This window comes from Rousettus aegyptiacus, unplaced genomic scaffold (genome assembly GCF_014176215.1).
Source record: "Rousettus aegyptiacus isolate mRouAeg1 unplaced genomic scaffold, mRouAeg1.p scaffold_m13_p_16, whole genome shotgun sequence".
In the NCBI taxonomy this organism is placed as follows: Eukaryota; Metazoa; Chordata; class Mammalia; order Chiroptera; family Pteropodidae; genus Rousettus; species Rousettus aegyptiacus.
The window spans coordinates 37459875-37733432 of record NW_023416291.1 but is presented as its reverse complement, the minus strand read 5'-3'; the positions used below and the strand labels follow the sequence as shown (position 1 = coordinate 37733432).

The 273558-nt window shown below is 51.3% G+C and overlaps 18 protein-coding genes, 1 long non-coding RNA gene, 1 other non-coding gene and 4 pseudogenes across 48 annotated transcripts; 13 read left to right on the top strand and 11 right to left on the bottom strand.

Annotated features, from left to right (window-relative positions):
* Positions 1–30292: 30292 nt before the first annotated feature.
* Positions 30293–42494, top strand: CCDC130 (coiled-coil domain containing 130). Of its 2 annotated transcripts, none has more exons than XM_016162148.2 (10): positions 30293–30384; positions 32877–32921; positions 34188–34241; positions 35321–35403; positions 36772–36827; positions 38221–38281; positions 39116–39258; positions 39352–39524; positions 41521–41659; positions 41788–42494. In XM_016162148.2, the coding sequence occupies exons 2-10, from the start codon at positions 32919–32921 to the stop codon at positions 42276–42278; spliced, it is 1203 nt and encodes a 400-aa protein (XP_016017634.2). In that variant the 5' UTR covers positions 30293–30384; positions 32877–32918; the 3' UTR covers positions 42279–42494. The 2 variants fall into 2 exon arrangements, with proteins under 2 accessions (XP_016017634.2, XP_016017633.2); XM_016162147.2 differs by lacking the exon at positions 30293–30384 and adding an exon at positions 30446–30651 and having other exon boundaries at positions 41788–42278.
* Positions 42495–42620: 126 nt separating this feature from the next.
* Positions 42621–48398, top strand: MRI1 (methylthioribose-1-phosphate isomerase 1). 2 transcript variants are annotated; one of them, XM_016162146.2, is made up of 6 exons: positions 43379–43629; positions 43707–43945; positions 44770–44945; positions 45949–46125; positions 46204–46428; positions 48163–48398. In XM_016162146.2, the coding sequence occupies exons 1-6, from the start codon at positions 43495–43497 to the stop codon at positions 48294–48296; spliced, it is 1086 nt and encodes a 361-aa protein (XP_016017632.2). In that variant the 5' UTR covers positions 43379–43494; the 3' UTR covers positions 48297–48398. The 2 variants fall into 2 exon arrangements, with proteins under 2 accessions (XP_016017631.2, XP_016017632.2); XM_016162145.2 differs by having other exon boundaries at positions 42621–43945.
* An 835-nt stretch (positions 48399–49233) lies between these two features.
* Positions 49234–53509, top strand: CUNH19orf53 (chromosome unknown C19orf53 homolog). The gene is made up of 3 exons (XM_016162149.2): positions 49234–49478; positions 49556–49611; positions 51732–53509. The coding sequence occupies exons 1-3, from the start codon at positions 49361–49363 to the stop codon at positions 51885–51887; spliced, it is 330 nt and encodes a 109-aa protein (XP_016017635.1). The 5' UTR covers positions 49234–49360; the 3' UTR covers positions 51888–53509.
* A 2324-nt stretch (positions 53510–55833) lies between these two features.
* Positions 55834–57365, bottom strand: LOC107519387 (annotated as a pseudogene).
* A 34-nt stretch (positions 57366–57399) lies between these two features.
* ZSWIM4 (zinc finger SWIM-type containing 4) lies at positions 57400–75313 on the top strand. The gene is made up of 14 exons (XM_036233827.1): positions 57400–57552; positions 59526–59727; positions 61060–61416; positions 62799–62947; positions 63061–63211; positions 64088–64255; positions 64865–65212; positions 65913–66050; positions 66398–66652; positions 67252–67387; positions 68520–68674; positions 69963–70126; positions 71505–71586; positions 72051–75313. Exons 1-14 carry the CDS (start codon positions 57400–57402, stop codon positions 72908–72910), a joined length of 3318 nt encoding a protein of 1105 aa, XP_036089720.1. The 3' UTR covers positions 72911–75313.
* Positions 68214–68332, top strand: LOC118612602 (annotated as a pseudogene).
* A 16754-nt stretch (positions 75314–92067) lies between the features above and the next one.
* On the bottom strand, positions 92068–126438 carry BRME1 (break repair meiotic recombinase recruitment factor 1). 6 transcript variants are annotated; one of them, XR_004954940.1, is made up of 10 exons: positions 125846–126123; positions 125252–125303; positions 121780–121939; positions 119062–119143; positions 118723–118827; positions 113435–114661; positions 110261–110346; positions 108176–108268; positions 105143–107825; positions 92068–105049 (listed from the first exon to the last, which is right to left on the bottom strand). XR_004954940.1 is itself a non-coding variant. In XM_016162139.2 (10 exons), the coding sequence occupies exons 3-10, from the start codon at positions 125280–125282 to the stop codon at positions 107684–107686; spliced, it is 1926 nt and encodes a 641-aa protein (XP_016017625.1). In that variant the 5' UTR covers positions 125283–125303; positions 125846–125909; positions 126326–126438; the 3' UTR covers positions 92068–107683. The 6 variants fall into 6 exon arrangements, 4 of the variants coding, with proteins under 4 accessions (XP_016017625.1, XP_016017626.1, XP_016017627.2 ...); XM_016162139.2 differs by adding an exon at positions 126326–126438 and having other exon boundaries at positions 92068–107825; positions 125846–125909; XM_016162140.2 differs by having other exon boundaries at positions 92068–107825; positions 125846–125909; positions 126086–126134.
* NANOS3 (nanos C2HC-type zinc finger 3) lies at positions 94834–105533 on the top strand. Of its 2 annotated transcripts, none has more exons than XM_036233826.1 (2): positions 94834–95408; positions 105185–105533. In XM_036233826.1, exons 1-2 carry the CDS (start codon positions 94861–94863, stop codon positions 105306–105308), a joined length of 672 nt encoding a protein of 223 aa, XP_036089719.1. In that variant the 5' UTR covers positions 94834–94860; the 3' UTR covers positions 105309–105533. The 2 variants fall into 2 exon arrangements, with proteins under 2 accessions (XP_036089719.1, XP_016017516.2); XM_016162030.2 differs by lacking the exon at positions 94834–95408 and adding an exon at positions 102676–103301.
* LOC118612807 lies at positions 120122–120206 on the bottom strand (annotated as a pseudogene).
* A 77-nt stretch (positions 126439–126515) lies between the features above and the next one.
* On the top strand, positions 126516–140961 carry CC2D1A (coiled-coil and C2 domain containing 1A). 4 transcript variants are annotated; one of them, XM_016162124.2, is made up of 29 exons: positions 126516–126659; positions 128004–128139; positions 129134–129243; positions 129336–129401; positions 129676–129810; positions 129899–130133; positions 132888–133012; positions 133319–133391; positions 133560–133631; positions 133722–133852; positions 133932–134004; positions 134696–134829; positions 135162–135273; positions 135364–135536; positions 136283–136405; positions 136492–136550; positions 136638–136754; positions 137908–137981; positions 138055–138113; positions 138220–138271; positions 138354–138453; positions 138554–138644; positions 138934–139071; positions 139162–139226; positions 139797–139860; positions 139951–140077; positions 140151–140227; positions 140313–140360; positions 140440–140961. In XM_016162124.2, exons 1-29 carry the CDS (start codon positions 126600–126602, stop codon positions 140458–140460), a joined length of 2850 nt encoding a protein of 949 aa, XP_016017610.2. In that variant the 5' UTR covers positions 126516–126599; the 3' UTR covers positions 140461–140961. The 4 variants fall into 4 exon arrangements, with proteins under 4 accessions (XP_016017610.2, XP_036089714.1, XP_016017611.2 ...); XM_036233821.1 differs by having other exon boundaries at positions 135159–135273; positions 139165–139226; XM_016162125.2 differs by having other exon boundaries at positions 139165–139226; positions 140440–140460.
* Positions 140962–141408: 447 nt separating this feature from the next.
* Positions 141409–146527, bottom strand: PODNL1 (podocan like 1). Of its 4 annotated transcripts, XM_036233823.1 has the most exons (10): positions 146325–146527; positions 145971–146195; positions 145351–145444; positions 144987–145051; positions 144749–144858; positions 144339–144495; positions 143953–144068; positions 142820–143477; positions 141990–142138; positions 141409–141847 (listed from the first exon to the last, which is right to left on the bottom strand). In XM_036233823.1, exons 1-10 carry the CDS (start codon positions 146325–146327, stop codon positions 141697–141699), a joined length of 1728 nt encoding a protein of 575 aa, XP_036089716.1. In that variant the 5' UTR covers positions 146328–146527; the 3' UTR covers positions 141409–141696. The 4 variants fall into 4 exon arrangements, with proteins under 4 accessions (XP_036089716.1, XP_036089715.1, XP_036089717.1 ...); XM_036233822.1 differs by having other exon boundaries at positions 141409–142138; XM_036233824.1 differs by having other exon boundaries at positions 141409–142138; positions 143084–143477.
* A 6978-nt stretch (positions 146528–153505) lies between these two features.
* Positions 153506–161234, top strand: DCAF15 (DDB1 and CUL4 associated factor 15). Of its 2 annotated transcripts, XM_016162104.2 has the most exons (13): positions 153506–153670; positions 155381–155478; positions 155561–155696; positions 156363–156469; positions 156554–156693; positions 156780–156950; positions 158850–159287; positions 159394–159485; positions 159589–159717; positions 159807–159892; positions 160118–160222; positions 160313–160428; positions 160780–161234. In XM_016162104.2, exons 1-13 carry the CDS (start codon positions 153539–153541, stop codon positions 160833–160835), a joined length of 1806 nt encoding a protein of 601 aa, XP_016017590.2. In that variant the 5' UTR covers positions 153506–153538; the 3' UTR covers positions 160836–161234. The 2 variants fall into 2 exon arrangements, with proteins under 2 accessions (XP_016017590.2, XP_036089713.1); XM_036233820.1 differs by lacking the exons at positions 155381–155478; positions 155561–155696 and having other exon boundaries at positions 153534–153670.
* Positions 161235–161323: 89 nt separating this feature from the next.
* RFX1 (regulatory factor X1) lies at positions 161324–191850 on the bottom strand. 10 transcript variants are annotated; one of them, XM_036233816.1, is made up of 22 exons: positions 191651–191850; positions 184106–184484; positions 177385–177494; positions 177092–177175; positions 176332–176439; positions 175189–175305; positions 174046–174141; positions 173277–173660; positions 172426–172520; positions 169531–169897; positions 167402–167583; positions 166315–166434; positions 166106–166221; positions 165792–165910; positions 165599–165708; positions 165082–165233; positions 164899–164996; positions 163662–163811; positions 163362–163570; positions 162937–163090; positions 162812–162857; positions 161324–162679 (listed from the first exon to the last, which is right to left on the bottom strand). In XM_036233816.1, exons 2-22 carry the CDS (start codon positions 184425–184427, stop codon positions 162510–162512), a joined length of 3309 nt encoding a protein of 1102 aa, XP_036089709.1. In that variant the 5' UTR covers positions 184428–184484; positions 191651–191850; the 3' UTR covers positions 161324–162509. The 10 variants fall into 10 exon arrangements, with proteins under 10 accessions (XP_036089709.1, XP_036089710.1, XP_036089712.1 ...); XM_036233817.1 differs by having other exon boundaries at positions 184106–184480; XM_036233819.1 differs by lacking the exon at positions 184106–184484.
* A 9014-nt stretch (positions 191851–200864) lies between these two features.
* Positions 200865–203352, top strand: RLN3 (relaxin 3). The gene is made up of 2 exons (XM_036233810.1): positions 200865–201155; positions 202479–203352. The coding sequence occupies exons 1-2, from the start codon at positions 200966–200968 to the stop codon at positions 202706–202708; spliced, it is 420 nt and encodes a 139-aa protein (XP_036089703.1). The 5' UTR covers positions 200865–200965; the 3' UTR covers positions 202709–203352.
* A 100-nt stretch (positions 203353–203452) lies between these two features.
* IL27RA (interleukin 27 receptor subunit alpha) lies at positions 203453–220276 on the top strand. Of its 3 annotated transcripts, XM_016162158.2 has the most exons (14): positions 203458–203650; positions 204086–204203; positions 206723–206880; positions 206969–207126; positions 212365–212524; positions 212622–212695; positions 214713–214896; positions 214994–215182; positions 216499–216600; positions 216673–216831; positions 218581–218706; positions 219089–219182; positions 219353–219446; positions 219568–220276. In XM_016162158.2, exons 1-14 carry the CDS (start codon positions 203551–203553, stop codon positions 219769–219771), a joined length of 1920 nt encoding a protein of 639 aa, XP_016017644.2. In that variant the 5' UTR covers positions 203458–203550; the 3' UTR covers positions 219772–220276. The 3 variants fall into 3 exon arrangements, with proteins under 3 accessions (XP_016017645.2, XP_016017644.2, XP_016017646.2); XM_016162159.2 differs by lacking the exon at positions 218581–218706 and having other exon boundaries at positions 203453–203650; XM_016162160.2 differs by lacking the exons at positions 203458–203650; positions 206723–206880 and having other exon boundaries at positions 204095–204203.
* Positions 211315–211450, top strand: LOC118612515. The gene has a single exon (XR_004955045.1). It is a non-coding gene; the product is annotated as a small nucleolar RNA SNORA42/SNORA80 family (small nucleolar RNA).
* Positions 217546–217664, bottom strand: LOC118612645 (annotated as a pseudogene).
* A 130-nt stretch (positions 220277–220406) lies between the features above and the next one.
* Positions 220407–228617, bottom strand: PALM3 (paralemmin 3). 2 transcript variants are annotated; one of them, XM_036233809.1, is made up of 8 exons: positions 228459–228617; positions 226065–226113; positions 225063–225143; positions 224402–224544; positions 224172–224256; positions 222575–222620; positions 221132–222463; positions 220407–221101 (listed from the first exon to the last, which is right to left on the bottom strand). In XM_036233809.1, exons 1-8 carry the CDS (start codon positions 228497–228499, stop codon positions 220650–220652), a joined length of 2229 nt encoding a protein of 742 aa, XP_036089702.1. In that variant the 5' UTR covers positions 228500–228617; the 3' UTR covers positions 220407–220649. The 2 variants fall into 2 exon arrangements, with proteins under 2 accessions (XP_036089702.1, XP_016017642.2); XM_016162156.2 differs by having other exon boundaries at positions 220407–222463.
* A 5009-nt stretch (positions 228618–233626) lies between these two features.
* On the top strand, positions 233627–235918 carry MISP3 (MISP family member 3). The gene is made up of 3 exons (XM_016162178.2): positions 233627–234724; positions 235225–235298; positions 235556–235918. Exons 1-3 carry the CDS (start codon positions 234157–234159, stop codon positions 235568–235570), a joined length of 657 nt encoding a protein of 218 aa, XP_016017664.2. The 5' UTR covers positions 233627–234156; the 3' UTR covers positions 235571–235918.
* A 1521-nt stretch (positions 235919–237439) lies between these two features.
* Positions 237440–239750, top strand: LOC118612452. Its single transcript, XR_004954939.1, has 2 exons — positions 237440–238437; positions 238537–239750. It is a non-coding gene; the product is annotated as an uncharacterized LOC118612452 (long non-coding RNA).
* CUNH19orf67 (chromosome unknown C19orf67 homolog) lies at positions 238539–241326 on the bottom strand. Its single transcript, XM_016162179.2, has 6 exons — positions 240961–241326; positions 240139–240283; positions 239932–240032; positions 239649–239834; positions 239178–239312; positions 238539–238713 (listed from the first exon to the last, which is right to left on the bottom strand). Exons 1-6 carry the CDS (start codon positions 241287–241289, stop codon positions 238539–238541), a joined length of 1071 nt encoding a protein of 356 aa, XP_016017665.2. The 5' UTR covers positions 241290–241326.
* Positions 241327–242353: 1027 nt separating this feature from the next.
* SAMD1 (sterile alpha motif domain containing 1) lies at positions 242354–245552 on the bottom strand. Its single transcript, XM_016162180.2, has 5 exons — positions 244264–245552; positions 243556–243850; positions 243370–243466; positions 243162–243273; positions 242354–243080 (listed from the first exon to the last, which is right to left on the bottom strand). The coding sequence occupies exons 1-5, from the start codon at positions 245209–245211 to the stop codon at positions 242922–242924; spliced, it is 1611 nt and encodes a 536-aa protein (XP_016017666.2). The 5' UTR covers positions 245212–245552; the 3' UTR covers positions 242354–242921.
* Positions 245553–246502: 950 nt separating this feature from the next.
* PRKACA (protein kinase cAMP-activated catalytic subunit alpha) lies at positions 246503–262623 on the bottom strand. Its single transcript, XM_016162150.2, has 10 exons — positions 262383–262623; positions 254775–254836; positions 254208–254336; positions 252657–252755; positions 251618–251700; positions 250646–250772; positions 250460–250555; positions 250236–250358; positions 248415–248579; positions 246503–248001 (listed from the first exon to the last, which is right to left on the bottom strand). The coding sequence occupies exons 1-10, from the start codon at positions 262426–262428 to the stop codon at positions 247876–247878; spliced, it is 1056 nt and encodes a 351-aa protein (XP_016017636.1). The 5' UTR covers positions 262429–262623; the 3' UTR covers positions 246503–247875.
* Positions 262624–264454: 1831 nt separating this feature from the next.
* On the bottom strand, positions 264455–273150 carry ASF1B (anti-silencing function 1B histone chaperone). Of its 2 annotated transcripts, none has more exons than XM_016162151.2 (4): positions 272769–273150; positions 267919–268034; positions 266039–266215; positions 264455–265665 (listed from the first exon to the last, which is right to left on the bottom strand). In XM_016162151.2, exons 1-4 carry the CDS (start codon positions 272875–272877, stop codon positions 265459–265461), a joined length of 609 nt encoding a protein of 202 aa, XP_016017637.1. In that variant the 5' UTR covers positions 272878–273150; the 3' UTR covers positions 264455–265458. The 2 variants fall into 2 exon arrangements, with proteins under 2 accessions (XP_016017637.1, XP_016017638.1); XM_016162152.2 differs by having other exon boundaries at positions 266039–266128.
* Positions 273151–273558: the final 408 nt, after the last annotated feature.

Here is a 273558-nt window from a genome sequence, read left to right as displayed (position 1 = left end):
TGTTAGCACCAAGGTCTCCTTTTTTGCAGAGGAGGAGATGCCCCCTGAGAGCAATCTTAGCACAAGGGCTGTTCCAACACCAGCCTCCCCTCCTAAGGCAGGCACAGGTCTCACACTCACTGACCCTAGGCTCATCACTTTTGGCTCCTAGGTGAGTGGCCCAGAGTCATTTGGGAGTATCTGAAGGACAGTGGCAAGGGCAGCACCTGGCCAGAGCTGTGTGCCACGTGACTGGCTCTGAATCATCTTGCTGGCCTCCAAGGAGGAAGGACATCTAAGACAGACACACCAGAGATGAACTTCCTATAAACTTTTCTACCCAGCATGAAAGTGCACAGATGAACTGTGATAATACACGAGTGCCCAGAAGAAGGGATGTATTGAGCCCTGCCGAGAGCTACCCTCTTCCCCACAACATCAAGTATCAACTGTGTAGAAAGAAGGAGAACTCTAAGTAGAACTGGCTCCCAGCCCTGAAACCCACCATGCCTCGCTCCTGTCTTAGGGACTGCTGTCTGTCTCCAGGCAACCGGGAGATTTGATGGAAACCTCTAGATGCCAATGTTGACTTTCAGCACTTCATGCTCAATGTGAATTCTAAATTCCTGCCATGCAATGCAATTGTCTTCACTCCTGGCTCCTCCAGAAGTAGATGCTGACCCAAGGACTGTCTGGCAAGTGGTTTAATTGGGAGGTAACTCCAGGAGCCACCAGTAGGGAATTGAGGGTGTGAGACAGAAAAGGGAGAGCAGCCCATATAGGTACAGCCGTGAGCATGTTATTGGCACGGGCGATGGGCTGTGTCCCACTGGAGAAGAGTGGGGGCTGCATAGTACACACCCCTCAGAATTATTCCACCTGAAGGCAGAGGAAGGTAGGGTATTGACCTACCAGTTCCCATCAGTCTTTGATTGATGGCTGCTGATGACAGCAAGATTTGGGATGTAGCTTTGATTCCCAGGCACTTCCAGTCTGCTGTGTAGCCTTTGGCAACTTTAGGGAAGGCCCTGGGTAAGAAGATGCAGACACTGGCAGCTGGGAGCATGTTCCAATGATTATGACCGTGCACCATTTGCAAAAGCAAATCACAACCCACATGATGTTCACTGGACCCCAGGGCTCCCTCAGTTTCTCCCCTTTCTCCAAGCCTGCTCCTACAGCTTCTGGTTGATTCTGTGAACCTCTGATACTATGATCCATAAAACTCATCCCTTTCTGTTGCATGCAAACAAAAGCCCTGCCATCCTGCATTTAGAATGAAATAATCTGTAAATAACATAAGTGGGCATTTTAAAAACTTTTCTTCCCCAAAACAATTTTCAAAATAACAATGAAGAATTTAAAAAATACATATAGTGGTGCCCGGGTTTCAGAGACACCCCACATAGCCATGTTAAAAGTCCCTGTTTCACTGCTACCACCCTCGTCCAGCCCCCACCATCTCCTTGGGCCACTGTAGGCACCTCCCCTCTGGTCTCTGTGCTATCCTTTTCACTTCTCCCACCCCTGTCTATTCCCTCCACAGCCGCCAGTGGGTGCCTGTGACACTTAAGTCAGATCAGGACCCTCCTCTTCTCAGAACCCTCCCTGGCTTCCATCTCACTCAGAGCAAAAGCCAAAGTCCTCCCTACAGCCACATGGTCCAGCACACTCTGACTTGTCACCTCCCTGCCCTCGCCTCCTTCCCGGCTCCCCTGCTCCGGCTGCACTAGCCTCCTGGCTGTTCCACAAACATGCTGGGCCTGGTCCAGCCTGAGGGCCTTTGCACATCCTGGAATGCTCCTTCCCAGATATCCTCACTTCCTTCAATTCTGTTTGTTTCTTTGCTTGCTTACTTTCTCTTAGTATTTTTATTTAAATTTTTTTAAATTTATTTTTAATTATAGTTGACATACAATATTATGTTAGTGTCAGGTGTCCGACAGAGTGATTAAACATTTTAATATCTTACGAAGTGATCACGACAATACGTCCAGTAATATCTGTCGCCATATATAGTTATTATATTATTGACTCTGTTCTCTATGCTGTACATTAAATCTTCATGACTTATTTTATAACTGGACATTAATACTTCTTAATCCCTTTCCATTTTCCACTCAACCTCCCAACCCCTCACTCTCGGCAACCATCAGTTTGTCCTCTGTATCTCTGAGTTATTTCTGTTTCATTTTGTTTGTTCATTTGCTTTCTTTTTTTTTGATTCTACATATAAGTAAAATCATATGATATTTGTCTTTCTCTGTCTGGCTTATTTCACTTAGCGTAATACCCTCTAGGTCTATCCATGTCATTGCGAATGGCAAGATTTAATTATTTTTTTATGGCAGAGTAATATTCCATCGTACATATGTGCCACATTTTTATCCATTCATCTATCAGTGGATACTTAGGTTGCCTCCATATCTTGGTTATTGCAAACAATACTGCAGTGAACACAGGGGTCAATTCTTTATTCTAATGTCGGAGAGGCCATCCTATATCATCTGATCTAAAATTTTACACAACCTTGTTTTAAAATGGAGATTTTATTATTTTTCAGGTATAGTGAGGCCCAACAGACCATGAAACAGCTGCTATCGAAAAGAGAGTTTGTTACACACAGTTCCCAGCGAACGGAGCACACAATGCCAGGCAGCGCCACATGAGACAGCACCAGCGTCTGTCTGAAGGCAGAGAGAGAGCAAAGGGAAAACACGGGCAAAAGCCTTTATTGTGGTTTCTTCAGAAAGAAACAGGCAAGGCAAAGTGAACAGGCTTAAGACTGACTCACCTGAATAATTTCTGCAGCTTCTGGGGAATGGGGACAGTCCCTAGTTGTCTAGGACCTGGCCCTGAGGCGATTAAGACAGGTGGATTGTGGCCCAAAGTGTGAGAGCCCGATGAAAGAGGTGCGTGGAATCGGGATTGAAGTCCTTCACTAGCTCTAGAAATTGGCTAACCCTGGTAGGGGCAGGCTTTCCAAGCTCAGCCAAACTCCATATATCAAAGCATTAGAAACATGGTTAATACAAACTATCCCCCTTGACTGTATTATTTTTCTCCGTACCCAGCATACTGTATAGTTGACTTCTTTATTTTATTGTCTGACTCCCCTACCAGATGCCAGCCCCATGAAGGCAGGAGCATTAGCCTGTTTCAGTCCCGGCTGTAATGCCAGCATCTGGGACAGCACCTGCTATGATGAGTGAGTGCATGAACAGAATTGTAGGTTCCATGAGTTATCCCTTCAGCAGTTGGTATGAAAGTTTAATATCTACATAGAACCTTAATATCTTCTCTGATTTTCCCCTCAAGCATGGTGTTTCCTTGCACCCGTAGCAGAGCAGGACATCTGTTTGGTATTCACAATCTGGTATTGGGGAAAACCGTATTGTGTGACCACCTACTTCTCCAACTTGAACAATTCACAGGAGTGAGAATCTCTGGGGATGAAGCCCCTCATCCTGAGCCAGTGAAAGAAGATGCTTCTACCTGGAGGTGAATCTTGATCACATTTTTTCTTCACCCCCTCCTCTGTCCTAAAAATAGCCAGGATGCTGGGAGCTTGTGGAGGCTGTATTGAGCTATTTTTAATCTTGGGATCCTAGAGTTGTGACCAAGCTGAATTTAACTCCAGTGAAAGGATGTCGGTGGAGAGGTCCCAACTCAGAGAGTCTTTTGAGTATCCCTATAATATGGAAGTTCTGATTTTTGACTTCATAGATGGTATAAATCGAGTTACTGGGAGAGAAGCAGAGGATTGAGTGAAATGCAAGGATTAAGTCATTCATTTAGTGCCAGGTTCTGTTTTTGGCACAGGGGATACAGGAGGGAACAAAACTGACAAAAATCTGTCCCCTAGAAATGAACAAGAAGAGCTTAGAAAATCTACTTGTGTCAGAAAGCAAGGAAGGGGCTTTTAAAGATTAGAGGGTTTTATCAAAAAAACACATGAATTTGATCGAAAGGGTCAAAATTGGGTAACATTCTACTCTGTTAGTCAAAAGCCTTGTCATGAAAACCTTGCTTTCAGATGTGGAATGTAATATTTTAGATCTTCAATCAGGGCAATTAAATAAACACACTGTCTGGAGGTTTCACATAACAAAAATAAATAGCCAAGTGTTGAGGAATTTTTAAAAAGCAGTATTTTCCCTGGGTTGGTCATGATGAATCATTAATCAAAATACAGCACCCTAAAAAGTATTCTGTTACCAGCAAGTGTCATTTCTGAGCGACCTGTTCTACTTTGGAATAATAAGAGGTGCCAATTTCTGGGTCCTTTCTAGGTATCAATTACTCTTCTGTACATGGAAATATTTTTTTTCTAGCAAGAAATCCATGTGCTAGGAAATAAAACGCAGAGACATTGGCTAAGGGTATAGACCCTAGAGCCAAATTATCTAGGTTTGAATCTCAGCTACCCCACCTATTAGATGGTTGACCTTGGGCAAGCCACTGTGTCTCTCAGAGCCTCTGACCTCAGTCTACAAAATGGGCATAATAATCTTAGGATCTCCCTTCAAGGGTAGTTGTGAGAATTAAATTACCCGTTGGTTTATGGGTAAAATGCTTAGAATAGTGCCAGGAACACAGCAAGTGCTATATAACTAGCTATTAAAATTTTACATGAGAGCTCCTTTATTGAAAAGTGACAAAAACATGAAAATAAGACGTAGGAAACCTGCGTTCAGTTCTGACCCTACTAACATCCAGCCATGGGACGATTTTAGGATCTCCCAAATTAGTGACCACTCTACTGTCTGAACAAAGCCTTATGTTTTCACTGCTCATTACAATGTGGATATGATGGAAACTTTAAGATAATAAATGTTGGGGGCCAGGTCAAAACATTTTCCTGGTTTTGGACTCTCTATTAAAGACAGAACTGCATAATACTCAAATATTACCTGATGTGCAGCCATCATGGTTCACCTAATTTCCAGATACATGGAAGGACAGCTCTTCTAGATCCCTTTGGGATTGGTCAGGGCCATGTGACCTGTTCTGACCAATGAGATAGGAGAGGAAGTATCATGTGCCCCTTCCAAACAGAAGCATTTAAATGCCAGCATGAGGCCTCAGATTCTTCTTCCTGCCATGTTTATGTTACTTTTGAACTACAACAGCAGAAATGAGTTGTTGCCACAGATATGTATGACATGCATAGCCAAAAATATTTACTACTTGGCCCTTTACAGAAAACATTTGCTAATTCCCATTTAAACCACCAGGACTTGGGGGTCATTGCCACACCACGATGTAGAACATACTGATTGCTGAACTGGTCAAAGTCTGGTTCTCATCTTGGAAGTTTTGGGCATGGTGACCACAGTTTTCCTTCCCCTCTTCCTAACAAGAAGTGACCAACAGAAAGTGGCAGAAATGATGTCCTGGAACTCCAAAGCCCAGGTCTCAAGAGGGCTGACAACTCCTGTTTTCTCTCTCTCTCAGGAAGCTCAGGCTGTTGAGTGAGGAGAGGCTACTTGGAGAGAGGTGCTCTGGGGTATCCCATTTCACCCTCTGAATGCAGTCACATGAGGAACTTCAGCCTACACCACGTAGAGCAGAACTGACTGCCTGAGCCCAAACGACCACAGAATTATGAGAAATAATAACTATTATTGCTCGAAGCCACTAAGTTGGGGGATAATGTGTTACTCGGCAACAGATAACTAATAATTAAATCTTTATAGTTTTAAAGCCTCTAAAATTTAGCCTATCCTAACCAACCTGCTCTCACTGTCTTTACCTCTCCTCAAATCCAGAGGTTCAAACAGCTGAGCAGAACATCCCCTTTAAACAAATGTGGTTTGCTTGGTCTTGGGGGAGACTCTGGGTTCACCTCTATGTATCAAGAACAATGGCATATCTTGATGTCTATTTTTTGAAAGGTAATATTTTTAGCCTCGTAATATCAAAAAGCAATTGGCAAGTTTCTTTTTTCTAATAGAAAGAATAAACAGTGTTCGGTGCTCACCCACTCTTTCTTCATTTCCCAGACTTGTTTGTAATTGAGACAGACCCATGTAACTCATTCCAGCCAATAGATTATCACTACTGGGCGAAGCCAGTTAAGAGCTGGTGCACCCCCTCTGGCCTTCTCTGCCCCTCCCCAGGTGGTTTCAGAAACCATGTGAGTGATGGTGCTAGTGCAACAGAGAGGACGGCTGGATCCCTGAGTTACTGCCTGGAGTCAAGCCAAGAAAACCAGCTTTACAGGAAGGAGAAACAAACTTGTCCAGGTAAAGCCACTAAAGTTTCCAGTTTGTTTGTTATTGCCACTGAACACCGCCTCACACTGACTATGGATCCTAATTTCTGGACAAAGGAAGAATTCTCGGGGAAATTTTGCTGATATTACACGTCCTTTTTCCCCGGCATTAGTTTAAATAATTCATTTTCTGAGAGGAACTAAAAGAACTTAGTGAAGAACTGAAATCAATAGGCAGCAGTCTGCTGATCCTGTTTGTTTTCATGAGAGAAGGAAACCATTTCTTATACAGTAAATGTAAAGGGGATATAGCCCATTGCCTCTCCTGGGAGTGACGCATGTAAATCACATCGTCAATCTGAGCCACAGTTTCCCCACTTGGAAGACTGAATGGAAAGTTCTCTACAATCCACTCTCATAAAAATATATATATATTTGATTTTAATTCCAGTCTGGATAATTTGAGGAAGGAGAGCAGTAAGGAAATTTGCAAGTGAAATTCCCCTCCATGTAGCAACCCCCAAAGAACGCAAAAAGGTTATAGTGAGAATGGGAGCAAGGAATCTAAAACTTCTCCACTCCTGGGGTACTTGCTGTCCTAAATTTAAACTTGGCAGAGCTTTTGGCAACACCCTCATGTCTCTTTCTGCCAACAGACTCACTGAAATTAACAAATGGCCTGTTTGCTTATGTTTGGTCTGTCTTGAGTAGAGGAACAATTCTCCGGGCACATAGCTGATTATATCCAAATTTACTTCCAGTTTTTCCTCTCCTCTCTGTGTTGTGTTGTGTCCTCAGTTTGAAAGGTCACATTCATCAAATTAGAACATTTGAGGTTGGCAGGAAGACACTTCATGTAAATGCCTAAATGCCTGGGGCAGGATAAGGAGAAAAAAACTTTTGCAAGAGAAAATAATTATAATAACAGCTTGGGCACAGTCCTAGAGTTGGACGTATATTAAATTTAGCAATGTTGGGCTTTATTTTTTAACCACCTGATTTACTCTGCAGTACATGATTTCATTACCCAAACCATTCCAACAAATTTGCCATGCATAAAAATGCAACTATCGTACTAAAATGCAACTTGTGGAAAGTGGTGATCTAAAATCACGCAAATTGCTAACACTCTGGTTTAAGCCCCCATCATCTCTCACCTGGACTAGTGCATTGTTTCTGCCCAGGTTTCCTGGCTCCTACCCCTAACATTGCCCAACCCTTCCACCCTCCCACCACCCCCTACACACACACATACACACAGAAAGTAGTCTGTTCCCCCCATGGCAGCCAGAGAGCACCCATGGCCTCTTGAGTCGTCACAACCCTCCACTGCTCAGAACTTTCACAGCTAACATTGTCACTTGGACTAAAAAGCCCAAGTCCTTCCCATGGCCCACCAGGCCCTACACAGTCCACCCCCAGCACCTCCCCGCCCTTATCCTGGCTTAGTGTCTTTGCACTTCTGTTCTCACTGCCTGCAAAGCTCTTCCATCCAGCTGCCTCCTTCACCTACTTACATCCAGTTTGCTTAGTTCTCACATTCTCCATGAAGCCCACCCTTGACCATGCTATTTGAAACTGCAACCAACTCCCCAGCACTTCCAATCCCCTTACTCTGCTTTATATTCTTTTTTCCATAGCTCTTACCACCTTTTAACATATTTATATTTATTTATGTTTCGTGTTTACTCCCCATGTCCCCTCCTTCAAATCGAAGCCCCACAGAGTAGTAAGTTTGTTTATTCACTGGTGTATCTCAAGCATCGGTCCCATAATAGGTAATAAATATTAGTTGAAGGAATGAATGAATGAATGAGCAAATGAATAAAAGACTTGCTTTGAAAGATCTAACTTATGGAACTTTGGGAATGTCTAATTTTGGAATGTCTCAACATTGACTTTATTTTATAGGTTTTTATTTTCTTCTTCCTCCTTTCTGTTCAAGTTCAAATCTTATTCCTCCATCTGCTAAAATTCTCTCCACTGGCAGACTCTAAAGTGCCGGTGCCCCTGACCTTCCGTATTTTTGCTAAACCTGAATCTCATGGAACAGTACTAATACCTAGGCCTTTCTAGGTGTATGAAAGCTCTACAGGTGTCATCTGAGCAGAGATCGGGCTTTCTAAACCTCTGCACAGTTGGGTTCAGATCATTCTCTGCAGTGGGGGCCGTCCTATGCGTTATAGTATGTTCGTAGCGTCCCAGTCCTCCACTCACTAGATGGCAGTGTCACTGCCCTGCCCCAATTTACGACAATTAAAAATATCTCCAGACTTTGCCAACCGTCACCAGGGGAGAAGCCACCTCAGGATGAGAACTGCTGGGTTAAATGTTCTTCCAAGATTACCAACCCCACCCCAGCAAGGGCTCTTTAGGTTCATAGTTAAACTAGCGCCGCCTTCTTTTTTACCCATTTTAGACAAAATCCAAGTGCATACAATAGTCAAAAAGTCCCCTAGCCATGCCCAGAGGCAAGTACAGCACCACTCCCACAATATTCCCACCAAAAATTCATAGATAAGGAGGAAACATCAGACAAACCTACACTGAGGGGCGTTACACAAAATACAATCCAGACCAAAAGGGATTGAAGGAACACGATGACTAAATGCAACAGATGACTCTGACTGGACCCTTTGCCCTAAAGAACATCATTGGAGTCTTTGGTGAAATGTCAGCAAGATCTAGGCATTAAATGGTCATATTGGAGCAAACTTGCTCTCCCGATTTTAACAGTCATGCATTCATTTTGCAGGAGGGTCTTCCTGGGTTTAAGAGACACCCTCAGAAATGTTAAGGGCTAATAGGCACTGTGTCTGCAACAGACTCTCAAACAACCCATAAATGCTGACCATCAGAGAATGTACGTAAAAGAATTATACGCTCTGTGGACTAATTCTGCAATCTTTACATAAACTGAAAACTATACTAAAGTTTAAAAAAATTACCCAGTCACTCAGCAAAAGCTGAATATGGAATGAATATATATTAGATAATAGAATTATATCCATCTTCAATTTCTCAAGGTTGATAATTATATTGTAGTTATGCAAGAGAATGTCCTTCTTCTTAGGAGATGCGCAGTAAAGTAATATTTGGGAACAAAGGGTCAGAATGTCTGCAACTCGCTCTCAAAAGGTTCAGGGAAATAATAATAATAAAATATATGTGTATATGTATATACATATATCCATTTATGTATCTGGAAAAAGAGAGAAACAGAGACAGAGAGAGACAAAAATAGAAAAACAAAGAGAGAGACAGAGAGAGGTGAAACCAACACTGAAAACGCCAACAACTCAGAAAATTCAAGTGAAGGGTTTGGGAGCGTTCATTGTACTGTTCCTGTAATATTTCTGGAGATTCACACATTTTTGAAATAAAATGTTGGAAAAAGAAGTCACTCAGTCTATCATCCGCATTTTGATTACTTTGGGTATGATATCTGGGTATCAAAATGTGCTCGACTTAGAGCTTACTTAAGAAAACAAAGGAAGAATATTTGAGAGACTCAGAAAATGTGTGGTGACCAGTACACATTAGCCACAGTGCTCTACGTTTTGATCTTTACCCACAAGCATCTATTCAACAATATGGTGTGGTCCAGTTGAGAGAGCTGAGTTCCCAAAGGAAGAACTTCTTCGGGATTTGCATATATCCTTTTTGGAACCAGGGAACCTTGTGCTAGATGCAAATCTTAGAATATGGGTTGTTAAGACTATTTTGAAACTGGAGAGAAAACAAATTGAAGTAAAACAAGGCTGTCCACATGGAGGCATCTGCAAGACAAATTACGGGCCCCGGTCAACACCCAGGACAAGTAGAACCTTCTACGCCCTTCTGAGAACAGATTGAGTGGGGGGAATTGATGGGCGGAAAGGCAATATTGCCAAAATCCCAAAATAGAGCTGTTCCAAACGCCTTTTCACAGCACGTCAAACAAATGCAGAGTGAGGACCACGACATCCCAGAGTGATTGAATGTCAGGCAGAGACTTTGAGAAAATAAGAAAGAGAGCAGAAGCTATGCACAAAAAAACACCCTTTTCATCTCTTTCCAAATCTGGGTTAAAATGCTCAGCTGTGGAATCAGGATACTTTCTCAGCTGCCTGGAAAGCAACAGCGCCTTATCAGAGTCTATCAGGGTCCAAAATAGTAGGGCTTCCTATTAGTACTTGATTCGTTTGATAGACACTCATGGAGTGCATATGTCCCGGGTACTAGAAACTTTGGAAAACACAGTGGATTCTCCCAGGTCCTGCCCTTGGAGGCTTATAGTCCCATTAAGGAAGTATTGCTTATTGAATTATTGGTCCTACTGCTTCAGCCCTCGCCCAACCGACTTAGCCATGGGACTTTGCTATCACTCTCATTAGAGGTAGAGTCATCTCCCTTTGCATTTTCAAATATGCTGTATTAATAGACGTACAGTAAGGCCAACAAATCAGAGATGATTTCCTTTGAAAAGATGGTTTATTATTTAAAGCTCTCAAGAGGAAGGGACACACCCAGCCACACAGGGGCACACGGGGCAGCACCAGGGCCAGTGGGAAGCAGAAGGAGGGGGAGGTGTGGGCAGAAGACTTTACTGTGGTTTTCATGAGGAGGAAAGGGTGAGGCGGGTAAACAGGCTCAGGATTGGCTAGTTTGAATAATTTCGATGGGTTCTGGGATGTAGGGGCTGCCCCTAGTTGTTTGATACCTGGCTCTTGGGCAATTAGGGCAGGTCAATAAAAGAGGTTGTTAGAGTGTGAACTCTTGGTTGGTTGGATTGCATATGAAAGGTGGACTCAGTGGGCAAGTTGTTTTCTAACTCTAGGAACTGACTAACCCTGGGAGGGGCAGTCCCTCCAGAGTCAACAAAGCCCCAGATGTCAAAGCATCAAAATACAGAAAATAAAAGACATGGTTACTACACCTTGATATTGAGTCATCTGACCCGTTTTGGTCAATGGAATGTAATGGAAGAATCACTGACATTTACAATCCTAGACCTCAAGAGATCTCATATTTCCACTTGTCTTCTTGTCTCATCACCAGGAAGAAAGTTTCCCCTTGGAACAGCTACTCCTTTGGCCAAGGCCCCAGAAAACACAAGCAGTGTAGGCCTGATCCCAATCTACACTGAGAAATTCAAGCATGAACCAAAGCTGCCCAGCTGATCCCCACCTGTATCAGCCAAGTCCCAGCCAATCCTTGGACAAGTGAACGAGTGAGAATAAACTATCGTTACATTTGGAACATTCACCAAAATACTCCATACACTGTGCTCTAAAGCAAGTGTCAATAAATTTTGAAAGACTGAAATAATACAGAGTGTGACCACAATGGAATTAAATTAGAAATCAACAATAAAAAGATCATTATAAAATTCCCAGTTGTTTGGAAATTTAGCCACATATCTCTAAATAACCTACAGGTCAGAGAAAAAAATCACAGTGTGAATTAGAAAATATTTTTAACTGAATAATAAGGAAAATACAACATGTAAAAAGCTGTGGGATGCAGCTAAATTAGTGACTAGATAGAAATGCGTAGCTTTGAATGCCTATATTTAAAAAGAAAAAAGTTTAAAATGTTTCAAGATACTGTGTTTTGGGAGCTCTTTTTTTAAGCACAATAGCTGACTCCTGCAGTAACTAGCATTTACATTGTATTATTATATGTCATGCACAGTTTTACATATTTATAAATTCATTGAAACCTTATAAGGATGATAGAAAGAGATAGATACTATCATTTTTCCCTTTTTAAATCCACATCTAAACAGCCACAGAGGTTATGTGAATAGCTAATTAAGAGCAAAACCAGGATTTAAATTCAGGCTGACTAACTCCAGAGTCTAGGTTCTTGGCCACTGTACTATACTTCCCCTAGAGGAGCAAACTAATAATTACAACATTGCGGTAAATGCTGTTAGTTCAGAGGTGGGATTATCTAACTCAGAGAAAAAGAAAAAAACTCTGGAAAGAAGTGATGCTTGAGCTGAGTAGTGAGTACGAAAGAGATTATCTAGATGGTTAACAGAAAGTCAAGGCCGATGAAAAGGTTGTGCAGAAGGCTTCAGGCCTGAAAAACAGCAGAGTTCAGTGTGATTGGCCCACTGTCCATCCCCTCCACCCCCAACCCCTGGAAATCACTAATCCACTTTCAGTCTCCATGTATTTGCCTGTTCTGGACTTTTCATACAAGCGGAATCACACGCTCTGTCACCTTTCGTGTCTGACTTCTTTCACCGAATGTATGTTTTTGAGGTTCATCCTTGCCGTAGCTTCATTCCTCTTCATGGCGGACTAATATCCCACTGTGTCGGTAGGCCACATTTTGTTCATCTATTCACCCATCGATGACATTCGGGTCCTTTTCATCTTTTGGCGATTATGAATAATGCTATAAATATTTGTGTACAAGATTTTGTTTCCCAAATATCTGTTTCCAATTTTCTGGGGTATATACCTAAAAACGAATGCTTGTGCTATTTTTGCAAATTTTATGTAAACCTGAGCTTATTTCCAAGTGAAATGTGTTTAAAAATAAATTAAATAACCAAAATCCATGGAGCGAATTAGAAGGAAAAGGTAAGTAAAAGAACACTGGATACATTGACATGTCCTGTGCCCTCCTGTGGGCATCATGCACCAGAATCAGTAGTGCAGCTCCGATACCTCCAACTGTTGAGAATCTCAAGCAGTGGAGTCTTTCACATACACGCACGCACACGCATGCATGCACATCCACCAATGGAACTCCAGGCTGCAAGCTGGAGAGGACACAGCAGCATCACGCAGGTGAAAAGCTGCATGAAGCACACAATTTACAGCACAATGCCATGTACACAAATGGCATTGTGTAGAAGGCTGGAGATATCCAATGCAAAAATTCATTGAGCCAAATGCCTAAGATTTATGCACTTGTGGACCTAAGGTTTAGCACCAGAATTCTACCCCTGCAACATCCCTACGCCCAGTTGTTAGCTTCCCCTCCTCAGTCTCCAGGGCTCTCTATTGACACTTTAAATTTGCCATGATTATATATAAAAGGTTAGCAAACCTTTTCCCTTAAAGGTATCAGGTAGTCAATACTTTCAGCTTTTTGGGTCAGATGGTCTCTGCTGCAATGACCCAACTCTACCAACTGTAACATGAAATTAACCAGACAGTGCTAAGCAAATAGGCATGGCTGTGTTCCAATAAAACTTTACTTACAAACACAGGTGGGGGGCATAGTTTGCCGACCTCTAATATATATCTTGTTTTAACTACTTCTTCTATTACATCGATCAAGTGTAACTACCATGCAGACAAGGGCAAGTTTTTCCACGCCTGTGTATTCACCATCTGGTCCAATGCCTGACAAAATAAATGATCATCTATGAACAAATCAATGAGTGATTTATTATTTACTCAGCTCAAACATAAATGAGAACAGGGTGGTAATATAAGGTATGGCACCCCCACACCACACATAAAACACTTTCCAAGTAGTCCCCATACTCTGGGGGGTTCTGGCTATTGCATCCAACTCACATTGACTGAATACAGGGGTGTTTTTTTTTTGGAGGAGGTGATAACATTCTGGGACAAGGTAGAGGTAAGGGTTGCACAGCACTGTGAATGTACTAAATGGCACTAAATCATTTGTTTTTAAATGATTAATTCTATGTTTTGTGAACTTCGCTTTGTTTTTTAAAAGCAAAAAATGTCAAATACAAATTTGAAAACTTTGCTAAAAAGGAAAAACAAAGGCTCCCTCTGGCTGCTGTGTGGAGAATAGACTATCTATACTATGAGGCAGGAACAGAAGCTGGAGTTACCAAGTCCCTGAGCTTCAGTCATTTCACTTTTGTTAGTTCTATTATTTCTGAAATATCTCTTGAGGAGCACAAAATTTTGGGTCTCAGTGTGACTGGGACCACTTGGCTTCCTTTGTCTTAGGAAATGCCAAGAAATAAAGGTGCTGCCACTGGGCAAGCTTGTGGGGGACACAATTTGATAATCTCAATCCTATATGCCTCTATGTTGAACTCTTGTAGCAGTGGCTACACCCACAGAGTGCTTGCTGTGTACATTGAACTGCACTATCCTGACCATACCCCTGTGAGCTGATGGGCTGTTTTATCATCACCTCTGCAGCAGACCCTGTGTGCCCTCATCCCATCACCTCCACCCTGTCTGTTTTCAGCCTCAGATGACAATTCCTGCAAGCCCTCAGTTACCTCTTGTTGACAATGCCCAACTTCAAGCCTGCATCACACATCTTTCCACTTTCTCCAGCCTTCTCCAACTCCAAAGGTTGGAGAAAAGTATGAGGTTAAAACCCCAAGGGTATAATTGGTCACATTTAACACTGACATATCACATCATGTGGACCCTAATAGCATACACTCAAAAGGACTGCTATAGAATGAATGTTTGTGATTCCATCCAATATTTATATGTTGAAGCCTACCCCCCAATGTGATGGTATTTGGAACTGGGGTCTTTAAGAGGTGATTAGGTCATGAGGGTGGAGCCCTCATGAATGGAATTAGTGCCCCTATAAAAGGGACTCCACTGCCATGTTGAGGACACGGCAAGAAGACAGCATCTATTGTTTTTTAACTCAATACAAAGCTTACCTCCAAAATCCCCTTTTTGTTCTTCCTGGACCTGAGCATCCACCTCCTGCCCTTAACTGAACTGGGAGCCTCTGCCACCTGCTCTGTGTATCTTGGCCATATTGACATCCCTTTCTTCCTTTGCACACTCACTAGCAGCTGGTAAGATCTTCACATCCTGATTCCTCAGTTTTCTGCGTGGCGACACTAACATAAAGTAGTGGGAGGGACACTCCATGCCAGGACACCCTGAAATGGCCTTCTCCCTGGCCATGGGCAGGCCCTAATTCACTGTCGCTTTGAAGTTGTGTCTTCTTTCTCTCCTTCTCTTCCTTCCTTCCTTCTTTCCTTCGTTCCCTTGTTCCTTCCTTCCTTCCTTCCTTCCTTCCTTCCTTCCTTCCTTTCTTTCTTCTTTCCTTCCTTCTTTTCTTTCCTGTATTCTATTGGCATAAATAAACATTTTTACATAGAAAGAGAAAAAAGCAAAAAACCAGGAAGCAGTTCCTCACCAGATGGCAAATCTTCCCATGACTTGATCTTGGACTTCCAGCCTCCAGAACTATGAAAAAATATATGTTTGTTACTTAAGTCCCCCTGTCTGTGGTATATTTGTTATTGTAACCTAAACAAGGACACAATGTCACTTCTATGAATCCCTGCCAGAAATGCATAACCTCCTACTTAGAATAGTCAAATTACAGAGACCAAAAAAAAAAAAAAAATAGGTCACGGCTGTTAGTATTTAATGGGAATAGAATTTCCGTGGGAAAGATGAACAAGTTCTAGAGATGGATGGTGCTGATGGCTGCGCAACAATGTGAAAGTGCTTAATGCCACTGAACTGTCCACTTAAAAATGGTTCAGATGGTACTTTTTATGTTATGTCTATTTTACCACTGATTTTCCAGGTAGAGAATTATGGTTTTATCTCTACAAGCAGGTGTTTAAAAAAATTCGTAATCTCAATCTGATTATGAGAAAACATCAGGAGTGCTGTTCTACAGAATATCTGGTCAAAGCAGTTCAAAAATGCTAAGATCATGAAAGACAAGTTATAACTGAGGAATTGTCACAAACCGGAAGAGGTGAGGGAGGCACAACTCAGTGAAATGTGCTGTCCTGGATGAGTTCCTGCGCCAGACAAAGGACACTTGTGGAAAACCTGGTCAATTCTTAAGAAGGTGTGTAGTTGACTTAGTAATATTATACTAATGTGGATTTCTCAGTTTGGGTAAATCTTTGGTTGTGGAAAATTTGGAGAAGCAGGGTTAAGGGTATCCAAGAACTTGCAACTCTCCTGTAAGTCAAAAACTATTTCAAAATAAAAATTTTAAAAAGAAACATTCCAGGTTTCAACCCTCAACCAATGGAGAATGTGATTCAGTGACTAAATGTTTCTGCTTCCAACTTTCAAACAGACCTTCTCTTGGCTTTTCCTCCTTCTCAGTCACACTCTTCCAGCTCTCTCACTCGTGCTCCCTGAGGTCACCTGTGACCACAAACCGCCCCCACCCCAAACAAACTTTAGTTAGGCTTCCCTGAGCCCTCTTCCTGATTAGGCCTCGTCCTTGGCCTGCTGAACCCAGTTTAGCAAGAGTCCCCAATCCTTGACACTGAACCAAATTATTCATAGTAATTGTCTATCCACTGATTCCCCCACCCTGCCCACTGGCTATAATTCCCAGCTGTGCTTTCTATATTAGAAGTCAAGTCCAATCTCTCCCCTATTGCAATAGTCTTGAATAGAAGTCTTCCTTGGCTGTTTAACATTGCCTGGTTCAACTTTCCTTTGAAATCTCCCAAATAAATGACCTGAACCCAAGACCGTATCTCAAAGAATGCAAACTAAGACAATTCCCATTTAAGAGATGAGAAAAATGAGGTGCAGAGAAATTAAGTAGTTCTCCCAAGGTCACACAGCCAAGAAATGTTAGAGACAAGACTCTAACCAGACAGCCCAGTACCAGCGTCTGCCCTCTCAATGATTACACTATACCTCCTTTAAAAGTTAAAAGATTTTCCATTTTAAATTTCACTAATTCAGACACAGATTTATGTTCCCATAATCCCCTAATACAAACTCAAACAATAATCTTCTGCCAACTTATTTGAATAATGTGTGTAGGGTTGAGAGAAGTGACAGCTTGAAACTTCTCTAATTTTACTTACAAATAATGGAGGTTAATTCATGCTGTTTTCTCCAAAACCTTCCCCCAAAACTGGAAATCTGGTTGGTGTTACAGGATGCCAAATTTGTCACGTACATCTCTCATATCTTCTACAATTTTTCCTCACAAGCAAGAGTCAGAAGCAGCCAGTCACAAAGCTACAGCAGTAAACAAGGGACATTCCAAGACAGGAGAAAGTTATTATCCTTTTAACTGTGGAATGAACAAAATGGGAAGAAGAAGAAAAGTGAAAGAGCAGCTTCTGAGAGAGAGAAACTTCAATATATAAAATTCATTAACAGGGTAAGAAAAACGAAGTTGCTATAACAGACAACCCAAAATCTATTCAGTTCAAAATATGTAGAAATATGAACCTCTCTCGAGTAACTGTCCTCAGGTAAGTGGTCCAGGTGTGTGTGGCAGCTCCTTTTTGCTTGGTCACTTGAGAATCGAAAGAAAAATCAATTTTTTTTCTCTGCTATTGTATTCCTAGTACCACTGTAACAAAGTGCCACAAACTATATGGCTTAAAACATCAGGTATTTATTCGTTCACAGTTCTGGTGGCCAAGAGTCTTAAATCAAGATGTTGGCAGGGCCATGCTCCCGCTGAAGATTCTAAGAGAAGACTCTGCCTTGCCTGTGCCAACTTCTGGTGGCCCTAGGTGCTCCTTGGCTGTGACAGAATCACTTTCATCTCTATCTTCATCTTCACATGACTATGTTGCATCTGTCTCTTTCTGTAGTATCCTCTTTTTATAAAGTCACTTGTCATACTGGATTAGACCCCCCATTAATGATCTAATTTAACTTGATGATATCTGCAAAGGTCCTATTTCCAATTAAGGTCACTATTAAAATGTTTGTACTCACGACACTTTTGATACCAAATGTGTGTGTTTTCTTTTCACATCAGCGAATCAATATTTCAATTCGCCAGACACTAACTGGGTGGCTAACAATTCAATTCAATTCTGATGGTAACTAACCAGAGTTCAAGTCAGACCCCATGATTCCCCTCCTCAGGGTCAATCGTTTGCTAGATCGGCTCACATAACTAATGGGAGACGGTTTAGTTACTGTGACTGGTTCATTATAAAGGATATTATAAAGTATAGAAATGAACAGCAGATGAAAAGGTACATAAGGAAAAGTTTGAAAGGGTCCCTAGTGCAGGACCTTCCATCTCATGGAGTTGGGGAGCATCACCCTCCTGCACATTACCAGCATTTCAGGAGCTCTGTGCCAGGAACCAGGGACAAAAACCAAACATATATTTTTTATTATAGACTATCCCCAACTTATGATGGTCAATTTAGGATATTTTGATTTTATGCTGGTGCAAAAGCAATATACATAATAAATTACAGGAGATATTTAACACTTTAGTATGTTTGTACTCCCAAAATAGGCATTGTGTTAGATGATATTTCCCAATTGTAGGCTAATGTAAGTGATCTAAGCATGTTTAAGATAGGTGAGGCTAAGATATGACATTGTGTAGGTCAGGTGTATTAAATGCATTTTTGACTTATGATAGTTTCCACTTACGATGGGCTTATTGGACATAACCCTACTGTAAGTGAAGGAGCATCTGTATATCACACTACCACAGTCACATTCACAGCTACAGGGGTTAGGTCTTTAACAATCTTTTAGGATGGCACCATGCAACCCATAATAGCCATCCCCTAGGGCGTTGCCCTCCACAGCAGGGTTGGTGCTGGGTTGGAAGAATATCTACATTCCAGAACCAGAAAAGGGAAAAGAGCATAGAGGAGCATATGCTTGGAGTTTTGAGGTCCACGCCCAGAAATGCCACACCTCATCACTGCTTATTTTCCATTGGCAAGACAATGTCCCATGACTACCTACACCTGTGCAGTGGAGGCTGGTGAAGGTGGCCTCTAGTTGGGCCGCCAGGTAAGCAACAGCATTACTACTATGGGCACAAAAGGAAACAGATTTTGGAAGACAATTGCCATCTTTGCCATAAAAAAAAACCAATAATTGAATAAATCCATAATTGTGTATTATTTTTTTAAAAAAACTTTATTTCGATATAACTTTAGATTTTCAAGAGTCACAAAGACCATACCCAGAGCTCCATGTACCCTATACCCAGCTTCCCATATGCCAGCACCTTATTTAACCACGCCATGTCTGTCAAAACTAAAAAATTCACATTGGTACAATACTATTAACTAAACTATAGACTTGTAAAATTACCACCACTTTTTCCAGTATATCCTTTTTCAGGGAGTACTGGTCACATACTATGTAGATTGTCCCTCAAGTTGGTTTGTCTGATGTTTATATCACTTTTTGACAATAGACAGCATTTATATGTTATTTCCTTTCAAACTGACAGTCTCTTGCTCATAACAGTTCAATGATAGGTATGGCTTCCACATCATATTTTTCTAATAGCAATAACATATGACACACTAACATTTTGACACTCTTACCTCTTTTCCCTTTGGCTATACATTTTTTCTGCAGATTCCTGGAATTAAAAGCATATTGTAAAGTGAAAGGCAAGATATTTTTACTATAACTAAAGGTCAAGAGGGAACTCACAAGCTTTGAACACCGTGCTAAAATTTTCGCATATATTTTTCCCATTTACCCTCACCATGCCTTCTGAAAACTGGATATGTAAGCCATTTTCCAGGTCTGAAAAATAGGCTGGTGGTGATATAACTTGATTGAGGGCCTACGTCAGTAGCATCACAGGCAAGATTGGAATTCATCTTTCTTCACTACGCAATGCTGCTTATCAAATATAATAGGACATTTCTTCAACCGAAATCAAAACACTTTTGTGGACCCAGAGAAAAAATATATTTGCTAAAAAACTCCTCATGGTTAACTGGGCACAAATTCATAACCAGAGTCTAGCCGACATTGCTGACAGAGGCCTTTCACATACACTATATTTCAGGGGAAAAAAAAAAAAATAGATTGAACCTCCAAATTCCTGCACCTTCCTCCCGCCACCTGAGTCAACATTTATAAAGGAGTTCTTGGTAATGTATTTCCACCAATGGGCTGAGACCTGACCCATCCAAACTGTACAGCTTCGTCCTCATTTGCATCTTCACTGACCAATCAGAGCTGCTCTATAACGACCAATCAGAATGTACTAAGCCAACGGGGTGGGGTGGGGGGGAGTACAATGCCACTTGGACCAATCAGACTGTGCAAATTTGGATTCCTCATTTACATACAAATGGACCAATTAGGGACCAGGGCAGGGACCTTCTCTATAAAAGTGGCCTCCCAGTTGTTTCAGTGGCAATCACTTTCCGGTTCCGCTAAAGGTTGTGTTTCCTCCGTTTGCAAACTGTTTCTCTTAATGAAGTTTATCCTTTTACCACACCCCAATATAGGGACTCCTGTTGGTATTAGATTGGTAGCAATGACCATTTGTTTACACTGTATTTACTGCTTATTCAAAAAAATTAAATGACCCAGTCCTTACCTTCAAGGGGCTTACAACTTTTAATCATCCCTAGGATCCACTCTCCCTTTATTCCTTTTAGTAAAACAACTTTTGGATTGTATCTAGGCATATGGCACCCAGGAAACCCGGCAGCCCGGGGTAGCTGTGTGACTATGTTTGAGCCAATGAGATTCAAGCAAACATGAGGGCGGTTTGGGGGCCATGTCCTTAAACACAAACCTATTTGCCCTAGCTTTCCTCCTCTCACTTTCTGCTGGCTGGACTTGTATATGAAAGCAACCAAGCACCTAGCGTGTATTTGATGACAACCTATGGAGGAGCAACAAGATAGAATCTGAGTTCCTGGATGAGCTAATGAAAAACAGAGAACTGATATCCAACCCTGCATGACCTTCTTTGCACCATGTTTAATTTTAATTAAAGACTTGGATCCATCCAAGTCCTGTGACATAAATGAAACGGAATGCTACCCTATAAAAGCTTGTGAGCATTCCATAAGACCCAAAGCCAAGCACTCGTTTCTGTAAAACTATTATGTGCAGAAAGGTAGCTGGCACAAATGGAAACTTCATGCAAATGGAAAAAGGCACCCACTCTAGACAAGTCAGAAGTTGCACTGTGCTCCAGCTTGGGGAATACAGACTAGGCCGAATTTCTGCCCCATTCCCATGTCTCGGCCAGGCACAACCTGCATGGTCAGCCATACACAGTGGTTTATGATTAAAAGCAAAACAAAAAGTGGAGGGGAAAATCTTGTATCTAAATGAATTCTGTAGAAAGTGAATGGTTTTCAGTGCGCTGAGGGAGTTTTCTATTTAAAGAAATAATGCGGCGAACTCCTTCCTAGAGTGTAACTAGTCACTACTGAGTCATCTGTGCAGAACTCAGACTCATGATTTGGTCTAAAAACTCGGATAAATTATAGATCCTGTTAATATATTAGGATTCAAAAGCAAAAGAGGAAATAAAAAACAACCTGTGGATGTGAACCGATTGACACTGAGAAATCTTGAAAGCCTGCCCCTGGTTGTCATTTATTTAATATATGACTATGGGAATAAGAAGTCAGTTTCTGTTCAACTTTCTGTGCATTCTGTGAACGAACGCAAGGACTAAAAAGAACAACCTAGAGACGATTCCCAAAGTTAAGGTAAAAGGTTCTAAACCAATAAATGGTGTTCACGCAACCGTGTTCTCGCCCCGCCCCGGTTGCGCTGACAACCGCGCCAGCGTCAGGGCGGTGCTTCAGCCGCGTGACGTCACACTCTCATGCACGCCTCACGCATGCGCCGCGGGCCGACGCCGTAGAGCCGAATCGTGTACTGTCGTGGGCTAGGTAGCCGCTTGTTGGGCCGTTCGTGGTCGCCGATCCCTGAAGCGGGATTGGAGAGGCCCAGAAGGGATAAGAAGCTCATCTGGCCGCCCCCTTGGTCCTGAGCACCTTTTGAGGGGCTATGAAGAAGACATCCCCCCCCCCCGACTTCCAGCCCCTTCCTTCAAGTTGTGAGACTGTGGTCCAAGTTACGCTGCCTCCTATCCTCAGTTTCCCTGTTCGTAGAATAGGGGTTCAAAGCCTCTACTTCAGAGGCCGGAAATTTTTCAGGAAACTGGGAACAATGTGGACTCTGTGGTGAGCGTTCAGTAGTCCTTCGTTGTGAGAATGAAGGAGCCCCCTCAACAGGGAGGAGGTGTGTATTATTATCCTCTCCATTTTACAGGAAAGGAAACTGAGGCCCAGAAAAGTGAAGCGACCTACCTAAGGAGCTCAGCTAGTACCTGGCAGGAGGAGGGGAAGGTGCCCACCCTAGGGGTAAGCCCCACTGGAGAATCGGGATGGAGTAAACCTTTGTGCCTTGGCAGGAATGAGCGAGTTGCATTTAAATTTTGGGAGTGGGGGAAAAAAATGAATGAATAAATGCCGAGAGTGGAGAGAAGTGAGGGCAAGAAATAGCGACTCAGAATGCCCCAGCATCATCCTGACTGACCTAAGATATTGCAGGTTTCATTCAAGACTGTTGCAGTAAAGCAAATATCGTGGTAAAGAGAGTCACACGAACTTTTTGGTTTCCCAATGCATATCAAAGTTATGTTTACATTATACTGTGGCCTATTAAGTGTGTAATAGCATTATGTCTAAAAAATATGTATACCTTAGTTTAAAAATACCTTGCAACCAAAAAATGCTAACAATCATCCAAGCCTTCTATGAGTTGTAATCCTTTTGCTGGCAGAGAGGGTCTCATCTTGACATTGATGGCTGCTGACTGATCACAGATCACTATAGCAAGTATTATAATAATAATGAAAAAGTTTGAAATATTACAAGAATTACCAAAATGTGACAGACACTAAGTGAGCAAATGCTGTTGAAAAAAATTACACCAACAGACTGCCTCAATGCAAAGTGGCCACAAACCTTCAATTTGTAATAAACACAATATCTGCGAAAAATTATAAAGTGAAGCACAATCAAGCATATGCTTATATAAACAGGGTGGAAAAAAATGTTGGATTTAGAAGCCCCAAATATTTTGAATTCTTTTTTGAGACTACTCTTTCCTGGCAAATTCTTTACCCATGTGGCATTTCCCCCATAATCAAAGCAGCCCAATAGCGTCCAGCCTGAGCTCCCATTTTGGTTTCTGCCTCTAGCACTGAGTATCTTAAGCTCGGCACTACTGACATTGAGGGCCAGATTATTCTTTGTGGCGTGGGCCTGTCTTGTGCACTGTAAGATGTTTATATTTAGCAGCATTTCCAGCCTCTACTCACCAGATGCCAAGAACACCCCCACCCCCAAAATGGTCACCACCAAAAATATCTCCAGACATTGCCAAATATCCCCTAGGAGGCAAAATGGCTCCAGTGACCTAGAGCCAAAAAAATTAAAAAATAAATAAATGTTAGTTTTCCCTAAATAGGTTCTGAATTCTTTAATCATTGTCCTATGCCAGAAAGCATATACTATATTAATCCTCTCACTGGAGATTCTTAAAATAGGCAGATTTTCTGGAAACTGGTTGACCCAATTGGATTATCTGAAACACAATGGACAGTTGTAATAGGCAGTTCAACTGACTGAAATAAGCATTGGCTAAGTATCAGGAAATGTGGACTCTGTCCCCAGTTCTGCCATTACAAGCTCTATGGCCTTGTCACTTAATCTCTCTGGAATCATTTTCTCCTCTGTCAAATGAAGATACTGTGATTTCTAAGAACATAGAAATACTCAGTTTCTGAAAAGATCCCTCCAAACTCTTGCCTCCCACTTTGTTCCTTAAGCTGCCAAGCCTCCCTCCCAGTGCCCCCTTCACTTCACCTCCAAATGTCTTTTGTTATATTTTTCAGCCTCCCAGCCTGGTCCATCCCTTAAACACATCTTTCAGAGTCAGTTCTTCCAGGCTATTGTTACCATTCAGACAAACTCATCATTATTCCTGATTCCAACAAGTAAATTACGGTGGTGTTTAACACAGCTGTGGCAGGGGCCTGTTTGTGGAAATTATGGTGTTGAAGTACAAGACACTCTGATGTTTGAGGAAAAATAAAATAAAATTTTAAAGTCCTTTTAAAATGCTTTGAGATGTAATACTTAAATTATAGGAATGTCCTAAGCATCCACATAAATTATTCTGACCTGGCTAGCATTTGTACAAAGAAGAGCCATAGAGTATCCCTTTAATTAATTCTCTCTAGCACCCACCTGCCTTTGTATTCTGCAATTGTCAGATTGGAGTACTGAGTCAGAAGATTCTATGTCTTACCAGGGATTGGGATTCTGCTCATAGAGAATGGACTGCCCAGGATGATCCAACCTGAACCGACTAGAATGTAAGCTCAAGAGAACAAAGACCGTCTGTTTTGTTTATCACTGCATCCCCAGTGATTAGAACAATGCTGGACACCTTGTAGCACTCAATAAATAGGTATCAAAGGAATAAACTGGTGTATTTCGGTAACTAAAAAATAAAGTTGATCCAAATATTTTGCTTAAGTTTTAAGAGTATGTTTCAACATTCTGGAAACTCTTGATATACTAGACATTTTCCTTTCTTTTCCCCCTTTCCCCTCATTTTGCACCTTTTTCTGTCGGTACACCTCACCAGTTCTCTCATCTGACAAAGCATCTTCTCTCTTCTGGGTAGGCTTGGAGCAAGCAGCACCTTTCTTGAGGGTGTCCCTGGTGGCAGGAAAAGGAATTTATTGCATAGGGCCCATGTTGGGGGGTGGGGTGGGACAGTTCTGTGGTCCCTAAACCTGATTCCTGCGTGCCCTGTAGTTTGCTGTTTGGAAAATCACCTTAATGCAAGTGAGTCAGAACAGGGAACACAATGAAGAAATGTCATTTGGAATTGGAACTTCACAAGCGAACTTTGTGCTGAGGCTTTCTGCTCTGGGAGGGTCTGAGTTCTGTTTCTTAGCATCTCCACGTTTTTATTAGACTGCATCTCAAAAGCAACAAAAGGAGAGACTTCCTCTTTAAAATTGTCATTTCTTTTAGACAACACACTCCTTAAGAAGAACCATCTGTGGTAAAACTCAGTATTTTGTCCAGGAGGGTTCTGCTCTATCCTTTTCAGATTTCAATTATCTGTATAAAACCCAACTCCAAAACATTTTTTAAAAGATTTTTATTTGTCCCATTCATGATCTTAAGGGTGATATTCTGGGCACAATTTTTTTCTTTGGTGCCATTTCTCCTACAATGTCTACTATCATGCATTGATGTAATGATTCAAACTCGGTGTCATTTACACCGAAGGCCAAAAGTTAAAAGTACTGCTCTTCTCATTTTAATTCTGATAAACATCAATGAATTTATACAGAGGAAGGAAAAAGCCTATTTGCTATGCTAAAGACTTCTGATTCGCAGATTCTAAACTAAATACCAGTTATCATGCTAAATACCTTCCCAATGTGGAAACCTCCTCTGCCCCTCTGAATTTTAAGTGTCATTATCTCTGTTTTCCGGTGGTGAATTTGAGCAGTGCAGTAGTTAACAATTTGCCCCAGGTCACAAAACTAGGAAGTGATGGGGCCTGAATTCAAACCTCTGAATGTGAAGTTAAGAACTTGGAACAACCAGTGAATAGATAGATGGCCAAGCTTCAAACACAGGACCTCCCTGCAACCTGTCCATGGTGCCTTTGCAGCTGCTTTTATTGGAAGGAGTCAGACTTGTAGTTGCTCTAAGACAAAGATTTGATCTTTTTAGTCTCTTAGCCCAGTGCTCAGCAAACTGCCCAGCCCACTGCCTGATTTTACTGGAAATACAGTTTTATTTGCACACAGCTATGTCCTTTCATTTACATGATGTCTATGGCTGCCCTTATTCATTGTCAGAGCTAAGGAGTTACATAAAGCCATCTGGCCCACAGTGTAAAATATTTACTATCCGGCCCTTTACAGAAAGCTTGCCAACCCTCAGTTAGACTCTTAGGACTTCAAGCTAAGACAAAAGCATGTTGTAGCTCAAATTCTGGCCTACTGGCTTGTGACTAACTGCAGGACCTTACACTCATTCTTCTTTGTGTCCTTCCAATTCAGCTGTTAGAGGGACATCAGAAAGCCATGAAATAGACTCGTGCGTTTTGGACATTTAGTGGTAAATAAAGGATCACTGCAATAGAACCACCAAGAGAACAGGAAATGCCTTCCTCATGCAGTCTTTGTTGGCAGCATCACACATTCCTGGCCTTGTCTCCCTAGCCAGAAGCAAAAATGCTTTGAGTTATTATACTTCAATAGCTTTTAGAAAACCAGAAATGCCAGGGGTGTCTCTAAGTCTCTGTTTCCTTGCTTTCTTCCCAAACTTCAAAAACAGTAGGTTCCAAGAGATCATTAGACTCTTCCTATTGCACACCAGGTCAACTGGGATAGCAAACAGCAGAGCCAAGAATAGGAGTTGGCTCCCAGGAATCCAGCTTTCCTAAATGCGTAAGAGCACAGGCCCTCTTTTAAAAGTCCTTTGAACTTGGTACAATAAAAGTAGTGCCTGAGTTAAGTGTATTATTATTCCTGTTGTTTAAAGGTAATCCACAGATAGCATTAAGCTCTTCAAGGTAAAGACTTGTTCTCTTCCGTGTTCTCTTCCTGTTACAGAGCCACAAAGCACACTGGGGCCTCATGGCTTCAAGGTCCCCTTCCACGACTGAGTAGGGAGGCACCCTTTCTCCTTCAGTACAGCCCTATCTTCTTTCTCTTTAGAGTCATAGGCCAAATAAGTAGCTCTCATTCCCCTGAGTGGACTCAAAGCCCCTTAGCATAACCACTCTACTCTTTCCACACATGAAATGTATATTTCTAAACAGATGTTCCTTTTCAAGATTTTGTTTCCCCAAAAGACTAGCTGCAGAATAAACCAGGTGCAGCTGCTAAGGAGTGGAAATATGGCACTGAACTTGCTCGCTTTGCAGGTCCTCTCTCCTCCTTCCCCTGGAGTTACAGGGTCATGGCAAAGTCGCTAAGGCTCCCTGGGTCTGGGTGTGCAGTGTGCTCGGTGCCTGGCCACTAAAGGAGAGGCCTACGAAGGACCCAGAGAAGGACCCAGAGAATTGCCCTGGTGCCCTGGGCCTGTCCTCTCTGCCTTTGGGCTTTCACCAGGAAGAGAATTTTCTAGAATCCGTTGTATATCCAAGAAATTTGATCACATTGGGAATTCACAAAGGCAAAATAGGTCTGTAACTAAGTTTTCTGTTTTGCCTACATTTGATTTGAAAACATATCAAGCAGATTTTCATTATATGTTGATTTATAGCCTGAGAAAGAAGCCATATAAGTTATCTATTGCTGCATAACAAATTACAACAAACTTAGTGGCTTAAAACAACACGTTTATCTCACAGTTTCTGTAGATCAGGAGTCTGGGTACAGCTTTAGTGGGTCCTCTGCAGGGCTGTGATCAAGGTGTGGGTCAGGGATGTGTCTCACTTGAGGCATGACTGGGTAAGGGTATGCTTCCAAGTCTGTGTGATTATTAGCAGAAGTCCTCTTTATTGCGGGCTGTCAGATTGGCTCTTAGCTTGAGGCTGTCTTTATGGTTTTCTCCATAGGTCGGCTCACAACATGGCAACTGGCTTCATCAAAGCCAGCAAGGGAGAGAGTCCACTAGCAAGGTGGACACTACAGTTTTATATAATGTATTTATGTACATATAACTATGTATATCCATCCCATCACTTGACCATATTCTACTTGTGGAAACCAGGAGTCAGGGATCTGGGACATTATAGAATCTGTCTACTAAATAAACCCTCTTCTCTGGCAGGAAAAAGAAATTAGCAATTGGATTTCTTCTCTAACATCTCACTGTCCTTGTCCTTTGCTCTCTCAAAAGGATGAAGATGGGTTTGGTTTGCCTTGAAATTATCTTTTATCCAACACGACTGTTGACTTAATTAGTTTTTCATAGCCATACATAGTACCAATCACAGTCACGTTTCTTTTGGTTGCAAGAGAAACTTGTTCAGACTAACGTGGTGGAAGGAGGAGAGTTTATTATAGGAATGTCTCAAGGAACCTAACAATTGGAAGGCCTCCAGAGATAAAGACATGATTGCTTCTCTGATTTTCTCTGCACATGGCTAAAGATAGCTTTCTACTAAGTCTAAAGTTCCATGTTCTCAGGTCAGGCCACAGCAGATTCCCTTGTATGTTTGGATGCCAAGTCTAACTTCCCAGGAGCAAACCCAATTAGCCTAGCTTGGGTTAAATCTATCCAATGAGCTGTGGTGGAAGATGAGCTGGCTAAGTACAAATGCTGCAGCGCCCTCTCAGAGGTTGGATGTTCTCACACAAAGGGATGGGTAGGGGCTAGGCAGGTTCCCCAAACAGTTTTGACCACAGCCGCAGATCAAATGTAAAATGTCTAACCTGTTGGGCTTGCTTTCTGAGCTTTAGATGGTGATTGGAGGGATGAAGCCAGAGTTCAGCTTAAACTACAGGCTCTTAGAAGTGGGCGGGGAGCTGAAAAGCTGGCGTGTGGAAGAGTGGTCAGCCCTCTGTGGTCAGCCCTTTGTGGCCCTCAAAGGCAGCAATAGGGGCAGTGGGTGCCAGTATCAGGGAAGTGGGTTTCAGCTTTATGTAAAGAACTTCCTGATGCTTAAATCCTGTCTCCTGTTATTCTCTTGTCCCCAAAAGCCACACCATGATCCTGAAATGCCCTTCCCAGCCCACAGCTTTTATTCAAAATGTTTTACAAATACATTTGTAATCATTTATTGCATTCATTCCCATGGGCAGAGAGACAAGATATTCCCCTTTACAGATGAGCAAATAGAGGTGAGATAAGTTGGACAGGGTCCCCAGAGCTAGAATCTAGGTCCCTTCCGGCCACCCTACACAGTCCGACTAATTGCCCTCCTCTCCCTAAGTCAGTTCTCTGAGCCCCACAGAAACTGGCCTGCATTTGGCATCATCATAAAATGATCTCTTCATATCTCAGGCTGATGTTTTGATGCCATCATCTGCTCTGTATATGAGTAAGAAGAGTGAAGTTCTACACATCCCTTGAAAGCCAAGGCTTCTTACACACCCAAAATATTACTCACAGGTGGCATTTTTTTGCTTCTCAATCACTATTTGGGTGCAAGACAAGGACTTGAGCAAAATCCAGCTGTTGCAAGCAAGGTGACTGGGACTGAAAGCAGCTCCATCTCATTGCTCAGGATCCATGAGTGTGCCTCTGCCCTTTCCCCCTTCCTCTGCTTTGCTCCTCCTCATTCAGCTCAAGGATCGCCCCTCACAGGGATCTTACTGACCCTCACTCCTGCCTACTCACAAACACCTCACCCTCTATAAAGATTCCTCTGAGTTCCCATAGCCCTTATATTTAATGCAAAAACCCTACCAGTATAGCTCAGAGGTTAAGGCAACAGCTTTAGCATCAGCAGCTGGAGGTCAAATTCTCCACCTCTCACTAGCTGTGTGACCTTGAACCAGTTACTTAACTCCTCTGGGCTTGTTTCCTCATATACAAAATGGGAATGATAGCATATCCATCTTTTGGGAGCAGCATTCCCTGAGATAACGCATGTAAGTAATAAGCACTATGATCCTTGGCAAGTAATGAGCACTCAATATGCAACATCATAATTGCATGAGGTTGTCATCATTTCCCACACTGCCCTTGATAAGTTGCCACTTGATATGTCTGCCTCATCAATGAAAAAAGGGTATGTCCTTTACTCTGGAACCCCGGAGGCCTGGCATATAGCACCTAATAAACAGTTGTCGAATGAACAAATGAACATACAGATTCTGTTAAGCCATACAAGGCATAAAAGTAAATTCAAAAGCCACTTCTCTGAACAGAAAGCACAACGAGGTTGCTCTAAAGACTCAAAGCGGGGACTTGCCCACTTCTTCCATAAAAGGGACGGATAGAAAATATTTTAGGCTCTGTAGTCCATCCATTGCAACATACTGTTGCAACCATTAAATTCTGCTATTGCAGTGGGAAAGCGACCATAGATAATAAGTAAATAAATGGACTTAGTTCTATTACAATAAAATTTTATTTACGGGCACTAAAATTTGAACCGATTTTTATAAATCATAAAATGTTATTCTTTTTATTTTTTCTCCCAATCATTTACAAGTGGAAAAACAGTTTTAGCTCCTTAGCCGTTAAAAGCAGGGTGCTAGTTCGGTTTGGCCTGCACCGGCTGTACTGAGCTCCTGGGAGGGCGCTGTCAGGGATGCGGACCTCGGATTGGGTCAGGCAGAGTGGGCGGGGTAGGAGGTGGGGCATCGTGATGTTGTGATCTGTTGGGAGAAGCGGGCCTGGATTGGTTCACTCCGGCGCGTGACGTATTGGGAACTCAGCCTATCAGTATGGCGCTACCTCCTCGCCCCGCCTCACGCAGGCGTCCCCGTCACGCGGGGAGTGCGCCAGGCCCCCTTGCGTTCCCAGCACCACTTCCGGGCACAGGCGCTGCGTGACGTCAGGAGGAGGGCAGGTAAGTGGTGGCTGATAGAGGGGCGGGCAAACCGGGGAGGACCGGGGGTCAGGCCGCTCCTCTACCGGACCTCGGAGCCGCCAGATGGGGACTGCGTGCCGGGGGCTACGGGGTTCTGCAGTAGCAAGCCTGCTATCCAGAGCCAGCCCAGATCCCGTCACGACCGCCGAACGAAATCCCCGGCTCTGGTCGTGACCCCAGACTCAGCCCTGGCCCATATTATGCCTGAAGGGCCCCTCGATTTACTTCACCTGAAAAATTGGACCAGTAAGCTCCTACCTCTCAGGGCCGTGGTGAACATTTTTTTAAAAGACGCTAGTAAAACGGTGAACATGAGAAATAATCAAAACTACTTATGTTTAAATCGATATCAAGTGCTGTTCTGAGATCCTTATTTAATTACTGAGTCCCGATAGAAAAACTATCAGGTTGATAATTCTGTAAACCCCATTTTATAGAGGAGCAAACTGAGGCCCAGAGAGAGTAAGTACCTTGCCCACAAAGTCAAGCCACTACCAAGCAGTATGCCCTGCGCAAATGCAGTCTGTGATTACTCTTGACACCAAAGACAAGAGATGTGTATACATTCCCCCTAGAGCCTCAGCTATACCATTCACTGAGTGGTAAAACCATGTTAAGATCCCCCTGCACCTGTAAACGGGGTAGTTACTTGTGTGCAAGCAGTTCCCGGTGTTATTTTCATCCAAAGCAACCCCAGAAAGTCAGTCCTATTGCTCTCATCCATTCTTTACAGGTCAGGAAATATAAGTTCAGAGAAGCTCAGACACTGGCCAAGGTCAGCCAGTGAGTGAGAAGTAAAGCTGGGATTCAAGCTCAAGGGTCTGTGACCCCAAAGCCTGGGTGGATACTTAGCTATTTTGTTGGCAAAAGCATTTTTAGGTTGGAAGGGACTTTAGGAAAATCTAGTCCTGGGGCACACTTTACAGATGGAGGGCCCAAGATGGAAAGAGGTTCCATGGGCAATGATGAACAGTTTACATCTGGGGTTTTGCACCCCAGCTCTGCCTCCCCATCAGCTTCTTGGGCAAGTTACTTAAGCCCCCATGTCAGCTGGAGATCATAGTGCATAAAACAGAGTAAATGAGGCAATAATGTCAGACTCAGTGCAGTGTCTGCCACAGTAACTGAGCGCACAATGAAATTGTCAGAAACAATTCGATCAAGCTTCCTGATTTGCACAGGAAGCCAGCAGACTATACCCACAAGTCAAAACCAGTCTACCTCCTGATCTTTTACAGACCACCAGCTAAGAGTGGTATTAATGTCTTAAATGGAGGAAAATCAAAAGGAGAATACTGTTTTGTGACAGGTGACAATCATGTGGAATGCATATTTCAGTGTCTAAAGTTTTATTGGCGTACACCCACACCCATCATTTACATATTGTCTATAGCTGCCTTCTAGCTATGGTGGGCAGAGTTGAGCTGTTGGGTCAGAGGAAGGCTGGTCCACAAAGCCAGAATTATGTACTTTATGTCCCTTAACAGAAAATGTGCCAATCCCCATTCTAGAATACCTTTCAGTTACTCATAGTGTCTCTCTTTAAAGTAGAACTTCCTTTAATTTGACCTAAAAGTTCTCCAAACATGCAGGGGGCAGGGGCTGTTCCACCTCAATTTTAAGGAGCCCCTGCATTTGATACCTGTGTCACCTGCACTGATTCTTATAGAACCTCAATCAATCACCGGTGGTTCATCCCTCAACATTTATCACAGGCCAGGCACTGTCCTAGATGCAAGAGATACCGCATGGTGAGACTGAGCAGAGGAGACAGTGTACACTGACAAGTAAACAAGACACAAAGTGATGTGATAGGAACTCCAGGGGATAGTGACTTTAGATCAGGTGGTTGGACAAGGCCTCTGACAGAGGTGATCTTTGAGTTAAGACCTATGACAAAGAACAGACAGATGGTAGAGGAGCATTCAAGGCAATTGACCTGTACCTGCTAAGCCTCCAAAGGCATCCTAGAAGCCATTGTGACTGGAATAGAGTGAGCACAAGGGAGAGGGGTGAGAGCGAGACCGACCACGTGGAGGAGTTTGACATGATTTTCAAAGCAATGGAAATCACCGAGGGATTTAAGCAGGAGAGCAATGTTTCAGATTTGTTTGTTAAGAGATCCTCTGGCCCCTGTAGGAAGAACAGTAGGAGTCAAGGGCAGAGACCAGAGAGGGGTGACTGCTCTTGTCCAGGTGAGCTGTGGCGGAGGCTGCAGAGGGGAGAGAAGTGTCAACTATGAATATATATATTGGATGGAGAGTGGAAAGGACTGTCTCAGAACAGACAAATGCCACCCTTTGGATGCCTCCTCCACCCGGAATAAGGCTCTCTGAGTTGCCACCACCACAGCCAGCCCATGGCATCTTTGCAGGGAAGCTGAGGACCCTCTGCCAGGCTCCCCAGGAGGGTGGGATTGGGCAGTAGGTCAACACAGCACAGTCAGTGTCACTGTCTTGTCATCTTTTCAGATTGGCTGCATTGAGGGTGAGGACCAGTAGGCGGTTTCCAAGATGGTGAGTAGACTGGCTTGTGTTCCTTGGGGTTCTCTTCTGGTCTTCATCGACCCCTGCAGTAGCCCCTTCATCCCCTAAAGTCCTCTCCCAACCTCCGAGCTCTAAGATAGTATTTTCAAAGTCTGGATTTATGATCTTTTAATGCAGTGGTTCTCAAATTTAGCTGCACACTAAAATCACCCAGGAAGTGTTTTTCTTTTTTTGATTTTTTTTTAATGAGATGAAATTCACATAACAAAATTAACCACTTTAAAATGTATGATTCTGTAGCATCTGGCACATTCATAATGTTTTGCAACCATCACGTCTATCTAGTTCCAAAACATTTCTGTCACCCCAAAAGGAAACTGTCCACATTAGCACTCACTCCCCATCCCCCTGCTCCAGCCCCTGGCACTCACCAATATGCTTCCTGTCTTTGTATTTGCCTGTTTTGGACATTTCATATGCATGGACTCAAACACCATGTGGCCTTTTGTGACTTCTTTCACTTAACAATGTCTTTAAGGGTCATCCATGTGTTGGCGTGTGTCAGAGCTTCATTCCTTTTTATGGCAGAATAATATTCCATTGGATGGATGGACCACATTTTGTTTACCTATTTATCCGTTGATAGGCATTGCATTGTTTTCACCTTTTAGCTTTTGTGAATAATACTGCTGTGAACTAGTGTATACAAGAATTTGTTTAAACACATGTTTTCCAGGTTACTTTTTAAAAGCCCAGTGTCCGGGCACCACTCCCCAGAGCAGGTCCCCCGTCAGGAGTTTTCTGGGGGTGGATCTAGTTCTCTGTATTTTAGAAACTCCTCAGGTGGTTATAATGTGCAGCCCAGTTTGAGACCCACTGCTTTGGTAGGTCGTTCAATCAACTCAACAAGTGGCCACCAGCATTTAAAAAGAGACTCCCAGCTAGGGTAAGTGTTCATTCATGGAACCTATACCTTAATGTATTATGAGTATATTTGCACCATTTGCAATGTTAAATATGTCTTATTATACATATGGTCCAAAACAAAAACTGGAAAAAAAAAAAAAAAAACTGAAAGCCATTGCTCTAAGAGAGTCAAACCCTCGTGGAATTTTCCTCGACAATGACAGTGGGTTTTCTCCCAGGTCACCAGTTCCCAATTAAACAAGGAGCCCAGGGCCATCTTCTATGATGTCCTTCAGTCTCCCTCATCCAGGTCTCCCCCCTTGAGGTTGCACAACTAGGTTTCCTGTGGGGCCCTCTCTAAGTCACGTCTCTTTTCTGTCTGCTTTTCAGGGTGAAAGGAAAGGTGTAAACAAGTACTACCCTCCGGATTTCAACCCTGAAAAGGTAAGGGGTAGGCTCCCTTCTCCCTTCTTATGATGGCAAAGAGACCCCACAGGGCAGGGGCCATAGGCACATCATCCAGGTCGGAGCCACACTGCAGAAGCATGGGCGACCCTGAGGTCTCTCTGCCTGGCATTTGTCACACGAGTCTCAGGGCAGTCTTTATTCCCAGTGGTAACCATGGCTCTTGTTAGTGACCTTATACTCTGTGCCCAGCTTGATGTATTTCCAGCAGAGCTCAGGATGGGATCCAGCACTTGCTCCGGGTCAGATCCCCGTGCTCTGCTGGCTCCGGCTCGTCTGACCTCCTCGTACCCTCTGACGTTCCCTCTGCCTGGAACCTCATACTCTTTTTAACCACAAGGCTCCTTTCCTGCCTTTAGGTGTCTTCTCACAGAGGACCTCCCTGAATACTGTCTCGTTCTCTATCTCATCACCTAGTACTTTATTTCTCTTCATAGCCCTTGTAAGTCCCTGATGCATTGTCCATGTACTTAGGTATTGTCCATATCCCCCTATAGAACATTCAGTCCACTAGGACAGGGACAGTCATCTGTCTTGTTCACAGCTGTGTCACCACACTGTAGGCACTCAGTAAGGCCTGAATGAATCAGTGCATCCTGGCTTCATGGCCCCTGGCACATAGTTCGGCCTCTCTATGCCATAGTTTCCCCATACGTCAAAGGAAATAAAACAACCTGTCCTTACAGACTTGTTGGGGGAGTAAAAGGAGATGACATACATAAAATACTCAGTAAACATTGGTCAATATTGTCATCTCACCTAATTCTCCCCCACAGTACCTGGAGGTAATTACAATCTAGTTGACAGGGTAAACAGGCTCAGAAAGGCAAAAGGCAAGGTCACTACTCAGGGCCACGTGACTTTCAGTCCCTAAGTGGGAGAGGAAAGATTCGAACTTATGTATTCCTGTGTCCCACTGGCTTCACCAGGGCCTTTGTGCCTTCTATCTTGCTGTGAACACCCCTGGTAGATTCATAAGAAAGAGACCTCTCAACCCATGTGAGAGCACAAGCTTGCCCTGGCCAGGAGTGCTAACCTGGTCTCTCCTTTCTGCACAGCATGGCTCTCTCAACCGATACCACAAAAGCCACCCACTCCGGGAGCGGGCTCGGAAGCTGTCCCAGGGCATCCTCATCATCAGGTAAGGCCTAAGGATACCTGTCCCTTGTGTTACCTGGCTTCAATCTTGAGGAGAATTTAAGGCAATGATTTGCCCAGTGCTGTAGGGTCCTAACTTTATAAAGCAGAAAGTCACCGTATAAGTCAGCCATTGCCATGCAACAAAATGATAAGCATGTATTATTGCTTACAAGTCTGCTGGCTCAGGCCAGGCTTGGCTGACCTGGGCCAGGCTCTCTCATGTGTTTGGGAGTCTGCTGACTGGGGACTGGCTGGTCCAGCATGGCCTTGGCTGGCATGACTGGTCTCTGCACCATGAGTCTCATCCTCCAGCCGGCCAGCCTGGGCTTGTTCATATGACAGCATCAGGTTCCAAAAGAGAGCAGAGGTGCACAGGCCTCTCAAGGCCAAGACCTGGAACTGGCACACCACCACTCTGTCCCATTGATTTTTCAAAACGAGTTGTGCTGCAGGGCATTGGGCAGTATACTCTAGCTCCTGTCAGGAACTGCTGCAGAGTCTTACTGCGGAGACCACAGATATGGGGAGGATAGAGTCACAGCCATTACTGCAGTTGAGCCAGGATGATGGCCCCTCCCTCGGGGTTCTCTTGTTTCTTGCCAGTGCTCTGTGGCAGGAAGCAGAAGACATCTGTGTGTCCCCAGGAAGGGCAAACCGTTTACTCTTTCTTTCTCTGCCTCGTGAACTCATACTTCGGTCTCTAGTGTCCACCCAGGACCTGAGCAGAGGCTCCAGTGACATAATCATCAGAGGTGGGAGCTTCTATAGAAAGGGAGTCAAGAGCAAGTCCCAGCTGTGGCCTCGAGAGGCACGGGGCTGAAGGTCACCTCAGGACTCCCTCTGTGTGTCCGCACTCCAGAGCCGACCAAGCCTACCTATGTGCGCCACCTCGTCCACGCTGGTAGCCGAGCCCTCACCCCCTCTGTGCAGTGTCTTTAATTCACCTCATTATTTTTTACTTAAGGCTTTATGTTAAAAGAGAGGCTCTATCACTGCCATTCAAGGAAAACCAGAATCACATGTTGTGTATAGAACTGTGAAAAAAAATCCAGTGACGGTATATACAGCCTAACTCAAATAGATAGCAGTGCTCCCTACAGCCTGCTTCCTCCTCTGTTCCAGGCTGTTTAGCTGCTATGGTGAGGCATGGAAGACATGGCAGCGCCCATGGAGACTCCCCCAGGAATGGGTCAGCCAGCTGGAGAGCAGCAGGCTGGGACAGGGCTGGCCGTGGGAACAGTTCGCCCATGTTCTGTATCCTCCCTGTGTGTGCGCTCTTTGCAGTGCAGCTGTGGCTGCAGTTCAGGGTATGGAGACGGAGGAAGAGCCCAGTGGACAGGGGCAGATAAGCTGTTTTCTGTTTGTGTAGATTTGAGATGCCATATAACATCTGGTGTGATGGCTGCAAGAACCACATCGGCATGGGTAAGCGTCCACCCACCCCTGTTCCCACGCACCCACCATTCAGTCCTGCAGACACTGAAATCCTGTAACCGCCAGTGTTGTCTCCACCAGGGGCTGCTAATCAGGAGTCAGGGGAAGGGGAGATGGCACTCAAGTGACTGGTGGGCTGCAAATGCTTTCTTGCAGAGCAGTGAGGAGGCTGGGCTCTGGGTTTGCTTCCTAGCTGGGAGAGCCAGGGCAAGCAGCTGAGCCTCTGTGTGCCTCAGTTTACCCATCTAAAATTCAGATGATTTGAATATCCACTTGTGTGCCATACAAAGTGTTTAGCTTACAGTACATGGCATATAGGAGGGCTCAGTCTGCTGCTGTCACTGTCTTTATGCAATTACTGTCAGCATTCGGACCCCTGACTATGCCACAGGTGCACAGATAAACAGGCAGGTATGGGTGGGTCCAAGGCCATGCTCAGCAGTGGTGAGACCTCAGGTTGGTGACTCAACCGTCCCAACTTCATTTCTTCCTCTGGGGTCTTCACAGTGTCCCCCTCAGTTCCTCACACAGTGCTTGAGCCAGGATGGCAACACACTCTGTAACAGAAGCTGGTGCCTCAGCTGGAGGGTCCACTCCTTCTCATGGGGGCGGAGGAAATGCAAGAAGTGGAGGCCAGGCCATCGCACTGCTGAGGAGGACGAGTGAGCCCCCATCACGTCCTCCTGATCAAGCCCAGCCAGGGGCATCTGCCCCAAAGGCCACTAGGCACTCAGAGGACAAAAAGTGGGGCTTGGCCTGACATCACACGTTGGTCACCCTCAGGCCCATGAATGAAAGCAGCTACCCAGGGAAAGTAAACCTGAGCCAGGCCACACCACCTGTTGGCCCAAGCCGTTTTTCTAGTTTCATCTTTTTCCACTGATGAGCAACATCAGAGTCAAGAACATGTATCAACTGACCAGCAAAATAATTTTTTAAAAAACATATACATTATCTTAGAAAAATAACAAATGCAGCCCTTTTTGAGAGCTTGCTGAGCCAGGCCCTGTTCTAAGGGATCATGTGTATTTTTAACTTCTGTAGTTCTCACAGCAGCCCTGTGCGGTAGGTGTTATAATCATCCCTATTGCATAAATGGGAAAACCGGGGCCAGAGTGGTGAGGCTGCTGGCTGAGTGCTCACAGCTGGTTGTTGGTGGAGTCAGGATTTGAACCCAAGCCATCCAGCTTCTGCCCATCCTCTTCTGTGGCCAGAGCACATGTCACACAGCCTGAACATGGCTCTGCCCTCCCTTGAATTTCATTGCCCTCTTAAGGTGCCTCCCTTTCAGGGGAGCAGAATACCACCCTGTCTGCCTCCCATCCAGGGAAAAGACACTCGAGTGGCCTGAGCCCAAGCCTCCACTCTTTCCCTCTCCACCTAGGTGTTCGTTACAATGCAGAAAAGAAGAAGGTCGGCAATTACTACACGACCCCGATCTACAGGTAGAAGCAGCCTGGCAGGTGTCTCAGGGACATGGGTGGCCATAGGGCGAATGGGCTATAAAGGAATCTGAGTGGGAGCAGAGCTTATACCCTCTTCCTGATGGCTATTCCCTGTAGGATTATCCTGGAAACCGTCCTGGTCTGTCCATGAGGGCACATTCCTTTGCCTAGAATCCTCCATGGTTCCCACCTTCCTCAGAGGAAAAGCCTAAGTCCTCCCCATGGCCCACATGGCCCCACACACTCTGCTCTGCCCCCTGCCTGTCCTCACCTTCTCCCATTATTCCCCTCGCTCACTCTACGTGGCCACCTACTGTCCCTCACCCCACGGAGGCTCCCAATCTCTGTCCTCTGCCTATAACACTAGTCTTCCCCAGACATCTAAAAGGTTCCGTCCCTTACCTCAGATTTCTACTCCAGCACTGCCTCTCAGGCCTCTGCTAAAGTGGTGAGTGCCACCGGACACTGTGATTGCTTGTGCCTTTGCTGCCCACATGGCCCTGCTAAAATATTAGTTCTTCCAAGAGCAGGTTGGCTGGATTCACTGCTATATCCATGGCAGCTGGTGCCAAGCCTGCTACAGAGAAGCCTAGCTCAGGAGGGTTTGTTAGTGAGTGAATGAATGAATAAATGAATGAACAAGCAAACTCTAGGCAGAAGGTCGGTTCTGGGGTGACAGGATCACATCTGTCTTCCCCATGGCCATAACCCCAGATACAGTGCCTGACATGTAGTAGGTGCTCAGTGAACACTTGTTGAATGACACATAGTGGAAGGAAGTAGGCAGGGGTCACAAGGTAGCCTGGGGAAGTCTGATTTCTGCCCACCACCCAGGTTCCGGATGAAATGCCACCTCTGTGTCAACTACATCGAGATGCAGACAGACCCTGCCAACTGCGACTATGTGATCGTGAGTGGCGCCCAGCGCAAGGAGGAGCGCTGGGACATGGCAGACAATGAGCAGGTGCTGACAACAGGTGAGCGCTGCGGGCAGCCATGAAGCCATCCCTGACCCCACCCTGAGGCTGAACTAGGGCTTCGAAGGCCCAGCCACACTCTCATCCTTGTAGAGCATGAGAAGAAGCAGAAGCTGGAGACGGACGCCATGTTCCGCCTGGAGCACGGAGAGGCCGACCGGAGCACGCTCAAGAAGGCCCTTCCCACCCTGAGCCACATCCAGGAGGCCCAGAGCGCCTGGAAAGATGACTTCGCCCTCAATAGCATGCTACGGAAAAGGTTCCGGGTAAGTGGGCTACAGCCTAGGGTCAGGACCACAGGCGGTCAGGGGGCACCTGGTGTTGCCAATATTGGAGGGTCCAGCCCTCACCCCACCACATCCTAGCTGTAGGCATGTTATTTCACCCCCTGCACCTCTTTCTCCATCTGCATTGTGGGCATCTTACAGCGCCCATGGGAGGCACCTAGTCCAGCAGCTGTTACTAAGCACATAGCCCCTTCCTGTGGGGAACCTCAAGCTGGGGTACAATGAGGCCCGGTCCTGTTGTGGACCTTGAGTGGAGGCCTGCAGGACACTGACCTACTACTCAGCTCCAAACACATTTTATGGGCCCCCTCGGCCATCCCAAAATGAAATCCAGATATTATCCATCTGCCCCCAAATAATTTCCAAAATCATCCCTGCCATGCTCTGTGATAGAAAAAAAGGGAAAATCATTCATTTATAAAAAAATGTAATGGTACGTGTTTCGGTGTGTGCTTGCTTGTGCAAGGCGCCTGTGCCTGCATGGAGAGTCACTGAAGGCACAGGTGTAGATGCCAACTCACACCCTGTGTGGCTTGGTCCTGATTCAAGGACACCCCGGGGGTGTTACAGTCAGTGACTGCAATGGCTATTGAAGTTGTGCCAGAAATACTTGGTGAAGCTATGTCACAGGGAGTTGGAGTTCAAATGAGTGTAATATAGACAGGTTTTTCACCCTCGCAGACGTTTGGCAGGGCACTGTTAAGTCCTACGGGCCGTGAGTACCTTCTCCCTCTTTTCTTGCATTGTGGGGTGGCCTGTACCCCTGGACACTGCAAACAGCCCAGGCAGGAGCATCCTGGGCAACTCCACGGGCTACCCTGTAGTTCCCATCTCTTCCTGTCTCCTTTTCTGATCATTCCATGGTCATTATTATTAGCAGTAAAATTACTCATTTTCTTACTAATTATTTGTACTGAAAGTGTATTTCTTCAGCCAGGCCTGTGCCCTGAGCTATGTGTTCCCTGCCTTCTGGGTGTCTCCACATGGGAGGTCTAAGGACTCTCAAACATAACATCCCAAGGAACCCACATCAGTCCCTAACCTACCCTGCCCACATCCTCCCTTCCGGATAAAGAAAGCACCTGTCCTCCCAAAGCCTGAAATTTGCCCTGATTCCCCCTCTCCATCTCCTCTTAGTAATGCTTTCAGCCTCTATCCTTCAGATGATATCTGGTATCTGGCTATTTCCACTCCCCTCATCATCTCCTGCCTGGACCAGCACAGTCCCTCACCTGAGTCAGATCACCTTGACCCTCTGCTCAGAGCCCTCTGTGGCTCCCACTTACATGAAGTAGAAGCCATAGTCCTCTCTGTGGGCTTGAATGAACTCCCCTTTCCCCTCACTCACTCTGCTCTAGCCACACTGGCCTCACTGTCCCTCAGCCACTCCAGGCATGCTTCTGCCTCAGAGCTTTTGCACAGGCTATTTCCCCCACCTTAGAACAGTCTTCCACCAGATACCCACATGGCTCCCTCACTCGTGTCTTTTCTCAAACATGATCTTCTCAGAGAGACAGTCCCTGACCCTCCTCTCCATCCCAGGTCATATTTAACATTGAGCCCTACCCACGCCCTACCCCCTTCCCAGCATTCTTTTTCTCCTCTTCACTATTATCTTTCTCACCCACTAGAATGTCACGACCTCCATGAGGGAAAGGGTCTTTTGTCTGCTCTCTGCTGTGTTCTCAGTGTCTAGAACAAGGCATAGGACAAGATTGGCATTCTATAAATAATTGTGGAATGAATGAATGAAGAACTGAACAGTGGTGTTAATTATGATTAATGACATATTAATGACTATTGCTCCTCCTGTTCGTTAAGCATCTTCTGCACCCCAGCTATTATTTTAGACCCTTTCTCTCCCACAAGCTTAGAGAGGAGGAAACACAGACCTGGAGATCTGGAGCGATGGCCTCAGGGTCCGCAGGCATGGAGGAAGCAGAGTTTTGACACCCACCATCCCTTCCCTCAATAGGAAAAGAAAAAAGCCCTGCAGGAAGAGGAGGAGAGGGACCAGGCGCTGCAGGCTAAAGCAAGCTTGGCCATCCCACTGGTGCCGGAGACAGAGGACGACCGCAGACTGGCTGCCCTGCTCAAGTTCCACACCCTGGACTGTGCGTGGGGGTGGTGGGCATGGGCTTAGGGTAGGGGTAGTTGGGGGTCCCAGCTGTGAATGGGCCATGGCAGATCCAGGAAGGGGGTGGCTCTGGACCTCCATCCCCACTTCTCTGCCTCTCCCCAGCATACGAGGACAAGCAGAAACTCAAGCGGACAGAGATCATCAGCCGCTCCTGGTTCCCCTCAGCCTTGGGACCCAGTGCCAGCAACAGCGGCAGCAGCAAAGCCAGCAGCGTCCTGAAGAAGCTGGCCCAGAACCGCAGATCTGTGCCTGCCGGCTCCCCCATCACCGTGGGAAACCTGGGCATCGTGCGAAGGCTGTCCCGGGAGGTCTCAGAGAGCCCCCAGCACCTTGCTGAGACCCCCAAGTCTAAGGACCCACGAGTGTCAGAGGGCACCACCCAGGACAGGCCCACATCCCCTCTAGACTGCTCTCAGGACATAGCCAAGACCCCCAAGACCAGTGGACCTCAGGGACAGGATGGGAGCTCTCAGGACAAACCCCAGTCCCTTCCAGGCTCCTCTCAGGAGGCACCTGTCCCTCCAGACATGCCACAGTCCTGTACCCTCACATCCTCCCTCGTGGCCGACTACTCAGACTCAGAGAGTGAGTGAGTGAGCACGGTGACTGGACCCCCTCCAGAGGCCGAGGCACATGCAGGAGGCCCCTCACAGACTGTAACCTGACTTGCCCACCGGACCTTGGAAACCTCAGACGCCGCCCCCTCCCCAGACCTCACCTTTCCGCAGTGATAGAGTTGTTATTTATTGGGTCTTGGAGACAATGTGTGTGCCTTGTAGGACCCCCGAAATTAAAGCCCTGCTTCTTTGCCCCTGCCTCAGGTTACTAGATGGGCCCAGGGGCTGTCCCCCTCTCCCACCCCGCCATCCAACCAAGCTTGACAGGCCTCTAGCAAATGGTGATGCTGGGGCTACAACTATGACCGCAACCATGGCCCTTACCCAGTGTGGTTAGGGTTTTCATGGTAGTGCCTCGAGTTGGCCTGCAGTCAGGGCAGACTTCCCAGAGGAGGTGGCACAGACTGAGCATGAAGGGCAGCAGGAAGCATGCAGGGAGACAAGGACTGAGGGTCCTGTGGTGTGCCCATGCAGGTGTGAGCTGTTCATTGTCCCCTAAGAAAGATCACAAAAAAGGCCCTAGTGAGTTGCTTCTTTTGAAGGAAACTGATAAACATCAGAAAATGGCCCAAAACAGCTGCACTTGTACACCGGGAGACTCAGCCTGCTACTTCCCCCTAAACCTTGTAAAGGGAAGATCATTTGCACTTGCAGCACGCTATCCTAGCCACTGGAGGTACAGCTGTGGACAAAACAGACCCAACCTTCCTGGGGCTGAGGTTGTGGCTGAATAATAATCCGGATGTGGTGGCCACAGAGGCTGCCCCCAGCCCACCAGCCCTTGTTCCCTGCGCAGATGGGAAAGTCTCAAGGCAGGAGTTAAGAACCCGTTCGTTCTTGGAATCCCTAATTAGGATGGCCAGCAACTCGTTCTGGCTGGAGAATTCAGGCTAAAGGTGCCCACCTGGGATTTGGGGGTCATACTATGATCCCCCTAATTCTGGTCAGCCAGACGCTAAACACAGGGCCTGGCATCCTGAAGGTGCCCCGTTATTGATGCCACCTTTATGGTTCCGAGGAGGCGGCTAACTGGCCGAACTTGACGGGAGGATGGGGGTGGGATCGGCCACGTGGACAGCGGGAAACTGCCGGTTTGGTATGCGCACGCGCCTGCTTCCGGGGGAAGCCTGTCCTTGCTTTTCAGCCCAGCTTCACTTGCGCGCAAGAGCAGCAGGAGCCCGTTGGCTGTACTATGCCCCGGCTAGAGGCTATCCGCTACTCGCGGGGCTCGTTGCAGATCCTCGACCAGCTACTGCTACCCCAGCAGAGCCACTACGAAGGAGTGGGCTCTGTGCGCCAGGCCTGGGAGGCCATCCGCGCCATGAAGGTGGGGCGCAGCGGCGTGCCTGGGGATGTAGGGTGCCGGAGCTCGGCGCTCCTGACGCCGGGATCCCTCTCCTCCAGGTGCGCGGTGCCCCAGCCATCGCACTCGTGGGCTGCCTCAGCCTCGCCGTGGAGCTGCAGGCGGGCGCCGGGGGACCGGGACTCGCCGAACTTGTGGCCTTCGTGCGCGACGCACTGAGCTTCCTGGTCACCGCACGGCCCACCGCGGTCAATATGGCCCGCGCCGCCCGCGACCTAGCCGAAGCCGCAGCCCGGGAGGCCGAGCGGGAGGGCGCCACGGAGGAGACAGTCCGGGAGAGGTAGGGGGCCTTGTGCTAGGCACTGCTCTGAGCAGAAGCTGACTCATTTTTTGCGCACAGCTACCCGTTTTGCAGATGGAAAACAAGCATGGCACGCTTGGTACAAAATCACACAGCGGGGCTGAGAATCGACCCCAGGCAGCCCGGCCCCGAGGTCCTGGCACTCAATCCCTTGACGGCGCCTTCCCTGAACATTCCCAGCTCCCCCACCCGCCACTATTCCAGGTTCTTGGAGGTTCTCTTTAGTGCCAACTTGTTCCCCTGGTTTTTTCTTCTGAGGAATTTTGTTTCTTGGCCTGATCTGCTCACTGCCCTCTTCCTACTCCCCCTCTGCTCCAGCTACACCATTGCCCTCATATTCCTTGACGCCACTGGCCTCTCTCTTGCCTCAGGGCCTTTGCACTTGCCATTGTGCAGGCCAGATAGCCACAGAGCAGAAGCCCTATCCTTCAGGTTTCAGATTTCTGTCTTCCCAGCCCAACATGTTATAGCTTATCCCCACTCCTACCCACCCCGCCCATCCTTCTGACTCTGCTGCTTTTTCCTTCACTTTACTGTTTATCATCTGCTTCCCCCACTCCAGTATTGGCTCCATGGGGGCAGAGATTTTTGCTTTGTTCACTGCTGTGTACCCCCCAGCACTTTGCACTCAAGAGGTGCTCAGTTGTGTTGCATAAGCATATGGAGCGACAGGTGGCAATGACAGAAGGGTCCAGGCCTCACAGCTGTTAGAGGCTTTCAGCAAGAGAGTTGGGCAGGAAAGAGGAGCTAGCCCAAGCCCTGAGGCATGATGGTGGGTGCTAAGAGACCCTTGTCGGACCCAGAGTGATCTGCTACGCTGAGGACATGCTGGAGAAAGACCTCAGAGACAATCGGAGCATTGGGGACCTGGGAGCCCACCACCTCCTGGAACGGGCAGCCCCCGGGGGCGGCAAGGTGACGGTGCTGACCCACTGTAACACCGGTGCACTGGCCACTGCTGGCTACGGCACAGCCCTGGGTGAGTGGGCATCCATGGGAATGGGGGAGGGCCTCTTTTGGATGCAAGAAACCCAAACCACTCTTCCCACTCCCAAAAATGGGAATCGATTAATTCTGGTACAGAATGCTTAGGATGTTAGTTTCAGGTATGGCTGGATCCAGGGGTTCAAATAGTAGTGTCAGGACCCATCTCTTCATGCCCCTAAGCTCTGCCCTCCTGCCCACATTCCATGAGTCAGCAGATGGTCTGCCAATGTTCAGATCAGTAGGAAAATAGCCAAGGGTCTCTATGCCAACAGTGTCAGAAAAGTCTCTCTATCTCAGGGGCTTTGATGGGGTCATTGTCACATCCAAGATCAATGGGCCTGGCCTGAGGGGGCAGAATGTGCATTTGAAGAGTCCTGAGGGGCATGGACTCTTCCCCTTGGAGTGACCCCCAAGGAAAGGGTCTCAAGGCAGTAGATTCTACTTGACCCTAAATTCTCCAGATTTCCCTACCTGCCTGGGTCCCATTCTGGGGTCTGGAGACTGAATCCCTGATGGCAAGACATTCATTTACTCAACAGATATTTATTAGGCATCTACTGTGTGCCCTACCATTCATGCATACATGCACTTCTTTATTCATTCAACAATTATTAAACACTGCTGTGTGCCAGGGACAGTTCTAGGTGCTGGAAACCCAACAGTGAACAAAGTAAACAAAATTTCAGCCATTGGGACAGGAAAGTAGGAGGAATAGACAAAAGCAAGTCAATACGTATGACATATTTGAAGGTGATAAATGCTGAGGAGGAGGAAGAGCAGGGAAAGGTATGGGGGTTGCTGTGTGAGATGAAGGGGTCAGGGAAGGAATCACTGAGGTGTTCTCTAAGCACACATGTACCAGGCAGAGGGAACAGCCACAGCAAGGGACTGGAGGTGGTGAGCCTTTGGAGATCTCCCCTGACCAATGGGACACCCTGCCCATCTGTCCCTTTCTCTCTCATCCTGGCCTTCTCCTGGTGAGTTGGGCCCTGCAGGTGTGATTCGTTCACTGCACAACCTTGGCCGTCTGGAGCGTGCCTTCTGCACAGAGACCCGACCCTACAACCAGGGGGCCCGGCTGACAGCTTTCGAGCTGGTGTATGAGCAGATCCCTGCCACCCTCATCACTGACAGCATGGCAGCAGCCGCCATGGCCCACCAGGGCGTGTCAGGTCAGCAGACTGGGTGCTAGCAAGCAGGGCTCCAGGCATCCAGGGCCAGGTGGTGACCCCCGACATCTTGCTCCCTAGCTGTCATCGTGGGAGCTGACCGCGTGGTTGCCAACGGCGACACAGCCAACAAGGTGGGCACCTACCAGCTGGCCATCGCCGCCAAGCACCATGGCATCCCCTTCTATGTGGCCGCCCCCAGCTCCTCATGTGACCTCCTTCTGGAGACTGGTCAACAGATTGTCATCGAGGAGCGCCCTGGCCAAGAGCTGACCGATGTCAATGGGGTCAGGATTGCAGCACCTGGTACGCCATCACTCAGAGCAGGGGGATAAGGGGTTGGGTGAACCACAGCATCTTGGCACCTCCAGTTAGATATCCCAGCCCCTTCACAGGGCAGGTGACATTTGGGATATCATCAGTTTTCTGGGGTACAGGCAGCTTCAAACCAGTTTTTGGAATGGAAGCATATTGGAGGTCAAAATCAAGGTCAGAATGTCCAAACCATGAATTGAGAATCCTTGAGCAAATTCTCTTGCCATTCTCCACCTCTGTTTTCTCACCTGAAGAAGAAATAACACTGTTCAGCCAAGTGTCTATGAAGAGACAGATACTTCTCAGCTTCCACACACTTACTGGCTATGTAGCTGTAGGCAGGCTGCCTAGGTTCTCTCATCTCTTAAGAGTCCCAGTGTTCCTGTCTATAAGATGAGCTGTTATGATCTGCCTCATAAACCCCACGGCCTTCAGTGAACTAGCTCACGTGACATGGAGAACAGCCTGGTTCTTAGTACTCATTAACAAGTATGATTTAAAAACATAAAAAGGACCAGTTAAAACCCCTGGGCACTGAAAATACTATAGGGTCACCACCCCATAGTCCAAGTATGGAGTCAGGGGAAAAATAACACTGTACAACTAAATGGAGGGAAGTCCTAAAATTCTGTTATTTTCTGCTGTGATTCCTTACAGCTTTTGAAAAATGGATACATTAATTCTGAATTTTTTTTCTCATTTTTTTGGTGCTTCTGCTTTCCTAGAGGCATAAGTAGCATTGATCATAGTTCATAAGACTGCCAAAAGCAGAGTTGACAACACACACACACCCCAAAATAAAACTGGGGCAGCAAGACATGAGGGACACAGGCCACGTGCAGTCTGTAGGCCCTGACACTCTGCTCCTGCCAATGGTCACAGGAATGCAGTCCCCAAGAAAATGGTTCTTCTGATTTTTCCAAGAAAAGCCTTACATTATTTTACATATGAAATCTCCCACCTTTTCAAAGCTGACAGCTAAGTCAGTGGTCTTAAAAAACTGTGAGCCAGAGAAAATAGAGATATAGGCCATCAGTTTGCAGCCTCCTGTGTAAGAAGTTGTGATGTATACTCAGTAAATCATTCAGCAAATATTTTTGAGTTCCTGATGAATGCTAAGTTTTGTGGATACAGGAGTGAAAAAAGACAAAAGTCTCTGCCTTCACAGAACTGACAGTGTGGTCAGGGAAGACAGACAATGAGCAAGATAAATAACAATTATAGCATGAGGTATGGGCTGAGGATGGGCTGAGGAAAAATAAACGAGGCAAGAAAGTGTCTACAGGGGGGTTAAATAGGATGATCAAAGGAGTACTCACTGCGAAGGTGATGTTTGAACAAAGACCTAAAGGAAATGAAACATTGAATCATGTGCCATATGTGAGGCAGAGTGTCTAGGCAGAGGGCACACCCCATGCAAAGGCCCTGTGGTGGATTCTTGGAGCTTCAAGAGGTCTTTGGAGCAGGCAGAAGTGGGATGGATGAATATAAGACTTTGAAACCTTCTTGGACAGTGACAATCCGGGAATGACATGTGGGAAGGGGGTCTAAACTTGTTACTGGGTGCCAAAGCCCTTGCTTTTGTGCATTTTTGGGGTGAATATCCCCTTATTCTCAAGGATTTAGTAACTTGAAGAACCACCATAGCAGGGTGGACAGGTGACAACTTGAGAACTTTCACAGAGCCAAATACCTACCTTCTTGCCTCTCCTCTCTCCCCTGCAGGAATTGGAGTTTGGAATCCTGCCTTTGATGTCACCCCCCATGACCTCATCACTGGCGGGATCATCACAGAGCTGGGCGTGTTTGCTCCCAAAGAGCTCCAGGCAGCCCTAACCGCCACAGCCACTGTCTCCTGAGGGCAGAGACTTTAGATGGAGAAGTAACCAGCCTGGCTCTCCATACCCTACCTCCATCCACCTAGGTTTTATAATAAAACTTGTTGAATGGCCTGCCCCAAAGCTGACCTTCTTCTCCCAACCACACTTCTGCCTAGAGCAGGGAGAGCAGACAGGACCTTTGCATGGCTCTTAAGAGCCCAGCAGCTAGAGCTAGGCTGCCTGAGGTCACATTCCAGCTCTGCCACTTTTCCTGCTGTATGAGCTTGGCCAAGTCACTTCACCTCTCTATGCTTTGGTTTTTTCATAAAATGGGGACAGTACTAGTACCACCTCTTAGGTTGCTCAGGACTGGAACGAGAGGTGACACCTCAGGTGCAGATTTTTAAAGGGGACACCAAAAAACTCAGTAACCAAGATGAAGTTTCATGCAATATTTTTTTTTAATCAAAATGCAAAAAGTAATCCATAATGAACAAAATACTAAGATATTAAATAGAGAGAATAGAACCCTATATTTTCAAGCCTTGACCTTACCTCACCTGGGAGGTAAACCAGCCTTTGTTCCAGTAAAACTTTATTTACAACATCAGGCTGCCAGGCTGTAGTTTGATGATTTGGTTTTTTTAAATATTAAAACGTTACTTTTATTTTTTTTTTTAAAGTTTACTGGGGTAACATTGGTTAATGCAATTATATAATTTTCAGGTGTACATAATTTGACATCTATATATTCTATTGTGTGATTACCACCCAGAGTAAAACATTATTTTTAAGCGTTGAAAACTCCTAATTATGTAATTTTGGGCACCCTTAAATTTAGGACCAGTGCTTCGCTCATCTCACCCTTGTCCTAGACCGAATTTCATGTAATATACGTTTTACGAAACAAATGAGCTCCCAGTAAATGTTAGCTTGTGACCTTTCCTTCCAAATTTTTGCGAAATACGGCCCATGATCAACTACCGCTGTGGGTCGCTGTCATTTTAGCTATGCCACATTATTTCCCTTGAGTCCTTGCGCCTCCCGCCCCATTGTATCCCATTGTGCCCTTCGCTTTCCTGCTACAACTGCTCCCAGTCCGGATGTTCCGGTGCTCTAACATGGCGCAGGGGCAGCGAAAGTTCCAGGCACGGAAGCCGGCGAAAAGCAAGAAGGCTACGGTGGCGGCTTCGGAACGGAACCGGGGCCCACGGAAGGGGGGTGAGGAGTGATCGGAGTGCTGCGGGGTGAGGTGAGCCCGGGGCTGTCCGGCCTCACACGAGTGCGTCTCTCCCCAGGTCGTGTTATCGCTCCCAAGAAGGCGCACATTGTGCAGCAGCGAAAGCTCAAGAAGGTGAGTGGGGGCGTGCGAGGGCCGAGAGATTAAGCTTAGGGGCTGGCGCGGGGGACCAGAGATGGAATCTGGCGACAGAGGGGGACAGGGATGGATGCTGGAGAACGTCGCGGAGGATCGGGAATTGAGTCTGGAACCTGCGGACAGGCCGGGGATGGAGCCTGGAGGTCAGTGGGATGGCGTCTGACGCCGGAGAGGTGCTGAGGATGGAGAACTCGGCTCTCTGAGTCTCACTTTCCTCTCGCGTTCACCTATTCGAAGGGCCTCGCAGAAGCAGGACCTGGCGTGCAAAAAGTATTCAACACATGTTAGCTGCTGCCTTGGCGGTTATTGTCTTCTTTAATAGGACTCGGGAGGGGATGTGGCATGGGAAAGGAGTTGAAAATCCCAGCTTTCCAAAAAGGCAGTGCTGGGTGCAAATCGCAGCTCCATCGATGTCTAGTTATGTGTTCACCTGAGCTTCTACCTGTGAAATGCCACAGTGATAGCACCTTTCTCCTAGAGTTGAAAGGGTTCACTTCCAGAACAGGGCACAAATAAACATTAGCCGAGTTGGTTATTGTCCTTTTTGTGATTGTCTCTAATTGCAGCTTTTTTATATAAGTGGGTAGGAGATTGAGCTTGTGAAGACGTTACAGAGGATTAAAACTGGTTGTGGAGTCAGATCTGAATTCTAATTGTAATCCACACTAACTAGTGTGTAATCTTGAGCAAATTGTTTAGTTTCCATGGGGGCCTTGTGTTTTTCAGACCTTGCTACCCAGCTACCTGCTTATCTCCATCTGGCCTTGGCAAGGGGGGCTGTGTGAGGGGCAACTCAGACTCAGCATGTCCAAAACCAAGTTTAATTCTCTCCTCCCCCTTCCCAACATAATCCATTCAGGAAACTGTCCTTCCAAATTTCAAAATATTTGGGGTCATCCTTGATTCTCCCCTTTCTTTCACATGCAGGTAGAATCCCATCCTTTTTGCTGTTAGGATTAATATAGGATCTGCCCATTTACCACCTCCCTGACCTCCCTCCCCAATCCCACCCCATTATCTCCAACCTGCAGCCACATCCTCCCTGATCTGCCTTTCCCAGCCCCGCCTGTAGCAGCCAGAGACACCTGTGAGTGCTTAAAGTTAGATCTTGTCCCTTCTCTGCCCAGAATCCTCCATGGCTCCCACCTCACCCAGGAAAAACCCATGTCCTCCACAAGGCCCTGCACACTCTGCCCCTGTCACCTCCCTGCCCTCTTCACTCCCTACTCTCCCCCTTGTTCTCTCCATCCTCACCCCTTAACTGCTCCTTGTCCCACCTCAGAACATTCGCACTAGATATTTCCTGTGCTTAGATTCTTCTCCCAGAAATCCACATGACTCCCTTCCTCTGAGTCAAGTATGACTGCGAGTCTTGCTTCCGAGGGGTCATCCCCGATGGCAGCCCCACAGCCCCACCCCTCACTCCCTAGCCCTTGTTTTCTCCATAGCAGCACTTATCATTTATCATCATTTAACAGTTTGTCATAGTGTATCATTGGCACTTATATTGTCCCCACATATGCACTGAGTGTCAGCTCCATGAGGGCAGAGATTTTTGAGTCTTGTTTGCTATTGTGTCTTCTGCGCCCAGGCATATGGTGATGGTTATGGAGGTTGTAATCATTGGAATTCACATGGGCAGGGCAAGGATGTAGTTTGGGGAATATGATTAAACTACTAGTTTGAGACCCACTTGGCTTCCAATCCCTGTACCTTTACCTGTTCACATCCCTGTCTCTCAGAGCCCAAGTTCACCATGTGCAAAGCAGAGATGACATGAGACAGTACGACCTGGAGGCTGAGACCAGAGGCTCTGTGCACACCAGGTTCCAGTCTCCCCGCATGTGGTTTGGGAACCCTGGGCAAGTGCCTGCCTCCTCACTGCAGGAGCCTCAGTTTCCCCTATATGCAGAAGTTTAGAAGCTGAGGTCCAGAGATGAGCAGGGAGGCTTTTGTATGTGACACCCCAAAGAGTTCAGGACTTAAGCCCCAGCCACCAGACTGTCAGGTGCTGTTTCGGGGGGAGTTGTTGATCCAACCCCATCACTCTCTCCACCTCGGATCCCAGTCTGATGCCCCTGCGGTTGCCCCCTCAGGACCTGGAGGTTGGGATCCGGAAGAAGATTGAACATGATGTGGTAATGAAAGCCAGCGCCAGCCTGCCCAAGAAGCTGGCGCTGCTGAAGGGCCCCACCAAGAAGAGGGAAGCAGCCGCCGCCGCCGCCTCCTCCTCCACCAAGACACCTTCCTAAGGACTTGGCCCAGTGGAGGCCATCACCACAGCCCCTGCCTCCATGCTCAGACCTTTCTAGGTGACCCCGTGGGCAGCGTCGCAAACAGGAGAAAGCCCTGCTTCCCAGACCCTTGGGTTGAAGATCGAACTTCAGGGGATGGCGGCCTGGCCTGTGAGCAGGTGATCAGTACATCCATAGTGCGTGGTTCTGTTTTCCTGGGTTCCAAGAACTCAGCAATGGCCCAAAGGACATGTTCACCAATTTTCCATGGACCCCCTCCCCATCTCCCCAGTTCCTGTGTCCACCTGTTTAACCCAGAGCAATAAACCTGCTTTTGTCATTCTTCCTGCAGTCACATGCTCCCATGAGCAGGCCAGCGCTGAGGCCACAGGCCAGCGCTGAGGCCGCAGGCCAGGTGCTCTAACACAGTCAACCCCAGCAATTTCTACAGGAGACCGGCCACGTGCTCAGGGAAGGACAGCTAGGCTTCTGCACTCTGCACGTCCTGACTGGGAGCTGGTAGAGTGTCTTTACCTCCCTCCAACCCCAGGCGACTCACTAACCTGCATGCCTTCCCCCCACTCGCCCGCCAGGGGCAAGCCAGGCAACATCATTTTCCCATTCATAGGACAGGTGTTGACACCACTGGTAGGGTCACAGTGCTGATTAAACCAGAATGCACTTAGGAACTGCTCAGTGCCACCACAATCTATAAAAAAAATCGTAACATCTAGTATTTACCTAGCACCGCCTCTGGCCAGCCATTGTTTTAGTGCTTTCTGCCCATCACTTCATCCCAGGTTGGGTTAACACTGCAGAGCTGGGACTTGAACCCACCACTGGCTGAGTCTTACTGTGTGCTCAGCTGACCATCCCCTGCCTCTCTTCCTGCACCAAGATTCCTCTTCTGTCCTGGGCACACCCTCCCTGGAATTGTCCCTCCTGTGAGGGGCAGGTCACAGTTCAGGGACCAGGCTGGGCCCAGGGAAACCAAACTGGGATGTTTCTCCATCAAATTCGGGCTCTGCTGCCACAATTCCAGATTTTTCAAGATGTAGGATTTTTGTGTTTGTGGGGGGCGGGGGGCAGCTAAAACACATAAAATTGACATTTAAAAGCATACAATTCAGTGGCATTTAGTGCATTCACAATATTTTGTGACCATGACCTCTATCTAGCTCTAAAACTTGTATCACCTAAAAGATGACTATGTCCCCATTAGCTGTCACTCTCCATTCCCCCTCCCCCCATCCCTGGCAACCACTGATCTGCTTTCTCTCTCATTAGGTGTTTGTTGAATGAAGGAAGGAAGGAATTGTTTCTGCATGGAAAATTTTGTGTTTCAGTGATTTGGTTACCATTATTCAATGTATCATCTCTATATAACACACCTCAGGCTATCTGAATCATAGCGTTAGCATTTTCTTTGACCAATTTTACAGCTCTGTAAGTTGTAAATAGCTGATAGCAATACCAAACCACTCTTATCTGTAAACCAGCAAATTCTTGCTCTTCTAGCAGAGGATCCACTGATAACCCTCCCGCATGTTAAAACCAGTTTGCCTCCATATATGTAACATATAACATCTGCCTGGGTCCCACACATGTTCAATAAAACGTTTAACACCTGTTGATCTTTATATGTCTGTGAGAATAAATTTCACTCTCTTGAAAATTATCTATGAACCTTTCTGGAATCTTGGAAGGGCAGGTGAGGGCTGGGACAAGGTGAGCCCTCTGGCTCCTCCCTCAGCCACCAGGAGGTACTTCAAACTCTGGCACTCCATTGAACAAGAAGGGTTCCCGTAAACTACTGGTTCCTTTTTCCCTCTGACATCTGCCCCTTGGAGGAGGACCCAAGGGGCGAGGAAAGTCATTCAGGTGTGATAGGTATGGGGTCTGGAATGTCAACCCACTCCCCCATTACCCCACCCACTCATGCTCCCCAAACCCACATTTTTCCCTGCGGCCACTGCCTTGCATTCTCTTGATCCTTTCACCTGTCCACAAACTCCCATAAATGCTAGAGCCAAGAGCCCCAGACTGGAAAATCCTATACCAGTTTCTCTCATTTCCTATCCCTGTGATTGTCAGCAAGTCCATTCACCTCTCTGAGACTGTGTCCCCATCTGTTAAATGGGGGTCATAACACCCCTACCTCAGATTGGAGAATTTGGGAGCCTGAAGGCCAGGAGACTTGCAGGTGTGATTATGAGCTGCCCTTGTGTTCTGTGAGGCAGGAGGGAGCCCAAGTTCTATCTCTAGTCTTGTCCTCTCAGCCCATCCCCCTTGGGCCTCTCCCGCAAGGGCAGGGCAGTCAATAAATGTGGCTTTTCAGACACAATTATTCCTCCCCAAGTCTTTTTCTCTCCTCCCTTTACCTTCCCCCTCTGCCTGGAATGCCTTTTTTTTTTTTTTTTTTTTTTTTTTTTTTGTGGCAGGGCCCTGATGCTTTGCCCAGGAACTTGTGTTCTAAAAGGAAAGAAAAGAAATGTAAGAAGCAAATCTTGCCAGCTGGGCAGGCCAGAGGGGCTGCAGGGACCAGGAAGTGAAACTGCCCTGGCTAGTTTCCTGCCTGAGTCAACAGGGGCAAGAGGGTGCTTGCTGCAGGGGGGCGGCAGAGGGAGGGACCCTTGGAAAGTTAGAGTGGGGTGGCCACAGAGCTAGGGGACCATGTCCCCTTCATCTGAGCCTCTGGAGTTGCCCCATTTCCCGTGGGTCTCAAGTACACGTAGGTTTGGGGTCAGGAGCTGTGAATGCCTAGACAATGAGCTCATGGCGGGCTGGCGGGATAAATGTGGCTTCTATTTCCCTGAAGCCCTAGCTTGCTGGCTGCACTGGGAAAGGGGACCATGCAGGTAGCTGGAAACCCTTTCCCAACCTGCCTTTCCTAAAAGTGTTTCCAGAAAGAGAACAAGCTTGAAAAAGGCCTAGAGACTTCACCCTGAGGGCATATGCATCTTCCTGGGGCCTTTCTGACCTTGCATTGTCTCGGGATTGCTGTGTGACCTTGGGCAACTTTCTGAGCCTCTCTGGGCCTCATTCCCTTTACCTGCAAAACCAGGTTATCAGAGTAGAATCTTGGTGTATCCCAAAGTCAGCTTTTGATCCTCAGCCAATGCGACAGTACCAGCCCACCCACCCAGGCTTGAATGCTGGCCCTATCCTGTCCTGCTGTGGACATTTTAAGCAAGTCACCTGACCTTTCTGTGCCTCAGTTTTTCTCATTCGTCCACTGGCAGGGAATGACTTCTCTTAATCAGCATCTTAGGACTCCCACCTGACGCATCTTCAGGGACAGGGACCTGGGCGTAGCTGACACAGCACATACCACATGCTTTAGAGGGCCACTTGGGAGAACCGGACCCTGGGTCCTGTTTGCAAGGGGAGCACCTAAAACACATGATTCAAGAATATTCTCCCTGCCTCTGCCCAACCTCGGTTACTCCTTCCCCATGGGTCTTTTTCTCAAATCCTTTGCAAGAAAAGATTGTTCCAATAAATCTATGGCTTCCCGGCCTGGATGAGCTCAGGTGAGGACTCCACCTCTCCAAGCCTATTTCCCTGTCTGAGAAATGGAGATAACCATTCTCATTTTGCAGCTCTGTTGGAAACCTTAACTGTGATAATATATCTGAACAGCTAGAGCAGTCAGTCAGTACACTATTATTTTTGTTTCTATTGTCATTGTGGTAGGCTCTGGTTTTTCAAGACCACTGCTCTCTAATAGAAATTACAATGCAAGTCGCATACGTAGCTTTAAATATCCTGATACCACATAGAATGGAACAGAATAGCATAGCATAAATATAGATAGCATAGCATAGAATAAAATGAAATAGAATGGGACAATAAAATGGGTGGAATTAATTTTGTATTTTATTTAACCCATTTGTCTAAAATATTATTTCAACATCTAATCAATACAGAAAATTTTGAGAAATTTTACCTTTTTTTTTTTTTTTCCCCAACTAAGTCTCTGAAACACACACTGTGTTTTACATTTACAGCACAGACCAATTCAGGCCAGCCCCATTTCAAGGACAAGGCCATTTGTGGCCAGGGGTGACTGTACTGGACAGTGCAGGTTGGAGGGAGTTTACTGAATGGTGGGTTGGGGACTGGCCAGGAAGTGCAGCTGTGAAACTGGAAATTCCTGGAAGGAAAAAGCTAGTGTTTCCACAGGGGAAGGGGCAGCAATGAGGCCACTTAGGGGCCAGCTTGGGTTTTTCCTGTTCTGTAATCATTTCACCTGAATAGGAGCAAAGCATGAGTTGGTTCATTCAACAAGTCATAGACTGAGTGACTGCTCTATGCCTGGTGTTGTTCAGGTGCTGGTAGTACAGTAGTGCACCAATTAGCCTCTTGGGACTCATGGTAGGGAAGAAGAGACAGAACTGAACAATTGCTGAAATAAAGAAATATGATAATGGAGAGAGGTATGGTAAAGGGAAAATGCAGGGCTCTCTAAGGAAAAGGAGTGGATAAAGAACATGGACGACTTCCAAGCCAAAGATGTGGCCTGGACAAACTGGGTCAGAAAAAATAGTAAGAGGTAGTCGTATTTGACATGTATTACGTTGAACCTTAGGAAATTGTCAGCAATTTCATATGACTCAGTGTAATATTTAGGGCATAGAATGAATTGGGGCTTCTTAGCTTGGGGCTCAAGGATGTACTTGAATCGGGCTCTATTTCAAAAGCGAGGCTCTACCAAGAGGCCTGTGATCTCCACGAATTTTAGTAAGAGGCCTGTGACCTCCCCGCCCCTCAAAGAATCAAAACGACCCGGCACCCAGAGAGGCTGAGAGTTTCTCGCGTCACACAGCTCAGAGGAAGGAGGGGCTGAGCTGCTGCCTGGGGATCCAGCCGCTCTGTCTCGCTCCCCAGCAGAGCCGTGTTGATTGTCCCCTCGCGGCGCCCGGAAGCGACCCTCAGTAAACAAAGCCGTGTGTGGGCGCAGCTCCAGCTGCCCGGGGCGCGCTGTCCAGCCCAAGGGGGGCGGGGGAGGAATGTTGTGAATGAACCCAGAGCCCGCCCCGAAACTCTACATAAGGCCTGCGCCCCGGGGATTCTCCCTCTCTGATTGGCCTCCGGCACCCCTTGATTGACAGCGTGACTCTCTGAGCGCTCTTATTGGGCCTCTCCGGAAAAAGAGGCAGTACATATAACGAATGAGCAGCGGCGACTTGGAGACCAGTCTGGCGGTACCTCCAATGGCGGAGGAGGGTCTCGGAAGCCGACGGGGGTGCCAATGGGGACGGGACGGCGGGGGCGGGACGACGGCGGAGGATAAAGCGGCGGCCGGAGAAGCTTCATTGTTGTGAAGGGACTTAAAGGGGCCGCATCACCTGGCCGGCCCGGCGCGGGGCGGGGGTGGGAGCGGCGGGGGTCCGGGAAAGGCCGATCACTGAGCAAGGACCGGAAGACGGGTAGGGGTCGCTGGAGCCGGCGAAGCGGAGCGGACATCGGACCGACCCCCCCCCCACCCTAGCAGGCCCCGCCCCGGCCCCGGCCCCGGCCCAGCCGGATGGACCCCCCCGCGGCCAAGCGCAGCCGGGGCTGCCCCGCTGGACCGGAGGAGCGTGATGCCGGGGCCGGGGCTGTGCGCAGCCGGGGCCGGCCCGAGGCGCTGCTGGACCTCAGCGCCAAGCGAGTGGCGGAGAGCTGGGCCTTCGAGCAGGTGACCAAGGAGGAGGGGGGAGGGTCGCACCCCCAGCCTTTTCCTCCCGCTACCGGCCCCCAGCCTCCGGGCCTGCCGCCATCAGAAATCCCCTCCAAGATCCTCATCCCTGCCCCCGGGCAGCCCCTTATACTCCCATTTCACTCCTTCAAACCCCATGACCCATCTTCATCCCTTCCCCGCCAGCGGTGCCCTCCACCTCAGAAGACCCAGGGATGCCCTCAGCACCCCAGATTCCAACTGTTGACACTTCCTTCTCCTCCCCATGGTCCTGTCACAACTTTGAGTATCACTTTCCCCAAATTTCGGCACCCCATTCAATCTTCATTTCTCTCTTCAATTCCTACAAGGCCCACCCATTGCTCCTGAAGACCTACACTCCTCTGTTCCTGTCCTCCAAATATCTTCCCTATACTCCCAATGGAGGATTCCTCCATTTCCAGACATCTCAGTCTAAAACACCCTTTTATACTCTGCTAGCCTCCAGAACCCACCTGTCCCATGGGGAGCCTCCTCTTCAGATTTTTCCCTCAGGCCTTGTCTCCCACTCCCACCCCCAGTACTCCGGAGACCACCTCCCCCTGGGGCTGCTGAGCCCCTCCTGCCCGGCTGCAGGGATTACTCCAGTTTCGGGGTCCCCACCCAGATACCCCACTACTCACCCTTCTCTCTCCCCACACTAGCCATCCCCGTCCTTCAAGAGGTGGACAGCAGGATTGGGGTCTGGGTCTTTATGCCTAAACGAGTGTACCTGGAACCCCACCTCTGTGGCTTCTGAGGATTCTGCCAGGATGCCCCAGCCTTGGGGCCCTGGACTTCCCCTTTCCCAGCCTCCATATGGGTGCCCAAATACCTGGAGATGTGGCCCACACCTGACCAAGTCTTCTGAGCCCTGAGAGGCTCTGTCCAGTTTTAGGGGGCCATTCTCTGATACGGGCCTCTCCATAGTTAGGAAGCCTGCTGAAACTGATGGGCCTGGGCCAAGTGTAGATGGAGCAGTCTCTGATTCATGGCCTGGAAAATCCCTCCTTAGTCATGTGCCAACTGTCCCCGAGGCTTGGGCCAGTCACTGGCCCTCCCACTTCCCCCTGAAACCCAGGGGCTCTAGAGGGTCCTTCCCTGTCCCTTCATTGTGTGTGAGATGCCCAGAATGATCTTAAAACCGTCTCTGGGGCTCCCACATACCAGCCCTGCCCAGGCCAGGCACTAGGAAAGCTCTTGCCCCATAGAAGCTCATAGAATTTTCTGCAACCTTTTGGAAGCTGTAGTTCCCCTTCCCACTCTGAGGAAACTGGGGCACAGAGAGGTTGAGAAATTTGCCCAAGGTCACCCAGCCAGTGAGTAGCAAGCACAGATGAAACACAAGCTCAACCAGATCAGTTCATTGCCCAGAGCTCATGGGGGTGGCCAGGATCCCGCTCCCTTCCTAGTACCCTTGGAAGCTGGGAAGAGTCTGTCTTGGCAGTCCGAGCTCACCAGCTCTGGGACCCTGAACAAGTGAATTCAAGCCTCGTCTAAGCCTCACATTCCTCAGGCTGCAAAATGGGGTAATGAGTCTCACTAGGAGTTTGGGAGCATTAAGGGAAATTGCATACATGAAGCATTTAGCCTAGTGTAGGCTAAAAAATGTCGTCCTGGTCACTCACTATTCTTATCACTTTTATCTTCCTTCCTCCTGTTTTCTCAAAGTCTGAGAGGTAAAACTGCCTTACATTAGGACGCTGGGACCTGACATTCAGGAGGAAAATGCAGAAAGTTCTACAACACTAACTAAGGGCTGAGTGTTATTGTAAGCACTTCATGTAGATTAATGCATATTTAATCATGTTACCCAGGAGGCTGGTGCTGTTAACATCCTCATCTCACATAACCGAAGCTCAGAGAGGCAAGTAAACTTGCCTGTGGTCAAACAGCTTGCAAGTGGCAGAGCCAGGACTCAAGCTGGGGTTTTAATCCACTGGCCCTTCTTACAGGTCGAGGAGCGGTTCTCTCGGGTGCCAGAGCCAGTCCAAAAGCGCATTGTGTTCTGGTCGTTTCCACGCAGCGAACGGGAGATATGTATGTACTCGTCGCTGGGCTACCAGCCCCCAGAGGGCGAGCATGACGCCCGGGTGCCATTTACCCGTGGGTTGCACTTGCTGCAGAGTGGGGCTGTTGACCGCGTGCTCCAAGTAGGTGAGTGCGTGTCCCCACCCCTGCCAGGGAGGCCAGGAGACCCGGAGCAGGCTTGGAGGGAGGCCTGACCAGGGGAAGGTTCTAGGTCCCTGAGGAGAGTTGGACAAGATATTGTGAGCTAAAGAACAGGAGTCTGCTTAGACCTCAGGCAGCAGGCTTAGATGGTGGGTTAGGGGGAGTGGAGGGAAGGATGGTTTCTTAGCTCAGATAGCTTATTTGGAGAGTGGGGAAGAGGTAGTGAGATAGAGAGGAAGACAGGACCAAGGCAGCATTGAGGAACAGTTGTAAACAGGAAATAAGAGGAGATTCCAGACTTAAGGCAGAGAGACCCAGTGATGCGTTGGAGCTGAGGTTTAGGGCTAGAGGTAAGAATGATCCTAGACCTCAGGCAGAGACACTTAAGTGGAGGTTGGGAGCAGAGATTTAGGGATGGTCTCAGACCTAAGGCAATGAGGATTGAGTGAGTGTCTAGGGTAGAAGTTTAGGATCAGCTGTGAGGAATGGTCTTAAACCTCAGGTAGCAACATCCAGGGAAAGGGAGGGGCAGAGGTTTAAAGCTAGAGGTGAGAGAGAATTCTAGACCTCAGACAGTGGGGCTCAGAAGGGGTCCAGCAGAGGCTGAGACAGAAAACAGGTGAGCTCTAGAACACCACACCTCCATGGGGGCAGGTCACATCCCCCAGCTGGAGGCAGGAGCTTGGCCTCCCTGAACCCTGTCAGCCTGGGGGTCCCCTTGCCTGGACATGGCCCAGCTGGCCACAGGCTTGGCTACCTCCAGCCGGTATGAGGAAGCCACTGTCTCCCCGCATGACACAGCATGGGCCGGCTGGGGCCTGAGCTGCCCAACCAGTTGGATGAGCCTGGCATCTGGGCTCCCCAGGGGCCAGGGAGGGGCAAGGGGTGATGGGGTAACTTGTCCCTGGCCTGCCACATCAGCCCCTCACCTCCAAGTGTTAACAGGCCTTTGGCATCTTCCCAGACAGTTAGAGGGCATCCAGACCCCGGGCTGTATCCATGGTAACTCAAGGGCTGAAAAAACCATTTTTAACATCATTTTAATATTATTCATACTTTTGTTTATTTAGGACTTACTGTATACCAACAGTGTTCTAAGCCCTTGTCAACTATTAACTCGTTTAATCTTCATTACAAACAAATGAGGATGTTACTGTTTATTCCCATTTGAAAGATAGGAAACTGAGACACAGAGATGGTAAGTGACTTATACTAGGTTACTCAGCTGGCATTTGTACCCGGGTCTTGCTGTACACCATGGACGAGTACCGTCATCCCTGGGATGATATAGCAGTGATGGTTTGGTTTTTGTCTTAGGGTTTCATCTGAGCGGTAACATCCGGGAAACAGGAGGCCCTGGAGAGCCCGAGCGCCTCTACCACGTCTCCATTAGCTTTGACCGCTGCAAGATCACATCTGTGAGCTGTGGTTGTGACAATCGAGACCTCTTCTACTGTGCCCACGTGGTGGCCCTGTCACTATACAGAATTCGACATGCCCGCCAGGTAGAGCTGCGGCTGCCCATTTCTGAGACACTCTCCCAGATGAACCGGGACCAGCTGCAGAAGTTCGTGCAGTACCTCATCAGCGCGCACCACACCGAGGTCCTGCCCACTGCCCAGCGCTTGGCAGACGAGATCCTCCTCCTGGGCTCTGAGATCAATCTGGTGCACGGTGAGGGTGCCCAGGGGTCCGATGAGGGCAATGAGGCCCCAGTGCACAGCCACCTGACTTGTCATGGAACAGGCAATTGTCATGGAGTTCTTGGGTCCCCTTGACCCATGAGCATGGGTGGGGGCGGTACCACCGCCTAAGGTCAAGGTCCCACACCTACTCTGTGGAAGATCCTGAATTTGACATGGCCATGGGCAGATGAATGGTGGAAATCAGCCAGTGGGGAGAATGAGAGTTGACGGAACAGTAGGAAGTCAGGCCCCAGGGCCGGGGGTGTCCCAAGATCCCAGGGACAGACCTGGGCTTGTGTGGGTAGAAGGCATGAAAGGTATGACAGGAGTGGGTGCTGGTGGGAGATAGACTAGGAAGTGTTATGAGCTCTGGGAGTGTTTGGGGCTGCAAGGGGCTGTGTCACCTAACTATAATGGTGGGGAGAATGGAGCAGGATGAGGGGTGGATAGATGGATGAGTAGTAGATGTAGACATGGATGGATAACTGAGGGTGGGGGTGGGCGGATACAGAAAAGTGTTCAGGATAGGGAGGTGAGTGAACTGATGGTGTGGAATACGAGATGGGGTGAGTGGATAGGTGATTAACTAGGATGGTAGGTAAATGGGGAATTAGTGGTAATGGAGGTGGGGGCGGGTAGGATGGGCGTTAACTGAGGGGGCTGAGGTACATTGATGGTGGTGGACAGATGGGGTTGGTAGAAAACTGGAAGGACCGATGGGTACATGGATTGGGGGTGAGTTGGTGGGTGCATGGAATGTTTGTATGTATGGACTGACATGGTGGATGGATTAAGTGGGTGAGTTTTGTGTAGGACAGATGGGTGGACTAATGGGGTGGTAGGTGTTTTGGGAAACAGGAATGGATGGTTTGATGGTTTGATGAGGTTAGTTGGGTGGTTGGATAGTGCAGTTGTGCGGATCAACGGATGAATAGGTCGGTGGGTATTTTGAGTGGTTGGTACAGATAAGTTGGAAAACAAATAGGGGTGGGTAGTTAGATGGGTGAATTAGTGGCATGGGTATAATAGGTGAGCAGATAGAAGTTAGATAGGACAGGTGATGAACTAATGGGATAGGTAAATATGGAAAGAGTTATGGATGTGTGGATGGGTAGATGCATGGCATGACATGGAGAGTAAATAGGTGAGTGGTCTGGTTGGTTGGGTGGGTGACATTTTGAGTGGCATGGATAAATGGATAGGTAAGTGACATTTTAAATGGGACAATGGTCGGATGGTGGATGGATGTGTAGTTTTTCTTAGATGGATGGAACTTTGGGATGGGTCGGGTGGTTTGGAGGACTGAATGATGGCAGAGGCAGAGGCCCCCTCTCCCCAGCCGCAGCCTTAGCTTTTCCTCACTGCCCACAGGTGCCCCAGACCCCACAGCAGGTGCAGGCATTGAGGACGCCAACTGTTGGCACCTGGATGAGGAGCAGATCCAGGAGCAGGTGAAGCAGCTGCTGTCCAATGGCGGCTACTACGGTGCCAGCCAGCAGCTGCGCTCCATGTTTTGCAAGGTGCTGCACGGGCATAGCATGCACAGCGGGGCATGCACAGCAGGGCTGTGGTGGGGCTGAAAGGCCCTGGTGCCGGCACCCTGCCCCATCCTCATCACCCCATTCACACACAGGTGCGGGAGATGCTGCGGATGCGGGACTCCAATGGGGCACGCATGCTGATCCTCATGACTGAGCAGTTTCTGCAGGACCCGCGCCTGGCCCTGTGGCGGCAGCAGGGCGCTGGCATGACAGACAAGTGCCGGCAGCTGTGGGATGAGCTGGGTAAGGCCCAGACCTGGAGTTGGGCGGGCACCAGGGTTCCAGCATCCAGTCTTGTCCTCCCCGAGATTAGGGTCTGGCCCCTGAGTCCTTCTTCCATTCATTAGCACCTCCAGTACGTGGCATTCACATTACAGATTGCTGGAGCTACAGCAAGAAACAGATTTAAATACCTGCTCTTGTGGAGTTGACACCTGGTAAGGGAAACAGACAAGAAAATACTATAGACCCATCAGACCAGGGGTTGACACACCTTTTCCACAGGAACCGGATAGTCCAATAGTTTTGGCTTTGCAGGCCATTTGGTCTCTGTCATGACTCCTCAGTTTTGCCCATTGTAGCAGAAAAGCAGCCACAGACACATGTAACTGAATGGATGTGGCAATATTCCCATAAAATTACTTATAGACATTATTTATTTATTTGACTTTCATAAAATTTTCACAAGTCACAAAATATTCTTTTTATTTTCCCCCCTACCATTAAAAATGTAAAAATAAATCTTAGCTGGCAGGCAGTTCAAAAAGAGGGTGGATTTTCACCAGGGGCAGTAGTTTGCCGACCTCTGTGACAGATGGTGATAAGCACGATAGGGGTGATAAAAAACAGACGAGTTTGGCGGCCTGGCTTCGAATTCTGCTTCTGACTTTCCAGCTGCGTGACCTTGAGGCAGTAACTTCACCTCTCTGTGCCTCAGTTTTCTTACCTGTAAAGCGAAGAGACCATTAGTTGTAACCTCAAAAGCCCAAGGTGAGGATGAAGCAGAGAGTAGTGTGCAGCATGTGGTAGTCACACCAGACAGGTTTGCTGCTACTGTTGACATTTGACATAAATGACTCTTCCCCATGCCCACGTTCACTGCCCTCCCTCCCTCCTCAGGGGCCCTGTGGGTGTGCGTTGTTCTGAGCCCCCACTGCAAACCAGAGGAGCAGGCAAGCTGGCTCCAGCTGCTTGACAAGTGGGACAAGCTGGACGTGTGCCCACTGGAAGAAGGCAACTACTCTTTTGACGGGCCCAGCCTGCAGCCCACCATGGCCCTCAGCCCAGGTAGGAAAGGGGACCCTGCCATCCCCCCAAAAAGCATCTCTTCTGCTGGTGGCCCTATCTCCTTATCATGGTGCTCTGGGGGAGAGAAAAGGGGGCCCCAGCTCTTGCCTGTCCTCCCCACCAGGAGGGATTGAGTGCCCAGGGCAGAGCAGTGGGCAGCCCAAGAGACAGTGAAGTAAAATGCTACAGACACCTGTAGTTCTGGGCTTGTCTCCTGACTCAGCCTTCTCTTGGCAATGGAGGCAGGGGTGGGGGGGAACAGAGAAAAAAAAAGAGATATTGAGAAGAGAGGGACAGAAATAGAAGGAAAGGAACAGGAAAAGAGAAGGAAGAAGGGTGACTAGGGAGAGAGAGAAAGAGAAAAAGAGGAATAGAATGTGGGGCGGAGGGGAATGGACAGAGAGACAGTTATCGTCTACCCGTAGGAGGGGCTATAGTAGCTCACCCAACACACGCTCACATTCACATGAACCTTTAAAAGCTGCTGTAAGGATTTGGGGAAATGATGTATGTCCATCAATACACTCAGAGTCTAGCCCCAACCAGCACTCAGTGGGGGGAACTGGCCGTGAACCAACCGCTAGGCCAGGTTGGACACCTCTCCCACAGGCCCAGAGGAGGAGGAGATGGTGGCTGCAGGTTCCCGCCACACCGTGTTTGGCCGAGCCCTACAGGCTGGGTCGCTGCATTGGAGTGACACTCACCTGCAGAGGATCCTGGCCAGTGACTGCTATGGCCTCAGCCTCACAGGCCACATGGGCAGCGACAAGCTGACGTTCGACCCCCAGGGCCGCCCTCTCTGGCTTGGGGAGCCATTCCCCACTGCTTGTGCTCGTGTGGACACCCTGCGTGCTCATGGATACCCCCGCCAGGCATTGAGGCTAGCAGGTGCCATAATCAACACACTTCGGCTACAGCGGCGGCACCAGCTTGAGAGCTACAAGCAGCAGAAAAAAGGTGGGCACCAATGTTATCATTGGGTCCTGGGAGCTGCAGGCGTAGATGCCAACTACTGGGGGCTAAGCAGTCTGTGGGTACCACTTGGGGTCCCATCAGGAAAACCAAACCACTCCAGGTGTCTTGAGCAGAAAAGAATTTAATACAGGGACTGGAGCTCACAAAACCATTGGAAAGGCTGCAGGATTGAAAGTCATAGAAGCCACTGCTTGAGTTCAAGAACTTGAACTTTAGAAGCACAGTAAGCACAGCAGCCTGCAGCCTCCACTGGGGTAGTTCTCAAAAGGACAGATAGAAGGAACAGCGTGTTCAGGCGCCCAGAGAGAGGCAAGAGAGAACACAGCTTGTGGGAGATTGGAGGATGGACTGCCACGTGGGGTGGGTGACCACAATGGGGCCCTAAAAGCTGGTTGGGCTTGAGCTATTTGGGCGGGATTAAAGGTTATGAAGAGGGAATGATACTGTTTGGATGTTTTACAAAGCGCCCAGTTTCCTGTGGGTGTCCTGCCAGGCCTGGGTGTGGCTGTGGGACAGGAGGCCAGGGCTGTAGAGGGGAGCACTGCTGCAGACCTCCAGAGATGGAGAAGATGGCCACTGGGGGGGGGGGGCAGGTGGTGGGCTGGGCGTCCAGGGAGAGGAAGTCTCCCATGTAGGGGCTTGGGAGGGTGGTTGGGTATTGAGTCTCACTTCCCACCTGCAGAGCTGCTACAGAAAGGTTCTACCTGCATCACCAACATAGAAGGATGGGTGGGCCACCCCCTGGACCCCATTGGCTGCCTCTGTAGGGCTCTCCTGGAGGCCTGTCGCCTGGAGGAGGAGACTCTTGCTCTTTATCCAGGTACAAACACTGGGGACCCCTTGAGGAGGTGGGGTGATCCCTAACCCCTTGGCCAAGCCCCCTGACTTAGCACCCCTAGAAAATGAGGCTATACCTTTACCCTTGCCACCGCCTTCCTCCCCACTACCCCTGCCAATGCCAGGAGCCAATAGGTTTAGCTTCTGAAGGTGAGGCCTCCGTGGGTCTATCTGCTACTTGTAGATGGACCCCACCCCCTGGTCAGTGCTGGGAGTAGCTGTACTCCCTGAATACCCCAACCTCCCAGTCTCCATGCTTGGGGTCAAGGGCCATTAGGGTCCTGGAAAAGGAGGTCCCCCTCCAGGATCTTTGGTTCCGGTCTCCCACAGACTCAGGCTCTGAGAAGCGGAAGGCAGCCTACCAGCACGTGCCAGTGCCTGGAAGCCCTGGGGAGTCCTACTTGGCGCTGGCGCTGGAGGTGGCACTTCTGGGCCTGGGACAGCAGCGGGCCCTGCCCGAGGGGCTGTACGCCCAAGATAAAGTGGTGCGGAATGAGGAGCAGCTGCTGGCGCTGCTGGAAGAGGTGGAGCTGGACGAGCGGCTTGTGCAGGTGATGCGCAAGCAGGCAGGGCTGCTTCTGGAAGGTGAGCTCCCTACCCTAGGCCTGGGCGTTTTTGAAAATAGGGTCCTACCCCTGGGTTAAGTTAGACTGCTTGCCGCTGTATCCCCCGCTCCCTTTCGGTCCTTACCTTAGAATTTCCTAAAAAGTGAGATCCAGCCCTTTGTCCCGCCCCCTAGCACATTCTGGCGGCCAATAACAGCTGCGAGTGCTTAGGCCACGCCCCCTGCGTACCTTGGAGCCAATGAGCCTAGTCGTTGAGGCCCAGCTGTACTTTATTGGCTCTCTCTGTAGTCCTTGAGACCCAGCTCTCTACTGCAGCGGGGAGCCAGCTTGGCCCGCACCTAATCAGGTGCAGCCCCCACCTCTACCCTCTGACCTCACCTTGCATGAGCCCTGAACCCGACCCAGTGGTGACCAGGGGCTCTTCATTGTGAATTTATAGAGTTTTTCTGTCTCAGCCCTGTTCCCCCAAGGCCAGGACCTCTCCCGCCCTAGTCCCAGCCACTCTGTCCTGGGGTCTGCCCATCCCCCACTCAGCCTGGGTTCTGGGGAGATCTGGGGAGGGGAAGAAACACAGAAGCAAGCCCACACCTGGGGGCTGAGCTCAGGCTGACCCTGCAGGGGGTCCCTTCAGCGGCTTCGGTGAGGTGCTGTTCCGGGAGAGCGTGCCCATGCACACCTGTGCCCGTTACCTGTTCACCGCACTGCTGCCCCACGACCCCGACCTGGCCTACCGCCTAGCATTGCGAGCCATGAGGTGAGGACAGGCAGATAGCTGGGGACTCCTCTCAGGATTGGGGGGTGGGAGATATGTTCACAATACCATCCTCCCGCCAGAACTCACAGCTGGTTAATTTCCATGCTGGCATTCCTGGCTGCCCTGTGCTCTTGATTATTAAATATAAATGTGTGATTTCTCCAGCATTCTTGGTCCTATTGAAACATTTTAGTATACAGAGATACCACAGTGTTAATACCAAGTGAAGACCCATCATCTGTATGCTCATCATTATGATCAGTGATACAATTTTTAAAAATAAACTATCATGCCCTTCAAAAATATATATACATATGAATGTGTAATATTATTTTGAATTTGAGAAACATCTACGTGGCACAGAAGTCAGAGAATTTTTCTAGGCCAGTTTGTCCCAACCTACCAAATCTCTCTTGGGGCAAGCAATGTTCCCACTTTCTTATCTATCCTGCAAGAGTCGAAATTTCTGCAAACCTGTAATCTGGAAATCGAAAGTCGGTCTTCCTTTTACATAGATAATACATCTATACCTATTCTTTGCACCTTTTTTTCACTTGTACTCTGTATCTTAAAATCTTGGTTGTATTACATGGTACACAAACCACTGTAAGGATGCATTATAAAAGAACCAATTTGGAGCTGTTGCAAAAAGAAAAAAAAAACACACCTTAAAATAAAATACCTTATTTCCCACAGTACACCAGCAGATTGCAGAAGCAGAATTTTTTAAGTCCCTCTCAGGATACAAATAATCCCGTCATCTCTATCAGCCACATGGCCTTTGGTGCATGAATAGAGCATCGTGATGGGCATGAACAACACTGCAGTCTATGGCCATGCCACCCTGAACAAGCCTGATCCTGTCTGATCTTGGAAGCTAAGCAGGGTCGGGCCTGGTTAGTACTTGGATGGGAGACCACCTAGGACGATTAGGTGCTGTAGGCATAAAAAAAAAAAAAATTTTTAAACTGCAGTGTACATCTTGCATACATGTTGTCTTCTGTTTTTCTAGGTCCTCAGGCTGTGCTGGCCCAAGGGGAGGCATTGGCTGAGGCAGGAAATGTCTCTCACCTAGTGAGGGTAGAGACTCCAGCCTTGCCTCACTGTGGGCTTGCTTCTTCCTACACCCCAGGCTGCCTGTACTGGAGACAGTGCTTTCAGCTGGAGAGCCTCACCCCAACCCATTGGACTCTGTCATGAGTAACCACTTCCCCCGCTGGTTCATCCTGGGCCATTTGGAGACCCGCCAGTGCGAGCTGGCCTCCGCCATGCTGACTGCCGCCAAGGGTGAGGATGGTACTGCCCCCATCCCCCAGTCTTCCTCTTTGCCTTCTCCTTCCTTTCCTTTGTCCCCCTCCTTTCCTTTGTCCCCCTCCTTTTGTCCTTTTACTAAATTCTACCAGTTTTCCTGGAGCACTTTCTAGATGCACCAGGCACTGTGGCAAGTCCTAAGGATGCCACAGCAGACAAAACTGACCCAAGTCCCATAGTGTTACATTCTGTTGGGGGGCAGACAATAAATAAGTGAGAAGGTTACAAGTGCAATGAAGGGGGATAAATCAGGTTGACATTTTAGCCAAGACGTGAAAGTGCAGACAGCCATGCCAATATCTGGTGTCTTAGCTTGAGCTGCCATCACAAAATGCCACAGATTGGGTGGCTTAAACAGCAGAAATTTATTTTCTCATAGTACTAGAGGCTAGAAGTCCAAGATCAGGGTGCTGGCATGGTCATTTCCTAGTGAGGACTCTCTTCTGGTGTTCAGACAACTGCCTTCTCACTGTGTCCTCAAATGGCAGAGAAAGAGAGAGTTCTGGTCTCTACTTACAAGGGCACTAAACCCATCATGGGGGCCCCAGCCTCGTGACCTTCTCTAAACCTAATTGCCTCCCAAAGGCCCCACCTCCAAATACCATCACGTTGGGAGTTAGGGTTTCAACATAGAATTCGGAAGGACACAGTTAAATCCTTAGCATCTGAGAAGAGTATTCCAGGTAGAATGAATAGCCAGTAGAAAGGCCCTGAGGCTGGACCGTGCCTAGTTGTTTGAGGACCAGAGGAAGCTGATGTGGCTGGATAGGAGTGATGGAAAATTTTAGGATCTGGGCCAGTGATAATAGTGAGAATAACTAACATTTGTGTAGCTTTTGCCATGTTAGGCCTTTACAAGTATGGGTTTACCACGGCCCTGTGAGGCAGACACCACTGTATTAGTATTACCCATTGCACAGATGGGGCAGGCAAGGCAGAGAGTTAAAGTGACTTGCTCAGGGTCATACAGCTAGTGAGTGACAAAACAGGGGTTTGAACCCTGGCATTCTAGCTCCCCATACCCTTGACTATTAGGTGTCCAATGGGTCCCTAAGTGGCTTCTTCCCACTGGAAGTAGGAGAGGGCAGAAGAGAACCAGTTGGGAGTGCTGAGTGTTCTGGATCTTCACAGAATCATTGCCAGGTGCATGTCCCTCTGTACACACACCTGTGCACCTGTGTGGAGGAACCTGCATGAACAGGTCAGGCAGTGACAGGGGCTGGTGCCTGATGTGCCAATGGTGCCTCTATTCCTCCCCCACTAGGAGACCCCAAGTGGCTGCATGCAGTATTGGGCTCCATCCAGCAGAATATCCACTCTCCAGCCCTGCTCTTCAAACTGGCACAGGATGCCTGCAAGACAGCCACCCCAGCCAGCGCACCACCAGATACCACCCTGCTGGGCATTGCGCTGGAGCTGGGCCTGCAGGTGGGGTCCCCCAGGAGGATGGGAAAGGGCAGTGCCGCCTGAGAGTGAGTGGGACCTCTGGGGCAGGGGCACAGAGCAGCAGAGTCAGTAAGTCCTGAGAGTGAGCAGATGAGGTTATCACTGGGTGTGAGTCTGAAGGTGAGAATCTACCTCTAGGGGTATGGCTGAGGACGGGTAGGAGGGTCATGGAGCCTGCAGGTGAAAGAGTGGGCCACAAGAGGGAGCAGAACCTAGGGGTTCTGGCCTTGGAAGTGGGGCCTGGGGCTGATGGGTTTACGGTTTAGGACCACGGGCAGGCGGAGGCGAATGGGGGGTGGGGGGCAAAGCCTACCAATAGGGAGCTTTCTTGGAAGTAGGGCCTGTAGGGGAATCCAGCCTAGAGGGACCGGTCGCTGTTGAGGGTTGGGCTTGGGGAGACAGTCCTGAAAGTAATGAGCCACCTCTGGGGGTGGGGGAGGTCTGTGGTTGAAGGGCTTGGGGGCGGGTCCTGTGGGTGAATGTCCAGTCTTGCCAGGGCAAGGCAGAGGTCCTCCTGCATGGGTTCAGCCTGTAGGTGAGGAGCCAACTGTAGCGTGTGGCATGCGGAGGGGGCAGGGCTTCAGAGGGCAGCCCAAGTAAAATATGTGGATAAAGAGCAGCCTAGGGCTGGCTTGCCTGGCGGGGGTGGGTGGGGTGGGTCCCTCGCAGGTAGAACTAGTAAGCAGGGGCCCTCAGGGGCAGAATTAGGCAAAACACAATTATTAGCACACTGTGTCCCTCCAACTTCCTATGGTGGGTGGAGCCATTAGGGGAATGTGGCGGGGAGGGTGGCGGGACAAGGGCAGAGGTTTAAAGCGGAGACCCTCTGCTTAGGAGCTTCCAGAAGGCGAGATCCACCAGATAGGACTGGGGAAGGGTCCTGAGGTAGAGGCAAGCAAGGATGGTGCTTATAGAGGTGGGGCTTCTAGGGCAGGTGTTCTGTTGGAGTATACAGGGGGGAATCTGCTGACATGAAGCATAGAACTTTCTGGGGAGAAGGGACGGATTGGCTTCTTATTTAGAGTAGGATCCACGGAGCCTCAGAATAACACCAACTATGGCAGTAATACTAATGGCTGATGTTAGCTGAGCACTTTGAGGTGACGGGCACTGTGCAGTTTTACTACATAACTTCAATCAATTCTCACAACCCTGTGAGGTAGATATGATTTTTATCCCCATTTTACAGATGAGGAAACTGAGGCCCAGAGAGATGAGGCCACTTGCCCAGGTTGTATGGCTTATTGACTCAGCCCCTAACTTCCAAATCTCCCTGGGCCCCTTAGGATCCCTGATACCCCTCCCTCTACCTGCCCAAGGTTTTGGGTAACTCCCTTCTCTCCCCCTTCCCACCCTGCAGGTGATGCGGATGACTCTGAGCACCATGACCTGGCGGCGAAGGGAGATGGTACGCTGGCTGGTCAGCTGTGCCACAGAGATCGGTGAGAGCTCCCAAGGGGACCCACCACCCATCTCCCCGTGGTACCAGGTGGGCACAGAGAGAATCAGAGACTTTTCTCTGGCTTCGTCCTGTGCTCAGTGCTAGCCTGCGAGGGAAATGTCAGGCAGGTGGGTGGAGGTGGGGGTGGGGACTGTGATGGACAAAAGCCTGGAGGCTAACCACATTAAAGAGGCTAGGAAAAGGGCCACTGGCACCAAAGCTTAGTCTCTACACACATGCATGCACGCGTGCGTGCGCACACACACACACACGCACACACAAACAAGTTCCCATCCAGTCCTGCTGCCTCCTGCTCCTTTGGAATGGTAACGCAGGGGGCGAGACAAAGGGGATGTGTCTTTAGCCCTGACTGCTGGGGATGGTGGCATAGGCAATAAACCCTTGGATACACATCTGTATCCCTGTCCCCCATCCTGACCAATTTCGCCCTCTCATGTCCCTTAGGCCCACAAGCCCTGATGAACATCATGCAAAACTGGTACTCCTTATTCACACCAGTGGAAGCGGCTACCATTGTGGCAGTGACAAGCACCACTCATGCCACGCTGCTGCGGCTGCAGCTTGATGCACCCCGGCGGGAGGAGCTCTGGGCCTGCGCCCGCACCCTGGCCCTGCAGTGCGCCATGAAAGACCCACAGAACTGCGCCTTGCCTGCCCTTACCCTGTGTGAGAAGAACCATGCAGCCTTCGAGGCAGCCTACCAGATAGTGCTGGATGCGGCTGCTGGTGGCCTGGGCCATGCCCACCTCTTCACTGTGGCCCGCTACATGGAGCACCGCGGCCTGCCACTGAGGGCCTACAAGCTGGCCACGCTGGCCCTAGCGCAACTCAGCATCGCCTTCAACCAGGACAGCCATCCCGCTGTCAATGACGTGCTCTGGGCCTGCTCCCTCAGCCACTCCCTAGGCCGGCACGAGCTCTCTGCCATCGTCCCACTCATCATCCGGAGCATCCACTGTGCCCCCATGCTCTCTGACATCCTGCGCCGCTGGACCCTCTCAGCGCCTGGCCTGGGTCCCCTGGGGGCCCGCCGGGCGGCCAAGCCAATGGGCACTGACCGGGCGCCACTCTGCCAGCTCCTAGACGCTGCAGTGGCAGCCTACATCAACACCAGCCACTCCCGCCTCACGCATATCAGCCCACGGCACTACGGTGACTTCATCGAGTTCCTGGGCAAGGCTCGCGAGACTTTCCTTTTGGCGCCTGATGGGCACCTTCAGTTCGCCCAGTTTTTGGAGAACCTCAAACAAACCTACAAAGGCAAGAAGAAGCTCATGCTGTTGGTGCGGGAACGTTTTGGCTGAGGGGCAGCAGGCAGGTGGTGGGAGGGGTCCCCCTTTGCCCCTGCCTCTGTGGCACCCATTCCGCATCAGGGGCCGAGACTGGAGGCCCATGTGACATCTCAGTATTAAGTCAGGGAAGGAGCCCAGCTGGAGCTAGGTGGTCTTGCTTGCCGTCCCCCCAACCCAGCTAGATGTGGAGGAGTGGCGTCCTGCCACATGCGTGCCTAGGAGTGTGCGAACGACTGTGCGAGATGTGAGGATCAGAAGCCATACCACCACCCAGAGGCCTGGAAAGGGGTGTGTGCTTGGGTAGCAGTTATGACCCTGCGTTGGGTACCCCAAAAGCAATAGGAAGACTACCCCTTCCCAAACTCACAGGCTTGATGGCTCCAGGGGAGCTGGGAGGCAGGACTTTCCCTAACCAGCTCTCAAAGTCAATGTAGCAAAGCCTCCTGGTGCCCCACTCTGGGTGCCCAGGGGACTTGTGTTAGGGTATCTAAATCTCCTTTCGTACCCTCCCCTCACTGCCTCAGGGGCCCCCTTCCACAGTCCTGTACCCCCTCCAGACTGTCCAGCTGGGACCAATGGTTCACACCCTACTGAAGGATTTGAAGAGGCTTCAGGCCTTGGCCACATACCTCACCCCCCATCTGGTCAGGACTCCCATTCCCGTGGGTGCCAGGGTCTCGGGGCAAGCTGTGGGGGCCATTTCTTTCCCTTCCCCCTACCTGCTAGTCACTGGACATAAACTCAGGAACCGAGCCAGGCTCATGCTGTCCTTCAAACCCAATGTCAGGGGAGACAAGCACAAGTGAGCCAGGGACCCCTACCCCTAATCTGGAAAGGAAAGAGGCTGACATGTGGGCATTTTCTGGCTCTGTCTTGTCTCTCCCTTTCTCCTGCTCCTCCCTGCTCTGCCCCTTCACCTTACTCTCCCTTTCCATATTTCTCTCAATTTAACCTGCTTTTCTATTTGCATTTCTTAAGTCTCAGCTGCTGTCTCTCTTTGGCCTCCCCATCCCCACATCCCTCTATCTTTTCCCTTCTTGTAATTAAGGACAAAAGATGACATCGTTTTGTAACTTTTTTTTTTCTATTTATTGAACCATATATTGTATTTCCTTTTTCCTTTTGGTTTTTTAAAGCATGAACACAGCTTTTTCTTTTATTTTGAGACTGAGGTGTGTGCCCCACCCCCAGAGAGAGCCCCTCCATTTTCCTTCCATAGAAAATCTCCAGCCTGGCCTGTGGGCACAGCTTCAAGTAAGGGGCAGAATGGGAGTGGCTGCTGTTTTTATCCAGTGGTAATAGGGTGAATAATGGCAGGCAGGGTGGAGAGGTCACTATGAGCAAGTCCTCCACTCAGTGCTTTACACTTGTCCTGTTACTTGTCACAAAAACCCTATGAGTCTGTAGGATCATTCCCATTTTACAGACGAGAAGACTGAGACTCCAAAGGTTAAGGAAAGGGCACCAATTTTAGGAAGAGAAAGCTTGATTTAGTACCTTACAAGGCCACTGCACACCCCAGGCTACATGGCTCTTGCACCCCTGGGAATGACCACTAGGGGGTGCCCTGGCTACAGCTCTGTTGGGGGTACTTGTCTCCAAGTAGCTGAGCTGGGGACGCGGGGGAGAGTCGCATGTGCTGGGGGCAGCCGGGTGAGAAAGACACTCCTGCCCAAAGCTGGAAACACTGGGTTTAAATAGGTCTTAGTGTGCGTGGTTGATGGGGACACTGCCAGAGCTTGTCTGGGTTCCTACCCCGTGGATGAGACTCCCAGGCTCCAGATGGAGTGGGGTCTAGGGGACAGCAAGGCCTTCGATTGCCTTCTGTTGCTCCCCAAGACGACCTCTCTCGAGACCTTCCTTCCTTTAGGGACTGACAGACTGCATGGGTCACTGTCAGGGCCCGGGCAGGCGAGGACAGAGGCTTCCCTGAGAGGCTGGGCGGGGCAGGCTACTAGAGGGCGCTGAGGGTGGGGCTTCTGTGGCATTGTGCACTGATTGGCTTGTGGCACACCCTGCACTCAAGGGGACCAATTGGAGACGGCCCCACCTCCTGCCCGCCTGTTCCCGCAGGTATGTGAGGGTTGACTCAGACCCTGCCGGCGCGCCCTTAGCACCGCCCAGAAGCCTGGGAGGGTGGAGGTAGCTTTTGTGGTCGGTCCCAGCCACCTCCAAATGCCGTTCTCAGACCTGAAGCTTCCCCTTACGGTACCTATGTGGTCCTCGAGTTCACTCACAAATGTCCCCCTCCTGGCACACCTCAAGGACAAGTTCTCCACTGGCATTCTCAAGATACCAGGCACCCCAAATCTTACCCCCAGGCCTGACACTCCCAAATTTCACTAGCTCAAAACCATCAGGTCCCAGTTATCTCTGAATGCGCAGCGTTTCCCTCAGGGTCATCCCCCACCCATACCTGAGGTTGATTTCTATCCCCCTGTGGTCTCTGGCATGTGGCATTACTCATAATGACCCCATTTAGATCCCTCCCAGAAAGGCTTTCTCTGTCACGTCAACCCAGAAAGTCAGTCCCTCCAGTCCAGGGTTTCCTTCAGGGTTACCCCACAATCCCAGGACACCCCTAAAGGTCACCTTTCCACACCCAAGGAGCCCTCTCAGCCAGTGACTAAACTGCCTCCTTCCTTAGGACAGGTGTATGTGGGGGGTGTGGTCTGTGAAGTCAGGAGCCACGGTGTCTGGACAGTAGGTTTGGGTCAATCCACCCTCCCTACCCAAAAAACCATCCAGGGATGGGAGGAGGGAATGAATCACAAACCACCAGACCTTAAGGAATGAGATTGGGGGGGCAACTTTTATTCGACTGGACAGCAAGCATTATACACAGTACTGATTATGCCCCAAGCTTGTCTGCAGCTGGCCCTGGGTGGGGAAGGGGTAAACTGGGCCAGTCCTGACAGCCTGGGGGCTTCACTCTGCTCTTCTACGCTCTGGGACCACCCCAGGACAGAGCAGACCTGCTTGTGTCCTTTTGGGGTCTCTAAGGGTCTCATTCCACACTCTATGTGCTGAGGGAGGGGCGGGTCACAGCTCCTCCCCCAAGTTAGGAAGCTGCAGAACCCATGGCAGAGGGGCCAGGCACATTAAGGTCAGACCGCCTGGTTCCGGAAGCCTGGAGTTGGCATTTAACGGTCTGGGGGCCCAAGGCAGTTTCCTCTTGGGTAACTGGCTGCTGGGGAGGTGGGGCCTGGCCCATGCCCCAACCAGGCTTGGGAGAGGAGGGGCCAAGTCTCCAGGCCCAGAGGGTCACCCAGGCAGGGACACAGGGTTTTTTTTTTTTTCCATAGAAGGTCTACCTACCTCCCCTGTCCCCTTCTAGCCTCCTTGGGAGCACAGCCCAGCTGGAGGTAGAACTGGGGATGGTCCCCAAGTGCAGAGTTGGGAGAGATGGCCTGCAGACAGCTGAGTCCATCCACCCCATCTGCCCCATCCCTCCCCAAGTCCCTTCTCCAGACACAGCTCTAGGTCTGGATTCTCATTTCTCCCCCAGTCATCAGCCCACCCAGGGAGGGTGGGGGCCATAGGCTCTGAGGGGGCTTGACTCCTGTTCCTGCTGAACTGAGCCAGTCTACACAAATCAACTGTGTTTCAGCTCAGTAGGCACGGGAGGCAGAGCCCAGGGAGGCCCAGGTGGTGGGACAGGCAGGAGAGGCAGCAGAGCCAGAGGAGGTGAGGGCCCGGGGGGCGGAACTTAGCCACTGTGAACACGACTTGGTGCAGACCCTGCTCACAAGCAGCTAAGCCCTGCTCCCCAGGCCAGATGTACACGGCGGGGGCCTCTCTGCCACCTCATCCCTGGGCAGCATCCTTGGTGGTGGTGGCGATGGCCCCAGAGGCAGGGCTCAGGGTCGGTTGGAAATCCCTGGCAATGTGATTTGTGACAGGCAGCAAATCCCATCCCCAGGAACCCCAGCCGGCCATGGCACAGGGTTAGGGGGGCACTGGGCGGGGTCAGCGGCTGGCACCTAGGGAGGAGAGAGCAAAGGAGATAATGAGATTTGAGGACATATGCCTTCCATATCCTGATTTCTGCTGTCCTCTGAAGACTTGCAGGGATACCTTCTCCTTATGTGCACCAGCAGCTGAAGGGAGAGCTAGACCACCAGGCTGGATGCTCCTGTCCCAATCATGCTCTCTGTCCCAGGCCCAGAGAGAAAGAGATGCCCGGAGGGTCCCTTTGAGCCAGGAAGGCTTCAGGGACTCCCAGAGCCAGGTCTCCAGCACAACAATGCCCTGTTCCCGTCCACCCCCCATCACCACCACCGAGCCCTGGGTAGGCTAAATGGGGCCATGGGGAGAGGAAGCCGAGGGGGTGGCGGGCAGGCGGTTGAGGAAGTGATCTCACCCCAGCTGGCGCCACTTCCTAGAAGCCTGAAGGGCAGGAGGAAACCACCAGGGCCTCCCCCCGTGATCCCGTCTCCTCAGCAGTCAGGCCTCAGCCCTCACTCCACTGGAGCAGATGCCAGCAGTGGGCACCCAGCTCTCCAAGCTGGGCACATATGCCCCCACGGAATTGCAACAGCTTGAGTTGCAAAGCCAAGCTCAGCAGTTCCCCAAATGCCTACCAAGCTTCAGCTTCACCATCTGTACAATGGAGCCGAGGGCCTTTACCTCATAGCACAGTGAGGTTTCACTGAGAGTATGTACGTCCTTCAGCAAGTCCCCTGCACTGGGATCACCAACAGAATTTGTGGGGCTCAGGGCTCTCATTCAGAAATTAGGAATTTCAAGACATCGAAGGCAGAATATTTAAACCAAGCTCCAGGTCCTTTGCAGGGTTTGGGGCAGGTGAGGGGTGGGGAGGGGGCAGCGTGTAACCAGCCCTGTGTTCAGTAAGCGGGGCTCTGTGGCTAAGAGAGAGCCAACTCTGGAGCCAGGCCGGCTGGATTTGAACCCCAGCTCTGTAGCTTCCTAGCTGGGTGGCTGAGCAAGTCAATCAACCTTTCCGGGCCTCCTTTTCCCCATCTATAAAGCAGGGATACTGTGGTGGTAAGGATCCCATGAGTATTACATATAATTAGGACAGGGCTACATTGTCATCAGGAACCAGGAAGAAACAAGGAGGATAATGGAAATGAGGACACCACTAACGGGTAGGACCCCAGTGCCCAGATCTGGTGGCGCCCACCACTGGGAGACAGGTGAACAGATGTCCTGCTCTGTCCCCCAACCCCTATACACACACATATACACTGGCCGCCCACTGTCCCATCGGGCCCCAGCCCAGCCCTGACTCCTCAGGGTCTGGGGGCACCAACCAGGAGCAGACGAGGCCCCGAAGGGCAGCCGGCCTCCCTGGGCCTCCTCCGGAAGTGAGACAGCACAATCGTGTCCCAGGGACGAGAACGGGAAGGGCGGCCATTTGGCCAGGCCCGTTTCCTGTGGGGTTTCCCCTGCACAGAGCCCCGGGCTGGGGCCAAGGCCACTCCCCATCCTTGCAGGCACAAAAGGCCTAGGTCTTACATGGAGGGGGCACTGCCACGCAGGTGCCCAGGAGTCAGGGCCCTTGTTCCTAATGTCTCGCCTCTCAAGCTCTCAGGAGATGGTGTCCAGAGAGGGCCAAGCTCCTGGCAGCTGAAGGCGTGGGGGGAGGGTGGGCCCTGGGCTGCACAGATGGATGCACGTGTGCCTGAGAATGCGCTGCAGACAGGGCGTGGAGGCATGAGACACACAGGCACGCATCTTGTCACCCCCCCAACCCCATGTTCCAAGAATGAATATGGGCTGCTTCCGCCGGGGGCGCCACCACCACCGCCCCCAAGCCTGGTCCCCAAATACTTTCCACCCTCTCGGAGCAGCTGGGATCGGAAAATACCAAGGGCTACAGGCCCCGCCCTGCCGGCCGCCACCGCCCGCCCTCCCAGCCTGTCACTAACGCTTTGCCTAATGGGCCCAGACTCTCCGCAGAGGCTCCCTGGCTAGGGCCTCTGAGCCAGCCGCCAACCTGGGCCGCCCAGCCAAGGACCGCCTGACCACCAGCACCCACCCCCCCCCACCCGATCCCATCACCATGACCATAACAACCCTCCGATGGGCAGCCCTCAGAGGCTGGCACCAGGGTGGAGGGAGGTAGGGCATTGGCAAGTGGGTGGGCCCCACTGCCCACCCAGGGCTGGGGGAACGGGGCGGGCTCAGGAAGGGGTGAGTAAGTGAGGACTGAATCACTTGTTATAAATAGGGGAACCATGCAAGTCACATCCCAGCCCCCATTACGCCCAGCCACACCAAACCATACTGCAACCCCTGCCTTAAACTGTAATCCCCCTCAGACTAGTGACGGAATTCCCAGGGGCCCCCTAAATTCATGCTGTGACCTCTTAACTGAGGGGTATACCCTTCTTCCATGTCCACCTCTGCCTTATCCTCAGATAGGTCCATGTCACAGTCCTGGCGTGCCTTTATGGGGCTGCTGGCCTTGAGGGCAGTCATGGGCTTCCAGGCCCTGTCCTCCTCCTTTGGCACCCTGATCATTGTTAGACCCAAGACTGGGGGTCCCTAGGCTCCCCAAGGCATTCTCAGGATGGGGCTGACACAGTCCTGGATTGTGACACCAGACCCAGGCCAGGGAGAGGCCAAGGGGCTTAGCATCTCAGAAGTCAGGTCCCTGGGCCCTCACCATCCAGGCTCCCATCCCAGACCACCCAGGCCCACTCTGTCCAGGGCCACAGCTCAGTGACCACACCCAGGGTGGCGCCAGCTCCAGCACCCTGGGGCAAGGCGCTGCTGGAGCATGACTCAGCCGTGCCCAGCATGGCGGCGTCCTTGTCTGCCCAAGGATTCTCACACACCCAGTGCCCTCTGCGAATGTCCTTCCCGGGTGACAAGTCTTCCCCAGACACACCTCTGTGTCCAGCCAGGATACTCGATGGCAAGCGGGAAGGTGTCCACAGTGTCCCCAAAGGGATCTGATGGTGAGTGCCTGAAAAGGAGTGCACACTTCTCCCCAGTCGCTTTGCTAATGCTCCCGATTTACAGATGGAGAAACTGAGGCTCAGAAGGATTCAGGGCCAGGATCAGGGTCACAAAGTAACCCTGAGGAAATGCCTCGCCTGATCCTGGCACGGAGTGCATCCAAAGTGGGGAAGGACCAGACAGAGAGGGACAGGAAGGAGTTTTCTTAAGATGGCTCAGGGTTCCTGGCAGCATTACTCATCTCGAACAGATTCCGCCACCCAGCCTTTAAGGTGAAGGGCAAACTCTGAAAAATGTGTTAAGGTATATCAAAGCACCACCTGGGTCCATGACAAGCTGGTCATCCCACTGCACCCATGAAGCCAGTTACCCTGGGACTGCGGATGTTATGGGGGTCTGCCCCACAGCTGTGGCCTGCACACATCTGGCCTCCACTTGCAACAAGCAAGGGTTGGTACAGGGGTCCCTGAAGCATCCATCTCTGCTGGTTCTTTCCCATGAGCAAGGGTCTGCAGAGACTCAGAGGCTAGGCCAGCACAGACAGGCCTGATCCCCCAGACACGCCCTGTCACGCATGTGCTCTGCGTGCCAGCCCTGGGCCAGGCCAGCAGCTAAGTTAGGGCCCCCACCAGGCCCACAGACAAGGCCTACCAGTTGGGGCCTTGAGGGAGCTCCTAGAGGACATCTTGCAAGGGTGGAGAGCAGAGGGTGTCCCCTTGGGTGCTCAGGCAGAACTGGCACAAGGACAGCAACATGTGAACACATGCACCAGGCTGGTCTGGGCAGGGTGCGTGGGTGAGCGGGCAGGGTGTGTCTCACATCACCTCTCCTGTAAGCCCGGGCACCTGTCAAGTACTGCCCTCCAGCTCAGACTGGCATGGTCAGGGCTGACAGAGGACACCCCTCATTCCAGGGGTCCCACACCCCCCAGCCACCCTCATATATGACCCATCATGGGTAGGCAGCTGATTGGGGCTGGAGTAGAGAGGGGACAGGTGACAAGGAGCCAACTGAACTTCCAAGGCATTTAGGAAGCTACTGGGTCTGGGCCTGTCTTGGCTTCGTAGGAAAGTCGGTATAGGCTTTGACGCAGTCAAGTCCAGTACTGGGGTCAGAGGTCAGTCTGGGGCTAGGATGGAAGAATATGGGTTCAGTTTAGGCCTTTCACCCTCCTCCAGCAGCCCAAGGGCAAAGGGACCCCTACATGCACAGGGCTGGGGAGTCAGCCGTCCAGGAATCTCCAAAACCTAGCCCCCTTCCCATGCAACCTTGAATGAGCCCTTCTCTCCTGGGCCAAGTGGATCCAGAAGGGAGGAGAGGGGTCTCCCAAGCCCTCCCAAACCCAGTCTGGACTGTTAGGCCCCCACCCCACCTTCCCAGTGGAAGGCCTTTCTTTCCACCCCTACTCACTGGCTAACATGTCAAGAACTTGAACCACTGTCCCCTGCCTCTATCCACAGAACTCTAGGAGACCCCTACCAACTATTCCAGTCTCAACTCCCACCAAACCCAGGCAGACACACACAGGAATCCAGGCACCCACAGATCCATTTCCCCCACCCAAAGCTAGGTACATACCCTCCCAGCCAGCCGCCAACCCCCTGCCCACTTTGACCTGCCACAGTCGCCTTGGAACCTGCCCTCCCCACCAGCTCTCATGGATCTCTTGGGGCCCCCAGACCTGGAGAGAGGGTTGAGCCTGGGCCGCCCTTCTCCCGCTCCGTAGGGGGCGCCCCGGGACTCCACCGCCACCGCCGCCAGGGGCACCGTCTCCGCTGTCCCTCCAACCCCCAGCGGCTGGGCTCCCTCCCGCTCGCAAAGGGCCGGGGGACCTGCCGGGCGCACCCTCACTCCGCCCACGAGTCCGGCGCGGAAAAGTTGCCGCCGCGGCGCCGCCGCCTCCCTCCCGGGTCCCTCCCGACTCACCGCGGGGGAGGGGAGCGGCTCTCGGGGCTCGGCCGCCGCCTGGGCCCGGCGGGCGGGCGGAGGGAATGCGGACGGGCGGCGAGCCCGGGCCGGGGGCGGGCGCCGGCCTCGCTTCATCCCACTCACTGGCCGGCCCGCCGCGGGGCCGAATCGCTTTTAAAACCTCCCCGTCTCCTCCCCCGGGCCGGGCGCGGGGCGGGCGCGGGGCGGGGCGGGAGCGCCGTCATGTGCCCCCGGAGCCGGTCCGCCCCCACTTTCTCTGGTCCCCCAACTGTGTCCCGTCCCTAACTCAGCCCCAACTTTCGCCCTCTTTGTCCCGACTCGGCCTGTGCCCCAAACCCAGCCCAACTTCCCCGCCTGGGTCTTGGATTCCGAGGCCAGCCCTTTTTTTCAGGGAAGTTTCTCCCTAGAGGGATAGGGGTAGAGCAGGCATCCTAATCCCCTTTGCACCTTCGAACCCCTCTTGGCCTAAGTCCTAGGGGCAAGAAGAGACACCCAGGAGGCCGGAGGAAGGGAGATGGAGGGTCGGGCACCGTGCCAGACCTAGGACACATTGCTACTGTGGACCCCTCCCGGGGAGGGCAGGGGCTTGAGTATTCTGGGATCCTGCCAAATATGAACCCTCACTTCCTCCGTCTCACACTGCTTTCTTCAGCCTTGGAAGTCCCACCTTTTATTCCACTCAACTCTCTCCTGCTACCGCTGAAGACTTTCTGAACCCAGTCTAGATGGTCCCTGCATCTAGGTGACCTCCCTTCTTAGGCTTCCCAGCATCCCTGCCCCGTGGCAGTTCAGGGCCTCTGGGAAACTCCCAGCCTCTGTAGCTCCTGCGCGGTATCACTGGGAGAGAGGGCCTCCCTGGATCGCTCCCTCCTGCCCTGCTTGCTGTCTGTCCCACCTCATCCTCTGCAGACCTCCCCTCCACCAGGAGGAACACCGAGGCATTGTTCCCCAGGACCGGGCCCTGCCTTGGGGCCTGGCCCCATGCCCAGGTGGGGGGCCGGGAACAAAAACGCAGTAAACGACGGGCGGGGTGCCCTTTGCTGCCAAGCCAGCCTCCTTGGGCATGCCCGGCTGCCACTTTGCCCTCTCCAGGATGGAACAAGGGCAAGTGGGCCCCAAATCACCACCATGCCCCAGTAGTGTTCCAGAGCCAGAGGGATCCTTTCCAGACCTGTATGGACATTAATCTGGGGGTGGGGGGTAAGGCAGTTTTCTCCCACCCACCTCAAACATTCCTGAAGTCATAATTAGGGCTGGGGGTCAGATTTTTCATCGCCTACCTCCTGGGCAATAAGAGTCATTCTAGGGGGGTGGAGACCTAGCAGCAGGCCCAGGCAGGGGACTGAAGGAGCTGGCTGAACACCTCTGGGTCACCTAGCACCCCAGCACCCTTATTTCCTCAGTACAGCTTAGCTGGGTCCCACCTAGATCTTGGTGGGATGGGAGAGGGTAGAGGCGGAAGCCACACCTAACTACCATCCCATGGGGCCCAGCCCTTGGGGGCTCCTGGGTCCTTCTCTGTGGGGCCCAAGAGGCAGGCTAGCCCAGGATGCATGATCTGGCAGGTTGGGGCAGGAGGGGGCAGAGCCGCCCATGGGGCCCCAGGGAAGATTTGGGGTGGCAGAGAATTCCCCAACCCAGGGCGGGGCCCAGAGGGGGGGTGGGGCACTCGCCACATGGCCGCTGGAGCAGCTACAGAGGAATGAAGTTCCCAGGGTCTGGTGTCTCCCTGTGGACACACACACACACACACACACACACGCACACGTCATTCCAATGGGCCCCCCCATCCAAAATGCTGCCTTTACACCCCAGAAAAAGGTCTCGCATCCAGAACCCTCCCCTCACCTCATTAGCCCAATCAGGCTTACATTTAGAGAAAAGGCCTCCTCCATGCTGGTCTCCTGGGATACCTGTGCCAAGGCCTCTGACCTTGTAAGCTATGCCTCTGCATGTGGCTCAGACCACCCCAGCTCATTTAGCGTCCCTCATTTAGGGTCCTCCTGCTGGCCCCAGCCATTCCTCCTGATCCCTCAACATTTGCCCCCATCCCCGGACCAGTTTACCCAGGACAGCAGCCACCAGGGATGGGAGCTCTCCAAACTGCCAATCAATTCTTTGTCATGACAAGGAGGGGTGGGGGTACAGGACCAGGGTAAGGACAAGTCAGGTGGCACAGGGCACACATGCACACCCATTTGTTCATTCTTCAAACATTCATTGAGTGCCTGCTGTGTGCCAGGTGCTGTTCTTGGCACTGGGGACACAGCAGAGAACAAGCCAGAAGAAAGTCCCTTCCCTCATGGGGTTGTCACCTATGGGGGAAGCACATACAATAAACAGGTATGAAGATATATATGCAATTGAGCCCTAAACAACACAGGTTTGTACTGCGCAGGTGCGCTTATATGCAGATTTTTTTTCCAATAAATATTGTAAATGTATTTTCTCTTCTTTATGATTTTCTTAACATTTTCTTTCCTCTAGCTTATTTTATTGTAAGAATACAGTATATAATACATGTAACATACAAAATACGTGTTCATTGATTTTATGTTATTGATAAAGTTTCTGGTCAACAGTAGGCTTTTTAGCAGCTAAGTTTTGGTGAGTCAAAAATTATACATTGATTTTCGACTGTGTGAAGGATCAATGTCCCTAACTCCTGTGCTGTACAAGGGTCTTCTGTACTCTGTTGGGTAGTGTATGCTAGGAGGAGAAGAGAAAGGGGCAAAAGAAATGAGGTATGAGGGCGTAGGGGCCAGGTCAGAAAAGACTACCCTGAGGAGGAGGTGACATGCAGACATCTGGAGGAAAAATTCCAGGTAGGGGGAACTGCCAGTGCAAAGACCCTGAGGCAGGAACTCACCCAGGGCATTTGAAAAACAGCAAAGAGAACAGTGTGATGGAGGGAGAAGGGGAGGGGAATAGAAACACCAAGTTTCAAATCTTTGCTCCCCAACTTTCTAGCTAATGTTTTTGGCCAGTGATCACATCTCTCTGAGCCTCAGTTTCTTTGTCTGTAAAATGGGCCTGAAAATGTATAGTTTGCAGTTGTTCCTAGATTCTAAGATGAGATGTACCTAAGTGTTGGCTCAAGGCCTAGGATGGGATAGGAACATAGGAATGCCAGATATACATAGCAGGCCTGGGATGGGGTAGGCGGCTGGGTCCAGGGCCCCTGACAGACCCAGCTGCATGGTAGGTCATCCTGGCTCACACTCCAGGGCTGGCCTGCCGGGCCCCATGGCAACGCACCACACAGAGACATCAAACAGGCCCTGCCGAGGAAGTCCCACGTCACTGTGGTTAGAGTGGCTCCTCCCAGCCTGATCCTGGGCTGGCGGCTGTCCTCCTTGTCAGTCAGTGCCCCGGGCCTACTGTCGTCCTGGAGACAGGCTGTGTTATGCACTGAGCAGGGATCCCACCACCTGCCCCCTCACTAGGGCACCAGCCACTCCCTACATCCAGAGAAGGACCTGACAAGCGGTGGCCTTAGTTCACTGCCAATAACCCTTCCATTCAACACCCCGGACTGGGGCGGAGCTCCAGGAAAGCCCTTGCCTATCCACCTACAGAAGGGCAGAGAGGCCCCAGGGATCTGGGAAGACCCCCAGCCCAGTGCCCGGCATCCCCAGGGCAGAGTCTGGGTGTTTGCTCAGGGGCACAAAGGGGTGAGTCAGATGGGAATAGCCCCCAGACCTGGCCCAGCCCCCGCCGGGGGACTGACTCACCACCCACCCAACACCGGATGACATCAGGGCCTGGCCTGCCACCCCGACTTGGCACCGGGCCAGAATGGGGGTGCCCAAGAGGTGTCACATCTGGCGGCCCTCTGCTCTGACTGGGGTTCGGCAGGCGCAGGGTTAAGGAGGATCCCTCCTGGGGGTCTCCCCCACTAATCCCATTCCTCTTTTTCCCGGGGATTTCGGGCCCCAGCCCCTCCGACGTCACTGGGGTTGCTATGGCAACTGGCCGAAGTTCCCAAATAAAATTACCGCGGGCGGGTTAAGTTTCCAAGGAGGCAGCCGACGAGTAAACAATGGCGGTAGCAGGCGGGGCGGCTATGGGTTGTCTCCCTCTCCCACCCTCACTCCGCTGGGACTCGGGGGTCCCCAGGGTGAGGAGAAGGGTCCTTCACCCCGCTCGGGACCCGAGAGCTCCGTGAGCACCGAGGGGACTGGAGCAAAGCTGGGAGACAGCGAGGCCACCAACGGGATGAGTGGGGGGTTGGGAAGAAGGGGGACCTGGGAGGGGAGGCTAGGCGGCGGGGAACAAAGGGGGACCCGAGGCCTAGGATCCACCCTTCGCACACCCCGCCTCCCACAGCCCGCGGCCCGCCGCCAGTCCAGCTGTGGCTGGCTGCTCCCAGCTGCCAGGCTCCCCACATCTGGCGGGCCGCGCGCTCACTTCCTGTCGCCCAGGCCGCCTGGAGGGAGGTAAAAATAACCCTCCCCCTCCCCCTGCCGGCGGGCGCCTTCGGCGGAGCCTCCCGGCCTGGAGGAGGACGAGGCTGAGCCGCCACGGGGCACTGGAGCCCCACTGAAGCCGCCTCCCGTCCCTCCCACTCCTTCGGTGTCCTGGGAGGAGGGGTGCAAAGGAGTGGCACAAATCCCAGGCTGCTGAAAGGGTTGGGGAGTCTATGGCATTAGGAAGGCCCTTACCTGGGTCATCAGAAACCTAGGGAATCAGAGTGTCTAAGCAAGCCCCCATTCCCCACACTGGTGGACTCCAACCACCATGTGGGTCACTCACTAACTGTACAGACAAGTTACCAAAGAGGGGAAAAATATCTCATCGGGTCTCAGTTTACTTATAAAATAGGGGTGCTAGTATCCACTTCCAAGTTCATTTGTTCAATCCTTGTGAGTATTATCTTGCCCCCATCCCCAGGGGCCCCTGAGACCTTCAAGTACTTTTGCCAGGTAAAATACAGGAGAGCCAGTTACATTTGATTTTCAGATAAACAACAAATTATATTTTAGTATAAGTATGTTCCAGGCAAAAAAAAAAAATTTACTTGTTCTGTCTGAAAATCAAATGTAACTGGGTCTCCTATGTTTTTGCTTGCTAAATCTGGCAACTGTAGCTCCTAGCCACCATCACCTCTGGCCTGAAAGTACTCCAACAGGCAGCTCCCTGCTTCCGGCCTTACTCCTTCCATCCATTCTCCAGAGAGACAATTAAATTTAATCACATCTCCCTTCCACCATCCACTGCAGAAAGTTCCTCTGTGGTCCTCACCTCGCTGGCCACAGGCCCTTCTCGTCAAGTCTCCACTTTCTCTCCAACCTGTCTTTCACATCTGCCTGAGCATCCTTCAGGTCCTAGGGCACCACTTAGTCCAGGAAGCCCTCCTGACCTGCCGCCATGCCCCCCTGGCTTTAGACTCTCCAGGAACTCTGTCCTCTTCTGTCTCCCCACTCAATCATTTGAATGATTTACTCAACATTTGATTAAAATAAACATTTCTTAAATGACAAAAAAGTGGTCACTTTCCTGATGGAGACCAGGCATTGTGGGGGGAGGCACACATCTGCCTCCACACCACCTCCCCTACTACAGCCCTCTTAGGGGTCCTGTGGGCAACTCCGTGGTGACCATTAGAGGGTCCTGGAGAACCCAGGGTGAATGGATGTGAATGCTTTACAGTCTGACAGGGGGTGTGTCACAGCTTCCAGAGGGCAAAGCCTTCAGCTCCTGTGTCTACAGCTCCCAAGGAGCCCACTGGCCCCTACCATACCCTTACATGTCCCACCCAAGCTCTTACATGGAATTGTATCTTTACCAATGCTGGACACTTCCACAGATATGACTGTCACCAGGAGGGCGCATGCACCTGGCTGAGAGGAGTATGGGAGCCCAAATCACTCTGCCTGGGTTCAAATTAGGCGCTTTGCCTCTAGCAAAGAAGTTTGCTTCTCAGTTTACCCATTTGTAAACTGGGAAAAATACAAGTGAAAGGTCAGAGGGGTGCTCTGAACATTAAATTAGTTAATATACATAGGTACACATGTGTATAGAACTGTTTGGAACAAAATGTGCTCATTGCTAGCTGCTTTAAGGGTAAAAAGCCAAAATCGTCCATCACAGTCCTTGGGATCCCCACACCCTAGGTTGTACCCCCAAATCCCTCTAGGAAAGTGACTTCCACCACTTGGGTGCAGCTCTGGTCCAGCTTCCCAGGGTTCCTCTCACCCCACAGCGAAGACCCTGTGCTATCTCCTCGCGGACCCTAGCACCCACCTGCGGAGAACCAGGAGTGGATCTGGCTTGGGGAGAGACACCCTCTATCCTCCCCCACTGAACCGCAGTTGTCTCCTTCGCCCTCATCTCCGTGCGCGCTAGGACCACAGGCCTTGGTCTGAGTCCCTAAACTAAGGCCATCATGTCACGGATCCCGTCGCTGCTCCTATCGCGCTAGAGGTTCGAACCCGGGTCCTCAAACAGAGCCAGGGCGCCGTCCCCCGCCCCCCAGCGGCGATTGCCCGGCAACGCGCTGTTTGTTGGCGCGGGGGGCGGGGCGGGCGCGCGGTGACTCACAGCGGCGTGATGCGGGTGGGCGCCGCGCCCGGCAGCTTGGCGGGCGGCCCGGGTTCAGACGCCCGGGCGGCTGAAGAGGCCCAGCGTCGGGGGCAGCCTCGCCCCCAAGTGGGCGCCCCAAGGCCCGTGGGGAAGCGGCGGATCAAGGCCCCGGCTCCTGGGCTCCGAGATTCGGATCCCATCCCAGCCTCTCTCTCTTGGTCTGTGACTTCAGTGCTCACTGCCTCGGTGTGCTCATCAGTGAAATGGGCGCACATTGCAGGATTGCAGGTGGTACTAGGCAGCTTGCAAGCATTACTATCCATTTACAGTTTGGGCAGCAGCTTCGACATACTCTGACTCTGGATTTGATCTCCTGTGTCTTTGGGCAAATTCCACAACCTCACCGAGACTCAGTTTCTCCATCTGTTAAAAGGAGCTGGCAACAAAACTCTTGCCTCTCTGATGGTTTGAAGATTCCATAAACCAAAAGTGAGACGATGCCTGCCTGTCTCAGCTCTGCACCAGGGGTCTGCCTCCCAAGGAGGGAAGGAGTGTGGGAAGTTTTCTCCTTGGTCTGAGCCCTATAGGGCAAGGAGATCTGGGCAGGGCAGGCACCCCTGGAAATGAGTACTGGTCACAGGCCAAGGGAAGAGAGACATGAAGGTAGCTATGGAGGCCCCCATCCTGAAGCTGGATCTGGCAGCACCTGCTGCTGCCCAGCAGGCGGAAGGGGGGCCTGGGCGTGAGTCACCACCCAGCAATGAAGCCTGAGTCACGCAGGGCGGGGTCCCCCCGGGCAGCCCCCCCAGCCGCTCCCACAAAGGCCCTTTGAGAAGCATTCCCCACCCCCACTCCAGCTCCTAGGCTCTCTGTGGGATGGGCTGTGGGGCCGAGGCCCTGATGGGCTGCCCCCAGGAGCCCTGCCTGGGTCCTGGAGGCGCCGGCCTGCTTCCGCCATGTCTGTGAAAAGTCACCGTGGGCAGCCGGCTGTCCCCAGGGAAGGGGCTTCCAGGCAGCCTGAGTCACTTGAGGGACAGAGGAGGGTCACACGCACACAGTGGACAAATTGAGTCAGGCTGTCTGCGAGGGCAGGCAGGCCAGGGCCCTTGGAATTAGGCTTCAGAGACATCCCAGAAAGAGCCATCATTCTTCTCATCCTGGAGCCTGCCACTTCTTCAGTGATTGCTGGCAGGAGAAAAGGTGCTGGGGGCACAGCTGGCACATCTCCCCAGCTTTACCACTTCTCCTTGCCTACCCTGGGGCCTTCCCCCTACCTTAGCTGTCCCTCTTAAATTTGGTGTGGGAGGGGACAGCAGGGCGGGGATTAGGGTAAGGATTAAGTGGGCACCAGAACACTCAGCAATCAAGATTAAATATTTTTATAACGGCTTTATTGAGAGAAAATTCACATACCATACAATTGACCTATTTAAAGTGTACAGTTCACTGTTTTTAGTATATTCACAGAGTGATGCAACTATCACCACAATCAATTTTAGAACATTTTCATCACCCTCAAAAGAGACCTGGTGCCCATCAGCAATCACTCTCCACATCACCCCCATCATTCTTCAGCCCCCAGCACCCCTAATCTACTTTCTGTCTCTATGTATGAATGGACTCATGCAATGTGCCTTGTGACTGGCTTCATTCACTTTTCAAGGTTTATTCATGTTGTAGCACGTCTTGCTATTTCATTCCTTTTTATTGCCAAATAATATGTGGCATAGATACACACTACAATTTTTTTAATCCATTCATCAGTCAACGGACATTTGGGTTGCTTCTACTTTGAGGTTAATATGAATAATGCTGCTGTAAACATTGGTGTACAAGTTTTTCTGGTGAGATTAAATAATATTTAAGTGTGATATTTTTGAAAATAAAAATTAATTCAAAAGATCCATAATGAACAAAATATCAAAATTTTAAATAAAGACAGGATTCAATAGGGCTGGGATTAGGGAGAGGTGAGTGAAGTGAGTCATACAAAAGCAAAACCAAGTTCTGTCTAGACCTGCACTTTTCAGTGAGTTTGTCACTTGTCACGTGGCTAATGAGCACCTGAAGTGTGGCTAATCCAAATTGTGAGATGTCGTAAAAATAAACTTTAAAAGAATGTGAAATACCTCAATGATAATTTTTATCTTGGTTACATGTTGAAATTATACTATTTTGGTTATATAGCTGGGTAAATCAAATATTAACATTCATTTCACCTGTTAAATTTTACTTTTTTTAAAACATGGCTGCTAAGAAAAATGTTAAAGGATACACACAGTGCCTGGCACTTCTGATTCATGATAAACTTCTTTTGGAGAGTGCTGTGCTGGTCTCACTGCCTCTGTTCCTTTCCCTCCCATGCCTGATCCCACCACCTGACACCAAACTTTTGTGTTAGAAAATCTTTCTCAGTCATCGCTGTCTTAAACCTCTGTATAGTATCTATCACCTTTGCCCATTTTCTCCTTGGCCTTGAGATGCTATGTTCTCATGGTGTCCCTCCTCCTCCTCAGTCTTCTTTGTGAAATACCTCCCAAATGCTATCACCCCCGGGCATAGCTTTGGCCATCACATATTGATGACCCTCTCTCTGAACTTCTACTCCTAGGTGTCCCACAGGTGTCTCAGACTCAGCCTACCCCAAGGGACCCCACCCTGCCTCCTCAGTTCCTAAGTCCCCTCCATGTGGTTCTGTTGGCCCCACTTCCTGAAGCTATTCATTCCCATGTGTCCTCCAGGTCCCTGCCCTTCTCACCTGGACAGCCACACTGGTCTCCCCACTGGTCCTTTGCTCCCAATCTTGCTTTTTTTGCTGTGTGCATGGCCCAGTGCACATGACCTCATACTCTTGCTTAAAACCTCCCAAGGACTCTGCTATATCATGATTCAGGCAGATACATCACAACTATATGTATTTGTCAAAACTCACAGAATTGAATAAAGGCTGAGTTTACTCTATGTAAATTACACCTCAATAAATCTGACTAAAAATAAAAACCTTTCATATCTTCTCATCGTATTTAAATCAAAACTTTTAATTGGCTGTCAATGCCCTCCTGACCTTACCTCCCAGAAGCCTTCCCTGATTGCCCCTCATCTTCCAGGCTGGCCCCCATGTCTCCCCTGTACTCTCCTCTTGTGCTTCTGTCTCTCAGCACTGAATATTCTTCATTGCAATCAGAGAGCCATGTGACTGTCCCCCCATCAGATGGTGGCAAGCAGTTACCACCATGCTATAACAGTGATCAGGACAAAGCTTCCTGCTCTTGGAGCTGACATGTGAGTACAGGAGACAAAATAAATGAGATATGTAATCAGACATACAGTGTGGCAAAAGGCGATAAGGCAATGGGAAAATGAACAACTTTAGGGGGGTCTCACTGAGGAGGTGGTATTTGAGCAGAGACTTGAAGGAAGTAAGGGAGGCAGCCATGTGGGTGTCCGGGGTAAGAGAGCCCCTGGCAGAGGAAACTGCCAATGCAAAGGACTTGAGACTGAACTGTGTGTGCCTGGTGTTTTTGAGGAACAGTGAGGGTCCCATGTTGCTGGACCAGAGGGAAGAGTAGGGGAGGTGAGGGCAGGGAGTGGAAAGGATAGAATGTGCAGGGCTGTGGGGAAGAATTGGGCTTTTGATATGAGTGAAACCATGGAAGATTCTGAGCAGAGGAGCGATGTGATCTGACTCGGGTGTTCACAGGCGTCCTTGCTGTGCAGGAACAGACTATGTAAGGTTGAGACCTGGAGAACAAGGAGGAGGCAGCTACACTGGTCCAAAAGAGAGATGATGGGGGCTGGGCCAGGTTGGGGCCTCCAGAGAGGGTAGAATTCTAGATTCATTTAGGAGAAACAGGAACTGAATTTGTTAATGGATTGCATTTGTTAAGGAAGGTTTTGGCCCAGGCAGCGGGAAGGCTAGAGCTGCCATTTCTGGAGATGGGAAGATGGCTGGAGAAGCTGGTTTGTGGTGGAGGGAATGAGCTTTCAGCCCAGGGCCTGGTATGGCCCTGGAGTGTCCCTGCGCAGACACCAGTGGGATGCGGAGGAAGGCGCCCTCACAGTTTGGGCCTTGTCTTCTCAAGGTTTCTCTGGGTCAACTCCTGAGTATGCAAGCTATACACACATCTGGGCACATGCAGGCCCCATGATCCGGCACACCGACCCATGGTCACAACCTTGGGGGCCTCTGGGAGCCGAGGCTTCCAGTTGATGGAGCTGAAAATGACCTTTTGGTTCACATAGCCGCCTGGCCCCCATCTGGGTCCCCGAGGAGACCCCCCCCAAGGGGACAGGAGGTAACATGGGATGGGAACTCTCTCGAGGGGAGTTTCAGGAAGCACAGCTGCTGAGTCATAGCCCTGGGTCCCCTATGAGTCAGCACTGGCAGGGGCCCCAGGAACTGGGGGCTGGGGCGAGCAGTTCCCACGCCCGAACGAACCAGGCCGCTTGAGCACTGGGGCTTCCGCCACTGTCCCTCTCCTATCTTGTGCTGGGCTCTGGTGGGGGGAGGCTATATTCAGAGGACTCTGGGGGAAAAAGGGGACTGACCACCGGGATGGGCTCCAGAAATCCTCTCTCCTGGTCTGACCCAGTTCAGGAATGTAGAGGCTGCCTGCCCAGCCAATGTGTTTGCAGCAAGAGGGAGTAGAGGTAGACCTTAAGAGGGATTTGTGGGGACGTAAGTTCTAAGGGGTTCTACCTAAGAAAGCCTGCCTTCTGGGGCCGCTGCATTTTGGCAGTGGAGCTTCCAGCCTGGGACGGTGGTCCAGGCAGCGACCTCAGCTTCTGTGTTGGGGTCGGAGGTGGGAGAACAGGAGTGAGACTGAGAGGGAGCTGAGAGCCAGCCTGCCCCCAGAGCGCGGAGGGCTCTGGAGTCTGCTGCCCCCTGCTGGTGGCCGAGGTAGGCTCGGCGGGCAAGAGAGCCGGCCTGAGTGCCTTTTTGGGCCCATCCTGGAGCGGAGATGGGGAAAGGCCTGCACAGAATCCCAGCTTTGTGGCTTCCAGGCTGTGCCACCTTGGTCAAGGGCAAGGCTCTCTTTGGGCCTCCATTGCTCATCTGTGAAAAGGACAATACTCACTTCATTGGCATGCTGGGAAGAGTCAGAGATGATTGGGAATGAATGAATGAATGAATAAAGTATATTCCAGAGCAAGTCCCCCCTTTTCAGTTTGAAGAGGGCACAGAAGGGACAACAAAGCTGATTCCACCCACAGAGGCCCAGTTACTATTTACTCCAATCCTTGCAGTTTCTCCTCAAGAAATTATCCCTCATTTGGGGGGTGGTGTTAGGTACAGAGTAGTAGGGCTGGACCCCAGTCTGAAGGTCCTGAAGACATTATCCTTCTGGGACAGCTGGCTTTCTGAGTTGAGACCTGGAGGAGGGGGCAGGGTATAAAAAAAGAGGACTCATCAAGGAGAAACTGAGGCAGGACTGTGGTGAAGGGACTAAAGGGAATGCAAATGGCCAGGTGGAGCATGACAATGGTTCAACAAAGGTTAAGGCCCAAACTTGGGGGAGCTCAAAGGTTTCTCCAACTCCCTCAGATGGAAGCGAGAGATAAATAAATGAACAGAATGAGAAATTTGTCAGCTCAGCCCTAGCCAATGGGAGGCCACCTGGCACCAGGTCTGCCCTGAGATGACCTCCCTCCACCAGCTGGTGGCGCAGGCAGGGGCTGTGTGTGCGTGTGTGTTAGGGAATATATGGGGGGGTCTATGTGTGAATCTCTGATCCTAGTGTAGGATCCCTGCTGTGGTGTGTTTCCATGTACCTGGTGTGTGTGTTTGTGTGTATATATGGGGACTCCGTGTAAGCATCTCTGACTGCTCAGGAGAGGTCCCAACTTGTGTACAATTTTCTAGTTTACCTTCTGTATGTGGCCTGTGCCCCTGGGCTCTGTGTGCCTACACCAGATGGTCCTAGGTATGCATGTCCTCAAATGTCCCTGTATTTTATGTGTCCATAAGGACTCTTGTAGTCTTGGGGTTTTGTGGATATAGATATTGGTTCTATTAATTTCAGGTGCCTCTGCCCTTTTTGCATGAGTAATTGTTCATATATTTGTGTGTCTGTGAACTTTGTATCTATGTGTGTGCTCCTGAAAATAGGGTTCCTGGCATGTTTCTATGGGCGTGTTCCTATTCTATGTATATGTCCATGTGTTGTGTCTAAACATATCCGAGTATGTTGGGATGTTGCATGTCCAGGTGTTCCCACAACTGTATACCTGATGGGTGAGGAGGTATGTGGGTTCTATGTGTATCCCTGAGTGTTGGTATATCTTGTGCGTGCCCCCTAGACTTGTCTCTAAGTGTTTGTTTGTGTGTGTGTGTGTGTGTGTGTGTGTGTGCGTGCACGTTCTGTGGCCATCCCTGTGAGTCTGTGTATGTATGTGTTATTATTTTCTGCACGTGCCCTGGGGCTCCTCTCTGTATATTTCAGTTCTGAATCCCTCTCCACTGCCCTGTGGATATGGTATCTGTATCTTGGCATGAGTATGTGTGTCCCGGAGTGTCCCTATGTGTGTAGCTCCATTTTATGGACATCCTCATGTAACCGGTGTCTCAGAGCCCGTGCATGTCCGGCCAAGCCCTCCCGTGGGTGCGTGACTCAGACCCTTGCATGCCCTTCCCTGTGTTTGTGGTCCGCGTGCCTTTGTGCGCGTATGCTCCCCCTGCGCTTTTGAGGTCTGCGTGCGTCCGGGTCCCTGCGTGTGCTCGCTCGCGCCCCCGTGTCCCGGGCGCGGGACCTTGGAGCTGTGTCCTGGCGCCCCGTGGGCATCCCCGCGTGTGTCCCGCTGCGCCTGGCAGGAGGCCTCGGGGCACGCACGGCCGCGGTTGGACCCACCGCCCGGCGCGGCGCGGGGAGGAGGGAGGGGGCGGCGGCGGCGGGGAGCGCGGGCACGTCACTGAGACAGACAGGCTGGCGGGCAGGAGGCGGCGGCCGCGGGTTCGAGCCGGCGCCGGAGCCCCGCGGCCCCCTCCCCCTGTCCACGGCGTGGGGAGCCCCCGCCCAGCACTGGAGCCGCCGAAATGCAATTTCCCGTGTCGGCGCCTTGGCTCGGGGGGCTTTTCCGGGCGGGTTTTGGAAACAAGAGGGGACACGCGGCGGCGGCCCAAAACGAGGTGAGCGCGGGCGCCGGGCAGGCCGAGGACCGCCCGCGGGGAGGGGGCGCGGCGGGGCGGGACGGCGGCGGGACCCAGCCGCAGCCCCCTCGCGCACCTGCTGGCTGCCGGGGGGCGGGCGCCCCGGCCTCTGCGGCCCGGCCCTCCATTGTTGCGGCGGCTGGAGAAGGGGGGCGGGGAGGCCCCGGCGGCATCTATGCGCCTCGCCTTCCCTGAGCAGGGGCGCGGAGGGGACCAGACTCCCCAAAGTGGAAAGGCCCTCAAGTCTCAGAGCTGGGGTCGCGAGTGGGGCTAGAGCGGGCAGAGATGCCCCCGAGGGGCGGGGACGCATGATTGGGGGCGTAGGTACAGTGGCGCCCAGGCCTCCTGACACCTGACCACGGGGAGGCCCCGGGACAGGGCGGCGGCGAGCTTTGTTCTTGGGGCGGCAGAGCGGGTGGGGACCTCGGAAATGCAAGGTTGGAAAAGTCTCCGGCCCGACGCGCGTGCGTTCGGAAGGGCGCTGCCGGCCAAGTTCACGGGTGCGCGGGCCTACGCGAGCCCTGCAGACACTGATCCCCGCGGAGACCCCATTCCGGCCTGGCCGCAGCCGTGGGCCCGGGACTGTAGCGGCCTTATGCCGGCTCCCCGCCGGCCTGTCATTACCAGAGGCGGCTGCAGGGTAGTTACTAGGGCCAAGGTGTGCTAACTGGAACACGCCTTCCAAAACTGGCCATAAAAAGGAAAAATGGCCCCGAATTTCACTGCTGGAGAGCCCTTTTAAAGAGACAGGGATCCTTTCACACGGACCTGCCCTAGAAGGCATGCTGGGGTGGGGGATGGAGAAGACCCCTCATTGGCTAATGGGAACTGAGACGTACCCCGCCACCCCACTACACTTCAGTCTCCGCAATCTCCTTTCCCACTATTTCCACACTACTCTGTACTGCTCACAGACGCATTTGCAGAGCCAGTTAGATATTCCCAAATCATTGATAAAGAACCCCAAATCCACATACTATATGTGGACATACGGCTTCCCCATTACTCACATCACCTGCAGGAATGCTGATACACACATGCACACACATCACCCACAATAACACTGCCACGTGGGCACACACAACATCCACAAGTGATGTGGACATCCAGGGCTGACATCCCTGAAAACTGCCACATGAAAATGCAACCACCGCTGACAGACACGGCATAGACACACACAGCCTTGCCTACAACAGACACACACCGTTCTCCACGGCACACATAATGTGCATTGTGACATGAGCACCCAAAGCCTGTTACCCTGTGGGCAACTTTGACAACCACAGATACGTTAAACACCCTGACACAAGTACAGACACCATTATCTACAAGAACTGAGATACACATATAGACAGGCACGTGCCTGCCCAAGTAAGGACACACCCATAGTCACCCACAGTCAGCCAGGCAACGTGACACACATACACACAGAAGGTATAAGGCCTGTTCAGATGCTGACATCAGGTCACAGTAATCTTGACGGATGTATATATAACACAGCTGCACATTCTGACACATTGTGGCCCATGGTAAAACTAACCCTCCTAGACATTCATTATGTTACTGTCACCCACAACAGATATGAACTCTTCAATAGTACCTATACCCATAGTCACATACCCTAACACTTGGTAATACACCTGGACACCTGCAATAATACTGACATGCAGATACAATAACATGCACGATAGCACAGACAGACCTATGGGAAAATGACACAGGGACATGTAGTAATCCACAGTCACCAGGAAGGCCATAAAGCCAATACTTGTTTACTGAGCATCTGTTATGTACTCGGCACCATTCTAGTGCTAAGGATACAAGTGATCAAAATCCCTGCCCTCCTGGAGCTGACATTTTAGTAAGGGAGTGAGGAAACACCATATCATACTCAGAGTCACTCACAGTGACACTGACAGATGCCAGACACCCACGTACTCTGGCTCACACATCGACCTGCAATTACCCACAATTAGCCTGATGCACACCCACAGTCACACTGACATCCATACATAAACAGAAGCCCACAGGAACACCGACATACATGTGCAACTGGCATAGAGACAGCCATCCACTATGCAAACACCCACCTGGATTTACAGACACCCACAGACCCCCAAAATAGTCCACCTAAGTAGCTTGCACCCCAAGCCCACTGCAGCCATCCAGTAACAGGCCCATAGGTAGCCGTTGCCTGCATTTTACAGAGAGCCCACCCTGATCCAGACAAGGGTTGCGCTGAACCGTGAGCCTCAGTAGAAGTGTCTAAACTTCCTATCAACTGGATCCAGGGCCCTCCACAACCCCTAACCCTAATCCCAAAGAATCTAGAACCTTCTTGCCTCTCCCAACCCTGGCTCCATTACCTGGTGGGCTTGGAAAGGAAGTTGGGGCTTCCAGCCTTCTGGCTGCCCCCGGGTCTGGGTGGGACAGATGTGGCCCTTGTCTGGGAATCCTGCATAAAGGGCCTGAGCCTGAGCACACAAGAGGAAACCAGGAGCTGGCAAGGGGAGGGCAGAGCAGGAACCTGAGAGGCTACGCAGATATGAGGGAAATGAGCCCCCTGCCCACCAGTCTAGACAGCCTGAGCCATCAATGAGACCCAACTTGGGGACCCCCCAGGTGCCCTGCTGCCAGACCCCCATAATGAGATCTTTGTCTGCCAAGCCCTCCCCCATATCCTCTCTAGGTCCGTGCATACACACACCGGACATATGCACACTGGGACACACACAGGGGCACTCGTGCAGGAACACATTCATGGACATACATATAGAGACACACACAGGGCTCCAGACACCCCCTGGAATCTCTGAACCTCTGACCTCTTGTCCCTGTCTCCTTCAACTTGATGGCAGAGCTGCTTCCATTCATCACCTTCTCACCTCTGACTCTGACCCCCATACCTGCACCAGCGGCCCTGCCTTCCTGGAGGTCAGGGTGAGGGCGGGCCTGGATTGGTGTGGCTTCTGGAAGGCTCCTCTCACCCATTGCTCCCAGCTCCCTGCCCGACAGGCCCTCCCAGCTGGGATGCTGTGGGGGTGGGGTCTCAGGCACTACCAGATTAGGAAGGAGAATGAGGACCAAAATAGCATCGAAGGGCACCTCTGGCTTGCACCAGGGAGGGATTAGGGGTGGGAGGAGACAGCTGCACCCACCCTACTGGGCTTCAAAGTCAGATGTGAGTCTTAGTCGGTCCCCAGAAGGCCTCGGGACACTTGGCCAGAGGAATAGTCAGACCCTCCCCAAGGGCCCCAAGTCCAGACAGTGAGATACAGACAGACCAGAGGCTGCCTCTTGCCCAGGGCCAGCCTCATACGCGGTGGAGGGGACAAGCCGCCAGACACAGATCAGGTGTAATGGGCCAGACACCCACAGGCAGACCCAGACAGCCAGAGACAGGAGTGCACGCAGGGCGGGAGACCCAGAAAAACATAGGCCCGCGAGGAGCACAGTCAGACCCAGACAGGCGGACCTAGACAGACTCCGAGGGCAAGGGCGGGAAGCCAGCGCCGACCACTGCAGACAAAGGGAGACAGACCCCGGGGAGGCCCCAGACAGCCCCTCCCCCAAAAGACGGGCGGGACTGCGCACCTCCTCCGGCCCCGCCCCTCGACTCGGATCCCCCGCCCACTTCCCCCAGTCCTGTCTTCCTGAATCCCCAGACCAGACACCTCCTGCCTGTCCTTCTTGTTTTGGGTACACCCCTTGCAGGGACCTCTCTCCTTGGTAGATCAAGGTCAAAACCCTCAGGGAAGCAAGTGGAGAGGAGGCACAGAAAGAGAAAGGGTGTTTTAGGGGTTCTCCAATGTGGCCAGAGTGCCTCGGACCCGATGACTCTGCGTTCTAGCTTCATAGCCACCAAGAACAAAGCTTTTGAGGAACCTCCGATAGTTGTTTACCAAACTCTCAGAGCCTCATCTTCCTCATCGATAAAATAAGTCTCCTAATAATAGGGTGATGAATGTAGAGTTATTATTACTTTCTCTGCTCTTCAAACCCACCCTCTTCCCCGCAGAGTTCTAGGCATTCTCTTCGTTAGGACCACCATCTCCAAGGTCAGAGACCCCACATTCTCCCTTGGAAAGGCCCAGATACCTGTGGGGGTAAAGATGAGGAGCCCTGGCCGCCGCCCACCTACCCCTGCGCCCGACTGGGGCCCAGCTGGCCGAGAAGATGGGCCGCGGGGGAGTGTGCCCCAGTCGGGGCTCCCAACAGGGGTGGAGACGTGACTGGACCGCGACCTGGGGTCGAGAGACCGGACTTTGGGGAAGGAGCTTCATGACGTGAGGAAATTTCACGAGAGAGTCTTGCGAGGGGCTCTGGCCCCGAGGGGGCGGGGTCCGGTTTGCTGACAGGTCCTGTGGGGGCGGGCCTTAGGTGGGTTGGGCTCCAAGAGGGTGGCCTTGGTAACTCCGTAGGGATGCGGACCGTAGGGTCTAGGCAGGCAGGCTTTAAAGGAGGAACCAAGAGGGGAGAACTCTATGGCCTTGGGCGCCCCTGGAGCCGGTAGTGCCCAGGGGCAGGCCTTAGGGGAGCTCGGCTCTTTGAAACCGGTTTACCGGCGGTTCTTATGCGTGTTGAGTTTGAGGGCGGGCTCCAGGGGAGTTAATATGGGTGGGGTTTAGAGGGCAGGTAGTAGGAACTGGTAACATGTGGGTGGGCTTTAAGGGGCTGGGTCGGTGGTTTTTGAAAGACCAATCTCCGAGGGCAGGCTCAGGGTGGGGTCTCAGGGGGAGGTTTGGGGGGCTGGCTGGTTCAAGCCACCTCTGCTAGGGGAGTTCGGGGGGCTCATTCAAATTTAGCATAATTAAGGTCCCTGGTCCGCCTTAGTGTTACGCCGGGAGGGTCCTTTAAGGTCCCATATTCCCGAGTGAAATGGGAGGAGACTTGGAAATTTGAAGAACCCTCCTCAGGCCTCCCTCGAGGTCCCCAGACCCAGGTGGGGGCGGCTTCCTTTGAGACTGCGCATGGGCAGGCTCCCAACTCTTCAGGGTCCCTGGAGGGAGGAACTGGGGGCCCGTTTTACCGGGAGGAAATGAGGAGGGAGCAGCTTCTTGTTGTAATCAGGGTCCAAGCAGCAGTATGACCGCAACCCATTTCGAGGTCCGAGAGTGAGTGACCTTGCACTCTTCACATAACTGAGGGCCTGAGTTCAGATGCCTTGAAACCCTGCAGGCAGGTTGTGGGTGTCCCTCGGGTCCTCTCGCTTCTCCCTTGACCAGTGGGCAAGTGGACCCTCAAGTGGGCCTGGTAGGGGCCCCACTGCGAGCCCTGCATTTGCAAAGTGAAGACACTGAGGACCTCCGGGGCTTGTTGTGATTCATAAAAAATCGCTCTCAGGAACAGGGTGAAGCTAACAGAAGATATACATTGTATTAAAATGACTTGTTTATCTCTTGCATCCTGGGGGAAACAGGAGCGGCAGGGTCGCCAGATATCTTGGGGCCACTAAGCCGTGCCCTCTGGCCTCAGTCTCTCAAACTGACAAATGGATGTCATCTGCACTTTCCAGGGCCTAAGGGTGATTTGAGTAAATGAATGAAGTAGGGAGCCCATCTCCAGTACTGCTACATCCTTGTAGCAAAAACTACAAAAATATTTACTGTTACTATTATTTAATCTAGTACTTTTCCAGGTCCTGGAGCAGACAGTTGGCACCTACTGTTTGCTGACTTAATGAGTCAATAGGATCCTCCCTCCTCTAGTTTCCTGACTCCTACCCTCCACTCTGGGACCCCCACCCCCAAGAAGTTGCCAAGGGCTTGGGGGAACATTCAACCTGTCGGTGAGTTTGGGCAGTTCAGGCAAACCATCGACCGTTGAGTGGACCCCGAGGCCTGGAACTGCCATCCACCTTCCAGATCTGGGGGGCTGGTCGGACCTGAGCACATCCCCTCCCTTAGGCCACAGTGAAGGTCACGATCATTGTTGGAAGGTCACAATCAACATTCATTGTTGTCGGTGGGTTGTAAGGATGGAGGCCAGACCCACCGAGGGATGAATGTCACTGTGGCTGGGCTGCACACAGCCTAAGGGGAGTGGGCTGGGGGACAACACCCACCGTAGATTCCTCCCTAGAATTGCTCAGTCTGTACCTTGCGTTGATCCCAGCCTCTCACCCCTTGGGAAGGTCTGGTGTTTGGGATCCAGATGGAAGCTGAATTTGGGGCAGAAATCCTGGAGGGCTGGGGGAGCTGGACAGCTGAAAATCTTTCTGGAAGTGGGTGGCGAGCCCTGCTTTGGAGGGCTCCATATTTCTTGAATGAATGGTGTGGGAAGACAGTGTAACCCCTCTTTTCTGTGTCCAAGTCTTGGACTCAGCTTTCTTACCCTTTCCCTGGTGCCTGCAGACCTGTTACCCTCAACTGCCCACCTTGATACAGGCTGATTTCTCCACCTGCATGTCTGTGCCCCACCTAGTGACTCCTGGGCATACTCTATCCTTCTGAGATTGAGCTGAGGTCTCCTTTGAGAGAGGTAGGATAAAAGCACAAATGAATGCTAGGGGCCCGCCCATTAGCTCAACCTGCACCTCTGCTCTCCTCTATTTCCCCATCTCACCCCTCTCTCCACCCCAGGGCCAGAACAGGCTGCCTCACCAGCACGCAGCCCTGGGGCTCCAACAACTGGATGGGGGCAGCAGGCTTTTGTGTTAAGTCTTTGTGAATAACCCTAGCAGGTGGCTTCATACCTCAATTTGTTCATCCTTTAAGAGGGGGTTCCACTGAGACAATGGGTGTGAAAGTGCCCTGAGGGAGACCAGAGCTGGGCCCTTGTCCCTCCACCTCGAGCCAGGTACCCCCTACCCAGGCACTCCCCCCTTTCCAGAGACCTCTGGAATGTCAGGCACATCCCCCTCCCCAAAAGGCCCAGGGGTACCTGGCTCCTCCCCCAGCCCAGGGGAAGGAAGAAAGCAGTTACTAAGTTACAGGTTATAGCAATGCTTGTCTTAGGGGCAGGGCTTCCATCCCTCCACCCCCCAAAAAAATCCTGTGGGGCTGGGTGGCTGGCCTCCTTCAGTAGGGGTAGCCCTCCCAATGCCCTCTGGGTGGGATGTGTGGCTCCAAATTGTGGGTTCTCCTGCAGATTGTGTTCTGTCACACAAACCCCCTTGCCCCCATTCAGAGTTCATGCATCTCCTTGGCAGGTGTATTTACAGGGAGCGGCAGCAAGCCCCCCTGTGACAATAAGGAATCTTCCACAGCCTGTTCCTCCCCCTTCATACCCCCTTGGAGGTATAAGGAGGGAACTGACAGCCCAGACTCCTAGGCTCCAGAGAGGGCAAGGGAGGGGAAGGGAGGGGCAGGGAAGAAGGGAGAAGGGAGAAGGACGAGCTTAGCGCAGGCAGGGTTTCTTCTCTCTCTGCCCCTCTGCCTGGCACACATTGCCCAGCCATGGGGACATTTGATCTATGGACGGATTACCTGGGTTTGGCACGTCTGGTGGGGGCTCTTCGTGAGGAAGAAGAGCCTGAGACCAGGCTGGACCCCCAGCCAGAACCAGCACCAGGACCAGGACCAAGGGATCAGAGGTCCAGCCCAGAATCCTCACCAGCTCCTGAACGCCTGTGCTCTTTCTGCAAACACAACGGCGAGTCTAGGGCCATCTACCAGTCCCACGTGCTCAAGGACGAGGCAGGCCGGGTTCTGTGCCCCATCCTTCGAGACTACGTGTGCCCCCAGTGCGGTGCCACTCGTGATCGTGCCCACACCCGCCGCTTCTGCCCGCTCACCGGCCAAGGCTACACCTCTGTCTACAGCTATACCACCCGCAACTCTGCTGGCAAGAGGCTGGCTCGTCCAGACAAGGCGAGGACCCAGGACACGGGCCACCACCGCAGAGGAGGAGCAGGAGGAGGAGCCAGTGCAGGTGGCTGGGGAAATCTGCTGTGGAGGGGGCCTGCCTCCAGTGAAGTGGGATTAACTCCAGTACCTACTTCAAAGGGTTGGGAGGAGAAGCTCTCTGTAGAAACCCTAGAACAGTATTCTAGAAGTGTTGCTCAGTGTAGGTAACTGGGGCTTAAGTTTGGTGTGTGGCCTGAGGCAAGGGACTCTCCCTCTCTGGAGGAAGTGGCAGCCTTTTCCAGGCACAAGTGATGTGGTGGGGAAGCCATGGGGAATAGCAGTGGGGTCTGCAGACAGGTTTGGCAGGGCTTGGCACTTCTTCGCACTGAGGAACTGTGTGCTCTAAAAAACTGCTCAGAGTCTGAACCTCAGCTTCCTCATTTCCTCACCCATTTGCTAAAGTTTGTGTGCCCATTCTGTGCCAAGCACTGGACCATCAGTGGACAAGGTGGATGAGAGAACAGCAGTTAGAACACAGGTGATAGGTGCTGAATGGGAGATTCTAGAGGAAGCACTTGATCCAGATGAAGAGTATCCAGGAGGGCTTCCTGGAGGAAGTGACTTCTGGAAGCCTAATCCAGTTTGGTTGAGCACTGAAAGTGTGGCCCAGGCATTGGGCTTGTTCAGGAACTTAGGGATAGAGTGTGTATACACGTGTGGTGGGCCGGGGTGAGGGGGGAGTGTCAGAGATTTCTGGATAGGCCAAGGGCCTGTAGGTTCTTAAGGGTCACATTAAAGAGTTTGAACTTGGGCACTAGGGAGCTACAGAAGGGGCAAGACCAAGTCTGTGTGTGGAGTACGTTAGACCGTAGCTAAGCAGCTGGCCACAGGAATGGATCTGAGAGTGTTAGAAGAGGCCGGTTCTCTAGGCAGAGGAGTCCAAGGCAGGCAGGAGGGAACATCAGGTTGGCAGGAAGCCCCTGAGTTTGCTCTGTGGGGAGCAGTCCAGGAGGGCATTTAGGGCTGCAACCTGGGAGAGCTGGAGCTGCCCTGAGGTCAAAACCCGCTCTGCTCACCTGCATAGCCCACCATGTGGGGTCACCCTGATCTTGCTCATAAAATTTGGATTCCAATACTGCAGGTCCTGGTGGGGCCTGAGAGCCTGCACTTCTAACCAGTTCCCAGTGAGGCCGCCATGCTGCCAGGCCTAGGTTGACACAGGCTTACTGAGTAACTTGGGCTTAAATGGCAGCAGTTATAGATGCAAAAGACCTCAGCTCCTGTGGGGTTTTAAAGGACAAATCCATTTTAGTGACTTTACCAGGAAGTTAGCCAACAGAGGGGTCGGGTCTGATGGGGTGTTGTCGCTGCTCATTTAGGTGTTCTGGGTTGGTAGTACCTCCCCTATCAGATTGTGTGCTCCTTAAGGGAGGTGACCCAGCGGGAGGACCCTGCCCCTGCAGCTGCAAAGTAAACATTTGTTAGAATTAGAGACTGCCTCCAGGAAAATATAGTATCCTTGTGAGGTTCCAGGAGGTTTAACTTGGGAGACTCTGGAAGCTGAGGGGACTTAGAATGATGGTCTCAGAATCTTCCTTCCCCCCTTAATTGTAGGAAGACACCTCCTGGGGTGTAGAGTGAAGGGTGAGGGACCCCCTCCTTTGCCACAAGAGGACCACCTGGGGCTCACCTGCCTGGTAATAGTCGGTGTCACAAATCCGAAGTCCCGAGCCTGCGGCCACGAGGGGGCAGCACAGCCGGCCAGAGTTGGAGTTTCTGCGCTATGTCCGGTTCTGGGTCACACCTGGGGGCTGCCCTGGTCCAGGAATGTAACTGGGGTGGTATTCCAGAATCAGCCTCCAGGTGGCGCCAGAGCTCGACAGCCCTGCAGGTTGAACTGGCACTTTGGGAACGTGGAATCATTACCTATTATTGCTTTTCTCTTCCCCACTCCATTTTAAAATTCAGGTTCCAAAGGTGCTGGGAAGTCGTCTGGACCTTCGCCATCTTCTTGCTGCCCCTCCACTTCCGCCTAGGAGGCAGGTGCGGGGAAGACGTGGATGCTGCCTTTTCCTGGGGCTTGGGACCCTGACTCTGTGAATACTGGATTTCGGGAAAGATGCACCCAATGAGGACCCGCCCTTGGACATTCTTCAGGCTGGGAGCACAGTCCAAAGAGCCCTGTGAGGAAGGAGGTGGTCCTCAGTTACCCCAATCTTCCCTCCCCAGCACTGGACACCCAGTCAGCACTCAATAAATGCTATGAATGGATCAGCATCAGATGAGGCTGGTCTTGGGACATGGTAACTGGAACATCTCCGGAGTGGCTGGGGCACCTTATTTCTCTCCTGGCTGTGCCAGCCTGCACATGTTACTCTGACCTCCACTTTCTCAACTGCTATCCGGAGTTTGGTTCACCCTGGGGCTGGGGCGCTGCGGTGAGCTGAAATACGGAGGGAGTGAGTGCCACAGGGAGGCTGTGGGACTCTGAGGGGTCACTTCTGGGCAGGACGCTCTGCTGCCACATTAGTACATTAGGCCCTTTCTGTGATGTTTGGTGTTCTCAAACTCCTTTCCAGCCATCCCACACATACTGACATACCAAATGGGTGGAATCCCCCACACTGGGGGTGGGGCCTCGATTTGAGGGGGGCATTGAGAGACAATTATACCATAATGTCCCAGCAACCTGGGGCCATAGAGTCACATGCCAAGCCCTTCAGAGCAAAGGAAGAACTACTAGGGGTGGGGGCTGTGTCCCGGGGTGTTAGCCAGCCCAGGCCTCTGGCAGGGGCACTGTGGAGACATCTTGGGTCAGCCTGAGCAAGGGTGGGAGAGAATGGCGAATCCTCCCCACCCAGGAATTGTGATCCAGTTCTCCTGGGAAACTGTGCTCAGAGGAATGTCTATCCTGCCAGCCCCCTCTACTGCCAAAGCTTGTTTCCCTGGCCTCTAGGGGGCAGCAGGTGGCAAGTGTCCATCTTACACTGCTCCCCCAAACCCAGGGTGGGCCCCTGCCCCAGCCCGCACTCTCCCACGGTTGGGTGCGGGCAGGAGTTGGACTTTGCAGGTCCTTTCTGCCCTTGAACTAGAACCTGAGGCCACCCATGAGGAGAGCCAGGGATGGGAGCTTGTCCTTGAAGACAGGCTGCTGCCTGGGCTTGGCAGGGAGAGGGGATGAGAAAGACACAGAGGACTCCTTAGCAGCCCCAAGGGTCTTCAAATTGAGTTGCGGAAACAACATCCCAGCCACCACCTGCTGCTGCAAACTGCTAATGGCGTGAGAGCCACTGGGGCTTGAACCTGGGGAGGTCAAGGAAGGAGAGGTGGTGGGGGGACCCCGACCAAACTTACTCCCCTCTCACATGGGCTCTACTTGGGTGTAAGAAGGCAGTAGGTGGGGTTCCATGCTATGGCCCTAGGAGTTTGGGTGCTGGGTGTGGGAGCCACAGACAGTGACTAATACAGGGGTGGGTCTGATCTACCTGGTTGTGACCAATTTAATAGAAGCATCATTTTCTGTGAAATGGGTTTGAAGCCTGGAGGCTTCACAGTGGCTGGGGCTGCCCCTGACACTGCTATGGGAGTTGTGGTCAGGCTTGTTTGGGATGAGGTGTGCAGGACCCACCCTCAGCACCAAGTCGGCATCAACCGCAACTCCCAAGGACTGCCTCCTCCCAGGCTGAGACCGCAAAGTAGCTTGTCCCACAGAGGACAGACGAGGCCACTGAGCGCTGAAAGCAAATTCTCTAGGTGGATGTCTGGTGGGCTCACTGCCCCACAGACACTGGTATGTGTGTCTGACTGGGTACACACAGCCATCCGCTCTCGGAATCTGACACATTCGGGAATTTGCAGGAACCCTCTGACCTGTGTCCCAGCAGTGGCCCCACTTGCCTTCGCAGGGAGAATGAGAAGTGAAAGGGGAAAGAGGCAGTTAGAGAGGTCTGTGGGCGGAACATCAAGGAACCAGAACACTTCAAACCCCAACCAGCGGGTCCTGGGGCCTCACTAGGGAATCATTTATTAATGGCCTTCCCGGAAGAAATAAAATGGAAATCAGAGAAAGACAAATAAACAACAAGGGAGGTCTTTTCCAGAAAAGAAACATTCTGAACTGCCATAACCTTGGCTAAGCCGCTAAAACTTGCAAACCCAGGCTGCCTCCACCTCCCACTGCAACCTCAGTCTAGGGAGGAGCAGGTTCTCTCCCCCATACAGACTCCAGAGGGAGGCTGTTGACTCCAGTGGGGCCTCCAGGTTTCCCAGGGGAAGCTGCCTCCCAGGTCTGCTGTAGCCCACTAGGACGGGCTGGAGCATCACTGGGGACTGCAGGCTTTCCAGGGTATGCCAAGACACCACTGCTAGCTGTTTGGCAGCAGTCAAGCCCTTCTGGGGGCCAGGGCTCCAAGAAAACACACGCACATCCATAGGAGAGGGAAGCACAGCATCCCCGCTGGGAAGCACCTACACATTCCTCCAGGACTGCTCCCCACGAGGGTGAGGCCCGGCCCCTTTTGGTATGTAGGGCGCACTTGCAGGCTTTGCCTTTCGGTAGCTGAGGCGCTTGAAGGCTTCCAAGTCCCGGTGGGTGTTCATGATCATGCGGCTAGGCAGAAACAGCACTGGCCGTGAGCCACAGCAGGACACACCTCGCACTCCTGTTCACACAGGCTAACATACTCATGCACACTCATAGGTCACACAAAGAATTAGCCTGTTACAGAGCAGACTGTGACCGTCTCAGCCCCTCTACAAAACCTAACAATCCTACATAGGACAAGTCTATGACATGACAGGGCCCAGAAGGAAAACAATTTCCGGAAGTCCCTTGCTGGGTGGCCTGGGTTGCTGGAGGGGAGCTTCTTTTTGCTATCCCACTTGTTCTCCCCTCCCCCGTCCATCCCATCCCCGCTGCCTGTCCTGTCTGTTCCCTGGAGATGCAAGCCCAGATCTTACTTCAGGTTGGAGAGCTCAACTATGAGGCCTCGCATGGTATCTGTTGCATCCTCCATCCTGGCGGCTTCGCTGGGCTGGATCCCCTCATGGGTACTGGTGGGAGAGGACAAGAGACTTGCCCTCAGCAGACAGCTCGGCCAAACACCATTCTGGGGAACTTTCGTTGGGCCTTGAGCTGTCTGCTTTTCCAGATATTAAGCCACCAGGGCAGATCTCTGATGGCCAACCCAGGGGCCTCAACTGCCAAAAGCACACCCAGAATCCAGCCACGTCTCCCCACCACAGCTGCTTTCAGCTGGACCATTGCCAAAGGCTCCCTGGCACCCCAGCTCCCACCCCTACAGCTTGTCTCCCATGCAGCATTGGTGGAGGTTATAAAAATGGAAACCTGGCCCACTGCACCATCTGCCAGCACCTTCCTGCTTGTCCCCCTCCCTCCCCACTCCAGCCACACTAAATTCCTGGCCTTTCCCCAGAGCACCTCTTAGGGCTCTGGAATGTTCTTTCCAAATGTCTCCTCCTGGGGGTAGGGGGGCTGGGAGGGTGGTAGCAAGACTTCCCTGATCACTGTTAAAATTTTAACCCCTTCCCCACTTTTTTCCCTAACACTCTGTCATCTCTCTGCTTGTCTTGTGTCTCTCTCACCCTGCCTGCCCTGCCCAACACACACTGGATCAAAGCTTCATGTTTTGTCCTGTCCCATGCCACCTCCCCAGTGCCCAGAGTAGTTCTGGAAGAGCTGGCCCTGGATGGCGTTAACATCTATGGGAACGGTAGATGTGCCACAGCACCTACTGTATCTAACATGAGCAGCCTGCCGGTGCTGGCAGAGGGTTGGCATCCTGCCAACAGCTCTCCCTAAAGCCTACCACACCCCGGGCTTGGCAGCACCTCCTGGGCTGTCACTACAGAATCTCCGGTTCTGCTCCACAGGCCTCGATCAAGAGATGGTTGGCTGGCCAAGTTCTTAACCTCACTCAGCCACAGGCCATCAAGCCCAGGCCCTGCCCTGGGAGCTTCCAGATGTCCATGTGGGGTTGTATCAGCCCAGTGAGGCCATCGGAGATTCAGACGTGAATCTCCCTCCTCTTTGCTCACACAATAGTAAGGCCACTTTGACTAAACTGCCTCTGGTTCTTATACAGGGTGTATGTGTGTGTACAAGTGGTACAACAGGTACTAGTGACAAGAGCATGTGCAAGGGCAAGGACCAAAAACATGCCGACTCATATTTCAAGGAGGAGGAGGAGGAGGAAGAAAGAAACTCCACCAAGGATTGCACCCTAGCCCTTTCTCCACACTTGTCAAGCAGAAACAGGCACTTGGCTATAAATAATTGATAAGCCACCACCTCTGCAGAGAGGCCAATTCAAGTATGAGGTAACAGAAAGGCATGGTTGCCCAGTGCTTGCCCCTGGTAAGGCTAGGAGAAAGGACAGGAAGATGACAGACTATGAGAGGCTCTGGGGTGAGGGGAGAGGACCCCACCACTACACATACATACTCTGCTGGTGGAGGGACGGTGCACCTGGTGGCCTGCAGGAGGGACAGAAAGTGGCCTGCTCTGGGGCACAGAGCCAAGTGGGAAGTGAAAAGTCAGGACAGGTCAGAGAGCCTACCTTGTGCCAGAACTGGGACCACCCAGGGTCATCTCTGCCAACGGTTCTTAGCCCTGTCAGGGTCTGCTACCCCTCCGAGGAGATTCAGGGAAAGCCCTAGACCCTCTCTCCAGAAAAACGCACACATTGAACTCAAACTACAGAACCAGGGCACCACCCCGGGGCTCCTAGGAGAGACGCTGGTTTGGATGCAGATGGTTGGTCACCAGTTCTCCACTTGTGGGGAGCAAGGGATGAAAGCAGTTTGAAAGACAGAGCTCAGCTCCCTTACTGGAAAATGAAGCTTAGTGTGGAAGAGCCAGGGCCCCCTTGTCATCTTTATCAGCAAAATGGGAGTACAGAGGGCTCAGGGGAGGGAGAGCATGGGGGCTCCAGCACCAGAAAAGCAGTGAAACTCCCTGACCCGGGGACAAAAGGAGGACTTGAGTTGAGGCGAGAATGTGGGATAGCCTCCCACCTGGCCTACCTCGGATGGGCCTTGGTAAAGGGACCTCCAACAGCATGTAGGCTGGTGCCAGGCCAGCAAGGGCCTAGCCCTCTCCCTGCAGGAAACTAGGAAGAGAAAGTACATATGTAAACAGTCTAGCTGGGCAAGCCATGCCCAGGGAAGGAAAAGTCATACAGGAAACATCTCACTCTTCCTTGTCAACACCAGGAACACTGAGGCTGGAATTCCCACAGAGGAAAAGTGACACTTAGACCTGGGGGTCACCAGCCACTCTTGCCCACCTCCCTTGGAAGGAGAGTAGATGGGTCAACACTAGGCCTGATCCTAGTGTCCTCTCCTGGGCCTGTGCCTCCTGACAGACTCACCTCTGCCTGGGGGTGGCTCTGTCCCTGACAACTAAGGTGTAGCACTGTGTTGGGCTTGGCTCATATTATCCAAAAAGGGACAGAGAAGATCCCTAGTAGTGGTGAAGGCAGTAAGGTGAGCATCTTGTGTTGAGGGGCAGAAGCTGCCCAGATAAGCCATGTGTTGTATGTCAGGAAAAGATTTTGAAAATATATTGCAAGGGAAAAATTCATAATTAATAGGGGACAGAGCAAGGTAATTCTGAGAAGCTTGTTTCTAAATGTAAAAGGTTGTTTAAATTTTGTAGAAAATGTCAGGCTCAGTCACAGAGGTGATATATGTCTCTCTGAAAGAGGAAAAGAGGCAGAGGTGGGGCGGCCACCCAGGGTCTCTTCTAAGGAGACGGAAGTCTGGGGTGGAGGAGGGGTGTGTGCTAGAGATATCCTTCCTGAATGGAGCCCCTTTCCTCTGACAGGGATGGGGGACGGCATGAAGGGGTGAGCTACACTTGAAAAGAGATCCCTGAATCCAAAGGAACAGACATAAAGAACAGCCTAGAGCCCAGAGGTTCTCATGTGGGGCCAATTCTGCCTCCACAAGATACTTTAGTGTCTTGGTTGTTAGACAGAGGGAGGGGGTGTTACTGGCATCTGACAGGCGGAGGCTGGGGATGTTTCTCAATCCCCTACAGTGCACAGGACAGTCGCCACCACAGAGAATAAACAATCCAGCCCTAGACACCAGTAGTGCCAGTTGAGATCCCTGCTGTAGACAATACAATGTCTCCCAGCATCTGGCCGACTATTTCACATGTGACTTTGTGACTTTAAACACAATTTGATATTACATATTCACCTAACTCCCTGCACTGTTCTTGGCCATGAGGAATATTCTCCCTCTCACCAGGGCTATGTAAATGTTTGTCATGGCACAGTCCTCATAATGAATGTGCCAGGGCCATTGCTGTAGGCCCCTGAGAGGGACCTGGGAATCAGCTTTTTAAATGATGCTCCTTGAGCAGCATACAGCGGCTCCACCAGACCTGAGGTGTCACATCCTGAGGAAGCTGTTATGAGAAGAAAAGACTAAACTTTCCTGTGAGGGGACCTGGGTTTAAAACTGGCCTTCACTGCTATGTAACCTCTGAGTCTCCAAGTGGCCTCCTCCGAAGCGGTGCTGATGGCTGTGCCTCATGAGGGTTGAGGGCTCAGTGCCGGGAGGCTGCACAGTGGCTCTCCCTCCATCTGCGCTCTGCTCTCAAGTGTCTCTGCTCACGTGGCCTTCCTGCCAAGTGCCATTCAGAACCTACCCATGGGAACCTTCTTATGCCTGGGTTGCCCCAACTTGTCCAGGAACGCCCAGTGTTGAAACAAAATGTGCCTGGGCACTGGCCGCCCTGTCAAGGCAGTGCCTATTCCCCTGGAGGGCCTGCCAGGTCTGACTGCCTGGCTGTCCACCCACGTTCCTCACACTGCTGATTCTTCGGTGTTTTCCAAGTGCACAGTCACTGGTGGCCTGTCTGGTAACCTGTCCAAAAGGGCTTGTTCCTTTGACTGCTGGATGCCACCAAATGACCCAACTGCTTCCCTAGCCTTCTCACTTAGTCACTGCCCAAGAGGCCAGAGACTCGGGGTAACTTAAAAGGCATTTTTTTTCTGAGTGAAGAGTTTGCATTTTTTAAGAAACAAGGCTCCAATTCTAAAATTTCAGCTGTTCCCAGAACCTGAACGCCTACCTATCCAAGTGCTTGTGTTCAAACTCTAAATCTAAACTGCACTATGACCTACTTCCCATGATCTCACTTGTCTGGTGATCATGAAATGTGTGGCACAAAAAGCCAGGGCCCACGCACAGCAGGGAGGGCCAGGCAAACATTGTAGAGGGCCAAAAATCACCCCTGGCCACCCCCTGGGAAGGCACTGCAGTGGAGACCCACATTTGCTCAACCCAGCCACGCTCCCCTCCACACTTGGAACAGCTGGCTTTCTTAAACTGGGCACCAGATGAAATCCTGTGCTTGTGTTTTGGGGCTATGTCGCATGAAGACTCTTTAAGTGTCGAAATGATATGGTACAGAATGCTCACTCTGGGAATGATGCTACTGAAAACTTCACGGGGGCAGGGACTATATCAGATATGTTCATGCCTGGCACAGAGCAGGCTCTTGATAAGCATATACTGAGTGAATAATAAAAGAAAAATCTCACCAGGGATGGCTGAAGAAACAGGGGCCTATGTCTATAAAAGGAGCTGGGCTCCGCATTCCAGGATGGGATGGCTGAGACACAGTTGCAGAATCAGGCCAACCTGGGCGCGGACCCAGCCTTCTCCTCTTCCATTTGTGTCACCTCTGGCAGGTGCTTGACAAACCCAGTGTGTGGAAAAAGAACCAACTGCCTTACCTCCCAGGGCACCAACACTTAGCCCAGGCTCCGGTGTGCCACCAACCAGGGACCTGAGCTTCCCCCTAGAAGCAGGGCTGAAGCTAGACTGCCACCTGCCTTGACAGGTGAATGCCATGGCCAGCAGAGTCTTGTCAGGCAGCTTTCCCATTGCCTGTTGGGTGGGCAGATCCCTGAAGTAAGCAAAGTCCCTACAAATTACAGTAGAAAAAGAAAATTCCATGCATATGTTTGGGACAGGCCCCTCATGTAAAGGCAGGTCTGTCCTTTCCAGAAAACCATGGACTACACACACACTGAAGCTGCAACTCAGACCCCTAAACTCTGCTGTATAAACAGACTACCACCCACCCCATCTTCTCCCAACTGGGCAATTTGGGAGAGGGCTTGTGGCTACTGGCACCTTCCCCAGAATTATCTGGCTGTAACTTGGGGAAGCTCTTACCTGCTCAGGTGGGTCTTCAAAGTCAGAAGCTTCCAGGGCATCCTGTATCTGGCTGTCTGGCAGGAAGTCAAGTTCCATGGCTGGAGACTCCTCTAATACAGCCTGGTCTGCAGAGTCAGGAGGGTGCTTGGGCTGGCCTGCCACGCCTTTGAGAGCATCTGGATTGCCCTGGTGAACCCTGGTGTCCAGGGGAGGGCCATCCACTGCTTCTCTGTACACCAGCGGAGCAGAGGCTCCAAGGGACAGACTAAGCTCCCTGAGGTCTTGTTCATAGCTCTGGCTACCTAACTTGATTGCCTTTTCACCCAAGGGCTGCAACAGCAAAGGCAGTGCACAGAAACCTCCTAGCCCTTCTTGATCTGAGCCTGGCACCCTTGTCTGATCAACACCCAAACCCATCTCTGATGTTACGGGGATGGATTCTCTAGCACCTACAATGGGCTCTTGGATCCCATGAGCCAGAGCCAGGAAGGCTGCAGGCTCCCCCGGGACATTGCCAGGGGTCTTAGCTTCTTGCCCTGCTTCCCCTCTGCCTCTTGCAGTCTCCCTACAGAGAGGGATATCTCTGAGCAGGGCCCAGCTGTGGCCTCCAGCAGGGGCCTTCCCACCCAGCCCAGTCACTTCCAGAGCCCTTTGTTCCAGCTGGGTGGGGTCTGTGCTCACGTCTGTGACAACAGTGGTCCTAAGGGAGGAGAATCTTGGGCTGCTACAGTTCCCTTGTGCTTCCCTGCCAGCTTTGCTGAGTGTGTGCATGAGGTCTGGGAGGCCCTGGGTCACAGATCCAGGCTCTGGGCCCCCAGTGATCGAGCCAGGAATGCTGTCTCCTTCCTCCTGGTTGGTCCCCACTCCTTCTTGGGCACCTTCCTCCTGTGAGGATCCTTGGTCTGGCTCCTTCTCTTCAGCTTCACTATTTGGCTGATGCCCTTTCTGGGTGTGATCACCTGGAACCCCACCCCACTGTGTGCTTTCACTGTCTAGCAAATTGGTCCCTTGCTCCAGTAGGTGATCCTGGCTGACCCTCTCTGAGGCCAAGGGTACCATCCCCCATTCTGGAGAGGTGTTGTTGGAGACCTCAGGCTGAGAATTCCCCCTGCCAGACACAGCTGTTACAGGGTTTTGGATGCTGTGCTTGGAGTGGGCACCATCTGTCTCCCAGACAGTGAGCCCTGAGGACTCCTCTGGTGACTGGCCTCCCGCCTGCTGGGCATTGGGCTTGGGCAGTATTTCCTGTGGAGAGAGAAAGACTCAGACTGTACTGCTTCTGTACAGTCTCATGCTGTGCAGATGACCGAAGGGATCAGCACAGTTATCCCCCGTATCCGTAGGGGATTTGTTCCAAGACCCCCCAGTGGATGCCTGAAACTGCAGGCAGTACTGAAACTTATATGTACCATGTTTTTTTCCTATACATACACACATACCTATAACAAAGTTTAATTTTTAAATTAGGCACAGTAAGAGATGAACAATTACTAAAATAGGACAATTATAATATACTATGAGAAAAGTTATGTGAATGGCTTTGGGACTATTATTAAATAAAATAAGGGTTATTTGAACACAAGCACTGTGATACTGTAACAGTCAATTTGATAAGCAAGACAGCTAGCTACTAAGTGACTAAAGGCCGGAAAGCGTATACAGTGTGGAGATGTTAGACAAAGGGATGATTCAAGCCCCAGAAATGGTGCAAAATTTAAAAACTTATGAGTTATTTATTTCTGGAATTTTCCACTTAATATTTTCGGACTGTAGTTAACCACAAGTATCTGACACTACCGAGAGCAAAACTGCAGATAAGGAGGGACGACTGCAGCAGAATAGGGCAGAGCTTTGTGCCAGAGGCTGGAGGGGGAACCAGAATCCTTCCTTCCATCAGCTACTTCTTCCCACCAGCACTGGCCATGTGGAGGTCAAGGATATAAAAATCAAGGGGGCCTATGAATCACCAATGGCAATTGCCTGGTGATGGCAGTGGACTATAGACATGTAAAATGTTACTACTGTAGGAAGCTGGGGAAGGGAACACAGAGACCTCTCTGTGCTGTTTGTTTTTAAATTGTGGTATAATATATATAACATAAGATTTACCATTTTTAAGTAATTCTATATAGTTTTATTAAGATAAAAACTGAGTGTGGTATGAAGTTTACATTTAAACAAAGTTTTCACAGAAACCTACCAAACATACAAAAGTTTTACAATGGAGATCTACATGCAGGTCTAAATGATGTCAGGACCTGATGTATATATCATGTTTCAAGACAGCATTTTGAGTATTAGTTCTTAGGATTAAAAAATAATTTTTGTTTTGTGCTTTAAAGTGAACCACGGCCCGAGTATGAAAGTTTAATCTTGAGACCAGAGCTTTTGAAGTGATTTGATGAATTTGTGCTGTCAGTGACCGAACCTTGCCACCAATGGTTTCAGAGAGGCTCTGAAAATTTTCCACTCTAAGAGTACGGGCCCCTCTCTTTATTCTCACACTTCCTATGCCACCCTCCTGTCCCCCTCTAATACCTCAGCCAGTGGCCTGGATGGAAAAGCTAGTATTTATAACTTTACAATTAGAAAAGAAAGGGTCTTGTGTTAATTTCAAGAATTAGCACCTCTAAAACAGAATGATCTGCCTTTGTATATGCTCCAATAAAAGACTTTCCCTCTTCAACCAGTTTCTAACCCCAAAATGGCAGCTGTGCTAACTTACAAACTCAGCCCTTTGCTGGGAATAGTATTAAACTCAGGGAACACCTTGGCTTATAAGCTTCAAGTATTCACAGCTTTTAAACCTTTTTCCTGTTTAGAAAAAAAAGGGGCAGTTTGCCTCCAGCATTCATTTAACATCACACATAAGAATGCTACGTCTTCTAGGAATTGACATTTTCAGCGACTGAAATAGTAACAACAGAATGCTATAAATTGAATGATGTCATTTTTTCCCTAAGACTATGAATATTCCAGAGCAATGCGGAAAAAAAAAAAAAAAGTGAGATAGTTCATGGTAAACTTCGGGGGTAAGGTTAGGACTGTAATCCACGAATTATCTTGGGGTAAACGCTGCAGCCGCAAGTGCCACTGGCAAGTATTCTCACAGTCCTCATTTAAATTGCCAATGATTTTTTTTAAAAAAAGGTAAAATATTCTAGACACAGAACCAAATCATTAGCTGTTTGGTCTTTCTATTGTTTCGCCATTTCCCCAATCAGGCCCCAAATTTTAACAAAAACGATCCTATCCATCTCCCTTCCTTTGTACCCCACCCCTCCCACCCCCAAATAATACACTGGTAATAGCCAAAAACTATACACATGCTATGCTGTAACAATGCAGACTTAACACTACTGGGAAGAAGGCTGTGCCTCATGGAGAAGCTCCTTGAAGATCTATAGTATCTCTTTGCTCTCCAACACACGTTCTGCAAACTCTGTCCTTCATAGAAGGCCCTTTCCTTTTCTCAGCAAAGTGCAGAACAGGCTGCCTTGAAAACCTTCTTCTCCTTCCTCTCCACTGGGGTGGGTGTGCAAATTGTACAGCATGGAATGGCTTTAAAGCATTTGGGCTGCTGTAGGGCACAGAAACTACACTGGCTCTTTAAAGGACATCTTTGTAAGCCACCTCTATAGTGTCAAGACAAATAGAAGTCCTTCCCCTCCCACTTGAAACCCAGTCAGATGTGACAGGGTCTGGTACTCAAGAGTCAATTCCTGTCATCTTTTTTTGTCATCATCTTTCGAGGGGCAGAGGTTCCTCACAGAAGGATAAGACAACCTGGGGGCACTTGACACTGGCTTCCTTGGTGGGGCCTAGGTTAGCCTCATCAGAGTTTTTCCCGTTAATCATGAGTCCAGGCTGATAGTCAAGCTGTGTGTCACTATCAAAGGACTGCACCATCTTAAAGTTTCACACCTGGGTGGCATTTCATCAGGGACACGTGTTCTCCACTGGAGTCTATAGCTCCAATAATCTGTTCTGGCTCCAAACCCCAGGCAAAGCCGCCTGGCTTCTCTGACTCTTCTTTGGTTTGCTCTCCTCTCCCTTATCTTCAGAATCAGAGTCAGTTTTGCGCCTGCCTCCCTCGTATTTGTTTGTCTCATGTGCTGTTTTCCAGGACTGTAGAAACTCAGCAATGAGGTCAGGGCAGTTGGGTTCTATGACCCTTCACGTGTTGTCCTCATCTGAGAACTCCTTCCACTTTCAAAGGTACTCTACTCTGCCCTTCACCACTCAAAAGTCAAGAATGTCCCACTGCATATTCCTCTTCCTCCTCTTCTAGTACCTCCTCCACTTTCTTCTTGTTTTGTTTTGTTTTGTTTTGTTTTCCCATAGTGCCTGTCAGCTTTCTGGTATAAAGGGTGAAGCTGCCCAGAGCAGCGACAAAGAGCAGAGAGGGATCGGTGCAGTGCTACTTGCTGGTGCATGGTGTCGGGTCGGCTGGAGGAGAGGTGCGCAGAAAAGCAACAAGCCAGATGGCTGCGGTCCAGCCCCTCACTGAAGCGGTGTACCGTAGGCCCCAGCCAACAGCCTTCCCTTCTGCTGAACCCTATTTTAACCATTTTTAAGTGCATGATTCAGTGGTATTAAGTACATTCCCACTGTTGTACAACCATCATTATCACATATCCCCAGAGCTCTTTAATCTTGTACAGCTGAAGCTCTGTCTCTATTACATGCTGAACTCCCTGCCCTGGAGATCTAGCCAGGAGGTTGTGTCTGTCTCTAGTTTATTCCTTTTTAATTGCTGAGTTTGTTCATGGTGTGGATAGACCACAGTATGTTCAACCATTTCACCTGTTGAATGATATCACAGATGTTCCCAACTAGGGCCAATTACAAATACAGCTGGCACACCCATCACTCACTTTTTTAGGGGTGCATGTTGCCAGACATTGTCACCCCCAGAGCTAACAGTGGCAAGGACAAGAAAGCACACTGTAAGACCATACCCAATCCTGACTTGCACAAAAGCTTCTGAGAAGCAAAGGGGTTCAGGGACAGAATGTGGGCTGCCTTTCTGAGTTTTACTAACTTGCACACAATGGAGCAAGAGGGCAATGGCCCTGAGTGCTTTGGTGCAAGCACAGCGGTCCTGAGCACCTCTCATAGGTTGCAAGCTGCCTACATAGCATTTGCAGTACGAAGACATCTGTAGTGCGAAACATTAAAAATGTGTATGTGGGGGGTGCAGATCTAGCCATTGCCAAAGAAAAACAAGGTGAAACTCACCTGCCAAGGCTGGCCCAAGAGGCTGTGCCTCTATTGTTCCCAGCCTGCCAATTTTAGGGCCTTACCGAGCTAAATGCCCCACTCCCGAGGTCCTCTTCCCTTGTAGCTGCTTGTCTTGTCACTGTTTTCCTGAGTTTTGCAAACTGGGGGACAAACCTTCCAACTGAGTTCTGTGAACCAGATATAAGAACAAAGCAGCAATAAAGGGAGGAATGAGATTTCAGAAAGGAATCAAATAAAATACCAAAACCAGTTTCTTTCTTGTAGTTTCAAACATGGCCTTTGCCCTCCAACCCCAGGGCACACTCTCACCGGCCATTGGCCTTGAGGATGAAGAGGCAGGCACTCCAGCTGAAGGGGGGCAACATCCTGTGCACACAAGCAAGGCTACCAAGCAGGCTCACCTGGGAAGGTGGGAAGGGAACTGGCTCGTTTTCTGGTTGCCTGAGTAGCCTAGAGGGGCCTCCTGCTTCCTTGTCGGGGGAGCTGCGTGGAGAAAGACAAACAGGAGGTTCTGGAGAACCTCTAGGGCTGTCAATGCACATAGCGGGGCAGAGAATGCAGTTCAAAGGCAAGGTAATACCCAGAACCTCTTGAAAAGAGGTCCTGGAGTACCTGATGAGAGAGGGTGGAACGGGGAGGGGAGCAGTGCCCTGAGGAACATTTGACTCCAAAAAGGGTTCAGGGTCCCACACGGAGAATCCAGTAGCACTTTACCCTTATAATCCTAGGAACTGGCTTCTGAAGTAAGAGCAGGAATTTTCATTTGGACTGACACTCCAGGCCCCAAATCCACAAATTCTAAGTTAGGGAAGTTACAGATAATGAGAAACAGTGTCTTAAAAAGGGTATATCCATAATTGCCAAAATGTGGAAGCAACTGAGATGGCCTTCAGTGGGTAAATGGATAAACAAGCAGTACATCTGGACAATGGACTATTATTCAGCGTTAAAAAGAAATGAACTACCAAGCCATGAAAAGACATAGAGGAAACTTAAACGCATATTACTAAGAAAAATAAGTCAATCTGAAAAGGCCACGTACTGTATATTCTTCTGGAAAAGGCAAACTGTGGAGACAGTAAAAAGATCAGTGGTTGCCAGGGTTGGGGAAGAGATGGATAAATTTGGATTTTTAGGGCAGTGAAAATACTCTGTATGAGACTATAGTAGTAGATACATGTCATTATACGTTTGTCTAAAGCCATAGGATGTAGACCAAGAATGAACTCTAAGGTAAACTATGGGACTTTGCATGATTACAGTGTGGCAACGTAGGTGAGTGATGGTGATAATGGGGAGGCTATGCACACATGAGGGCAAAAGAGTATGTGGGAAATTTCTGTCTTCCTCTCGATTTTATTACGAACTTAAAACTGCTCTAAAAAATAAACTCTTAAAAAAAAAACAACAACAACATGGGTGAGGCTATGGTTATAAAAGATGTGGCTAAAAACAAAAAAACAAAATCTGGAACCAAAATTTCAATTAGCAATCATCATGCCTCGGATAAACCTCATTGGCTATGATACTGCTACTGCACAATAGTGAAACCAAAATTTCATATGATTTCAGCTTTGGAAGTAGAACAAGGAAAAGCATGAAGGTATGCTACTGGGCTTGAACTGTGCCTGGGGAGGTTTTAGAGAAAGAATAAATCTAGATGCCTCCAGCCAAGAGTCTGTTAGAAAATTTTAATTGGGATGGGTTGTTTGGGCAGCTTCTGGGTATTGGCAAGATTTCATTTTTCAGCATAAACGTGTGGAGCTTGTTTGCTTTATGTTTTTTTTTTCTGTTATATTTTGTGCATCTGGTATTTCCTGATAAAACATTTAAAAACATTTTTAAAACAACAAAAAATGATGGGAACCCACTTCCGTGGGTTCTGACTATTCTCATGGAAGCAGATGGCAGGGTAGGTAACAGCTGTGACCCCATCAGCCCTGTTGGCCTCTCCAGGAGTAAGGAACACCGTGATATTGTCATGTCTGGGGAAACAGCTTAGGTGTGACATGTGGCCTTTCTCTTCCTATCAGAGTAGGGCTGCCTTTAGTACTATGACTAATAACCTGAGATCACCCGCTCCCCAAAAAACAGTGGTCAGTCAGACCACATGCCTTCTCTGAAGACTTTGGGTAGCAGGAACCTTCCTTCTCCTAACTCACACTAACCCTTTCTACTTCGCTATAGTTAGATATGATTTAACCCCGTGGAAAGACTAAATTGTTCTCTAGACCCTCTTTCTTTTTCCCCGCCATGTTTAATTACATATTTCCTGGGGGGGGGGGGGCGGGCGGCAAGGGAACTGGGAAACCATAGTGGTTAGGAACACAGGAGTAAGACACACCAGAGCCCCAGCCTGCCTTGTCACCAGCTCAGTGGTCTTAAACAAGTCATTTGATCTCTCAAAACCTTAGAATCTTCACCTGACAGATAGGGATAAAAACCTATTTCACAGTACCATGAGGGTTGAAAGAGCTGATGTATGCAAAGTGTTTATTATTAACACTCTGCCTACTACATAATGATTCTCTTTTACCGATTATTATTTAGCAGACCTACTCCTTTGGTACCTTCTTCATCAAGAGGAAATGTGGGGTCTACAGCCATCCTACCCTGAACAAGCCTGATCCCGTCTGATTTTGGAAGCTAAGTAGGGTCAGGACTGGTTAGCACTTGGATGGGAGACCACCTAGGAAGATGAGATGCGATAGGCATAAAAAATAAAAAAATATAAAGGATTGTAAGCTGACAAGGTCCTTACAATCTGTGAGGTCAACCAAGGGTTGCCTAGCCAAAAAAAAAAAAAAAAAAAAAGAAGAAGGAATGTGGGATAAATAGGGATCTGACCAGCAGACAGGACGAGCTGCATTCTATAACTAAGTGACCTCAAAAAATTCAAGATTTTCCTTGCCCGGGGTTAAAACACTGACCTTTCTCAATAAAGAGGACAGTCCCTGGAGGAAAGCTTCAAGAAGCACAATCCAAGAACCCTGAGTCTCTAGGAGGGAGGCCTGGCATTGGGTTATGTTGGTACCCTCCCCTCTCCATCCTGTTCACTAAGCAGGTGTGCTGTGCCCATGTCATTGGGGAGGTCTGCTAAAATGTTCTGAGCCACTTACCTGGAAGCCACTTGTCCTAGTTCCTCCCCACTCTGCTCTGCCCTGCCTTCTGACTCCTCAGGGTGACATGAACGGTCCAACTCGGAACTCTGGGAAGCTCTGTCAGAGTCTCTGAGTCTTGGGTGCTTTGGGGGTTTCAGAGGATGGATTCCTTCTCCTCCTGGTTTAGAGATAAAGGAAGACAAAAGGAGTGGAGATCCCAGGAGCATGTAGTGCCATGGATGACAACCAAACTTGGAAGGGCCACAGTTGCAATGTGAGCAGGTTTGTTCCAAGGGAAGGAAACCCCTACTCTGACATTTGCCTGGAGACCGAGAGATGAGATGAAACCTCATCCAAGTGGAACCTAGGAGCATATGTGGCTGTAGGATTCAAAGGCTTTTTACCTACGGACTGGTCATGACTGCAGCTGAATCCTGAGCTGGCCAAACCTGGCTCCAACCACATGAAATAACCTGGCCCAGCCTACTGTCTATCTGGGGAAGTGGTGAGAGGTGTGTGCTGGCTCCTTCAGGTCTCAGCTCAAACATCTCTGCAGAGAGGCCACTCTCTGATTTCTCTATAGAGCATCTCCTTTCAGGCCCATGCTATTTCATTCAGTTCACAGCTTTTCTGCAAGTATTGATGTACTGGGTCATTTCTGTCTCCCTCACTACAATCTGCTCCATGCCAGGAGGGACTTCATCTATCACACTCTCTGCTGGGGCTCAAGTGCCTAGAAGAGCATATAGTACACTGTCAGTGCACAATAAATACTTGGTAGGTGACTGAATAAACATGCTGAAAATGCAAATCACTTCCCGGGAAACACAGATAAAACTAAATTATGTACCATCTAGTTTTCCGTGATGCCTGAAGACTACTTATCCTGCGAAAACTGGGACCCAGTGTCATTAAGTGCTAAAGAAGTGATGTCTTAGCTGCCACTCAGTCCCTTGTATCTCTGCAATACCTTCCCCACCACTGAGAGCAACTGAGAGTCTAAAAGTGCTTATTAACATGTCTGTTGAATGAAGGAAGCCCCTTTACATAGAAATTGCCTATTGTGGCTGGTTAGTGAGACCTCCCCAAATCTAGCCCCAAGTGAATCATAATGAGTTGACTTTATTGAGTTCCATTCCAGACATTCTCCTAAGAACTTGGGTGCGTTATGACAAAACTTTGAGGTAGGGTCCTGTAGTTATGTCCATCTTACAGATGAAAAAGCTGAGGTACACGAAAGCCAGAGTCCAGAATGGGATCCAAGCATCCAACTCCAGAGTCTGCACACTTAAGTGTACTTCAGCATTTACTGAGTGCCTACCATGTACCTACCGTGCTTCTGACCAGGTCAGGCAGTGAGGACAAAAGGACAAACCAGACCCAGGCCTGATCTTCCTGGAGTTGTCACACAGACCCTTTCCAACTTCAGCTCCTTACATACCTTGAAATAAACCCACTGAATAACCCACCCCCTCCTTACACCAACTACTAAGGTCCTCTTCGGCATTCACTCAGCTGTTTGCACTCCACTAGACCACAGTGACTTCCCTGTAATGTCTTCTAATTCTGTCAGTTATGGTTCATGTGTGCCCATTCAGAACTTTAACCCACTGCTGTGTATTTGATTAGCTCTCTCCGTGAGGAGCATTTTTCTTTTTCCCTCGATGTTGAGGGCAGGAATTAAGTCTGCTGCACCCTTTGATCTCGTCCTCCCCCTGCCTCCCTCACCCCCTCACGTGCCCACCCCAGTGCCGTATCCAGAGCCTGGTTCTGATGAGTTTTTTACATAAACACATTCCTACCTTGCAGTGTGCCAGAAAAGACAAAATATAGCAGCTTCGTTTATTCGGTTTCTTAAGATGTCCAAATACTAGCTTGCTTTGCTAAACCAATGGACATTTGTACCAAATAAAAAGCAAAAATACCAACAGAAGCGAAGAGCCTCCACTTCCTTCCTGTGATTTGTCCCCACAGGATTAATTTAAGAAAAACTAAGGCAGAACTTCATGTTCAACACCAAAGGCTAAAGATGTCAGAAGGGAAAGGGCTTCTTTCACCACCTGCCAGAATTGTCTTTCTCTCTTCCCATCCCATCCAGGACACACATAAACAGTTGTTTCAGGCCGGCCCAGGGGTACATTGAGCTGAGGAGTCCACTGCCAAGAGAGGCCCCAAATGACTTGCCGTGGGTGGGCCTGGCTGTCCCCAGCTTCCCCCTCCAAAGTCACATAAATTCCTGTGTCTCCAAGCAGCCTGTTGCTCATCTCTGCACAAAATATTTTCAATCTGTTGATAATTTTTTGGTCCCACATTTCAGGAAAAAAAGGAGTGCTACTCCCTAGTTCATTAAGCACAAAGTAAAGAAATCATTTCTAAACTTTTAAGAAATTTGAGTTACATTAGACAATGGACAGGAAAATGAAGCTATACTATGTAATACTGGGTACTTTTCAACTGAGAAAATTCTCTATGCATATGGTCAAATAGACATAGTCTCAATATAGCATGAAGTTAAAGATAGAGGTTGCATATCAATACATGTGATGATTCGAATTTCTAATAAAAAGCACTATATTTGCATGTACACAGAAAAAGTTTGGAACAAGTATTCAGGTTTGTTTCCTGTTTTTTTGTGTGTGCTATACCATAAGATTGATCCTTGTCCTATGATTGTGTTAGACATTAACATTAGGGGAAGCTGAGAGAAGGGCACACAGAACTCTGAACTGTTTTTGCAACTTTTCTGTAAGCCCCAAATTATTTCAAAATGAAAAGTTTTTTTAAAAAGTCTGGAAGAATAATTAAATCAGCAACATATATTTGTGTACTACCTAGGGTATCTTCTTGGTGCTTTACAAATACTAATCCACATGAGAGCTCTAGGGCAGTTCTCAACCTAGACACTATTGACATTTGGGGCACTACTGATTGGGATGGGATCATTCTGTCCTGTGAAAACCAAAAATGTCTCTAGATATTGCCAACTATCCTCTGGAGTGTAAATTCCTCCCCCACCCAGGTTGAAAATCACTGTTCTAAAAAACAAACAAAAAACAAAACAAAACAAAAACAGTGCTCTTATCATCCTTTATTTACAGAAGAGGTAAAGTGAGACACAGAATAAGTCAACTTTCATCACACAGTGAGCAGCAGAGCTGGGGAGAACCCAGGTTTTTGGTTCAGGAGGGAAGCACTTAGCCACATACTAGATGGCCTTGCAGCACATCAAGCCCTATTCAGAGGTGGTCTGTGAGAGTGGGCCTGTAGAGGATGGCCCCCTGCCCTGAAGTCTGGAGACCTCACCAGAGGATGGAGGAACCTCTACAAAGCTTTCACTTTCTACTGTATGTACGCCTCTATAATTTACAGTTTTCTTACAGGTGTTAAATCATTTTTTTAAAGGAGCCTGGTGTGGTCATGTTAGCATTTCTGCAGTAACCACAAATTCTTACGAGCAGAAGCAGCAATAAAGATACCAAATTTCAAATACCTGAGGTCCGAAGCTTCTTCTTCTTACTCATTTTATCCCTCCCTTGAGAAATCTGAAAATAATGAGCAAAATCCAATCATTACAAGCAGTCCCTGTCCCTAGGTACAGACTCGGTGACATTGGCTGAAGGCAGAACCCCCCTCACCCCCACCTTGGCTCATCTGGCTGCCCTGAAGGGTTACTTAGACCCCAAGGGGACACAAGCTGGGAGTCATAGTGACCTTGGACCATGGCTATGTAAGAACGCAAACCTCTATGCTACAAAGAGAAGAAAGGGAATTGTCTGTCTCCTGCCCAGGATATGAGAATGCATAGGCGGGGATGGGGCAGCAGTGCTTTCCGTGGGAAGCCTTGGGGACTCCAGGTCTAGCTCTAAGTTTGCGCAGCCTGTGTGAAGCCTCTCCTTCCAGGCTGGGCTCTCTAGGACCCTTCCAGGGACATTAGAGGGCTTTCGAGGGTCCTCTGGGGACTTGAAGGGCCACCTGGGGCGCTTCAAGGTGCTAAACGCCCTTTGGGGGATGCTGGGGACCTTGAAGGACAGGAGTCACCACAGGGCAATTGCTTCGTCTTGGTGGTAGACAAGCCCAAACCGACCTGGGCCAGTGAAGTTGTCGAGGTCTCTCTGTCTTTATCGGGAACTAGGTAAGTCTGCCTGGAGCTGTTGGGAGACAATTCGGTTAAATTATCTGCGTGAAATATTTTGGAGAAAATGAAAGGCAAGTTGGCCTCTCACAAAGGCTGGGCAGCTCCAGGGTCTAGAGCTGTAGGGTCAGGAGGCCTGAAGCCTGAACGCTGTGAACCGCCTTATGGTGACCAGGCCCAAATTAACCCTACCCCCGCCACAGAAACGTGAGGACTGCCCAGACTAGGCTAGCCAGATGAGATCGTAGCTCGTAGGTGGCCGCGGAAGGCAGTGAAGCGTGGGCTGCCACCGCCCCTCACACTCGCGCGCGCTCCGCCTCTTTCCCGCGCACTGCGAGACTCAGCTGCGCGCATGCGCAACGCCAGCATTGCCGCTCATACCGCGCACGCTCCGCCTCTTTCCCGCACCACCTGCAGAACCGCCCACCGTACCGCAACGCGCACGCGCCCTTGCGCTCTGCCTGCCGGGAGTTGTAGTTTCAGTGCTGCGGGCCAGGCAAGTCCAGTGGCCGCGTTCCGGTGCCGCGGTGCCTAAACGACGAGGCGGAAGTAGGACGGACACTCGAGGGACCCAGGACGCGGGGTTGCGGTCGCGGGGCGCCGGCGAGGGGTTCAGGAAAGGCGCGTGCGCGGCTATAGGGCCCAGGGGAAGAGACAGAGCAAGGCTAGGCAAAGGGGCCGGTGGTCCAGGCATCTTGCCTGGAAGATGCACAAGAGGAAGGGACCCCCTGGACCCCCGGGCCGAGGCGCTGCCGCCGCCCGCCAGGTGAGTCTTTACCCCGCCCCACCCCCCGCCTTCCGGGCTCCCCGAGGAAACCCTCCCTACCCCTGTCACACATTCAGAGGAGGGCCTTACCTCCCAGGGGAACCTGATCACCACTCCCAGGTGATCCCTGATCCCCGTCTCCCATGTGAGGTTCTATACCCAAAGTGTGGCCTACTAGCCCTGGCTCCCCAGCTCGTGGCGCCCCGCCCCAGGCTCAGGGCCACCTGTTGCTGTAGCAGCTCCAGTCCTGGAGGGAAAGGCCTCCACCTGGGTTAAGAAGGATAGTTACTGCTCCCCAGGCCTGAGCACGCTTTGAATCCTCACATCAGCCAGGCCAGGACAGACTCTTTTTATCCCTATTGTACAGATGAAGACACCTGCCCAAGGTCATAAGAATTAACAGCTTGGCCAGAGTTAAGTGCAAATCCAGAGCTGCTGCCATGAGCCCACAGGACTGTGACTGGATCCCTTCTCCCTGCCCCATCTCCTCTGCCCCAGGGACCGGAAGAGTTTCATTTTTCTCAGCGTTGACGTGAGGCCACAGCTTAGTGCCCAGGTGTTCAAGTCTGGCCAACCTGAAGTTCTCTCTTGGCTTCTGCATGTTGGATTCTTTATTTTGCAGCTCTCAGCCTCAGTTTCCTAATCTGTAAAATGGAGGCCCTAAGAATCCCTATGTCACAGGACAGTTGTGAAAATTCATTGGGACAGTTTATGAAAAGTGCTAGAACATAGCACTCAATATGTGATATCATCATTATTATTAGAAGGAGCTATATCGAACTCATTATTTGGCCATTTTTGACCCACAGAAAAGGCAATTTTGTAGTTTGACCTAACGTTATCACGTTGTGATGGGTTATTAATCAGGATAGGATAGGAGGATGGGTCTGTTAATTGAAAAGACACCGGTTTCAAAGTCTATGTTATTGTCAAGGTTTCTATTTGCTCATGATGCCTCCAACCTTCCTGCATGGCCCCCTCTGCTGAGGATACTGGGAGGAAATGCCCAGGTGTGCAGAGTAGTTGTGCTTTGGGCAGAGTGAGGGCCCTGCTTTCTCCACTGCACTTGGCTAGCAGTGCATCATGGGTGCAGGCTCAGCACAGGGAGTTGGGTCACCCCGTCTGCCCTTTGCCTTGTATTGGTCTATGCCAGAGAGCCTGGCCCATCTTGGGACACCTGTTGAATTCTGGGCTTTTTCAAGCCTCTGGCACTTCCCAGGGAAATGGCTTTCACCAAGAGGCCTGGATTCACTCTCTCCTGGGGGGACTCTGGGTCCATTGTGGCTGCTTCTAGCCAAGTGGGATGCATCCCAAGGTCTGACTGGACCCTTGCTATTCCCACAGCTGGGCCTGCTGGTTGACCTCTCCCCGGATGGCCTGATGATCCCCGAGGATGGAGTTAACGATGAGGAACTGGAGGCTGAGTTCTTGGCTTTGGTGGGGGGCCAGCCCCAAGCTCTGGAGAAGCTCAAAGGCAAAGGTGAGACTCTCAAACCACCCCTGGAGCATTTCCTGAGCTCCCACTGCAGGCAGGACTCAGAGCTGGGTGCTGAGGAGATGGAAAGGAGACAGAGAAGGTTCCTGCCCTCCTGGAACCTACAATCTGGGTTAAAGGTTAAGTGATCAATTCTGGATCCAGAGTGAGGGTTTGAATCCCAGCTCTGCGTCTTACTGACTACATTTTAATGAGTCCTGGTGCCTGTGTGGGCATCAGTTTTCCCATCTGTAAAATGGGAATAAACCACATTTATATCACAGGAGTTAATCTTCTAGTATTCATAAAGTACTTCACACAGGACCTGGTTAGTAGTCCAGCCTGCTATCTTATGATCAGAGCTGGGATGGCAGAAGCACAGAACAATGGGTGAGACTTGTCAGCTGGGGTGGGATTCCCTGAGGAGGCACCCATGATGGGGAATGCCACATGGAGTTAGGGAGCACTCCTGGGACGGTCCATAGCATAGGCAAATGCCCTGGAGGAGTTGGCAGGGTACAGGAGACTCCACAGTAATTGTATGGGGCTGGGTCCCAGAGGGCACATGGAGCTTTTACACTTTCTACTAATTCAGTTGATCCTCAATATTTACGAATTCTGTATTTATAAATTCATCTACGGCTAAACTTTATTTAAAATTCCAAATCAATATATGTAACTCTTTGCAGTCTTTTTCGGACATGCACAGATCCATAAAAAATTTGAGTCACCCAACTTGCCCAGTGTCACACAGTGAGAAATTTCCAGAGCCAGAGTTTGAACTCAGGCTTGATAAGAAAGGGATGAGGCCAGCAAGGTCAGCTGGGGAGTGGGGCCATGCCTGGCAGCCTGAGGGCAGAGGGGTGCCATAGAAGGACCAGGAGGTAGACATGCTACCCCACTGCCCGCTACCCTGTTTGTCAAGGTCATGGGTGACTGGGACAGGAGGCTGGGGACTTTCGAAGGATCCCAGTCCACTTGGTGCCTCCCTCTGCCACAGGACCTCTGCCCATGGAGGCCATTGAGAAGATGGCCAGCTTGTGCATGAGAGATGAGGATGAGGAGGAGGGGACAGACGAGGAGGATGTGGAGGCTGATGATGACCTGCTGGTGAGCATCCAGAGTGGAGCAGGGGGCCATTCCCCCATTATTGCCCTGTCTATTGGGCCCTCACTCAGGCCCCTGGCCTTGTGTCCCTACAGGCGGAATTAAATGAGGTCCTTGGGGAGGAGCAGAAAACTTTGGAGTCCCACCCTCCTGTGGCCCAGGTATACCTCCAACAACCCTGTTCCCTGCAGCCCAGGTTCAAGGCCCTCGCTTACTCCCTTCGGCCATGCAACCTCAGGCAGGTGATAGGACACCTCTGAGTCTTAGTTTTCTATACTGGGAAAGTGGATGATAAATTCTATCCTGCAAGGGTGTGGGCAACTGGCCCATGGGTCACACACCTGGTGTGCAATAGGCCCTCAACCAAGGACACCTTCAGGGTGAGCCGAATTGGGTTACCACCTGCCCACACCATGCCCTTGGCCCCTCCCACAGCCAAAGGTCACAGCCCCCAGCCTAGGAATAGAGGCCACCTTGCAGGAGAGGCTGGCCCTTTACCAGACAGCAATGGAAAGTGCTAAGCAAGCTGGAGATGGTGCCAAAATGCGGCGCTATGACCGGGGACTTAAGGTAAGCAGGCAGACGGGAGGGTTCCAGGATGCTACCTCCTCGGGCAGCCCTGGACTCCTCTGAAACCCACATTTACGCCTTCTCCCAGACACTGGAAAATCTGCTGGCCTCTGTTCGGAAGGGCAATGCCATTGATGAAGAGGACATCCCACCACCTGTTGCCATGGGGAAGGGCCTGTTGGCCACACCCAGTCACAGCCCTGCACCCACTCCACCAGCCTCTGTGAACCTACCGGCCCCAGAACCTAGGGTCACAGTGGAGGGTCTTCCTCCTGCTCCCCCAGCTTCGTCCTTGGGCTTGGCTAGGCCACAGCTACCCCCAGGTAGGCAAAGAGTAGGGCTGGGCTGACAGGTTGTTGAGGGATGTATTCAGCACTTGGCTTCTGGTTGGGGGTGGGGGGCGTGGTTCAGACTCTGTACTGATTGTTAGATATTGTAAGCACCCCTCCTCTTCCCAGGTCTGCATACTCCTGGAGTTCATTAAAACCTTTTTTTTTTTTTTTGCAGTGGTGATAAAATATGTATATCATAACATTTGCCATTTTAACCATTTCTTAGTGTGCGATTGACTGGTATTTCTTACATTCACAATGTTGTGCAACTGTCACCTCTAATTTCCCAAACTTCATCTCAAATAGAAACTGTGTCCCCATTAAACACTAACTCCCCATCCCCTCCCTCAGCCTGGGGTAATGTATTTTGGTTACAAACTTATTTGTCCTTTTATGTCTGTCTTCCTTCTCTTAGCATAACATTGCAACCTGTGTCAGAACTCAATTCCTTTTTAGGACTGAGTGACATTCCCACTTATAGAATTTTAAAGGAGTAATTCTCTAGTGCTCAGCTTATCTTTCTTTTCTCCGGAAACTCACCTGGCTGGAGGGAGCATATACCTATAGGTTTACCTTCCCCAACCTCCCCCTCTTCAGTCACCCTGTTCCCACTATAGGAAAGAAGTACCCATCCCTCTACTTTCTGGAATCTGAACTCTTGGCCAAGCTTCAGGGGCAAATGCCAGGGGCTGGAGCCCATGAGATGACAGGAAAGGCTGGCTTGGGTTTGAGACTGGGAATACCTGGACACCAGGTCTCTAAATCCTCTGCAGCCAGGCTGGTCTCTAAGGCATTGTTTTTAGCAATGTTCAAGAAAGCCTGCCTTCTGAAATTTGCAGCTGAAACCACTCCAAATTTTTCAGGATAGGGTTTTTGGCATATAGGTTGGCAGGGATTCAGAGAATTGTGTGGCAAGACTGTCCCTTCCCACCTATTTGTTGGTGTGAAGCAGGTTTCTCTACACTTAAAAAGAAAAAAAAAAAAAAGGAAAATAGGAAAGAAGTGAATAAGGAAACAGGAGTTAAATGTTAGGAGGTGGACCCAGCCTCCACCATGGCTTCCAAGGACTACCCATCCCCACACTTGGGTCCCCAAGCACCTTGACAGTGTACTCATTCACACAAGCCTTCCACTGGTCCCCTTTGGTCTTAGGCTGGGCTGCAGCCCCGTGGTATTGCTCCATCCACTGTTCTAGCAAGAACTGCCTTGTCAATAAAATTTTACTCCTGGGATGTAAAAGCTATATATGAGAAAGCTTGAAATATTTAGGCTCTGCTGAATTATGTGCTAAACATAATTGTAACAATAGTTCAACCTCAGAAGAAAGTTTTTTTAACGCTGAGAAAGGCTTACAATGACAGTAAGTGAAACCAATCACATGTCAAGGGATTTTGCTTCAACCTGCAGTTACTTTCTCAGGCAGCTACACCTAAACTTAAAGTAGTGGGTCCAGTTGTTTCTCTAGGTCGTGTTGCTAGGAGTTGTGGACACTGGGTGGTGTATCTATTGTGCTTTGTTTTTTTATACCATCAATCGTACCTATTCCTTTCAATTTAGAGTTACTTCCTCTGAAAATGTATTGCACGTATTATTAGAAACTGTAACATACTGTTTAAATAGCAGTTTAATCCTGTTTCTCAACTTTGCTGATATACCATATGATTGTATTTTGGTTGCAAATGTGTGATAGGGTGATCAAAAAGGGCTTTCAAATGCATACATAGATCAATCATATCATGGTAAAATTCTATGGGGGACGTGGATAGAAATAAGAGAAGATGTGAAATTCCTAGCTGCTAAAAGTGAGCCCTGAGAAATATTTTATAAGTAAATGTTGGTGTATACCCAAAAGCACTGAAAGCAGAAGACATGAATAGATATTTGTATACCTATATTCATAGCATTATTCACAATAGGTAGAAGCAACCCAACCGTCTATTGGTGGATGTACGGATAAATAAAATAGTATATCTGCACTATAGAACATTATGCAGCCTTAAAAAGGAAAGACATTTTGACATGCTTTAATGTGGATGAACCTTGAGAATATTATGCTAGATGAAATAAGCCAATCACAAAAGAACAAATGCTATATGATTTCACTTAATGCAATATCCCTAGAGGAGTGAAATTTGGAGACACAAAGTGGAATGGTGAGTGCAAAGGCCTGGGGACAGGGAGGGGGAGTTAGTGTTTAATGGGACAGAGTTTCATTTTGGGAAGATGAACAGGTTCCAGAGACAGACGGTGATGATGGTTGCACAACAACATGAAAGTACTTAACACGACTGAACTATACCTTTAGAAAAGTTAAGTTGGTGAATTTTACCTTATACCATATTAAAAAAAATGAATATTGGTGAGTTTCAAATTACTGTGCTAGTTAAAAAACATTAGGTTTAAAAGAGTGGTGTCTTGGTTTTCTTTTTCAAATGTCTATTTGGCAAGACACTGAAAATGATAACCTTGGCTACTTTTGAAACTTAAGATGAGAAATTTTAGGTGTCAACTTAAAAATGTAGAAGGGTACATAAAATTTTCCAGAATATTTTGGAGGGCACAATAGTAGTGGCTCCGGAGTCTGCCAAGCCTGAGTTGAGTCCCCATCACATGTTCTCTGGGCTGTATGGCCTTGGGAAGACAACATCCCCTCTCTGAGCCTTAGTTCTCACATCTATAAAATGGGCCTAAGAATAGCCTTTGTCGTGAGAATAGAAATGGTTTGTATGCTGTTCCCTCTCCCAGGTCCTTGCAGCACTGGCCCCCTGGCCCAGCTGCAGAGCCTCCAACGCGAGTACAAACTGGCCGCCCTCCATGCCAAGCAGCAGGGAGATACCTCTGCTGCCGCAAGACACTTCCGTGTGGCCAAGGTGTGTCCTACTGACAGATGGTTGGGTGGTGAGGACAGGGTGCTTCCAACAGTGCATGGTGGCAGAGAACATGGGCTCTGAAGTCAAACCTAAATTTGAATTCCAGTGTGGTCACCCCCTAGGTATCATTTGCCTCAGTTTATCCTTTCTGTAAAGTGGGTCCAAGTGTCAAAAGGGCTTGAGCAAGATGGTGCAAAGGAAGGGGCAGAGCCGGGAGTCATCTGTCACATGGCAGGGTATGGAGGCTCCTCACAGGGTCCTGGCTCCAGCCGCAGCCTCCTCCATTGATCTTCTTCCTTCTCACAGAGCTTTGATGCTGTCTTGGAGGCCCTGAGCCGGGGGGAACCTGTGGACCTGACCCACTTGCCCCCTCCACCTGGTAAGGACCCCACATGCCCACCCTCCAGACTATTGGAGGCTTCCACCGACTTCTTCCTGATGCTGCCACCCTCTTTGGTTAGGCCCAGGGACCCACTCAGGACATCAGCCTGGGGATGGGGGTGGCTGCAGGCAAGCCCCTCATTGCACTGGACTTCTCTGCCCCCAGACCAGCTGCCTCCAGAGCTACCATCACCGCCACCTCAGCCTCCGACTCCTGCCACAGTGCCCTCCATGCCAGGTAGGCTGCTGGGACACTCTGGGTGGGCAGACCTAGACAAGACAGTCTCCTCTTCCAAGACTCTTAACCCCTGATTTCTGTCTGGCCCAGAGGTTCCTTCACCCCCGCGGACTCTGCTGGAGGCGCTGGAGCAACGGATGGAGCGATACTGCGTGGCCGCAGCCCAGGCTAAAACCAAAGGGGACCAGCGGAAGGCTCGTATGCATGAGCGCATTGTCAAGGTGCACGGGTGCCGAGGGGGTGGGTGGGCAGCCTCTGGAGACCGTGCCCAGGGAGCCCTAACACCTCTGTCCCCCATAGCAATACCAAGATGCCATCCGAGCCCACAAGGCTGGCAAAGCTGTAGATGTGGCTGAGCTGCCAGTGCCCCCAGGTAGGCCCACCCACTACCCCATCCCTCCAGCCTCTGAGCCTTTGCAGGTGCCATTCCTTCTGATTTATGGGCTCAGGGAGCTGATTGCTACATGCTTAGAAATTCTGCAAGCTTGTTAAATAATTGGTAGCTTAAAATCAGTCACAATCAGAGTGTTTACTCCATGGAAATTGGCAAACACTCAAAATCAGGAGATTTTATTTGAAGAACCTGTTGACTAGCCCACCGCTGTCTAATTCCTTCATTTCTTTGTTTGACTCACTCCTTCCTAGTCATCAGCTCTCAGCTTTACAGATACCTTCTCAGCCCCCGTCAGCCTCCCAGTAGGTTGGAAGTCTCCTCTGGGTTCTCAGAGCTGCCTGTGCGTCCCACTGAGAACAATGATCTCCCTGTACTTTGGCCTCCCAGAAGTGCCCCCCAAGCCCAGGACTGCCCCTTGTGCCCTGCACAGCACCTCAACACAGTACTTGCTTACTGGACTATGGTCAAGGCCTGGGGTCAGGCGAGAGGAGCGAAGAGACAAGAGGGAGGGTGGCATGGTTTGGTGTCTGTACCAAACTGTCAGCAGCCCCTTCTTGCATATAAAGCGAATTCAAAGCCCCAGGGTCCTTTGGAGGGGGAGGAAAATGCGTCTCCACCATCATGACATGGGTCTCTCTTCCTTCTGACTGGGCCTCAACTGGCCACCCAGGCTTTCCCCCGATCCAGGGCCTGGAGGCTTGTGAGCCCACCCAGCCAAGCCTGGTGGGGGTCCTGGAGACTGCCATGAAGCTAGCCAACCAGGATGAAGGCCCCGAGGATGAAGAAGATGAGGAGCCTAAGAAGGTGCGAGGGGCTGGAGCCTTGGGGTGAGGCAGGGAGTGGCAGTAAACCAAAACCTGATAGTCCCGAACTTGAGCCAGAAAGAACTGGCCTCACGTCCCATGTGGCCATAGGCAGGTCATTTTGTTCTCTGAGCCTCAGTCTCATCTTTAAGGTGGGCACAGTCATCATCCCTATCTCCCAGGGCTGTTGCAAAGATTCCATAAGGATAGGACCATAGGCTGAGGAAACAAACTAAGATGGTCACTGTTGTCAGTGTCAGGCTCTGACCATTTGGGGAGTGGCCTCGTCATAGGTGCTGGAAAAGCTCTGACTTCCTCTCCGTCCCTCAGCAGCCCAACAGCTCAGTGGCCCCCACTGCCCAGCCCAAGGCCCCACCCTCAAGAGCGCCCCAGTCAGGATCCACCCCAGCAGCCAAAGCAGCCCCCAAAGGCACATCCACCAGAGGTAGGTGCCCCCTCCCTGCCCTTCCTGCCCTCGCTGCCCATTGCCTGGCCATAGGCTGGGCAGCACCTGCAGATACCCCTGTGCCCATAGCTCAGCAGCAGCTGGCCTTTCTGGAGGGACGAAAGAAGCAGCTCCTGCAGGCTGCACTGCGAGCAAAGCAGAAAAATGACATGGAGGGCGCCAAGATGCACCTGCGCCAGGCCAAGGGGTTGGAGCCCATGCTGGAGGCCTCACGCAATGGGCTGCCTGTGGACATCGCCAAGGTGAACTCTCTAGGCCTGCTCAACCTTCCCAGGATCTCACCCATAGTGTTCTGGCCACTTAGCAGCCATGTGACTTGGAACATATGAGGGTGCAGGTTATGTTGCTATAACAAATAGGCTCCTCTCAAGACAGTGGTTAAACAAGACAGATGTTTATATTTCTTGCATTTAACATTTAGGGTACTCTGGGTTCTGAAAGATAAAGCCCTCCAGGGCCCGGGTTCTTTCCATCTTATTGCTCTGCAGTACCCGAGGAGCTCGTCCTTGTCCATGTGGTGCAGGTGGACCACTGCTATGTCTGCATTGAGCCTATAGGAAGCCATGAGGAAGAAAAAGGGCAGGCTAAGCAGTTTCCTCTGAAGAAAGTGGATGGAGTTGCCATCACTTCTGCACATTCCGTATACACCAGAACTGAGCCACATGGCTACACTTAGCTGCAAGGGAGTCTGGGACATGTTGTCTCCTTGGAGTGGCTGCCCTTTGCCTAGCTAGAACTCCATTACTAGGGAAGAGGGTGTGGATCAGATTTGGGGGAAACAGGTAACAGGTTCTGTCACTTTGGGCAGGACCATCCACTTCTCTCGGAGTGTCCAGTTTTTCCTTAGGGAAGAAGAAAGCAGGGGCAGGGGATGGAGTGGTGGTCAGGGAAGGCCTTTCCAAGGAGGGATGATGTTTCTGCAGAGCCCCAGGTGGGCCCCCTCATTGCTGACCAGCAGGCCCCTCCCCATGAGCCTGGTCCTCCCCAGGTACCACCTGCCCCTGTCAACAAGGACGACTTCACCCTGGTCCAGCGGCCTGGCCCTGGTCTGTCTCAGGAGTCTGCTCGGCGCTATGGTGAACTCACCAAGCTTATAAGGCAGCAGCATGAGGTGAGGGGACCCCCAGCCCAGGTCAGCAGGGCTCCCCCAGGGTCATGGACCCCCATCCCTCCCCTCACTGTCTTCTGCCTTCCTAGATGTGCCTGAACCACTCTAACCAGTTCACACACCTGGGCAACATTGCTGAAACCAGCAAGTAAGTGCCTCTGCACCCACCTCAGATGTGTGCACCCCCAGCCCATCTCTGGGACCAGGTACCTGAGCAGGGCCCTCTTGCTGGCAGATTTGAGAAACTGGCGGAAGACTGTAAGCGGAGCATGGAGACTCTGAAGCAGGCATTTGCCCGGGGACTCCCCACGCCCACTGCCCACTTTGAGCAGAGGACCTTCAGCGTTATCAAGTAAGGCCCTCATGGACCTTGGTGGCCCCTTTGAGGAAAGGTTTACTCCCTCCATAACCTGGCAGAGGACTTGCCTCTGGAGGAGAGTTTAGGCGGGTGGTGTTGATAGTAACACATTTGGAAACGGGGAAGATCTGCTAAGTGCAGAGATGTGCCTTGTCCCAGGGGGCGTGTGTGAGCCCACGGGATGGTGGTTATTGGTCCTGCACCACTTAAGTCTTCTTTATCCTGGGAACTTCGTTTTTTTGGGTTTTTTTTCCCCACTTGTACATGAGGTTAGTGGCAGCCACCGGGGTAACTTAGGAAAACCCACACTGTTTACTCTGGCGCCCCATCACTTTCTTCCCACTCGACCCACTTTGCTAACCTCCTGCCACACAGGGCTCTTTTTGGTCCTTCAGACACACCTACCATGTTTCCACTCAGGGCCTTTGCCCCAGTGGTTTCCCCTCCCCAGACTCCATGTAGCATCCCCTTCTTAACATTCAGAATCACCTATGATGTCACCTGCAGGGAGGCCCTCCCTGATCACCTTGTCTAAACCAGCTCCTCCTGAGCACACCTCAATCTACCCCCTATTTTAATTCTCTGTTGCTTTGTTTTTCTGTTTATATACTCTTGGTCATCTGTCTACTCGGCCAGCTCATGCTCCATGAGCACAGAGACAGGGTCTCTCATTTACTTCTGTATCCCCAGCACTGAAAACATAAGCTGGCACATAGTAGGGGCTCCAGAAATATTGTCCAATGAAAGGAAGGTACTCCAGCCCCAAGGTCATTGGTAGGCACATGGTATGTGCCCAAGTAACGTCAAGCGAAGAGAACGCCCTATAGTAGCTAGGGCATTGGCTGGCACATAGTGGAGGCTCTGGAAATCCTGTTAAATGAAGCAAAATTCCCACAGCAGCAAGGCCACTGGCTAGTGCAAAGTAGGTACAAAATAAATATGCACAGACTGAAGAAAGGACCCAAAAGTTAGCCAGTGACAGTACTGGACAGAAAACTCTAGTTTGTCAGATTCTAAAACGAGCCCAGGAGCTGAGACACAGTCAAAGGGCAGTGTGGGGTTTGTTCCCTGCCCCCGCTCAGCAAAATGAAAGCGGGCAGACAGTGGCGCTAAGGTGCTCCTGTCTCCCTACCTGCCCTCCCGCAAGGATCTTCCCCGACCTCAGCAGCAATGACATGCTCCTGTTCATCGTGAAGGGCGTCAACTTGCCCACACCTCCAGGTGAGGGGGCGATAAGAGGTCAGGGCCATGGGGACTGCCTCCCTGCCTAGCTCTGACCCTCATTTGCCCACAGGGATGTCCCCCGGTGACCTGGATGTCTTCATTCGGTTTGACTTCCCCTATCCCAATGTGGTATGTGGAAGCCAAAGAGAGACGGGCTCAAGCCCCATCAGGCTGGGGAGTGGGTAGGGCAGGAGTCCCCAGCCCCTGAGCTTTCCTGCCTCCTATCTGGTCCCAGGAAGAAGCTCAGAAAGACAAGACCAGCGTGATCAAGAACACAGACTCCCCTGGTGAGACACAGGGAGCAGGTGCCCCCAACCCCTGTAGGAAGAACATGAGACCATAGCCTGACATCCTTCCTTCCCTGGGCAGAGTTCAAGGAGCAGTTCAAACTCTGCATTAACCGCAGCCACCGAGGCTTCCGAAGGGCCATCCAGACCAAAGGCATCAAGTTTGAAGTGGTTCACAAGGGGTGAGCTGGTGGCAGGGAGGGCAGGCATTGCATGGGCTCTGGGGGCGAGGGGGCTCACTCTGGCCAACCATCTTGTCCCCCTGCCCCATCACACACCCAGGGGGCTATTCAAGACGGACCGTGTCCTGGGCATAGCCCAGCTGAAGCTGGATGCCCTGGAGACAGCCTGTGAGGTCCGGGAGATCCTCGAGGTGAGATGTGGACATTCATCTGAATACTGCAGTACGACTGTGTCACTTGTTAACATTACTCAAATACTCCCTGCCCCGAGCCTCTTCAGGGGCCCTTCTGCTGACCCAGCCCCACTCCTGGGAGTCCCAGACCTCCGCACTCCCAGTATCCTGCTCCATTAAGACCAGTTGGTGTCTCAGTCATACCCATGGGCCCGTACTTTGGAAATTATCCTGGTTCTTCCTGATTCCAGCCCTGGATCTCCAGCCACTTCCCACTTCCCAACATCTTCTCCTCATTCCCAACCAGGTCTTGGATGGTCGCCGGCCCACAGGGGGACGGCTGGAAGTAATGGTCCGGATTCGAGAGCCGCTGACAGCCCAGCAATTGGAGACAATGACTGAGAGGTGGCTGGTCATCGACCCCGTGCCAGCAGCTGTGCCCGCAGTGAGACCCCCGCCCCCGCCCAGAAGCAACCCCAGGGATGGAGGGAATCAAGGGGGCCAAGCTTCACAAGACCGGTTTTGTCCTCTGAAGCAGGTTGCTGGGCCTAAAGGGAAAGCCCCTCCCATGCCTGTTCCTACAAGGGAGCCAGGAAACAGGTAGGTGGTTGGGTCAGGCCGTGCCAAAAAGAACCCCCCTCTACCCACCTTTGCCCTTCCTGGACAATTTCTTATAAGGCACAAATTGAAGCATGTCTTTCCTCTACTTCAAACCTTTTTGGCTCCAGCTTCTCCTGGAGGATCCAGTTTAAACTCCTCAGCTTGATCTTTCAGACCTTTTCTGATCTGATCATTGTCAGTATATCTGGCTTCTCTCTCCCCACTTCTTCCTGTTGGTTCCTGGCTATCCTTAGTTTTAACTGTTCTCTGGGCTTCTTTGTTACAATGCCCTGGGTACCACTACCCCCATACTTGCTCCTTGCTCCTCTGCACAACTCTGACTCCTGTGGGTCCCAAATTGGTTATTGCCTGCTTCAGGAAGCCCTCCCTGACTTCTTGGTATTACAGTTGCCTGGGTATACAGCCACCATCACTACAAGGTTGTGGGCTTAGCAATATAGTGGAGGGCCTGGCTTGTCTCTGGCTGTTCCCCAGTACCCATGTTGTTGAATCAACAGGGTCAGGGATGAGGAATTCATGCAGTCTCTCATCCCTATCCCCACTTTCCAGATCTGCCCGGCCCCTGCATAGCCTCAGTGTGCTGGCCTTTGACCAAGATCGTCTAAAGCAGAAGGTGGGTGCCCACCAGCTGAGCTCGGTGGAACAGGATTGGGGTGTCTGCGGGTTCAGGTCAGGCCTTCACAGCCCCCTTCTCACCCCCCAGATTGTGGCCCTCAGGCAGGCACGGCGGCCAGTGCCCCAAGAGGTGGCCCAGCAGTACCAGGACATCGTGCAGCGCAGCCAATGGCAGAGGGCACAGCTGGAGCAAGGGGGCCCGACCATCCGGCGGGGTAGGAACTTGAGGACGGGTACACTGGGGAGGGCGATGGCAGTGGCCCTATCCTGACTGCCTCTCCCCCTCAGAATACATGGCCCAGCTGGAGCATCAGCTACAGTTCTACACAGAGGCTGCCCGGCGCCTAGGCAACGATGGCAGCAGGGTGAGCCAGGCAAGGTCTGGGTGTGGGCACTGGGGGGGTATAAGCTGCCAGGGGCTGCCTGCTGACCACCTGTTGGACCCCCCAGGAAGCTGCAAAAGAGGCACTCTATAGGCGGAACCTGGTTGAAAATGAGGTGAGCAGCTCACGTGTTGTGGGTGGAGGGTAGGCAGCTGAGGCTGTGGCCCCCCTGACCCCAGCATCCTCTCCTGTAGCTACAGCGGCTCCGTAGGTGAGGAGCCGATGGGGCTGGCGGCCCCTGGAGATTGGGCAGCAGGCCTGAGGCTCCAGTGCTGGGAGGAACTGACACAGCTACAGCCTCAGACCAGACAAGCAGACAATCAGCGGACAATCGACTCGATGCACACCTCCCCCGCTGGGCCCACCCAGCCTTGCCAGAGCCTCCCTGTTGGGGCATTGGGGATGGTGCCTGCCAGCCAGCGTGTGCCCCCTCGCCCAGGCCTGGCTGGGTAGGCCCCGGAGAGTCCCGTTTGCACAGCCCAGATGTGTCCAGCCCCTGGCCTGCCCCAGAGGTGGGAGGGTGGCTAGGACCAAGCTCCGAGGGCCCCTGCAAGCACTTTACTTCCTGTCCCTCCCTAGCCTTAACCCTGAAGCCCACCCATATCCCAAAGAAGCCTCTGAGGCCAGCTGGGGTCTGGCCGACTCCCCAGGGGGTACCCTGGCCCAGCTGGGCTATAGAGCTGACACATGGAATAAACAGCCAGGGCCACACCCAGCTTATACTGTCCTGCCTTTGTTTCTTGCCCTCTGTGGCTAGGCTGGGTTTCCCCATGCACACCGTCCCCAGGGTAGTAGAAGGGCAGCGTCTGTGAGAGGAGCGGGCTGGGAAGGGGAGTGTCTGTGAAAGACATGTTTGACTCTCATGTGAAGGCCTGTGCATCTGCCATGGGTCCATGCTGCCTGAGGGCACCTGCCGTACTATGCATTTCTTCAGCCAGTGGCTTTGGGTGTATCTGGGTTTAGACGTGATCGGGCTGTACATGAAAGAGCTTGGTGACTTACATGTGTGCAAATAGAGGGCCCTGAAATGTAGCCCTACTGCTCACTGGCTTTGGGATCTGGACCAAATTGTCTGACCCACTTAACATTCTAGAGCCTCACTGGATGCAGGGATTGTAAGAACCCTCCAGTTCTACAAGGTGAAGGACACCTGGTTAGTGATGAGCACTTGAAAAGATTAGGCTTTATTGTTGCTGTCACCATCTGTGCAGGGAATGGGAATGTGGCTGGCAGGGCCAGTGTGGTCTGTGCACTTGGTGTGTGAGCTGCATGCCTCAGTCCCTCCCTGCATGCGGAGGTGGTGCCCCAGCTTCCTGGCCAGCGCAGGTTGAGTGGGCTTAGCCCTCGAGGCCTGGGAGAGCTGGGTTGAGGCCCCATGTGGGTGCTGTCTCCTTAGTCCACAGCCCAGTGGACCCCCAAAGCTCTGGATCACTCTTCTAGATCCCTCAGGCTCAAGGACCCCAAGCCCGAGGCTGACGTGGAGCTGTGGGTGGCAGCTGGACCAGGACCTGCTCGAGGTTTTCTGTTGTGTCCACCACACGCAGGTGTGGGAGGCCCAAGAAGGCCTCGGGTGCAATGCTGGTCATGTGAAGCCTGTTGGCCCTGGACCAAGAGGTGGGCATGAGGGCAGAGGCAAGGGGAGGGGGCCACAACCACCCTGAGCCCACTGGGCTTACTGGGGTCTCCTGCAGCCCACCAGAGCCCTCCCTTGCCCCCTAGACCCATCCAGCCACCCTCAGGGCACCTGAGGAAGAGGGCTCGCAGATTGGGCGTGCTGAGGAAGGCTTCAGGGCCCACATGGCTGATGCGGTTGCTCTGCAGGCGCAGCTCCTCCAGGGTCTCAGGCAGGTCGGGGGGTACAAAAGACAGCTCGTTGTGGCTGAGGTCCAGCACCTGGGCAGGTGGGCAGAGATGGCCCCATGGCAGCCCCAGGTCCTGGGCCACTTGCTCAGGCAAGCCCCAAACCACTATTCTCCCAGACCCTCCTCTCTTCCATGCCCAGCCTGGTCCTTCTACCCCTTCCCCTCCCCTCAGAAATAAACTGAGTCCTTTCTAGGGCAGGCCCTGCTGTAGGTGCTGGGGGCAAAAACAGGTTCCTGCCTGCTGTGGGAGACGTTAATGCAGCTAGTCATGAAGATGGCACTCTTTCTGCATCCTCCTGCTCTTCTAACTATTATTAACTATGATTGTTATCCATCACATTCTCCCTAACCAGGGTGTTTGTGCCTGGGACCAGGAGCTGTGTCACTGCCCAGCAGCACCTCCAATGCCTAGAGCGGTGCCTGACACCCACAGATGCTCTAAACTTGAATCAACAGTGGTCAGAAGGAGCTAGAGGTCAAGGTGTTCACTGGGGAGGTGGACTGGGTGTCCTGGAGGACCAGGTGGCGGAGCATAGCCAAAGGCGTGGAGGCAGGATCTGTCTTATCCACCCCAGAGCTGGTCCCTGTGGGGGGTGCTCTTTGTAGTACTACCTAAGGGCCTTCCGGAGGAGGAGCTGGATAGGCAGGGGGATGGAAGAGCCATGGGGGCAGCCTGGGGATAGTCAGTGTGGCTAACCAGCCCAGCCCTGACCTGGAGGGCCTGTAGCTCATGCCAGGTGCCAGGCCCGATGTCGCCCACCCGGAGCCGGTTGTGTGCCAGGCTGAGCTCCTGAAGCTGGTCCAGGCCAGCCAGTGGCTCAGGCTCAAGAGCCCGCAACTGGTTGCGCTGTAGCCGCAGGGTGTGAAGGCTGGTGGGCAGGCCTGTGGGCAGCTGTGTCAGCTGGTTGCCAGCCAGGTCTAGGCTACGTAGGGCTCGCAGCCGGCGGAAGGCTCGGTGGTGCACGCGGGCACTGACCAGGCGGTTGTGGGCCAGGTTGAGCTCGGCCAGGCCTGGCGTGGAGGTCAGGTCTCGGGCACCCAGCATGGCCACGCGGTTGTGGGGCAGCACCAGGGACCTCAGGCGGCGGGGCAGTGCCAGGGGCACACGCTCCAGCCCGTTGCCGTAGATGTGCAGTGTGTGCAGGCCCCGCAGAGGTCGAAGCGCCCCAGTAGGCAGCCCTGCTGCCCCCAGCTGGTTGTGCTGAAGCAGCAGGTAACGCAGTCCCCGCGCCCCGTGCAGCCTTGCCGCCTCCACCTGCCGGATGCGGTTCCGGCCCAGGTGCAGCACAGCCAGGGTGTGGGGCAGGCCAGCGGGCACTGCTGCCAGATGATTGTGGGATAAGTCCAGGTACTCCAGGCGGTGCAGCTTGCTGGTGGGAGAGAGGGCCAGTGTCGGTCTGGGTCCACAGCATAGGGGACCAGAAGGATCTTGGGGTTGCAGGGGTTTGAGGGGTGGTCCTGAGAGATGTCAGCTGGAAATTCCAACTTTTAGGTGCTGAGTTGAGAGACCTGTGTGGGAGGTAAACTTAGGGTGATAAGGGCAGAACTAACCCTCTGAGCCGCAGGTTAAATATGGGGGTGACCAAGACAGAATTTTGGATCCAGATCTACATCTGGTAGCTGTGACATTGGATGACAAGATGGAATCACAGGGTAGTTGGGAGTGAGGATGGCTGCCTGGTGCATGGCCAAGCCTAGAGCACAATAGGCATTCACCAAATGTGGCCATGGGTTAGGAGTCATAAGAGAGGGGTCGGGGGGACAGAGGGTGGGAGCCTCAGACTCTGACTCCTCAGACCCTACTGCCAAGAGCCTTGTACACTATCCTATCATCTCAGGCCCCACCTGAAGGTGGTGGCATCAAGGCCACTGTCTGTCAGCTGGTTGTGCTGGAGGTAGAGCTCACGGAGGTGGGTCTGGCGGCTCAGGGCTCCTCGGGGCACCTTGGAGATGAGGTTGTTCTGGGAAGCGAGAAAAGAATGAGACTGAGGGTCTGGGCAGATGGCAGCTGGGAGCCACAGAAGGTTCTTGAGTAAGGGAGTGATAGACGAGCTGGCTTTAGCAAAGCTGCTCAGAGAGTATTTATGACCAACTTGTGCCAGTAGAAGAGACTCAGAGAAAGATATTTCCAACTGCTGGAATTCTGAGGAAGCAGAGGGGTCCCCCAGGACAGAGGTGAAGGGGTTCTGAGGAGGTGGGGCCCGGGTGGGCGTGAGGTGAAGGAGGTGCACCTGCAGATGGAGACGCTCCAGAGAGGGTGGCAGGCTGGGCGGCAGGTAGCTGAGCTGGTTATTGGAGAGGCTGAGGGTGGTGACAGCCTCGGAGCCATGGAAGGCATCAGGGGGAAGACCTGCGTTGCTCAGCTGGTTGTTGTGGAGGTACACGGACCTGAGGGGAGCCAGACTCCAGCCACCAGCCTGTCCCTGAGCTCCCCACAGCCCCCCACTTCCACCCTGCACTGTAGCTCAGGGCTGCCTTCAGTGTGTGTGTGCGTGTGTGATTGTGTAGTTCCCCAGAGCATCCAGGGCCCTGTCTCCCAGAGACCCCAGGGCAGGCTCGTGACCCACCTCAGACCCCTATGGTAGAGAATGATTTAGGCATGCCTGAGGTCTGGGGGTGTCTGGGCTGGGCCAGGGGCTACCTGAGTGCCGGCTTCTCCCCAAAGGTGAGTGGGAAGATCTCTGTCATTTGGTTGGCAGCCAGATCCACAACTCGGAGGGAACGGGGCAGAAACTGGGGGGCCACTGAGAGCTGTGGGAACACAGTGTACTGGTCCTGAGGATCCCTTCCAGCCCCATGCTGTCCCCTCTGCAGTCTGTGCTGTGTGATCCTAGACAGGCCAGGCCTGGGGCCGAGTAGGGGGTCGGTGGGGGGCTCACCTTGTTGTGGGCCACGTAGATGTGCTGCAGCTGGGTGAGGGACTCGAAGGCTTCGTCAGGGAGTCCTGGGAGCAGGGCAGGCAGTGAGGGACCCCAAGCCTGGTGTCCGGTAGTGAGCAGGGGGAGTCTGTGCTCCTAGCCACCCCAGGGATCCTGGCCAGGGACTGGCAGAGGCTCCTCCAGGCACCCCCACTCCCTGTCCACAAAAGCCACAGCCAACCCCCATCCCGAGTTTCCATCCTGCTCAGCAAAGGGCAGTTCTGGGAACTGCCGCAAAGCCGCCCACAGACCCGGTGGAGGGGGGTGAGGGAGAGGGCTGCTGGGACCACACCAGGGAGGGGCTGCCTCCTGCTGTCCCTCTCACCCTCAGAGGAGATGAGATTGTTGTGCAGGTTGAGGGTCCGAAGACCGCTGAGGCGTGACAGCTCGTTGTAGGGGAGCTCTTGGAGCTGATTGTTCTGGGGGGCAGGGAGGGCATTCACACCCTGACCCTGATAACCTGAGTCCTCCCAGCCCTATTCTCAGCTTCCTATCACCCTAAGCAAGAGAGCTTCAATACCCCCATCACCCTGTAACCAAAAAGACATTATTCCCCAACACTTGTCTGCCTCTATAGTTGACTCCTGACACCCATCACCCTCGCCCCAAACAACCTCATAACAGCCAAGATCTTGACACACAGCAACCCATCATTCTCACAATTGACTCCAAGTGTCCCATTCCTCTGACCCCAAACAACCCCATAATTGTCAAGACATTGACTCTTGGTACCTCCAGTCTCTTAGCCCCTCCCACATCCAATATCTGTACCCCAACCTCTTCTCTGACACGCAGAACCCAACACTCACGCGGCCAACTATCATCAGTGCCAAGACCCACACACCCAACACCTCACCCCTGCATGTGGATCCCTCACCCCATCACCCTCACACTTCCCATGCTCAACCCCATGCCCCGCCCAGCACGCCCTTCCCCCCACACCACCTGCAGGGAGAGGTGCTGAGCAGCCCTGGTGATGTTGTCGGGGAACACCCGCAGGTCCAGGCCGTCGCAATCCACGGTGTCAGCCCGGGGACAGGAGCAGCGCGGGGGGCAGGCCCGGGGTGGGGGCTGTGAACTCTCCCCCAAGTGGGGGAAGGCAGCATCTTCCATGCAGGGGGCGGTTGGGGGGCCCGGCAGCAGTAGGAGCAGCAGCAGCAGGCTCAGCCGCTGGGAGTGGAAGGACTGGTCAGGGGGTCGCCAGGTTGGGCACAGGGTCGCCATAGTGACAGGAACATCCCAGAATGGGGTGTGGGGGCAGGCAGGTCCCACCCTCAGACCCTCCCCTACCCACCTCACCATAGCCAGCCCCAGTCCCGCCGTCTCGCCCGAACTGGAACTGCTGACCAGAGCTCCCTAATGGAAACCGGGCGGTCACCTCTCGGAGTTTCTGCTGTGGCTGCCACCACCCCCCATCTCTCGGCACAGGCCACCCTCCCTGCAGCCTATTCCCTTAGGATCACAAGAGAGCTGGCCCACCCTCTTCCCCGCCTTGGGGAGGGTGGGTGGGCTGCCAATGTGGTGGTGAGGACAGGCCAGCCCAGCTCATCCCCTCAGTCCCCCACCCCCAACCCCCCTAGCTCTGCTTGCGTAACCTCTGTCAGCCTGGGCCGGGCCACGGGAGCAAGGAATGTTTGGGGGAAAGCTGAGATTCGCCCTGTCTGGTATTTAGGCCGACCACAGGAAGAGTGGTGGGGGCAGAGGAGTGGGGGACACTTCGGGGCACAGGAAAGTCCCCAAGGAAATAGGGCTGACAGAAGAGGGGTCAGGGCAGGCCCAGGCTCAGCCTGCCAGCCCAGACACCAACCTGGGGACTCCCAGCCAGGTCTGCCATCTGTGCCCCTCCACTCCCCCACCATCTGGCCTCACTGGCAGCCAGACTCCCCCAACCCCAAATGGCCACGGCCACCGCCCGAAAGGAAATTACACATGTAGTGGCACCAGCCTGCTGGTTAAGGATGTGTGCTCGGCGCCAGCCTGCCTGGGCTTGAACCTGAGCTCAGCCACCTCTCTGGGCCTCAGGTTCCCACTCTGCAAAGTGGGGGAAATGTCGTTTCACCTCCTGGGAGGGGTATGAAGATTAAATAAAATGCCCGTGAAGTGTGGAGACAGCATCTGGCACATCCCAGCCCTCAATGCCAGAGCAGTGGTGTGTGCCACTGGGCAAGGAAACCAGTCTTTGCCCTGAGTCTGATCCCTAAGACATGCCACTTACTGGCGAGGTAACTTCAGACAAGTTGTTATCCAGCCTGAACTTTAGCTTTCTCACACATGGAATGGAGATGACAGAAGCCCCTTCCTCAAAGAGCAGTTACAAGGCATCCTCCTCTCACAAACACTCAGTGGCGAGGCGGTGGGCTGCTCAAAGGGTGTGAAGGAGCTGGGGATCTCCCAGAACCAGACCTTGTGCTAAGGACTGTATGTTTTTGTCTCAGAGAAAGCAGCTGTGAGGTGACAGAAGGAAGGGAAGGAGTGGTCAATAACTGATGAGTGATCACTGGGGTTATCAACTTGCTTGGAATTTACCAGTGTTAGCCCTCAAAATCTTGTGTCTTAGAAAATCCTTCATCTTGGGCAAATTGGAGTGTCTGGTCACTGTCATTATCAACCAAGTTCCTGCCATAGGCAACTAGGGCTCAGTCCCGCTGAGGAATGCCTGGAGATTATGTAGGACACATGCCTCAGAGCCAACCCCCTGAAGGGCAAGGGAGCTGGGGTATTGATCTTGCACTTACCACCATTTGTCCCTTGTTGAGGGCTGCCCCCAAGGGGCCTGAATTCCCTGGCACTTTGCGTAGAGTGGGCTCCAGCTCTAAAGAGTTATAGGTGCCTGATAGCAAGGCCTGAGGGGGCATGGCAGGCCCCAGACAACTCTTGCTACAGGAGGCTATGGGGTCCAGCCATGGGAAGATGGCAGGTGGGCAGTAAGAAGGGAGCAAGATATGGGGGAATGATGGAGAGAGAGGGTGTTTGTATTATTAATCTCCCTTCCACAGAGGAGGAAATTTGGACCCAAAGAGATGGTCATTTGTCCATGTTTCCCAAGACTCTGTGCGCTCATGAGAGGGCCCCTCAGGGCCTCTCAGGGATGGGATAGGAGGCAGGTCTTAGCTTTGGCCAGAAGAAAACAACAGGCCCCACCTCAAGTTCTGCATATGGAACTAATGGCTGCTAGTTTGACCACTGCATAGCAGAGTAATGGGGCCAACCCCAGGGAGCTACTGAACTACTGCACAAATCCTAGCCCCAGGGAAGCAGCAATGAGAACCAAGCTGTTTGAATTTTTGGCAAGGATGGAGAACCCAAACCAAACTAACCAATGCAAACAAGGGCTTTATTGACTCATGAATGAAATATTGGGGGGTATCTTTCAGGCATAGCTGGATCCAAGGCTGCAAATGTCATCCTAAAATGGATTCTCTCTCACCTCTCTTCTCTACCAGCAGGCTTCACTGTGTAGTGCCGCACTATCTCCAGCTGAAAGTCCCAAGCTTGACTCTCATTGGCCTAGTTTTGGTCATGTCCGTCTGGAACCAGTCCCTGTGGCCAGAGGGATGGAATGTGCTGATTGGCTAGGAATATAACCATTACTCTTGTAAATGACCCACTGGCCTTATTTCCCTTCAACAAACTCCCCTCCCTCCGTTCAACTCAGTCCAGCCAGCCCAGTCTTGCCCTGCCCAGTCCTGCTCTGCCAACCTCAGCAGGGTGTTCTGTAGTGACAGTGATAAAACGTGTTCTTAGCTTTGGCAGTGTTGATCCTGGCACAATCAGCATTTAGTATACCTTTATGGAATCCATGCAGAATTGTGTCTATACGTGTGGGAAGGTTTGCATGGGGAGGGGGTGTTTGTGTTTCTCAGTTCTCCTGAGGCTCTGATCTCAGAGTACAGAGGACTGTAGAGTCAGGGGGACAAGGGGAAGTTGCAGTAACATTATGGTTAGTGCAGCAATCTGGTCTCATTTTGGCTGTGGTGGGGTGGTAGGATGGGGTTAATGTGGGAGGGAACATGAGACTGATGAGAAATGTAATCTTCCAATCAGGAAAAAAAAGGAGTCATCTTAATTCAGTACCAGTTAATGACAACCTTGGGCCCTCCCCTCCTTATCCTCTGAAGGCATCCAACCTCAAGACACAGGCTAAGGTTCAATCAACTCTAATCAGCCTTCATCCAACTGATAAACCCTTCAGGATCTGGACCCAATCCATAAAATCGCTGATATTTAGATGGGCATAGGCTGCCTGGGATAAAGAACTACATTTCCTAGCTTCCCTTGCAGCTACATGCAACAATATGACTGTGTAAGCAGAAGTGGCATGTACAACTTTGAGGAAAAGTGGGTGCCTTTATCCTTCCTACTGGTGGAAGGTAGCAGTGATGGCTGGAACTCCATCAGCTCCATCAGCCATATCGGGCCATGACATCGACTTGGGAATAAGGGCCTTGAATGGTGGAGTAACAAGATAGAAGCAACCTGGGGCTCTCATACCATGGAAGGCTGTGCCACCTGAGGACTGACCAGTGTTTCGATCACCACTGATTTACCCCATTGGTGAAGGATGGATTACACACCTTAAATAGTACAAGATGGCCAAATACATGACACCTAACACTGAATAGATGAGAATGACATCAGTTTATTAGTCACATATCCTCAGGAGAGGAGGATACTGTATACCACATAGAGCCACATAGGGGGAGTGCACTTAGGAGGAGAATCAGGGAGCAGGAACTGTGGGAGTCAACCTTTGTAGTTGTTAGGGGCGGTTTTAGAAGACCAGAATGGAACAAAAGGTGGAGGAAGAATGAATTCACTGCTTTTTTTCTTCATGTCTGCCTGTTTGTATTGGGACACTGGTCTTCTCCTGCCATCAGACTCGAATATACGCCATCAGCTCCTCTGGTTCTCAGGCCTTCGGGCTCAGATTCAGCTGTCCTAGGTCTCCAGCTTGCAGATGGCAGGTCATGAAAACCTCCACAATCACATGAGCCAATTTGTCATAATAAATATTTTATATATACATATATGTATACACACACACACACACACAAATGCTCTTTGACTTATGATAGGGTTACATCTCAATAAACCCATCATAAGTTGTAAATATCATAAGTCAAAATACATTTAAGACACATAACTTACTGAACATCATAGCTTAGCCTTGCCTACCTTAAACATGCTCAGAACACTTACATTAGACTGCAATTGGGCAAAATCATCTCTACCACTGCCCAGCATCATGAGAGAGTATTGTATTGGAGCCCAAGAAAATATTACCAGCCCAAGAAAATACTAAAATTCAAAATTTGAAGTATAGTTTCTATTGAATGCATATCGCTTTCACACCATCACAAACTCAACAAATCATACGTTGAACCATTGTAAGCCTGATACCATCTGTATACATCTTATTGGTTGTTTCACATGTGTATTAGGCAGGCAAAATCATTCTGCATAACAAATGACCTCAAAGTTCAGTGACTAACACTAGAGTTGATCATGCATATGATACGATCCCAAAAGATCAATATGGTCTCTGCGACATAGTCATTCTGGGACCCAGTCTGACAGAGGCTGCACCACCTTAAATAGCAGCCTCCATGGTGGCTGGTGCAGTGAAAAAGACAGAGGAGACTTCCGCATCAGCTTTTCCGTGTTTCCAACCAGAGGTACCACACAATCCTTCTGCTGCCATTTCATTGGTCAGGATTAGCCACATAGTCCTGCCCAACAGCAAGGGATGGAGAAGTGGGGAGATGGGTTTTGGGAAGGGCAAGTGGAAGATTTGAGTATTACTCTCTCTGCGACACCCAAAGACTAGCAATCTATTTTTCTGGGAAAACTACACAGCCTCCAACAGATATGTACAAAGATGTTTCCGGCAGCTTTGTCTACTAGAGTGAAAATTCTCTATTGCCCTGCCTCTCACATGGCTTTCAACTTCATATCAATGAACACGTGTTGAGTAAGTGAATGAAAAAAATCCCATAAGAGGGAATAGATATTTTTTAAATGTACCTATTAAAATAATACAGAACCAGATCTAGGGTGCACAAGGGATTCCATCAACACATATTGTTTTAGTTTTCTGGGGCTGTTGTAACAAATGACCACAAACTGGAGGGCTTAAAACAGCAGAAATGTATTCATTTCAGAAGTTCAAATTATTTATTTGGATTTGTGGAGGCTAGACGTCCAAAGTCAAGGTGTTGGCAGGGTTGATTCCTTCTGGAGGCACCCTCCTTGACTCTCTTCAAGCTTTGAGGACTGCTGGCAATCAGCGATATTCCTGGGTTTTTGGCTGTGTCACTTCAAACACTGGCTGAGTTTTCACATAGTCTTTTCCTGTGTGTGTGTGTGTGTGTGTGTGTGTGTGTGTGTGTGTGTGTTGGGGGGAGTCTGTGTTTCTTCTCTTCTGTCTCTTATAAGGACATTAGTCATTGGATTTAGGGCACACTTGGCTAATCCAAGGTAATCTCATCTCAAGATCTTTAACTTAATTGCATCTACCTCCCCCACCCCAATAAGGTCATATTCAGTATTCTGGGAGTTAGGACATCAGCATATCTTTTTGTGGGTCACCGTCATTCAAACAACGACATGGATTGATGTGAGTAGAGCTAATCTTATGAGGAAGAAAAAGTTATAGAGACTAACAATTTGATCATTTTCATAAATTAAAAAAGATATTAGCTGTCTCTGGGGGAAGAACTGGGTAGCTGAGGCTAAGTATACAAGGGAGCTTGCCACCATATATCTTTGTATATCTGTCAAATAAAAAAAAAAACTTGATTGAAGCATACTGACATGCAATAAAATGAAAATATTTCAAGCATACATGAGTCAAAACTCATCATTCCAAAACTTCGCATGTATGCTCTCACAAAGCTGTCACCATAGTTAGGATAGTGAACATTTCTATAACCCCCAAAGTGTTCTCGTGCCCCTTTATCAGCCCTCCTCCACTTCACTCCCAATCCCAAGTAACCAGCTGGAACAGAATGCAGTGGCCTGTCCAAGTATCTTTATTAATTGAATATCTTCTATAAAGAAGATTGGTCCCGTCCCTCCATTTTTTAACTGAATCTAATCATAATGGATACAGGGGATAGCTATGCTATTTATTTATTCAATCATTTATTTACTTATGGACTCATGAGTATTTATTTAATGCTTTGTATCACAATGATCTCTTAAATTTCATATCAGATTCCATCATCTTACACTAAAAACCTTCGAGAGGCTTCACTTTATATTTAAGAGTGAAATCTTGCTTACCTTACCGACAAACCCCATATACTCCCTACCTGCTTCCTTGTCCTTGTCTGTTTTTCTTGGTCATTCCTGCTCTGGCCTAACTGGTCTTTTTTGTCTTCTCAATCATGCAACCCTCACTCCCCTAAAACTTTTGTCTTTGCTGGAATATTCCTCTTCCTCACCTTCACAGGGCCCCTGAGTGCTTTGCCAAAGCAGCCTTCTTCCTTCCCCTCGATCACTAATCCTATCTGAAAAAAGACGACATAAATTAATTTCCTTGTCTTATTGTCTGTCTTGTTCATTGCTGTATTCTCTGTGCTTATAACATAGTAGGTGCTCAGTAAGTATGCTAAATAAATGAAAGTATGAGACTGGAAGAATAGGGAGAGCGAGATCCATTCACTTCCTCTCTGATTATAGTCACAACAGCTTGCATCTGAGGTATACATGTGCCAGGTAGTCAGGAGCGCTACTCTGTAAGCCTCTGTTTCATGATGTGTAAAATGAAGATATAAAATGATCTAGTTCCAAAACTGTTGTGAAGATGATATTCATAGCACATTTAAGATTATGATTACTATCATATTTAAAATGGGCATAATAGAGACCTACTACACAGAATTGTTGTGAGCTCAGAACCGTGTCTGACACATATAAAGCTCTATATAACCGATTGATACGATCATCACCATCAGCCCACCAGGCCGCCCCCTAGCCCAGATGTTTTAATCGAATCTCAGATTAAAAATTTTTTTTTTTTTTTTACAAATCCCTTTCCTTGGCCAGCCGGGTGGCCCCTGTTGCTCCTCATGCCTCCGCGCCCGCGGACATCCCTGTGCTGGAGATTCAGGCTTTCTGGACCACAAGCTCCCATCACCCCGCCCACAGGCCTGGACCGCCCATGGTCTCCATGGAAACTCACCAGCCACTGGTGGGGCGTGACGCCGTCGGGACGAACAGGGGCCTCCACCAATCGGGTCAAAGTCATCTTGGCGTGGGGCGCAAATGGGGCCTCTGTCTGGTGTATCCTTGCCGGAAGGCGGGACTACAGCGACGGACACGCGGAGGCTGTACCGTTTCTACCAATCAAGGACCGAGGTGGCTGTGATGGACAGGCACAGCGGGATGAGGCCCCGAGTGCGGGCTTTCACCCAACCGGCGGGCCTCAGTTTCAGGAAAAGGCCAATGAGCAGGCGGCGGGGGTGGGGCGAAGAGGCCGGTTGCTCCGGAAGTGGAGGGAGGGGGTGAAAATGGCGCCCAGCTCGAAATCGGAGCGGAACAGCGGAGCCGGGAGCGGCGGGGGCGGCCCCGGGGGCGCCGGGGGAAAGCGGGCAGCGGGGCGGCGGCGGGAGCACGTCCTCAAGCAGCTGGAGCGGGTCAAGGTGAGGCCCGGAGTCTGGGAAGAGTGTGCCGGAGGGTGTGGAGGAGGGACGAGGAAGGTGGAGGGAGGGAAGGCGTTCGCGGGGTGAGGGGTTGGGGGCGGAGTCCCGAAGAGGGGGCTCGGAAAGAGGGGGCTGGGCGGGGCCCTGGGAAAAGGGTTTGGATGGAGGGGGCTGGGACGCGGGCTCGGATGGAGGGTCTGGGGGCGGGGCACCGGCGACGGGGCTGGGATGGAGGGGGTCTTAGAGGCCGCTGGAGGAATAAGGAGGAAGGGGGCGATCCAGGGTCAGATTCATTTTTCAAAACCCTGCTCCTGTGGCTCCTCTGTTATGGAGCTTTCCCGCCCCCTCGTCAGAGCCCCTGCTATCAGCTTTGCGCTTCTTCCGCCTGATGTTACTGTCTCCATCTAGCTCTAACCACACGGTAGCTGGGAGTTCCTGTACCTGTCGCTGCCTCCCCCATTGAATGGAAGAGCGGTCCCGCAGGGCCTGGTCTGCCCCCTCAAATTGGGAGCCACCTGAACAGGGTTCTTTCTCCCCCATCAGACTAAACTCCCAGCTCGCCGGTATCTGTCATCCATCAGTTTGAGAGCTCTGGGAGGGCAGAGAGGTGTGAATCTGGTCAGGCCAGCAGCAGTTGGTTCAGGATTGTGTCGCTGTGGCTAGGGAGTTTGCTTTCTCCATTGGGCTGGGAGCTCAGTGAGGAAAGGGCTGTGTCTCCTCATTTTGACTGGAGCTCTCTGGGCAGGGACAATCTCCGCCCTCAGCCTGGGAGCTCCCTGGGCTGGGTTATGGCTCCGCCCTTACCCTGGAAGCTCTCTGAACAGGGATCATGTCTCCCATGTCAGCCTGGGCGTCGCTGACAGGAGTTCCATCAGACTGGGACCTTCTTAAAGGCTGGGCTTTCTCCCCCATTGGCCAGAGAGCTCCCTAGAGAAGGGAGCTCATCAGACTGGACTCTCTTGAAGGCAGGACTGTATGTCTCCCATCAGCCTGGGTAGCAGGATCCAGGGTGCTTTGATTACTTAGAACCCAGCTTGTGCCTGCCTGTTCCCCCAGATCTTTCCTTGGTGAAGTTTTTGGGATGAGGGAGACAGTTGGAAAGAGGCTAAGTTGAGAAGGGAGAATAAGAAAGGGATATCAGACAAGAATTATAAGATCATTGGTCAGCCTCACCCTTCTGTCTCCCTCCATTGGACACCCAGCTGAGGCCAGGGCTGTCCCAAGGGACCTGAGCACACCATTTGTAGGCTAGTGGGTTGAAGACGGGTGAGTGCAGTCGGTCAAGCCCCTATTCGAGCCTTCTTAGTAGTTGAGGACACCCACAGCTCATTTCATCATGAGGCAGCCTTCAGGAAGGCAGCCAGGTAGCCTAGTTTGGCCAGGGTGACTGGGAAACCTTCCTGGAGGAGGTGATACTAGTGCTGATTCTTAGAGCTTGAAGGATTTGGGCAAGAGGGACCCTGAGGCTGAAAAAGTGTGGGGCTAGGAGGGTGGTGGAGGTCCCTGGTGGAGAGGGAGGCTCAAGGGAGGTCCAGCCAGCCATCTCCCCAAGCCGATTCCACCTTCTGGAGCTTGGATCACCCTTGACTGTTACGGTTGGCAGGGAGTGGGCCTGCCTGGGGTGCTGCTTTACCTTGGGCGAGGGGACTGGGGGGCTGCAGGTGGCCTCTGCCTGATGGTGCCTCAAGATCCTGGCCTCCACTTCCCCAGATCAGTGGGCAGCTCTCCCCTCGTCTCTTCCGGAAGCTGCCACCCAGGGTCTGCGTTTCCCTAAAGAACATCGTGGATGAGGACTTTCTCTATGCAGGGTGAGGCTAAGGCCGGGCAGAGGGGTGGCTGGGCAGGCAGTAGGCTGGCCCTGACCTGGGCACTCTACCTCCCCTGCCACAGACACATCTTCCTGGGCTTTTCCAAGTGCGGCCGGTATGTTCTCTCCTACACCAGCAGCAGTGGGGACGACGACTTCTCCTTCTACATCTATCACCTGTACTGGTGGGAGTTCAACGTCCACAGCAAACTCAAGCTGGTAGGGCCAGGCCCAGCACCCAACAGCATGACCCTGGCAGGTCATGCCACCCTTCTGAGTCTCAGGTTCCTTATCTGCAAAATGGAGATAGTGTGCTCTTGAGGTCATGGTTAGGACTGCCATGTTAGGTCAAACCACATGAAATTGCCATTTTTTGAGTTGAAAATGGGTAAGTAGCAGCAATTTCATGTGATTCAACTCTGAACATACAGCTCATAGAACTTTGCAGGCTCAGGTCCATTAGCTTGATTATGACCAAGCCAGTTGCCACACTGGCTTTAGTCCTCCCCCACCCCAGGAGGTGGGTGCTGTTATCCCAGTTTACATGAGCTCAGAAGTGAATGGGTTTCAGGGTAGATGGGGCTTGAAATCAATATGTCTGGCTGAGTACCCTGTGCTGGGGCAGGTCTCCCATGGGTTGCTTCCAGTCCTGGGCCCATCCTCCTGTTTTCTGCATTTGTGAGGAGTACCTCCCCAGCCTGTCAGGAAAGTAGAGAGGTGTGAGCTGGGGGCTACCTGGGGCTCCCTGGCCTGAGACACCACCAGAGGGATGCTTCTGGCAGCTCATGCCAGCCCCAATTCCAGTCTAGCTCTGTGCAGCCTTGGGTAAGCTCCTGTGGGTCCTAGCCTGCTCTGACCCCACACTGACCCAAATGTGCCACTCAGGTCCGGCAGGTGCGGCTCTTCCAGGATGAGGAGATCTACAGTGACCTGTACCTGACTGTGTGCGAGTGGCCCAGCGATGCCACCAAGGTCATCGTCTTTGGCTTCAAGTGAGACTCAGGAATGGTGAGGCCAAGGGTGGGTGGGTGGGAAGGGTGCATGGGCTATACAGCTGAGGCTATGCTGACCCCCAGCACCCGATCAGCCAATGGCATGCTCATGAACATGATGATGATGAGTGATGAGAACCACCGTGACATCTATATCAGCACAGTGGCCGTGCCACCGCCTGGCCGCTGTGCCGCCTGCCGGGAAGCCAGCCGGCTCCACCCAGGTAAGAGGCTGGGGGCACTGGGACACGGGCTGCCTGCATCATTATGCCGGGGTGGTGGCTGAGCCCTTGGGCATGTGTTGCTGCAGGTGACCCGAGCGCACAGTGCCTGCGACATGGCTTCATGCTGCATACCAAGTACCAGGTGGTGTACCCCTTCCCCACCTTTCAGCCTGCCTTTCAGCTCAAGAAGGACCAGGTGGTACTGCTCAACACCAGCTACTCATTAGTGGCCTGTGCTGTCTCAGTCCACTCAGCAGGTAGGCTTCCGGTTCTGATGATAGTCACAGCATTTGCTGTAAGCCCTATAAGGTCAGTTCTGTCCCATAAGGTCAGTTCTGTCCCTGCCTCGTGTGACAGAGGAAGAGACTAAGGCTCAGAGAGGTGCCTCATCTAAGTCACACAGCCAGAGAGTGGGAGTGTGAGATTCAACTCCAGCAACACCCACTCAGCACTGCTCACTAGAACTTTCCTCAGGCCTGGGATGTTCCATATCTGTGTTCACTACAGCTGCCAATAGAAGCCACGTCAAAGTGGCTCATGTGACCAAGGAACTGAGTGATTTTAATTTTAGTTATGTTTAAACAATCACATGTGGCCATCGGCTACCATGCTAGACAACGCAGCGCTGCTTTGTCTTCAAAAAGAAAAACGTTAATTAAAATTTTTAGGGAGTGGTCAGTAAACGGATGGCCCTCTTACATCTTTGGCAATGAGAAAAAAATGCCAGTGAAAATCACAATGCGATATCCCTGAACAGAGTGGCAAACATTAGGAAGCTGGATAATGCCACTGGCCGGTGGCAACGTGGAATGCTGGGGGCTTCCTGCACTCCCACTGCCACATGGCAACAGAGTATGACTGAAGCCCAGCAGCCTTGCACCTGCGCATGTCCAGGACTGTGGTGGTGGGAGCTGGGGGCTACCTGGTGTCCATCCCTGGGGATTCAGAAGGCAGAACAGGTGGGTATATCACTTATATCAGCAGACCCAGTGAGAGCTAGCTCTAGCATCACGTCCAGGGAGCATACCTCAAAGTTGTGTGCAAATGCAAAAGAAATGAGATCTAAAACCAGATAAGATGTAAAAGTTAACAGTGTTTCATTTTTGTAAGAACACAGTCAAAAAAAAAAGATGCCCAGTATGTCAAAATGGTTGCTCTTAGGGCAGGCAATGGGTATGAAAAGAGGGCTAGATGTCTATAACAGAGCCCACAAACCAGCCAGAATCAAGGCACCTTGTTCCAGGTCCACCCGAGGCTTTCTGCCCCTGCCCTGGCCATCTGTGCCTACATGGGCAAGGCCTTGCCCCCTATCAAGCTGCAAGCCCCTAGTGAGCCCAGCCTGGATGGGGCCACTGCTGCCTGCCCTATAGGATGGACCACATCAGAGGGTTCAGCCATGTACACCCAGCCCAGGAGAGGGGCATTGTCATCGATGTCTAATACTCATCCCACCAGAGGAGGGTGTGTACAGAAGCAGAATTTTGACTTGGCCATTTTCCATTCTTATCCCCTTCACCCTCTGAAAGTGCCATTACTCTGGCGGACAGGAGTGCATTGGTGGACTTGAATTCTCTCTCACTGTAATCTTGCACAAGTTTCTCTCTGAATGTAGAAGATACCCCCTACCCAGCCTCTAGGGTTGCTTATGGGGAGCCCAAAGGAGGCAGTACAGGCAGGGAGAGCCCAGGGCCCAACCAAGGTGCTGCTCAATTCATGAGGGCGCTGGGGCTCTCCATGCTGAGTCCACATTTTTCCAGAGCAGGCTGTGGCCCTAGTCAGGTGGGGACAGAGAAGTCCGCTGGAGTTGGGGAGGACACGGAGGATTGTATAGTAAACTCTCAAACTTACGTGGCTTTTACCTGCCGTCACCACAGAGTGTCAGCTTCCCAAAGGCAGAGATTTTTGTCTGCCTTGTTCACTCTTGTATTCTCAGTGTGTGGCACATAGTAGATGCTCAAGAATAAGGTTGGAACGAGTGTGTTTATGTGTGCATGTCTCTGTGTGTAAAAGGCTTTTTTTTCTTGTGGATATTTCTATATTGATCATTTAGTATGGTATTTCTGAGAACCCCCCCAGGGCAGGAGAGCATCCTGGACTTGAGCTCATTTATCGACACCCCCTCCACAAACTGCACTTCATCTCTTTTTATGTTCCAGGCGATAGCAGCTTCTGCCAAATCCTGTATGACCACACCACCTACCCCCCGGCCCCTGCCAGTTCTCCTGGGCCCCAGAGCCCAGAAGTGCCCCCTGCCCCTCTTTCCAGCCTCTGCCCCGAGGCAGCCCCAGCCCGGCTCTCTGGGACTCCGGATCCCTCACCTGCCATCGCCAAAGCCAAGGAGTTTGTGGCTGACATCTTCCGCAGGGCCAAAGAGGCCAAGGGTGGCACCTTGGAGGAAGCCCGGCCACCTCCCTGCCCAGGGCCCTCGGGCAGCTGCTGCCGCTCATCTTCTGAGCCCCTACCCCCAGGTGGGGAGGTGGCGCCCCAGGACAGCCCCCCTACAGTGGAGGCGCCAGCCCCCGAGCCTGGCTATGTGAACTACACCAAGCTGTATTATGTGCTGGGGTCCGGCGAAGGGACAGAGCCAGAGGATGGTGAGCAAGGAGCCCACAAAGCAGGCAGGGCCCTGGGCGTGGGAGGCTGGCCTGGAGTGGACCTTAGGCCTCTTGCCACCCCTGCTCCCACTTCCTGCCCTCTCAGAGTTCGAGGATGACAAGATCTCGCTGCCCTTCGTGGTGACTGATCTCCGTGGTCGCAGTCTGCGGCCCATGCGGGAGCGGACCTCTGTCCAGGTTGGTGCTGGCAGCAGGCAGGTCAAGGGGCAGCCCTTGGGAGCCTGCTGGGGTGGCGGTTGGCACAGGCCCCCCACCCCACCCCTCCACGTGCTGCCCACAGGGTCAGTACCTGACGGTGGAACAGCTCACTCTGGACTTTGAGTACGTCATCAACGAGGTCATCCGCCATGATGCAACCTGGGGCCACCAGTTCTGTTCCTTCAGTGACTATGACATTGTCATCCTAGAGGTGGGCCTAGAGGTAGAACAAGGCGGGCCCAGGGTCTATCTACTTTGGGGGTCACCCTCAATAGTTGTTAACCACTCCTTACCCCCCAGGTCTGCCCAGAAACCAACCAGGTCCTCATCAACATTGGCCTGCTGCTCCTGGCATTCCCATCCCCAACTGAGGAGGGCCAGCTCCGGTGAGTGGGAGGGACCCTGCCCTCACCTTTGCCCAGCAGGAGGGCACACTCAGACCCTTCAGTGGGAGAGGGGAGTGGGGATGTGAGAGGACTCCCTCTGCCCTGAAAACTTGGATCAGGTACTGTGTTACTGCTCCAAAGACAAGCCCCTCGAGGTAGACTGGGTCCTGGCTCAGGGATATGGTAATCACGCCCTTTCCTCCTCTGCTCCCCACCCCTCTGCAGACCAAAGACCTATCACACCAGCCTCAAAGTGGCATGGGACCTCAACACTGGCATCTTTGTGACAGTTAGTGTGGGTGATCTCACTGAGGTCAAAGGGCAGACCAGGTAAGGCTGGGCTGGGGCAGGGGCCTGGCCCGGAGCTGGGGGCCAGGGTGCATGGCCAGAGCAATGAGAATGCTCACTCGTTGCCCTCAGCGGCAGTGTCTGGAGCTCATACCGCAAGAGCTGTGTGGACATGGTCATGAAGTGGCTGGTGCCAGAGAGCAGCGGACGATATGTCAACAGGATGACTAATGAGGCACTGCACAAAGGTGGGCCCTATGATCCGATGACAGTAGGACAGAGGTCCTTATCCCAGTGCTGAATGGATGAGCACTCTGGCCATGCTAGTGGACGCCATGGAATTGGGGTGCGGGAAGGGTAGCCCAGCCAGCCCAAGCCCAGGGCCCTGGCAGGTGTGGCACTTGAGGACCCCCCAGCCAGTCGTTCATCCATTCAGCATACATTTATTGGGTGGCTACAGGTGGGAGGCAGAGATAACACAGCAGGGTTCCTGTCTTCCAGAACCTTCTGGGCCCAAATCAGGTCTGGGGAAGAGGCAGGTACCTCCAACAGCCTGAGCCTGCAAAGATTCCATGGTCTGTTCCAACCCTTCCCTGCAGGGTGCTCACTGAAGGTTCTGGCAGACAGCGAGCGATACACGTGGATTGTGCTGTGAGGGCCCGGCCAGCATGGACACTGACTCCAACTACCTCCATGGCCTGGGAGCTGGCCACCTTCCTGGTAGCCTTTTCCTGGCTGGCCGGCTGCCTAACGACCGCCACTAGTGTTAGGCTGTGGGGAGGGGGCTGGGTGAGGCAGTCTCCGGTGGCCTGAGAGTCTGGACACTTCTTATTTATGCCTATTTAAGTTGGGAAAGGCAGAGGGAGGGAGCCCCCTGTCCCACCAGCCTTGAGCACCTGCCTTCACCCTGTGCCAGGCTTGGGCATGGGCCCTGGGAGGCCGAATAGACCCTGATTCCCACCCCCAAACTCCCCTATCTGAGGTGGCAAACATCGTGGCCATCCTCTCCCTGCTCCGTTATTCCTCCTCATGTAATAAATGTTTTATTTCTGAACCTCACTGAGTTCCCCTTACTGTCCTTGGGACAGTTGGAGCCCCAAGCACCCCCCACCCCCAAGGCCCTCGGAGTCAGCAGTAGCCAAATACCACAGCGGAATTTATTGTTTTAAGAAAGACTACAAAAAGGTAGAAAACAGCTCGGCACACTAGACTACCACACGCGGGGACACTTTCACCGCTGGGAGGGGAGGCCCGAGGACAAGAAGGGGAGTGGGCAGGCCACCCCAAAAGCCTACAGCACGCGGAACACACAAAATAGTGATTTTTATACAGTAGGTTAGGTTTTTTTTTCTTTTTGCCATAAACATCTATCTCACAGGTTGAAACACTGAGAAAACCAGAACAGATAAGGCCATGATGGTTGGAAAAAAACCCAACAAGTTACCAACTCCGCTCAGGCGGCACTCACCAATTGCAAAAGTCATGTGGGGGGCGGGGCAGGGTGTGTATGTGCGGCGCACGGCACAGGGCATGGAGAAGCACAGAGGTTCCATTACAAACCGGCGGGAAGGCCTGGGACAGGACTTGGGGGTCTTGGATCTGAGCCAGCAGAGCCCCAGCCTCTGCGGGTGTGGCCACCTCTGGGCCCACTGCCCGCAGCAGGCCCCTAGGAGCTCCGCCAGGCCCAACCCACTGCTCTTTGGAAGCTGGAGGCAGTGCCCCTTGCCACCCTCCCTTCTGAGCCAGGCCTGGCAGTGCCCCCGTGTAGGGCTGCGGGGCAAGGGAGGGCCTAGCTCTGAAGAAGATGCGACACCCACGGCTTTAATTGCACTTATACCAAGGAGGGGGTAGCAGTGGGGTTGCTGGGGGAGGGGGCTGTCTCTAGGTGATGCCCACCTGTGCCCACCCGGGGCTCAGGGCTGGGCCCAGGACAGGCTTGTGCAAAGCCAGCGAGCTGAATAAGTTAACAGTTCTGCAGGGAAGGGGGCCTGCCTGCCTGCCCCCTGAGGTGGTGGGAGGGCAGGGTGGGGGAAGGGAGAGGCTGCAGCCTTCCAGGCCAAGGGGCCAAGCTGGCTGCCCCAAGGGGCACCTGGGCACAGCGGCGGGTTCCTTAAGGCACGTCTTTTGTGTCAGAGTTTGCAGCTGCAGCTCCGCCCAGCCCTGTGATTGTGCCGGCCCCATTGGGGGCGGGGACCCCCTTTCCTTTCCTGTCTGGAAGGCTCCCATCCAGCCCTGGCCGAGGATGGAGGGCGGACAGTGAAGCCACAGAAGCTGTGAGGGGCCCTGGCGTGGAGGGGCGGCGGGGACGGGCGGACGGGTAAGAGGAGGCTTAGCTGGAGGGTAGCGCCTGCACGAAGAGGCTACGTGTGTCCGTCCGCGCCAGCTTGGCCGGAGGCTCCAGGGCCTCGGGGCCCAGAGCAGGTGACTCGCTGCCAGCCGCCAGCGAGATGTCCTGTGGCAGCTCATCCTCGCTTTCTTCCTCTTCTTCCTCCTCTTCGTCTGGGACACACGGACCAGGCCGGGTTCAGCGTGGGGTGCCTTGCCCCAGGCCCCTCCACCCCAGCCCTGTACTCCTATCTGCCGTCCCCCACCCCCGACTTGGGGCCCTGGGCAGGGACATGCCTTGCTTACCCTTGTCCGGGTCCAGGGGGTTCAGCGAGGTGGCCAGGTTGGCAAACTGGAAGGAGGGATGAGAAGGGGTGAGGGTCCCGCCAAGGGATGTCCTGCCCATACCCTTAGCGCCCCGCTGTGCGCACCTCGCCCATGACAGCGATGGGGGTCTCGCCCTTGGCCTGGGCCACACGGTGCTCGATCAAGTAGTACATGTACTCATCGTAGAGCAGCCGAATGAGGTGGAAGGAGCCAAAACTGGCGGCGCTACGCAGGGTCAGGTCCCGAATCACCATGGAGCTGGGGGCGGTAGCAGAGAAGGGGCTGTCAGGCCCGCCTGGCTCCTCGGCGCCACTAACCCCCCCCCCCCACCTCTGCCCCCAACCTGGCAAGCCCAGCTACCTCCACCCAGCCAGAAATGGCTTCACTGGGGTGTGCACCCGTGAGAGCTGAGGGCCCTCACCCCTCCCACAGCCAAAAGGACGTCCACCTTCATAAAAGGTCACCTGAGGCCCCAGAGGTGGGGCCAGGAAGCAGGACCTTCTCTGGATCCTGCCCCACCTGTGCGCACCTGTAAAAGGACCACTTTAGGAGGAAGAGCTTGGCAGCCTTGGGAAAGCCGGCGCTGCCCTGATAGGGCTTGAGCACCTGGCTCACAACACCGTCCAGCCAGGCCGCCCACTGCTCCAGTGAGTTCTGCTGCTGCAGCGTCACCTTGAAGTCCTGCTCCAGCCGCTGCACCACGCGGTCTTCGCAGCGGCACACCCACGAGGCCTGCTCCTGGGGCATAGTAGGAGGGAGCCCAAGGCTCAGCAGCTGCCCGGGGGCCGCCCTGCCCTACCTCTCACTCACCTGCCCAGCCCGCACTTACCTGCACGTTAGCGAAGTCCACGCGGTTGAGGTCACTCAGCATCTGGTTGATCTGCGCCGTGTTCTGCAGCACAGCACGCGCGGCCTGTGCCAAGTGGTTGAGCGACGTGTAGCGCCGCAACGTCTGAGCAAAGGCGCCAGCAGCTCCCACCTGTGGGACCCGGGTGCGGGGTGGAGTGGGGTGGGCATCGATTGTGGCTTCTGCAAAACCCACACCCACAGTCCCCTGCCCCAACCACTGCAACCTCTCTAAGCCCATTTCTCCTAAAAAAGAGAGGAAGTTATGCCTCCTTGCTTTGCTTTTGTTGGGAGAGCAAGGAGTTGGGATTTTTAAACTTTGGGTATTCACCCACCCAAAGTGTGGGTCGAAAAATAAAAAATTAATGCTTTATGTCTGACCAGCAATTCTATTTTTTTTAATGACAGGACACAGAATCTCAGAGGGCACTGCCTAGAAAGAGCATTGCTTTAATAAAATTTCATTCCATTTTGTTTAGATTATTATTCTCATGAATGTCAGCTCCACGAGGGTGGGAATTTTGTCCATCTTGGTCACTGCTGTGCTGCCAGTACTGAAAACCACGCTGGGCACACAGTAGAGCTTAATGCATGCTGAAAAATGAATACGTGAGTCCTGTCAGTTCTGAAGGGCTTACCCCTGGCTTCTCTCTCCCCAGGCCCCAAGCCCTGCACTGTGTCCAGCACACCCAGGGGTGATTCTTTAGACATCTGGTTCTGTTTAGCTGTCATGTTAGCTTTTTAAGGACTAAAAGAAAAACTTTTTGGGGGGGGGGGGGGGAGAGGCAAGAGCAAGCACACCCCACCTAATTCCTCACTTCTAAGTAGTTAGTGAATGTGCAGCATTGATGGAGAGGGATATTGTTGTTTCCCTGTAAGTGTTGCTCTTTTTTTTTTTTGAGATCTATTTCCAAACACCTAAAGCACTTGAGGCTGTCTAAAGAGAACTACTTCAAGTTTGCAGGTGGGTTTTTATTTTTTTAAGACGCTCCATTGTGTCCAAAAAATCTACAAAGAGATTGTGTTCCAGAAGTGGGTAAGTGAGGAAGCTGGTTTATAAAGACAATGTCCAAAGATCATTCCCAAGGGACAGGCATGGGGACGTACCTTACTGCTTCTACCAGGCAGAGGTACCAAGACCCCCACAGGCGTCAGCCCCCACACCTTGGCCCCAAAGCCCAGAGGGAGGGGCCGGGCTGACCCCAGGCTGGCCCCCTTACCTTCACCCGCAGCATCTCCTCAGGTATGTTCACCATGGCATGGGTGAGCCAACTCTCCAGGCTCTTGGCAAAGTTCCGGATCGCTTGGGTCAAGGCACCTGTGGGTGGCAGTGGGGGCTGATCAGGACTTGGGGGTGGGCGGTTGAGGGAATGGGGTTGCGGGGGTGGCAGCAGTGTACTCACTGGGGATGGGCCGCAGCACGTCGGGGATAAGGATCTCCACCAGGCCCTGGTATAGCACGTTGTCACAGTGCTTGGTCCACTGCAGCACAGGCTCAAACTTGGACAGCAGCACCAGGCTGGCCTTGGGCAGCCGTTTCTCAGCCTCGTCGTGCCTGTGGGCAGCCCCCTGCCAGTGGTCAGGCAGATGCTCCCTGCCTCCCACCAACCCTTGAAATCAGACCCTAGTGCCCCTAGGGTCAGATGGGTTTTTATACTCTCTGCATGCTGGGACACAGGCACCCACCTACCCACACACTGCAGGGAGGAAATAAGTCAGTGGGACATACTGTCCCATTCACTCAACATCAGGCTGATACACTTGCATACTCTGGAGTGGCCATGTGTACCCCACCAACTACAGGGCCCAGGCAGGTGCCACCACTCCTGCATGACACTCGAGGTCTGGGCTACTCCAGCCCTGGGTGCTGACTCACACGATGTCACCCCCTTCCTTCCTTCCCTCCCATGAAGGACTCACACGTCCAGCGGCGGTGCATCACTGGGCTGGCTGAGATTGTACCTCCAGAAAGTTTTCCATAGCGTCTCCACCAGGGTGAACTGCAGGTTCACCATGACATCAACAATGGCCTAGTGGGGAGGCCAGATGCTCAGGGGGGCCAGGGGGCAGCATGGCCCTCCCTCACCCCTGCCCGTCAATCAGGCTGCCCTACCTCACAGTGTTCCCGGTATAGGACCTGGAAGGCCTTGATGTCCCCAGGCTCGACGCCCTCGGGCAGCACTTTGCCCTGGAGGTCAAGCTCTGAGAAGTCAGGGAGGCTCCTCGAAGCATCTGGAGGCAGGAGGGGACACCATGAGGCCCTTTGTCCCCACCTGCCTATCCTAGGATCTTACTAAGTTGTTACCACTTTCCTAACAAGCAAGGGTCCCCCATGTGCAGTGGCAGATAAGGTCAGAGAGGGCAAGTAAACCATCTGGGACCACAGACTCTGCCCAGGGCCCCGGCCGTAGGCCAGGGGGCTCTCACCCAGGAACTGCTGGTACTGCTGGACCTGGGCGCTGATGTCTGACAGCCCGGTGGCCTGCTGCGGCCCCACGGCCACACCGTTGGTCATGCCCTCCATCTTCTGGATGGGCTTGAGCCTGGGGACAAAGAGGTGGGTGGGGCAATTGGGTGGGGGTCGGCCAGCACGCCCTTCCCCACCTGCCAGCACAGGGTCTAGCCCACCCCCTTACCTCTGCTTCTGTGAGAAGGGCTGGCCCCGCATGGCCATGTGCTGCTGGTCCTCCATCAGCCGCAGCAGGGGTGAACTGGCCTTGATGCGTAAGCCGTAGTAGTGGTACTTGGAATTGCCCCTGGGAGGGAGGCAGAGGGTGAGGGCTGGGCTGGGAGGGCACCGGTCACCTACTGGGAGCTTCATATCACACCCACCTCCTCGCTCCTTGGGGGCCAAACAGAGCCCACTAGGAGAAGACTCACATTTTTAAGAGGCAGAGGTGCTGTGCTAGGGAAGTATAGGGGCTACGGGTGTCAGTAGAGGCCCCCATGCACCAACCAAACTTTGGAAAGACAGGGCCAGCATCTATGCTGCATGCCTTCCCCGTGCCAGGGTCAAACCCCAATCCTGGCATGCGGCAGACATGCAGCAAGATTCGTTGATTGCTAGTCAGTCATAAGAACATGCCAGGTGCTGTTCGGAGCTCTGAGCACATATCAATCCACATGCTCCTCATCCCTACACTATGAAGGGTGCTCCAGCATCCTTAATGAATAGATGAGGAAATGGAAGCACAGAGAGAGGAGGGACTTTGCACAAGGTTATGAGGCAATGCCTAGTTGGGGACACCTCAGGAAGGTGTGAGGGTAACAAAAGAGAGGCAGGGAAGAGTGGGTTCGTGGAATGGCTCCCTGTTCCTTCCTGCATGAATTCACTGACTCAAAGACCCTAATAAAGCGCTGATTGCATGCAGCCCCTTTCAGCATCAGAATATAGGCCAGAAATAAGGGAAGTAACATAAAAGACATGTTGGATGATGAGATGTGCTAAGGAGAAAAAGCCAGCAGGGAAGGGGACAGGGTGGAGAATGTCAGGAAGGTGGGGGAAGGCTGCAGTTTTCATTAAGGGGGCCAGGGGACATCTGAATAAGGAAATGGGAAAAAACATGCAAGGCTGCCAGCAGAGCCAGTGCCCTGGGGTGGGAAGTTGTGAAGAGGCCAGTGGGGTTGGAGGTGAGAGAGCAGGGGCATGAGTGGGGTAGCTGAGGCCTTGGCTAATTTGGGGTAGGGTGGGCCTGTGGCTATTGGGGAGAGGGGTAGCCCCACCTGGTGCCCAGCCGGCGGGTGCGCAAGCCCATGAAGACCGAGCGGATGAGCTTGCCAAAGGAGGCAGCATTGACGGGCTCCAGCTTCTGCTCCTGGCAGTGCAGCAGGTAGTGGCAGTATAGGGTACTCCGTGGCAGGCTCACGCCTTCGGCTGTCTCATAGTTGTCTAGGAGCCACTGGACCTGTGACCAGAGTGAGGATGAAAAAGTGCTAAGAATCACTTCAGTTTCTTGAGTACAGAAGTCCCCCACTTATCAGCAGTTTAGGTTTCACTTTCTGCGGTCTAAGAATCCAAGGATCCAGGATTACCTAAAACAGATAGTTCTCCTTCTGACTATGGTCAAAAGGTCACTGGTAGCCCAACTCTACGTCACAATGTGTATATCACTCACCTCACTAAATCTCATCACGTAGGCACTGTATCAATCTCTTATCACAGGTGAATAGAGTACAATAAGATATTTTGAAAGACCACATTCACAAAACTTTTATTAAGTATGTTGTTATAATTGTTCTCTTTTTTTATGTTTTGTTGTTAATCTTTTACTGTGCCTAATTTATAAATTAAACTTTATCATAGGTATGTATGTATAGGAAAAAAACATAATACATATAGGGTTTGTTACAATCCGTAGTTTCAGGTCTCCACTGGAGGTCTTGAAACATTCCCCACAGATTAGGGGGGACTGCTGTACTCATTTCTAAGTGCTCTACTTATTTGCAGTTGTGATCCTAATCACCACACAATGGTCTGTGGGAACTAAATCCCACACAATGGTCTGTGGAACTCTCTAGAATGGCACTGTCCAATATAGTTGCTGCCAGCCACGTACAGCTATTTAAATATGATTTTAAATTAATTTATGCTGAGTAGAAAAAGCTAATGTCAAAAAGTCACAGAGAATATGATTCCATTTATAGAACATTCTCGAAATGACAACATTATAGAAATGGGAAACAGATTCGTGGTTGCAGGGGATCAGGGATGTTGGCAGAGAGGGAGGAATGACTATGAAGAGTTAGCAGGAAGAAGATCTTTGTGCTGCTGGAATAGTTTCTGCATCTTGGGTGTGGTGGTGGTTTCCCAAATCTACACACACACAAGCAGACACCCACACTATACTGATGCTAGTGGTCTGCTTGGATACTATACTACAGTTATGTCAAATGCAATTAGCAGGGGAACCTGGGGAAAGGGCCCATGGGGATCTCGCTCTATGATTTTTGCAGCTTCCTGTACATCTACAATTATATCAAAATAGTTTTAAAAATGTAACTCAACTCAGCTCCTCGGTGAACCCCACCACATTTCAAGTGCTTAATAGCCACATGTGGCCAGAGGCCTCTATATAGAGCATCACAAAGAGAACACTTCTATCACCTGAGATAGCACTATTGTAACACTAAATAGACAGCCCTATTTCTATCAGACAGCACCATTCCAACACAGTATGTTTGCAAACTGCGGGTGAGGACCCATGAGGGGTTGGTGAAAATCAGTTAGGTGGGTCACACCAGCATTAAAAAAAAAATAGGCTGCATGGGTTCATATGAAAGGTCTATCTTGGTTATGTGGTCCACAATGGGTCAGCATGTGGGAGGGCGATAATTAAATTGTGGGGAAGCCACCGCTCCAGACCTCAAGCTCTGAAAGGACAGGGACTATACCAGAACTACCAGGTCCCAACCCACCCATGGTCACAGAGCTGGTGAGGGGCCCAGCTGGGATTGGGATCCAGGGCTGCCTGAGTGACTGCTCACAGACACCTCTGGGCAGAGACAGGTTATCTCACTGCCTCCAGATGAAAGAGTACCTTGCTCGGGGCAGCTCCCCTCATGGTTGTGCCTGCCTCCCCACCCCCGCCTCCACCGCTATCTATCTGCTATCATCAGTTATAATCAGAGTAGATGACATTTCCTGCGGTACCGCTCTAAGAGCTAAGGTTCAGGAGGGTAAATAACTTGTCTGAGGTCACACAGTGAGGATTTGATCCCAGGCCATCCTCATCTGAGCACTCTGGCACCAGGCCACCTAGGCCCCTGCTAATGGTGGCCTGCAGCCACCACTCACCACCTCTGCCCAGGGCCCCCCACCGCCTGTCTCCTCGGGGGCCAAGGCTGGTACTTACAGTGGCTGGTGAGGCACGGGTGGTGTGGGAATAGGACTGGCTGGCACTGCCCAGCATGTAGCCACCTTGGATCACATAGGTGCCTGCTCCGCTGCCGCTGCCGCTGCCACCACCACCACCACCGCCGCCGCCGCCACCACCACCACTGCCGCCGCTGCTGCTGTTGCTGGCTCCACCCCCGCTGCTGGTGGGGCTGGCAACGACCTGGCTGCCAGACACGTACATGGGCACAGAGCCGCTGCTGGCCACAGCCTGGGAGGTGGCCGGTGTGTTGACCTGGGCAGCTGTGCCTGCAGCCTCATAGTAGCTGGTGCCCGCTGTCTGTGTGTATAGCGGCGTCTCAGGGTAGGGGTAGGTACTGGAGCGGCTGAGAAAGAAACAGAGAGAGGGAGTCAGGGGCAAAAGCTGGGTAACAGGGGGCATGACCAAGGGGGCTAATGCAGCGAATACTCCCAGGGCAGGAGCAGGAAGCCACAGCCGTGTGTCGGATCAGGTACTACCCCACGTACTTGATGGGCAATTTTCCATTGAATCCTCAAAGCAGCCCACTGACATGGGAGTCCCCACCTCCCATGTGGGGAAGCCAAGGCAGAAAGACTTAGTGACTTCAAACAGGTCACACATTTCACTCAATTAAAAAACACATTACTCTCCCCTAAGAGCTCTCCAGTTAGCCCAGGACCTGCCTCAGGTGACACAGCCTAGAGGCTGCTAATTGCAGCATGAGAGTAAAAATGACCAGGTGTCCAACTTTAGGAGGCTGTTAAGTAAAAGGTGATAGACTTCTCCAGAGTGAGAGAAGGAAGGAGGAGAAAGAAGGTCCCATGGTCCTGCCAAAGAACAAGCTCCAGAACATTCCATTAGGTGAACACAAGAAGAGGGAAGGGTGTGGATGGTACCTTGGGAAAAGAGGGGAGACTAAGCCAAACTCCATATCTAACATCTGTCTGCCATCTGCAGGGGTGCAGAGGGGGTGAGTGGGGGCACCTCTCTTGCTCCCTCACTAAACATCATTGGACATAGTTTTGATTTTTTGAAACCTCTCAATGTATTAGTGATTTAAAATAACATTAAATTTTATGAATCCAGAAAAGTAGCAAAGCCGGTCCAGGTCAGACTGGCTCAGAAGATGCTGCTGAAGTCAACTCCTGAAGGAAGCTGGGGAGGGAGCCTTGCAGGCTTCTAGAGACAGCAAGGAGAGGGAGTTGGTGAGGGCAAAGTGATGAGAAGTGTAGTCACAAGGTGAGTGGGCCTGCCCATCAGACACCTAGATACAGATCTTGATCACTCTGCTCCAGTCTACATCTACTACATGAGTGACACCGAGAGCCCATGACCTGAGCTGGCACCAGGAAGTGTCCACCCCCTTCAGTAGCAGGAACCACAGCCAGCCTACCCTAGTACCGCATACAAAACACCTGCTCCAAAAAATGTTGCTCCAGCAGCTATTTGCTGAAAGACTGAATGAGTGTGTGTGTGTGTGTGTGTCCGGACGTAGCCTAGATGGAGGTGAACGGGCTGTGGCTTTGGCAGGGGTGAAGATCAAGACTGGCCAAGGGCTAGGAACCTAATAATAATCCACTGCAAGGGAGAGACAGAAGATACAGTACCCCGAGAAGCTGACACAGCAGAAGAACCTGATGGTAATGAGGGACCACATGGGATCACACATACGATAAGCAGGAAGAGAAGAATTCAAACAGAAGCAAGGGACAGATGCTACCAGGAGAGGCAGAAGGAGCCACCCTGGGACCTCAAGGCCCAGGCTCATGGTGCAGCTCTGATTCTAATTTCACAGGGGTCTTTGGGGGCTGGTCTCCTTTCTGAAATGCCCTCTGTGGTTCCTGCCAGCTCTGGTTACATGCATGGCTAAGAGACTGGCAGCACTGAAAATATATCAACAGAACTGTTAGACAGCTGGACACCATGGACCATGACAGGTACCAGGGCCATGTTCCCCAGGGTAGCCACAGCATCATGACCCAGAGACTGAGTTGAGCAGGGTCCATGAGCTAGTCCACCCCCAGCATCATGCCCACAGGGACAGGTGGTATGGATGTAAGAAAAAAAATCAGACAAATGTAAAGAAAATGAAATGAAACTTTTAAACACCAAAACAACAATAGCTATAGTCCTAGAATTACTACTACAGGGGATGGAAGAAGGAAGGTGGCGTATGGAATATCCCAGGCAAGAAGGTGCCAGAGCTGGGCTGGGGCAGACCTGGGGCATGGCATCTGCCAAATGAGGCATGTGTTAATGCTGTGCCATGCACGGTACCAGGGAGTGAAAGTCACCTACATGTCAGCTGGGTGGGGTCTAGCTACATCATTCATGCTACATCTGCACAGTTGAGTATTACACAGCAGTGAAACTGGGACCCACATGAACAAATAAGGGACAAGTTCTGAGATACACAATTGGTGGAAGATATAGGGGACAGAATATGCTGCCCTTATTTCTGAACAAAGAAAGGAGAAAGTTTCTATTCCCATAATATCTCTGGGAAGAAACAAAGAAACTGGTCACAGTATCACTTATGTGGCAGGGTCGGATGTCAGAAGTAAAGGCAATTTCTCTTTTACTATGTAACAAGATAAGAATTAGAAATTCTTATCTTGTAAACCTTTTTATTTACTTTTTTTTTTTTTTTTTTTTTGCCAAAAACCAGGCCCATCTGACTCCAAAGCCCTGGGCTATGATAGGATCTCTTTCCCAACCTACAAGGGCCCTCTGCTTCACCTTTGTCAGGCAGCTGCTAGCTTGGGGAGCACCCACCATCTGTTACCTGAGGCCTTGCAGGCTGGCTGATCCACCAAGGGCTAGTCCTGGGGTATCCCAAGCAGACCCGTGATCCTCCTCCCATCCATTCCCCCAGCCTTTCCCCCCACTCACATGGCACTGGCCGTGTAGCTGGCATCCCCGCCCTCCACATACTGCACTTGGCTGGAGTACACGTGTGGGACAGGCACTTGCTGGAGCTGCTGCACCTGGCGCAGGAGGAAGGCCGTGCAGAGTCAGAGGTGGGCTTGATCCTCTGCCTCTAAAGGGCTGGTGGATACCTAGCCTCGCCAGGACACCGGCTCCAGGCTGGAAGGCTGCACTTCTGGGTCTCTGAACACACCATGAACAAGGCCAGGGGTCAGAGGCCCAGGGTCTGCGGCCTCAGCCAGGGCTGGGAATCACACAGAGGTGTGTCAGAAGCCAGAACTCTCTGCTTAGGCTGGGGACAGCAACGGTGGGGCCTGAGGTGAGGCAGTCAGGGGGACCCCTGACAGGGTCCTATTGTGGGGGTGTGAAAGGCGGACCCCAGGGGCAGAACCAAGCACTGAGACAAGGATATATATTACCAAAGCCGGAGCCTGCAACTACAGACAGGGCCTCAGGGGTGGAGACTGCATCAGGGATGAACCCTATATGCAGGGGCAGGTCTGGAATCCATGCACAAGACTTAGGGGCAGAGCCAGGGGCCGGGGATGGGGCCCTTGTTTGTGGGACAGAACCTGGAACTACCCACAGGGCATTAGGGGCGGGGCCTGCGTTCCCGACCTCAACCCGTCCTCCCCCCTCTGGAGGGGTGAAGCCTGGGACCTGTAACCCGCTTGGGGGGTGGGGTCAGATGCAGGTCCCCAGACTAGCCAGGCGGAGGTAGGGTCTCTAGGGCCAGTGGGGCCGGGCGCAGGCCGGGGCCAGCGGATCCCGCCCCCGCCCGCCTCTTGCCCCCCGCCCGTGCATCCGCCACCTACTTTGAGGGCCGTAGCGGCCGTGCCGAACACTAGCACCTGGGGGACTCTCTGGATCCTGACCCTCTGGTCGGGGCTGGCTCGGGCCGGGAGCCCGGGCAGTGGCTCGAGGACCACTTTCTGCTGCGGCAGGAGCAGGTGCGGGGGCAGCACGCCCACCAACTCCACCCACTGCTCGGCGCCGGGTTGGTAATGAGGCGGCGGCGGCTGGGGGCTGCCTAGCTGCGGGGCCTCGCCGCTGCACGCAGGCGGGAGCGGTTGCAGCTCCGGGGACAGCACGCCTGGCCCGGGCCCAGGCGTGGGCGGCCGGGGCGGCGGCTCCGGTGGTGGCGTGGGCCAGGGCTCTCGCTGCTCTGCCTTCCTAGCGGGAAACTGACTGCCTGAGCTCTGGAGGACAAACAGAGACACTGGGGGGTCACCAAGGGCGGCCGTGGGCGGGGCTCCAGGCCTCCACCGCCCACCAGGCTGCTGAGCTCACAGCAACCTGACTAGAAAATCCCCGCCCCCATGTCTCAGAGAGAGGAAACTCCAAATCTCTCTTAGCAAAACCTGGGCCCTGAACTGCCAGGTGCCCGGGTAAGGGAGGTTCCAGGACAGGGTCAGAAGTCCACAGCCAAAGGTGGAGCCCAGTGCCGGGCTGGAACCTTGAGGACCCCTTGGGTGACTCCAATCCCTTCTTGCAGCCTGAGGGGCCTGCATCCCTCCCCAGCCCTCCCCTCCCAAGCCCAGCCTAACCCCAGTTTGCCCAGAATTAGGTGAGGGAGACACGCACCTCTTGAGCCACGTGGACTGGCTGAAGCCCCTGCACTGTGAGCTGCTGCACAGGGCTAGCTTTGGGTGCCTGAGGAGTGGCCTGGACCACGGATCTCTGGGAAGGGAAAAGGGAGTCAGACCATGGTAATCATGGCGATGATGACTGCAAACATGTCCCTTACTAACCTGCCCTTGTCCACATGCACTCATGTAAGCCCGGAAGTAGCCTGGTAAGAAAAAGGCCACCTTTTCCAGCATTTCGCTGCTGGCCCTGTACCAAGTGCCTTTCATGTTCAATACCACATTGGTTCTGGCCACCCAGTTATAGGTGTGGACCCCTGCTCAGCAAGTCAAGGCTGAAGGGAAGTATAGATGAGAGTTGAACTGGGGACTGAGTCCCTGCAGGCTTATCCTGCAACAGCACATCTGTCATTCCAATTGTCCTCACTTTCATGCTATGGTGCAGATATGGTTATCACCCTCAGGGAACAGTGAGGGACAGAGGCTGGTGGGGCACTGCTGAGTGGTGAGGAACCAACTTGAACCCAGATCTCAAGGTTAAGAGGGACTGTGGTGCCAGGTAGGGGAATATCTATGAATCCTTTGGGGTGCAGTATCTGCTTTCCCCAAAAAAGAGGATCTGTGGCTTTCATCTGGTTCTCTGAGGGGTTGGGAACCCCCAACTTCAGTACTTCAGTGGTAACCACTAAATAGCAGAAAACTCTTGCCTCTTAACGTGCTCTGGCTGCCATGGCTGGCAGCTGAGTACTGCCTCCTCCAAATGGCCTCTCCCTGAGCCCCTTAGGGATAAGCTGGGCTTGGCCTTGGGGCTTCCTCCAGGCAATGGGCCTGAAGAGGGCAAGGTTGTTTCTCAAAGCTGTTTCCAGCACCTGCTCAGTGTTAGGTACCTCCCACAGGACCACATTTCATCCTCAAAGGGGCTTCAGCTACTCTGCACCCAAGCCCCATGGCAGAAGCCATTATTTAGATGAGGGTGCTGGGTCTGAAGAGGGGCTGAAGGGCTTGGCAAAGGTTGCAAGACCCCCCAACTGCCCGCTCTCACAGGCCTTCCCATCACAGCTCCCATGGGCATCCCTAGGAGGCTGTAGAGGCCTCCTGGCAGGACCCTTCACCCCAGCTCCCACCCGCCTTGGCCTGGCACCTCTTGGGTGACGGGGACACTCTGCTGAACACCATGGACCTGCAGCTGCTGTGGCACTGTGCCTGTGGGGGCCCCAGCCGTCTTGCTGGAGGAGTTGTTGGCCTGCCCTGGCGACTGCTAAAAGGAAAGAAGACAGAGTGTTGTCTGGGGTACCCGGGCCGACAAAACCCTTTCCAGGAGGGCTGTCCCCAAGAGCTGGTGGAAAAGGCGGTAGCCAATGGGGGCATGTGCCAACCACCTAACTGGCTGCATCCTGTGCACTCACATGCCCAGTCATGGCCGCAAGCCCCAGTCACTTGGGCAAGGCTGAATGTTCGGCCTAGAGATGTTGGTCCAGGGACCTATCTTCCCCAGTGAGGATGGCCAGACTTATCCAGCATTAATTCGGGGGTTACTTCCTGTCTCTATAACTGGAGAGGCTGTAGCCCTGAGGTAAGGAAGGGTAGGCAGGTGAAGGTTCCCTAATTTCCAGATGTGCCGAGGCATAGGTGGCAGCGGGCATGCCCAGGGACACATAGCTATGAGTGGTGGCACTGGGCATTGCCCCAGATAGGCTGGTTACAGGGCCCCTGTGAGCTCTGGGCCATGCAGGTATCATTAGCTGTTTTACAGAGAAAACTCTGGGCATTGAAAACTGAGGGCCTGCCCAGGTGCCTCAGGAGTAAATGGCTGAGCTGGGGGATGGGGGTGGGGGTCTGACCCTGAGCTCTGAATGCCAGCACCCATGCTCCCGGCCACCCATAGCCTGCTTGCCCCCAACAATCTCGATGATGTTTGGGAGTCCCTAGATTCCACCCTGTGGTCCAAGGAGGACCCTCTACCCACCCTGCAGAAAGAAGAAGGGTACACTTTGTCTTCTGGGATGCACTCCTGAGGGGGAGCTGCATGGCCCATCTCAACCCGGGGAGGGGGAACCACCTCCTCCTCCTGGAGACGGCAAGATCAGGAAATCAGGCAGCCAAGCCACCCTGCCTGGGATCAATGACAATGTCAGGGCTCAGAGTGGAGAGGGGTGGACTCTGAAGGAAGAAGTGGGCTTGGAGTTGGGGGTGGCACAAAGCCCCAAGTATTCTATTGGGAGGTACATAGACAAACAAACTGGGGAGAGGAACAAGGAGGGTGGCTGATAGGGCCACCACCTACCTCAGGGGGTGAGTGCACCTGCTGGGTGCTGTGCACGGTCAGGGAGACCTGGCTGCCCTTGCCACCTGGGGCTGTGCTCTGCACCACCAGCCGCTGTGTGGGGAGAGCCTGGAGCCGGGAGGAAGAAGGACCATAGTTCACTGATGACAGGCCGTACGGTGTTAACGAGCATTAACGAGCATCTGTGCCGAGCCAGGAGACATCCTAGTGTTGCATGCCTGTTAGCTGATGGAACTGCCCCAACAGCCCAAATGCAGCACCATGCCACAGAGGGTGACAGTGAAGCTCAGGACAGCCATGCGCTTGCCCGAGGTCTTGGGGCCCATAAGTGGCAGAGCCAGGGTTTGTGTCCAGAGAGCCTCACTCTTAAACCTGACAGGATTTCGTCCCGGTCTGTGCTGAGCCTGGCACCCCACCTGCAGCCTTCCAGGAGACAGAGCACTCATAGTCCCTGTGTTGGCTATGGGCTCTCGGCCCCTAACTGGCTTTAGGTTCTCTGCTTGGGGACACCAGGCTGGACCTGCACGCCACCTTCCTGACCGCCAATCTACAGTTCTCTCTGTTAGAGTGACTCTTGTGACTTCTTCCTCAATGGGCCCCAACTGTCTCACCCACTGGGGACGGCGGGGGTGTGGGGGGGTAGTCCTTGGATGGGGCCTGTGTCCTGGGTGCTGGTGAGGTAGGTCCCTGCAGGCTTTAGCAGGTTGGTTCTGCACCCTGGGGACACTGTGAGGGCCAAGGCCAGGTGTGGTAGCCTTACCTGCTGGGGCACAGAGATGTTGGTGAGCTGGAGGGGCGACACGTGGCCTGGCTTGGCCTGCACACTCGTCTGGACCAGCAGCCGCTGTGGGGTCAAGGAGGAAAGCCCTGAGCCATACTGACTTCCCCAAGAGGCCTAGCCCAGGTGAGTAGAGGGGTGGCAAAGTGAACATTTTGATAAGGACAGGTGAGCAGATGGCTCCAGCAGCAGGGAGGCCAGATAATCACAGCCACAGCCCCACTGCTCCCCTCACATGCCCTTCCCATCTGCCCCAGGGGAGGGGTGTATCCTACCTGCTGGGTGCCTTGCACCTGCTGAACCACCTGAGTGGGGACTCCAGTCTGGTTGGCTGTGGAGCCCGGACTGGCTTCTGACACAGTCTCGCTGGCCCGCATGGCACCTTCTGGGAGAAGGGGTCATGGGGTCAACCCTACCTCTGCCTCCACCCCACCCTGAGCCTAAGCCCATCAGGATGGGATGATGCAGTCTAAAGCCGAACTCTGATGGGGCCAGGCCTGCCCCCGCCCATTGGAGTGGGGTGGGGGCCAGTAAGACCCTTAAGATCCAGAAGCAGCCCCTACCCTACCCTCCTCCAAAGCCAGACCAGAAGGGGTGACTGGAGAGCCATGATGCAGCAGAGGCCCTGAAGGCTGGATCCCCTTTTCTCAACAGATAGAACTTGTGGACAGGCAGTGACTGGCCTCCACCCCAGGGTCCCAGCCACCCTGGAAGGACCAAAGCACTAAGGCCACCTTCCCTTAGATGATCCCTTGCTTCCCAGGAACCAAAGCTGGTCAGAGGAGTGGCCTCAGGCGGCCTCCCTGGCAGGTGGCCAAGTGGCTCCTCCCTCTCCACTGTACCAGCCTCTCTCTCCTCAGTGGGGTGGGAGCAGGTAGGTACTCACCTAGAAGAGTAGCCAAGAAGAGGCAATCATAGAACATGGTGCCCACCTTGCCTGCCCCCTGCCCTGCCTGGCATCCAGGGGAGCCTGCCTGGTGCTCCTCACTCCCAGCCCACCTCTTTGGGAACTGCAGGGTGTAACGGCAGCTTTACTCCAGCAACCTTGAAAAGCTAATCCCCCCCAGTGGATGCAGAGCTCCTGGATGCCCTCTTGGAATAAACACTCTCCTCCCGGCAGGTGTGGACCAAATGGGGCCTTCTTAGGCCTTCTCGGGGCTGGGCTACACTGAGGGGTCAGGAGGAAGGCTGGTACCCTGAGATGCTAACAGGTGGGCGAAGGTTGAGTTTCACGCACATCTCACTGAGTGATTAACAGGAACTGGGAGGCAGGGGTGTGGAGGGTGAGTGTCCCTCAGGGGCTGGCTAGGAGACCCTCGCTCCAGCTAAGATGCTGTTCATCCCACCCCCATGTGTGGCCTGGTTCTTCTAGCAGTTCCAGAGGCTGTGGTGGGGCTGGGAACACAAATGTGCCTGCCCTCTCTCCAGCATGCTTCCACAAGGAACCTGAATCCCAGCCCCAATTCCTGGGGCTCCTGGCAAGATTAGGGGGTGGTGGGCAAGGAGGGCTTAAATTAACTCTAGTGCTTCTGGTGCCCCAAGAGCTACACTGGGGTCTTCCTGGGCAGCTGGAGATGGACAGAACTTTTGTTACTTCCAATTTCAGATATGGCAACAGAGACAGGGAGAAAGGAAGTGACTTGCCCAAGTGAACCTCACACCACTCATGGCACCCAGAGTTGCAGGTCATGACCAGTCTAAGGCCCCAAGGGTAGTGGTGTGCAGACTCAGGCATGTGGATACAGGGGCCTATGGGGACACTACAAGGGCCAGAGCATCCCAGGGCGGGGCTCCGTCTCCAATGGAGGCCTCACATTGGTCACATGTGGGGCAGGGATTAGGACAACACCATGCCTGCTTGGGCAACTGCCTCTGCAGCCAGCTCCAGGAGGCAAGGATTCCTGTTTTGCTGGAACCTTCCCTTGCATCTACTTAGGTTTCCCTGAGCCGTGAGGGAGGAAGCCCTCGCTGAGACTGCCCGTTGCAAGAAACCTGAGAACCCTGAGTCACGTGAGGGGCTCGGCACACCTGGGTGTCTGTGGGGCACAGGGAGCCAGACCAAGCCCCAGCAATGGTGCTCAACCAAGGAGGCCTGTGGCAGGCCTACGGCGAGGTGGGCAATGAGTCGGGGGCAGACTTAGACACCTCCTAGGCCCTGGGGCTCTGATGAAAACATCGAGGTTGATCCTTAAGAGGGATCCTCAGCAGTTGGAGACCTGGGCACCTGCTGAGAGCAGACATCTTCCTGGGAAGAATCTTGCCTGTGTCCTGCCTCTGGGGTGGCCCTCAAGTCTGGGACACCCATGTTTGCCAGGCTAGGAGGGCAGGCCAGGGCACACAAGGATAAGCAGGTGAGGTTCCAGAATCTACTCCTCAGATGAGGGGCTTCCTGTATGCCCCATCTGCCTGTGTTTTGCTTGAGCTGTGTGTGTATGGGAGAGAAGGACATGGAGTCTGAGAGTGTCTACATCTGTCTGTCTGCCATCTCTATTCTGGGCATGTGCATGAGATTAGGGAGGGCCCCACTGTCTCAAGTCACTAGTCAGGAAGTGGCAGCTGATTTCCTGTCCCTCAATCTGATGAGCCTCTCTTCCTCCCTGGGCCCCGCACTTCCTCTTTGAGACCTACTCATGCCTCAAATGCCACGAGCTACTTGGGGGAGGTTGAGGGAGGCCTGTTGCCCAGAGATGATAGATAGGGAAGTCTGGCCCTCTCCCTGATGGTCTGTTGCTCCCAGGAATGATTTTAATCAGGGGCATTTAGGGGGTCTTCTGGGCCCCTGCTGCCCCCAGGTTCCTGGGTCCCTTGTCTTTCCTAACCTCAGTTTCCCCATCTCCGGGGAAACCGAAACTTCCCCGCTTCATGCCCCTCTCCCGGACACAAATCTTTTGGACTCCCAAGGACTCCACGTGAGAGAGAGGCAGGGAAGACGGGCTGGAAATGGTTCCTCCTTCAGCCCAGCCCTGTCCCTAGCAGGCAGGCTTGGTTTCACTGTCCTGGGAAGCTGCCAGGGCTACAGCACCCTCCTTCCACCTTGAGCTTCCAGCAAAGGGTCTGGTGGCCTATGAAGGTGGGATCCATGGAACTACAGGATTGTTTCAAAGCAGGGAAACCTGAGCTGCCTTCCCATCACCTCCAAAGTCGCCTTAAGGCAGAGCCTGAAGGGACCAAGCTGGATGACCTGCCTTCTAGTGCTGCTTCAGGCTGGCTGCCAGCCTCCTGGGCTCCAGATCCGGGTCCAGGCCCCTCCCTGCTCCCTCCTTTCGACTGCCTGGGTTCCTGGTCAGCTCAGATTGCTTTTGGCCCTGGAGGAGCCCTGGGAGCCTTGCTACACTCTTTGCTGGTGTCACTTCCACCCTCCACCTCCCCTGCCTTGAGACTGGCTCATGGCCCAAAGGCTATCCTTAGATGCAGAGGGACACTTATCTGGGAGAGGGTCATGGCGGAACCTAGGAAATCACTGCAACGGGGTGGGGGCAGGGTGGACAGAGCAGCAAGTGCGGTGGCAGGGCACCAGCCCACCTCCCCTTCCTCAGAACAGATCAAGGAAGCATCATCCAGTTACCCTTCCAGGGACAGGCTTGCTCCTGGCAGAGCTAGGCACGGCAGGAAAATGAAATTCCCCAGGACCACTGTCTGACCAAAGAAGGGATCCCAAGAGTCATCTCAATACCCTGGAGTGCCCTGCAGCTTGGTGGGAGGACTGGGGGTAGGAGGATGAAGGCCACCTGACCAGGCCCCACAGCTCCTGAGAGTCTGCTCAGGTCTGTCTGACCCAAAGAGCATGCATGGCCTTGACCTCTAAGCATGTGGCCTCCCTGGGGGAGCGCCAGCAGGAGTGGAAGAAGCCGAGGGGAAGAGAGGAGGTGGGCCAGGACTTGGGGAGTTCTGAGGCCTAGAGCTGTGTGCCCATTCCAGACCACCGTTCTAGGAACCATGGACCAGAAGGCGGCTAAAGTTGGCACCCAGGAGGTCCAGGGCCAAGTAATGTCCTGGGGGCTGTGCAAAGCCCTCCAGCAGTGCCAGGCAAGGTCTCCCAAGGGCTCTTGGCTGCCCAGGGGCTGATGGGTTGTGAGGGCTGTGCTGGCTCAGGCCAGTGCTCATGAGGGCGTTCACTGGTCATTCCATGAAGACTCAGTGGACAGAGCCCTACCCTCACAGATCGTGGAGGTAGACATCATAACTATCACTTCAGGTGGTGATGAGTTTTAAGAAAAACAAAGCAAAGTAAGGAGACAGGGAGTAAGAGTAGGTTGAGGAGGTGTGGGCGTCAGGGAGGTGGCATCTGAGCAGACTCTGGAAGAACATGAGGGGTAAGTCACCAGAAGGCAGTGTTCCAGGCAGAGGGCAAGGAGAGTGCAAAGGCCCAGATGCTGGACTGAGCTTGGGGTTTGCAGAGCTGCAGGAAGGCCAGTGGAGCTGGAGCAGGGATGAAGGGGGCAGTGGGACAGGTGGGGCTGTGCAGCCTACAGGCCTCACAGGCCAGAGTTGGGAGGCTTGGTATTCATGAGTAGGAGCACAGTGCCTGTGGAGCATTTAAAACCCCTTCCTGTGGGATGGGACGCAGGGAACCAGATCTCCTAGGGCTCAGAAAGCCCATGCCAGGGTTTCTCAGAATGCCCAAGGGCAACCTTCTTCAGAATTGTCAAAGTTGAGCTGGGATGGGAGGGGGTCTAATTGATAGTTGTCAATAGGCTACCTCTAGCTGTAAAGGGTGAGGGTGGAGCCTGGACCAGGGTGGGGGCCATGGAGGTGGGAGAAATGGCAGATTCTGGCTGGCTTTAGGAGGTGGAGCTAAGAGGCCTTGCTTGCTCTAGGATGGGTGAGACAATAATTGAGGCTGACCCATGACTGGGGGTGGTGGTTATGAGGACAAGGAAGCCTCAAAAAGGGTGGATCTGAATTGCCAGAAATCCAGAGTTCCATTTGACCATGGTGGCTTCAGAGATCTGTTTGACCAAGTGGATGGTCATAGGAGGCTAGACACAGGATCCTAGGGTCCAGGACCATGGCCAAGGGCAGACCTCAGTGTGGATATTGACAGCATAGAGGTGGCATCAAAAGCAGACATTGGATAAGGCCACCCTGAAGGATGAGCCACTGGAGTGAAAAAGAAGCCCCAGGCCTAATGAGGTCATTGCTGACCAGGCTGGGGACATGAGGAGGACGCAACAAAGAGGATAGAAGGAGTGACGAGGAGGTGACAGAGACCAGGACAGAGGGCATCTCTGAGAGGATTGTGACCCCAACTGGGACACTGGGGAGGAAAGGTGTGGGTGGCTGGGGAGAGTGCTCAGGTGAGGAAGGGAGGATGAATACTTTGAGGAATTCTGACTTAAAGGGAAGAGAAGATACTGGCGGTAGCTAAAAGGGGTGTAGGCCTAGTGGGTCCTGGTTAAAATGGTAGCTGTTTTATCTTTGTCAGCAGGAAAAAATGCAAGATAGGAACCAAGAGACAAGGCCGGGATGGCAGGCGCAAGTCCTGGAGGGGACGGCTCAGGACAGGTGGAGCCAGTGGGTGCATATGCAGCTGGGAGGCTGGCTGAGGGGCAGATGGGGTCTTTTTCATCATATGATGCTGCACTGTCCCCAGTGAGGTCAGTAGCAGGGACAGGGGTCAAGAACGTAGAGGGAGAGGGAGGTGATGGAAGTGAATGAGGAGAGAAAAGACAGTTTCTGGGACAGTGAAAAGCAGATACAGCAGGATCACTGGGCAGTGCTGAGAACCCACTGGAGATCTTTGGCCTGGAAACCCTGGTCTTCTCCACGGCCTGGTCTCAACCCAGAGTACTCAGCATCACTCTCATCCACCATTCTCCATACCATCTGTGTGGCTGGTGCCCTGCCACTGCACTTGCTGCTCTGAGCTCCTGTGTACCGCAACCCCCTGGCCCTCCTGGGGACCCTAACACTGTCAGGAGCCTCCAGGATGCTGCCCAGGGCCCCAGCTGGCTCTGTCCTGGCCCCACAGGCCATGTCAATCGCCAGGTTTGATTCTCTGTCATCTGTGGTCCTAAACTCAATCCTGACCTGCTCCTTCCCAGACCCCCAGGATGCTCTCTGACCCCCGCCACCTTTTTTTCCACTCAGGAAGGATGGGCCAGCCTAAATTTGGGGTTTCACTGCATCTTCCTCCTTATTCATAGCACACTGGAAACCACTAACGCCACCCAGCCCTAGCCTAAGCTGCACCTTCTCTCTCAGGAGTGACCACCTATCCTGACCCTCTGTTCCCAGTTCCCTCTGCCCAGCCTATCTCTGTCCCTGGAGGAACTGGGGCATGGGTTAGATGCTCTAGGCAAGAACCATGGGCACCATGGCCCAAGCTTCCTGGTTGTTTGCACCAAAGCTATAAGAGATGGCCAGTGTAAGAAAGAGGAGCCCTTGGCCACATGCTCTTGAACTTGTCCGGCCAAGAGCCCCGCTTGGCTCCTGAGTCCTGCCAAAAAAGGAAACAGGACAGGGGAAGTGAGGTGATACCTCTGGGCCCTCCAGCCAATCTCCCTAAAGTGCCTCCGTGAGTGTCTCCCACGCATCACTGAGTGCACGAAGCTGTCATGATCCCTTTTTGGATGAGGAAACTGAGGCAGTGTGGCTAAGGGTCTGGTGAGCAGTGAGGCCGGGACTAGAGCACAGCAGCAATGTGCTCCCCCTCCTCTCCAGCAGGTGTTTGTGAACTTTAACTCCATTGCCCAATCCTTCCTTCAAGTGACATCTTACTGGGGATAGACAGAAACAGCTCTAAGAGCTGCTTTGGTAGGGAGGAGTTGGGGGCATAGAGGCCTCCCTGCTAGGCTTGACAATTCCTTCCCCAGAGACATGGCCCCCAAATCCTGCCCGGGAAGCCTGGAGTTTTTGAAAGCTGCCATGATGGCACAGTAAGAGACAGTGAGAGGACATCACCACTGTGCCCTCACAGCCAGGATGTGGGACTCCCAAAAGCTTCTCTCCAAGTTGTTCACAGAGTACCCTGACTCTGCCCATGTGACCACTTACCCGAGACGGTGACGACGATGTACTGCTGGGACACTGGGGATGGGGTGGGCGTGCCGGCCGGCTGCGAGGGTGTGGGGGCAGCCGGGAGTTCCGTCACGTACTGCTTCTGGCTGCCTGGTGGTTGTGCCTGGGGCTGAGGGCTCTGCAGCTCAGTGACATACTGGGGCTGGGGGGTGGCAGCGGTGGCAGGTGGTTGAGGGGGCTGGGGTGCTGCTGATGGTGGTGGTGGCGGCTGGGGCTGGGCCTGTGGCGGAGCCTGTGGTGGTGGCTGGGAGGGTTGCGGGGCTGCCTGTAGCTCAGTAACATATGCCTGTGTTGCCATGCCAACAGCGGGGAAAATGATAATAAATAAGGCCTTTTTTTTTTTTTTTTTCCCTTTCTTGGGAAGAAGAAGGGGAGGGGGTAAGAGGAGAAAGAAAACAACAAAAGAAGGAAAAACAAGAATTAATCTACAGGCAGAAGAAACCAGGGACAACTCCCGGCTCCCTAGAGACACGGTTGGGTTCATCACTCACTTAATTAAATCCCGCGGCACGTGGCCAGATATAACCAATCCATCACTGCAGGGGCACTGGGTATGGACCAAGCCTGATCTGTGTCTCTTCCATTTACCTCTGCCCAAGACTCCTGACTTCTTCTGTTCAAGCCCCTGGTGCTAGGGTGGGTACCCCTGTGCTGGGGGGACCTTGGGCCCACACCCATGGACAAATGATACAGTTCTCTTGAGGGTTCCTGCAGGCTCTGTGCTCAGTGCTTTCTTTACATTATTTCACGTTCAACTTTGCAACAATCACATCTGGGTTTGGATTCAGTCTGCCAGATGAGGAGTTGAGACTCAGAGAGGTTAAGGAGCTTGCCCCAGGCCACACAGCAGGGAAGTAGCAAGGCTTAGTCTGAACCCCAGTTGCTCTGAGTATTTGATTAGTGGGCTAATTGCTAGAAAGAAAAGTCGTGAGAAAAGTTGTCTGCCAGCCAGCCTATACTAGCTCCCTATGTGCCTACCATCTGGGCTTGGATTCTTGGCTGAGTATTGTTCCCAGTGGGTGCCAGACACCAGGAAGATGTTTGAGTCCAAAAGCCCCCCTGAACTGCTTGTGGCTACAGCTTTCAGGCCTTCGCCCAGGGGCAGTTAGAGGTGTACACATCAAATGGGAGCTCATCACAGGGAGAGTGCCCTACTGGGGCCAGAGGGCAGGCCCAGCAGCTGTGCTGCCCTCAGAATGGGGCCCATCTGATCAAGCAGAGGCAGCCTTTCTGGCTCTTAATGGGTGTTGGTCTCTCTCCCAGGTGCTGAGCTAGGAGAGGTGACCCTCTTGCTAGGCCTCGCCTCTTTTCTCTAAGCCCCACCACTCGCAAAGGTACCCCATCCCATCCCCTGAGCATCTAAGGATGGTGGAATAAATGCTTGAGTGGTTCAGAAGTGAAGCTCCAGCCCCACACCTTTGTGGCCTTGCCTTGCACTTGTCCTTATTTGAATTATAGAGCCCTGCCTGGTCTGACTAAAAATGGGATTTTCAAGGGGAAGGAAGAGAAAAACAACTGCTGCTCCTTGACCAGAAGCCCCTGAGGGCTTTGCTGTGATTAACTCCTCACAGTAGCCCCATGTGAGGAGCCACCACGCCCATCTTAGAGATAACAAAGCTAGGCTCTGGGGTGAGCTAGCTGCCAAAGAGTACACAGCAACTGGGGAAAGAAGGATTTAAACCCAGGTCTCTCTGACCCTCAGACATGCTCTTAGCCTCCAGCCCTACTTAGGAAGCCAAGCTCATTTATTTCTCACAATCAATAGGTTTTCAGGTGGAGAGACTTGAGGAACCCCCACTCCCACCTGCCAGAGGTTAGCCACCTGCCATGGGCCCCATTAGAGCAGCAGAGATGGGGAGTGGGGAGCTCACTGAGCAGCCTGAGGGATGCTGGACAGCACAGTACTTCCTCTGTCCCTCCTTTCCTGGAATCCCTGCTCTACTCTTTGATGCCATACAAGAGATGTCTGAGTCAGTAGTGGCCAAAGCAGGTGAGAAACAAACCCTGGATAGGGCTGATATACAAATTAAACCTGGCTACCTCTTAGCTAGGTGACTTAGGGAGGGGCCTCCTCTCACTGGGTCTCCACTGCTCTGTCTATAAAATGGGGAGGACAGCAGGCCTACAATGAAAGCTTGCTGAGTTCAGTCTGGTCATGCGGGAAGCTTGACCAAGCGCAGGATAAGCACTTAGGAAATGGCTCTAGTTCCCATCATAGCCCAAAGCCCTTTAACAAAGCTCCAGAAAAGAGGACAAAGCCCTCAGGCCCTGCTCTGGGCTATGGAGTACAAAAAAATTGGGAGCTTCTGTCTGCACTTGGGTGTGCCCATTTGCATGGCTTGCTGGCTGGCATGGACAGAGATGGCAGAGCCCTGGGGCCACCCTCCCTGGCAGGCCAGGTCATTAGGGACAGAGGGCAGAGGCAGATGGGATAGGCTCTGTTTTAGATTATGGGGAGGCATCCACCAGGCAGGGTAGATGGGTAGTTGGTCTTAGTGCTTCCTTGCCAGGGACTCAGGCTATAGGGGGAAATTGCCCACCTGGAGAGGGAAGAGGCTGCTTGCCTGCCATACACAGGAAGAAGACATCTTGCTCCAGCCTCTGCCCTCCCCAAACTCTTTCCTGCCAGCATTAGACAGGCCACCTCCCAGGGGCTCCTCACACCATCAGGTCCAAACTCTGGTCCAGCTCACATACTCAAGTCACTGTAGGCAATCAGCACCTGTCTTCCTGGTGTCAGACTCACCTCGACATCAACTCTGGCCTGCCTCTTAATTCTTGAACACATGACTGACCATCCTCTGGGCCTCAGTTTTCCCATCTGTCACCTCGGCATGATGAGAACAGCAGATTCATTGTGCTGCTATAAAAATCTGATGAGATCAGCCCAGCACCAATGAACTCTGAGAAGTGGAAGCTGCTATTGTTATTATTCATTCAACAAATATCAGTGCCAAGTGAGGCTGGAGGGGTAAGGAGATGGGCATGATCCTTGAGCTCTTGGAAGAAGGCACCAAGAGGGAATCTAACTCTAGTGTCATCAGCATCACCTTGAACTAGTTAAATGCAGGTTCCTGGGCCCCATTGCCCAGAGCCTGGGATGGCTGTGGAATATGCTGCTTGAGCTATCCCCACTCTGGGATGATTCTGAGGCAGGTGGTCATGGGGGTACTTTCTGAGAAAACTTGGCCTGCATTTTCTAGGACCTAGGAGAGTTGGACCCTTGTGGCCCCTCCCACCAGGAAAGGGCTTTAAAAGTTCCACACTCACTGGTGCTTTCTCCTCCTCAAGATACAAAGCCCAAAGGCCTCATCCCTTCCACTCAGGGGCCGGGATGAGCTCAAATGATGAGAGCTGAAAAGCTGACATCAAAAAAAGGACGGGGAGATATATAAAACAGTTAAATCAACTTTTCTATTGGAGGTCTTCTCAGCAATGTTATTTTCAGTCTTCAGGAGGGGCAATACAGGATGTCAAATTTCCAATAATTACTCGACCAGGGAGCTCTTGTTATTTCAATTTGTAGATGACCGGGTTAATCAGAGTGCTGTAGAGTATTCCCTAGAGAGGAATGTCACAAATCTCTACATAGCATGAGGTGTTCCCCATCTCTTTGAACATGAGACTCCTTTCTTTACAGATCAGCGCACCGTAGGATAAGGGAATCACTGAGCAAATCTGTTCCTCAGCAATGAAACTGCCAAGAGAAGCACCCATGGCTGCACCTATCTTCAAAGCCAACAGCTAGATTTTTGGAGAATGAATATATTCCTCCAGATCTGTGGCCGGCAAACTACTGTTAAGAGCCAGAGAGTTAATGTGTTTGGCGTTGTAGGGCAGTCTCTGTTGCAATGACTCAGCTCTGCCACTGCAGTGTGAAAGCAGCCATAGATGATATGTAAATAAGTAAGTGTGGCTGTGTGCTCATAAAACTTTATTTCTAGATTAAATTTCATATAACTGAGATTAAATTTCATATAACTTTAACATCATATTATCTGTGTCACAAAGTACCTTTCTTTTGATGCCCCTCCTCACCCCCTACCCAATCATTTAAGAATGTAAAAAACATTCTTAGCTCATGCGCCATAGTTGGATGCCAGATCCTATAACCGAATGGTTTACACCTTGAATGAGGCCTGTAGGAGGAAAGGAAAAACTCATCCTCCTTATCTGTAGAATGGCTTCAGTTAGGAACTTAGGGAAGAATAGAGAAGTTAACTCTAATTATGTGGGTTTCCCTCATCCTCTATATTCCGTTTATTAGACTTGTCAATAACTCCTCCAAAATAGATCCTAAGGCTGTCCACTTCTCTCCATCTGCATCAACACCATGCTAATCTGAGCTGCCATCCTCCTCTACCTGGACCCCTGATACCACCTTGTCACCAGCTCCTGGCTTTACTCTTGCCACTATAGTGTATAAGATCCTATGAAAACACAAATATATCTTGTTATTCCTTTAATCGGAGGCTCCAAGACTCCCCATAAACAGAGAATAAAAATCCAGAGCCCTTCTCATTACCTACAGGGCTCCGTAGGATCTGGCTCCTCCAGTCCCTGCCTTTCTCATGCTGGATATTCTAGCCACAATGTTTCTCAGTCTTAAATGCTCCAGGCCTCCTCCTGCCTCAGGACTTCTCCCTATGGGCATTCTCAACTCATCTCTAGCCCCATCCTCCACAACTGGCTCCTTATCATTCAGGTCTCAGTTCATTTGTCCCTTCTTGGATTTTAAATGCCCCTCCCCCCAGCATTCTGGAATACATACTCCTGTTTTATTTTCTTCCTGGAACTGTATTTCCCTGTTTGTTTATTTTCTTACTCTTAGCTCCACTTCCCTCCACTATCAGAAAGGAAGCTCCCCAAGGGCAGAGACCTGACTGGCCTTACCCATCGCTCCATCCTCAGCTCCTAAAACACAGTGAGGTCTCAACTCTTACTGTCAAATCCATGTCCATGGGCCAGGAACACACTGCTAGTGAGTGTCAAAAGCCTGTTGGAATCTACTGATTGGTGAGAACTTGTGAAAAAGTTACTGACTCCTGCTAACAGCAGGTTTGTGCTACAGGGGCAGATGATGCCTCCTGGTCCAGAACGAGCCCCCTAGATGAGGAAGACTATGCACTGTGCTATTGTTATCTGCAGGTTGCATTTTTGGGGGGTCTGCCTGGCCCATCCCCTGTCCTGGGCCCCAAGATGCCGGGTGTGTGTGGGGAGGGGAGCTGCGAGGACTGCTGCTCCAGAGACACCTTTCCCATGACATCTACTCCATCCCCGCGCCCCCCTCCCCAACACACACACCCAGCTGCCTCTTGGAAGGCTTGAAGTTGAATCAGGGCCTGGGGTCCAGGGAAATTTTTCTTTCTGGCTACTCTCCCAAAGCTAGAGAAAGGCCTTAGCAGGGTGACACTTTCCCACTAGACACTGAATTCCTGGTATCAATCTCCTGGGATCCCTGTCACCAGCCACATAGCCCAGCAAGTAAGCCAACCTTTCAAGCCACTAGGCTCTCACCCAATTCAAAATGATAAAAATAAATGTGAACAGTGTAATTCTGAGGGCTGAACAGGAAGCAACAATCATTATAATAACAGTAGCAGCTAACATAGTTTGAGCAATTACTATGTATTTGATGCTCAACTTGTATTCTCTTATGAGATCCACAGAACAGTAACATGAGATTAAAATGATCACCAATGATCACTGCCCCCAGCTTAGACTGAAGGAAACCGAGGCCCAGAGAAGTGAAGTAACTCACCCAAGAGCACAAAGCTAAAAAGCAGTTGCCTGTTTTCAGGGCAAGCAAACCAAGTCAGTGTTCCCTACCCTAGTCAAATGACCCCTCTGGGCTTGAGCCCTTCAAATGTAAAAGTTATGGGGTATTGGGGAGGCAGTCAACAAGAGTAGATAACTGGAATCATCTTTTTCTGTTCAAAATTCACCTTTGTAACAGGTGATGACAATCTTTCTGGCAACTTGGTGATTTCTAGATTTTTACTGAAAATTAATCTCCATCTTTCCTAACTTTCGAAGGGCCTTGCCACCACTCAAAGATTGTGTGGCCTAGAAATATTCCCTGGAGAAATGAGATGCCCCCATTTCTCCCACCCAGCCTTATCTCAAATTCTTGGGGTAAAGCTTTGGGAGACCTTGAAACACAATCCATCTCCTTGAAGTTTATCGACTGATTTTAAAAGTGGCAGTTTGCACACTGCCACTCAGCTCTGCTGATGCCAAGCTCCAAAGCAAGATGGAGAATAAGGAAAGTAGACTTGGCTTGGCTATTAAAAAGAAAATCTTCCCCAAGCTGGCAGATCTGGTCACCTGACAAAGCAGTCGCTCAGGTTCTCCTCTAACAGACTTGGAAAACTTACTTCCCCTTCCCTCTGACCTCAGTGTTCCCCTCCTGCCCACGTGGCTCTGGAGGCTGGTACCAACTCAGTGACATGCGACCCAGTTGACACCAACTTGACTGACACAAAAACATTTGTCTGGCCAACACAAATATAAAAAATCTAAGAAACTTCCTTAGGTGCTATTTGCTTCCCATTCCCAGAAAAGGACACCTGGATGGGCAGAACAGTTAGGAATGGTCAGTCCCATCTCTGGTAACAGGCCCCCTGCCCAGGTCCCACACCAGGTCTGAGACAGCTGCCTACTGAGAAGCAGTCAAGTTTCTGTTCCTCCTACTCATCCATTCAAGATCACTCCTCCCTGCCACAGGTTCGCTTTCTGCAAACCAAATCCTCCAGGCTAAAGCGATTCTTCTACCCACAGCTTCTCCATGAAACTTTGTCTCTGCCTCATCTCGGAGAGAATGCAGATTTAGGAGCCAATAGCAGGCTTGAAATAAAAACTAGCTAACAGTTACTCTATCAAACACATTTAGAAACATTAAATGGGGTAAAAATTCAAAGATGAACCTTAGAGAGATCTCTGAATTAGTAAAAGGGGCGATGGCAATGGTTAGCCCCATTTTACAGGATGGAAAACTGAGGCCCCAGTTGAAACAGGTAGAGTCCTGGGAACGACTGGGCCTTCTAAAGGGACTCAGCACAGGTGGCCTTCCAACGCTTAGGAAAGCGCGAAGGCCTAGGCAGTACCTGCCCCACCAGGTTCCTGGGGGCACCGGCCGGCCCCGCCCACATCTTACGAAATAGCTCCACCCACGTACCTCGGCCCCCGCCTCACCCCTCCCTAGCTCCTATTGGCCTAACCTCCGCAAGCCCGCCCCTCCGCACCTTCCGACATATAAAAGCCCCCCGCCCCAGCCGACCGGCCTCCACTCGTCGATGGCCTGCTAGCGCCCGCCCCTCACGGGGGCCGGGCCGCGGGGCCCGAGGCGGGTGGTGTCGTCCCAGCCGGGCCCCGGTCCCCCTCCCCCACAGTCCCGACAGTCGCCGCCGCCATTTTGACCGCCTGCCCCTTCCCCCCGAACTATGATTACAGAGACACCCACCACCCGGGCTCGGCCGCCCTCCCCGGCCCGGCCTGCAACCCATGGGCCGCCCCTGTTACCTCGGTTTCTCCCCACTTCTGTCCGCAGAAGGGCTTCCCAGAGGTCTCGGAGGCGATGTTGGGAGTGGGACGGAACGTGCCGGGGACCCCGGGCCGGGCCGGGGGGGTAGGGGTGGGGGTCGGCCGGGCGGTTGTTGTTGTTGACTCGCGTTGCCGGGTTGCTTGGTCGCCACGACTACCGTGGCTATGGCGCCTCCGTTTCCCTCACCGGGGCAACTGTTGCTACCCACCCTACTTACGTCACGGGCCGGGGCGGGACCCTGGGTGATTGGCGGCTCCGGAAGAAGTGATTGGATGGTGCTGGGCCCTGCCGCTAAGCCATTGGTCCCAAGGCACGCTTTTCAACACCCCCCTGAATTCCTGGCACTCTGATTCATCGATAGGAATGTCCATCAAACGAAACTGAACAATTAAAGGCAGCGGAGCCCGTCACTCTCGCAAGGAAGCAGCGGGCTAAGAATAAAGGGGTTGGCTCTGTGAGGTCGGGATTGGTTTGCGGCTCTAAAACCTGCCTTTTGGTTCGACTAAAGGGACGTCAGTCTGCCCCAAAGATTTGCCGCGCTCCCTAACTTGAGGCTTTGCGCATACGCAGCACGCAAGGCCTTCTGGGAGTGGTAGTCCGCTCCTGCGTATTATAAGTTCTTTACCAAATATAAAAGATGAGAAAGGAAAAGATTTCTTCCTTCAACTTCTCCCTCTGTGAGCCAGTTCTTGGCCTCGCGCCCTGACGTCACAGGAGGTATGCGGCCACGCGCTGCTGCTCATCTGTGACGTCGTGGCGGAGGCTGGGCTCTGGGTTCGATGACGTCACGGGCGCTCTTCCCCCTCCCCCCCATCGGCATATGATGATAGGTTGTACGTGGGAAGCCAAGGCGGGGTTTGATACCAGGTCCCAGCACCGAAGCAACCCCCATTGTCGCCACCTCCGCCCAGACCTAGTTGAATATACGGCCGCCGAGCTTTCTACCTCTCTGCCCCTTGGATTCCGTAAAGGTCACTGCACCCGGAGGACCGCGACTATCTCAGCCCCGCAGATAGCGCGGGGCGCCCTGGGAAAGGTCTCCTGCAGGCGAGGGACTTAATTAGCTGCTTCCGCCGAAGGCGATAAGCTAAGGTCAGCGCTCGGCCCCTCCCGAGGGAGTTCGGGCTGCTTAGCAATACTCTGTACCGCCCTCCACCCTCTCTTCCGGTCTTCCATGCCTCAGTTTCCACAGGGGAGAAGAAAGATGAAAGGTTGAGTGCCTCGGGCGCAACAACTCAATCATCAAGACAACTATTCTAATGTATTTTTTAAATATCAAAATTAATGGAAAAAAATCTATGATGAACAAAATTTTAAATAAAGATAGGATCCGCCAAGACTTAGATTAGGGTGAAATGAGTCATGCAAGTGCAGGGTCAGAGCTTGTCTTTGGTACTTAAAAATATATTTTTTAATCATATTTTTGCATTAATTTTGATTTTTTTAAACAATAATCTTGACAGTTTTTAGACACCCCGTTAAATTTCGTGCGCTAGTCCCTACCAGAGACAGGAGAAAGGAAAAAGCAGTCTTAGAGCCCCAAGTTCGAATTCCAGTTCTGCTATGTGACAATGAAACAATGGCTTCATCTCTCTGAACTTTCCTACTTCAACCAACATACTTCCTCTGTGCAAGACCCAGGCTGTAAAAGTGAAATAAACAGACAAGTCCTTAGACTTTCCATTCTACTAGGGGAGACAGAATTATCGGTCCAATTAATACACAAAAAAAATAGGTTTATAAGGGCTGCAGGAACAACATTAGAGGGTGTTCAGGAAGAGTGGGCCTCTCAGTGTGATGTGAAAGGAAGTTCACAGCTTCCCTTAAGATATATCTTGCCAAAATGTTAAACTTGGCTCTGATCAAGTCTATCAAACTAACATTCAGTTGACAAAAAATGGAAGAGATCAAGAAACACATAACAGCATCAGGAAGCAACAGACAAATCCAGAGGGTAGAATGCGCAACTGTTCCAGTCTCTCTTAACCAGTCAGTCATGAAGAAAAAGAGTGAGGACCATTCTAGATCAGGTAGCACTGTTGACATTTAGGTCTAAATAACTCCTGGTCATGGAGCAAGGGGGGCTGTCCTGTGCATTGCAGGATATTGAACAGCATACCTGGCCACCATCCTCCAAATGCCAGTGGCACAACCCCTCACCACCAGGTGTGACAACTAAAGATGTCTCCACGCACAGTCAAATGTCCCTGAAGATACTCCCCTAGAGGAAAGTGGAGCAGCTGACAGAAGGACCCAGGGTACCCAGGCCATCCACCAGCAGAGACAAATATGTATTCTGTCATGTTTAAGTCAGTTACTGGCTTCCTGATAAATTGGGAGAACTATGACTTGGCAGTTCTGTTCCAAGTTTTTCTATTCATTGAAAGTTTTCCACCATATAAGAATGTTCATGGAGGTGAGACATTGGAAGCAATACAGGTGTCTATTCCTAGGGGACTAGAAAAGCTAAATAAGAAGGCCGCATGATACAGAATATTATGCCAATCAACAGTGAAGGCAACAAAGTAGCTCTTTAAAAATGTAGTGTTGATGGGGTGAAACCCAGACACTATAGCACTTGAAAATAAGGCAACCTTGCTCCTAACCCAAGTGACAAGATAGAGGTCTCCACAGAGTTTTGTTAAAGGGAAGAAAAAAAAATGAATTAAAAACTATCCCCTAATGTGCCAGTGAGTAACAAAATTAGAATCTGACACTCGGTCCATTGCAATGCAAACAAGATGTCCTTCTGTTAGGCCGGCATTTTATGATAAAGCTGATGTATTTCTGGTTATTATACATGAGGTATAGTGAATGATTAGCAAGCTGGTTCTTTGAACAAACTTTTCAAACTATGTACATAATAGGATAAAAGAAAAACTATGTATTTGCTATATAAACACTGTGTAGATATATCCATGGATAAAATGGAATGTAATGTCAGATATGGTAGGTGCTAGTCCCATGTAGCTATTTTGAGGCGAAAAGGATGCCTTTTATTTCTTTTTCTTGCCTAATTGATCTGGCTAGGACTTCCAATACTATGTTGAATTAAAGTGGTGCGAGTGGGCATCTTTGTTCTTGATCTTAGATGAAAAGCTTTTAGGATTTTACTGTTGAGTGTATTAGCTGCGGGCTTGTCATATATGGTCTTTATTATGTTGAGGTACATTACCTCTGTACCCAGTTTGTTGAGAGGTTTGTTGAAAGAATATTGGATTTCGTCAAATGATTTTTCTGTATCTTTTGAGACAATAATATGATTTATATCCTTCATTTTCTTAATGTGATGTATCACATCGATTTATGAATGTCGAACCATCTTCACACCCTTGGAATAAATCCCACTTGATGGTGGTGTATAATCCTTCTAATGTGCTGTTGAATTCAGTTTGCTAATATTTTATTGAGGATTTTTGCATCTATATTTATCAGGGATATTGACTTGTAATTTTCCATGTAGCTATTAAAACTAAAAGTAACTAAAATAAAATACCATGAACAATTCAGTTCCTCATTCACACTGGACACCTTCTAAACACTCAACAGCCCCATGTAGCTAGTGGCTACCACATTGGAAAGCACAGATATAGAACATTCCTGTCATCAGAAAAAGTTCTATTGACCAGTGCTGCTCTAAACCAACACTAAAAGTCATTTCAGAGACTCAGGGAAATTTAAATATGTACTTGGGCTAAGATGATACTGAAGAATGATTGTATATTTTGTTAGGTGTGAAAAGTTTTATGATTATATAGGAAAATGTCCCTTTTTAGAGATGCACACTATAGTCATCAGAGAAAAAATTTTGTCAGTAAGATTGAAATGAGATAGTATGGTTCAAATGCCTAGCACAAAAAATAGACATGTATCAAATTCTCAATATATGTTCATGGTCATTAATTCAAAATTTTGAGAAATGACAAACTGCAAAAAAATATTTACAACTCATTTCCTAACCAGATGATAAATCACTTTAATATATAAAAAACTAGAGATCAAGAAGAAAAAAGGTCAACAACCCAAAAGAATAACGGGCAAGAAGGTGACGAGAGAGGAAAGAGAAAACTATAAATAGCTTAAACATGTGAAAATATGCTCTGCCTTGCTTTTGATGAGGGAAATGCAAATTTACTCTGAAATACCATTTTTCACCTGTTGTGTTGGCTAACGTCCAAAGGTTGATACACATTCTGTTGGTGAGGCTGTGGAGAATCAGGAACCTTATCTATTGCTAGAGGGAGTGTGAATTAATCTGATCTCCAAGGAAAGAAGTTTGGGAATATCCATAAAAATTATAAATGCACATGGTATTTGAGCCAGAAATCTCATTTTGAGGGATTTCTCCACAGACACACTTGCCTATATATGAAATGATGGTTGTACAAGGTTCTTCACCGCCATGTTAGCCTAAGAACAAATATGAAAAATACAGGTCTCTGGGAGTGAAATTGACGATGGGACATCGACACAGCAGATCATTATGCAGCTGTAGAAAAATAATAAAGGTGCATAAAGGGAGTTCGGTAAGGGGAAATCGCTAGATTTATTAAGTGAAAAGAAAATAGACAAGGTTCAGAAGAGTATAAAACACACTATCTTGAATCTCAATTCTGACTCATGCTACAAGATGGATGAACCCTGAAACATTATACTGAGTGCAAGAAGCTAGACGTGCAAGGAAAAAGACTATAATTATATTTACATGAAGTACCTAGATTAGGCAAAATTTGTACGTAAAAAGGAGAATGGTGGTTACCAGGAACTGGAAGAAGGGAGGATATAGGAACACAGTTTCAGTTTGGGAAGTTGAAAAATTTCTTGAGATGGATGGTGGGATGGTTGCATGACAATGTGAATGTGCTAATACCTCTGAAATGTGCACTTATAAATGGACAAAGTGATATATTTTATATTATGTCTATTTACCACAACAAAAAAAAATTTAATGGTACTTTTAATACAAAAGCAGGTATGTGGCAGGGCAGAGGGATAAGTATCTGTATTCATATTTGTTTGTAAATGTGCACAGAAATTCTGGAAAGATACTCAAAAAATCAAGAGCAGCGGGTTACCTGAGAGAAAAAGGAAAGGAACTGAGACTGAGGAGGGAGATTCTACAGTGTAAATATCCTTACACTTTTTGTTACTTGACGCACCTGAACGTATTAACTGTTCGAAAATAAATTCATTAAGAAGTTTGGGGAGAGGGGCCTTATTTGGAATTGGTAAGATTTGGGTGCATATTTGTGTCAGCCCAAATAACAATGATAATGAAATAATAATAATATTGGTAACACACAACATTTCCTAATTCTTATGTATTAGTTTCCTTCGGCTGCTGTAACAGATTTGCCACAAGCTGGGTAGCTTACAGAAATGGAAATATATTCTTTCACGTTTCTGGAAGCCAGAAGTCCAAAACGAAGATGCCAGCAGGGCTGCGCTCCCTCTGAAAGCTCTAGAGGCAGGGATCCTTCTTTGTCTCTTCTAGCTTCTGACAGCTCCGTTCATGACTTGGCTTTTTGGGCCACTTGACTCCAGTCTCTGCCTCTGTCTTCACATGGCTTTGTCCCTTCTGTGTCTTCAACAGTTGTCATTGAATTTAGGGTCCACCCAGATAAACCTCATCTCAAAATCCTTAATTATATCTACAAAGACCCTTTTTCCTAATAAGATCGTATTCACTGGCCCCAGGGGTAGGACACAAACCTATCCTTCTGGTCACCATTCAATCCACTGCACTTACTGTGCTATGCTGGGTGTCGAATACTTTACAGAATCTCCCCAAAGACCCTGGACAGCCCCATGAAGTGTATTCGCTTATTATCTCCATTTACCCAATGAACTCAGAGAGGTGCAGTACCTTGCTTGTGGTCACACAAGAACCAGAATTCAAACCCAGCTGTATTGGGCTCAAAACTCCAATTCTGTGTGAGGCACAAAAGAGGCTTCTGGTTCTGGGCCAGTCCATTAAAGTCGGACAGCCAGGCAGCAGAAATTTTCTGACACATTTGTTCTTCATCAGCCCCTGGGCCAGGTGTTGGGAGTATGGAGGAAAGGGAAGAAGGGTGTGTCCCTGAAGAGTTGCTGAGAGAAGACACGGAGGGGGAGAGCATATTATTTATCAGCCCTTTCAAAGCAGTACAATCAGATATGACTCCTGCCTTCTGGAGTGCTGCCCTTGGCCTGAGACATCCACAGGGGGCAACCAAGGCCAGGAGTCTGTCATGGAGAAAAGGACAAAGGAATAAAGTTCCAATCCAAAGGGAACGTGGCAAGTAGAAATAACATTTAAGCAGCACTTACTGGACGCCATGGACTGTTTTGTGAATTTGACGGGGTCATCGAATCCTCCCTGTTTTACAGGTGAGGAAACCAAGGCACAGAGAGGTTAAGTGACTTGCTAAAGGTTACAGCTGGAAAGAGGCAGAGATAGGATTTGACCTCAACCCTGCATATCACCAGAGGCCCTGTCTTTTTTTCAAATTGAGCTTAAATTGATATAACATAAAATTAACCATATTAAAATGAACGATTCAGTGGCATTAAGTATTTCACAGTGTTGTGCAACCATAACCTCTATCTATTTTCAAAACATCTTCATTACCCCATAGGGATACCCAGTAGCGATTACTCACCATTCCTCCCTCCCCCAGTCCCTGCCAACCACTGGTCTGCTTTCTGTCTCTATGGATTTGCCTGTTCTGGACATTTTATATCAATGGGATGATACAACCCGTGGCCTATTTTTTCTGGCTTTTTTCATTCAACATGTTGTTTTCAAGTTTCATCCACATTGTAACATGTGTCAGAACTTCGTTCCCTTCTATGGTTCAGCAATATTCCATTGTGTGGATGGCCCACATTTTGTTTATTCATTCATCTGTTGGTGGACATTTGGGTTGTTTCTGCTTTTTGACTATTGAATTATACCTCAATATTAAAAAAAAAAAAAAGTAATGCTATCAGCTGATTGGGCCTAGAAGCAACAACAATAACCTCCTGACCCCAATAGCAATGAACACACCCAGCACCCAGACCATGGTTTCCCAAAGCCCTCCAATAAAGGGAACTGAGGCTCTTCGGGAAAATGGCTGATTCTAGGACTGTGGTGGGGAAGACATAAGACGAGCCTGGAACATCTTGTGATCCTAGAAAGTCATGTCAAAAGAACAGTGCCTGAAATAAAAATCTTACGGCAGAGGCTCCCAGTGGCCAAAGCTGGAACAACTTGGCCAACAACATAAATAACAATAGTATTGGATTGTAACCCGAAGACCAAAATAATGGTTCAGGGGTCCATGTGTGTATAAAGAAGTGATTAAATAAACAAATCGGCGGAGATGGAACAACTCTTCCTCACAGGAGGATTCCAAATAATAAATAATTTAAGTAAATGTAGAAGGAATGAGATAAATGGGGGAATTACTAATAAACAAACACCAAAGTAATAATTTTTACCTACACCATCCACCAATGAGAGTAAAAGCAGTGGGAGAATTTTAAAGGGAAATAAGATCTTCGCAGAGCCTCCAAGTACCTCAGCCAAAGTATTTACCATTTTTTGTGTGTGTTTTTCTCGTAATTTTAACATAGGTCCACCAATTCTTCCAAGTTCCTCCTCCTGTGGAGCTTCATTGCCCCTCTCTGGGTGGAGGCTGAGAATGTTCTGTTTCTGGACTTGAGTGGTGGTTACAGAAACGTGTTTCATTTGTGAAAATTCTTTCAGGTGTCCACTTATGATCTGCACACTTTTCTGTGTGTCTGATAAAAAGTTCAATTTGTTAAAATGCAAAAAAAAAAAAAAAAAAGAAAGAAAGAAAGAAAGGAAAGAAAGAAACAGACTCACTCTCCGTTTTGGAGAGGCATGTGTTGATGTTAAAACTAATGGAAAGGAAAGAAATGACGATGGTTAAAGTCAGGATGGCTGTTACCCCCGGGGGAAGCAAGGGATTATGACCAGGAAGGGTATGTGGTGAGAGGACTGACCTCTGCTGGGACTGTCCTGTTTCCTGATCTGAGTGATAATAACACGGGTGTCCTATTTAAAATGATTCTTTAAATTGCACATGTATGTTTTTCATCTTTCAGTGGTGTCCTTGAGCCAGTTATACTGACTTGTGAGATGGGATTTTTAAGTTTCCAGGAACTTAGGGACATCACATTGACGTTACACTGGTAGCTTGAAATTGACCAGGCAACTGCTACAAATCAGTTTTTTTCAGGAGAGCCCATTATTAAATATTTCTTAGCATGCCACATCTCCTCTATGTATATGGAATTAATTAAACATTTTAGATTATTATTTTTAATTGTTAAAAAATACTAATAACATAAATTTTCCCAGTTTAACCATTTTTATGTGCTCAGCTCAGTGGCATTAAGCGCATTCACATGGTTGTGCAGCCATCACCACCGTCCATCTCCAGAACACTTTTCATCTTGCAAAATTGGAACTCTGTCTCCATTTATAGTCTTTTATGCCTTAAAATTTTTCCCATGAATTCTAGAACTGGATGGCTCTGTTCCAGTTCCCAGCCCACCTCTACTTACTAGCTGACCTTGGGTACCTTATGTCACCAATCTGTTTCCTGGTCTGTACTCTGGGGATAATCTTAGTCTTGATCTCATAGTCCAGTGGCTCTCAAAAGTATGCATTCTGGACCAGCAGCATCAGCGTGTCCTAGAAATTGGTTGTATATGCAGATTTTCAGACACTCTGCAGGTGGTCCCAGTGATCCAGGTTTTAACAAGATCTCCAGGAGATTCTGAGGCTTGCTCAAATTTGAGAACCATTATCCTAGGTCATCAGGAGGATTAAGTAAATTACACAAATATAAAATATTTATAGCAGCTCCTGGCCCCACAGCCCATACTGTGTAAGGGCTCACTACCATCGTTGTTATTACAGTGGAGACCCAGGACCCCAGCCCTATGAGGGGTGTGGGGTCTAACTGCACTCTCTCCCCCTGTCCGGTGGGAGCTTGGATTCCTGGTCTCTGTGAAATGGAGGCCTTGCCTCTCTCTGTTGAAGATGACAGTGAGCTGGCCCACGTCATCCTATCCCTGGCGAAAGGTTATCGCTTGGTCAGGAAATGGGAAAGGTTGGTGTGGGGGGGCCATGCCTGTCTCCTCTCTGCTGGAAGAGATAAAGGAGGTCACTTGATTTCTCCATGACAGGCGGGAGGAGCAGGATGTATAAATGGGGGACCAGCAGGCAGCAGAAGCACTGACTCCAAGAAAACTGCCTTGCTTTGCCCATCCTTGTATCCCAGGCATCTCTGTCCAGCATGGCCAAGTACCCACTGCTGCTGCTGCTGGCTGTGTGGGTGCTGGCTGGGGGGCTGTGGCTTGGGGCTGAGGCCCGGGCAGCACCCTACGGAGTGAAGCTTTGTGGTCGGGAATTCATCCGAGCAGTCATCTTTACCTGCGGGGGCTCCAGGTGGAGACGGTCGGACATCCTGGCTCATCAAGTGATGGGTGAGACTGGGAAGATAATGATGGTGGTGTGTGTAGGGGTGTTGGAGGGATAGACATGGGATGGGCCCAAGGAGCCAGGGACAGAGTCAAGACCAGGGGTCATGGCAGGTTAGTACCTGCCTTGCAACTTTCAGATGGGGAGACTGGCCTATTCTCAAAGCTGTGCCAGTTGGCCCAGCTACGAAGCTGGCATGGGGGTATAAGCCATCTCTACTGGCTAAAAGTCAGAGGACAGACTACTGTTTTGAGGGCACCTGCTATGTGTCTAGCCTTGTGCTGAGCAACACCGCTGCTTACATGATTCCAGAAGCTGACACTGAAGCGCTTTCCAACTACTTAGGGAAGGTAATGTGGAGGGTGTGGTGTATTCAAGGCCAGATTTGCCCACCTAGTGGGTGACCGTCCCAGCAAGTTCCCTTCCTCTCTGATCTCTTTATCTGCTAATAGAAGACATAGTCCCTGCATCTCACAGGTTTGTTCAGTGGTAAAAATTAGTCAAAACAAATAGAGACACCGTCCAAGTAGGGCAGGGGGCTCAGTGAGGGCTCCAGTGGAAGGCAGGGGTCCTAGTTCCTAAAGGGCAGGGGCCTGGCAGAAAAATAGATGTTCGTAATGATGATACGATGATGATAAAAACGTGGACCTAGAAGGCATGCTGCCTGAGTTCAAAGAGCAGCTCTACAACTTAATAGCTATGTGTTCTATACTGAATCGGGCCTCAGCGATCTCCTCTGGAAAATGGGGTCATAATAATAGCACCCGCCTTATGGGGCTGTCATAGAAAGGAAGAAAGGAGTTAATCTACGTAAGTCCTTAAAACAGTATGTGGCACACAGTTAATGCTCAATAAATGCTCAATGCTATACTGAGTGCTTATCATGTGCCAGACACAGTTCTATGCATTTTTTAATGAGTATTAATTAACTTATCTACTCAGTATGAAACCCTAGAGGGTAGGAATTATTATTTTCCTCACTTTGTAGACAAGAAAACCGAGGGTCAGAGAAGTGAATTCGCTTGCTCAGGATTACACTCGGAGGAGCTGGATCAGTGCTTAGTCTGGCTCCTAAACACATGCACTTAACCATCAGGTCCTCAAAAAATACAGAATAAGGGGAAATAAATGACAGAAGAGGAAAGTCAAGCTCAGTGAGATTGAATAATCTGCCCATCAAAGCTGGAACTTGGGCTTGAGTGGAATCAAAATCTTTAACCACAAAGTTGTGTCACATGAACAGAAAAGTAGCTGGACCAACCAGGAGCCAGGACTCTGGGTGTGACAGAAGCTGAGCCCCGAGCACCAACTCTTTCCATCTTTTGCAGAGGAAGCCTTCCCAGATGCAGACCCTGATGCAGACGGCAAGCTGGATGAGGCAGTGGCCTCCAGAGAGTGGCTGGGCCTAAACAGGTCCCCCCAGGCTTTCTATGAGGACCAACCCAGCTGGCAGGGAAGCCCAGAGACACTGCGGGGTGGCCGTGATGTCCTGGCTGGCCTCTCCAGCAACTGCTGCAAGTGGGGTTGCAGCAAGAGTGAAATCAGCAGCCTTTGCTAGACTGGGGCCTGGCCAGGGGGATGCCGGGCACCTGTCTCTGGCCCTTCATGCATTCATTCGTCAGCAAATTATTGAAGTCAGGCACTATGGACTCCGACACAACCTCAAACAACCCTGACCTTTGACCAGCCTATCTTGACCCTCAGCAAGCTGTACCACTTGGCCAAATGAGCATCCCTGGTTTTGATCCCTGAACTCTTCTCAGCCCATAGCTTGCCTTTGTCTGGACTATACTGTCCCCTGCGCAACGGTACCCCTACTCTGATCAAACCAGCCACACGGAGGCCCCTGCCCAAACTATGACTCTCTCCTGCCTGAACTGTGGCCACTGTCCCTTGGCCAGCCCAAGTGATGCTCGGCCTTTGCCCACTCCCTTCCTGCTGCCTTCCAGCCCCTCTGCCTCCAACGCCGCCTGCTGAGATTCTAAGGCTGTGGACTCCAGGGTTGGTAGCAGGATCCCTGGGTTCCATTCATATCTTGGGGTGGGAGGCTTGGTGTGGAGACGGATCAGAATCTTCTTTAATCCCAATAATAAAAGTTCCAAAAGACTCTGCTGCATGTGTGTGTCGTTGGGGAGGGTGGGAGGAGCGCGGTTTCAGGGGAGCTCGGCAGCGTCCTCAGTCCTCTCTCCCGTACGCCGCGGGCCACCCTCCCACTCCCCCTTCCCCGGGGACTTTCCGTCGCGGGGAAGGGGCGGGGACCCAGGCGCTAGGTGCGGAGGCGGCTGGGAGGGGTGACTCGGCTTCCCGTCGCTGCTTGGGTGCTGAAATCCGAGAGCAAGGCGCGCGGCGCGGCCGCCCGGGCGGGGCAGGGCCAGGCCGGACAGGGGGTGCTGGGGCGCCATGCGGGAGACCCGGGCCGCCCCCTGCCGGCCCTGGCCAAGGCCCAAGCTGGCGCTGCTGCCTCTCCTGGTTCTGCTGTTCCACGGGACACGTCCTCAGGGTAAGTTCTGGGGCTAACTTGTGTCCGGCGCTCTACCGCGCGCTCACGCTTAAAACGCAAATCCTCCAGAGCGAACCCAAGTTCGAGGAATGAATAACAGAGGTCCAGATGCCATTCTGCTCCTCCCGAGGCAGGGATAGAGCGAAGAAAGCAATGGGAAATGTGCAGCAAAGGATGGAAGCCAGAATTGCGGGGACGGGTGGGAGCGGGGGTTCTTGGGGTGGTAACAGGATGTGGCTGCCAGAGGGAAGGGAGGAGTTATGTCTAAAGCCTGGGTAGGGGTGCCCAGCGTCCCCTTCCTACTGTTCACTTCCGTAAGGGACCCCGATCTCCCTACAAGACTGTGAAGAGTTGGGGTAGATTCAGGTTCTGGGCTGTGCAGGCAGCTGGGAGAATTGACCCCCTTCCCTGGGACCCTTCCGCCTCCCTCTCCAGGCAGCCCTGGGCCCCTGCAGTGCTATGGAGTTGGACCCTTGGGCGACTTGAACTGCTCGTGGGAGCCTGTTAGGGACCTGGGAGCACCCTCCACGCTGCATCTTCAGAGCCTGAAGTAGTGAGTACAATGGGATGGCTTCGGAAAACAGGCTTTGGAGGGGTGGCCACTCATGTCCAGCCTTTGCTGGTGGAGAGGTCCCAAGAGTCCTGCCCCCAGTCCTTCTCCAACTCTCAAGCCCTTGGATAATTCCATGTTAGCGTCTTCCTTACTGCCTGACCCTGGACCAGTCAGTCCCTTTCCCTTTCTGAGACTCCTTTGCTCCTCTATCAAATGGTGGTAAGAAATAAAACCTGCCTCCCAGTGTTGATTCTGAGGATCTAACGAGTGAGGCACTTTGCAAAGAGAAAATGCTTAATAATTAGGAACTGTTTTTATTGCTGTGTGGCCTTAGGCAAGTAGCTTAACCACTCTGTGCATATGAAAAGATTATTCAGTCTGGTGCTGGAGATCCAGCAGTGAAATAGACAGACTGGCCGTCGTGGGTCCACAGTCCAACGGGCAACTGGTGTTCCTTCATGACGAATCATACCTGGAAACTCAAATTAATTTAAAATTTGGCTGATAAGAAGTAATAAAGTTCATTGAAAGGTGGGAACCAGGGTGGGGTACTGGCTTTTTTATTTTAATAGTGGTAAAGTACAGATAAAATTTGCCATTTTTTTTCTCATTTTTAAGTGTGCAGGTCAATGGCATTAAGTACATTCACAATGGTGTGCAACCATCACCAGAGGGGGGCCTAGTTTTAATTGGTAGAGAGTGGGGGAGTCAGAGAAGGTTCCCCTTTTCGCTAATGAGGTAAAATTCACATACCATAAAATTCACCATTTAAAAATGGCTTTAGCATGTTCACAATGTCGTGCAACCACTATCTCTATCTAGTTCCAAAACATTTCCACCACCCCACAAGGAAGTTCTGTCCCCGTTAGCAGTCACTCCCCAATCCTCCTCCCCCAGCTCCTGGCACTCACCAATCCTGCTTTCTGTCTCTATGGCTTTGCCTGTTTTAGACATTTTATATCATTGGAATCATACACAGTGTGCCTTTTGTGTCTGCCTCCTTTGTCTAAGCGTAATTTTCATCCGTGTTGTAGCACGTATCAGAACTTCATTCTTCTTTATAGTTGAGTGATATTCCGTTGTTCGTCCATCCCTCCTTTGTTGGACATTTCGGTTGTTTCCACATTTTGGCGATTGTGACTAGGGCTGCTATGAACGTATGTGTACAGGGTGTTAAGTCCTCGTTTCCATTTCTCTTGTGTAGATGCCTAGGAATGGAATTGCTGGGTCTTATGGCAATTCTGTGTTTAACTTTTTGAGGAACTGCCAAATTTCCCAGCAGCTCCATTCTTTTACCTTCCCACTGGCAATGTATGAGGGCTCTAATTTCTCAGCATCTTCACTAATACCTGTATTTTTGTTGTTATTGTTGTTGTTGTTTTATGAAGGCCTTGTTGAGAACCTTTGAAATCCAATCCTTGGGAACTTCCTCAGCAACTCTGTCTCTCACCCACATCTGATCCACCAACAAGCCTTGCCAACCCCACCTTCATTGTTATCCAGAATCTGGCACTCCCCACTTCCTCAGCACCCACTCTGGTCTGGACGGTGCAGTCACCTCCATCCTGGGCTCTGTTTCTGACCCATAACCTCACAGTGTCTTCTCCACAGCATCCAGAAGGCACCTGTGAACATCTGAGTCGGGGCACATCGTTCCTCAGCTCACAGCCCTGTAGGGCTCTTACCTTACCCAGGGGAAAAGCCAGTCCTCCCAGTGACCCATTACAACCCATCACCTCCCTGCCCTCACCTCCTCCCACTCTCCCCCTCACTCATTCCACTCCAGACACACAGGCCCCCTCTTCCTCACCCTTCCTCAAACACAGGTAGTTGACTCTAGGGTCATGGCTCGTCTGTTCCTAAAATGCTCTTCCCCCGGTACTGCATGGTTCCACCCACACATCCTTCAGGCCTCTATTCCAATGTCTCCTCGCCTGAGAGATCTTCCCTGACCACCCTCCCTGAAATAGCACAGTCACTCCTCACTCCATTATCACACTGCATACTCTTTACCCTGCTTGATTGTTCTTTGTATAGTTTATAGCTCCATCAGTTACATATTTATGTTTCTCATCTGCCTCCCCCACTAGAACATCAGCTCCAGAGAGCTGGTTCTTGCCTGCTTTGGTCATAGTCCTATTCTTAGTTTCTACAACTGGGCCTAGCACAATATATATTTGCTGACTGAATAGTTGCATAGATGTATAATTGTGTGTATATAGTAGGCACTCAATAATAACCAATGCTCATATAACATATATTGTGCACTCAACAGTGTGCTAAATTTGTTCCATTGATGATCTCATTGATTCTCCTCCCCTATTGAGCCCTTTCGGCAGTACTTTTATTGCCCTAGTTTTGTAGAAGAGGAAACAGGCACAGAGAAGCTAAGTTGCTTGCTCAAGGTCACACAACTCTAAAATAGCAAAGCTGAGATCTGAACCCTGGCAGAGCAGCTGATATGCCTTGGGCCCAATCCTATGTACACAGTCCTCCAATCCCCACATCTCTCCTCACAGTCATTCCAACAGAACCTGGACTGTGGAAGTGCCCAATGGGCAGAGCTGGGTGACCATCCCACGGGAACAGTTAACCACATCTGATGAACTCCTTGTCTGGGGCACCAAAGCAGGCCGGCCTCTCTGGACCCCAGTCTTCGTGAACCTGGAGACCCAAAGTAACAGGCAGGAGGGGGGTGGTGCTATGTTGGGGATGGGTGGTCCTGGAGGACCCAACTCAATGCACCCTGGCCTCCTATTCCTCAGTGAAGCCGGAAGCCCCCCGACTGGACCCTGATGTGGACTTTTCAGAGGATGATCCCCTAGAAGCTATTGTCCAATGGTCCCCACCTGGGTGGCCACACCATAAAGTTCTGGTCTGCCAGTTTCGCTACCGAAGATGTCAGGAGATGGCCTGGACCCTGGTGAGTGTCAGGGGTCCCGCAGCCCTATTCCAGGCATCATCCCCAAAGCAGAGACCCAGCCTAGAGTGCATTCCTCACTTGTCCCTGGGGTCTGTCTGCATCCTACATAAAAGGTCTGTATACATATTCTTCAACTAAAAATTGTCCCCACCAAATCTATAAATTCCATGCAGTCCCAATCCAAATTCCACTTGGAATTTTTTAAAATAATTTTTTAATTTTTCAATTACAGCAACCATACATTATTATATCAGTTTCAGGTGTACAATGTAGTGATTAGGCATTTATATAACTTATATGAAGTGATCACCTTGATAAATCTAGTATATATCTGACACCATACGTAGTTATTATAATATCGACTTATGCTATACTTTACATCCCCATGACTCTTTTGTAACTACCAATTTATACTTCTTAATCCCTTCCCCTTTTACACCAGCCCCCCCCCCACTCAACTCCCTCCCATCTGGCAAACATCAAAATATTCTCTATATCTATGAATTTGTTTCTGTTTTATTTTATTTTTTAGATTCTACACATAAGTGAAATCATATGGCATTTGACTTTCTCTGTCTTAGCACAGTACCCTCTAGGTCCATTCATGTTGTTGTGGCTGGCACAGTTTCATTCTATTTTTATGGCTGAGTAATATCCCACTGTATATGTATACCACCTCTTCTTTATCCATTTCCACTGATAGATACCCAGGTTGCCTCCATAACTTGGCTCTTGTAAATAATACTGTACTGAACACAAGGATTCACACATCCCTTTGAAGTAATGTTTTGGGTTTCTTCAGATAAATACCCAAAAGTGAGATTACTGGTCTTTCTTTGTCTCTTGTTCTAGTCTTTGTTTTAAAGTCTACTTTGTCTGATATAAATATTGCCACCTCAGCCTTTTTATCTTCATTTCTGTTTTCATTAAATATCTTTTTCCATCTTCTCATGCACAGTCTGTGTGTGTCTTTTGATCCGAAGTGTCTCTTGTGGGCAACATATTTAAGGGTCTTGTTTTCTTATCCTGTCAACCATCCTATCTTTTATTTTTTATATCCTGTCTTTTGATTGGAGCATTTAGTCCACTTATATTTAAAGTAGTTGTTGATCAGCCATGCCACCCTGAACAAACATGATCCCATCTAATCTTGGAAGCTAAGCAGGGTCAGGCCTGGTTAGTACTTGGATGGGAGACCACCTAGGAAGACTTGGTGCCGTAGGCAAAAAAAATCAAATAAATAAATAAATAAATAAGGAAAAAATAAAGATAAAAATAAATAAAGTAGTTGTTGATAGATGTGTAGTTATTGCCATTTTAGTATTCACATTTTTTGTCTTTTTAAAAAATTCTTCTTAAAGAAGTTTCTCTAATATTTCTTGTAATACTGGTTTGGTATTGATGAACTTCTTTAGCTTTTTCTTATCTGGTAAGCTCTTTATCTATCCTTTGATTCTAAATGATAGCTTTGTTGGGTAGAGTAATCTTGATTGTAGGTCCTTTCTTTTTCATCACTTCAAATATTTCTTGCCAATCCATCCCTTCTGGCCTGCAAAGTTTCTGTTAAGAAATCAGCTGACAGTCTTATGGGAGCTCTCTTGTAAGTAACTAACTGCTTTCTTTTTGCTGCTTTTAAGATTCTCTCTTTATCTTTAACTTTTTGTGTCTTGGTGTGCACCTCTTTGGATGCGTCTTGTTTGGTACTCTATAGGCTTCCTGGACTTGTATATCTAGTTCCTTCACCAGGTTAGGGAAGTTTCCTATCATTATTTCTTCAAATAGGTTTTCAATTCCTTGCTCACTTTCTCCTCCTCCTGGTACCCCTGTGATGTGCTGTTGGTATGCTTGAAGTCATCCTAGAGGCCCCTTAAACTATCCTCATTTTTTTGCATTTTTTTTTTATTGCTGTTCTGACTGGCAGTTTTCTGCTACCTTATCTTCTAAATTGTTGATTCGATCCCCTGCTTCATCTAATCTACTGTTGAGTCCCTCTAATGTATTCTTCCTTTTAGTTATTGTATTATTCATTTATGACTGGTTCTTTTTTATGTTCTCTATCTCTTTGTTAAAGATCATCTGCTTTTGCCCTAAGTTCATTGAGCAGCCTTATAATCAGTGTTTTGAACTCTGCGTCAGGTAGATTGCTTGTCTCCATTTTGTTTAGTTCTTTTTCTGGCACTTTAGTCTGTTCTTCCATTTGGGATGTGTTTCTTTGTCTCTCCATTTTGGCTACCTCCCTGTGTTTGTTTCTATATTATTAGGTAGTGCTTCTATGTCTCCTGGTCTTAGGAGAGTGGCCTTATATAGTAGCTGTCCTGTGGGGCCCAAAGCACAGTCTTCCCTAGTTACCTGAGCCAGGTGCTCCAGGGGTGTCCCTGTATGGCTTGTGAGTGCTTTCCTGTCATAGTTGAGCCTTGGCTGCTGTTTCCACATCCATGGGAGGGATTGACCCACTGGCTGTGAGGTTATGAGGAATGGCCTGAGAGGGGCTGACCCTACAGAGCATGATTCATTTTAGCAGGTCTCTGGTGCCTTCCAAATTTGCCCTTTAGGTGTGTCATTCTTGGTGCAGCCCTAGATGGTGCTCTGGCTCAGTCAGAAGCCAGCCACTTGGCATGCTGGCCCTGGGTCCTCCTGGTAGAGGCTCTAAAGTGGGCCAAGTTTAGCTGCAGCCTGTGCCCTCCTGGGGCTATCAGGCAATCAAGATTCGCCATGCAATCCATATATGGCCACCACCTGGGCTGGGCTTAAAGTTGCCTTGAGAGGCCAGGCTGTGAACTGAGGCTGGCTCATGCTAGTGCCAGGCTTGGGCTGCTCAGCAAGAGGTATGGGTCAGGCCAAGGCCAGATGCTACTTGCTTGGAGTTTGTGAACCTTTGAGAAATTTTAAGAGAGTCCACAGCATGAGTCAAAACAGGCATTTGGTATGGAAAAGCCACTGGAAGTGGTTTGGGTGGATCTACAAGTTGGAAGGGGAAGGGTCTCTAGAAATCACCACGGTAGGGTGAACGGTGTTAGTCAGGCTGATGGAGACTCAGATATGGCAGCCACCTGCATCTGCACATGAGTGAGGAGAAGGCTCAACAGACAGTGGATTCTGCCAGCACTTCTGTCTGGGAGAGAGCTGCCTCTCCAACCCTCACCCTGAGGCCAGACAATTCAGTTTCTTCTCATGCTTTTCTGGGACAATCCTGTTGCTTTTAGAATTGCCGCCCTATCATGAAGCTCAGAGCAAGTAAGTATCAATGAGTAAGTCTGAGCGCAGGCCCCTTTACTCTTTTCCAGCTTAGAAAAAAAAAGTGCGGCTTGCTGCCAACATTTAACATCACATGCAGGAATGAGACGTTTTCTAGGATTTGACATTTTCAGTGATTGAGTATTACTGTACTTTGTAAATCGAAATACCACTACTAAAAACGTAATGCTATAAATAGAATTATGTCATTTGTTTTCAAAGACTATGGATGTGAAAATAATAATAAAAGCAAGCTATTTCGTGGCAAACTTTGGGATAAGGTTAGGACTATAATCTGTGATTTATCTTGGGATAACTGCTGTAGCCACAAGTGCTGCCAGCGAGTATTCTTAGGGCAAACAGAAGTGGGTTAAGAGGAATGTCTGTGACTTCAGCCACCCTCCATCTCACTCAGCCAAAAACTCTGCTGGTTTTTACAACCAGAATTTTTGGGGACTTCTCTCCCTGGCATTGGAACCCTGGGCTGGGGAGCCTGGTATGGGGCCGGGACACCTTGCTCTTCTGAGGACCTCTGGAGCTGAGATATCCCTCCACCACCACACCTAGGTGTGGGAACACCCTATTTTCTGTCTCCGCCCCTCCTACCAGTCTCAAGGTGGCCTCTTCTCTATGTCCCCAGTTGTAGAACTTCTGTTCAGCTAGAAACAGGTGATTCTCAATATACTTGTTCTGTAGTTTAGTTGTAATTTCGATGTGGTTGTGAGAGGAGGTGAGCATAGTGTTTACCTGTTCTGCTACCTTGACTGAAACTCTCCATTTGGAATTTTTGAGAAATAACAAACTTACTGTAACATTTTTTTGTGAATGAATAAAAGTCTTCAAAGAGCTTACGTTAACCTTAAAATAAGAATAACAGCACTCAGAGAGCTTCATTTTATCAATGAGGACCAGGGCCTGGTTCTCAGTACTAACACTCAAAAAGAATTAATACAGGCATGGTAATGGATTTTTGGTGGGCCCTTCTCTGTGGGTCTCTCATAGTGGATCCATGCCAGAGCAACCTATGGCCGTGAACCATTGCCTAGTTCCTTACCTGTGGGCTATGAGCACTGAAGGGGGCTGTACAGTGTGAAAAAAAAAGGAATTAATAAAAGCAGCTGACATTTCTGAGACCGGCCATGCACCAGGTTCTAGGCTAAACAATCACCAGGGATTATTTTGATGAGTGCCTTCCCATGACGTCTCTACATAGCAGATGCTTTAAAGATCTCTATTTTAAAGTTGGGGAAGTTGAACCTCAGAGACTATGGATGTGAAAATAATAACTTTCCCAAGCTCACACAAAAAGAAAGTGGACCACAACCCCAGGGTAATAGGAACCCAGAAGGAGGTGGGGGACCTGCCCACGCACTCTAAGAGCACACCCTGGAAATTGCATATATCATTTCCATTCATATCTCATTGGTCAGAATATAGTTACATGGTCTCATCTCACTGCAAAGGAGGCTGGGAAATGTAGTCTTCATTCTTCATAGCCATGCTCCCAGCTGATACTCAGAGGTTCTATTTCCAAAGGAAGAAGGAGAGAATGGATATTGGGGATTACTAAGTGTCTTAGCCACAGCATTTGATGCAAAATACCACAATATGGAGCAGAGTTGTTGTCATTGTGATTATCCATGCAATTCAGAGCAATGCTGAGATGCAGACTTTGGAATATGAGTGCCTGGGTATAAATCTCAGCTCCAGCATTCACCAGCTCTGTGACCTTGGGAAAGTCACTTCCTCTCCCTGGACCTGTTTTCCTCATCTGAAAAATGAGGATAATACTAGCATTTGTCACCTACTATACCTGGCACAGAGGGTGGCCAGCTTGTTTCTTTTTACTTTGAATTGTTTCAATTTTAAAAACAAGAGTCCCATATCCTGAGAAACCCCTCAGTCCTGGGCAAAGCAGGACAGTTGGCCACCCTGCTGACATATAAGGTCAAGTACTGTGGACTCAGCCTTTGGCTTCATTGCTCTCTCCTGTCTCTCCCACAGCTGGAACCAGAACTGGAGTCTAAACCCCTGAACCCTGTTGAAATCCAGGGCCTGGAGCTAGCCACTGGTTACGAAGTGTCTGGCCGCTGCCGAATGGAGGAAGAAGAGGATCTGTGGGGCGAGTGGAGCCCCATTCTATCCTTCCAGACACTGCCTTCTGGTAAGGATCTCCTGATTTATCCCTGCACCTTCATCCCCCTCCTGGAAGTCTGTCTAGTCATGCCTCTTATTTGTGTCCTTTTCCTCATGCTTGCCAGCTCCAAAAGATGTATGGATATCAGGGAACCCCTGTGGGACCCAAGGTGGACAGAAATCCCTGCTTCTGTGGAAGGTGAGCTGTGGATACCAGTTATATTTCTCTGCACGTGTCAGGAAACCCCCAAATAACAATGATATAAACAAAACAGAGGTTATGTGTGGCCCTCTTGAGATTGTTTCAAGGCTTAAAGGAGGGGAATGCTCAGAGACGTCCTGGCACAGGGCTGGGCACACAGCAAGCCTCCGTGAATGTCAGCTACTTCTGTGAGATCTGAGCTGAGACATGAAGATGGATGCAGGTGTTGCAGGCAGGGGGGACAGCAGGTGCAAAGGTTTAGGAGCAAGACTAGGCTCAGCTCCACAAAATATAGCACAGTATGCTGAGGGCTCAGACGCTAATATCAAAAGGACTTTATGAGATGACAGATAAGGGTGTAACAGTCCTCATCAATCCAAATCTGTTGACTACCTACTGTGTTCCAGGAATTGCTAGACACTGGCTCACAGAAACATTCATCAAGGAACGAAGCAATACCTTCTTGAGCCACACAACCTAACATCATTGATTTTAATCATTACACAACATTTATGGAGCTCTTACTATGTGCCAGGTCCTAGCCTACACATTTATTTATATAAACTAACCTTACAGATGAGAAAAAATGAGACAGAGAGGTTGCCCTGAACGACACAACTAGTAAGTGGCAGAGCTGAGATTCACTGGCTTTCAAATAGCAATACTAGCCTCAGTGCCTCTATTACATAACACATACTTTGTAATACCCTTTTACTATACCGAAATTAAATACCTAGATAATATAACCCATGTATATACATACTTTAAAAATATATAATATAATGTTCTAATAGTAACAGTCAATAGGAAATAAAGGGGAAATATGGTTCTATGTAAGGGCAAAAAAAGTTTGTTCACCAGGATGATTCAAGAGTACTAAATCTGTATGTACCTAATAACATGACTTTAAAATGTATAAAGCAAAAATTGACAGAACTACAAAGAGAAATATATGAAACCACAACTGTTGTGGGAGATTTTAATACTCCACTCTCAATAATTTCATAGTAAACAGATGTAAAACAAGTCAAGATCTAGAATATCTGAACATGTGATTAACAAACTACCCAATGGACTAATGAACTCACATAAGAAACATCAGAACATGCATTCTATCTACACACAAACAGAACATTTACCAAAGTCAACCACATGCCAGGCCACAGAACTAGTTTTTAGGAACTTCAAAGGAGTGAGTGGCAGGGCATATTAAAACATTCTCTGATCAAAACACAGATTGTGCTAGGAACTGATGATTAAAACTACCTAGAAAGTCCTCATATGTTCTGAATATTTATTCAGTGAATATTAAAACTAGATCCCCAAATCATTTTCTTTTGTTCTAGGATCAATTAAAATAATTAGACAGGTTTTTCATCTTCAAAAGTTTTCAGTGTGGATGACATTCAAAAATCATAAGGGTCATGGAACAGTTTTTTGTTTCTAGGACAATGTCATATCCCTGACTCTTGCCCATCAAATACCAATCATCAAAGCAACCAAAAATTCCCGCCGATCTTCCCAAATATCCCAAAGAGGATATCATCCTCTTTGCTACATGTAACTATTTCTCTATACAACGGTGGGAATTCCAAAATCCCTAAGAATGACACAGGACACAGACTAGGGTGAGGCATGTAAGGCAGGGCTGTACATGATGTGCAGGAAATCATGCCTTTACCTAAAGTCTTTATATTTTGTTTGTTGTGGGCTTTTTCGCATTAAGTGTAATCGATTAAGATATAATTTATCTTGATTACTGGGTGTTTGGTATCCTTCCCCTTAAATTTTGCACCCAAGGTGGGCGCCTCACTTGTCTGACCCTAGTCCAGGCCCTGGAACTATATTCTAATTCCACCTCTGCTGCTGAGCCCCTCTGAGACTTAATTTCCTCGTCTGTAAAGTGGAGCCAACAAAAATATTTCACCAACTTGTTTGTCAAGTGACCTCACCGAGACACACAAAGGTTCTGTCTAATGGGAGATATTAACCCCATTTTCCCCTCCTCCTTCAGGCCCCGGGGCATTGCGTGCAACTGAGCTATAGAGTCTGGTTCCAGGTTAAAGGTCAGGAGCTGATTCTGGAGGAGACTCCCTGCTGTAGTTCCTCCATCCCCACCCAGGTGGAGTGGGCTGCCGTGTCTGCTGTCAATGCCACAAGCTGGGATCCTCTCACCAACCTTTCTTTGGTCTGCTTGGGTAAGAGGCTATGAACTTCCTCCACTTAGAGCCCTGGAAGTGCTCAGGAGGGGAGATCTCGAATGGGCAGCTGAAACTTCTCCTCCCTGCCCTCTAGGTCCAGGCTCTGCCCCCCATGGCGTGGTGGTCAGCAGCATTGCTGGGAGCACAGAGCTGCTGGTGACTTGGCAACAAGGGTCCGGGGAGCCACAGGAGCACGTAGTGGACTGGGCTCAAGACGGGGACCCCCCGGAGGACCTCAATTGGGTCCGACTTCCCCCTGGGAAGCTCAGTGCTCTGTTGCCAGGTGAGGCCCTGGTATACCTGGGTTCCCATCCCAGATGTTGGAGAGCAGGCCGATGAGTGGGTTTTCAGGAGAGTGTGTTTTGCTTAAAATATCATTAATTCATTGACTACCCACTGTGTTCTAGCCCCTGTAGTGATAGCAGCTGATATCTATTGGCATTTACCATAGCATGAAATAATTGAAGCTTCTTTCTGCTATTATCATGCTTAATTTACAGATGAAGAGAAAGGCCCAGGGCCTTGCCAAGGCCACACAGCGAGTAGGTGATAGAACCAGGATTTAAATGACACAGTCAGGCTCCTAAAGCCAGTCCCTAAGCCATCAATCCACTCTCCCTCCGCAACATCCCTCCCCTCATCGAGCCAACATTGTGGTGGGGCAGGTGGCCAATGAAACAAAAACAAGGGTACCTGTAATGTAACTGGGGCAAAATAAATCAGGGTAAGGGTCAGGAGGGAGAGTAGCTATTTTAGAAAGAAAGGTTGGAAAGGCCTCTCTGGGAAAGTACCATTTGAGCTAAGGCCTAATGGAGGTGAGAAAAGGAGCCATGAGGATGTCTGAGGGAAAAAGCAAGAAGAAACACACAGTCCAAAGTCCCTGAGGCAAGAATGTGCCTCATGCTTAGAGGCCCCAAGGAGGCCAGTGTAGCTGGAGTGGAATGAGTGAGGAGGAGAGTTGGAGGAGGTGAGCGCAGCGAGGTAACGAGACAGAGCAGAGCGTGCATGGCCTTGTGGGCTATAGGAGTGGGGGTCGAGGGGGCGGGGTGACTGGCTTTTGTCGGAATAAAATGGGAGCCACAAAAGATTCTGAACAGAGGCGGCACGTGCCCTGACTCAGGTGCTCACAGGCGCCCTCTGGCTGCTGTGTGCGGGGAAACAGGCTGTGTTAGAGAGGCGTGGTGGCGGGGCTGAGAGAAGGAACTGTGCTGCTGGTTCAGGCGGGAGATGATGAGGTCTGGATCCAGCTGGAAACGAGGAGGAAAGAGAAGTAGGCAGGTTCTGACTGGGGAGTCTTGAAACAGAATTTTTGGGACCCATTCGATATGTTTGCATCAGCGGTGCTTATCCAAGTGGAGTTGCCCAGGGGACTGTCAAATGCTCAGGTCTGGAGCCCAGCAATGAGTCCTGGACTGGAGCTTGACACTGAAGAGTCTTTCCTTGGGGTAAAGAACTTGGGAGCGCAGATAAGTGACTTATACCCAGATCTTGATTTCAGTGTGTCCTTCTATGGACCCAAATGAGGGCTCCTACCACATAGGCAATGAATAAGGGAGTGAAAGCAAACTCTTAACCGGTTTTTGCCCCTCCCCTTCCCAGGGAATTTCGAAGGAGGGGTCCCCTACCGAATCACAGTGACGGCAGTGTCTCCTGGGGGCTTGTACTCTTCTCCCTCAGTCTGGAGGTTCAGAGAGGAACTAGGTAAGCCATGATGCTGGAGGAATGCGGGTCCTGGAAGCCTGGCAGACCTTGACCCACTGGCTTTCTCCCCAGCACCTTTGGCAGGGCCAGTGCTTTGGCGACTCCAGGATGCCCCCCCAGGGACTCCTGCCATAGCGTGGGGAGTAGTCCCAAGGCACCAACTTCGGGGCCATCTCACCCACTACACCTTGTGTGCCCAGAGTGGGACCAGGCCTTCTGTCTGCATGAATGGTAAGCTTTCCTGCCCCTGCTCCCAGCACCAACAAGATCCACCCATCAGTCTACCTCACAGGTTATCCTTAGATGGGCTCCTTTGGTTCTCTCTCAACCCCTGGGAAAACAACTGATGTCATCAATTCCCTAGTGGACAATAACCCTGGTGGCTATCAATGTAATGGACTGTCATTTGACCATTAAAAATGAACGCTCCAATCTATATTTATTGACATTGGAAGATGCCTGTCATATTTTATGAGATGAAAAAGATAAAAGGACTCAAAACTCTATGGGCTGGTCCCATTTTTGTAAAATAAACCCAGAAATGAGCAACATGTAGGCAGAAATATGAAAATAAATTCTCCTCAGTGTCAGTAGGATTGCAGGATTATGTATAATTTTTCATTCTTTTTCATACCTTTGGGTATAGGCTAAATTTTAACTCTGAGCACAAATTCCTTTTAAAAAATCTTTATTACCCTTTTTTTCTAATTACAAAAATTATCTCTGCTTGTTATGAAAGCTGACACACTAAAGGACTACTGACAGCACAGCTTCTAGATTCTTCCATGTGTATGTTAAAATAGATAGGAGTTGTGTGTTTCTGAAGATTTTAAATTTTTATTATAGAAAATATCAAGCACATACAAAAGTAAGGAGAATATAACCTTGCGTGTCCACCACCCAGCTTCAACAATTACCAGCATTTTGCCAATCTTTTTTTTTACACTCCTACAGCACCTGGTCTTCCTAGGTGGTCTCCCATACAAGTACTAACCAGGCCTGACCCTGCTTAGCTTCTGAGAGCAGACAAGATCCGGCACGTTCAGGGTGGCATGGCCATAGACACCAATCTTGTTTCAGTTTATCCTCCATGCTTTTTTTTCCCTAGAGCCTTAGGTATCATTTCACCCCTAAATACATTAGTGTTTCACATTTGTCTCTAGTTGATAAAGCCTACTTTTTAATATAATCACTTTGCTATGATTGTACCTTGCAAACATCTATATATAGACCATTAGGCTTAAAATTATATATAATATTAGCTATATATATGTGTGTATTATTATTTAAAGTGGACCATGTTATAGACTATAGTTTGGCTCATGAATTGTATGGCTGTGATGTTTTGCAACATTTTTTCACCTGATGACTTAGCTTGGACATCTTTCTTCGTCAATATATCCTGATCCATGTTAATATCTCCTCTAATTCTATAACAAACCAAAAAGCTACTTCCTCTTTCGGCTTAAAAACAAACAAAAAAAAGAGTGATTCAGTAAAAAAGTAAACAAAAATAATTCTGGAAGGTCCAAATGTCTTTCCTCGGCCTAGGGAGTCTCCCCTACATTGGGTTCTGTGCAGGTGAGGGATGTGATGCTCATTTATTTTGCTAATTCAAATCTTTATCATTTTGGAGTACTTTCTATGTGCCAGGCTGATCCAGGTGCTGGGAAAACAGCCCTCATGGGGCTAACTTTCTAATGGAGGATAGGCGCACATAGACAAAGTAAATAATATCTAAGTATGTCATATGATAATAAGTACTATGTAGAGAATAAAGCAGGCAAGATGTGTGGTGAAGGAGGTGTGCTTTTATATGTAATGGATTGAGGGAAAGCCTCCTTGAGGTGACATTTGTGTGAAGACCTGAAGGAGATATGTGCATATCTGGGAAAGTGTCACAGATGGAGAGAAAGCACATGCAAATACCCTGAGGTAGGACCTGACTGCCTTCCCAGTCTCTCTGGTTATGTCCTTCAGTGAGTGGAAACACCCAGACTATCACCCTGCCCAACCTTCCCTGGGGTCCCTGTGAGTTATGGATGACAGCGTCCACCATCGCAGGACAGGGGCCACCTGGTCCTAGCCTCCGGCTTCATCTACCAGGTAGCGGGGCTGGGGCGACACTACCATAGGAGGGGGCCTGCTCCATTTGAAGGGTGGAATGATTCTTTGAGCTTCAGTGAATGGGCAACTTTTTCACTTGGGGAGGGTGATTATTGATGATATATTTTGATTCTGCTAAATACTGCCGTGGATTATCAGGCCATGTGTGTCTCTGACCCTTTCACCCACCCTTGACTTCTCACCCACTGCAGCTCTATTCATAAGCCCCACTCCCACCCCAAAACTTCCCCCACCGTAGCCCCTACCCATTCATAAGCCCTGCCCTTTTATCCACCGCCTTCACCCAAGTCCCACCCACCAGTGAGCCTGACCTGACCCCTTCCTCCTCATGTCCAACTATTCTTCCATCCCTTTCCCTCAGATAACACCTTGAAGTTGAAAATTCTGCCAGGTGTCATCTGCCTGTGGGTCCTGCTCCTGATAGGCTGTGGTGTGAGACTAGCCACCCCTGGCAGGTGAGGCTGTCAGACACATAGGTCTCTGCCCAGGTGGGGAGGGCAGCTGGTCATTAGCTGAGCGTCTGGGATGAGGGGACACCCCAGGGCTCTGTGACATTCCTGGACCCTGCAACCTGGGCATGGATATCTGGCCACCTGGATTCCCTTTCCTCTTACCTACTTGCCAGGTGCCTCAACCTGTGGCACAAGGTACTGCCCCGCTGGGTCTGGGAGAAGGTCCCCGATCCTGCCAACAGCAATTCCAGCCAGCCACACATGGAGGTGAGCAAGAATGGGTTGTCAGGAACCTCCAGGGAGGTGGGGGATGCTGGGACCATGGGGAGTAGGTGGGAGCAGTGTGGGGGAGACTGGAGGCTAGAATCTCAGCCTCTTCTCTTCCCAGGAGGTGCCCCAAGCCCAGCCTCCCAGAGACTTGCCCATCCTGGAAGTAGAGGACACAGAGCCGCTACAGGTTATGGAGCCTCCCCAGGCTTCTTCCCAACTTGACTCTGGGTATGAGAAACACTTCCTGCCCACGCCTGAGGAGCTGGGCCTTTTGGGCCCCCCACCTAGGTCCCATTTCTGGCCTGAACCGACCTCAGCCTAGGAAAAGGGTGCTCATTTTGACAGCTGAAGACACTGCAGGTTAGAAAGACTAAGCCTCTTGCCTGAGGACACCCAGCCAAGAAGAGCTGAGATTGAAGGACCCTACAGAGAAGGGCCTGGCCATATAGGGAATATATGGATGGATGAGGGAGCAAAGGAAAATATACAAAATCCAGAGTAGCAGCCGCCTTCCCAAATCTGTCCTGCTGCTGTAACAGCATAATAGTTAGGTGGACTCCCAGCCTCCCTTGCTGCTAGGTGTGGCCATGCACAGAGTTCTTCCTAATGGAACATGAGAGGTGACATGTACCAAAGCTGGACTGGTTGGGGCTCCTCCATATTCTCTTCCCTTCCTGTGAGCTGGAACATCGAGTGATCCAGCTTCAGCCAGACCCAAGAGGAGAGTGCGGTCAAGAAATGGAAAGGAACCTGAATCCCTGAGTGACTACATGGATCAGATTCTCCCCCTACCCCAGAGAAATAAACTTATTTTTATAGTTACTGTAGTTTGAGGTCTTTTGTTATAGCAGCTAAACCTATATGTTTCCTGACTTAAAATCTTTGATTCTAGCTAAGTGAAGCCTTCAATTACCCACCAGGAGATGGTAAGGGTTCTGTGCCAAAAACACACATTCAAGCAGTCCGAATGCTTTAATGTTCTATTTTCAAGTATAAAGGCTTAGTCGGAGGAGGAGGCCAAGGTCACAGGCAGTGGGCAAGGGGTCTGGAAGCCCAGGTGGAGGTGGATGTGTAAGCCAGCTGGCTCCCAGTTGCCACGGCCAGTCTCATGTGCCCTGTCCATGCCTGGGACCCTCTGCTGGATGCCAAGAGGCCGAGGTAGCTGTGAGAGGAGTGGGGTGTGGGGTGGAGGGTGCGAGCTCACATCACCGCACAACACTGGCACGTCTTTTGCTTAGGGCCACTCGCCTCTTCACCCTCAGGAAGAGCAGATGGCTCGGGCTTCTGGGCAGGTGCATAGGTAGGAACGAGGTGTGCACTGGGGTTGGCCCTGGGCCCCTCCACTGGAAGCAGTGGCTGGCACTCGGCAGGCTGCTCAGGAGCTGGGACCTCTGCCAGGAGCAGGGTGGCATCCCTTGAGGGGTCCTGGCCCTCAACAGGGGGTTGGGGCTCCACTGTTTCCTCCTCCATGGAGCCTTCCTGCTTCTCCTGGGGCTGTGGTCCTTCCTCCTCTGGCCTTGGCTCTTCCTTGGCCCCCAGGGGAGCCACTGCCTCACTTAGCTCCTCTGCCTGGCATTCCTTCCCTCCTGACTCTCTCAGCTCTTCTGGACTCACATCTTCCTTGACCCCTTGGGTCTTCTCTGTCCCCAGTGGCTCATCTCCTGTTCTCTCTGCCTTCAGTGACTCCTCATCTTTTTTCTCTGCTTCCAATGGCTCTTTGCCTCCTGTTCTCTCTGTTAGTGATACACCACATTCCTTTCTTTTGGTCACCAATAGTTCAATCACTTCTAGCTTTTGGTCGTCTTTCTTCTCTACTCCCAATGATTGCTCATCTCCTTTCTCTTCTGCCTCAAATTTTTCCTCACCTTTTTCTTTCTTTGCCCTCAATGATCCCTCAACTCCCTTGCTTTCAACTCCCAATGATTTCTCAACTTCTTTATCTGCCTCCAGCTTTTCCTCACCTCCACTTTGCTCTACTCCCAATGGCTCCTCACCTCTTTCCCTCTCTGTCCTCAAAGGTCCCTCAGCTTCCTTGCTTTCTGCTGACAATGATTCCTCACCTCCTTCCCCCTCTGTCTCCACCTTTTCCTCATCTCTCCTCTCTGGCTTCAAGGGTTCTTCACTTTCTTTCCTCTCCATCACCAGTGACATAGCCACTCCTTCCCACTCTGCCCCTGCCTTTTCCTCACTTCCTTTCTTCCCTGTGCCGGCCGATTCCTCTGCCTGTCTCCTCTCTACCTCCCAGGTTTTCTCCCCTCCCACCTTCTCTGACCCCACAGGACTCTCACCTCCTCCCTCCCTCCCTGGTGCTCTTGACCCTTCCAACCCCTCCACCAGCAGCTCCTCCCATTCCTCACTAAGGGTTACTCTCTCCACCCAAATGAAAGACCCCTCCTCTCCTCCAGAGCCCCTCTGCCTGTAGCCATCAGGGCTGCCCCTGGGGGCCTCTTCACCTTCTCCAGAAGCTTCTTCCACTAGTCCTTCCTGGAGCCTGGGTGAGCTGGTCTTCACAGCCTCCAGGCCCCCACCCGCCTCCTGGGTGGCCCCTGAGTCACTGCCCTCCATCCCTCCCACCCCTTCCCAGACCACCTCCATGACACCTCTGTCTTCCTTCACCCAGGATGGGAGCTCCGGGCGGTCAGCTTCTGGCCTGTCCCCAATGGCCTCCAACACCATCTCCTCCACCTTAGCTTCCAGCTCCGGGCCCGTGGCCCCTATGGCACAGTCTTCTGTGGCCCTCAGCCCCTCCCACACCACCGTCACCACACACCCTCCTTTGACCTCACCCACCCCTGCCTCAGATGCTGCCATCTCCTGACTCTGCTCCTGCTCCACAGGGAGGCTGGATCTAGGCCAGGGGCCATTGGCTTCTGAGGAGGTCCCTGCTGCCCTGGGGTCCTGCCTCAGGGTTCGTGGAACACCAATAGCCTCATCTCTGGGCTCAGAGGGGGATTCTGGGAATGTGACCACTGGTTCAGCTGGCAAGGAGGCTCTCTTGTTCAGATCAGTCTGGCCTGAGGGAGTTAGGGGAGCAGGGGAGAAAGGAGATGACAAGGTAAGATTCAGGCCACCCAGATTCAGGTCCCTCCTCTTGATACCCCAAACCCATGGGCACAAATACCCACCTGCAGTATCTGCCTCCACGGTGGGCTGGGAGAGAGGACGGTGACCCTGTGGGGATGGCAGACAAGGTCACGCCAGCCCATGTCTCTGCCTCCAGCCTCCTGCATGCCAGTACCTCTTCCCTGCTCAAACACCTTCAATAGCTCCCCATTACCTTCAGGACCAAACCCTCTACTGCACCTCAGCCTTCCTCACCCATTTATCACCCTCTGCTCCAGTGCTTCACACACAGTAGATACTTAATCAATATTATGTCATGCGGCCAACATCTCTAGTATTGGGAACCTATTCTTAAGGCTTTTGCTACTGGAACATACATTCCAATGGGACGAGGCAGGTCATAAATACAAACAAATAAATATATAATGTCAGGGAGTGAGAAGGGCAATGGCAGGAAAAAAAAAATAGGATGAGGCATTAAGGAATGTTTGGGAGATGATGGATGCCTCCTTTATGTATAAGATGCAGGAGGGCCTCTTAGAGGAGGTGACATTAAAAAGAGACCTGAAGATGGGAAGAGTCAGCCTTCAGTCAAGAGGTGGGGAAGGGCATTCCAAGCAGAGGGGACAGCAAGTGCAAAGGTCCTGGGGTTACAAGGAGCTAGGCAAGTTCAAGGAACAGAAAAGAGGGTCAGTATGGCTGGAATGGAGTGAGGAAGGAAGAGAGAGGAAGATGAACTTGGGAGAGGTTCTGGGGACAACCATGCAGGCCACCTAGGCCTCAGTTCTTTGATCCTATCCTCCATGACTTTGCATAAGTTATTCTTTGCCTTGAATTGCCTGCCCCTCACTCAAACACAGCATAGATGTCATTGCCTCCAGGAAGTCTTCCCTGAATCCTCAACCTCAGGTGCTTCCTCCAATGTATCCCATTCCCAGGGCTCGCCCTCAGACTTTGTGCACCCAATCTCTTCATCTGGACTGTGAACTCCCATGGACCAGGATGCATGCTTTGTGTGTCTCTGGCAAGGAACTTCCCACTTATATCGAAAACCTAGCAAGTGCTTCCCATGCTGATTAACAGGTCTCCTCTCCCTCTCTGTCCTGTGACAGGCACCTGGAAGCTAAAGCAAGACATCAGGGAGAGGTGAGGACTGTAGAAAACCCACACTCACTGTGGCCAGGTGCAAACGTGGCCGGATCTTTGGACTTCAGAGACAATTCGGACCTCTAGATTTTATTGTAAAGTGTCTTGGTTTTCAAAACCCTGTGTATGGCATGTGGATTCTATCTTAATAAAGGTGTTATCAAAATGAAAACCAAAAAATGCCAACACCTGTGTGGAGCATCTCACAGTTTCTTCCTGCCTTCCTCAGTTGGGCCACACTAGCAACCACGTATCAAAATGTTCTGTGGTGCCTGTCCCTGGTGCTAACTTGTGATCTCCCCCCACCCTCTCTCACACACCTCTTCCAGGTGTGTGCTCATATTCTTTTCAGAGATGGGGAAACTGAGGCTTGGGTTAGGAAAGTGATTTGCCCAAGACCACAAAGCAAAGAAGTAGCAGAGGACTAAGCATCTAAACTGTACTTGCAAGAGGTCCTGCTTGGGGCCCTGTGGCCACAGCCCCTCCCCAACCATTTGCTCCTTGGCTCCTCACCTGTCTGCGCCAGGTGGGCCTGCCGGAGGGCTTGTGCTGGGCACCTGTGGATGCACTTTGCAACAGCTGCAGCTGGGATTGGAGTCTAGGGAAGAGAGAGGGCTTCTGGAAGCCAAGCCCCCAGGCTCAGTGGATCCCCATAGTCTCAATTTGCCACCTCCCAGGAGGGGGCCCAAGGATCCTGGCCTAGCCAGTCTGGGGTCAAGGAGGCAAGCTGGGGCCCCACTCACGTGAACAAGCTGTCTTCCAGGTTCCGGATGCGGGCTTGCGCCTGGCCCTCAGGCGACTGGGGATCTTGAGAGGTGGGATCCTCGGGTCCCTCCGGCCCCTCAGCGGCCCCGTCCATTAGCCACCGCTCCCGGAGAGACTTCCTCTGATCATGGGGAGGGGGCTCCAGCTGGGCATACAGACTCCCATGCCCCAGGTAGAGTTCCCACCCCAACCCCAGGCGGGGCAGGTTTCCTATAGTACCACAATCACCCAGATGGGACAGACCTTTCTCCCATCACTGCTGGGTGGGACAGACACCCCATTACCAGCCCATAGCTTCCCCAGGCTGAGAAAAAAACACCCATCAACCTCCCAAAGCTTCTAGAATAGAATTTTCACTAAGGTGAAATCAGTGTCTCTCTTGGCCTCTCCTTACCCCACAGCTGGACAAACACGACAAACACCTTCACTGTCCCCATACTCTTCTCGAAGGTGGAACGGACGTCCACATCACCACCACCGCCACTCTCCCAAGGGGGAAAGACACCGCCCCCAAAGCTGGAACCAGTGCCTCTACCTCCTTCCCGGAATTAGAGGCTGGTATGGTCCCGTGAGCCGACTCTCACAGGTACCCCCCACTGCCTGGCCCAAGCTAGGCAGGCGCCCCAGCTGACTCCCAACCTTGAGCCTCTCCAGGCGGAGTTTTTCCTCCTCCAGCTCCCTGCGCGCCGCGCAGATCTCCTCCTGTAGCCGCCGCTTCTCCTGCGCACAGAGGACTGAGCTGCCCGAGGGCCGGGCGGGGCCGCCGCCTCCCCTTCCGCACTCCCTTCTCCACCCTGCTCACCCCGGCTCCCGGTATTCCCGGGGCTGCGTGGCGGCGGAGCGCTCATCGGGGCCAAGGCGAGGAGTGGGGGCTGTGGAGGCGCTGACTCAGCAGCGGCCCGGGCGGGGCGGGTGGGGGCGGGGCCGGTCGCTTCCAGGATGCTGCGAAGGCCTGGCCCGCGCTGAATGGGGGGGGGGGTCTGTGGATGGGGGGAACCTTGGAATCGGGATCTGGAGGGGAGACAGAGCTGTGGGGTTCCGAGAGATGAGGTCGAGAGAGATGGGGTTCAAAGAAAGGAGTCCAGAAATGGGGATCAAAGAAAGTAGGCTAGTGAGATAGGAGGTCTGGAATGGAGGTGCAGTCATGGGGGTGCAGCGAGACTGAGCTGTGGAGGTGGGGTCCAGAGAGCCGGGAGTTCAAATAGATGGGGTACAGATAGTTGAAGGATGGGGTCCAGAGAGTTGAAGATTTAGATATGGGAGTTCAGAGAGATGAGAATCAAGAGATGAGGGTTAGGGAGATGGGGGTCTGAGAGATGGGGTTCAGACATGGTGTATTTGGGAGATTTGGGTGCAAAAATGGAGCATCCGTTTATGCACATTCTGGGAGGGCAGTGTCCGCAGCATCACCATTTTGGGGGTGACGGTGACCAGTCCTCTGAATTGGGGAACGGAGGGGCCTGAGGATTTAGGTGGGGCACTCCAGGCAGGACTGGAGCTGAGGATGCTGCTCCCCCCACCACACACACACACAGCGCTAGGCCAGCTCCCCGGAATGGGAGGAAGGCAAGGAAGAGGACTGGGGCAAGGCTAGGGGTGCCCAAGACACTGGGCGTGGTGCACCCGGAGGGCGTTACTTACGGCTATGACCTCTAGTCTCTGCCGGTAGAGGGAGCTCTCAGCCATCGGCCTGTGGGGAGAGCGCAGATGACGCGGAGGGGGTCTCCCAGGGCCCCACCCTCTGCAGACTGACCTCTTGAATGCCCCTCTCTGAGATCCCTGAGCTACTTGGAAATCAAACAGCCCAGCATTTCCTCTCTTTCGCCTTTGAATCTGGGAAGAGTCGGGGCAGAGGATGGGGGTCTTGTGAAGAGGTGTGAGTGGAGATCATGACAGGTTGAGCTAAAGCCCTTCCTAGGCCTGACATTACCTCTCTGAGCCTCAGTTTCCTCATCTGTAAAATGAGCCTGGATAGTTTTACCCTGACCTTGCAGAGAGACGCCCCAACAAGGAAAAAACTTGGGACATGGTACTCAAAAAACAGTAGCATAGTTCATTATTCATAATACCTTTAATAATTTCCATGGTTAATAATACTGATGATTTATTATAATAACGATTCCCAGTCCATTCTACAGAACCCCACCAGGCCCCTCTTTCCAATTCCACATCCTCTCTGGACCTTGGCTCCTACCCAGGATCCCTTAAGTTCTGGCGGATGAGGGAGTCTGGAAAGAGAATTTTCCATCCCACCATGGACATACACCATCACCATGGTAACTCTGAAGCTGCCTTCTCCACCTGCCAACCCCCCTCCAGGGGGCAAGGGTCACCAAGTCAGCTGCCTAGCCCTGGACTCTGAGCTGGGAGGAGGGGAAGGGGATTTGCTGTTTAAGATTTAACCTGAGATATCTCCATCATTGTCCTCCCTGCGGCACCTCAGGATCACACTTCCCAGCCTCCAGGGCTTCCCTCAGCCCCATCTGGGCTCCTTCTGGAAGATGGAGGCTGACGGTGGTACTGCAGGGAACTTAGGGGACAGTAATTGCTACATCATCCTATAATCACAGACATACATTGAGCACTGACTATGTGCAGGTGCTTCACAGGCTAATATTTAGAAGAATATATCTATCTGACTATTGTCCCTGACACCTAGCCCAAAACAAGCCCTCAAACACTTATTAAGTTGGGTATTAGCCTCGTTGCCCAATCTCCAGCGGGGCCTTCCAGATTTTCTCTGGCCACACCATGAAGGCATAATATCACCACCATTTAGCACTTACTATATATAGTGCTCTAAGTGCTCTGTGGGGCTTCCTTTAGGCTGCCACAGCCACCCCCGCCTACCCCTCCCTGCCCTGATCTTGAGACACTGTAGTCAACTCATTGCTAAGTTGACATTCCAAATGAGAATAAAATCGGCCAACCATTAGCCAGTGCATACCACGTGCCAGGCACTGTGAAACTCATTGAATCCTCCCGTTGTAGGAGGTTAAGTAGTATTCTTGTCTGCATTTTACTGATTGGGAAACTGAGGCTCTGAGAAGTGGCAAAAAGATTTGTCCATGGTCATTGAGTCAGAACTGGAATTTGAAGCTTTCAGGCCCCAAACTCTGGGGGGGGAGAGGTGGGTCCAGGCACCCTGTTTTGGTAGCCAGGAGGCCTGGGGCTCTGTGATTTTATTTGGGGCAGGGGGCTGAAGTCATACTTTGCAGGAAGACCAGACCCCCTGCTAAATAGGTTTGCCCCTCGGGAGAGCACTGAAGTCCCCCCTCTGCTGTCCCCATCCCCAAGATGTAATCTCCAGGCCTCTTTCTTACTGGGGAAGGGGATCAGATTCCCGTTGCTAAGCAACCAGGTTTGTAGTTGGTGAATAATGCAACAAGGACCCAAAAGAGTTAGGAACAAAATTGGGGACCCTGGGGGAGCCCCTTTTCCAGAATTTTTTACAAACCTCTGGAGTCCCTCCACTCTCCTACTTTAAAAGGCCCTCACACCTTGAATATTAAAATACTCTCTACATGCATTCGATATTGTATAACTCTATGAGAATAGCTGGAACAGTTGGTGGCCATTTTATTAAGCAGGTGATCATTTCAATTTTGCCATCTTCCTTCCAAATTTGGGAGCTGTTAGCTTTTTCTATTGGATCTCAAGCATTTCCTCCCACCCTGGACACTGAGGGGTGTCCCTAGAGGCAAAGTGTGGGAATGAGGAGCCCTGGCATCCTCCACCACCCCCACCCCCACCCCCCGGCCCAGTCATAGCCCCACCCACAGGCTGGACTTTGGATTTGAAGCCTGCAAGCGGAAAATCCCCAAAAAAGAAAGCGTGGGGGTCTGCTTCTTTCACCTGACTCTGGGAAGGGGGCCATGGAGGAGCCTGCGGGTTTGGCTGCTGCGGTATCTCTCCATTCCCCCTGCTCCCTTTGGGAGAGGCCATCTGGGGCTCTCACCCCTATGGAAAGGTCAGCATGCCCCATGAGCCCCTCCCAGGTACTGTTCACCTGCCCCCCTGACCCTGGACACTTACATGGGTGTGGCCGGAGACCACACCTGGCTCTTCAGGGCCATCTCTGCCCAGAAACCCACGTTCTGGTCTCCGAGATCAGGACCCACCACCCGCTTGCCCGAAGGTGCCCTGGAGGCTGTGACTTGGCTGGCGGGAGGGGGGCTGTGGTCAGGCACCAGGAGAGCTGGTCCAGCTGGTTTGGGCTGGGAGGCGGGAGGCGCGTTGGGGGAGGGGGCTGGGGGCTGGCAGGCAGTCCTGGGGAGGTACTATCAGCTGTTCTGATAAATTATTTACCAGCCACTGGCCTCCTTGCAGCACTGGGCTGCCTCCTTGCAAATGCAGTCTCACATGCTTTGTCAGGCATGTGGATGGACCAGAGTGAGGAGTCGCCAACCCCCTCCGAGAATGATGTCTCCACTTGGCATCCCAGACACCTTAAGTCCAGCTGCCCATCAAGGGTCCCCCACATGCAAGCATTGTTGCACACCACACATGCTGGCTACTCTTACACACTACTTACTGCCCTTCTGTCTCAGAGCCTGGCTCTGGGTGGGGAGGGAGGGACTGATCCAGCTAGAGGATTCTGAGCACCATGGAAATCAGGAGACCCAGGCTTTGGGTAACTGTGGGTAACGCCCCAGCTTTCTAGGCCTCAGTTTTCCCTTTTGTGAAATGGGAAAATTAAATCAAGTGGCCTCCAGGACGCTGGACTCTTAAATACTATAACAGGGATGGGGTGGTGATGAGGAAGGTCCAGAAACTTCCCACCCAAATCTTGAGCATCGCTGTTTTGTCCTTCTATGCCATGCTGAAAGTGGCAGCAGCCCCTTTCTCAGCTGACTTCATGTTTCATTTAACCACCCTTTGTGGAAATAGTCTACTCTCCCGATTGATCTCCCACAGCCTCCCCCATCACAGCCTTGGTCACGGTGCAATTTTAAGACATGAATCCCAAGAAGAAAGGGCCTTGACCTGCACCCCCTACTGAGATCCTCCCCATGGGGCAAAGGGAACATGCCCACCTAATTCTGATTCTCATGATGCTCAGAATCCTCTAGCTGAATCAGTCCCTCCCTCTTCACCCAGAGCCAGGCTCTGAGAAGGAAGAGCAGTAAGTAGTGTGTAAGAGTAGCCAGCATGTGTGGTGTGTGGGGGACCCTTGATGGGCAGCTGGACTTGAGGTGTCTAGGGTGCCAAGTGGAGGCATCATTCTCTGAGAGTGTTGGTGACTCTCATCTTCTAGATTCTACTTAGGGTACGTGGAACCCCAAAATTTCCTGCCTCAGGAGTCCTGAGCTCACTGAGAAAGCCTGAGGTTTCTTGAAGGCAGACCATGCCAGGGTATGCCCCTCCCCCATCACAGAAGTGGCCATTATGAAAATATATTTGCCATGAAAGAATGAGAGAACATATTTTTTTAATTCATTTTTAATTGTGGTAAAATACAAATAAAATTTATCATTAGTGGCACTTAGTAAATTCACAATGTTGTGCTATGGACACGATCTAGTTCCAGGACTTTTTCATCACCCAAAAAGGAAATCCTGTCCCCACCAGTAGTCACTCCTCATTCTCTCTCCCTCAGCCCTTGGCAACCACCAAACTGTTTTCTTTCTCAGTGAAGTTGCCTGTTCTGTACATTTCATATCAATGGAGTCATACAACACATGGCTTTTGTGTCTGGCTTCTTTCAGTCAGCACAGTGTTGTAGTATGAATAAGTGCTTCATTCCTTTTTATGGCCGAATAATATTCCACTGCGTGGCTGTACCGTATTTTGTTTATCCATTCATCTGTCAATGGACATATGAGTTTCCACCTTTTGGAGGAGATAACATATTTTATTTAATTGCTTGTAGTTTTATTTCATAAATACTAATATAAATGGAGTCACTTTAAGATGGAGTCAGAGCTCCCATCCCAGAGGAACTGCTTCTCATGTCTTATGCCTCAAACCTTTGAAACATTAAAACTGGCAAAATAACCTTTGGACTGGGCCTAAAGTAACATTGTGCCCCAAAGGACTGTTTGCAAGAATAACAAAAAAGCAGATATATAACTACTGGACTGATAACTATCGCAAATTTAAGCTAACCAAAATTTAAAACATTGTTTAGAATTAGCATCACTGTTAGCTCTTCTACACCAACAGAAACGCCTTCCTTCTACTGATGTAAATGTTCCCTTCTCTTTCTCATAAATACCCTCTGCCTCTGTCTCCTAATCCGAACACTGGTTGGATTTCTGCCTGAATCAGTGCTTCCCAAATAACTATTCTTTTGGATCTCAAATAAATGCTTGTTGCCTCTCGCTTTGCCTTTTATTGTTAGGTTAACAATTTTATAACTGTTAACAATTTAGATGTATAGTATATAGGCTTCCCTTTGTACTCTTGTCCTAGGTTCTACTTTAAGGCAAGACTGTTCTATTTACAATTGTGTCTGTCTCCTAAGCTCAACTGCGACTTCCAACTCTGATTTGTTTCTTTATTCTCAGCATTGGTGTAGTCCTAGTAAGTATCATTCAATAATTCTTAAGTAACTGCTATGTGCCAGGCACTGTTCCAGGCATGGGAACTTGGGTATAGAGGCGAGCAAGACAAACCAAAAAAGCTGTAATGCAGCTCACTTTCTGGAGACAGATAATCTACAGAGAAACAAAGAAAGAAAGGTGATTGGTGATAACTGCAATATAAGGTGAGTTACAGAAAATAACAGGGTAGGGTTATGGAGAAGGGCTGTTTGTAATGTAGGCTGGATGATCAGGGACCACTTGTCTAAAGAAGTGACATTGGAGCCCAGACCTGAATAGTAGAAGCCAGCCATGTGATGAGTTATTCCAAGCAGAAGGAAAGACAAGTGCAAAGGTCTTGAAGATGGAACACTGGGTGGTTTGAGGGAAGCATGGAGACTGAAACAGAAGAGAGATTGAGGGGGAGAATGCCAGAAGATGAGAGCTGATAAGTGGGCATTTGGTCTCGTGCAGGGAGTTTGGGTTTTTCTTCTAAGTTTGGGAGAGGAGGGGCATTGGAGGAAGGTGAAGTGACTGGGGCAAGGGTGGAAAGAAGTGGATAAACTCAGAATATGTTTTGGAGGCACAGCCAACAAATCCGATTGCAATTCAATATACAAATGGATTGGAGGGGGTGCTGAGGGAAAGAAAGAAAATGAGGCTGACTCCTGGGTTTTGGGCATGAAAATCAGAATGGGCGAGTTGACATACACAGCGAGGAGGAGTAGGGTTGGAGGAAATCGAGTTCAGTTTCAAAAGTGTACAATTTGACATATCTATGAGACTGTAGACTGTTGTTGGCTGTGAGTCCAAAATCCAGATGAAAAGTCAGAGCTAGGGATGTAAATTTGGGAGACATCAGCATGTAGATGGTGTTTAAAGCATGAGATTAGAATTTGTCAGGGTCCCAGTGCTGGCAGGAAAGAGACCATGTGCTCAGACTGAGTAATTGATGAGAACTTAATAGAGTTGGTTTACAAAGGTGTAGGGAAACAATCAAAGCATTGTGCACACACTGAGTTAGCAACAGCCGGGAGCTGTTAACCACTCCTTGGCCTTGAGAGAGAGAGCTGTACAAAGCTGCCACCTGCAATGGAGGGACACAGCCAACTGCATCCAGCTGAGGGAGGGGGCATGAGATGAACATGCTGACCTCATGCTCCTCTCTCCCATGAGCCAACCCCAATGGAAGCCAGAGGGAAAGGAAGCCTGTTGATGCAACTGTAAGAAGTCTGAGAAGGAGTGCTCTGGAAAGGTAGGAGGAAAACCAGGAAAGGGTGGTGTCCCTGGATACCAAGGAGCTAATGGAGAGGAAGTCAGAAGGGAGCCAGTGACTGAGTCTGACAATTTGAGGCTGCAGATGTCCTTGGATGAAGAAAGCTCAGTGGGATGGTGGGATCAAGAACTGGGTTAGCATGGCCCGAGGAGGGCCAGAGGTGATAAAATGGAAAGGCCACTATAAAGACAACTCTTTCCAGAAGTATAGCCTTAATGTTTGTCACATCCCAGGCAAGGAAGCGCTGCTATCCCCAAATTACAGACAAGAAAACAGCCTTGAAGAAGGCTGGCACCTTGCTCAGGTTATAAGTGGGTTGGAACCTAGGTGGGCCTGATTCCAATTAGGTGAACGGGGTCAGAGGGAAGAAGAAAGTCAGATGGTCTGAGGGAGGAGGGCAGCAGTTTGAGATTGGGACCCAGGAGAGAGGGTGAAAAAGGAGGGAGTCACCAGGGTAGGCAGAGAGTTGAGGAAAGGAGTGATCAGTTGATTAGCGGTTCCTGAAAGTAGCCCTCTACTTTCTCTAGGGAATTGTTACTTTCTAACCAGTCATCCCAGAATAGTGGGGAAGAAGGGACTGGAGGGCAGGTTTGGAGAGAGTCTGGGGGAAGAGAGTAGACAATGTCTCTGGAAGTGTGTTATCCGTGTAAGGGCCAGGATCTGGCCCCAGCTGCAGAGAGCTTGCTTTTTCCAGCAAGCTTGGATCCCTCTACAGGCCTTCCCAGTCCCTGGGCCCAAGGTGACCGCCTTTCAATCGCCGCCACTCCGCTGAGCTATGGGCATGCGGTGTCGGTCCCTGCCTCTTCATTAGGCCGCAGACACCTTGCGGACTTTTCCGGGAGGGGTGAGGGGAAGCGGCCTCCCGGGTGGCGCGAGCCCAGGTACCTAGCGCCCGGGCTCCTGGCGCCCCCTCCAGCCCGAGCTGTGCACCGCAGGAGTGGAACGTGAACGCACAGCCGAGACCAGGATTGTCGCTGCTCGTCGGCATTGGCTGGGCGAGGCTGGCAAGACCCCAGAATGATGTCTTCGAGGGACACCCCTACCAGAGGGCCAGTGGTTCAGAGGCCCAGCCCAGGGCATAGCTAGGGCCAGCTTCCTGGAAATACCAGGGACGTGAGGCCAAAAAGGTGCCGGGATGGTTTCCAGTGAGTGCAATGGCATCCAGACTGGCGCCCCAAATAGCGGGCCGACTCTAGATAAGTCCTCTCCCTGAGCTGACCTGAGGCGTGCCAGTGGACGAAATCCTGTGTGGGGCCCAAGCGCTCTGTCCCTGGGGGCGGGGCCAGGGCGGAGCCCGGGTCCTCCAGGCAGGTGCAGGGGGCGGTGCTCGGCCCTGCCCCCGGGGGCTGTTCTTGAAGGCCAGGGGCGGGTCAGAAAAGCGGCCAGCGCGGGCGACGCCCTGGAACCAGCGGGCAGCGACTGCGGCCACAGGTGCCTCGCAGGGCATCGTGTCCTCGCTGTGGGCATCAAAACTCCGGCTCTGGGAACTCAGACTTCCGAGCTGTTCCCATCTCTGGACACCGCCCAGGCCTCCGGGCCGGAGAGCGGAGCCCTGGGGTCGTCTGAAGAGTGGGGCCCAGAGCCCCCGGGGTCAGACAGCGAAGTCGCTGGGTCTGTCTCAGGACAGGACACAGAGGTCGCCAGGCCAGGCGCAGAGCAGGGTGCAGAGACCCTCGATCAAGAGAGCGAAATCCTCTGGCCATCAGTGGGACAGGACTCAGAGCGACCCGGGCCGTGCACACCTGGGAGCTTTGAGAGTCTTGGGTCAGCCAAGGACGACTCCGAGCCATTCGAAGGGAGAAACGCCGGGGTCCCGAGGCAGTGTCTACCTCAGGGTCCCGAGACTTCGTCCTTTGGGTCTGATTCGGAAGCCCCCCAGCAGCGTTTTCCGTTGTGCCTTGAGACTCCCCAACAGCGCCCTGAGGAGCCGCTCATGGAGACACCCATCGAGCGCGAAATCCGCCGCAGCTGCGAACGCGAGGAGAGCCTGCGCCGGAGCCGGGGCCTGAGCCCAGGCCGCGCGGGCAGCGAACTTGTTGAGCTGCGCGTGCGGCCAGTGCTCAGCCTGCCCAGCCCCGGCCCCGCGCTCCCGCGCGCCTTAGAGCGCGCGCGGGCAGGCGCGCAGATGCAGCGAGACATCGAGCGGGAGGCCCACCGGCAGGCGGCGCTGGCGCGCCCCGCAACCCCGGAGCCGCTCGCCCGGCTGCCGCCGCAGCCACTGGGTGAGCTCAAGCGCTTCTTCGAGGTTGCGGGCGGGTGCGGTTCCTCGCCGGTGGCGGAGGGCGGCGGAGGGCCGCAGCGGCTGCTCGAACCCGGAAGCCAGCCTCGTTCTGCCATGAAGGGCCGGTGCCCGGTTCTCGTCCGCGCTCCGCGGCCCATCGCGCCGTCACTGCTGGAGCAGGAGGTGCGCGAGGCGCAGGAGCGCGAGCGGGAGCTGCAGCGCCAGAGGCTCAGCGTCTATGGCACCGCCGAGTTCAAGGATCCCGCGCCGAGCCTCACAGGTAAGCCATGGGCACCCGAACGCCAGGGCCCCTCAGAATTCCAACTGCCCTCACCGACTACTCGACTCCAGTGGTCCCTCTTCTGGCCCTCTGGGAATTTTCACCTGGCTCCCAGACACCTGGGAACCCCTCTCAACTTTCCGTTCCCTTCTGGGCTGCCCACTGTCCGTGCTCCACCACCCCCACTCGGAGGTTCAATTCCTAGATCCATCCCACCTAGGCTCGAGGTGGGGGACAGAAGGATGATTCCAGATGTCTTTATCTTTGTCGGGTCCCAGGGAACCCAGGGATTCCGCCACTCCTGGATCGTCCTGAATTTTAGGGTTCCTACCTCCCTACTCTGTTTGCTTCCCACCTCCCTCAGAATGGAGGGCTTCCAGCGGGAGGAGGGAGGTGAACGCCTGTATGTATTTAAGGGGCGCGGCCAGCCTCCTTTATCCTGGCTGACTCCAGCTGGTGAGACGAGGAGCTACCCCGGCTGAGTGTCCCTTTACCCACAGCGATCAGGGGCGACGGAAAGCTGGCGGTGATCTGGCCTCCCCGCAGAAAGGCCTCGGAGAACGGCCTGGAGCAGGTGGGAACCTCTTTCCCCTCGTTCCTCAGGAGCTTGTCACTATCCCCCCCCACACACACACACATACACACACACCCGACCCTTGCGGCTCCAGACAGCTCAGTCGGGGAAATGGCATGCCTGTGCTCCCTGGGAAGTCACTATGGGCTAGTACACAAAGCCCCAGACGCAGTCCAGGGGTGACAAGGAGGCTGTGTCCTGGGGCCCAAACTGTCACACCCTTTTCCTGGTTGTCCCGAATGGCCCTCTCTTCCCAGGAGCGGAAGCCTTGAGGTTGGAGCAGGCTGGGACCCCCGACCAGAAGTAACATGAGCGTCAGGGGACCCAGGCAGGAATCAACCGAAGACAATTGGATCAACCGAAGGCCTGGAGAAGGACTAGCCATCTGCATACGGGACCAGCCCATCCTTGAACTTGACTTTGTAAAATTGACCAGTCTCTTCTATGAAACTTATTCCCCATTAGGAAACACCACCACAACTACCCAGCCAGTGAAACTGACCAGTCCTCCACCTAACTGCAAACCGGGCAAGCCCCTCCCTCTGGCCTTGACTGTTAGAGGATCAGGGTCACCGCCTCGGCTGTCCCCACTCCCTAATAAAGTCCCTTCTTTCTGGTCAGTGCAGGCTGTTTTCTTCTGGGTTCTCTTGTTCTGGGGTGGGGCGCGAGCGCGGTAAGCAGAAGAGAAAGCTGCAGGAGGCGCCGGCGGTTATGTGGAATGTGCCCTAACGCTCTGTTCTGGTGCTGCTAGTCTTCAGGACCAGCCCAGGTCCTAATGCCCCCTGGTGGCGCAGGTGCTAACTGCGCCGTTCGGACCAATGAGCTCACGCCTCCCTTTCCAGACTTAGTCAACATTTATTGGTGCCAACAGCGTGCCCCGTGCTGGGCCCCGGCTAGACAGAGGTGATAAGAGGTCGTTCCTGCCCTGGGGTTGTAAACAATAGCTACCAAAACAAACAAACAAAAAAGGATACAGCTCCTTAGTAGGACATACAAGGCCATTTATAATCTGCCCCAGCGATTACAAACCTCGCATGCTTACGGCTCCACGCAGGAGAGAGATGGGGTGTGCTTAAAAACAAATGCTTCATTTAAACGGGCAGGTAAGTGTTCCTCCGTATCAGCAGTACTACCACTAAGTGTTATGTGGTGCTAGAGCTTCTCTTTCCAAAAGCAGCTGGAAACCCAGCCTTTAAAAGAGTATTCTACTAAACTTTGTGACTAGAAAACTTTTAAAATTGGAGAAGGAAGCAGGAGGTAACAAGGAACACCTGTTTGCAATAGGGCTTGTGGCTGTCAACTGGCAAGCCCTCCTTAATTTCTTCTGTTTCAAGGCAAGGGGTTCAAGAGGTTCTGTGAACACTCCAAGTTGTAAAACTATCTGTGCAGTTATATTCTGTGGTTTTAGTGTACCAGCTTAGAGGTGCAATAGAAAAGGTTGAGACCCAGGAAGCATTTTAAAATCACTCTTTAAACTCCTGGATTTGTCCAACTCTACACCCTGGATCTAGCAACAGGCTTGCACAGGGACAACAGATGGCTAATGAAGGACGAAAGAATGCTCACACAGCATCGCACCCCCAGAGCAGCCCAACCCAAGGACCTATGCTCTGACCCCATCATCAGCATACTAACATATGCTTGACTGTGACTCTGGATGGTCTGGAAAGGCAGGAGTCAGCTCTGCCAAGGTGGAAATGGAAATACCCAGAGCCTGTTCTTAATTCCCAGCAGGGCAGCTGAGAATTAAGCATTTAAAGAGTTAACAGGATGGCTTAAGTTTAGAACTGAGTTCTTGAACTTTCCAAGTTAAAATCACCTGAGGCACTCTTATGACAAGTCAGAATCTGAGGGAGGCCTTGGCACTGGTAAAACTGCCCAGGTGCTTCCAACATGGAGCCTAGTTTGACAGCCATGAGGTAAAGGCCACTAGTGTTTTCAAGTGTGTTGCCTGGACCAGCAGCACTGGCATTGCTTGGGAACTTGTTAGAAATGCACATTCTTGGACCCTATCCCAGCACGCTAAAGCTGGAAGATCACAGGTGTAAACAGTTCCCCAGCAACAAGACCCAGGAAATCAAGCCTGTTTCCTTCCTTTTCCAGTACTGCCATCCCCTACTAGGAATTTTTAGTCTTAAGTGGCCTGTGGATTTGTCTTAAGGGAGGCAGTTTAAAGCTGTCTGTTGCTTGCCTCCTTAGCACAGTAGGCAGCGCGTCAGTCTCATAAAGCTGCCTGTTGCCAGTCCAAATTGAGATGAAGCATAAAAACAAGACTCTAGGTCTCCTCTACAATTCTAAAAATGCCTGAGGTGGGTGGGGCGGGCAAAAGACGTCCCTTAAAGGGCGTTAACATGCAGCTGAGTGTCACCGGGTCAGGAAGGACACTCCTTCCAAGGAACCAGTAACCATCTGAAGGACCCAGCTCAGGTCCGGGCTCTGCCGCTTGCTCGCCGTAGCTTTGGACAGGTGAGTTCACCTCTCTGAATCCGAATCTCCTCTCCAGTTCAAGATTGGGGTGAGGCTTTAGAGATCCCAAGCTGCAGTTCTTTGCGGCTCCCCCACCCCACCTGTGTCCCGGACACCCCGCGGGGAAAGGAGACTTGCTCGCTTCTGGCCCCAAATGCTGGAAGAGGAAGATCTAACCTCCGCCCTTAGGAAGCTGATTGCGGGCCCTTTCCTGGGGCACGTCGGGAAATAAGGTCTTTTACAGTACAAAAAAACAACTTCCGGGTCAAAATTGCAAGTGGGCGTGGCCCTGGGGGGGTCCCCTCACCCCAGCCAGCGGACGTTGAATTTCCCGGCTACCCAAAACTTGCGGTTTTCTGAGTTCCGGTCGTTGACAGGCACCACTACTTCCCTTTTTGCTTCATGTACCCTTCTGCGCATGCTCAGAGCGCTCGTTCGCCGGTCCGCAGACCATGGTTTTCTTTTCAAAGACTACATTTCCCCAAAGACAGCACGAGTGGGCGGGGCTTCTTTGCCCCAAGGGGTGGGGCGCGGCACTCCAAGCGGACGCTGAGTCAGTGACCTCTTTTCTTTCTTTTATTTAACACTAAACTGGTTCGTTCGCGTGCGGGGCTCCACTGCCCGGCCGAACTCGGTGCGGCGAAATGGCCAGTTCGGCATGGCCCCTTGGAAGGTGAGGGCGAGCCTGCACTTGGAGAACGAGCGAGCCCTACCTGTGCCGGCTCTCCGGAAGTTTGGAACTGTCAAGCTCCATCTCCCACCCTCTCTCCAGGTTCAAGACCCCTGTGCAGCCCACGCCACGGGGCCGACCGCGCTCGGGGGCCTGGCCAGGCCTGTCTGGCCAGTGAGGATCTGCACCAGCAGGTCGGTGGCCAGCATGTGTGACGGCTCCTCGAAGCCGATGGTCAGCAGCTGCTGGTAGTCCCCAGGCGGCTGCGGGCACAAAATCCTGGGGGCCGGGGACAGGCCTGGACGTGAGCGCCCCCTGCTTCTCCGGAGCCCTTCCCCTTGAATAAGAGGCTGTAGCTGAAAGAGGCTTTGTTTCAGCTGGGGATGGGAAAACCCCTGGGGGAAAGTGGTTTCCTTGTTGATGAGAAACCTAGACAGGTAATGGCTCTGGGAAGCTGAACATCTTATCCCTGACCTGGCCAATCACTCGGCGAGCTGTGTGTCCTTGGCCAGGTAACTTAGCCTCTCTGAGCACCTGTTTCCCTTCTTTGTAGAATGGGGCTAGTGGTACAGACCTCAATGGGTTGTTACATGAGTCTGCATAAAGCAGTTTTCAGGGCACAATAAAATGCTATCGTTATTACCAAGGGAAACAGTGTTAGGGGAAGTAGATGGTCTTTGGTGGTGGGGTTCTGCCCCTCCCTTAAGAGCCCAGGCCCATCTTGCCATTGCCCTAGCTCCTACCAGGAATAAAGGTCATCCTCGGCTGGTCCTAGGGGTACCCATCTGCCAATGGACCACAGCTTCTGAATCTGAGGGCACGAATTGGCTGGACTCTTGCCTGTGTCTTCCCATGTATCTCGATAGCACAGGAAGTAGCTGTGAGGGGAAGGGGCAGCAATTAAGAGTGAGTGGTTTCCTGGCTTTTGTTAAGGGCTTTAATTTTGGAGGTGAAGTGCAAACTTATCAGCAGTTGCATTCAAGTTCGCAGGTAGGGATGTGACTCAATACTGTGGGCTTTTCTCCCTGCCAGTCTGCTTTTAAGATGAGACTTTTAATTGGGGGATGAATATTTTTAAAGGTGGGGATGGCCTTTCAAAGGTCCTTGGCTTCCTGCTAGACTTTCCACATTTTAGTAGTGGTGATAATTCAGAGGCTGATATTGGCATTCTTCATAGAGGGGAGGGGGACTTGGATTCTGGTAAGGAAACTCACTAATCCACATGGGAATCTTGCCACCGGCTGCTGGACTCTGGGGTGGTTTCCAGGTTCCAGCGCATCTTCTTATAGAGGTACCGGGGGAAGCGGCTGGCGGTATAGGCGGCAGGGGCACAGTATCTGAATATGGACACCTCGTGGGAAGGACTGATGGAGAACCTCCCGCAGAAGAAACAGGAGATGCTGGCAGGAGATGGGAGAGTGGGGAAGGAGGCTGCATCCTGGATGCTTCCAACCTCCCCCCATCCCGCCCCCGCATTCCAATCTCCTACACTTTTACCTTAGGGGGTCAGTGTCTTCCAGGTCCACGAACCCAAAGGAGGCATACATGAGTACCAGCTGTTCCAGGCGTAGGGTCAGCTGTTGGGAGATCTCTAACAGCTACATGGAAGAGGGAGCATCATTAGCTGGCCTGCCAGGAGCACCCTCCCTCCTCTTGGCTTGAGGGATGAAGGAGCATGGGGTCTAAGAAATCGGCTCCACACACCCCCTTTCGGACCAGCTCCTGCAGGGCTCCATAGATGGGGGGCACGCTCCGTGCAGCTGCCTCCAGATACAGGAAATAGGGCTCACACATCTTTAAGAAAGTGGGCATGGCCTTCGCCAGTTGTTCCTTCTGCACTCGGTCCCTGCTGCAGAGAGAAGGGGACCTTTGCATGGGGTCCCTCATTCTTGCTCATTTCTCCCATTCTACAACCCCCCCCACCCCACCCCCACCACCAGTATCCCTAGCCTGGACCTCCACCACTGCAACTCCCTCCCCCCCACCCCCAGCCCAGGGCTTTGTCAGAGAATCTTCCAGAACAACCTGCTTCACAACCATTTGGAACACTTGTTAAAATGCTGACACCTGAGTCCCACAACTGACTTTGACTTAAAATTCTCTGCAGGTGGCACTGAGAAATCTAGGCTTTAAACAGTTTCCCAGGGAATCCCAATGGACGTTGGGCTAGGACTTGCATTCTCTTTCGGAGTCTCAAACTGGTAGTCTGCAGACTAAATCTGGCTCAGTTAGGTTTTGTTTAGCCCGCCCAGGGTCCAAAAGCTAAGCCATCAGTTAAAACCCCGGGGAGAAAAAGTCCTAGAGATGTGGCAACCCGGGGCCCATATAATAGCAGATGCTCCCTAACTGCAGATTGTACACAGCCCTCATCACTCTTCCAAATTGGATTCCTAATCAGCTAGCTTCATTTACTGTCTCTGGCTCCTAATGCTTTTAAGTTTGCGACCCTAGTGTGTGCCACCCGCCTATCCCTCCGTTCCCTCCGTCTTCTTATCCATCGGGACCTGGGCCCCCGTCCAACATCACCTGTAGAGCAAGTAGCTTTGGAAATCATCTGCCTTCTTGAGCAGGTAGCGGAGCTGTTCGGTGATGGGGCTAAACATGGTGTCCAAGGGGAAGCGAGGAGGTGCGGGGCCCGGGGCTAGAGGCTCGGGGGAAGGCGTAGAGGGGCATGCCTCGGGCCTCTGATCTTGGACGTCCTCCGGCTCCGCCTGGGGTGGGTCCCCAGGTCGGACAGGGGGCGTCGACCACGAGGGGTCTCCACAGGGTTGTACCCGAGGTTCCAAGTCGTCCTGGGGCGGCGTTTCCTCAGAGCCCGGGGGAAGCGGCCCCACGAACCACTGCTCGGTAGCCATCCTGGGGCTGGATGCGGGGATCGGAGCTCTTTAAATTTCCATCGCTCCGGCTGGCCGCGGGTTAGATCCCGCCCCGGGAACCTCGGATTTGCCTAGGCTGGGAGCGCAGCCCAGCCTAACTAACCCCTACCTCGACCTCTTTGCCGGCGCCGCACCGCGCGGAGCGAGTTCGCCTCATTTGAATTTCAACACGCAGGAGAGGCGCGCAGCTCGCGTCGGCGCTGAGCGCCCGCGGGGCTCCGCACACACGCGCGCTCCCGCGAACCGGCGGGCGCCGGCGACCTGGGCCGGCACTGGCGCGGCCATGTATTTCCTGGGGGTGCGGTCTCCGAGGCGGTTTCCTAGGGAGGGGGTCTCTACCCCGCGTCCAAACCCTGGGTGGCAGGAACATGAACATAGACGCCCACTCCTCCCCCGCACTCTGATTCTCGGGCCCCCGAAATCTGAATTTTAAAAATAGTTGAGAAACTGCATTAGAACTTAGTAGGGACTTGTAGTAGCCGTTACTATTGACAATAAAATTCTTAATTTGGAAAAATTTTCCCAACCTATGATCTTATTTGATGTCTCAATCCCTTATTCCTTTTACAGAGAGGACTGTGGGGCTTGGAGATCCTGCTATGTGCCTAGAACAGACCCCTGCTCCCAACAGTTCTTTGCAGCATGCAAAGCCTGTCAGATATATCTATGAAACATACATTAATTATACTTAAAGAATCTTGGTAAAGGGCTGAGCCAGTTGCATTGGCTGTGAAGTGGGTTTTTATACGCTCTGCCCCTCATGGGGCTTGAGAAAACAGAAAATGCTGTAAAATAGAGTTAATTAGTAGTCATTCAGCAAAGATTTGTGCACCTGTCTATGTACATAGGCACTGTTGTGGAGATGATAGAAAGAAGCAAATATTCCCACCCTTCTGGGGCAGTCACTGTTACAGCTAGCTGTGAAGTAGCCCCATTCACCGTCTTCCTCCCAAAACAATTCTGTCCTAACCTGACTCCCTGGAGAGTGGTGTGGCTCCTCAATGCCCCTCCCCCACTCCATTCATAAAATGGGACTCCTGGCCTTTTTTTTTTTTTTAACTTTATTTAAAAAACCTCCGGTGCAATATTAAAAAGCAATACAGCCAGCTAGAGCGACAACCAATAGAAAGAAAGGGGAAGAGTAGGGAAGACCCAGGAATCCCAACTCAGTTGCTCCCAGGGTTTGGAGGCTGGGGCAGACTAAGGAGGGGATGGGTTGGTGGGGGAGGGAAGAAAGGCCACCCACCAAAATAAACGGGCAGAACAAAACATTTATATAGGAAATACCTGGCTGAACTGAAGATCTAGGGAGATGGGAAGGCCCCATTTTTATTTTCAAAAATGTCCTAGGCTGGGGGGATGGTTGGCCTCCTAGGGTAAAATGAGCAGGCCCTGTCTCCCTCCCCCAACTCTTCCATCATGGAGTTTGGGATGTGCTGGGGGTCAGATTGTGTGGGGAGACACAGGGAAGAGATGAGTAGGGAAGGGTGCCCCCCCCCCCGGCTGAAATCTGTTATAAGGGTTGAGAGTGTCCCCAGTCCAGTTCTTGACTCTGGGGGTCTTGGGTTAGATAGGGCAGGAAGGGGTCAGGGTAGTGGGATGGCTGGGTGCTCAGCCTAGAAAGCCATCAGGGTCATCATCCTCAAAGTGGCCTTGTTGGAGCACCTTGATGTGGTGCTCATAGATTTTCAGGGCTGGGCCAAGACGGATGGACAGGCCGGTCAGCACATCTGTCCGCTGCATGAGCAGGAGAGACTTGCCATCGATTTCCTGGGTGAGACAGAGAGAGCAGGGTCAGAACACACTCCACTGAGGTCCAAGAGTGGAGGAAGTCCAGGGTGGGGAACTCACCTGCTCTTGGAAAGCTGTTGCCTGCTCCGGGAAGCCGGCCTCCGTGAAATACTCTACCACATCCATCACCGTCCATTCCACAGGGTCAGCCGGCTTCTCTTTGCGCCCAGAACTGTATTGGAACAGAGAGAAGCAATTCGTTGTGATGCTCCTCTGGATGTTACACACCCCGGGCCACCACCGTTGTGTCTCAAACACCCCAACTTACGGACAGCCAAAGGGGGTCCCATCTGCCCCAGGCAGGGCTGGTTTTCCTGGGGGCAAAGGCACAGGGGATGGGGAGTCTGGCCCAGTAGCAGCAGAGGCTGGGAAAGAAAAAGCATCTGCCTGTGGCTTTGTCTTGGGCTCAGTTCCACCCCACTGGGCATCCTCACCCACCCAGAAGGGTCCTTACCTGATCCCCCTTCCTTATTCATGGCTGCCATGGAGAATACCTGGCGGGTGCCACTGCCTGGGGCTGGCCCCCGCCCTTCATCCTGGCCCTGGTGGGGTCCACATGGTGTCCACTCTTTGACCCTCTCCTTAGCACTCTGAGAGCCCCGCTCGCCATTAAGCTGGTGGTGCTGGGCACCTGCAGGACAGTCACTCTCAGGCACCTCGGAACCTTCAGACACATCATCTTCATCATCTTCATCTTCATCATCTTCTTCTTCCTCTTCCTTCTCAAGCACTCGCTCTTCTCCACTTCTCTGGTACCAGGGAGAAAGGCACACAAGGTTAGCAGCGTTCTGGCTCTGTGCCTAGTCCCTGGGATCCAGGACCGAGTGGTATGCCTAACGACCACCTTTAATATAAAAGCGGACTAACTTTTACGCATTCATTCTGTGCCAGGTTCTGTGTTAATAAAGCCCCAGTGGACAAATCTCACTAAACTCGCTCAACAACCCCAAGAGGTCGCTACTGTTGTTAAGTCGTGTTTTACACTAGAGGAAACTGAGGCTCGGGAAGATTAAGTCACTTGCCAAGGTCACCACGCGCCGAGCCCACAGAGAGGACGCGCAAGCCCGGGCCACCCGGTTCCTCTCGGGACTTGCGCCCCCGCGACCAACTTCGCCCGCACCTGCCTACCGCGCAGCGGCCCACCCCTCCCCGGCGCGCTCACCTTGCTCCGCGACGCGCGGGCGCTGGCGGCTGGCGGCGCCCGTCCGGGCCTGTCCCCGCGGGGCAGCGCGAGCGCTCCGAGGCGGGTGCGCTCCAGGCGGCTCCGAGCCGCCGCCTCCTCCTCCAGCAGCCCCTGCACGCGGCCACGGGTCAGGCGGCCGCCGGCGCCGCCGCTGCCCCCCAAGTAGCGCACGACTTCCCGCAGGCTCACGGGCCGCGCCGGGCCGCCGGCCCGCGCCGCGCCCCCCTCAGGCGGCTGCTGTGGCTGCGGCGGCGGCGGCTGCTGCTGCTGCTGTGGCGGCGCCGGCGGCTGTGGCGGCGGCGGCAACGGCGGCTCCCGGGCGGCGACGGCGGGCGGGGGGGCGCGGCGCGGGCCGGCCGGGGGCGCCACTGCCGGAGGAGCGGCGGGCGCGGGCGGCGGCGCGGTCAGGGGCGCGGCCCGTTGCGCGCGGGGGCCCGGTTGCGCGGGGCCGGGCGAGGGGGGCGCTGTGGCGGTGGCGGCCGCGCGGGGCGCCCGGGCCGGGGCGGCGGCGGCGACGGGCGCGGGCGCTGGCGGCGAGGCGGGCGTGGGCGGCGGCGGCGCGGCGGCGGCGGGGCCCCCGCGGGGAGCGCGCGGCGGAGCCGGCGGGGTGGCTCCGCGCCGGGGCGGCTGGACGCGCGCCGCGTTGCGGTACGAGATGCTCCCCTTGTAGCTGACCCGGAGCACGGCGCGCTGCTGGATCAGTTTCTCGAGCTCCGCGCGCGTGCGCTCCGGCTCCGGGCCGTGCCGCCGCCGCACCATCCGGCAGATGCGCTCCAGGTCCGGCCGCGCCTTGCGCGAGCGCAGCGAGTCGATGGTGTCCAGAATCCACTCTTGGTAGTGCGGGGAAGCGGCGGACGACGAGGTAGCGGCCGCTGTAGTGGCGGCCGCCGCCGTCTCCGGCGGGGGTAGGGCCGGGGGCCCCGCCATGCCTCCCGCCCGGCCCGGCTGCACCGTGCGCGCTGCCTCCCTCCCAGCGCGGCGCCCCCCTCCCCGGCTCCCCTCCCTTCGCCGCTGCCCGCCTCCTCCGCCTCCCCCCCCGGGGGGCGCAGCGCCTCGGCGGAGCGGCGGCGGCGCTGCTGTTTCTTTGCAAAAAAAAAAAAAAAAAAAAAGAGAGAGAGAGAGAGGGAGCGAGAGAGAAAAAACAGTGAGAGAGAAAGAAAAGAGAGAAAAAAATATGCACACACTCACTCACTCGCACGCACGCACACACAGACCCGCTTCTGCTGGGCGCGCGCGGGGCCGGGGATGCGAGGAGGGAGGAGGGGAGCGCGGCGCGGCCGGCCCCTCCCCGCCGCCGCCGCCGCCGCCGCCGCCGCCGCACGCGCGCCCTGCGCCCGGGACACTCTGGCCCCCCTTCCTTCCCTCCCTCCCTCCGCCCCGTCGCCCGCCTTCCTCCCTCCCACCCCCACGCGCCCGCTTTTAAGGTGGAGCCCAGGCCCCCCGCCCGCCCCCTTTACCCAGCGCGCTAGCTCACTCCGGCTCGCTCCGGCCCCCCCCTTACAACTCCCGCGCGCTTTTTAAGGAGGCGCCGCGGAGTTGGCGCCGGGGCGGGGGCGGGGGAAAGCGGCGGACGGGGGAGGGGGAGGGGAGCGCCGGGGGGAGGGGAGAGGGGGCGGGCGGGGCGGGCGGGCGGCGCTCGGCCGCCCTCCAGCCATTGGGCGCGGGACCCAGACGTCCCCGGCGCCCAGCCCCCCTCTCCACGCCTCCCCGGCGCGCTTCGCTCCCGGGACCGCACTTACCGGGAACTCACCGCCCGCGGGTCGGGCCGCTGCGCTCGCCCGGCGCCGCGGAGATCCTCAAGCTGCCGTCGCCCCCGCGCCCTTTGGGTGCGCTTGGCCCCTTGCTTAGAAGGCGGGGAGGGGGCGCACACCGTCTCCCCCACCTATGACCGCCCCCAACCAGAGTCGCCCCCACTGTAGATCGGCCTCCGGGAGCGCCGGCCCCAGAGTCTCCCTGAAGCGCCCTCTCCGCCTGGGGCTGGATGCCGAGGAGGCGCGCCGCTAGTGTGGAGGACCCCGAATCCGCGGTCAAAGGGCAGTTTGGCGCCCCCTTCTCCTGCGGGGCGGGGGGCGGGGAGTGGCGGAAGTCAGCTGAACCCGGTTTTACAAGGACTCCAGGCCAGATCCTGATCAGCTTGGATGCTGGGGTGCGAAATTCCCTTTTCAACCCTCTGGGTGTGTGTGTGGGGGGTGACCGAAGTCGGGAACACCAGCGACACTTTTTTTTAAACAAAACTTTATTGGTAATAGTTTTCAAATATGTTTACAACAGCACACTGTTCGAGAGGAAGTCGCGTCCTTCGCAGCACACAGGTTGAATCACCCCCGTGCCCACCCGGGGCCCCACCCCAGGCCTGAGAGCTCCTCCTGGGATAGGGAGAAGTTATATGAGAGGGACAGATTTGGGCTCCCCACGTCTATTAAAAGAGAAAAAGAAGCACAAATTGGGGGAGGGTTGATGGACAGCTGACAGCTAATAGGAGGAGCGCCCAGGATGGGGGGCGGAGATAGTTCGTTCGGTGAATAAAACTGGCAGCCCTTCCCCAGCGACCCTGGCCTTGAACCGGGGCCAGGAGGGGGAGGGGGTCTTTGCCTCCTTTTGCGGGGGATGCCTTCCCAACTGAGCTGAGACGAGGCTGGGCATTAAAATCTAGCTGAGAATAAAATCAAGGAGTTTGGGGGGAGTGCTGCTGGGAGGAAAGACCCTGGGTTTGGGGCTCCCACTCTATCATTTTGGGGGACAGCTCCTCTTTGGCAGGGAGGGGGGCAGCTGCTTTGTCTGGGTCCCAAAGCCCAAGGGTGACAAAAGGTCTGTTGGGGCAGAAGGGAGTAGGCTTCAGTGGCTAAGACCCTTTCAGGCTTGGCAGGGGACCCCAGGGGTGGGGGACAGGGGAGATTAGCAGCTTGGAGGAGAGGTTGGAACCCCAGTTCCTTCATTTATAAGTCAGTCTGCTTCCCAGCCTTGTTAAAATGGATTTGAGGAGGGGGAATGGGAGGGGGCTTTAGGAAGGTGGGAGGGAGGCACTGGTGGAACTTAAATGAGTTTGTAAATAAGATTGTAAATTCCTTTTAAAAAACTCTAGCAAGCAACCCACTGGTATGTATCACTAAAATCTCTCCTTCCCGGGCAGGATTGCTCTGAAGGGAAGGTTGGCCATTCTTTCATTCTCCCTTAGCAGGTGGTGCCTGTGGTTTGGTGGGAGCGGGTGGGGGGGAGCAGGGGGGCGGGGCTGGAGTTAAGTTCTGGCCCCTCTTTCCACACCCTGTCCCTGGATACACTAGTAAGACCTGCTCTGACTAGAACTGAGAACTTATTTAAAATAGGCAGAAGTGGGCTGGGGTGGGGGGGCCATAAGAATGGGAGAAGGCAAAAGCAGTAGGGAGGCAGGAGGGCGAAAGGGGTGAGGGGGAGCAGCTGGTGTTTCTGTCCCTCTGAATATCTGGTCTTACTGCTCCTCCTACCCTGGAGGGTGGGGTGGGTGTGAAATTAGATGCAAGGAACTCTGGGGCCCTCTGGCTGTTCAATCCAACCCTCCCACCCACCCACCCCCACACAAAAAAAGAAAAAACCCTTGGGGGCACAGGCACACCCCTAAAACTCAGAAAACTCCTTGCCACACTTCTCATTGATGGAGACTCGAATCTCTTCCTCCTCATAGTCGTCAAAGTTACTCGTGTCCCCAGGGCCTTTAAACTTTGGTATGAAGGGAGCTTCCACCTGGAGAGGGGTCAAGAACCACCCAGACCTCAGCAGTGAACATAATCCTCATTACAACAATAAATGTGAATGGCCTAACATTCCAGAGATCACTTACTAGGACCCAGGCCTGAGTTTAGCATTAAGATGTGGACTCACCTTAACAACCCAAGAATCTTATAGCCAACTCACCAACTTGGAAATGACTTTCCAGAGTGGGTCATCTCCTGCTCAAGGTCAGAGAATGGCTGAGTGACCCCCACAATCCCATTTCTAGACTTTTATTGCTCTAAACTGCCTCAACTAGATTGGCCCAGAGCCCATGCCTATTTTCAAATTCCTCTTCCCTTTCTCTCCCTCTACTGGCAGCCTACCCTGGCTCTTGGCCTGCCCCCAAAACTCTCTGCGAACCCAGGGAAGGGAGGGGGGCCCACCTTCCTCTGGTAGATGGCGATCCAGTCAGTTGTGGCAAACCACTTGTGGTTCTTGATGTCATTGACCCCATTCTTGAGGTTCCCGAAGCGCTTAGTGAGGTCCACTTGCAGTAGGTTCCGCAGCAGATCCTTCAGGTCAGAGCTGAAGTGAGACGGGAACCGCACCTGGGGGTTTGGGATGCAGGGTCACAGATGTGGGAAACTGGCTTGGAGCTTGAGAACCCCAGAACACTGCCTTCATCATCCGATAGTCCTATGGGGCAGAGGACCCCAAACTTGAGTGTGTGTTGGAATCCCATTAAAACAGCTTATTGGGCCTGTTGGCATTTCTGATTCAGGAGGTTTGGGCTGGGGCCTGAGAGTCTGCATTTCTCGCTAGTTCCCTGGCCATGCTGATAGTGCTGAAAGAGGGACTACATAGAGAGCTGCTCCTCTAAGGTAAATGCTGTGATGGTTCCCATTTTAGAGAAGAGATAAATGAGGTTTGTAAGGGTTAAATAGCTTGCCCAACGTCACACAGAGTGGGACAGGATGGCTCCATTTTGGGTCTCCTGGACTCTAGAAGTTGCATTTTTAGCCACTGCTTCCTAAGGTGGCTCTGCTGGGATCCGGGGACTTTGGAAATATCCACACTTATGAGAGAAACAATTGTTTTTCTATCTCTCTCTGCATAGCTAAGCCTCTTCCATTCCTTAAGGCTCAGTTCAAAATCTTCCAGAACTTTCCCCAAATGCTGTAAGCCCACAGCCTTTTAGGCAACTAGTCACTAGATTTACAGCTACAAGAATGGACTGCTCTGCCTCTTACATGCTGTGTGACCTTGGCCACGGCCTTTAACCTCTCTGGGCCTGTGCCTGCCTCTCTAGCATGGGGCAGATATCCCAGGGTTGCACGAGGGAGATAAAACCGCTGAGGGTGTGTGGGAACTGTGAAATGCTACAAAGAAGGGAGTCAGGCTCTTCTCATTCCTCACAGAACCTTCTATGACTTTTTCTTTGTTTCCCACTCTGGGCCATTCTCTTGGCAATTTCTATTCTGCCTAGTGGCAGACACCTCACCTTTTCCTTTTTCGTGACCCTACTTTGCAATTGGTGATTTCTCTCAACCTCCCTGAGAGGCAAGTGGCTGGTTCCCCAGTTCTCAGATGGGTAAGATGAGGCTCAGATGGGGAAGGCACTTGCCCAAGGTTTCAAAGCCAACGGGTGACATGGCTGGGACCTATTCCCACCATTTCCTGGACCGGGTGGAGGGATGGTTGGGTCCTCTCAGCCAGATGGGTGAGCGGAGGACAGAAGGGTCTCTTGGACCAGACATGTCCCCTTTCTGTGCCTCAGCTTCCTCAGTCCCTCAGAGTGCTGGATAGGATGGAGGGGGTGCAGTGGGGTAGTGGGTGCTTAGCACACTCAGCGAACACCCATTACTTGTACCCACCAAGTTAGGAAGTGTACATTTGGGAAAGGGGGTGTGGGCCATGCACCCCAAATGATTGCCAGTGGGGTCTGGGAACCAAACACATTTACTTTTCTGTTGCAAAATTTGTGAAAACTCATGTTCAGGGGGATGAGTAGGGGAGAGAAGAGCCTCATGTTGGGCACGGCGGGAGTGCAGGTGAGACTTGGGCTTTTGGAAGCTTTCAGGAGGTTGGCACTGTGGGTCCAGGATTAGCCAGGGAGGTTGTGTGATGTATTGGCCTTGGTCGGCATGGGCAGTGCATCTGGCTTCACCTCCTAGCCTGACTTAATGAACTTTCAGATTGTTTGGACAATGACAGTGAGTGAGGAAGGGTCTGTCTCAGGCGGAGCCCTTGCATCTGGGCCTCACCTTCCCAGAGACAATCTTCTCATAGATCTGGATGGGCTGGTCAGCAAAGAAGGGTGGGTAGCCGGCTGCCATCTCGTAGATGAGAACCCCCAAGGCCCACCAGTCCACAGCCTTGTTGTAGCCCTGGAGTGAGAAAGGGGTGAGGGGTGAGGGGAGAAAGGGGAGGAGGGGGCTGTGCGTGGAGCAGGCCTCAGGGGCAGTGGGAAGGTTGGGGAGGTGCCTACTTTGCTCAGGATGATCTCAGGGGCCAGGTACTCAGGGGTCCCACACAAGGTCCAGGTGCGGCCTTTCACACGCTTGGCAAAACCAAAGTCTGTCACCTGTGGGCACAAGAGCAGGGTTGGCAGGGAGGGAGGGACGGTCTAGGCCATGGCCACCTGGGGCTACCTCTCGCCGGGCCTGGCGGGCACCTGAATGTAGCCCTGCTGGTCGATGAGGAGGTTCTCCGGCTTCAGGTCCCGGTAGATGAGATCAAGGGAGTGCAGGTACTCGAAGGTCAGGACGATCTGGGCGGCGTAGAAGCGGGCATGGGGCTCGCTGGCAGGGACAAGTGGAGAGGGGATGGGTGAGGGTGGGTGGCCACATCCAGCAGGCCCCGCCCATCCCCAAATGGTTCAGCAGGTGGGCCTACGGAGCTGCCTCCAGCCCAGCTATCCAAAATGCATAAAAAGAGCAGCCTTATTCATATAGAGCTCCAAACTGGAAAGAGCCCAGATGTCCATCAACAGAAATGGCGTCACAGATTGTGACAGATTCACACAATGCAATCCTACCCAACACTGCCACCAGGACAAATGATGGATATGCTCAAAACTGTGGCTCGATCTCAAAATGATTATGTGAAGCAAAAGAAGAAAGGGACAAAAAAAAAAATATGAACTGTGTGATGCCATTTATATCAAGTCAAACCCAGACCAAACACATTCTATGGTGTTTGAAGCCAGAAGGAACAATTGCCTTTGTCGGGGCAGTGATCTGCCAAGTAAGGCATTCGTGGGAATTTTCTGGGGTGATGAAATGCTCAATATGGTGTTTTGGGTGGTGGTTCCACAAAAGTATGCAACTGTCAAAACTCATGGAACAGAACATTGAAGACCTGTGCATTTTATTGTATGTAAAGTGCATAGCTATATGAATAAACAAAATAAAACAATAGCATAAATTTAAAAGCTGCATAAAATTGCCAACTTAAATGGCAACACCTAAGTCACCATGTTTGTTTTGTTTTGTGGTGGTTGAAAAACAGCAGATTCCTCACCTCAGGGAGAACGAGAACCCACAGGGACCTGGAGAGGCCACCTCCACTTCCCCAGATGGCTTGGCTGTGTGACGCCGCCTGTGGACTCCCCCAGGCCCGGTGTGGCTGGGTGTGGTCCACTCACCTGAACCTTCCGATCCGCCGCAGGTGTGAGAACATTTCTCCGCCGGGCACATACTCCATGATCATGTATAAATTTGAGTTGTCCTGTGGGGAGCAGTAGCTGATCAGGGCCCTGCTCCCCAAGCCCTGGGCCCAAACCGAAGGCCTAGTGAGCTCACCCAGAACGTATCAGAAATATGGTGAACATATCAACATAGGCTCCTACATAAAGCATGTGCCAAGGACTAGGTGCTGTGTTCACTGAACTACCTACCTGTCTCTTTTGCTTTTGCTCATGAGGGAGAAGGGAGAGCCACCACTCTCCTTATGGGAGTGAAAGGAAGGGCTGGCTAGAGGTGCCTGGGCTGCAGAGGAGACTCCACAGCAGCTCACGTCTGTGACTGTCCTGAGCAAGGGTCTTGGGCCAGTTTTCTCATATGTAAAATGGGACCAGGATAGGCTACAGAATTTGTGGGGGGCCCCCAACATAAAAATGTGAGGCCCTTTGCTAAAAAAAAGTGATTACAAATTTCAAGACAGCAGTAGTAGAGCATGACACCAAGTGTGGGCCCTTGTGACTGCATGGGTGGCACATCCCAACTTTCAAAGTCCCGGCTTAGGACAGCACCCAAAAATCTCACACAGGGTGCTTATAATGTGCTCAGAACTGTCAATGGCAACCCCATCACGTGGAGACTGTTATAATCCCCATTTTACATATGAGGAAAATGAGCCTCAGGGCAGTGAAGTCCCTCGTCAGCGTCACAGAGGCAGGTAGTGTAGAGCTTGGATTGAAACCCAGGCCATGTGTCAGGTTCTTATAAATGGAGCAGTGATTTTGAGGGATGTCATCCAGGTTGAGTGTCTCACCTGCCCAAGATTATCAGCTTAGACCCAGGAATTGAACTTCAGTGTACTAAGAGTCCCAGACTGATACCTGCCCCCGCCAACAACCAACACCATCAGTGGGTGGGCCTCCCAGGGCAGCCACTGGCTGTCCTTAGCCCCCAGGTGTGGTTTCCTCCTCTGCCCCCTTTCTTCCCCGACGGCTGGGCCCCCACCTTGAAGGAGAACTCGAGTCTAACGAGGAACGGAAAGTTGACTGCCTGCAGGATGCGCTTCTCATTCAGGGTGTGCTCGATCTGTTTCAGCTTTACCACCTGCGGGCCAGGAGGTGGATGGAGAGGAGGTGGGGATGTGAGAAGGCTCTCTCACCACCACCCCCACCGCCGAAGTAGGGGTGCCAGGGCTGAGCTGGTTCCTATGAGTATTTGGAACCTGTGGAGCTGAGGCAAAACAGAAGGCTGAGACTGCCTGCCCACATGTGTAGTGCAGGGCAAGAACACATGTCACCAGGCCTCTCAGCCCAGAGGGGTCAGAGCCTTGGTGGGAGAAGCTCTGTGGGTGGCCAGATGAGGCATCTGGCAAAGTCTGGGGAGCAGGGGTAGTTAGTTAGAGAAGGCTTCCTGGAGGAAGAAGCAGCAGAGCTAAAAATGAAAACATAAGCAGGAGTAATACCAAGAAGTGGAGGGCTTACAAATACCTTCTCTGTACCTAGAGCACCACCACACCCATCTGAACCCTAGGCTAATTCCAACTCAGCCCTCAGCTGTCCCCAGCAGGCACCTTGAGCATAGTAATAGAAGCCTTGAGGGGTATGCACCGAGCATGCCAGTTTGGAGCCTGGAGAAGGGAAGTGACTTGCCCACAGTCACAGACAGCTAGTCAATGGTTGGTTGGTGTGTCTCAGGCAGGCAGTTTGGCCCCTCAGTCAGCTCTGAACCCTTGTGCTGGGGCCTTTTCCACTTTGCTCACAGCTGTATCCTTTGGGTCTATACCTGCACTACCCAGTACCATCCATACTAGCCATATATGGCTGCTGAGCACTTGAAACATGGTTGGTTGATTGGGGAATCAAATTTAAAATTTTAAATATCTAAAGTGAAAATTGAAAGTTACTGGATAACTTTAGAGCCTATCTGGAATAACATGGGCTATGCAAATCTGCTCTTTCAACTCCTCTACTTTTTCTTGTCTTTAGAGTGAAAATTTAACATCAGAAAGCAGACGTAAGTGTAAAATGTACACTGGATTTCAAAGACTTGGTATGGGAAAAAAGAATATACAATGTCTCATTAATGATCTTTTACGTTAGTTAAATGTGTATTGAAACGATAATATTGAAGATATACTGGCTTAATTATAACGTAATGTTAAAATGCATTCTGCCTGCTTCTTTTTTAATGGGGACTCTAGAAAATTTAAAATCATACATGGCTTGTGTGACATTTCTACTGGACAGCATTGCTCTAGAGCAGTCAGTGCCCAGCATTAGCATGGTGTCAAATATTTATGGAGTAAGCAGTCGCATGTAAACACTACCTCCCCCAGGAAGACCTCCGGCTTTCTTAATGTAAGATAGGTGTCCGACTCCGTGCCCAGTGCCTGGATTCCCCTTGGTGGCTGGCCTGGAGGGAAAGGTCATGAAAGCAGCATGATGCCCTTCTGGCCCTCAAGTCCGGCACATGATGGGGGCTCAGGAAGTAGTTGGTGAGTGGATGGGCAGGAAGAGCAGCAGGTGGCACTGGGCTGCTAGGCAGAGCCGAGCTCACCTTCTGTTTGTCCAGGATCTTCATGGCGAAGTGGTTCCCGGTCTCCTTGTGTTTCACCAGCATCACTCGCCCGAAGGAGCCTGTGCCGAGGGTCTTGATTCGTTCAAACTGATCCAAATGGGCTGTATTCTGTGGGCAGAGGGGTTGGGAGGTTCAGGGACCCCCTTCCCTGGGGCCTGCTGGGATGAGGTCTGGGGCATTCCCTCTTCCACCAGCAGAGGGGGCCCTAAGGTGCAGGGGGAATAATAGGGTAAGAACAGGGGGTGGAAAAACAGGATGGTGGCGGGCACAATCCTTGAGGTGGATGGCAGGGGTCAGATCTTGCCCTGGCCTAGAGTCCAAGAGGTGCTGGCACCTGTGTAGGGGGCAGGGACCACCAGTTGGAAGGAGGTGGTAGGGTAGGGAAGCCTGGCAGTGGATGATCAGATGCCTTAGCCCAGGAACCCTCATGGGCATCTAGGTACCCTCCACAGGGCCCTAAAATCCTAGCCATGTCATAGGGATGCGGCTGAGAAACTGGGGGCCATCAGCTCACCCCTCTAGGGCTCTGCACATGGTGGGGCTTACCTGAGCAGGATTTTCCCATTTTTTAAGAAAATCTTCTTTGGCTTTGGCTAAGAACTCTTTCACTGGAAGAAAGAGAGGGGAGAGTTAGATGGAGACCCTGTCTCATTGGGGTGGGCCCAGAGTATTACTGGGGAGATGCCCATGTATAGAAAGTGAGGTGCAACTGTCTCAACCCAGAGCCTGACCTTTTTTTCCCAGGGCCTTTGGGGGCTTTGGCTGAGTCTGAGGGCAGCTTGGGGGGCTTTGATCTGGGCTGCGCACTGGGCCCCTTTTTCTATAGAGAGATGGGATCCAGTCTCTGATCTCTCCAAAATGGGATGCAGGGTGACTTGGGGGTCACTCTCAGGGGGACATAGGGCAGCACCCAGGCCAGCCCACCCCCACTTGCCCCAGTTCTGACCGACATTCCACGGCCAGGGAGGACGCCAGCTGAGGTATTTATAGCTTCAGGATTTGGCTGTTCCTCAGGCCCCTTCTCTGGGGAGGCCGGGCCAGGGTGGAGGCCTCTGGGGCTCGGGTAGCAGGTGCCCTTGGGGGGCTCAGCTGTTGCCTTGGCCCCCATCTGGCTTTGTTCCTGCCTTTGCCAATCCAGGGGCCCTGGTTCCAGAGCCGGTTCAAGGGAGTCCTCGCCTGATGCCCGCACCCCAGGAGCCCCTCAGTACCCCAAGGAGAATATTACCATCCAGCTACTATTGAGGACTTCCTGGTGGGTAGACCCTGGGCCTGTTCGTTCAGTTCACTGGCCAACCTTCTTTTTATCCATTCTCCCCACTTAACATCCTAGGAAACTGAGGCTTGAAAAGAGTTTCTCCCCAGTGCCAAGAGACAGTCCTGCAAAGCAGTTATAGGCCAGGACTCTGGGACTGAGACCAAGCTCAGATCCTAGCCAGGTCCCTGATGAGGTGTGTGACCTTAGGCAACTGACTTCACTTTTCTGGGTCTCAGTTTTCCTCATCTATAAAATGGGGATGATAAAAGTAATGACCTGGCAGTGTAGTTGTGAGGACTAAATGAGTTAATCTTGGCAAAAGGGGTTCGACAAGTGGCCTGCATAAAGTTCGTGCTGTATAAATGTCAGCTGTTAATTTTGCTTTCAAGTATTTTAAAAATTGAAATATAAAATACAGGAGGTACGTTGAGTGCTCAAATCTTAAATGTGTGGCCTGACAGATTTTTACATTGTGGACCTGTCCTTATCACCATCCCCCAGGGCCAGGCACTGTCGTTCAGGGACCCTGCCTGTGTGCCAGCCGTGTGACAAATGCTTTCTATGCTTAATTCCTTCCCTGATGGCTTGGAGCTGCTATTAGTCTTATTGTACATAAGAGAAGACTGACCAGGCCTGAGGGTGCCTGCTGGACCTCACTGCTCACAAGATTAACTGCTTTACTTCTGATGGGTCACAGCGCACTAGGGTGGCCCACAGAGCTGTCCTGGACCCCCTGATGTTCTTGGATGGCTGCTACCCGGAGAGATCCTGTACACTTGTACTTTGACCTTGCCTGCCATCTGCCTGCCCCACTCATATGCAATAGCAGGAGTCCCACATGGCTTTTGGGTAATCACCATTTCCCCATTGCCCCCAAGGATTTCCCTTAGTGTTCAGACAAAAGAGCCTTCCATGAAGCTACAAGAGTGGCAGATGTAGGAAAGACCATTGATCAGGAAAGCCCTCCAAAGAGTGACCGGGCAGAAAATGAGGAGTCAAGGAATGGCCAGGAGTCCTAGGCTGCTGTCTGGCTGGGTCACCAACTGTCTGAGAAGACTCTCCGAGTCTGGGGACAGCATCACATCCAATGCTTTCAGTAGCAGAATATTTTTTGATATATACCACCTTCCTTGGACACTTCCAAATGTATAAACTGAATTCTTGATGAAGGTGGGACAGAGGGTACCCTCTTGGGACTCTACCTTCACCCACTCAGGGAGACAGGGAGGACTAGGCTTGTGAGGAATCCAGAATGACTGGTCCTGCTTCCCCTTTTGCTCTCAGCCGTCCTTGAGAACTGCCATGTCCTGCTTTTCCCTACTCCGTGAGCCTTTGCTTCTCTCTGGCTATCTGCGGGTACCCCGCTGAGAGGATCCACAGGGTGCCTTGGTCCTATCACAGGAGAAGGCCTCAGGCTACATCCCCTCTGGTATCACTGATTTACTGGATTTGGAGATGGGGCATGGGAATAGGCAGCGCCAAGAGGAACAGGGAGATAGAGGGATAATGATGGGGGACCCCAGCCAGGAGCCCCCATACTCACCTCTGCTTCCTGCCTCTTCCAGCAGAGGGTGCAATAGGGGATGGAGTGGGATGGGGTGATCTGAGGCCCATCTGCCCCTGGCCCGGGAGGCTCAGGGTGCTGGCTGTGGCTTAGGTGCCCAGAGGGCATGGCGCAGGTAGCTCAGGAAACGGACAGTCAGGTGGGCCCAGAGGAGCAGCTGCAGCCACAGCTGGAAGGTAGTCTCCAAGTCCCCACCCTGGCCACTGCCTGACCCCAGATCCATGCCAGGCTACCTTGGGCTCTCCCTGGAACCTTCCCTTTGCAAGGGAACCGGGAATATGCAGAGCCTCTGAGCTGGCTTTCCTCGGGAGGGCCTCGGGGGACCCTGGAGGAGGAGCTGGTTGCCAGGGAAGCATTTAAAGGTACCTAACCCGGCTGGCCAAGGTTTGCAAAGGCCCTCCTTGGCAGGAGGTGGTGGGAAGATTATCCTGAGGGTGTCCCTCCTGGCTGGCCTGCCTGTCTAGGGGGCAGGGTGCTAAAGCTAACTTCCCATTCCAGGGACTTCACTGCTCCCAGAATACCAGGCTATGACTTCCCCAGTGGGTGCTGGACTACCCAAAGGATGGTACTCGACGTGCCCTGGGCAGTGCCCACTAGGCAGAGGGGAAAGAGTTAAGGCTTAGGCCCAAGCAGCAGCCAGGGACTCCCTGGAGGCTAAAGAGGCCCCAGAGTTCCATTAATTAGCAGAAAGAGCAGCTGGAGAGAAAGGCATGGGGGGGGGGCAGGATTGAGAGCCACCCTATCTCCTCCCCTGAGTCTACTTTGAACTGGGAGCCCCTGAATCCTGCTACCACAAGAGAGAAATGGGTATATATGGCTTTCTCTTGCTCCTATGCGGGGGCAGAGAGGGGAATGGCATCCTGGGATGTCCTTGGCCTCTGTCAAACCTTGCCCTGTGCTTGGCTCTGCTCTGGGCCATGAAAGTCCAAACCGGAAACGAAAGGCTAAACCCAGGGGTGGGGGAGGGGGAAGCTGCCTTGACCATCTTCCTCCTTCTTTCCAGATCCCAAAAGAAGTGGAGGGTCAGTGGCAGCTTCTCCCACAGCGCCTGGCACCAGCGGCCCTTCTGACAACAGGAAGTGGCAAAGAAGGGAAACCCAGCCAGCTGCTGGCTTGTGAAATCTGCAGCCCTGCCCATATCTTCCACAGGGGGAATGCCAAGCTCCACTCTCGTCCAAATTCGATTTGAACTCACAGAGAGAACCCAGAACCCCTTGAAAAGCCAGGGCCATGGCAGGAGGCAGGAGCCCAGCCTCAACCCCCAGACAATAATCTCAGTACCTTTGCCCTCTGAAACTTGGTTGTCCCAAGAATTCTGGGGCAGAGATACCCAGCCTGGACTAGACCCCCTATTCTAGGCTGGCTGATTCATCCAGTCTGGCTTGGATTCTTTGCTCTGCTGGAACATCCTCCAGTTTGAGCTGGACCCCAACTCTGCACCAGACCAATCCTTATTCTGAATTGAACCCCTGTTCTGGACTGGGTGATCCTCCAGTTTGAGCTGGACCCCAAAACTGCACCAGACCAATCCCCATTCTGAATTGAACCCCTGTTCTGGACTGGGTGATCTCCCAGTCTGAGCTGGACACCAATACTGGGCTGGACCACTCTCCAGTCTGAAGGATTCCCATGGTGTATTAGACAATCTGACCTGGACCCTATCACTGAATTGGACAACACCCTTTCTGAGCTGAACCCCAACACTGGGCTGGACTATCTGACCTCCCTGCTCTGAGCTGGACCCGACTCTGAGTGGACCATATCCCTTGTCTGAACTGGGCCACCCATCTTCTCCAGCTCTTCCCCAGGCCCCCAGCCCAGGGTTATAAGAGAGGGGTTTCCAGGACCAGCCAGAAGCCCACAACCTTTTCTTCTCCACCTGCTCCCCAAACCCTACAGCAGCCCCTCCCTGAATAGAGGGGCAGAGTGTGCCTGTGGAGTTGCTATAGCAACAGGGCTCAGCCTCACCGTCGTTGGGGTTGGAAGCCATCACTCAGTCTTCCACCCAGGGCACTAGGACTACGGTGGCTGGGAAGGCTCATGAGACCTGCCACACCAGCTTGGCTGCCCATCGCTAGAACTCGGCCTATAGGGGGAGCCAGGGAGTTGTGGGGATGATGGCAGGAAGAGAAACTGAACTTGTGGGCCAGTGGGTGCAGGGGAGAGACAGATAGGACCTTCAAGCTTCTGTAGGCCTGACTGGGCTAAGGAAAAGCTGCCTTGGCAAGACCCTCTTGAGCACCCATACAACTGCCACTGCGCAGAGGGTATTTGACTCTCTTGGACTTCCATAGGATGTTATAAGGCAATAATTTTTCCCATCCAGGGACCTCTTGGGGGGCACTTCTCACTCTCAGAACCTGGATCTGCTTGACCCTGGGGCCTAGGGGGGATGTCTGGGGGCTCCCTCTCACCAGCCCTGCCCCTTCTCCCGTGGGCCAGCTCCCAGGGGTGCCTTTAGCCAGTGCCAGCCAAGGCCTGAGCCCCACTTGGCTGCCTATCCCAGGGGCCTCTTGGGGCCGCTGCCCTCTCTCAATTTCTCCAGCTTGCTCAGAGCCTGGTGCTAGGTCTTTTTTTCTCTGCCCTCTTAGCATCTTCCCCCAGCCCCTGCCAATGGCTTTGATATCTTTGGGACGGATTTCCCTTGCCCCATGCCAGTTCTACATAGATCCTTGCTCTCTTGTGAGGATGCGATGCTGTCTTGCCCTGTCACCAAACGGCAGTACAGGGGGCTGCAGGATGCCTAACTAAGACTTGGACAATCTCCCTTCCTACCCCAGTAGGGCTGGTGTCTGGCAGATGAAATTCAGGTGCCCCCTGCAGGCTGGCCTGGCTACTGCCCCCACCCCCTGGCCCAGCCCTAGTTACAAGAGGGCAAATTTTGTCTAACACCATCATTTCAGAATCAGCATGCCAAGCACAGAAGGGCTTCCTTCTTTACCCGTTTTCCTTCTCTGAGAGCCCCTGCAAGCCTTTAGAAGTCAAGCTTACTGTGTTTCCCATTATGTGACATGGGTCCCCTTGGCAGGGCATGGAATGATTTTAGGGGTTTCACTTTTCTAGTTACATTGTATTTCATTGTGTAGTAGAAAGAATATAAATGGCATAGCAATCCCATGACTTCATTTGTATTACTGCTTAGAATAGATCAAAGTTTACATCTGAACAAAAGTGAGTCAAAATTTTTATTTTAAATTAAGGAAATATAAGTGAATAGAGTAAAACTCAGGGAGGCAGTGTGACAATGTCTGGGCTGGGAAATCCTGGGGTCCAGGAAGTTGGCTGGTAGGTAGAACTGGATGTGAATCTTGCCTCTGTGATATCTATGTCAAACTCAGAGAGGCCGTTTGGAAAATTCAGAAAACAGTCTGTTATGAAAATCACTCAAGCATATAGATCTATGGAGACCATTTAGCCTGGCACATCCTAGATGCGCAGTAAATGGTGGTCCGTTCCTGAGTGTCCTGCCTGTGCTCTGACTTAGTGGTTCCTTCCAGAGCCTCTGATTTTTTGGAGGGAGTCTTTTCATGCTCTACTGTATGCATATGATATGCCTTAAAGTTTTCATCTCCCCAGCTTTCAACTGAGCAATGCCGTCCTGTAACTAGGGATGGGCCAGGGGGTTGGGGCAGTAGCCAGGCCAGCCTGCAGAGGGCAGCTGCCTGCCTCTACCTTTTACCTCCCAGGCCTCACCTGCTGGAGGCCCAGCTCCTCCCCCTTTGCCTAGTCCCCTCCAAGCTCATGCCCAGACCTTTTTTGGTCACTACCCACCTGCTCTTCTGTCATCAAGCGCTCAGCTACAGGCACTTGCTTCCCTGTCCCCCGCCCATCGGTGACATGTCAGGCCTCCCCATGGCTGCTCAGCGACTCTGAGTTCCATCATTTCAGAATCTATCTGGGAATAAAGTTCCCTAGATTTCATGCCTAGGTCTTCCTGGGAGAGGGCATCCAGGGAAGTCAGATGCTGGGGTTTGAGACCAGTAACTGGAAATTGCATATTTGGGTATGGCCTCCCTTTTCACCTCTATTTCTGTGAAGGGGATCCTAGTTGAGGTCCAGCTTTAGGCTTGGAATGATGACAATTTAAGAGCTGGAGGAATTAAGGAAGGGGCTTGAGGCCATTTCTGAAGGCATTTCCAGATATAGAATCTCTCTGGCTGGTGGGAAAAGGCTGACATAATTCGGGGAATGAGGGGCAACAGGACTCTTTCTGCCTGGGGATGATCAGAATCTGTCCCTTGGCAAACAAGTCCTTAGATGTCACCCACTATTCTCTGACTGCCATATCCCAAATCCCTTTTCTCACCATCCTGGCTCAAGCTGAATGAGCCTTGTTAAACCCAGACACTTTTCGTCTCCCACTTTTCATCCTGAGCCAGAAGTGGTTGAAGAATCCCAGGGGAATGGGTGAATGACGGAGCCTCAGTTATGAAGCAACCATTTATTTTGAGGGACCTCCAAGGAGCCTAGAGCTCACTGCAGGAAATAGGTAGGGGCTCTGCTGCCACCTCCCAACCCCAACCTGAGCAGGAGAATGCAATGAACCAAGCAAGACCAGCTCAAACTTGGCTTTCCATGCACTGAATCAGTTCTCTAGGTTCATAAACAGTCTGCTACCCCAGCTAGAGACAGATGCTTGTTTGGAGGAGGGAACACAAGCAGAAGAGCAGAGTGGCAGAGAGTGACAGGAGAGAGGGGCAGAGGGACCCAGAAAGATCCTGTCCCCCATGCCAAGTGACACAGAAGGGAAAACAATGCTGGAGCTCTGGGAAAACCTAAAGGCGACGGAGTAGGTTTAGAGGGAGTCTGTGGTAAGGTGAAAAGGGGAAGGGCAGGAGAAAGATGGTGGGGGTCTATCGGGGAGAAGGGGTGTGGTCCAAGTGGCCAAGGTCCCTGCGGAGAGGAGGCAGACCCCACAGTACTCCCAAAGACTGGCAGAAGCCTGGGTCGGGGTCTGGCGGTGGGTCCCATCTATGGGAGAGGAGAATGAGGAAGCGAGGGGATTAGAATCTGAGGAGAGGGTCCAGGAAAGGAGGGAGTGGGATGGTGACGGGGCCCCAAGTGGGGCCCCAGTGGTCATACGTGCCATGGTTGGCAGTGACAGCTGGGTGGGGGAGCACAGTCTTTGAAGTGGGGGGCGGCCTTTGGCAAGGGAGCCCCTAAACAGAATCTTCTCAGGGCTCTTGGCCTCAGCCTCGGGCAGGCAGGGGAAAGGGGGTGCTGGGGGGTAAGCAGAGAGAAATGGGGGGGCGCGTGGGGGAGGGGCCAGGCGGTGATGGACAGGGCGGGGGCTGGCAGCGTGGGGCCGGGATCCGGTCATGGCTCGAGCACTCACCGCTCTCTTGCTCGCTGCCCTTCTTGGCGGCGGCGGCGTTGCCCATCGCGGCGGCCGGGGCCGGGGCCGGTCCCGGAGCTGCGGCGCGGCGGGTGCGGGCGGCGGCCGGCGGCCCCCGAGCGCGCTGGGCGGCGGCGGCGGCACCGGCCCCTCGGGTTGCTGCGCTGGCTGCGGCGCCGCGACCCCCGCCAAGCCCCTGCTTCCCGCGTCTCTCCGCGCCCGCCCGCCCGGGAACCTCAGCCCAAGTCCCTGCTGCTGCCCGTGACGCTCCCGCAGCCGGTGCTCATTGGCTCAGGGCGCCGTGACTGACGGCACCGCGCTGCTGCCCATTGGCCCTCCGCGACCCTCCCGCGCTGCTATAGGATCTTGGCCCGGTGACGCGCGCCGCGGACGCCCGGCCACTCGCGCGTTCGCGAGGAGCCTGATTGGCTGAGGGTCGCGACAGGGCCCAACAAGACCACCAATTGGCCAACGCGCGCAGTCCGGCCAGCCCCATCACAACGTTCCGTGTCAATCCCGGGGTGAGAGGGCGGGACAGAGGCGCTGCTTGCTGTATGGGCCGGCCGGGCGGGGCGGCTGAGGCTGGCGGTCGGCAGCACAGCGCTCCGAGGTCCAGGAGGCGGTCCAGGCGAGCGCTAGTCCGTCCGACCCTATGCACGCCGCAGTCCCCCGCCCCCCGTTTAGTGCGGTAGCGGCCGCTGGCCAGTCAAGGTTGGCGGCGCGGACCCCCGCCCTCCCCCACTGCCCCTCTGCGCGCAGCCGCTGTCCACCTGCTAGTGGGGGAGGGGCACGGTAGAACCACGGGTCAGAGGTCGCCGGGCCGCCAGCCGTCGTCATTCATAAGGCCTGGCACAGGACAGTAGCTGCGGGCTCGGGGGCGGGGGAGTGGGTGGGAATGGGACTCCTGGGTCTCCCTCAGCAACAGCCCAAACTTCAGGAGGATACTGGGCCTCAGGAGCAAGGGGACGTTGGGAAGAGAGGGTCAGTGTCTATCCCTTTGCTGGGCACCCACGCTGGGATCGTACCAGTAGTAAGAGCAGGCACTTGTCAAATGCATTACTTCTCACAACAGCCCTATCTCGCGGGTGTTATTATCACTCCCATTTTTCAGATGAGGAATCTGGGGCACAGTCAGGGCTGAGGACTCCCTGTCTTGGCAATACAGAGGGAACCTGCCCACGCGAGGCAGAGAAGTATCAAGATGCCCCTGCCTTCAGGGTGCCCTTTTTATACACACACAGCCCGAGGGCAGTCAGTGTTTCCCACTGTCAAACTACCGACATTTGAGGCCTGACCATGATCATTCTTTGCTGGAGTTGTCTTGTGCACTATTGCATATCCCCTTTAGTAGCACCCCAAGTCTCACTACCCACTGGATGACAGTAGAATCTTCATCTGATGTGACAACCAAAACCATGTCCAGACATTGTTAAATGTGCCCCGGGGGAAGGAGGGCCAAAACTGCCTTCAGTTGAGAACCACTGAAGCAGAAGAAAGCCCAAACCCAAGGTGCCCAGGGGGGCAGGGGACTGGAGGAGCCAGCTCAGAGGGGCTAGGGAGCCTCAGGTCTACAAGCTGATAACCTGCTCTGTCTATAGACTTGTCCAAGCTATACACTACCCAGCTGCTGTCTGCACCCATGCTCCTCAGTCAACCATAGTCTTAGAGAAAGAAGAGTCTGGGCTCTTCTGTGAAGTATGGGGAAATAGCTACCAGCCAAACCACTCCACCTCTGGCTGTGGGGTTACAAAGTAAGGTTAAGTAAAATTTAATAAAACTGAGGCTGTGTGTGTTTTTGGAGTACAATGTTAATTTTTTCCTGTGGGTCAAGGTCAACTTCCAAAAAACACTGATTATGCTCTATCTACAGAACAGCTGGGTTGCATCAAAGAAAAATCCCTTCTTGAACCTGTCTGGATTACAACTATACAACCAATTAAGACTAGAGCAAGAAGCTGAGCAAGGGACAAGGGGAAGTCAACCCACTGGCTGGACCCTCCACCATGTCTCAAGGAGAGGCGAGATGGACGAAGCTGCCTCAGTTCATCTGAGACAAAAGCAGAAACAATCAGTCTAGATGAAGTGCCTTTTATTTTTAGACAACCAAACATATTTAATATAAAAACCCTTTAATATACAAACTGCAATGACAACAGCATCTATGTAGCAGCAAGGGGATGAGAGCACGGCAGGGAGCATGGCAGGAGGAGGGGAGGTTTTCAGAGTCCCTACTGCTTTTCAGGGCTGTAGTCACTCTGTGGCTGGTGAAAGCATGAGGTCTTAGCAGAGACAGATCAAGGCAGCCAGACACAGAAGGGCCCTGATGCCAACAATGAGACAGACCAAGCACAGCAGGCCCCTCCAACATGCCATCTTCCCACAGTGGAAGCCTTCAGGGAAATTCAGATCCAGTTAAGAAGCAACAAAAAGGTGGTCATGACTGAGAGGACAGTCACCCATCATTCTTCAGCATCCTGCTGATCACACTTTTGGGGACTAAGTTTTCCAGGGGCTTTTGGATTGAAAAAACCTACAAATCGTCCTGGGAGGAGGACCGAAATTGTGGCCAAGTCCAGCTTCTTACCTAGATTCCTTGCCTGGGACTCCAGAAAGCTGGGTGGATCTACTCAGATGTTTGGGAAGAAAAAGGAATGACAAGAGCCTTTGGCCCAACAGGGCCAGAGCCTTGCCAGCCACTGACCATCAAAACCTCAAGGCAGGCCCAGGAGGTCTGTGGAAAGAGCTGTGGATCGATGGTACTCACAAGAGCATGGTAACACAATAGCCTGCAGGTGGAATTTATAGTGTGAAAGAGAGAAAGGACACAAGTCAGAAAGAATTAAGAACTGAAGTACCTGCTTCTTATAGGCCTGGGCAGTGGAGGTGAGATGATCCTTCTGGGTCAGGGCTGGGAGAGACCTGAGGCCTGTTCCTTCCTTGGGGACAAGTTTGACTGGTCTGGATGTAGTGGATGGCCCCCACAGTACTCTCCAGGAGGCCCGACTGCCCCTTCCAGATGTGTTAGGCGACTGGCTGCAGTCCCGGCTGGGCCCAGGTAAGGCCTGAAGTCCTCCAGTTAGATGCAGTCCATGGAGTTCTCAGGGAGGAGGCCAGGGATGCAGCCAGGGAGCCCCAAGCCCTTGATAGGGGTGCAGCTGAGGGAGAGGCCACAGCCTAGGGCAGGGTCCTGGTTCTCTATGGCCTCTAGACTGTCCGTGTTGTTGTCCCAGTTGATGTGGAAACGAGTGACCCGGGGATTTGAGGCCAAGATGTTCCGTTGCAGCTGGGCGGGATGAAGAACGTCAACTTGTCAGCATTCCCTCTCATTACTTCCAGAGCCAGGGTACCCCTAAACCCCTACCCCAGTAAGAGCAGACCTTGCTTATTCTATCACCACCAACAACACATGTGGGACTCTAGAGAATGCCTGTGTACCATGATTTAGGGCTGGGGCCTATCTAATCTTGACTCTGTGAGGCATGCTTCTGAGAAAAAAAGACCTCTCTCTCTTTCTCCCACTCTAGCCTAGTGTTGCAAGATCTGGGCACTGTTTGAAAACCTTAAGAAGTAACCTTGGCTCCCAATTCCAATGACTCAACTCTCCCAAGTGCAAAGGAGCCTGCCAGTCGGAAGCAGGAAGTGCAGTGAGGCCATACCTGAGAGAAGTCTGGCTTTGAGGGTGGGTTCTCCCGCAGCTCAGGGTCAGGGTACTCGTTGTTGACATAGTAGCCCACACGGATGAACTCCTGTCCATGGTAGGTACAGGTGATTAGGACCACAGTCACACCAACAGCGTCACTCTCTGGGATGAGGGATGAGTTGGGGGCGTCGGCCTAGGGGAAATACATCCTGGGCCTTAGCATCGACTGCCACAGTTGTGCCTTGACCAGTAATACAAAGATTCTCAAACAACATTTACTGAGCCGAAAGTATGACCTCTGCTCTCGTGAGTTTTCAACTGAATGGGTAAGAGACTCAATCATGCAAATGCCTATACAATGCTGAATGTGACAGGTGCCACCAAGAAGTAAATGGTGCTGAGGAGGAGTGTGGTGAGCCATGGGGAGGGCAGCATGAGGTTGAACAGGTGGGGAGGTAGGTACTAGGATACCCAGGGCCTGTTGGACCAGGTAAGGACTTGGGGAAAAAAGTGAGACATTTAACAGAAGGTAAGTGCATTATTCCCACAGTCTGAAAAGATGATTCCAGTGGCAGTGTGTGGAGGTGTGTGATAGGAGAAAGCCTTAGTGGGAACAGGGCAATCATGCAGGGGTCGTACCCTGCAGAGAGGATAGTGGCCTAGACCAGACAGAAGGACAGAGTGGACAAATTCGGGTGTGTCGTTATGGACAGGGCTGGCTATATAATTGGTTCAAAGTAAAAACACGGGGCTCAGAGTTGTTCAAAATGTGTACACTTCAGCTACTGCCAGCAGAACATTATAGCAAGCATGGAGCAATTTATGGATCGCACACCGAGGGAGCCCACTTTGATTGTAGAGTAGAAAGGGCTTGCTGGTGGATGTGATATAGGTGAGAGAGGAAGATTAGATGATGGATGAGGCTGCTTAGACTCGGGTGGGAACAGCGGAGATGGAAGTGAGTGAATGGATTTGAGCAGAGGCTCTCAAACTTCAGTGTGTATAAGAATCACACTAAATCTGCATTTTTCACAATCCTTCTGATACTAGGTTAGACTCTTAACAGTTACAGCAAATCCTCATTATTCACTGATTCTATATTTGCAAATTTGCCTACTTGCTAACATTTATTTGCAACCCCCAAATCAATACTTGGGGGCACTTTCATGGTCATACAAGGATATGTACAAAATGGGAAAAACCTGAGTTACTTGATGCGCATATCCCCAGCCTAAGTCCAGGCGATGCTCCACCTCGTTTCAACTCATATTGCAAACAAGTGTTTTTTTTTGTGATCTGTTTAGTGCCCTGTTTTTTTGCATTTCTGTGCTTTTTGTTGAGGATTCTGTTGTTTAAAATGGCCCCAAGCACAGTGCTAGGTACTATCTAATGTCCCTAAACACAAGAAGCTGTGATGAGTCTTATGGAGAAAAATCCATGTTAGATAAACTTCATTCAGGTACAAGTTATATACTGTTGGCTATGAGTTCAACGTTAATGAGTCAACAATAATAATACTAAATAAGGTATTTTAAATAAACCTAAAGCAAAGTTATGTATTGATTGGTTGACAAAAATGCGACACAGAGGAACCTAACCCTGTATTTCCTAGAGGGGCAATGGTTTATAGTCACTAATGCACTGTTCACAGTGACTTCACAGGACATAATTCCCATGAATAATGAGGATGAACTATGAATTAGTGGCTCATGGTAACAGCCATGACACAGAGGTGGAGGAAAGGGAGGTATCTGAAGTACCTTTGAGAGGTCAGACAGTTCTTGAGAGCACAGCCAGGATCTAAACTGTAACTTCTGACCACCAACCCACACTGTGTGCTTTTGGGTAGAAGCAGATGCTTCTGGGTGTCAAGGCCTAAGGCCTCGCCTTTCTTACCTGAAAGACAAACATGTGTCTCCCTGCTGGGACAGGACCGACCAGCACTGAGTCTAGGATTTGATCAAACTCCTCACTCTCAGCTGAGCCGACATAAATGATCTTCCACTCCAGGTCTGCAAGGACAAGGGTGGTAAGGAATTGAAGCAGTTCAGCGGCAAGAAGGCAGGGAAAGGGTCTTCTTGTGCTGTTCTGTACATATACTTAATGTAGCAAAAGATTCTTATTCTCAATAACACCTGACATCCTCTGGGCAATAAGTGCCAGGCACTGTAGTCCTAAACACTGGGGCAGGCAGGAAGCTCTTACATCCAGTGGGGAATTTCTCCTGTGGGCCTAGTTTTGCCAGGTGACCTTGACTGTGCACCTCTGGGGAAACTTGGGCCTCTCAGAGCCTGAGTGTGAACCGTATGGCAGAGGCTGAATTAAGACCCACGTGACAGTGGTGTGCTGAGGAGGGAACAGCAGGGAGTTGGGCCATTTCAGGGCCCTGCCCACTGGGTGCTGGGATAGGAAGCAGCATCCTCTTTCACACACAGGGACCGGTGCCACCGAACTGAGTAGATCCCTCGACAACTGGGGCAGGGCAGCAGATTCCAATCTAGTAGGGGAGCCAGCCAGCAGGAGGGGGAAGACGAGGCCACTGGGGGAGCCAGCCAGTCCCCAGGTCTTCCGGATCCAGCACCAAGTTATGCTTGCTCCTGGCCATTGCAAACAACAGCGACTTAGTCAACAAATGTAATCTCATAAGGTGATCCTCTGAACCCCAACTTTCTGGCATGTCATCCAGTACAGGGGATCCCATCCCAGAGTATGTTCTGGCAAGATGAAAGAAAGTGCTTAAGGAGACCCTGCCCATCAATCACAGGAAATTCCTAGTGACTGCTGCCTCTTGCAGAAGGTCCAAGTGTATCAGGGGCAAGGTCACACTAGTACAGGGAAGCTTGGCAAGAGACCTGAAACTTATTTTAGGTTCTCTGAAATTACACAACCTACCGGTCCAGCAACCGGGGGAAGTTTCACAAGCTGTGATTTTCACAGGAAGCAAATGCCCCTGGAAGCTGCTGTTCCTTGGTCCAGTGTCCCGCAAGTATATCTAACTTCAGAAGCACACTGATGCTGGGCCACGACTACAGAGGCTGGCTACCTGAACCCCAGGCTATTCCTTGATACAGTGGCTTCCTGTCCCTTTGCAGTTTCACCCAGGCCTACTTAGGGATCCCAGCAGGTCTGTAGGATACGGTGACCCCTGGGCTCACTGGGGTTCAGTGAAATTCTAGTCTCTTGTTTTCAGGGAAGGTTAAGTTTATTGATTTATTTTTGCTACAGGTAGTGATACAACTAGACGTGTTTTAGAACAACAGAAAACCAGCTAACTCTGTTCTCACCTTTCTCACACAGCTCTAGATTTTGGTATCTTTCCTTCTGACCACTTTCCCATCACCAGTGGAATCACGTATGTGTGCTTTTAACTAATGTGCTGGCGGGAGATAGAAAGGAGACTGAAATACAGCAGGCCCTGGGCATGCCACAGGCACTTGACGTTCAATACTGTTAGCAAAACCTAAACAAAGACTGTGTGGGTGCTGACTGGAAGAGAAAACACACTGCATGGGCAGCCAGGCAAGTGGGCCACAATGGCTCCCTTAATAGGAAAGTAACCAGAGAATTAACGGAGGAACACAGAAATTGACTTAAGAGCTGGAGTAGCTGATAAAATCATCTGTGGAAGACAAAAGGACCTACATAGTGGACTCATCTTAAAGCTGAAGTATTTTGAGTTGAAGTATTCTTAAATGACTTCATTTTTTAATATAACTCACTCCTCTGTAGAATTAGATACATCAGTCACCATTAGCACAAAAACTCATTCCTATCAAATACAGGACAAAATTATATACATGTAACATGTGTACCTAACGTTCTGAGCAATTTCAAGGGTAACTTGACTGCATTACATTTTGTCTTTATGCCCTAACCTTACAATCTAACCACTGCACGAGATGCTCCTCCACTATGCTTAAAAACAAAAATGAAACCAATGCCATTATGAAAGACAAAAAATATTATAGTTGAACTAGCTGAAGAACCTGTTTCCTGCCATTAAAAAAAAAAAAAAAAACTTATCTAGGAGGCCTTTTTCTGTGTATCACTTAATCTTTGTAATTATGCAGAAGAACCTTGGTCAGACCATAGTGTTAGCTGTGGGTCAGAACATCTGGCCCCATAACTTATTCAAGGAGTGTCTGCTGAATTTCTCATCTAAATGGGCAAAAAAACATACCTAATGTGTTAAATGTGGACCCAGGTTTTGGAAGCATCTAATTCTAAATGCTGAGGAGAAAGAGAACAAAAGCGGCATGGAGCTCCTGGGAAACAAGATCAACTGACTGGTGCCTGGGTAGCTTGTCAGATCTACAGTTGTAGTGTTGAGGTAATAAGACTGAAATTTCTCCAGGATCTGAGAGACTTCTAAAGCCTGCTCCATCTTTTGGAAGGCAGGCAGGAAACGAATTCTCCTGCGCTGTGGGAAGAAGGCCAGGAAGAGGCAGAAAGCAAGCTGGGAGGTCAGTCACGGAGAGCCCTAAGGGGAAAAACCAGAGTCTGGATCTCTAGACTTTGCTTTCCAGCTTGAACTTCTGTAAGCAAAAGCTTTATTGTCCAGTATAATTAATAATAGCACACCCTTTACTCTCTTTGAGTGTTCTGATGTGGACATAAATTCTACGATCAGTTCTATTTGTTCCATTTCTAAAATTGAGGATGCATTCTTTCTTTCCCAGGTTATAGCAGAGATAAAGAACTCTGGACTCAGAATTCAGAGACAAGCTCTAGTATCAATAATTCTACCAACCAGCTATGTGACCTTGGAGAAGTCATTCCGTTTCTATTAAAAAATAATGATCAGCAGGTTGATTTTGGAACTTTCCTACTCTGATTCTATAAACAGATTAGAAAAATAATAGGGCTGGGGCTTCATAGATATACAACCATTTTTAAAATGCAAGGAGCACAAACAGGCTCATTGAAACCTGATCTCCTGCCATTTGGGAACTGTGAATCCTTTAATCTATTAGCTCCTTACATCTCCTCCAGGCTTTAAAATTAAATCTTTATTCCACAGTGATATTCTAAACTTTATTTATTTACACCTGCCTTGTTTCAGTAGGATTTAACTGGGCTTATTCTATAGTTTGCTACAAGTAAACTTCATAGTTTAAAAAGGAGAGAAACCAAAGAGGAACTGATCCTCTGGCCCAACCCAAGCAAACACATCTCAAACTATCAACCCCAAGCTAATCCAAGTGGTGAGCTTTGCAGACAAACCACTCACCTACCACCAAGAGGCGCTAGTTCACACACTCTGGCCTCACGGATCTCCACCTCCTCAGCTGCTGCCTCTTCTCTCTTTAACTACCAAGTGAAATGGTCTACTGGAGAATAGGCAGACCTCGAATATACTGTGGGTTCAGTTCCAGGCCACCGCAATAAAGTGAGTAGTAATCTTTTTGCTGGTTGAAGGTCTTGCCGTACATTTGTAAAAATCGCAACATCCATGAAGTAAATAAAATGAGGTATGCCTGTACTTCCTCCTGAAAGTGATACTAAGACTCCCTGGGCAACCTTAGATTTTTTTTTTGTTATATAGACATTTCCTAGAAAGGTCTTTCATTCTGTGGCTCTTATCTTCTCATCTGCGAGATAAGAGCCATGTCCTCCTTTATATCACACAGATGAATAAGTACATCAGTGAAAGCAACTTGGAAAAGATGCCTCAAAGGTGGTGACCTCCCAGCTGATTGAAGCTGGATACCATCATAGCTCAGCCCAGCCCACCTACCCTCCAGACTAGGTCAGCCCATCAAAAGTGCTAGAAGAATTACAGCAGTAGGTCAATTGGAACCTCTCAGGCAAACAGTGGGAACCGACTAATGCTTGCCTGGCTAGACCACCTATCAGGTCTGAGTGTGTAAATCGGAGCCCACAGTGATGGAGGAATGGAGCTGGAGAGACCACGTTATCCTCAAAGATTGAAGCTAGATGCCAGCCTACAATTCCCCAGGTGGAGCTCAAGAGTAGAGGGTTGAGACTGGGCTAAGGAGGAAGGAAACTAGGTTCTAGGTTAAGTACTTCAGGGTGAAAAACAAGAAGTGGGTGGGGTTGTTTAAATACCAGCAGGTTGGGGAGTGGATTTTTGGGAGACAAATGGGGAGATGGCGGTAAATGAGGTCTTGTCAGAGTAGAGGGTCTTCACAGGAGAAAAGGGTGACACAGGTGGGGTTCCAATGGGAAAAAAAGGAAGGGAGGTTGGGGGAGAGGCTTCCGCAGGGAAAATGGGGGAAAGGCTTAAGTTTTTATAGAGGAAATGGGAGGCTGGGGTTTCCATATAAATAAAAAATGGGAGGCTAGAGGTCGGAGTCTCCACAGGAAGAAAGTGAGGTGGGAGTATCACCACAGAGGAGAGGGGATTGAGTGGCTGGAACAAAACTAGAAGAAATCTATACAGAAATAGAAGATGGGGGGGAGGGTGGTTTTTGCTACAAGGAAGATGAAGTGGCTGAGGGTCTCTGAAAATTAGAGTAGCGGCTAAGAAGGTCTCTACATAGGAAGCCCAGGAGCTACGCAGGAAAAGGGTAGGGAGGGGATGATGAGGTCTCCATTGGGGGAAACGGGAGTATCCGTGGGGACGGAGGGGGTCGGGTTGGCCGGGGTAGGAGGTAGTCTCCACGCGGAGGCTGGAGCTGGCGGAGAGGAGGACGGAGATACGGATTGTAGGGTTATTTCATGGGGGATGTCGGGTTGACCCGGGAGACGGGGGAAAGTGGGGGTCCACACAGGTCCAGCCTCACCATCCGCCAGGGCCTCATTGCACTCGAAGCTGATCTCGAACCGGAAGGGGCTGTGAAAAGGGCTCGGATTCTCCAGCACCGCCACGTTCAGCACCGACACCTTGGCCATCGCCTCACCGGATATCGGCTAAAGCCGGAACTGGGGCCAGGCCCGCGTCTGCGCCTTGTCGGGTCAATCGGACAGCGCTGCGCACAAAAACTCCCACCACCTCTACGGAGTGAGATGTGTATCTTCTCCGCGCGTCTCCTTCAAATAGCCGGGCACACCCTCTGGCCAATCACCGTCAACGCTCTCCGGATGCGCGAGCTGCCCCCCTTAGCCAATCCTGGAGCTTCGGGCGGTGCGCGCCGAGCCTCCCCAGACCAATCTGTGGAGCTCCCTCCCGGGCCCGCGGGACCATCTCTTGGCTTCTTTTGGTGTCCACCGGGAACCAATCCCTAACGTCTCCGACTCGGATATCCAGAGCGTGGATGGGAAAAGTCAGAGCGCGGGGCTCCTCTCGGCCAATCCTGAGGGTTCCCGCACCAGCATGGCCCTCCCTTCGCCTCACCCTTCCGGGAGACGCGTCCCGCCGGGAGCAGCGCCTCCAACTGCCGAGCGGTGGCGCGCGGCGCTCACTTAAGGGGGTGGGAAGGACAGCGCTCGAGCCAGCGGTGATTGGCAGATGGAAATGGGGCGGGGATAAAGCGGTTTCTCTGAGAGATGATTGGCTGGGTTAGCTTCAGGGGGTGGGAGGAGAGGAAGATTCGGCTGGGGATTCGTGGGAGAGGAGCGGAAGTAGGCCGCTGG

Excerpts from the sequence above, each read along its gene's own strand:
- CCDC130 (XM_016162148.2), top strand. Across the intron at positions 35,404-36,771 it reads CAGGGCATCCTCATCATCAG|ATTTGAGATGCCATATAACA; the intron begins GTAAGGCCTAAG and ends CTGTTTGTGTAG. Across the intron at positions 38,282-39,115 it reads TACACGACCCCGATCTACAG|GTTCCGGATGAAATGCCACC; the intron begins GTAGAAGCAGCC and ends CCCACCACCCAG.
- MRI1 (XM_016162145.2), top strand. The coding sequence starts at position 43,353 with ATGGGGGTGGGATCGGCCACGTGGACAGCGGGAAACTGCCGGTTTGGT. Across the intron at positions 46,126-46,203 it reads GGCCCACCAGGGCGTGTCAG|CTGTCATCGTGGGAGCTGAC; the intron begins GTCAGCAGACTG and ends CTTGCTCCCTAG. Across the intron at positions 46,429-48,162 it reads GGTCAGGATTGCAGCACCTG|GAATTGGAGTTTGGAATCCT; the intron begins GTACGCCATCAC and ends TCTCCCCTGCAG.
- CUNH19orf53 (XM_016162149.2), top strand. The coding sequence starts at position 49,361 with ATGTTCCGGTGCTCTAACATGGCGCAGGGGCAGCGAAAGTTCCAGGCA. Across the intron at positions 49,479-49,555 it reads CCGGGGCCCACGGAAGGGGG|GTCGTGTTATCGCTCCCAAG; the intron begins GTGAGGAGTGAT and ends GTCTCTCCCCAG. Across the intron at positions 49,612-51,731 it reads AGCAGCGAAAGCTCAAGAAG|GACCTGGAGGTTGGGATCCG; the intron begins GTGAGTGGGGGC and ends TTGCCCCCTCAG.
- ZSWIM4 (XM_036233827.1), top strand. The coding sequence starts at position 57,400 with ATGGACCCCCCCGCGGCCAAGCGCAGCCGGGGCTGCCCCGCTGGACCG. Across the intron at positions 57,553-59,525 it reads AGAGCTGGGCCTTCGAGCAG|GTCGAGGAGCGGTTCTCTCG; the intron begins GTGACCAAGGAG and ends CCCTTCTTACAG. Across the intron at positions 68,675-69,962 it reads CATGCTGACTGCCGCCAAGG|GAGACCCCAAGTGGCTGCAT; the intron begins GTGAGGATGGTA and ends CTCCCCCACTAG.
- NANOS3 (XM_036233826.1), top strand. The coding sequence starts at position 94,861 with ATGTCCGGCCAAGCCCTCCCGTGGGTGCGTGACTCAGACCCTTGCATG. Across the intron at positions 95,409-105,184 it reads CGGCGGCGGCCCAAAACGAG|GTTCCAAAGGTGCTGGGAAG; the intron begins GTGAGCGCGGGC and ends TTTAAAATTCAG.
- BRME1 (XM_016162139.2), bottom strand. The coding sequence starts at position 125,282 with ATGAGTAAGAAGAAGAAGCTTCGGACCTCAG. Across the intron at positions 114,662-118,722 it reads GGAGTGGGGCATTTAGCTCG|GAAATACTGCCCAAGCCCAA; the intron begins GTAAGGCCCTAA and ends CTCTCTCCACAG. Across the intron at positions 108,269-110,260 it reads TTTACCAAGGCCCATCCGAG|TACCCATGAGGGGATCCAGC; the intron begins GTAGGCCAGGTG and ends CTCTCCCACCAG.
- CC2D1A (XM_016162123.2), top strand. The coding sequence starts at position 126,600 with ATGCACAAGAGGAAGGGACCCCCTGGACCCCCGGGCCGAGGCGCTGCC. Across the intron at positions 130,134-132,887 it reads TAGGCCACAGCTACCCCCAG|GTCCTTGCAGCACTGGCCCC; the intron begins GTAGGCAAAGAG and ends TCCCTCTCCCAG. Across the intron at positions 136,551-136,637 it reads AACATTGCTGAAACCAGCAA|ATTTGAGAAACTGGCGGAAG; the intron begins GTAAGTGCCTCT and ends TCTTGCTGGCAG.
- PODNL1 (XM_036233822.1), bottom strand. Across the intron at positions 145,445-145,970 it reads CTCAGCACCTCTCCCTGCAG|AACAATCAGCTCCAAGAGCT; the intron begins GTGGTGTGGGGG and ends CCTGCCCCCCAG. Across the intron at positions 142,139-142,819 it reads ATGAGCTACAGGCCCTCCAG|GTGCTGGACCTCAGCCACAA; the intron begins GTCAGGGCTGGG and ends CCACCTGCCCAG.
- DCAF15 (XM_016162104.2), top strand. The coding sequence starts at position 153,539 with ATGGCGCCCAGCTCGAAATCGGAGCGGAACAGCGGAGCCGGGAGCGGC. Across the intron at positions 156,694-156,779 it reads AGCCAGCCGGCTCCACCCAG|GTGACCCGAGCGCACAGTGC; the intron begins GTAAGAGGCTGG and ends GTGTTGCTGCAG. Across the intron at positions 159,288-159,393 it reads AGGGACAGAGCCAGAGGATG|AGTTCGAGGATGACAAGATC; the intron begins GTGAGCAAGGAG and ends CTGCCCTCTCAG.
- RFX1 (XM_036233811.1), bottom strand. The coding sequence starts at position 184,613 with ATGAACCCAACCGTGTCTCTAGGGAGCCGGGAGTTGTCCCTGGTTTCT. Across the intron at positions 166,435-167,401 it reads ACCCGCCGGCTGGGCACCAG|GGGCAATTCCAAGTACCACT; the intron begins GTGGGGCTACCC and ends CCTCCCTCCCAG. Across the intron at positions 165,911-166,105 it reads GCAGTACCAGCAGTTCCTGG|ATGCTTCGAGGAGCCTCCCT; the intron begins GTGAGAGCCCCC and ends TCCTGCCTCCAG.
- RLN3 (XM_036233810.1), top strand. The coding sequence starts at position 200,966 with ATGGCCAAGTACCCACTGCTGCTGCTGCTGGCTGTGTGGGTGCTGGCT. Across the intron at positions 201,156-202,478 it reads CCTGGCTCATCAAGTGATGG|AGGAAGCCTTCCCAGATGCA; the intron begins GTGAGACTGGGA and ends CATCTTTTGCAG.
- IL27RA (XM_016162158.2), top strand. The coding sequence starts at position 203,551 with ATGCGGGAGACCCGGGCCGCCCCCTGCCGGCCCTGGCCAAGGCCCAAG. Across the intron at positions 207,127-212,364 it reads AGGAGATGGCCTGGACCCTG|CTGGAACCAGAACTGGAGTC; the intron begins GTGAGTGTCAGG and ends TCTCTCCCACAG. Across the intron at positions 216,832-218,580 it reads GCCTTCTGTCTGCATGAATG|TGAGTGGAAACACCCAGACT; the intron begins GTAAGCTTTCCT and ends TATGTCCTTCAG.
- PALM3 (XM_016162156.2), bottom strand. The coding sequence starts at position 228,499 with ATGGCCCTGAAGAGCCAGGTGTGGTCTCCGGCCACACCCAT. Across the intron at positions 226,114-228,458 it reads TGGTCTCCGGCCACACCCAT|GCCGATGGCTGAGAGCTCCC; the intron begins GTAAGTGTCCAG and ends CTCTCCCCACAG. Across the intron at positions 222,621-224,171 it reads GGCCCACCTGGCGCAGACAG|GGTCACCGTCCTCTCTCCCA; the intron begins GTGAGGAGCCAA and ends CCATCCCCACAG.
- MISP3 (XM_016162178.2), top strand. The coding sequence starts at position 234,157 with ATGGAGACACCCATCGAGCGCGAAATCCGCCGCAGCTGCGAACGCGAG. Across the intron at positions 234,725-235,224 it reads TCCCGCGCCGAGCCTCACAG|CGATCAGGGGCGACGGAAAG; the intron begins GTAAGCCATGGG and ends CTTTACCCACAG.
- CUNH19orf67 (XM_016162179.2), bottom strand. The coding sequence starts at position 241,289 with ATGGCTACCGAGCAGTGGTTCGTGGGGCCGCTTCCCCCGGGCTCTGAG. Across the intron at positions 240,033-240,138 it reads AGGAGCTGGTCCGAAAGGGG|CTGTTAGAGATCTCCCAACA; the intron begins GTGTGTGGAGCC and ends TCTTCCATGTAG. Across the intron at positions 239,313-239,648 it reads CAAGATTCCCATGTGGATTA|CTACTTCCTGTGCTATCGAG; the intron begins GTGAGTTTCCTT and ends TTCCCCTCACAG.
- SAMD1 (XM_016162180.2), bottom strand. The coding sequence starts at position 245,211 with ATGGCGGGGCCCCCGGCCCTACCCCCGCCGGAGACGGCGGCGGCCGCC. Across the intron at positions 243,467-243,555 it reads GAATAAGGAAGGGGGATCAG|CCTCTGCTGCTACTGGGCCA; the intron begins GTAAGGACCCTT and ends TTTCTTTCCCAG. Across the intron at positions 243,274-243,369 it reads GGGACCCCCTTTGGCTGTCC|TTCTGGGCGCAAAGAGAAGC; the intron begins GTAAGTTGGGGT and ends GTTCCAATACAG.
- PRKACA (XM_016162150.2), bottom strand. The coding sequence starts at position 262,428 with ATGGGCAACGCCGCCGCCGCCAAGAAGGGCAGCGAGCAAGAGAGCG. Across the intron at positions 250,773-251,617 it reads CGGCGGATCGGAAGGTTCAG|CGAGCCCCATGCCCGCTTCT; the intron begins GTGAGTGGACCA and ends TGTCCCTGCCAG. Across the intron at positions 250,359-250,459 it reads CTGAGATCATCCTGAGCAAA|GGCTACAACAAGGCTGTGGA; the intron begins GTAGGCACCTCC and ends TTCTCACTCCAG.
- ASF1B (XM_016162151.2), bottom strand. The coding sequence starts at position 272,877 with ATGGCCAAGGTGTCGGTGCTGAACGTGGCGGTGCTGGAGAATCCGAGC. Across the intron at positions 266,216-267,918 it reads GACACATGTTTGTCTTTCAG|GCCGACGCCCCCAACTCATC; the intron begins GTAAGAAAGGCG and ends TATTTCCCCTAG. Across the intron at positions 265,666-266,038 it reads CAAAGCCAGACTTCTCTCAG|CTGCAACGGAACATCTTGGC; the intron begins GTATGGCCTCAC and ends CATCCCGCCCAG.